The sequence below is a fragment of the Sarcophilus harrisii genome, chromosome 5, assembly GCF_902635505.1.
Source record: "Sarcophilus harrisii chromosome 5, mSarHar1.11, whole genome shotgun sequence".
Taxonomy (NCBI): domain Eukaryota; kingdom Metazoa; phylum Chordata; class Mammalia; order Dasyuromorphia; family Dasyuridae; genus Sarcophilus; species Sarcophilus harrisii.
The window spans coordinates 108,076,831-108,365,188 of record NC_045430.1 but is presented as its reverse complement, the minus strand read 5'-3'; the positions used below and the strand labels follow the sequence as shown (position 1 = coordinate 108,365,188).

The 288,358-nt window shown below is 34.5% G+C and overlaps 1 protein-coding gene across 1 annotated transcript; it reads right to left on the bottom strand.

The window, feature by feature from the left end:
- Positions 1–66,331: 66,331 nt before the first annotated feature.
- Positions 66,332–280,636, bottom strand: ANO2 (anoctamin 2). The gene is made up of 14 exons (XM_031938303.1): positions 280,559–280,636; positions 276,685–276,792; positions 188,998–189,072; positions 175,156–175,351; positions 155,076–155,187; positions 149,277–149,334; positions 148,745–148,845; positions 128,601–128,746; positions 100,582–100,734; positions 99,149–99,201; positions 96,734–96,915; positions 73,081–73,186; positions 67,040–67,321; positions 66,332–66,916 (listed from the first exon to the last, which is right to left on the bottom strand). Exons 1-13 carry the CDS (start codon positions 280,634–280,636, stop codon positions 67,049–67,051), a joined length of 1,641 nt encoding a protein of 546 aa, XP_031794163.1. The 3' UTR covers positions 66,332–66,916; positions 67,040–67,048.
- Between the last annotated feature and the right edge of the window lie 7,722 nt (positions 280,637–288,358).

Sequence of the window (288,358 nt, the reverse complement as noted above, 5' to 3'; positions counted from 1 at the left end):
CTCAGGAATATAGGTCTGGTTTCAAATCCAGCACTCTAATAGTTCATGTATCTATTTTGAGACTCACAGAAACTCATGAAACATGAAGGCACGGGTCATGGACCTACCTACATGGAACAAAGCACTATAGAAAATATAAATCTTTAAAGCAATATATAGTAAAAACATTAGAGTATACAAACCCAACCTCTATGTGTATTCTGAGAGACAGAGACAGAGACACACAAGAGAAAAAGAGGCAGAGAGAGAAACCGAGAAAGAAAAAGAAACTGAGAGAAAGAGAAAAAGAGAGAGAGAGAGAGAGCAAGAAGGAGAGCTAGAGCAAGAGGGGGGTGCATTGCAGAGTTGGGGTTACAGTGATGCTTCATGGAAGAGCCACAATTTGATTTAGGATTTCAGGAATGGCTAACGATGCCCCAAGGGGTGGTGGTTGCCTCACCACAGGAAGAAAATTATGACAAATTATTAATGGTAACACCTGACATTTCTAGACCACCTCAAGGCTTGCAAAGTAATTTTCATAATTTTCTGCCTGTGGGACAGATGCAGCAGCTGAGGACATTTAACCCCCTCACCCAGGGCTATGAAGTTTCTTTATTTAAAGGCCCACAAAACAAAGTTTTTGTTTTTACTATAGTCTGGCCCTCCAACAGTCTGAGGGACAGTGAACTGGCCCTCTCTTTAAAAAGTTTGAGGACCCCTGATCTAGAGTATCTCTTTGAGGTAGATGTGGAATCATTTGCAGATGAGGAAGCTGAGGTCCAGCAAGGTTAAGTAAATTGCCAAGAATTACCCAGGTAGTGACTTTTATTCAAAACCTGGTTCCGCTGACTCTGTGACTAAGCTAAACTGAACTAGCTAGTACTCTTTCCACTAGACCATATTGCCTTTCTAATTAACACATTTAGACAAAATTTCTGTCCTAGAATCTACTTGGGATATAAAGAAAAATTGCCCTGATCTCCCCTACTTCCTTCAAAATCAGAAAATGGACACATAAAGAACATAACCGATCATGTGAGGTGGGCAGCCAGGGCTCAGTGGATAGAATACCTGGCCTGGAGTGAGTAAGATTCATATTGTTGAGTTCAAATCTGGTCTCAGACACTTGTTGGTTGTGTGACTTTGGGTAAACCACTTAACTCTGTTTGCCTCAGTTCTTCATCTGTAATATGAATTGGAGAAAGAAATGACAAACTATTCCAATATCTTTTTCAAGAAAATGGCATTAGAAAGCATCAGACACAACTGAAAAACAATTGAATGACAAAATCTTAAGAGGGACTGTATGATAGATGCCAAATGAGTAGTACAGTCAGTACTGTACTGATTTATTTAACAAGTGGTACTTCAGGGGGAAAATGTACCACAACATATTTTTTAAATTTAATGTGCATCATTAACATTTCTCCATTACTTTCTTAAAGTCTAGAAAGTCAACAAACCAATAAATCAAGCCCCAATTTATAAGGTTTGCCTATTTCCAAAGCATAAATACTTCCACTAAAAATTCAACAACTGACTTTCCTGATGGGTGGAGTTCAAAGGAGAAATGACTTCAGGCAGAAGTGTTTAGCAAATGGCTCTTGGAAAAGGTGGGCCACCTTGAGATGAGCTCTGATGCATGAAATCCTATATGCAGATTACAATAGGCCTTCCTAGAGAGATTAATACACACTAAAATAGGTAAGAATACACTTGGCAAGTTGAGAAGAAATGAGAAAACTCAAAAAGATCAAGCAGAAGATCCATGAAAGCTGAAGAAAGCAAAAGGCAGTTTGAAGGGATAGGAGGCTACTTGTGTTAGGGAAGTCAAATCACTGTCACCACCTTGACTATCACCCCTTCTTGTACCTCTACAGGGACAACCCTGGCCTGAATCCAAGAACACTGACAAGATCAGAATCTCCACTTCCCCCTGCTTGTAGATTGCCTTGTAGCCATCATTCATAGAATCAAGCCTTGTGTAGATGTAAATTATTGTTCTTGTGATTTGTTTGTTCATTTGTTATTCATCCTTTGTTCTCAAAGAGGAAGAATGATATTAGGAGGATAGTATCTTGACCTGAAAGTGAAATGTATTTAAATTGGGCAGAATTGTGCAAAGTCATCAGCCTCACTCTCTCTCCTCCAGACATCGAGTCCAATAGCAAGACATAAGTCAAGACAACCTGTGACCTGACAAGTGCTTCTGCATATATGACAACCTCAGCTTTCTGAGGAGTCACAGCTACTAAAATCCCAAAAAGAAAGAAAGCTCTGGCCACTAAATTCCTTGGCAGTATCCAATAATTCGACATCAGAAGTGAATGTGGTTTTTATTAGTGGAAATATTTTAATTGAATTTTATTTTTTCAACTAACAAGAATTTATTATTTTCTCCATCATACATTTCATCTCTCACTGGAAAAAGGAAAAAAAAAATCCTCCACAAATAGTTATAGTCAAACACATCAAATCCCCTCCATTGCTCACATCCAAAATTATGTGTCACATCCTGCATATTGAACCCATCCCCTTTCTGTCAGGAGATGGATAGCATTATTCATCATTAGTTCTGTGAAATCATGATTGATCATTGTACAGGTCTGAGTTCTTAAGCTTTCATAACTGTACATTTTAACAATGTATAAATTGTGCTGCTGCTTCTGCCAATGGGAAGAGCATTAAAGAAGGTACATTATCATCTGTTTTGCTGCTATCCCTCAAGGACCATGGAATGGAACCTTTCTATCTGACTCATAGCTGCCTCTATCAGAATGTTAGCCCTTTCAAAGCAGGGATTGTCTTGTTTTTCTATTTGCATTGCCAGCACATAGCAAAGTGCTTGGCCCATAGCAATTTAAGTGTTTTTCTCCCATTCATTCATTCATCTGACTCCTGCTTTTATTCCCACTTCTGTTCCACTGAAGCATAGGCCCTCATTACCTCTTGCCTGGTTTACCTCCATTCCTTTGTCTCCCTTTCTTATCCATTCTTAAATCAATTCTCAACTAATCTTCTTATGTATAGAAATAGTTTATGGCAGTCTTCAAGATTCATAAGATTCAGTGTTTTGAAATCACCTACATAAAGTTCCAATCCAGGATATCCTGAAACTAGGTCACATTGGTTCGTGAGACTCCATCGTGAGCTTTATAGCTCAGAAATTGGCAAGATGCAAATCAGGTCTTCAGTTGGTGTTTGGTAGATTATCTAGCCTTCAGAAAGCAAAGGAGAACATGTTAATATTGCTGGTCAAATTTAATATATTTACTCCAGACAACATTTGTTAAACTTTTATTAGGACACCTTAGTTTCAACTCATTTGCCTGGCATTAAAAGCCATCCACAAAGTGGTGAACTCTTTTAAGTCAGATTGTATATTACATTAATTTTCTTTATACATTCTGCACTGTTGTAGAAGGAGGAATAGATTCTAACCCTAGCTCTGATCAGTTAAACAAGATCTTTCTCCTCTTCTTCCTCCTCTTTCTCTTTCTCTTTCCTTTGTCTCCATCTTACTGTTAGCAAGGAGAAGGAAACTTAGCAGGTTAGCCCATTTCTCTGTCTGTATTAATATTCCCTTTTCCCTTGGATAACTAAGATACTACTGTTCCTCCTCCTGGTCACTGAGCAGTCTAAACTGAGGAATAAAGAAGTTTTAATGTCTTAGCAATGCTAGTTTAGAATGTGATATTCCTATCATTCGTGGACTCATTTGATTTAGAACTTAAAGGGATATCACAGGTGTATAAGGTGACTCCCTTATTTTGCAAATGGGGAAAAAGAGGCACAGAGAGGCAACGACAAAATATGCCCCAGATCATACTAACGAATTTATTGCAAAGAACTGTCCTTGTCCCCAAAGGTTTATGGTATGAGTTTCTAGGTCTCCAAGTCAGTGTGGGGAGGAGGCTGACTTCATCAGGGCTGACAATCATTCTGACATGAAGCAGGGGTCTGTGTCAAAAGTTCAGGAGGAAGCAAAACAGGATAACAGGGAAAGGAAGCAATCTAGTCGGCCTCAATTATCCTAAGAATGAGACCTAGCATCTGGCTCCCAGGCTGTAAAAGGCCAGAAAGGGCAGTGTCCAGAGCTAGATCATCAAAACAGTCATCCTGCTGGGGAAGCTGGGGCAAGAAAATGCTCAAGGGGCAGCATTGAGCATTTAGCCAAAATCAGAGCAAATAAGTAAGGGATGGAAGAGGTCTTGTGGGTGCCTCGAGGCAGAATAGTTAGTTGAGTTGACTTAATGGTACAATAATCTCACAGCAGCCAATAGGAAGGAAGGAAGGGCTTAAATATATGTTTGCTTAGAAGCAAGTGGGTGGATAAGGTGATTTAGCAAGGACTTCTTGAGGATCTGTGACTTCTTTGCAATATTTCTATTAGCAAGAAAAGAGTAAGGTTTTGAATATATTACATAGAACATTTCGAGATGGACTATCTTAGAATAGGTACACAATAAACAAAAAAGCATCAATAAGAATCGAGTAGATTTAAACTGAAGGCAGATCAATATTTAGATAGTTCCTGAAAAAAGAACAATGCAACCAGAACTTTAACCTTAATAATATTAGACAGCTTAGTGGCCTAGTAAATAGCATATTGGGGTTAGAATAAGAAAAACCTGAGTTCAGATTCTATCTCAGATATTTACCATTATGCAAAACTAGCCAAGTAACTTGATTCCTTTTGATTTCAATTTCTTCATCTGTAAAATGGGAATAATGATAAACGCCTACAAGATAGGGAGACAAACATAGGCAAAGACAGACTCTTCCCTTAAGGAATCAACAGTCAGATGAGGGAGACAATAAGCAAATAAATATGTACACTCAAGCTATATGTAAGATAAACAGGGAATAATATAAAAAAAAAGGCACCAGAATTCAGAGGGACTGGGAAAAGCCCAACATAAATGCTAACTATTCTAATTCTATTCTATTCTAATTAAAGTGCCAAAGAAGTCCTTAGCATGAAATTTGCCTTGAATGGTACTCTGGAAAGAAATTTCCAATGCTCCATAAAGAATATTTGATCTGGAGTCTAGATTAATTGATAAAATGGATACATAATTATTTATTAAGTGCCTATTATGTGATATCCACTGTGTTAGGTGCTAGGAATACAGACAGTACCAAAATAATACCTACTCTGGAGGAGTTTCCATTCTATGGGAAAATACAACATGTTCATAGCACAATAAATATAGGAAATTTATAAAATACATAATATGAAGGGATTTCTGGGTAAATACTAACACTTGAGGGAATCCATAAGGCCTGTTGAAGGAGGTGGCCCTTGAACTGAGTCTTGAAAGAAAGTCAGGATCTCAGAAGGTGGGGTTAAGAAGGGAGAGCATTGTAGGAGGCATGGGGAAAAGCCTCTACAAAAACATGTAAATGAAAAATAGAAAGTGGTATATAGGAAAGAGCAAATAGGTCACTTGGCCAGAGAGTAAAACAAGTGAAGGAAAGTGATATGCAAGTACCTTGAACAGATTAGATGGAGCCAGACAGGAAAAGGACTTAAATGACAAGTAGAGGAATCTGTGCTTTATTTTAAAAGGAAAGGAAAGCAGCATAATCATACTTTTACTTTGGGGATATCAATTACATCATCCCTTACATTAAGTTTTCTGTTTTGTTTTGTTTTGTTTCTTTTTATACTCCCTCTTCTTCTCCACTCCTGCAATCAACTTCTATTGATAGTATATGTCTATCTCTGTACTTATATATGGTTTCCCTCATAGAATATAAGCTTCCTGAAGGTAGGTACTCTTTTCTTTCTCCTTCCTTCCTCCCTTCATTTCCTTTCCTTTTTTCTTTCTTTCCTTCTTCCTTCCTTCCTTCCTGCTTTTCCTTCTTTCTCTTCCTCCCTCCCTTCCTCCTTCCATCCCTCCCTTCCAATATATGTATACATATTATACAATTTTCTTGTTGCACAAGAAAAATCAAATCAAGAAGGAAGAAAAAGAAAAACTGAGAAAGAAAACAAAATGCAAACAAATAACAACAAAGAGAGTGAGAATGCTATGTTGTGTTCCATACTCTGGTCCCATGGTTCTCTCTCTGGGTATAGATGGCTCTCTTCATCACTGCACAAGTGGAACTGATTTGAATCATCTCAATAATGAAGAGAACCACTTCCATCAGAATTGATTGTTGTATAGTTGTGTTGTTACCATATATAATGATCTCCTAGTTCTGCTCATTTCACTTAGCATCAGTTCACGTAGGTCTCTCCAAGCCTCTCTAAAAACATCCTGCTGGTTGTTTTTTACAGAACAATAGTATTCCATAGCATTCATATATCAGAATTTATTCAGCCATTTTCCAATTGATGGGTATCCACTCAGTTTCCAATTTCTTACCACTACAAAGAGGGCTGCTGTAATGGGCTGAGGTTTGAGTTGATACACTGAGGTCCCAAGTACGTGAGGCTAAATAGTAATTGGGCTATACTCTATTAATATACACGATTGGATAAAGAATGGTCCCTGCCCACTCTCCCTGCAAGTCCTGATGTGTTGTACAGGAAATGACGATTTTGGTGGGTGGAGGCAGAGGGAGAGACAGGAAGAGAAGCTGGGAGAGATTGGGCTGGGTTCGGGACTCCGAGCTGCTGGTCGTGTGGCTGCTGGTCTAGCTAGCTTCTTGACTCAGCTGCACACATTGCTATCGCTGATTCTCTTCCACCTCCAATCCTTCTTCACTGAGAATAAAGACTGACGATTTTCCCCTAACCTGAATTCCTGACTCCTGCTTTTTTAAAATACGCGATCTTCACAGGCTGCCACAAACATTTTTGCACATGTGGGTGCCTTTCCCTCCTTTAGAATCTCTTTGGGATATAACACCAGTGGAAACACTGCTGAATCAAAGGGTATGCACAATATGATAACTTTTTGACCATATTTCCAAATTGCTCTCCAGAATGACTGCATCTGTTCACAATTCCACCAACAATGTATCAGTGTCCCAGTTTTCCCACATCCTCTCCAACATTTGTCATTATCTTTTTCTGTCATCTTAGCCAATCTGACAGGTGTGTAGTAGTATCTCAAAGTTGTCTTAATTTGCATTCTCTGATCAGTATTGATTTGGAGCACCGTTTCATGTGGCTACAGATAGTTTCAATTTCTTCAACTGAAAATTGTCTGTTCATATCCTTTGACCATTTATCAACTGGAGAATGGCTTGAACTATTATAAATTTGAGTTAATTCTCTATATATTTAGAAATGAGGCCTTTATCAGATCCTTTGGAAGTACCAGCAGTTTCAAGATCTCTTAGACTAGACACATTGAAGGGATCAGTCAAATACTAAGGAAGACATGACAGAGGACCCTTTGCTGGCACTGTGTACAGCTGGCACTGATTGACATTTCTATCTCCCACATGCAGTTCTGGGTCATAGTTCCAGAACAGAAAGAAGTGCTGGTGGTTGGTCCCTTCTCATAGTTCCAAAGCAGAGACCAGTGGCAGTCCATGCAATTTTAAGAGACCATGGATTCTTCCAGGATATGGGCCAGGAGAGCAGTAGCCATACCACTCTCTGGATCATATTAGTTTGAAAGCACTGAAAATTTGCAGACCTCTCCTAACTAGCTCTGAAAATAACAGCACCAAAAAGCTAAAAGTTTGTGTAAGTGCTGCCCCAATTCCAGGTGATCAGAGCCTAACTTTAATATGAAGTTAAATCAAGAAAAATACTGGAAAAATGAGCAAATGACAAAAAAAAATTTATAACAATCACAAAAAGCTATTATGGTGGCAGATAAGATGAAGACATAAACTTAGAAGACAACAATATGGAAAAAAAGCAATCTCCCTTCCCCCCCCAAAAAAGCCTGAAAGAAAAATGGTAATTGTACCCCAAAAAGAATTACTCAAAGAGTTTCTTTTTTTTTTTTTTAAGAGATGAGAGGGAAAATGAGAAAAAAAATGAGAGTGATGCAAGAAAATTATGAAAAAGGAAATCAATGTTATGGTAAAGAGGTACCAAAAGTACTCAAGAAAATCACATCTTAAAAAACAGAGTTGATCTAATGGGGGAAAAAAAAGGCACAAAAATTCACTGAAGAAAAGAACTACTTACAAAGCAGAATAAGTCAAATGGTAAAAGAGGTACAAAAAAGTCACTGAAGAAAATACTTCTTTAAAAATTAGAATTAGGCAAGTATAAGCTAGTGGCGCAATGAGACATTCAGAAACAATAAAACAAAATTTAAAAAAATAAAAAATAGAAGAAAACATGAAATATATCATTTTAATAATTATTGGACTACCTGAAAGCCATAATCAAAGAAAAAGCTTAGACATTGTATTTCAAAAAATTATCAAGGAAAACTACTCAGATATTTAAGATCCAGAGGACAAAAATAGACATTGAAAAAATACACCGATAACCTCTTAAAGAGATCCCAAAATGAGGACTCCCAGGATTATTATAGACAAATTTCAAACAAAAGACTCAAGAGAAACATAAAAGAGTAATCATATGGAACTCAATAAAATTAAACTTTCCTATACAGAAATATGATACTAGTAACTCCTAAGATGTATAACATTATTAGGACAATTAAAAGATGTTTCCATGAAGTATGAGTCAATTATGTTGGAATGATTTCTGAAAATTAAAAGAGTAAGAAAGAGGGATGCATTGGGAGAAGGGGGAAAGGAGAAGTAAAATGAAGGAAATCTTGTCACATAAAAGAGACTTGCAAAGAAGACCTTTTATAATGGAGCAGAAATAGGAAGGATGGAGGACAATGCTTGAATCCTATTTTCATTGGTATTCATTCAAAGAAGGAAGAACATTTTATATACATACACATGTTCATATATATATATATATATATATATATATATATATATATATAGAGAGAGAGAGAGAGAGAGAGAGAAGAAAATGGATTAGAGGGAATTAATAATCATAACTGTGAATGTGAATGGGATGAGCATACCCATAAAAGGGAAACAGAGAGCAAAGTGGAGTATCTAACTCTAACAGACTCTAACAATATGTTGTTTATAAGAGATACACTTGAAACAGAAAGATACACAGAGTTAAAATAAAGGGCAAGAGCAAAATCTAATATGCTTCAGCTAAACAAACAACAATGACAATAAAAAAAAGGCAGAGGTAACCATCAAAAGGGTAAATCAGCAAAAATAAACCTAATTAAAAATAATCAGGGAAATTATATTTTGCTAAAAGGTACTATAAAAAATGAAGTAATATCAAAAAATTCAAGGGCAAGTTTCTCTGATAAAAACCTCATTTTAAAAATAATTATTGAGGATAGAACTGAGTCAAATTTATTTTTTTAAAAAAGAGTCATTCCCCAATGATCAAAGGATATGAGCTATATCATTTTTTTTTAATGTTCTAAATCACTATTTATTAGAGAAATGTTTCTTAAAACAATTCTGAGTTAGCACCTCATAACTATCAAAAATAACAGATGCTGAAGGGGATGAGGGAAACAAAGGTACACTAATGAACTGTTGATGGAGTGGGAACTGGTCCAAACATTCTGGAAAACTATTTTGAACTAGGACCCAAAGGACTCTTAAATTATGTATACCCTTTGACCTGCAATACCATCCAATACTAAATTTGTGTCCCAAAAAGATCAAAGAAAAAGGAAAAGACATATACAAAATATTTATACCAGTTCTTTTGTAGTGGCAAAGAACTGGGGGATGGTCATCAGTTAGAAATGGCTAAACAAGTTGTGACAAATGATTGTGCTGGAGTACTATTGTGCTATAAGAAATGAGGAGGGTGGTTTCAGAAAAAAAAGACCCATATGAACTGATACAAAGTGAAGTGAGAACCAGGAGATCATTATGCCCAATAAAAGCAATGTTGTCATGATGATCAACTGTGAAAGACCTGGCTACTCTGTTCAATACAATAATACAATAATACAAGATAATGCCAAAGGACTCATGGTGAAAAATTCTATTCACTTCCAGAAAAAAAAACTGACAAATTTGGGATGTAGATTGAAGTATGATTTTCTCACTTACAGTTTCTTGATGTAAAAAAAAAAAAATTGGCTGATATGGGAATAAGCTATATATAATTTCATATGTTTAATTAATATCATGTCGTTTGCCTTTTCAGTGAGTGGGGGGAGGGGTGAACAGAAGAGAGAAAATTTGGCACTTAATGTTTAAAAAGAAAAGAATATCAAAAATAAATAAATTGAGGGAGAAACAAAAAAAAAGTTAGGGGGGCTCATTGAAATAACAAATTCCTAAAGGAAATAAAAGTATATAGGATCAAGGGCAAATAGAAGAGTCATCTCTTCCTTAGAGGCTAGAACAAAAGAAGGGTAATGGATAATGTAGTAATTATCTGAAGTGTTAAACTGAGGAGTTTGCCATAGCAAGGCTTCAATTTTTTTTGTGTGTGTGAAATATGAAGCTAGGTCTTTTGCCCATATAGAAGGCTATGGGAAAGTGATTTATGGACTTAGAAGAGAAAAGGTTGAGAGTAGGCTCTGTGAAGAGTATAATAGTGGGTTAGTCATGAGAAACTAAAAGGTTTGGTTTGTAGTACTAATGTTCCATTTAATATTGGACAATATAAATTTGGAGTGGACAAAGTACAGTTGAGTGACTTTTTCCAGTCTTCATTCAACATTCAACTCTGAAGAGTCAAAGAAGACTGAGGGGAGTCAAAAGGATAATAAGATAAAGGATGTCTAAAGAAGCACTGCTTTTAAGGCCAAGTCAAATTTCTGTGACTACAAAGATATAGAAACATGAAAGGAAAAAGTCTAACACTAAGGATAGTTTGTCAAAAATAGAATAAGAGTGTACCAGCAAGTTTAATGGATATGGAAATGGAATTAGATAAGGACTGGATATGGATATAAATGATGATGATGATGATAATGATGATGATGATGATGATGATGATGATGATGATGATGATGTGTGTGTGTGTGTGTGTGTGTGTGTGTGTGAGGGAGGGAGGGACTATGGTGGTATAGAAGGAAGTCTCTCTCTATACTGCTAACAATTCAGAATCACAGTAATTTTTAGTGGATTCATGATGGAATAGATTGTCATACATTTTTCAAATATTATGTTGACTGGTTTGTTATTTCCTAGACAAGAGATAGATCTGATGGAAAAACTGAATGGGGTGAATGTTCATCTGGGACCAGTTAGTTATCACAGTGGATAGAACACTGAACCTGTAATCAGAAAGACTTCAAATCTAGTTTCAAAGTCTTAATAGCTATGTGACAATGGGTATTTAACCTTCCCCTGGATAGATTAGTAGAATTCAGAGAGGAATTGAGTTATTAGGCTATCTCCCCAATAATATTTATAAGGTTCTAGAGTTGATAAGGACCATGAAGACTTATAGGTGGTTAGAGTAGAAGAAAATATACCCCAACACCTTCAGCTTTTAGATAAGATGATTGAAGCTGAGAGAATTTAAATGGCTTGCCCAAGGTCACATTACTAACTATAGAGCTGGAACTGAAATACAGATCTTCTGATCTTCTAGTCCAAGGGTCTTCCTAGTTTACCAGAGTTCTATTCAAAAAATAGGTACCCTTTTTCTCATTATATGGTCTACTCCACTTAATTTTGTGTCCATGTCAAGGTACAGTAAGAGAGATTTTTATTGTGGGGGTAAAGGGGCAGAGAAAATGGGAAGGAGAATAAAATCCAGGAAGCTAACAGCAAACATGTGCTCATTCTGTTCTTTATTTGCAAGAAGAGCAAGCAAGACTAAGATATAAGCAGGGTCTTAACACCAGCTTATTGCTGCTTGAAGGACGTTTAATGTTGTCTAAACATAATTTGGGGTGTTTACATGGGAGTAGCTACTGTGCTGCATATAGCTCTTGGAGTGTTCCATTCTGTGTCTCTTGAATTATGGAGCAAAAGCTGCTGGGATTGATTAGGAGAAAGCCATTTCAGACAGGAAATGTTGGAGTTGTTTAACTTTTTTCCTCCCTTCAGGCTGAAATGAACTATGGGGCTCCTTCCCTTGTAGTAAATAGTAGAAAGAGTTTTGGCCTTGGACTTAGGAAATCTAGCTTTGAGTCCCTACTGATTGTATGTATGACCATGGGCAAATGACTTTACTAGTCTGGGCATCATTTCATCAACCATAAAACAGGAATAATTTTATTTGTACTTCTACTATAAGTGGTTGTGAGGAAAGAACCAAAAGAGTTTTAGAAATGTGAGTGCTGGAGTTGATGGGACACAATAGGAACCCTAGGCAAGGTTAATATCCACTAGTAGGCCACATGATGGTTTCTTGGAGAAATTTCCCCAAAAAATTAATAACAGTCAACACTTTAGGATTAGTTGGCTTTGGTCTGTTTATCTGCTCCCCATACTACATCCTCCTCTGACCAGCCTTTTTTGAAATGGCTATTAGATTAGTAATTTCTTTTAAATTCCTATTATGGCATGGAGCTGATCTTGGATTATTTCCAGTGAAGCATGAATTAAAGTTAATTCTAACAAGATGGGAAACTTTGAATATAGGCCCATTGACTTGTTATGTTGTTGTTTAAAGATTAGCTTAAGTTAATACATTACCCTTACATTGGCCCTTGAATAAATTTTTATACACTGAAAATTATAATAAAGGAAAATATAACATGACTTTTAGATCCACATAGTCTTTATTTTTTACCTCCAATGGCAAGGGTTACTGAGAATCACATTAATATAATTATTCATATTCCAAATGTGAACTCTGCTAACCAGTGAGTTGATGTGCTACTAAAGTAATTAAATCACACCAGTGTTAACATTCTAACTCTCTATGGAACTGGGAAATTGAAAGAAGTTTAAACTAAATGAATGGATAATTCATAGGTTCTTCTTGAATGGGCAAATGATGGAGGTTGAAAAAGTTGATTTCATTATATACCCAAAGGCAAAAAGAAACATTGTATTCACATTGAAAGTAGGGGTTCTTCTTTCTCTTTTATTTTTATTCCCTCAGTGGATAGCATAGTACTTAAAATTAGTGGAGATTTAAGAAATGCTTATTGGTTAATTAATCCCATGGAACAGAGTCATCTCATCTTGCAATTAGGACTCTTATTGACCAAAACCAACCAACCAAACAAAAAAAAAACAATCACCATGAAAACAATGACAAAATTTGTGTCAGAGGATGAAGAAGCTGCAAAGAACTTAACAGAATCTTCCAGCCCAAGAAAATATATATCTTCTTATTTAATGACTTTATTATGAAGGTATGTAAAGGGGAAAAGGGAAGAAAATATGTCGAAAATATGACACAGGATTAAGAAATATAAATGTTCTCAGTCTAGTAGATTGATTACACAAAAACCTCAGGCCCATAAATCATAAATACTTTGGTCAAACAAAGGATCAGAAGGTTCTGGTCAGAATAAGCACTGAACAATTCATAAGAATTAAAACTGAGAGAGGAAGTAAGTAATTATTGATGTGAGGATAATTCAGAAAAAGCTGTTCATGTGCAGTGTGCAAGTAGATCACTGAATAACAAGAAGAAAGCTCAAAATCCATAACAAAATGGAAAGACAAAGATGAGATTTATATCTAGACTTATACCTGCTTGCACATAGATGCGCATTCTAGCTCTGATTTGTTCATTCAAAAAAGTCAATCATAATAATAAAAAAAAAACCAGAAATGGATAAATGCCAACATTGACTCTATCACCATATCTTTTTTTAAAAAATTTAATTTACATAAAACAATTGCCATGTTAGTAGCAGGTAGGGTTGGTCAAAACAATATCTTGAAGCAACTAATTTTTCCTTATTGCAGTTGATAAAATTATAGTAATATACAGACAATAAGGTGTTAAGACTTAACTAAGAGTAAAGAAGTGTTGACACTTTCCTACCCTTTAACAGAAATTCTTTGATCAAATTTGATGGAATTAGAGTCCTCAGCTATGGCCCCAAGAGTCCTTTCAATAGCCAGACTTGCTCCCAAGAGACCAGGGGAGTTGAGAGAAGAGACAGCTCCCAGTAGTGTGAGTTTTAACAGTGGAGAAGAAAGCCAGCTAGGAAAGAGGAATGTAGCCCTTGAGAGGAAATCATTCTTCACTTCTCGGAGGGCTGGAGGAAAGAAATAAGAAAGAAATCTTATCCCCACCTCCATTAGACATGGAAACTTGCAGGAGAGCTATTCATGCAGTAAGAGACATACATAATACCTATCAGGGTAAAGGCTTAGGAGTCATTGTAGTGACATGTCCAGTGGAGGTGCTGTGCCTAGGGAGGGCAGCATGGCATTAGCAGAAGGAGAAGAAAGAAAAGGAACCAACATTTAGTGTTTACTATATTCCAGACACTGTGCTAAGTATTTTATAAATATCATCTCATTTGCTCCACAAAATAGCCTTTTGAACTAGGTGCTGTTATTATTTCTATTTTATAATTGAGGAAATTGAGGCAGAGAAAGGGTTAAGTTCTTTTCACTGACATTGTATGTAGTTATGGGAGATTGCAATGTAGATTTATAAGAACAATTTTGTAGCTATTGCTTACTGTATCATCTCATTGAAAGTCTTTGCTTTAAGTTGATTGTGTCTTCTGACTGAGTATTCAAGAGAAATGCATTTATAGGGATTTAGGAGCTTTAGTTTTAAGAGTGTGTCCCCACAAAGTATCTAAAGCCTATGGTAATGCTACACTGGTAGCAACCTGAAAATGGAAGTTAGTAAGGGAGGTTCCTAGAGGGAGAATCCTGCTCCACAGTGACCAAAAGAGACAGATTGAATCTCAGCCAACAAATGCTTATTCTTCTAGATAATCACTGAGTTAGCAGCTGGAAGCAACCCATGGTTAAATGTGGAGGTTCATTTGTAAAACATCTGTAGGGTATGGGCTAGCTCCCTGGAGGCCTTGGGATTGGCCAGAGTCAGGATGAATTAAAGTCCTTGGTCTTTAGGGGGAGAAGTTAAGGAGGCAGGCAAGCAGAATCCTCAATTCTTGAGTCTGGAGTCACCAACTTCTTTCCTCCTCATCCTGCCACCAAGTGCCTCTGGCCTCTCTCCCTCAGCCCTCCAATCCTTGCCTATAATTATCTTAACACCAAACATTCAACAAGCACCAATGGTGAGAAGAGCCATTTATCCAAACATATGCTAATAGACTCATTATCTCATATCAAATAGGCAATTAGCCTTAAATGTTCAGTTGTCTGATTCAAGTATACCTTTTTGGAGTTTCAGCCCTCTACATCTCCTGCTTTCTTTTGTTTTAGAACTGACTTCTTAGGGAGGTGAGAATCCCAAAAAGGAGGTGATCACGCCTACCTCCCTGACTTCTTAGGAAGAGAGATGAAAAACACCAAAGGGAAGTGGGGAGTCAAGCCAGATATTGCTAGCAGGTTTCTGGGCTGAAGGGTCTTATTAGAAACAGGTATGCACAAACCCATAAGCATGGGAGGTATTACATAAGCACATAGCAATAAAGCACAGGCTAACAGTAATAACTCTCCCCACAGCTGGTGCAGGCTCAATGTGGTATAACAAACATGAATTGTACATGCAAGTAGTGATATAACAAACAATATGAATCAACATGCTATTGTAAAAGATTTCCAGAAGTCCTAGAAGGAGGGTTTGTGAATAACAATCCTACATACGCCCCCTTCAGCAGCCAAGAGATAGTCTAAAACCAATCTATTGTCCATTACTTCATGTGTCAGGGAATCCAATGATTCCTGAGGGTTTGAAGAGCTGCATCAGTCTCATTAACAATTTTTAATGTCCATGAATCAATTGCCATAACTGCCATGTTTTTTCAGTGGTGGGCATAGTCAGCAACAGAACCACCTGATGTTTCTTGGGTCTTATTCATTTCAAGGGTCTGCTCTATCTCTCTCTGATGGATAAGGCAAATACAGCTTGTTGGCACCCATCTGATTCCTTCTCCATCATGAAGATACAAGCAAACACTCTCCCCCAAACAGATAACTATCTGGTCCCTTCCATTCACCACTTTCTGAATGTCTCCACATCAGCTGGCAATTATCTAAAAATACTGGAGTTGCTCATACTGGGCACTGCCCTTCTAGTGGGGTATAAAACCTGTCTGCCAGAGCCAGTGCTTCTTTGTCAAAAATCAATAAGTTAATTGTATAAAGAGCTAAATTTAGAAGTTCTCTAGGATTATCTGTGGCTCCCCCTTTCTTTTGTTTTTAGAGAAGTGTCTTAATGTCTCAGTTTCTCCTCTCTACTATTGCCTGTCCTTGAGGATTAAAAGGTCTGCCAGTGGTGTGTAAAATCTTATATTGTGCACAAAAGTGTGCAAACTGTTTAGAAGTATATGCAGGTCCATTGTCTGTTTTTATTGCTTATGGCATACCCATAATTGCAAATGCTTGTATAAGGAATTCAGTGACGACTCAGGTTGTCTCTTTTGCTGCTGGTATTGCAAAAGTAAATCCTGAAAAGGTGTCTACCACAACATGGATAAAAGACAGATGACCAAAAGATTTATAATGGGTCACACCCATTTGCCAAATTTTGTTGGGTCTCAAACCATGAAGGTTCTTCCCTGGAGGGAGCATAGGAGTGTGGAAAAGAAGGCAAGGTGTACAGGCTTTTACTATGCTTCTAGCTTCCTTTTTTGTTATCCCAAGTTGCAAATGTAAAGCTCAAGCAGCCTGATGATATTTAGAATGAGATTCTTAGGCTGCCTGAAATAAAGGCACATTGGCCAACATAGTTAGAAGGCTATCTGCCTTTGAATTACCATCAAAAACAGAACCTGGAAGTGCACTATGTGAGTAGACATGCAAGATATAAATCTTACCTGGATGCTTTCTCACTTGCTCTTGAAGTTCCTTAAAGAGCTGATATATATTGGAAGCTACAAATTTTATTTGGGCTATGGCAATTCTTTGTACCACACCTACTGAATAGGCTGAATCAGATATTATATTTATATCTCCTGGATAATAAGTAAGAATGATTGCAAACAATTCATTCTGCTGAGTGGACTGAAAAGGAGTTCTGACTACTCTCTTTATAGTTAAGTCACAAGAGTATACAGCACAAATGTTATGTTTGGAAGCATCTGTAAAGATAGTTGGTCCTTTAAGATGAACCTTAGAAACCTTTTCTTCAAGAATCCATTGCTAATTATGTAATAATCTGGTTATCTTTAATGGAGACCCGTGTGTAAAATTTGGAGCCATGGTCAATAAAATGTGCCCCTCTGGGATGGTTTCACAGCATACATTAATTTGTGTATTAGTATAAAAGGTGTATATCTTGTCAGGTCTTGTTCCAGAAAATTGTACTGCTTGTTTAATGGCCTTTAATAAATTCTTGCCCACAAGCACTGGGTAAAGAGTAAGGCTTTGTTCTGCTTGTGCCAGGAGGTTCACCCACTCTATCACACTGTTTCCTTGATGAAGGATTGCTATAGGTGCCTCTTTAGTAGCAAAAACTGATATTTTAGGTGACAACCACATTGGATAAAGCCAATTCAACTTCTCTCAAAGCGTCTTGAGCTTCTTTTGTAAGCTGGTGTGGTTAATTAAAAGCACTGTCTCTCCTTAAAATGTCATATAATGGTTGCAATTGATAGGTAGTCAAGCCTAACACTGGACATATCTATTGGATATCTCCTATCAATTTCTGAAAGTCATTTAAAGTGTTCAACTTCTCTGTTCTTAAGGAAAGCTTTTGTACTGTAAGCATTTTAGGGTACACTTCATATCCTAAATATTGAAAAGGAGCATGTCTTTGAATTTTTTTTGGAGCTATATGCAATTAGTAATTCCTTAGTGTTTCTATGGTATTTTGTAGACATGCTTCTAACATTTGCTCCTCAGGTGCACACCCCAAGATATCATCCATATAATGTAACAACATAACTTTTGGAAATGCTTCTCTTAGTGGATTAAGAGCAGCAGCAACATACATTTGACACATAGTAGGGCTATTTTTCATTCCCTATAGAGAAACTGTCCATTCAAATCTTTTATAAGACTCAGATAAGTTAACACTGGGCACTGAAAAGGCAAATCTTTTTATATCCTTCTTATCTAGAGGGATAAAATAGAAACAATCCTTAATGTCTATAACCCAAAGAGGACATTCTTTAGGCAATTGAGTAGGAGTTGGAAGTTCAGGCTAAAGAGTTCCCATAATTTCCATCTGTTCATTTACTTTTCTTAAATCAGTCAACATCCTCCATTTTCCAGATTTCTTTCTTATAATAAATACAGGGGAATTCCAAGGACTTAGAGAAGGTTATAAGTGTCGTTGGTCAAGTTGCTCCTGTACTATATCGAATAAGGCCTGAATTTTATCTTTGGCTAAGGGCCACTGTTCTATCCACACTGATGAATCAGTTTTCCACTGAATAGGAACGGGCCTTCAACAGCAACCCTGCCTAAAAAACTGAAATATTCATTTGTAATCCTAACTGTTGTAAAATATCTCTTCCCCACAGATTGATGGGGATTTTTTCAATTATAAAAAGAATAAAAACTCTGTTTCACTTTCAAAAGTCCATCTCAAAGGTGTAGCACTAACTTCAGCTACTATTGATCCTTTTATGCCAGACATATAGGTGTCTTTCTTAATCTTTGGCCAGTGACTGAGCCAGTTGGCACCTCTAATGACCGTACGATCTGCACCTGTGTCTACCAATCCTTCTAATGGTACACCATTTATATAGATAGTGAGCATAGGATGGTCAGCTGTAACTGCTGACGTCCAGAATATTCTTAGATTCTGTTGCTGGGAGTCAGAATCTGGAGACTATTACCAGATTGCTTATTAGGAGTCTGTATCAGTAAACCTGATGCTACTACTTTTCCTGGTTGATAAATTACAGATTGTCTACTTGTATTACTGACTGGGATATTATCTACACGTTCTCCAGTTCCCCACATCAGAGTATGGATAAACACTGTTTTGTAAGTACTCTCAGGAGGCCTGTGCCTGGAGGCAAGGTATCCATTGGGTGGAGAGGAACAGATTTCACCTCTCCAGGGAGTATCTCAGTAGTCCTAGCTGCATAAAACTCTATTCTCCCAATTGTATCTCCCATCAGATTACTTCTTGGCTGATTGATTATGTCTGAGTACTGAACTTCTAAAGACTCTCTGAGTATAGCATAGGCTGCCATCATGCCCCAAGTATTTTTTTTGTTTTGGACCCTGGGGCTGGGCCCCACATCCTGTTTCCCTGAATTAGTCTACATTCTGATGCCCAAAGGAAGCCTCTTTTGCATTTTGGACATGGGGTTTTGGGTCTTGTTCTCCCACCTTGTTTTCTCACTCTGTCTCTCTGCCAACATTGAGCTTTCAAATGCCTACTTTACCACATTGAAAGCATTGACAAGTCTCTCTGGAAGTCACTTGCCAAAAGGGACTCTGTCTTCCTATGTTCAGATCTTGGGAAGTCCGCATCATCATCTGGGTATAAAAGGTATTTGTGCCCACTGTGGCACAGCATCTTATGATCTCTAAAGGAGCATCCTTGTGTAGTACTAGTATAATTCTTTTTCAAATCTCATTAGCATTTTTTAGCAAGTTGCCTTATCATAATTTCTGCTACTGCATTTTCACCAATAATTTGTATGACAACTATCTACAGATGTCCCACAAAATCAGCAAGGGGTTCATTTGGCCCTTGTGCTATTTTTGTGAAGGCTTCTCCTCTATCCAGTTTACCTGGGATAAAGCCCCATGATTTGATATCAGCAGAAGGAATTTGCTCATATGTTGCTATGGGGTAATTAATCTGTGTTGAAGTGTCTTGCATTAGAACCTACACCTCTTAGTTGGTCACAAGTGATTGGTGTATTAACTCCAGTTTGCCTATTTTGTTGGGTTTGTATCCAACAAACATTATAAAGCAGAATGGCATAAGATCGTGAATATTATCAACTTTCCAAAAAAGTGAAAAGCAATAGAGGAGAAAACATTTGCAAAAAATTTGATGAATCTTAATGTTATCATTATCATTGTACATTAGAAATATGGAAATATATGTAAAAAATGAACATATTTAACTTATATCAGATTACTTGCTGTTTTAGAGAGGGGGCAGATAAGGGAGGGAGGGAGAAAAATGTGGAACACAAAGTCTTACAAAAATGAATATTGAAAACTAAGTATATGTATTTGAAAAACAAAATACTTTGAAAAAATTTAAATTTATTGTTGTAGCTGAAATTGATAATAAAATTTAAAAATAATTGTTTTGCAAATCGTTTTTTTAATCTCACTAGATTCTCATAGTAATGATGAAATAGGTTATCAAATATTATCTTCCCAATTTTACAATGAGGAAATTAAGAGTCAAAGAAACTGAATGACCTGCCCAGGGTCACAGAGCCATCTCAATGGCTTATATAAATAAAACTGCAAAGAAAACCAATATACAGCAAATGAACCTATTATTACAGAGGCCCATTTTGTGTGCGACACATAAGAAAGTAGAAACGGACCTTTAAAAAACTGATAAATGATCAAAGCATATGAATAGGTAGTTTTTGTAAATAAAGAAATAAAAACGATTTATGGTCATATGAAAAATGCTCTAAATCAGTATTGACTAGAAAAATAAAAATTAAAGTGATATCATTTTGTATCTACCAATTTGGCTTAAATGATTGAAGAGGAAAGCAAAAAATGCTGAAGGGGATGTGGAAAAAGTAGGACACATCCATTGTTGATGGAATTGTGAACTGCTCTAATCATTTTGGAGAGCAATCTGGAATTATGCCCAAAGAGTTATTAAACTGCATATATATATATATATATATATATATATATATATACCCTTTGACCCACCAAAACCACTAAAAAGTCTATTTTCAACAATGATTAGGGGAAAAAAAACTTATAATTTCTAAAATGTTTATAGTATCTCTCCTTCTAGTGGTAAAGAACTGGAAATTGAAGGGATACCTATCAATTGGGGAATGACTGAACAAGTTGTGGTATATGATTATAATGGAATACTACTATTATATTACTATAATTATTTTTAATAAAATTTTAATATTATTATAATGGAATACTACTATTATATTACTATTATAATACTATTAAGAAATGATGAACTTGATCTTAGGAAAACATGGATAGATTTATATGAAATAATAAAGATTGAAATGAGCAGAATCAAGAGAATATTGTATACATTATTAGAAATGTTATTTTAAGAATAACATTGAGTGAAAAAGTCATTTTAACTATTATAAATAACCAATAAACTATAAAGGATATATGAAGAAAGACACCATCTATATACAGAGAAAAAACTGATAAATAGAAATTTGCATAGAATAATTTACACACACATGCTATTTATATCTAGGCCAAGGAGGGAGGAAAGAAAAAAAAAAAAGAAATTTGCATGGTAGCTTTAATACATATTTTAAAGTAATAGCAAGTTGTATATAATAAACTTCCAGTTTCATGTGCAATAATATTTTATTATATAGTTTTGTGGAAATAATTTTTATTGCATACATTGAAAATAAAATAAAAATGAAGTTAGGAAGAGTGAATAAATTAGACCAAGATCACATAGAAGAGATTTGTGTTGACTTTAATATGTTATTGGAAGAGCTGAGGAACTCATTTTTTAATTATCTCAAAGAGAGATAGACAACAAAAAAATGAAAAAGTTGCCTTCTCCCAAGAGATGATTGAGATAGCAATCATAATTATGATTCCATATGCCTATATCATCTCTTAAAAAAATGTTTATAAGACTATCACAATCTTATACATATATCCCTACTGAGTATTTTTGATGAAAATATGAGAAATAGGCAAGCATCTGTGGAAAATCATTTAAAGCAGAATATATTTTTTATAGCCATACAACCAAGAAAGTATAAAGATACCACCATTTATAATTTATAGATTATACAAATACATTTGACTTAGGAGATCCAAACTAAGCCTTAAAGAGTGTCCTCCAATAAGGTGTCTGTCATGAACCCATTAAGATGTGAATCCCTTTACACAAGCAACCAGTCCCTGCATTCAGTAATGAGCCTCTAATGGCTCATTATCAAGTGAGGGTAAATAGGGGATATATCTTTACTGAAGATGTTTGCCACTGTCATGGAAGATTTCCCCTGCAGCATCCAAATGGAAGATACATTTTCCAGAGATGGTGAGGCTCTTTAGATGCTCCTGTTTTGGGGTAACATTGAGTTGATCGTATCTAGTCGTAGATTATCACAGGGCCACTATCACTAATGAAATCCAGATCCATTAAGAAGAGAATACCCTTGGACAAAAAACTACACTGATGAAAAAATGCCTATTAACCAGACTATTATAATTAAATGGCAATACAAAGTACTATAACTTGGACATGTATTGTAGATGAGCTAAGTAACATTTTTAAAATTCTGCTGTGCTATTAATTATTTCAAATGGCTCTGGGACACGAAACCACATCTTTTAAAATTCTGATATTCTCCCAGTGATATCTATATCTTCATTTACACAATCATACATTATATGTATACATACTATACATATATGTATAGGCACATACACATATATACACATATACATAATTATTTTAATGTCACAATTGTAGATGATTGTAGAAGAAAGAGAGAGAATGATCTTAAGTAAAAGCAGCCTGCAAAATCTATCTAATGATTTGTGTCACATAAGGAGTTATCATTTAGGAAATATATAAATAGGAAAAGAGCCTAGGCACTCAAACACCCAAAGACTAAGGTTGGAAAGAATTAACAAAAGAAAATTTCTCAAGCAGTAATTGAAAGGGGAACTGGAAATCCCCTTCTTCCAGATTGCTTTCCATATTTTCCACCCATTTTCATCAAATAGAGAATTTTTTCCCAAGTAATTTATGTTTTTTCCTTTGTTGAATGCTGTTATTTAATTTCATGCTTTCTAACTCTTCTATTTCCAAACTATTTCATTGATTGAGTTCTATATTTTTAAACCAATACCAAGTAGGTTTGATGTTTTGTTACTCAGCTGTTTTTCAGTTGTGTCCAACCCTTTGTGACTCTACTTAGGGTTTTCTTAGCTTGGTCTTTTTCTCTAGTTCATTTTACAAATGATGAAATTGATGCAGAGTTAAATGAGTTGTTCAGGGTCACACAGGTAATAAATATCTAAGGCCAAATTTGAATTTGGGAAGAAGTGTCTTCTTGACTTCAGATCCTGCACTCTATCCATTGTGCCACTTAGCTACTCTTGGTTTTAATGACTGCTTCTTTATAACATATAATAATATATCATATAATAAATTATATTTAATTCTTATATAACTATATAATTACATCATATAATTAAATAATATATAATGTGATATATTCTAATAATGATTATGAGGTCTGGAAGTGCTATTATCTATTCATCCGTATCTTTTCATTATAGAGAATAATGAGGGAAATTATCTCTTATAAAAGCAGTTCCCGAATAAGAGCCTTTACAGTGTAGGGGGTAAGAGGGTAGAACATCATTCACATTTAATTGGTTCAACCAGGAAAAATACACACACATACATAAATACATAAATACACATCATACATATACACTAAATTGGTAATAGAAATCTATTTTACCCAAGAGGGAAGTAGAAGGGGAAGTGAACAAGATAAAAGGAATACTATTAAAAGGAATAAGAGAAGGCAGTGGTCAGGGGCAAAACAGACAAGAGGAGGGACAAAAAAGAGAGGGCAGGATAAGGAGAAGAAGACAAAATGAAGGGAAATGCAGTCATCATAACTGCTAATGTGAATAGGATGAACTCACCATAAAACATAAGTAGATGGCAGAATGGATTATAAACTGGAAACCAACAATGTTGTTTAAAGGAAATACATTTAAAACAGAGGCACATAAAGAGCTGAAAACAGCAGAGAATGAGATGGATAGATAGTGTCATAGAAGCAATGAGTCTACTATCTATGGTGTCATGAAGAGTTAAGCATAACCAAACAAATGAACAACAAAAACAATCATGATCTTAGAAAAGCAAAAATAGACCTAATTGCAAAACAATAAGAAGAGAAATTAAATCTTGCTTAAAGGAACCATAAAAAATTTAGTAATATTAATATAAAACACATATGTACCAAATAGCATAGAATCCAATTCTTAAAGGAAAATTAAATGAATCACAGGAGGAAATAGTAGAAGTTTCCTGGTGGAGAATCTCAACTTTCCCCTATCAGCACTATATAAATCTAACCAATTAAATAAATAAGAAAAAAAATCAAGGGGATTAATGGAATTTTAGGAAAGTTAGACATCTGCAGAAAACTGAATTGAATTAGAAAGTGTAAAGGACTGAAATTCTGAGTTGATGCACTGGGGTTAGACAATCGAGCACTTAAGGCTAATTACTGATTGGACAATACTGTATTAGCATATGCTTGAAAAATTGCCCTTCCCACTATTCTGTGCTGGTTCCATCTTTTGGTGTATATAGAGAATTATGGGAGGGATTAGGGGGCCAGAGTCACTTTGGTGGTAGCCAAGGAGAAGGAAGGTCGTGGAGATCCTTCGTCCATCCAATTCACTTCTACCCCTAAAGACCAAGAATAAAGACCAAGGACTTTTGCTTATCCTGACTCTGGCTGATTCTAAGGCATCCAGGCTAACTCGGTTTTCACAAGAAAGGATTATGCCTTTTCCTCAGCTGTGCATGGCACAGGTGTATGAGGTGTTCAGAGAAAAACTATCTGTAATGTCACTAGTCCTCCTTGAAAATGAAGGACAAGCAACTACAAAATGGTACCGTTATAAAAACTGGCCATGTATTAGGGCACAAAAGTCTCACCATCAAATACAGAAAAGAAAAAATGATAAATGGACTCCAGATCATAATGACATAAAAATCAATTTAATAAATGACCATAGAATCATAGATTAAAAGTTTGTTAGAAACTAAGTATTCTAGTTCTAAAAATTGAGTAGGTCAAAGAACAGATCCTAGAAATGGAAAAAAAAATCATTAAAGAGAATGACAACAATAACATAAGCTCATAAAATTTATAGGATGCAGTCAAAGCAGTACTTAAGGGAAAATGTATATTTTTAAATAGGTACATCAATACAATAAAAGAGAGAGCAGATAAGTGAATTGGGCATACTACTAAAAAATAAAGGACAAGCTAAAAATATCCAATTAAACATTAACATGAAACTCCTAAAAAAATCAAAGGAGAGATTAATAAAATTAAAGTTTAAAAACTGAACTAATAAATACAATTTGGAGCCTTTTTAAGGAAAAAATAATGAAATAGATAAACCATTAATAAATTGGATTAAAAAAGAAATTAACAAACAAAAATAAAAAGGTTGAATGCATCACAAATATAGATGAAATTAAATCAATTATTAGCTATTATTTTGCCCAATTATTTTTATAGTAAAATTGACAATCTAAGTGAAATGGATGAATATTTACAAAAATATTAATTGTTCAGATTAACAGAAGATGGAATAGAATTTAAATAACTATGTCCCAGAGGAAAAAAAAATTAAACAATCCATCATTCAACTTCTTAAGAAAAAATCCCTCAAGCCAGATCTACTTAGCAGCAAATTCTATCAAATATTTCCAAAACAATTAATTCTAATATATGTTATTTTTAAAAAATAGGCAAAGGAGTCCTACCAAATTTGTTTTATGATGGAAATATGTACTGATACCTAAATCAGGAACAACAAAAACAGAGAAAGAAAATTGTAAACCAATTTTCTCAAAAAATATCAATAGAAAAAATTAAATAAAATACTAGTAAGGAGAATTCAGCAATATATCACAAAGATCATACATTATGACCAAGTGGGATCTATCCCAGGAATTCAGGGCTTCTCTAATAGTAGGAAAACTATCAAGATAATTGACCACATCAATAGCAAAATAAACATGATTGTATCAAAAAATACAGAAAAAAGCTTTTGATAAAATACAACCCCCATTCTTATTAAAAATTCCAGAAACATAGGAAACAATAGAATCTTTATTAAAATTATAAGTAGTATCAAACTAAAACAAAGAATAAGTATTATCTGTGATGGGAGTTTACTTGAATCCTTCCTAATGGAATTAGGAGTGAAGTAAGAATATCAATTATCACCACTATTCATTTAATATTGTAATAGAAATGTTAGTTATAGAAATGACAAGAAAAATAAGTAGGAGCAATAACTATAGGCAATGATGAAACAAAGCTTTTAATTTTTGCAGATTATATGATAGTATAATTAGAGAACTGCAGAAAATCAAATTAAAAAACTACTTGAGTGTGTAAATATATATTGGATTGCTTGCCATCTAGGAGATGGGGTGGGTGGGGAAAAGGGGAGAATCTGAAACACAAGGCTATGCAAGGGTCAATGTTGAAAAATTATCTGTGCATATGTTTTGAAAATGAAAAGCTTTAATTAAAAAAAAACTAGTTGAAATTGCCAATAATTTCAGTAAAGTTGCAGGATATAAAATAAACCCACAGACTATCAGCATTTCAATATACTACCAACAAAACCAAGCAGCAATAGAAACAAAGAAAAATTCCATTTTAAATGACTATAGATGATATAAAATACTTGGGAGCCTATCTGGTAAAACCAACCCAGGGATCATATAAACATAATTACCCAAAAACCCGAACTAAAATAAACCAAAATTTGTACACAAATAAAGATAGGTATTAGCAATTAGAGAAATATTAATTCCTCATCTGGAAGAAAAAACATATCAAGAACATCAAGGAAAGCAATGAAAAAATCATGAAGGAAGGTAGTTTGATAGTTTCAGAATTCAAATTATATCATCAAAATAGTCTGATACTGACTAAGAAACAGAGTGGTGGATCAATGAAATAGATTAGATGCACAACACACAATAGTATATGACCACAGTAATGTAGTGTTTGATAAATCCAAAAATACCAAACATTTTTGGTAAGAATTCAACATTCAAGAAAAATTACTGAGAAAATTATAAAGCAATTTGATAGATGTTAGATTTAGAACAACATCTCATACCATATACAAGGTAAGGTCAAAATGGATATAAGGATGATATCAAAAGTAAATTAGTGGAGCATGGAAAAATATATCTGCAGATATATAAGTAAATAAAGAATTTATGACCAAACAAGAGATAGAGAACACAGAAAGTACAGTGGATACTTTTGATTACATGAAATTAAAAAGCTTTGCACAGGGAGGATTCCAGGAATATAGTGCAGGTCAAAAAATTCTAAGCTCTCCAGATTTCCTCCTCAAAAAAAAAACAAAATTGTACCCTAAGGTGTACATAGACCCAGGAAAAACAAATGAGACTTGGGGCAGAATAGGGATCCTCCTGGACAACCCAAAAAGACCTAAAGAAAACCCCCAGGATAAGGGTTTAATTGTTGGGAAGTGTAAATGTCTCCAGGTAAACTGGTAAGCAAGTAAAGTAAACTGCACTGAAACTGTAAGCAAGGGGTCCCTGGGGTTAGCCAGGTTGAAGGTAATCTCAGTCCAAATCACAGGAACTTTCAATTCCTGGATGGCATCAGGAGTCTGGGATCTGAGCCCAGGAAGACTGATGTTATCTCAATTGATTAGGAACTCAAGGCCCAGCTGTGCTGCTGAGATGTGATCTTGGGTGAAAAGTAACCAGCACACACCTAGTGAATGCAAATGAAGTAGAGCTGGGATGTTGTTGTCTATGAGCACTTGCAGGATGGTGGAGTTTTTGGTTTGGGGTTCCAGGTCAGAGGGGGTAACTGAAGTAAAGACAGAGCTACCATTTCCCCAATCTCAGTATCAGAAGTAAACTTGGCTCTTTTCAACAATGAGATGATTCAGACCAGTTCCACTGGTCTTGTGATGAAGAGACCCATTCATACCCAGAGAGAGGGCTGTAGGAACTGAGTGTGCATCACAACATAGTATTTTCACTCTTTTTGTTGTTGTTTGCTTGCATCTTATTTTCTTTCTCATTTTTTTTCCCTTTTTGATCTGATTTTTCTTGTGCAATGTGGTAATTGTGGGAATATGTACAGAAGAATTGCACGTTTAACATATATTGAATTACTTGCCATCTAGAAGGGATGGGGGTAAGGGAGGGTAAAATTTTGTAACACAAAGTTTTGCAAGGGTGATGGTGAAAATTATCCATGCATATGTTTTCAAAATAAATAGCTTTAATTAAAAAATAAATAAAATTTTACTGGTTGCTGGAAAAAAATTAAAGAAAGGTAAAATTTATAGAAAGATTTAAGAAGTACAACACCTAAATAGGGAAGCAATGTAGTATAGTGACTAGAGAGCCAATCTTAGAGTCCCACATAGCTGGATTTAAAATTGACATATCTCATACTGACTTGTATGATTCTGGGAAAGGTATTTAGCCTCTCAGATTTCAAAGGAATCTCCTTATGATTCTCAATTGTAGAATAATTGCTCATCTATGTATTTAAAGGATTTTCCTCATGGGAATTCCTATACTAATGAAATCACAGGTGCGTTATTTTAAAAGCAAAATTTAGTTCTTTCTTATTTAATGTCAATTGCTTATTCTGTTTTTTTCACCTTAAAAAGAAAGCAATGTACAAATATTCTTTAAAATTCAAATGTGCAGATCACTCTAATTATTAGTGTTTATTGTGTTCCTCTGTACAAAATTATTCAATAGCTTCCCATTGTCTACTGTGTACAATCCAAATGCCTCAACTTGTCATTCAAAGCCTTCCATAATCCAGCCCTCAACCCAGCCTTTCCAGTCTTGCTGACCCAATTACCTTTTACATATCATACCCTATAGACAAAGTAGATTGTTGTTCACCACATATTCCTGTTGTTTCTTCTTTACAATATCTTTACTTGTGCTATTTCCTTCATCTGCTTCTGCATTTCTGATGTTAGTCACTTTATCTATATTATCTTCCTTTTCCCATCTGTCTATCCATACTCTTATTTATTCTTGAAGGTTCCATTTCTTCCATAAAACCTTCTTGCACTATTTTAGCTCTCAGTGACTTCCCTCTTCTCCGACCTAAATGATATACCTCATATTGATTAGCTCAATTATACTCTATACTATCTTGTCTGTTTTCCAATTTTTCTAGACTATTAGGGGCAGGCCTAATCTGGCATTCTTTAGTTCAGGTTCAAAGTTAGGATGAAATGAAACCCTTATAAGGCATTCAATATACTTAATTTAAAAAGTTTACTTTGACATAATGATGGGGTATAGCTTCTAGGGGAAACATCAGTTAGGAAACTCGCTTGAACTTAGAAACTCTGCTCTAACAATCTGTCAATGATTCTAAAGTCTTCTGGCTTTAGAATCAATGATCCCGAAGACCCCAAGCTTAGAGTGCTATTGTTTTTAACAATCTGTCCATCAATGATCGTAAAAATCTTCCATGTGAATCTTTGGATATCCATCCACAAAGTCTGAAAAGTCCTGATTTCACCCTGTTGGACTGTTTTTTTTTTACTTTTAGAAAGTCATATTGATGTGGCCAAAAATTACCAGGAATTTATAACAAGAGAGCAACAACTTGAGACTTGGCTCCCTGAGTTCCCAGTCTCTGGAACAGTATTTTGTTGTTGTTGTTGTTTGTTTTTGTTTTTGGTGAAAATTAGCCATATTTACAGGAAGAGAAAAGAAGAAGGAAGGTATATCAAGAACTGATAGATATTGGTTTTCTAGAATCTACAACTAGACTGTGAGCTCCTAAAAGGTAGGACTGTTTCATGTTTCCTTTTCCGCATAGTAATTCATGGTCATATATGGTAAGACATTGCACATGGCAAGACAATGCTTGTTAATTGATGCAATGATACATCTAATTTATGAGTAGGGCTCTGACATTTCCATATGGAAACGCTCTGGTCAGAAGGGCAGGATGTTCTTTGGATGTCCACAAAGCCTGAAAGACCCTGATCTCTCCCTAGTGGACTTCTTATGCTTTCAGGAATCCATGTTGTTACGACCAAAGGCTACCAAGAATTTGTTTCAAAGGAAGAACAACCTGAGCCTTGGCTCCCTGAGACCAATCACCTCCTGGGGACAGCTTTGTTCTCTTCTAAGAAAAACTAGCCATGCCCAGAAGAAGGGAAAAGGAGAAGGGAGGTGGATTAATAATTAGTAAATATTGTTTTTCTTATTTCTAAAACTAGACTATGAGTTTTGAAAGCTAGGACTATTTCATGTTCCTTCATTTCCCATAAATGATTTATGGTCAGTTACATAGGTATGTGATGAGATATTACTTGTTAATTAACTAATTCAAGGATGAATTTAGTTTATAAGTGGGTCCCTCTTCAAAGTACTCCATCAGGATCCTAGCACAAGAGATTGAAACTGATAAAGTAATAACTTGCTATATTTCTTTCCTGTAACTGAGTCCTCTTGCCCCTAGAGGTGGGACTGGTGCACAGATGCCTTTGCATTTCTGGCCCTCAGATGAGATTAGAGGATGTTTCTATGTAGCCAGGCCAGCTCACCCTAAATGAATATTCTGAGAAATGCAGATGTTGGCTGGATGGTTTTTGGTTTCGTCCATGTCTCCTAATTTAAAGACTGGAGAAAGGGGGGGGAAAGGCATCCAGAAAGATTTTTTAAATTTTTTTGCTCCCCATCTGTTCCCCAACCTCCTAATATATATATATATATATCTACATATATATTAATATATACAGATATATACACATATTTATATATGTGTGTGTGTTTATGCACACACACACACACACACACACACACACACACACACACAGATTTTCCCCATCTTCTTTCTGACATGCTGTGTCAGGATGCTTTATAACCATCTGAATCTATCTTCCCAAGAGCTTTGGAGAGCTCAGAAAGCAAGCCAGGGCTTGAGTTATTGTTTTGTTCATTATCTAGATTTAAGAATGTGCTGCAGAAAATGTTAATGATGGAAATTACACTTTAAGAGATCACCTGGGTACAGTGGGGCACACTATTGCCTGAAAGTCTACTGTTTAGACTTCAGGAAGAGGTCCTGAACTTTTATGCAAGCCATCCACCATTCCTGGAATGAAATTATCTCCTTAACTCTGCTTTCTGAGGCTCGTGTAAGTTGTTGCCGCCTCTACAATATAATTATAGAGACCCAAATCACCTTGTGGATGATTTAGAATGATGCCCCACCTACATACAAACAAATGATGTTTTTAAGAGGAATCATATAAACTTTTAGAGACTGGGGTCTTTTTAAAAAACACAATCCATTTAGCAGGGGAAATTTGAAGAGCTGTGATCTTTAAAATAAAAGGTGAGTCACTGAGAGTCAGGAAGCCCTCATTTAGTTGAATATAGGAACCCAAGTGAAAAAACATACAGGAGGAACTCCAGGAGAAGACATGAAGACATTTTTTCTGACAAAAAGCTGCTTTGTCAGAACTGTAACTATTAGATTCAGTCAGTTAACAGAAGGTTTCAGCTAAGTAATTCCTGTTTGGAGAGAGAGAATTTGTTAATTAACCAAGAGTTTCAGTGACAGCTATTTGTCCTTCAGTGACTCTTGAAGTTGGAGAGAGATAAAGCCTTTAAAAAAGTTTGTTAGTCTTTAATCCAGTAGGGGAAGAAGCTGAAGGAGGTAACAGCTGCTTTGTATTTTGTTGGGTTGACTAAGTTTATTTGCCTGGCATGGAGTCAACCTAGACTGTGATATTGGAAGTTCTGTTCTGATTGGAGAATATAACATTCAGGTGAGAGAATAATTAGTTGGGCTGATGTTCATAGCCCAGAGATAGCCTTTGAAGTGCTCTGGCTTAAAGGAAGCTGATATTCACATCTTTAAAAGCCCTTTGAAGGATGATTCTTAGTAGAGGAGAGGATTTGCTAAGGTGAAGAGTGGTAAGAAACAATAGACAAGCAGAGAAGCAGTTTCATATGTACAGATGTTCGTGAATAGACCAATGGCTTAAAATCCTGAAGTTCAAATTTGTAAGTTTGCCTAAACATATGGAATTTCCTTCCTCGTGCTTCCTTGTCTCTTTCCCATAAGTGTGTCCGTTCTCTCTAATACATACTGAATGTATTGGTGGGAAAGGCTGGTCCAAGTTTATATATAAATTTTTGAGATCATTTACTCCTTATGCATTTGTATGAATCAATAAGCATCAATGATGTTACAATTCATTGTGCCTTATTCTTAAGTAAATGATTTAAAAAATTTTTAAATTGCATTGTAAATGATTGGTTATGCAAATATATGGCATATACATTTGTTCTAAGTGGCTGGTTGAGTGAGCTGGAAAGAGATTAGTAGGGGTTCAAGAGCTAGAAAACCTTTAAGATTTTGACAACAAGAGACAACAAATTTATTATTAATATTGGAAATCACGACAGGCCCAGATGCACAGCTTGTAATGTTGCCTATGTTCTTATCTAAATATAACTTAGAACCAAGGAGCAAATACCCTCACAGGTTCTTGCCACACAGGATACTTTTTGAGTAACAAAATAATGAAATGATCTTTGATATTTCCTTGGTTCAGAGGCCAAATGATTGAACCTTTGCTATAGCTTCCCATTTATCTAAGGTATAAAAGCTGAGCACACAAATAGTTGAGAAGCCTCAGGCTTGACAGATTCAACCACTGCCGTTCAACTCAGTATACCCTGCTAATCAGGCACACCTCTATGGGAAACTACTATTTGAGAGGAGCTGTATCCAAAAGCATCAGATTTAAACTAGGCATAGACTAATATGTCACACTGTATAGCAAGATAAGATCAAAATGAGTAGATGATTTAGACATAAAAGGTGGTACTATAAGCAAATTAGGAGAACAAGGAATAGTTTACCTGTCAGATTTATGGAGAGGAGAAAAAAAATGTGACCAAATGAGACAGAGAACATTATGAAATGCAAAATGGATAATTTTGATTACATTAAATTGAAAAGGTTTGCACGAACAAAACCAGTATAACTAAGATTAGAAGGAAAGCAAAAAAGTGAGTGTATCTGATAAAAGCCTCATTTCTCATATATATGTCTATATATCTATAAATATATAGATTTATAGATACATACAGATGGAGAATCCAGAGTTTAGTTTGTCTAGTGTTTTGATTTGCTGCTCAGTATTGGTCTGGGTTCCAGAATCCATGTGCAAAACCAGTGCAAGTGATTAGATGTTCAGACACTATTGTGCTCATCAGTTTGAATAAGTTACCAAACAAATACATGGTTATTTGCTGGACACAGTGTCCTTATGATGGCTTTTATCTTGTTATGGATTTTACCCTCTTTGATAGGACTTTCACTAATCAAAACTCTATAATAGAGAATTGATTCAAATTTATTAGAATATAAGTCATTCCCCAATTGATAAATGATCAAAGGATATGAACAGGTAGTTTTCAGATAAAGAAATCAAAGCTATCAATATTCACATTAAAAAATATTCTAAATTACTGTTGAGAGAAATGTAAATTAAAACAATTTTGACAGATGATCTCACATCTGGCTAATATGATGAGAAGTGATAAATGTTGGAGAAAATGTGGGAAAATTGGGACACTGAAGCAGTGTTGGAGTTGTGAACTTCTCCAACCATTCTAGAGAACATTTTGTAATTATGCCTAAAGAGCCATCACACCATGAATACCTTTTGATCCAGAGATACCACTATAAAATCTGTATCTCAAGGAGATCATAAAAAGGAAATAAGGATCTACATGTACAAAATAATACTTATAGCATCTCTTTTTTGTGGTGGCAAAAGAACTGAAAATTGAGGGAATGCTATCAATTGGGGAATGATTGAACAAGTTGTGCTATATGAATGTAATGGAATACTATTGTGCTATAAGAAATGATGGAAAAAACTTGGACTTACATGAACTCATGTTGAGTGATATGAGTAGGACCAGGGAAACATTATGCATAGTAATAGCAACATTTATGATGATCAACTCTGATTGACCTAGCTCTTCTCAAAAATATAATGATCCAAGACCATTTGGACAATTGAGTCTAAAAGATTCATGATGAAAAATGCTACCCACATCCTGAGAAAGAATTAGGGAGTCTGGATGCAGAATGAAGCATATTGTTTTCATCTTTTAATTTTTTTCCTTTCTCTTTTGATTCTTCTTTCACAAGATGGCTAATGTGGAGATATTTTTAGTATGATTGTATATGTATAATCACATTGCTTACCATCTTGAAAGGGACAGGATGGGAGAAAAGGAGGGAGAAAAATTTTGAAACTCAAAATCTTATATAAATGTTGAAAATTAGTTTTTGATATAATCAGAAAACTAAGATACTATCTTAATATAAAATTAATTGGAATTGAAAGAAAAAAGAATAAGATTTAAAGTTGGATGAAGAGATTTTGGATGCCATCTAGTATAAAATTCATTTTACAAATTAGGAAATTGAGGCTCTGGGGAAGGAAATGGCTTAAGTCACATGGTTATCTGGCTGGAACATTTCAGATTAGTCTTGTCTGTCAAGTTTTGAGTTGGAATGATTGAACATATAACAACTAACAAGAGAAGCTTAATTAACAATAACATGACAGGTATAATGAAATATTATTGCAATGCCCCAAAGAGATCAAAAAAAGAAGAAAATGACCTATATGTAACAAAACATTTATAACAGTTCTTTTTGTAGTGTAAAAACCTGAGAATTTAGTAGGTGTCTATCAATTGGGGAATACTTAAATTATGACATAAATGTAATGGAATATTTTTATGCCAAAAGAAATGATGAATAGTACAATTTCTGAGAAACAGAGTGAAATAAGCAGAATCAGGTGAAGAGTTTATAAAGTAGCAACAGCATTTTTTTAATGAATGTGAAATACTTTCATCATTTCCATATACAAATAAGAACAGAAATATAGGATTAGCAATAATGTTTTAAAGTAAAACAAAAAGACTTAAGAACTCTGATCAATGCAATGACCAGAAGTTTCCTGAGAACTGATGATGAAATATGCTACCCACTTCCTAACAAAGGGGTGGTAGAAATGATATAAAAATTGTCCAAGGATTCATTGATAGCTATGACTGTTAGTCACACTTTTGAACATGCAGAAGCATTTTAATAATGTGTTTATGATTTGCTTAGTAAAATATACAAAAACTAATAGGTAACAGCTTCATTTTCAGTAATATTATATAGGTTTATCACCAGGAGAATTATAATGAAATTTTATAAAGGGTGAAAGGAGAAGTTAAAGATTTATATATCAAAGAACATCTAGCAAAAGGAGGAAAATGGCATTAGGTAAAATTATAAATTAGTCTAGTAAACACTAGAGGAAAAGCTGGAATTTACAAATTAACTAGAAGCCCAGAGTTAGTTATTTGACAAGCTCTTTTAAAGTGGATAGAAGTAATAAAATTGAGCCAGAATTTCTCTTATCAATAACCAGTTGATCACTTCAGCTAAGTTCTGGTCTCTCATTAAATTCTGCAGACTCTAGCTAGTGTTTATGACTTGCTTTTTCAAGCAAATGGCAACAGTATTATCCTATAAGAGAATTAAAGTGTAGAATGACATATTTTTTTTAACATTATGATGTATACATTTATTTGCTTGATTATGTTTACTTGCTAAAAGAGAGGAATAACAGCACTCTTGATCATTCCCCAATCTATTGGGATACTATATCAGATGGGTCATTCTCTCACCTTTTCTCATTATATTGTCAAAATACACTCCAAGAAAGGAAAATTATTCAATTATTGATACAGCAACTGATAAGATGATCTAAAATTTTGTTTGTAATCATGTTAATCTTGTCAGACAATTCTACTGGAAAAATTCAGAAGAACTGCAGCTGAGTAAAGGCAGACCTACTTCTGTGTTATCTTGGAGGTCTGTCAGCTGCTGTGTTAACTGGATTTTCAGGCATTTGGGTCAGTGCTGGGCTGGAATGGGGCAATCTTTTTGACTCAGGAAGATCAGGAATTAGCAGAATTTTCTGTGATTCCGTTTTCTTTTGCCTTTGAACTCATACCCTGGAACCTAATTAATGTGTGTTAGGCCTGAAATATGTCTCATGTCTCACTTCATATTTATTTCAGTCCAAACTTGTTATAGAACCTGAAAAGGATGCCTTGGAAGCTGACCCTAAAGAAATAGCTCTGTGGCAATAATATTATTATTCAGTCACATATGACTCTTCATGACACCCAATTGGAACTTTCTTTTGGCAAAGATACTGGAGTAGTTTGCCATTTTCTTCGCCATCTCATCTCATTTCACATAAGAAGAAACTGACACAAACAAGTTAAGAGTCTTGCCCAGAATTCCATGGCTAATAGTGCCTGAAGCTAAATTTGAACTCTGTTCTTGACTCCAGACCTGACTCTATCCACTGTGCCATACAGATGTTTTATGGAAATAACATTTAGCCCTAAAACTTGTCTGTGTTTTTCCTCTTTTATCCTCTTGCCCCCTGAATCTTTGTCTTCAGAACTCCCACAATTGGCTAGATGATATTCTGTGATGCAGTTTCCTGTCCTAGAAATCATTTATAATTTAATAGATCAACTTCATACATGGGTTTCAAACCACCTTTACTCTCACCACAGGAATTTTTGTACTTGCCAAGGTCGGACAATCATTGTTTCCTAAGGAAGTTTAAAGATATAAATCAGTCTTCACAAAGAGGAAACCAAAAGGACCTAGAAACTTATCTCAGCCAGAAAACATTTGATCTTGTCAAGATCCAAGGATAACACAGATTTAGATTATAAATTCATTTGTGAAGTCTTTCAAAAGAGGATGATGGAATATTGTGAGCAGTGACACTTCATCAAACAGAAAATAGTCATTTAGGGAATTCAATCCAACAAGTGTTTATTAATCAAAAAATGTAAAAAGGAAAAACAAACAAATGAAAATGGACTTTTAGACAGCAGTTTCTGATGTTCTCCTTATGAAAGTGGAAATGGCATACAAGAAAATTTAAAAATGAAAAAAAAATAAGTATGTACAAGGAAGTCTGTTTTTCCTGCATTTTTAAAATTACTTTTAATATGCTTTGTATTTTCTCAGCTATCCATACCATTTTCACCAGGAGAATGTAAGTTTCTTGAGAACAAACACTTTCATCTTTGTCTTTGTCTTTTCCAATCAGTACAAGCGTTTTTAGATTTTTCAACAATGAGGTAATTCCAGACATTTCCAATAGACTTGTGATGGAAAGTGATATCTTCATCCAGAGAGAGAACTATGGAGATTGAATATAAATCAAAGTTTGGTATTTTCACCTTTTTGTTGTTGTTTTTTGTTGTTGTTTTTCTTCCTCATGTCTTTTTTTTCCCCTTTTGATCTGATTCTTCTAGTGCAGCATGATGAATATGGAAATATGTTTAGAAGAAACCTATATCAGATTTCTTGCTGTCTTGGAGAGGGGGAAGGAGAAAAGAAAGAGAGAAAAATTTGGAGCATAAAGTTTTGCAAAGATGAATGTTGAAGACTATCTTTGTATGTATTTGTAAAAATAAAATGCTATTTAAAAATCCTTTGATGCCTTTATTCTCTAGGTTTCTTTTTAAGCACAAAAGAATATTGTATTTGGTCAAAGACTTTTTTTCTGAATCTATTTAAAATAATCATGTGGTTTTGGATGTTTTGGTTTCTTACATTAGAAAATTAAGGTAAACTGAGAAACAATGGTCCAAGATTGATAAACTTATTATGCTAGAGTAACTGATAAGTTGGGTATATGTCATCTTAATAACCAAAGACTCCAAGGTACAGCTTATTACCCTTTATATAGTTTTAGGGAGTACAGAGTAGGTTAGGTTGGGAAGACAATGTAATTTGTTACAAGGTAGACAGCATCACAGGGGTGGGGACAACATGATTGGTTACATCAAAGAAAGTGGGGCTAGTACTTAAGGTGTTAGTAACCACTACTTTTTGTCATTAGGAAATACTTGATTGATTTATGCATCTCATTTGCATCCTGAAGACACTATTAGGGCACCAGAATAGCAGATGCCCTGGCTTCTAGAAGGGGTTCTTGGGGAGATAAAAATCTCTTTAATTGTGCAAAGACATACAATATGTTTTGTGGAAATATACAAAATTAGCTTGTATGCCCTTAAAGATAAGATATGGTAGATAGCAGGGTTTTTGTTTTGTTTTGTTTTTTTTTAATGATACGTTTAAACTACCTAAAAGCAAAAGCAAAATTCCTGAGTTCAACTCAAGAATATAACAAGATGGTTTTAGGCAGATGCAGATTCTCAATTGTAAACTTAATACAGCATAAGATCAGTAGCATTGTAGAATCAATATAGTAGAAATCCCTACAACATAAACTAGAGGCATTATTAATTTTGATCTTTTCACATTTTTAATGTAATTAATTATGTTGAGTATTTTCCTAATCTTGAATTAACCTTGCAACCCTGACAAAAAAATCTCATTTGATCATAATGAATGATTTTCTATTATTGGATTATAGGGGTTTTTTTTTCAGTGTTTTATGTTTTACTGGTTTGGGTATTAGGGTTATTTTATCTCAATAAAAGATTCTGATAGTGTGGTTTTTTTCCTCTCAGATTTTGAGAATTTGTAAACTATTAGAAAATTCTTCTTTTAAAAATTGATAGAATTCTTCTGTGAATCTATAGGGATCAGGAGGTTTTTTCTTTGTACTTTTTACAGCTAGATCTATTTTCTTTTCTGAGATTTGTTTATTTAAGATCTCTTCTGATAATTTGAGTATTTTATGTTTTTGAAGGTACTTCTCTATTTCTTTTGAGTTCTTAGTTTTGATAGTATATAACTACATAATATATTCATATTATTAATTTCATTTTTTTTTAGTTTTGCTGTGATTTTACTTTGCTCATTTGCTATTTTATTTATTTGATTTCTGTGCCTTTTTAATCATATTAACTAAGGGTTTATCCATCTCATTAGTCTTTCAAAAAACAAGCTTTTCATTTACCATTCTATGGTTTATTTTCCAATTTATCTGTTTCCCATCTAATTTTTAGTATCTCCTCCTTTATGCTTATTTTAAATTTCTTTGGTTTTTCAAATTATTTTCATGTGTATTACATGTTCAGTTAATTCATTCTCTTTTTATGTTTTGTCAATATGTTTGTAAAACCAGCAATTTCATTTTCTCCCCAAAAAAAGTTTTAAAATGTCCTTATCATTTAACACATCTTTTTTCCATGTGTACTTAAACTCAGATTTTCCAAGTAGATTACTCTTAACTGCCCTCTGAATTCCAATATTTTTCAGAACACATCATTTCATTTCTTTCTATGTTTTCTAGTGGATGCAGAATAATTTTGCATAAGTCAAATGTTCTTACCATTATATTTGAAGATCTTTTACTTTATTGCTTTGGAATTTCCGTGTTCTCTTCAATTAATTTTTTTTTTCGTTCATTAATGCTTTTTCACTCTTTCATGATCTTCTGGGAGACTTAGAATCCTTGGGTTGTCTCTACAAATTCTGTCTTCAAGACCAGTATATTTTACTTATAATGTAAGCATATTTTCATTTAATAATATTTTTCTTTTATTTAATAGTATTTTTCTCTGCTAGATTAGGGATAAAAAAATGTAGAACAACATATTATTCTCTTTGGTTTCTTTAGTGAGATTTGCCATCACAAATTATAATTTTTATATTCTGTCATTTCATTTTCTGCAGAGAACGTAAATTCTGCTTTATGTTCATTTCTCTTTGAAACAATTGAGAACAGCACATTATGAATACATGTATTTCTCACATTCCAGAGAGTCTGTTTCATTAAGAATTGGATCATTTTCCTTTGTTTTGCAGTTTTTTTCATAGCTACATGAACTTATTTACTAAATCTCAAAGCCATATTTCCTTTTGTTATTACTGTTTTTACTCTAGTTTATATGCTTATGTTTAAGATCTTTGAGTTTTCTTCCTCCTGAAATCTTAGGTAATTTCAATCTCCTGGTTTTTTTATCCTCACTTTCCCTATCACTTATTTTCCTTATCATTTTCTATTCTGATTTTGGTTTCTTTGAGTATTGGATTTGAAAGCATCTTGGCTTCTCTGAAAAATTCATGGTTCACTAGTCAAGGTCTCTATCCCAAGTGACTTTTTGGGAGGTCCAAATTGTCCCCAGAAGCATGTTATGTTCTTTCCCTTAGGCTTAATGAATTACTAGAATGTCCTATCAACACAATGTCCTGAACTGGTTCTATCTGCTCCCTCATTTCCTTAGCTGTCTGACCTGGTATCAATAGTTCAAACTTTGCAGCACTCTTCTACAGGTTTGTAAAACCTAGGTAACTTTTGCTCCTGTGAGGCTATCTTTTATTGACAAATTTTCATAGCCTAGGTCTAGAGTCTCTCTGGCACTAGAAAGAGAGAGGGGGAGACTAAAATCTGGGGGGGTTGTTATAAATCTGTTGTGCCCTTGGATCTGCTAGCATAGTTTTGCTGCCAGTTATGTGGGAGGTGAGAAAATGAGCTCAGCATCAGTAAGCATCAGTTTATGGATTTGGGGTGAGGGATGATATTTCACCTTTTCTTTTTTGATTCTGCATTATTTGGCCATGGAAATTATTCTAGTTGCTTTATATTCGGTACATTTCTGTTTTGGACAGGTTTGAGAAGTCATGGGAATTAGAGAAAATATCCTATCTTATTGCACACATGATCTAGAAACTCTTTTTTCCTCTAATACCATAAGTCATGAGACCCCATTGATCTATTTTATCAGTTGATATTAATTAGACATCAAGACTTAGCTTCTAGAAGTAGGTATTTATTTAGGTTAAATAAGAACACTTGGTACAAACATTCTCTCAAATTAAGGTCACACTCTCATAAAAGTACAAATTCCAGGGCAAAGAGGTTTAGGCTTAGGGAGCACATGGGACAAAGGCATACTGCAACTACTTGTTACTGAAAGCCCTTCTGTCCCCTTCAAGAAGACACAAAGTTCCCTCTAGGCGTGATGATCCTTTCTGTTGGGTCCCTTATAGAGTCCCAAAACTTCCTTTACTCTTTGTTCCACTTTTCCTTGGCTCACAATGTAAACACTGCTATCAGCTGTTTTGGAGACACTGATAGGATGGATGTACATGGAAATTCCCAAATATTAACATGTATAGGACTGCTTGCCATCTGGGGGAGGGTCGGTGAAAAGAGGGAGGGGAAAAGTTGGAACAGAAGTGAGTGCAAGGGATAATGTTGTAAAAAAAAAAAATTACCCAGGCATGGGTTCTGTCAATAAAAAGTTATAATAAAAAAAAAAAAAAGAAATTCCCAAATATTAAGTTTTTGGAGTTTAAAAAAACATACTCTGGTGGAGGGAAAGGATAGGAAAATAGAAACTTCTTCCTATCCTCTTTACCCCCAGGAATTTCTCCTCAGAGGAAAGGAAATTACTGTATAGGGAGAAGGAGATTTCCCCTGAATTGGCTGGACTGATTTCTTTTCTAGATTGGCCCACCATCCATAGAATATAACTGAATCTTTTTACTCAATCATAGCACACTTCCTGTCTACCCTCATTTCATTTCATCGAATAACTTTCATATCTTCCAGATTGATTAAGAACTTTTGACACCTAGTTTAAGGCCATTGATTTATTGGTATAAAAGGAATGTTATGTTGGTTACTTTATTTGGGGTGAGGCATTTGATTGACCCATATTTCGAACAGATTTACTGTGCAGAGGAAATAACAGATTTCAAAGAGTTTTTGCATAGTCTAATTCATCATAGAAGTATTGAGAAAGTATAAGTTACCTTCAGATGTACATATTTTAGTCACTTACTGGTTGTTGGAAAACCCCCTTTGGCTCACAGTAAAGTTCATTAGTATCATAATAAGGATGGAGGGTCTGCAAAGCTTCTGAGATTCCAAAAAGGGCTGGAATGTGACTCATACATTTCCTCAGGATCAGATTAGCCATGTAATTACTTTTCCCTGAAGGAAAAGGGTAGGGTGTGGGGTATCAAAGAATGGGGGAGTGTTGAGGAACAACAAAACAAAACAAAACAAAAAGTTGTCATGGCTGGGATAATGCCAGGAAGTATGAAATTCTTTATAAGCTATCTAGAGGAGAAGTCAATTTTATTTGGACTCGCAAGTTTTCCAATCATGGTTCAGTGTTGAGTTCTCCAGTATTTCTTTCTTTCAAATGATCTCTTGAAAATAACTTTTTTTTTTTTAAGTTAGAGCTATATAAGACTACCTTTGAGACCCTGGATCTGAATGAGATAACTCCTGAATAGAAGATTGAGTAAATTCCCACTAACTTGAGTTTCTAGTGATCATATTTTAGAAACCAGGGTATTCAGAGATTATCAACAATTTATGGTTGATGACACTGCTTTGTTTGAGCTGAGACTAAGATAATGGAATTTAATGGCTTGCCATTCATGTTCCCCATAATCCTCTCCTCAAAAAAGTGCCAACCATCTTCACAGACCATTGGGCAAATGACTAAAATTTCTCCAGGATGTTCAACCCTAGTTTGAAGCCTAGTAGGATGAGAATTATTGATGGCATGCATTTGTAGATTTCAGGTTGACAAATTGGTACTGGGGAATATTGTAATTTAAAGCATATCCCCAGAAGTGAGCAGAGCATGGAAGTCAGAGATCAAGTGGAGTTAGAATCCACCAGACCCAAGTAAACTAAGTCTTCACAACCAACAAAAGTAAGCACAAGAACCATATAATAATATTAATAAATATAACCCAAGTTCCCTTTTTCTATTTTATTCATGTAAGCATCTAGAGATATAAAATTTCTCCAAAGAATTGCTTTGTCTGCATCCCATTTTTGGTATGTTGTCTCATTATTATCACTCCTTAGATGAATTGTTTGATTGTTTCCAGTTTGTTGTTTCATCCACTCGTTCTTTAAGATTAGATTATTTAGTATCCAATTAATTTTGTTTATTTTTCCATGGCCCTTTATTACATGTAATTTTTACTGCATCATGATCTGAAAAGGATGCGTTTGCTATTTCTGCCTTTGGTAGTGAGATTTTTATGCCCTAATACATGGTCAGTTTTGGTGTAGGTGCCATGTACTGCTAAGAAAAAAGTATATTCTTTTCAATCCTCATTCAATTTTTTTCCAAAGATCTATCATACCTAACTTTTCTAAAATTCAATTCACCTGACTACTTTTTTTTGGTTTATTTTGTAGTTAGATTTATCTAGTTCTGTTAGAGGGAGATTACTCTACTAATATAATTTTGCTGTCTATTTCTTCTAGCAAGTCACTTAACTTTTTCTCTAGGAATCTGGATGCTATACCAGTTGATGCATATATATTTAGTATTGATATTACTTCATCATCTATGGTACTCTTTAACAAGAGTTCCTTATCTTTTTAAATTAGATCCATTTTTGCTTTTGCTTGATCTACTTTTTTAATTTCAGCTGATGCATAACAGATTCTGCTCCAGTCTTTTACCTTTACTCTGTATGTATCTCTCTGCTTCAATTGGGTTTCTTGTAAATGACACATTGTAGGATTCTGGCTTTTAACTTAGTCTGCTCTCTGCTTTTGTTTTATGGGAGGATTCATCCCATTCACATTCACATTCAGTTAAAATTACTCTGTATTTCCTGTCACCCTATTTTTCCCCAAATTAAACTTTTTTCTCTTCTTTTGCTCTTTCCTTCCTTACCAGTATTTTGCTTCTGACCCCCACCTCTATCTGCCCTCTCTTTTTTTCAGCTTCCCTCCATTCTTATCCCTTTCCCCTTCTACCTCTCCCTTCCCTTCTCCCCCTTTCCTCTTTTCCCTCCTACTTCCCTATAGGGTGAGACAAATTTCTACACCAAACTAAGTATGTATGATATTCCTTCTTTTGGCCAAATCCAATGAGATTAAGGTTGAAACAATATTCATTCCCCTTCCTTCTTTCCCTCACATATAATAGAGCCTCTTTTGTGCCTCTTCATGTAATGTAATTTACTCCATTTTATCTCCCCTTTCCTTTTTTTCTAGTACAATTATCTTTTCCAACCCTAATTTCTTTTTTATACCATCACACTAAAGTCAACATACCTACACTCTTTAAGTATATCTCTTCTAAGTGCCTTGACAAATACAGTTCTCAAGAGTTACACGTGTCATCTTCCTATATAGGTTGTAAACATTTTAGCCTTTAAAAATCATAGATTTTTTCTTCTCTTTTTATCTTCTTATGTTTCTCTTGAGTCTTGTTTCTTGAAGATCAAATTTTCTATTCAGCTCTGGTCTTTTCATCAAAAATGATTAAAAACTCCCTATTTCATTGAATGTCCAATTTCTACCTTGACATATAATGCTTAGTTTTTCTGGGAAGTTGATTCTTGGTTGTAGTCCAAGTCCTTTGCTTTCTTAATATCATATTCCAGACCCTTCAATTATTTAAAGTGGAAGCTGCTAGATCCTGGGTTATCCTAATTATACTTCCTTGATATTTGAATTGTTCCTTTTTTGGCTGCTTGTAGTATTTTATCCTTGATTTGATCATTTTGGAATTTAGTTACAATATTCTTGGAGTTTTCATTTTGGGAATTTTTTCAGGAGATGATTGGTGTATTGTTTCAATGACTATTTCACCCTTTGATTCTAGGATATTAGGGCAATTTTCCTTGATGATTTCTTGAAAGATGTTGTCTAGGCTCTTTTTTTCATTGTGGTTTTCAGGTACTCCAATAATTCTTAGATTGTCATCTCCTGGATCTATTTTCCAAGTCAGATGTTTTTCCAATGAAGTATTTTACATTTTCTTCTATTTCTTTTCATTTTTATGATTTTGTCTGACTAATTCTTAATGAATCATTCATTTCCATTTGTCCAATTCTAATTTTTAGTGTATCATTTTCTTCAGTAAGCTTTTTTAATGTACTTTTGCATTTGACCAACTGTACTTTTAAAGGAGTTGTTTCATTCTGATTTTTTTCAGCTAGGATTTTTCCAATTCACCAGTTTTGTTTTTCAAGGAGCTGTTTCCTTTTTCCATTTCACCAAATCTCTTTTTTAAAAAGTTGTTTTCTTCAGTCAATTTCTGTTTCCTTTTCCAAATTCTCCAGCAAAAGTCTCATTTCTTTTCCCCATCTTTCTTCTAACTCTCTTTTAACATCCTTTTTGAACTCTTCCTAAAAGAGCCTTTTGAGCTTGAGGTCAATTCATGTCTCCCTTTGGGACTTTACTTGGAAGCATTTTGTCTTTGGTGTCCTCTTCTGGGTTTATGTTCTGTTCTTTTACATCTCCATAGTAGCTCTCTATAATTAGAGAGCTTTTTTGCCCTTATTTTTAAAGGTTGAAGTCTGCTTCTAAGGCACAGGGGAGATTGTACCAAGCTTTCTCTATAAGACAACAAGAACTTCTCACTGTGCTGGGGCAGATGGTGCTGCAGGCTTTCCCACTGCATTAGGTGGGCCTGGACAAGTCCTGTCCAGTATGTTGGGCTTTGTGGCTCACTATTTGTCTTCTATTGTTGTGTTGGAAGTCTCACAGCTAGTTTGTTAATCCACTGACTTTCTGAACCAGGACAGAGTAACTAGTGTTACTGTGTTTTGGCTAGATTCCCCTGCTAGATTCTTCAAAGGGAGCCTCTCCCCTTTGCCTGCACTGGGCTATGCTGACCCTTGCCCAATTGAGACAGAACTTTCCTGAAGTCCTTCCAAGTTATGTTATGCTGGAAAATTATCACATTCTGAATATTTGTAAGTTCTGTCACTCCAAAATCCATCCAGAAGCTTGACCTGATTTTCAGAGAAGCCAGGAAGAGCTCAGGCTGTTGCCTCCTGTCTACTCTAAACCATTTCCTGTAATTTAATTTCCAAAGACTATCAGTATGATATTCTTTTCATTCCTGGAGATCAATGCCCTCCAAAGTGAATAGAACTGTGGATACAACTTTCTTTGAATTCTACTCTAAATATGGGAATTTTCTTGTTATTTATGTCTTTTATAGTTTCTTTTCTTTTTTAAAATTTTATTTATGTGATCTCTAAATTTGTGAAATAAAACAAAAATTTCCATAAAATAGTAGAATAATAAAAAGATGATTGAGGCTGAAACTGCAAATCTATTATGTTACAACTTGTTATTCCTTTTAAATATATAATAATTTTATCATGTACATTTCTTTCCCCCCTTATTTATCTTTCCTCCTCCCGCCACCCTAGAGATGACTATCATTAGATTTAGACAGCTCTGTGTGTGTGTGTGTTTATAATCGTTGTATTATTATTCTATACATACTTCTATTTATCATTTCTTTCTATGGAAACATGTCATATCTTTCTTCATATGTCCTTTGTAGTTAAATTGCGTATTTGTAATAGTCAAAATGAATTGTTCAAAATTGTTCTTAAAACAATATTGCTGTTACTATAGACAATATTCTCTTAATTCTATTCATTTCGCTCTTCATTATTTCATTCAACTCTATCCATTTAAAAAAATCAATGATCCTATCATTTCTTATAGCATAGTAGTATTCTATCATGATCATATACCAAAACTTGTTCAGACATTCCACAATTGATGAGCATACGTTCAATTGTCAGTTCTTTCTCACCACAAAAAGAGCTGTAATAAATATTTTAGAACTTATAGGTTGTTTTCTTTGTTCCCTGATCATCTTTGGAAATAACCTATTAGTGTTATTGCTAGGTCAAAGAATATAGGAAATTGAATGACTCTTTGGTTATAATTTCAAATTGTTCTTCAAGATAATTGGAGCAGTTCACAATTCCACTATCATTGAATTAGTGTTTCAGTTTTTTCACAATGCATGGAGATAGTTTTATTAACCTCATTTGCTATTCTGATTCCTTCTATTTCTTTTTCTTCTCTTATTGCTATTCCTAGGATTACTAATACAATATCGAATAATATTAGTGACAGTGGGCATTCTTATTTCATACCTCATCTTACTGGGAAGGCTTCTAGCTTATGCCCATTGTGCATAATGCTTACTAATGATTTTAGATAAATAATTTTTATCAATTTAAGAAAAATCTATTTTGTACCTATACTTTCAAATTTTTTAGTAGAAATGAGTATTGTACTATATGTAAAGCTTTTTCTGTCTGTATCAATTGGCATAATCATTTTTTTATTTTTATGTAATGATATAATCAGTTATGTTGATAATTTTCTTTGTATTAAATCTGCATTCCTGGTATAAACCCTACTTGGTCATAATGTATAATCTTTGTAATATAGTATTGTACTATTTTAGCTCGTATTTTATTTAGAATTTTTATATCCATTGCACTAATAAAATTGGTCTACAATTTTCTTTCTTTGTTTTTACTTTTCCTGGTTTACATATAGGTATCATATCTGCTTCATAAGATAAGTTTGGGATCTTTTTTGTCTATTATTCAAAATATTTAATTTATTATTAAAATTAATTGAGCTTTAAATGTCTGATAGAATTCATTTGTAAATCTATTTGGTTTTGTGGCTTTTTTTCTTAGCTCACTTATGGAATTTCCATTTCTTTTCCTTAACAAATTTAGATATTTTATTTCCCTTTCTAATCTAGGCAATTAATATTTCTGTAAATATTCTTCCATATAATATAAGTTGGTTTGTAAAGATTATATTAAGTATTGCTCTAAGCCTAATATTTGCTGGACTGCTTTCCAGTTTTTCCAGTTTTTCTTTTTTAATCAAAGACTCTTTTTTCCACCAGGAAATTTTTCTAGGAAAGTAGAAGTTTTCTACTTTACCAAAAAATCTATATTGCTGAGTTATATTGTTACTGATTCTCCCTTGCATAGTCTGTTGGATTGTTCTTTCTATTTTTTAATCAATCCTAACTAAATATATTTGATGACTGCTACTTTAAAATATAGTTTGCGATCTGAAAGTGTTATTTTTTTCTTCATCTATTTTCATCATTTCCCTTGATAATCTCTGATTTATGTATTTCCTTCTTTAAAATTCTATTTTATTTTATTTTTCCAAGTTTTCTCCCTCTTGACTCCATTTAGAAGGCAAAAAATAGGAGTCATTACAAATATGAAGTAATGCAAAAGGAATTTCTGCTTTACCATATTCAGAAAAAAATCAAGAAAAATTTTTTAAAAAGCAATACAATTCAATCTGCCCTCAGTGTTCATCAATTCTGTGGAGGTGGGTAGTATTTTTTATTATGAATCCATTAGAATTATTGTGAACAGTTGCATTGATATGAGTTGCTACATTTTTCATAGTTGACTATCCTCTTTACTTGCTTACACATTTAACTTTCTAGCATACTAACTTGCTGCTACTAGATAATTTTTTTTCCTGGTTCTGCTCACTTCACTCAGCATCAGTTCATGCAAGTTTTTCCAGGTTTTTAGGAAATCTACCTGTTCATTATTTCTTATATCACAATAGTATTCTATTACATTCATATACCACAATTTGTTTAGCCATTCTCTAGTTCATGGGCCTTCTCTCAATTTCCAATTCTTTGCCACCACAAAAAGAGCTGCTTTAATTATTTTTGTATATGTAGATCCTTTCCCCTTTTTTTATGATCACTTTGGGATACATATATAATAATGGTATTGTTGAATCAAGGGAAATGCACAATTTGATTATCTTTTGGTAATTGATCTTCATAATAATAGGATCCATTTACAAGTCCACCAACAATACATTAATGTCCCAATTTTCCTACATCTTTGCTAACATTTATCATTTTCCCTTTCTATCATATTAGCCAATAGGATAAGTGTGAGATAATACCTTAGAGTTGTTTTAATTTGAATTTCTCTATTAAATAATTATTTAGAGCATTTTTTTAATGTGAGCATTGATAGTTTTGATTTCTTCATCCAAAACCTGCCTGTTCATATCAATTAGAGATTCCTTATATATTTTGGCTCGATTCCCTATATATTTAAAAAATGAGGCTTTGCAAAGATTGTTCCCCAGTTTTCAGCTTTCCTTCTAATCTTGGTTGCACTGGTTTTGTTTGTGCAAAATCTTTCTAATTTGATATATTCAGAAGTATCCATTTTACTTTTTGTAGTGTGCTCTTCTTCATTTGGTCACAAATTCTTCCCTCCTCCATAAATATAACAAATAAACTATTACAAATTCTCCTCATTTGCTTAGAATGACACAATTTACGACTAATTCATGTACTTATTTTGATCTTATTTTGGCATACAGTATAAAATGGTAGTCTATACTAGCATATTGTTTTCCAGTCTCCTCAGCAGTTTTGGTCTAATAGTGAGTTCTTAGCTCAATGGCTAGAGTCTTTGGGTTTATCAAACATTAGATTACTGTGGTCTTTTACTATTGTCTTGTATACCTAACTTATTCCATCGATCTACTACTCCAGTTTTTTGTAGGAGGCTGAAACTCTGAAAAGGTGTGCTTGAATTGGACAGCAGAGCACTTAAGGTTAATTACCTATTCAATGTGAGATAATGGCTCTATATACATATATTTAGATGAGATGGCAATGTGATGGCAATGTGATGGCTCTCCTCACCATTGGTGCTTACTGAATGTTTGGTGGTGAGGTAATTGTAGGCAAGGATTAGAGGGCTGAGGGAGAGAAGTCAGAGTCACTTGGTTGCAGGAAGAGAAGGAGAGAGGATGGAGACTCTCGACTCCAGAATCCAGGAAACATCTTTGGCAAGCCACATGGTAGCTTGCCTGCCTCCTTCACTTCAACTCCTAAAGACCAAGAACTTTGATCCTGACTGACTGATCCTGAGGCCCTCCAGGGAGCTATCCCAGACATTATAGTTTTTAGCTAACACTACATAATTTTGATAGTTACCACTTTATAATATGTTTTAAGATCTGTGTGGTTAGACCACCTTCATTAATTCCCTTGATGTTCTTGACCTTTTGTTCTTCCTGATGAATTTTGGGTTTTTTGTTTTTTGTTTTTTTGCTAGCACTGTGTGTGTATCTGTGTGTCTGTGTGATAATAGTAGTTTGATTGGTATGGCACTGAATAAGTAAATTAGTTTAGGCAAAATTGTCATTTTTATTATATTGGCTCAGCCTACTTATGAGTAATATTTTCCCAATTATTTAGATATGACTTTATGTGTATTTTGTAATTGTGTTCACCTAGTTCTTGGGTTTATCTTGTCAGATTCCCCAATATTTTACACTAAGAGGCTCTCCCTTAGTGGGCCTATTTTCTCAATGAAGGCAATCTGCAAAGAATGGTTGGGAAAAGACCTATTTTATGGGTTAAGTCTGGGGGAGGTTGGATAATCAGATCAGAATTTCTCAATTGAATGTGAAGTTTTTTCTGAGGATGTGACTTCCTAAAAGATCAATAGGAGTTTGATTTGCCCTTGAATGGTACTGCTTATGTCACTCTGAGAGGATGTGACATGAATTTTTGCAAATCAAAGGGAACATGGCTTTTGTGATTTTACACAATTTTTACAGAGTTCACTCAGGTCATTTTCAGTAATTATTTTACACAAATTTTACAGAGTTCACTCGTGAAATCTGGAAATGCTGATGATTTGTGTGGATTTATTTTATATCCTGTAATTTTGTTAAAGCTATTAATTATTTCAAGTAGTTTTGCATTGTTTTTCCCAAAGTAGCTTATAACTTATTTATGACTTCTTCAATTTCTTTTTCTAATGTGATTAAGTATTGTTATTTCATCTTCTTGAATTTAGGCAATTTATATTTTTATAAATATTCATCTATTTCCTTTAGCTTGTTAGCTTTATTGGCAAATAGTTGGCTAAAATATTCCCAATGATTAATTTCATCTTCATTGGTTGTAAATTCAGTATTCATTTTTATACTAGTTTTCTTTTTTCTTTCTTTTTAAAAAAATTATATTAGCCAATAGTGTATCTATTCCACTATTTCTCTGTAAAAAATAAAACTAGCTCTTAGTTGTATTTTTGTTTTAATTATTATTTTTCTTTTAATTTCATTAACTTTTTTGGTTTTCAGGATTTCTATTTAATTAGGAGTTTTTAATTTGTGTTTTTCTAGTTTTTATGATTTTATGCCCAATTAATTGATCTGTTTTTCTTTAATTTATACAGTTTAAATATATAAATTTTCTCAAAGTACAACTTCATATTAAATATTAACCATGATAGTGATGATTATACCATAAGTTTTGCTATATTGCTCATTGTTATTATTTTTAATGACAGTGTTTCTATGATTGCTCTTCAACCCACTCATTCTTTTTTTCTTTGCTGAGGCAATTGGGGTTAAGTGACTTGCCCCAGAGTCACACATATGTTAACAGTGTTAATTGTCTGATGTCAGATTTGACTTCAGGGCTGGTGCTCTATCCACTGTATCACCTAGATGCACCCTTCTCATTCTTTAAGATGACATATCATTTTCAAATGATTTTTAATCAACACTTCAAAGACCCTTTGTTGAATGCAATTTACTTTACTTTTTGGTTCAAAAATGGTAAATTTAAATTTTCTTCTTATTAGCATTTGTTTGTTGGGTCTTTGTGTCCTAATACATATGAAGATTATTTGCACAATAAGAAACAACTGTAATCCTTTTCATTGTCATTCAATATTCTCTAGAGGTCTATCATATCTAACTGTTCTAAAATTCTATTTGTCTTCTTATGATAGATTTTTCTGGATTTGAGAAGGGTAGAGAGAAAAATATAGTTTTAATGTGTAATTGCTCCTGTATCTCATTTAACTTTTCTTTCAAGAATTTGAATGCTATACCATTTGGTGTACATATGATAAGCACTGATATTAATTCATTGTCCTTGAATTTTCACCATTGTCTCTCTTCTTTTTCCTCCCTCTTTGAATGCATTTCTCTTTCTCACTCTCCCTTTATTATTGTCCCAACATAATAGAATCCAATAGAATTCTAAGCTCTTTAAGTTGACTCACTTTAAAATTCTTGTTGGTGGTAGAGTTTTGAAGTGAACATGCTATCATCTTCCTATATAAAAATGTGAACAGTTTAACTTTCTATAGTCCCTTATGATTTCTCATTTACGATTGCTCCCTACTGCTGTTGCCACAATCAGCCACTTGGTGCCACATCCAATACTTCACTGTGCCTTTTTCCAATCAAGCACCTCAGTATTAGCATATCTCTATCTTCCTAAACTGCTCTAGTGGGGGGAGAGGGGGAAATGACTCATTGAATCTTTTTTTTTATTGGGAACTGTTTGGCATCCTCCCACCCTGGAGGTTTTGGGGGGAAAGTTAGTAGTTGTGAGTTTTTACTCATCCATCTTGACTTTTCCCCTTTTGGTTTTCTTTCTAAAACTGTTTCAAATATTCCTTTATTATTGAACATTCATGTTCTTTTCATTTATGGTTAAATTCCTATTTTCAAAGTAGTTCAAGCTGAGATGTCTTCTGCAAAAAAATTAGAGTTCTGGATGCATTATTCCATTTCTCAATTTATATTTTCTAAATATTCAAATATTCTTTGCTTTAAATTTGAAAATCTTTCCCCTGATTGCTTGTAGAACTTATCATTTCTAATTTGAGGTGTTAAGTTTAGACCTATATGTTTTAAAGTTTGAGACTTTCTTTTTTGTTGTTGTTGGGTGGTTGGTTTTTTTTTTTTTTTTTTGGTGTTGGTGGGGGAGGATATTTATTCCTCGAGAGAACTCTATGAATTATTTCAGTTGAGACTTCATTGTCTAGTTCCAAAAATTCAGAGCAGTTCTTTTCAATTATTTCCTTCATTATAGTGTTAATTTTTGTTTGTTTTATTTTTTTTTTTGTCCTTTCATGTTTTTTTAGGAGATCTATGATCCTTACATTGTCTCTATATATCCTGTCTTCTAAAACTGTTTTGCTTGCCCAGTAAATTTATCTTCTTTTAATAGTATTTTTTCAGGGTAGCTAGTTAGTGCAGTGGGTAGAATACCAGCTTTGAAGTCAGGAGGATCTGAGTTCAAATTTGACCTTACATGCTTAACACTTCTTGGCTATGTGATGCTGGGCAAGTCACTTAACTACATTGCCTCAGCCAAAAAAAAAAAAAAAAAGTATTGCTCTTTTGTTTCTCTTTTTCTAGATTGTCTTTCATTTCTATATATTTGTATTCCCAATCTATTGTTCTATTTTGTATTCTTTTGGAATTTAAAAAAATCTTTAAAAAAATTAAAAAAAAATCATTTTTAGTGAGTTGCATTGCCATCAGCAATTCTAGTTTTTATTTTCATCCATTATATTTGCTATACAGGCCATAAATTCTGCTCTCATAATTATCATATCTCTTTTGAAACACTCAGGAACAGTATATTCTGGTCCCATATTCTCTTAACATTCTACAGGATCCTCTGTCTCATGAGTGTCAGGTCATTTTCCTTTATTTTGCAATATTCAAAGATGCTTAAATACATTTAAAAATCAGGAGTCCGTCTTGTTTCTGTTAATATTTTCCCTGTATACTTATCTGCTTCTCTTTCATATTATTGAGGGTGTTTTTTTTCTTCCTGAGGCCTTTCATAATTTTAGTCTTTTTATTTTTCCTATTTTTTCCTCTAGTCACTTTCTGACTCCCTCCCCTCTGATTGTGGTTTCCTTTGGGTCTGGATCTAAAAGCATCTGTCTTCTGTATTGAATGATTTATGGTTTACCAGCCTAGGTCTCTACTCTAAGTGACTTTTGGAAAGTTCAAACTGATCCCACTGGGATGTTGTGCTCTTTCCTCAGACTTGGTGCATTGCCATATAGTACAACACCCTCCCCACATACATTGTCTTGTTCTTTCCCACTCCATCTATTTTTTAGTTCTTTGACCCAACATCAGCAATTCAGAGCTTTGCATTGCTACTTAGCTATAGGGTTGTAGCCCCTTCCAGACTTTTTCTCCTAAGTTTCTGCAGCTATCTTGCTTCATAAATAAAGTAATATTCCACAGCCTAGAGCTGGAGTCTCCATGGTAAAAGAAATGTGACATGGGAAACTATCATGTGAGGATAGATTTTAGGGTAATATTATTGCCAACTTTTTTATTCTGTTAATGCAGCTTTGATACTAGCATTGTGGGAGGTAAGGAAAAGATGCTGAGTGAGTTCAGGTTCAATGAGCATCAGTTCATTAGTTTGAGTGTGTGTGTGTGTGTGTGTGTGTGTGGTATTGTCTTGTTTTACCTTCTTTCGAATTCTGGGTGTGTTAGACCCTTTGGCACATATATTTGTTTCATAGAAATTTGACAGGTATGTGTTCCAGAAGTCATTGTCCAGCTCTTTAAAAGTTAGTTCTGTTTCAAACCATGTACTGTTCTGCTACCCAATCTTTTTTTTTTTTAATTTTAATGTACCATCCTGAACAAGAAATGGAAGTCATCATAAATAAAATTTATGTGTTGTAAATGGGAACAGGGTTATAGCCAGATTCTGCCATTTTGAATCCTAAGTCATGAGCACTTTTTTTTTTTTTTTTTTTTTTTTACATATTTGTGACTCAAAGGAAAATATAATGATAACTCCTGAGGGGACTCCACTCTTTGTGACAGAAATTTTCAGTCCAGAATCACAATAAGCCTTGCTTTTTTGGTCAATATTTATAAAGTACAATTCAAGGAAGCCATAAAAACCATGGAAATAGTTTAGATTAATTCATTTTCTCAAAATCATTGCCTAATGATTGAAACTAATACTTGGGAATTACTTGATATTTTTTGATGAAGCCCATTCAAAGCTTTAAAATATCCCCAACTTCATAGTTATTCAATATCATAACAAATTAAAATATGTTTTAAAAGCCAGGGCACATTAGCTAAAAAGGGGGGGGAAAAGAAAAAAAACTTATTATGTCTTCAGAAAATTGCGAAGTGGCATGGAAATTAAGATCTTCCTAATATATTTCTCATCAGTGGAAGTGATCAGTGGGAAGTGGGATTCTCAGATAGAATTTATCAAATATTTGCATCAATATAAAAATATCAGAAAGGCAGGGTTGTGGTCTGTTAAGAGATATCTAGTACAAAAATATCGTGGCTATGAACAAAGTTGTCCTGAAGAAGTCACTTTGTAAGTTTTAGTATTCATAAAAACAAGTTGTTATTGTTAATAATAACTGCAGTTCTTTTTCTTTACTCCTTCCAAAGTATTGAACTTTCAGGTATAGACCAGTGTGAAGTAGAAAGTTATGACGTAACAACTGACATAGATGAAGCAGGGAAAATTTGAAATGTCAGAGTAGGATGTTATTTTTATATGGAATGGGAGCTCAGAGCTGAATCTGAGTAAATTCACATTAACCACATCTCTTAGATTTAGAAGTTTTGCATAGCTATTTAGAAGAGGAGGGATTTGGGGATAGATCATCTGCTTTCTAAGAACCTGTGTTCACAGTACCAAAGTGAGCATGAATTCCCATATTCTTATCCTTCTTGTTATAGAGGATCAAGATAGTGATTAGCAGCAGCATTTTGTGGTTAAAATAATGCATAAGCAATTTGAATATGACATCTACTGGATTATAAATTCCATTAGGGTAGGATCTAATTTTATCTAAATTTAAATCTCTCCTATTACCTAGCACTCTTTCCTATACAGGCTATTTACCTAATTAGTATTTGTTGAATAAATAAATGTCTTTATTTTGTTTTATAAATTTTCCCTGCACAAATAACTTCTTAATGTATTGTTTTTCCTCCTCCTCCCTCAAGATACTCATTTGCTAACAAGGAATATAGGATTTAGTTCACAGAATATAAATTCAGTTCTTCTTCCATCTTTTCCTCTTACTTTTTATTATTTCCCTAAGTTTTAACCCTTTAGATCCTTTTTAAAAATAGGATTTGAATTAAAAACAAATCCTAAAGATCATCTAATCTGACCTATCATGTAACAGAAGGAGAAAATAAAACCAAAAGAGTTTAAATAATTTGTCAGAGCCAAGGTCTCTGAACACAAATCCTGCATTTTTTCCCCTATTTTTCCCCATTGCCTCACTTGATGATCCCCATCTCCCTCTCCCCTTTTTTTTTTATTTAAGCTTTGGCTCTCTTTTTGCTTAAGCTCTGGCGCTCGCTCTCTCTCTCTCTCTCTCTCTCTCTCTCTCTCTTTCTCCTTAGGGGCGCTCTCTCTCTCTCTCTCTCTTGCTTAGGCTAGGCGCTCTCTCTTTTTTACTTAGGTGTGCTCTCTCTTTTTGCTTAGGCTCTCTCTCTCTCCTCTCTTTGCTTGTGTTTTCTCTCTCTCTCTCTCTCTCTCTCTCTCTCTCTCTCTCTCTCTCTCTTAGGTGCTCTCTTTTGCTTAGGTTCTCGTTTGTTCTCTCTCTCTCTCTTTTTTCTCTCTCTCTCCATTGAAACACACCTGTGAGGTTTATTGTATTGCCTTGATTTTCATGAATTGTGGATGTGTGTTATGTGTGGAAGTTTGAGGTATTTAATTAAGTTCTCTGATTTTTTACCTTGTGGCATGTTTCTCTCATGAATTCAGCTTTAGTTTCTATAGATTTGGTATGTACTTCCATCTTGTGTGGATTTTAGGTTTGGGAGTTAGTCAAAGCACTTATTATATACCCTTACTAATATGTGCCAGGCATAGTACTAAGTGCTGAGATAACAAATACAAGCAGAAAGACAGATAATTCCTGCTCTCAAAGAACTTACATTCTCATGTGCAGTGATAGCACATAAAAGAAAGCTGAAAAGCAGGGAATGGGGATGAGAAAGGAGATAAAATAACCAGGGTGTGATAAATAAAATCCTGAGTGCAGTATGAGACATAACTAGCCAGAATACTTTCCTTAAATGGAGGTTTGGGGAAGAGCCAATCAGAGAGGACACAGAGGAGCAAAGTATTTCCAAAGTGTGAATTGTAGGGCTAGAGTTCTCTCTCAGTTGAAGAATTTTCTGGGGATTGATGGAAAAAGTACCACAGTGTAGCTTTGGGAGGAATGAGACATCACTGGCCCATGAAACCTCCTAAAACTCTGCCATCTTGTTGATCACTTATTCACTTGAGATTTCTGTCCTCAATACACCTTACTAAGTTATTTTGTTAAATGCCTTTGCTTTGAACTAAATGTGTTCTTCATCTTACTAAGAAAAAAATAAGTACAGTGATGGGGACTCATGAGATATGGTTTTGAGCAGATGTGGACCCACAAAGTAGTTTGAGCCTGGGGGAACCATGTTTGGGAAATCTAGTCTTCAAGTTGGTTGAGTGTTACCCCCTGGAGTTACAATAACAGTGAGTATTTCTTTATGGTTTATAAAACCCTTTCAATGAGTGGGTGTGGTAGATGGCATAAGGATTTTTATTCCCATTTTACAGAAGGGGGGAAAAAAACTAAATGACTTGCCCAATATTACATAACGATTAACATGTCTGAGTCAGAACTTGGAGGTTTTTTTTTTCTTCTGACTAGTAAGGCCTGGTCTCTTTTTAAAACATTACATTGCTTCTCTCTAAAAAGAACGAGGACCTGTGGTTATGGTGCTGAGTAATACAGAGGCCATGTTCAGGGCTCCATATCTGTTTTCCAACTGGAAACTTCATTTGGACTTTAGCATATGTGGTTCCTGATAGAAACTGACACATGTTTCTCTGAGATATATGCCACAGGCCAAGTGGAGCCCATTTTGTTGCGATCAAACTACAAGTTGGTTATGATGTGGGATCCAAGGTATGTCTCCATGTTAAGAAAATGCCTCTTTGCCTTAAGGGTTTGTGGCTTCCCTGCTAATAGAGACAGACATTCTGGCTGAGAAACTTCAATCTTTTTGCTCCTTGATCTAGTGAGGCATACAAAGCACTAGAGAAAGGCAGAGGCAATAAAATTCTAAGGTTCCTGTAACTCATGTGGAATACGTAGAAATCGACTCATTAAATATCAGGCCTGGTTTTAGCAGTTGTTTCTAAATGGTAAGCTGCCGTGAATGAGAGATGAGAGAGCCCAAGGAATGGCATGTTATTTAACGGAGTTTTTCTGAAAATTTTCTTTCAATAAGGTTTGGGGGTTTGGGAGAGAAGGTGGGAAAGCATATAGGATGGACTAAACATGAGAGATTTCAGTTTAAATCTTCTATCTGCTGCGTTTGAGGGCTTCTCCATCTTCCAACTGCCTGGGTTTATAGAAGGAAGGGGTGGGTGTTGGGTGCAAGGGAGGTAGGGAGGGAGAGAGGATGCAGGAGGTTTGCCAGATGTGTGAGCATGGTCCCATCCTGAGGAAACATCTGCTTTCCTTTGTGAAACACATGGCATATCCTGAATGATGGATCTTGCTTTCTGGCTCCCTCTGCTGGCACTCATCATTTCCAGAACTTTGATGGGCAGTGGGAAGATCCTTGTGACACTAAGAATTCTCCATGTTTTGGGAAATATTACATTGGTCACTTTTGATTAAGTTGCTTGGGCTTCTCTCATTCTCAGTGTGGGGGATGGGAATTGGGAGGAGAAATGAGACCATAGGGTCACTGGATATTATGGCCCTGGGTTTCCTTGCCAATTTACTGGGGAAAGTGCAATAAGAAGAAAGAGGCTATGAGACTATGGGGTCACTGGACATTATGAGCCTGGGTTTCCTTGCCAATTTAGTGAGGAAAGTGCAATAAGAAGAAAGAGGTTAGAAGTGCAATGTAAGGGAAAAGGTGGTAAGTAATGAAATGTTCTCTGAAAGCCTATGTTTGTCTGGGATAGTTAGCTTCGGGTACCTGTGGAGGCAAGGCATTTGACTCTCTGAAGTTCCTTCAGCACTAAGTTCTATCATCTTATAAGATGAGATAATAGTCATGATGATCAGATGGTTATTAATATAACCACCATCTCCCAAAATGATCTGTTGATTCTGCCTCTGCTAAAGTCCTACTCTGGAGAAAGGGAGGAAAGGAAGAAAAGGGAAAAGGAGGGGGAGAGTGAGGAAAGGAGAAAGGAGGGAGGGGGAGAGAGGGAGTAGGGAAGAAGGGAGAGGGAGACAAAGAGGGAAGGAGGGGGAAGGAGAAAAGGAAAGGAAGTGGTAGAGATAAGAGGAGGGGGAGAAATTCACATTCTACAAAATAGTCCTATTCTGCAATCTTTGTGAGATAAAGATGATCTTGGAGTCTTAAAGATGGTGCCAGAAAGACACAAACTCTGGCAAGTTCTATTAAGGTAGAAAGGTTCTGACTAATGGCTTGGCTATGGGAAAACAGCCCATTGCAATAATGAATTGGTTGATTTACCTCCCACAAACCTCTCCCCACTCTGGTCCATCCTTTATTTAGCTACCAAAATGATCTTCCTAAAGAGTCTGATCATGTAACACACATGCCACCCTCTAATACAGTCCAGAGTCTCTTTATCGCCTCCAGAATTAAAAAAAAGTTCTCTATTTGCATTTAAAGCCCTTCATAACTCAGCCATCTTTCCCACCTTGACTTTACATGTTTTTTTTTTTTTTTCCTTATTCATATTCAGCCCAGTGACACTGGCCTCTCTACAGCTGCTTGAACAAGGGATTCCCTTTCTTTCCAGTAGATATTTTTAATGGTTGTCCCTCATGTATGGAATTCTCTCCCTCCTCATCAATATTTTTTGATCTTTTTGATTTCCTTCAAGTTCCATCTAAAATCCCACCTTCTCCAGGAAACCTTTTCCAATCCCTCTTAATTCTAATACCTTCCTTGTTTTGATTACTTTCCATTTATCCTGTATATGTTTGTTTGCATGCTCTCTTCTTAATTAAATTGTAAGCTTCTTGAGGGCAGGCTCAATTTTGCGTTTATTTATATCTCCAGTACTTTGCACAGTGCCTGGCATATAATAGTCACTTGATAAATGTTTTTTGACTGATTGAACTTGAAGTTTCTAGGCTGAGCTTTCCAGATAATTTGTTGTGTTACCAAATTACTTCATTTCTCTGGAATTTGAATTTTTTTGTCCCAATTCTTGTCCTGCTAACAGATACTTCAGAATTTCACATTTCCAAAAGCTTAGACAACAGTATTGGAAACTTGAACTTAACCAAAGAGATTAGCAAATGAATTTTGGAGTAATTTTCAATTTGACAGGAGAGATCGTAGGTACTAGTTTTAGTTTTTAACATTCAGGGTCTGTGTAGCCTTGACTCTCTGCTTCATTTTCTTATTTGTAAAATTAAATGGTTGGATTGGCATTTTTTGAGGTCTTTTCCTGCTCTAACAATCCTAGTAGCTATCAAGGAGTAGCCCAATCACTTTTCAAGAAAAGAGGAATGTCTGATTAGCTTCTCTATATTAAAATGCTATAGGTTTATAGTATTTTTTTTTTACTTTTAGTAGTATTTTGTTTTTCCTAATACATGTAAAGATAGTTTTCAACATTCATTTTTGTAAAAACTTTGTGTTCTAAATTTTTCCTCATTCCCTCTGTGACCTCCCCCTCCCCAATACAGCAAGTAATTTGATATAGGTTAACTATGTTCAATCCTTTTAAACATTTCTGTATTTGTCATTTGTGAAAGAAAAATCAGACCAAAAGGGAAAAAAAAACATGTGAAATAAAATCTAGTGAACAAAAAGGTGCAAATAGTATCCTTTGATCCAAATTCAGTCTTCATAGGTCTCTAGATGGTATTTTCTATCCCAAATCTATTGGAAATGCCTTAAATCACCACATTGTTGAGAAGAGTCAATTCCATCACAGCTGATCATCACGTAATCTTGTTGTTACTGTGTACAGTATTCTCTTGGTTCTGCTTTCTTCACTCAGCATCAGTTCTTATAAGTCTTTCCAGGATTTTCTGAAATCAGTCTGTTCATAATTTCTCATAGAATAATAATATTCATTTACCTTCATATACTACAATTTATTCAGCCATCCCCCAACTGATGGCACCTACTTTTCCAGTTCCTTGTTATGGTTTATAGAATTAACCCCTTACCCCAGGGGTATAGCTGAAGGCCTGGGTTGAAATTTCAGCTAATTATATAACATGAGAAAGTTACTTTGAGCCTTCTGCATCTCAGTTTCCTCATCTGTGATAAAGGAATAATAATGCTTCTTATATTACCTAAAAAGAAAAGTGTAATATAAATTTGAATTGTTATTTTATGTTTACCTCACAGGAATGTAGCTCTAGGGGTGTAATATCAGAATCTGTAGTCCCGGCTATGAGTAGATGCTTTTTTGTTGTTGTTGTTCCTTTCCTAGTTTGCTTTACATCATTTTACACGAGCAACTGTGACCTTCACCTAGGTGTGTGGTTAATTATGAGTGCTGCACTGAAATTCCTTCATCCTCCTCAGTCCCTAAAGTACAGTTCTTTATTCCCCTGCTCACACTGATTACAGATTCAAGGAATACTCTGGAGTTGGGTTGATACATGTCGCTAGCCTAGGGTTATTATGTAGAGAGCACAGTAGATTAGAAATCTTCCCATTGTAAAGCCAAGTTGCTCAGGAGAGTCTCTATGGAATTTTATTGTTACATATTGTAAGTCCTCTCATATCTCTATGCCTTTTCTTTTCCAAGATCTTTTAGAGAAGGAGTTGGGTGCTAGAAAAAGCAATAATGTTTCATCACTCAACCAACAAACATTTAATAAGAGCATGCTATATACCAGGTTTGGGCAATCGACAGTTAAAAATTAAATAGTACCTATCTTCAAACAATTTATATTCTACTGGGGAAGACATAAACATATATAGGCACATTCCTCCAGCTAACTACCTCTGTTTTCTAGTGTGATACTTGGGTTACTTGGATATTCTCCTGCCATGTCGGAGAGCAGGTATCTCTTAGTTTTGAAGTGAGGTGGATATGGAGGATAAATTTTGCAAGAGAAATAAAATCTAAGTTGGGAATCACTGGATATGTGGGATGGGGAAAAGAGAGGGATGCAAGAAAGGGAGGAAGTTAATATCCTCAGATTACTGAAGATTGTAACCAATCTTTGGTTTGCTCCCAATCCTTATGTGATCTATCCAATATTAGTTTGAGAATAGGAGTCACCATTAGGAAAATGATCCATTCTCTGAAGTTGTTGATTTTTTAAAAAATATTTTTAATTAATTAATTAATTTTTATTTTATTTAAATAAAAAATATTTATTTATTTATCCTTTCATTGCTTCAACCATCCCACCCTCCTAAAAATATCATATACTTTCTTATTCACTTTGATCTCTGTTCTGAAAGGAAAGAGGAGAACAACCACTTCATCTCTGAATTCATGATAGAGGAGAGGAAAGCTGAATCCAGTTTAATGAACACCCTAGATATTGAGAAAACAGAATCCAGATTAAGTAGGATCTTATGTCTTAGGGGGATTTAACCCAGCACAAGAAGGATAAGAAGTTCTCAAAAAATAAATTCTGAAAACATGACTAGAAAATATTTGAGTGGAACTCTTGGGATGGGAAGAGATTAAGTAATAGCAAGGCAAGTTAGTGGGATGAAGTAAAGTAGAAGAAATAACAGGGATAGGAAACAAGAGATATGTAGGTATACATTCATTTACATACATATAGAGAAAGAGAAATTAGGGAAATAAATATTTACTTAAATGTAGCCAGTTTAGGGGAGGTAGGAAGGGGAGGGAAGTGTTTATCCTGTATACAGGAGAGAACAAAAGAGGACTTACAAAGAAGCAAAGATGGAGTTTTGAATATAATGTGTTTTATTATAGATATGCTTTCTTCAAAGGGAATTTTATTGTTACATATTTTAAATCCTTTCATATGTTCTGTTGTACACATGAAATTGTTTTATTTCCTTTTTCTGTTTTTTTTCTTTTTCTATTTTCTAAGTTTTGAATTAAAAAAAGAAATATTTGAGTGAAAAAAGAAAGGAAGGGAGCTATCTAAAGAAACTAATATGAATATTCAGGGAAATGACTGAGCTTCTTTTAATTTTAAATATATATATATATATAAAACAGAAGCAAGACCACATAACTGTAGATAAGTAGAAAAGCATGTCTTGGTCCTTTAACATTAATGTGAAAGGTTCTGAAGCTCCAAATGGGCTATGTGAAAAAGAATGCTAAGGAGAGAAAAAAAAAAATGTAAATTAAGCTGAAGAAAAGATGATCAGCAAAGAAATGAGCATTCCTGGCTGGATCGATAGGGACGGTGACCACAAATGGTAAGAAAAGGCAGAACTACTCTGTACCTAATTTGCTCTTGTTTATTCTTTAAAGGAAAATCATCTCTGGCCAGTAGAGAGGAGGGGGAAGTTTACAGGGATTTGAAAACCAAGATGAATGAGGAGATAAATATCAAATTACCTTTGGTGGGTTCTTCTACCAGATTCAGATGGCCTATGTCACAGGCCCTGAAATATTTGGCATATGTATTTACTGATCCACTGCTCGTGATCATTGTGACTATGGAGTATGGGAGAGGTTCCATAGAAAGGGAACATGTTGTTCTGATTTTTTAAAAAGGGGGGGGAGGGGAGTCTGCAAACTGTAGGCCAAGGAGTTTGACTTCTATTATTAGCAGAATTCTTGGAGATGTTATCAAAAACGTGGTTTCTGAAACCAAAGGGAAGTGGTGATCACTAAGAGCTAGCATTGAGGTCAGGCCAGACATCTTATTTCCTTGTTTTACTAATTTACCACAATGCTAAATTAGAGGAATGGTATAGTTTGCCTAAATTTCATCCATGTATTTGAAATGTTATCCCTGTAGATTAGGTAGAGAAATATTGACTAGCTATTAGTGCAATTAAGTGTATTTGTGGAATGACTAGACTGAAGGTGTAATCATTAATGGAGGGATATGAAAAGAAAGTCAATGTGTCCGTGAAGTTGCTTAGAAATAAGAAGCCTACCCTGAGGGGGCTTTTATCTATCAAAGGGCCCCAGATAAGTTGGAGGGACCCCATTCTTGGAGATTAACTAGCTGGGTTAATATGAGCAATACTTTAACTTCTCAGTGCCTCACACAGCTCTCTAATATGACAAGTTACAGACTGGTTATTACCCTGCATTGGTGGAAGGAGTTTTCATATTGAAAGGTTTTTCACCAATGAAATCATAATCAGACAAGAACAAAAAAAAATTAACCCCAAGTATTTAGTTAAAGGTACTTTGAGTTAATCATAATCATAAATTTTATGAAATGTATAATTTAAATACAAAGTATTATTTTGATTACATGGACAGGTCTAGAGAAGAGAATGAATTTGACTATGAATTTATTTCCTGTAGGACTATGAATTCAATTCCATCTTCTTCTCACTCCATATACTTTTGTTGGCCATCCCCCATCCACCAATACGCTCCTTTCTGTACTCCACATACTGGTTTTTCTGAAGTCTCAGCTAAAATCCCTCCTGTGCAAGAAGCCTTTTCCAGTCCCCTTTACTGTTAGTGCCTTTGTGATTATATATGATTTATCCTGTGACTATCTTGTTTGACTTGGTTGTTTCCATATTAATCTCCCTCATTATAAGATGGGCTCTTTGAGGATAGGGTTTATGTTGTAGTTTTTTTGTATCTTCCATGCTTTCTACATAACAATGCATAGCTCATAGTAGATGCTTAAGAACTGCTTATAGGTTTGACTTAAATATATGTTTCTAACCCAAAGTCAAATATAAATGATTGGCCTCTAGTTGTGGAAGAGGAGATAGAGTTATTCATGTTGGCTATTGAAGCCAAAAAAGGGACCAAGGGGTAGTAAAAGATATTTGAGGGAAATTTAGATATTTGAGGGAAAAAATTTAAAGATATAAAAAATAAAGATATAAAAAAATATTTACATATTTACATAAAAAATTTACATCCACTATTATGTGGAAGAGATATCTCAGTTAAGAATTCAGACCATTCCCAATGGAGCCTACATACCCAGGACAGATAATAGGCCTGACGGAAGCAGAACAATATCACTAAGATTCTTCTGTAACTTCTAAGGCCATAAATTTTCCTTCCCTATGATTACAATAACCCTTTGAAGTAGGTACTTTGATTAATTTTGTTTTTGCTTGTCTGAATTTATGATTTCATTGGTGAAAGAACTTTCAGTGTGTAAACTCCACCAATGCAGTTTGGCCACTTATGTTCTAGGTATATGTAAGCTTCCATGTATGTTTTCTAGGAGTTTCCATGAGGGAAGAGAGGAAGTAAGAATATTTATATTAAAAACATAAATATTAAAATTATAAATGTTCTAGGTATATATAACTGTGTATACAGGCATATACACACACACACACATATATATATATACATAGATTTTATATATATATATATATATGAATGAATGAAAAACAGATTTATAAACATAAGATATTTGAGGGAAAATATGTTTCAGATTTAGGAGGAAATGCTATTATTGCTACTTCTCCTGATATGCTTTTTCATTAAAATGTCTTTGATTAGTGTCCTATGGTGAACTAGTAAAAGCAAACACATTGGATGCATGAGCTATGGTTTTGTTTTTTGTCTTTTGTGTAACTGCAGATCCTTCACATACCTTGAATGTGTGGGGTAGCTCTCCGAGGGGTTCCAGAAAATACCACAGTGACTGGAGTCACTCTACCAGAAGCTGGAGCATCTCCAATAATAAGGATGTCAAGAGAATAAGAGGTTTTAACTTGTAAGTTCCCTTCTAACTCTTCAATTTATTATTATGAGACTTCGAGATTTCCATTCTCTCTTCAACATATTCTGCCTGCTCAAACCTGTGTTATTTCTCAATAACAATAATTTTATCACACATCAAAACTGCCAACACACTTTAACCATAACAACCTGGAGTGGTTGGTTTTTATCTGTTTTGTTGGCTCAGTCATGTCTGAGTCTTTGTGATCCTATTTGGAGTTTTCTTAGCAAAGATACTGAAGAGTTTGCCATTTCCTTCTCCAGCTCATTTTACAAATGAGGCAAATAGGGTTAAATGACTTGCCTAGGGTCACACACCTAGTAAGTGACTGAGGTTGTCTTCTTGTTTCTAGACCTGGCTCTATCCATTGTGCTGCCTATGTACCTTTCTTAGTTTTATGGATGAGGAAAAAAAAAATCAGAGAAATTAATTGATGTGTCTACAATTACACTATTAAGAAATGATGTAACTGGGATTTGAATCTTGAAATCTCTAAATCTGAAGGTAACTTTTAATATGATTTAGTCGAATTCTTGCCTACACAGGATTCTTCACTGCAACATTCCCCAAAGCAGTTACTTAGTGCCTGTTCAAAGAGCTCCCATCTTTATGGGACAGCAGTAATTATAAGACAATTTTCATCTACGTGAAACCTCAATCTGATCCTATGAACATGGGGGTTGTTCTCTTAAGTCTAAGCCCACTCTATGACAAAATCTCTTCAAAACCATTGATCCTACACTGAAAGAGATTAATCTCCACTGGAATGTCATTCTACCAACTGCTTTATTTCATGTTTTTCATAATTTTTTTTCATTTTCATGTGTTTTCTTGTTTTATCAGTTAATGACCTTAGGTGAAAGATGCCTGTATTTTTATGTGAAGGAAACAGGTACAGAAAAAAACATAAATACATCTTTTATGAAGACTTTTATTGTTTTCAACCTGTACCATAATAAAATGATGGTTTAGCATACAATTTGGATAATCTTAATTAAATGGTTTGCACTCTCACCTCCACATGTCTAGGTTACCTGTAACAGTAAGACCCATAACATTGCAGTAGATGAGGGGGAGACAAGGAAAGACAGTGTCTTTCTAAGGGAAAAGGCTTAGGGTGAGGATTAAGAAAAGGGGGGGAGGAGTGAGCAGTGTTATCAGGGGTAGCATAAAGCTTTTACTGGTCTTCTTTCATGTCCCATTTTCTTCTGGGCTCCAGCTAAGCAAAAAGTATTGGTATCTGAGAGAGGAGTGGGGGGGGGGGAGGCGGAAGGCTCCTATTATCTTAGAACTCTGGGCCCCAGTGGGGGAGATCATTGCTGTAAGACTGAATATTTTAAAAATGGTACCCGTCCCAAGAGGGTCTGAAAGAAATCTAAGCTTCGTGTTCCTGAGAAGCAGCAGCATATTTGTCTCTCCTTTTTCCTCTCAAGTTTCCTCTCTTTCTTGTAACTTTCACGATCCTATAAGACAGGAAAAATATGGGCAGATGCACATATCCTCTATGTGGAAAATCTGTGTGCTCTGCTGCATGAGTGTTAATTTTTCTAGCCGTGGGTCCGCCACGTTGGTGTCTGCCCACATACCTCTAAGCATCACACATTAGTGTGCTGGGAGGCAGATGATGAGTAACTGCCCCTTTGACTCCGGCTGGAGTGGTGGAAACTGGTAGCTTGGCTTTTGTGGCTACTGCGCTCTTCCCTGCTCTGGTTCCTCTGGACAGAGTCCATCACCTTCAGTTTCTCATGCTCCTCCTTCAGGAAGAAGTCTACCAGCAGGCTCTTCTCTTTTTTGATCTGGTCACTGATGTCCTTAGGGATGTCTGGGATCATCCAGTCCACAAGGACACTGAGGAACATCACAAGATTCTGCCCAAGGCAAAAAAGGAGTTAGGGAAAAACAGACTTAGCATAAGGTGAACAATGACAGGTTTTAAGTGGTGTGGGAGAAAAGACAAACTGGACTTTGTGTCAGCAGACCTGAGTTTGAATCTTAGGTCAGCTAGCCCTCAGCTGTGTTACCTCAGACAAGCTGCAATCCCTCTCTGAATTTATTTCCCCTGATGCCTCTTATGAATATAAATATAAAAGAAAGATAGCTACTTTCTTTTTTGCAGCACAGTTCTAATGCTCCTATGTTTGTAATTGCTACAGACTCTTTTCTACTGGCTCTTTCACACATCTTCCTTGTGGCCTCTGCCAACTTCAAAATATTCTGTGTCCCTGCTCATGGGCATGTGCATAGCTTTATTTCTTATACCTCTCTAGGATGGCTTTCCAGGGCCTTTGAGGATCACCTTCTATTGGTGGTCTCCTATGTCCTCTCATCTCCCACATGGTGCCTGCCTGTGCCATCTACACTATTCAAGCTGGACTTCTTGTGGCCTTCCATTAATCTCCCTTAATCTCTGTCTAGGCTGCCCCTTGGAACAATCTTCCACTTCCATATTTCTTCCAATCTTTACAGAGAAAAGCTTTCTAATAATAATATCATTGCTCATATTATTATAGATTTTACAAAGTACTTTCACTTCATCTTCAACACTATCATTTGAAATATGTAGGGCAGGAATTACTGTTTCTGCTTTACATATAAGAAAGCTGAGGCTCCAAGAGGATTACTTGTGGTCATAGAACTAAGCAAAGATTTGAATGCAGGTTTTGTGATTCTAAGACCTTTGTTTTTACACTAAGCTACCCATTACTGACCCATTCTTCTGTCAATATAATCCCCTATCTACCTTTCATCCCCAAGATTCTTTAATCAATTCTATTTACATGGTTTTTTTTTAAATCAAATTTAGAATAACGATAATAATTCACTTCTGTAGTTGTTAAGGTGTCTCCTCTCTGTGACCTTTGAACATCTTGGACTCTCACCATACAATTTAACATCTGTTCAGTTGCAAAGCAGATATAAACTGCATTGATAAGATATTTCCTCATTAGGAGTTCCCCAAACTGATTTTTTTTTTAACAAACTTCTTTCCTAAAAATAATTTTTAAAGGTGCATTCCCTGTCTTGTCTTTCCTACTGAACAGTAATGAAAGGCAGTTGATGGAGTCTTTTATCTTAGAGCATTTTTCTACTTATAAAAATACTATAAGTTTTAAAGTTCTAGTCTTTTTTCCTATACCTCAAAGGTCTAATGGTTTCATATTTCACAGGGTACAATCATCTAAAGAAGTTGGGGAGTGTTCAGAAATGAAATGTCAAGTCATAAGCAGAAATTCCAAACATCTATTTGATTATAAAGGGAAATCATCAAATCTGATTTTTTGAAAAATGGGCATAGGGAATGGAAACAAAGGTTAAGTTATTGAAGACATACAAAAATAAAATGACCCTATAAAACTAAGACTGAACTAAGATTGTTGATGGATAAAGCCAAAAAAAAGAGGTCTTTAAGAAAGAAAGCTATTTTGGAGGAAATAATAATGCATGAAGATAAAAAGGCAGAACTACTCAAAACTTATTTTTCTTCTCTTTCCTTTCCTCTTTAAGTCAGAATGAAGGGTTTTTTTTTTTTTTTTGTTATTTCATTTTTAGAAATGTATAACAAAAATGGTTATCAAGGAATAGAAATTCATTATAAGGCATTATTTGGCTGTCTCAATGGTCACCCTGCCTAAATCCATTACATGCTCTGGAAAAAAAAGATAAAACATCAAAATTTTCAAAACAGGGGAGGAGTCCAGAAACTGGGCCAATGAATAGAATTGTGAGTCTCAAAAAACTGCAGAACACATTATTCAAAGGATGCTTTGTGAGGCCTTACTAGAAACCAGCACTACTTCTTCAAGAACAGGCCATAACATACTAATCTTATTTCTATTTTTCCATATCACTTCTGGCCTTAACTACTAGTTAAGAGAAACATTATTTTTATATTCCTCCTCTTGTTTACTCTTTGTCTTTGTTCCTACTCTGTCTACTCTTTTTTTCCACGAGGCTCTTTGTAAAATGCTTTGCTAAATTTTAAATTTGATGATGGTTATTCCAAAAGTAGTTGAAGGACTAGACCCACAGAACAATCATTGAGTCAAATGACTCAACAGTTATAACATGAAAGTTAAAAAAGCTAATGCCATCCTAGATACATATAGAGCAATATAATATCCAGAAAGGAGATAAGAGTTCCACTGTGTTCTGCCTTCTACTTAGAGTTTGTTTATATACGTATATATGTATTTAAAATGTCATTTTAAGAGTGACATAAGTGATGTATAGTTCATCCAAAAGAGGGCAAACATGATAGGTAAAAACACTAGAATTCATCCTCACAGGCATCACTGAGACGTGGTAGGATGTGATTAGAATATTGTTCTAAAAGGGAATATTCTAATAGAAAGAACTATAGAATTGTGACATTGTATATTACATTATTACTCAATGCTTATTTTGCTTTTGTGTTTCCTGTCAGGAATAGGGATCTTCATTATATACTTCAACAACAATACTATATGATGACCAATTCTGATGAACCTGGCCATCCTCAGCAATGAGATGAACCAAATCGGTTCCAATGGAGTAGTAATGAACTTAACCAGCTACACCCAGCAAAAGAACTCTGGGAGATGACTAAGAACCATTACAATGAATTCACAATCCCTATATTTTTGCCCACCTGAATTTTGGATTTCCTTCACAGGCTAATTGTACAATATTTCAGAGTCCGATTCTTTTTGTACAGCAAAATAATGGTTTGGTCATGTATACATATTGTGTATCTAATTTATACTTTAATATATTTAACATCTATTGGTCATCCTGCCATCTGGGGGAGAGGGTGGGGGTAAGGAGGGGAAAAATTGGACAAGAGGTTTGGCAATTGTCAATGCTGTAAAGTTACCCATACATATAACCTGTAAATAAAAGGCTATTAAAATTAAAAAAAAAAAAGGAATAGGGATCTTTAGATTAAAAAGAACAAAACAATAATGATCAATAGGGAATTGACACCCAATAGAAATATGTAGAGATAGAAACAGGTCAACTAATTATTGCTCCTGGTAAATTGTTTCATCAGTCCCAGATTTCTGAAAGATCTAGCAGATATAATTAAATTGATAAACTCTGATTAGTAATCTTCAAAACACATTGGAGAGGTTCTGGAGGACTAGACGAACATAAATATTGTCTTATTTTAAAAATAATAGAATGGATATAAAACATTCAGAAAATGTGGTAATTGCTAAGAGAAAATGTTATCAAAACAGATCATGTTAAGACTAATCTCATTTCAAAGAAATACAGTAAATGTAACTTACCAAGAGTTCATCAAACCAGCTCAAAGTATCATTATGGAAAATGTGAAGGCAATATAGGCGATATGATATAGTACAGTTATATATAGATTTGAACATGCTTGAGTGGACCCTTCATCTATTAATAGATCAATATCAAACTTGGAAGAAAGTCTCTCAGAGTGTTCTGGGGATCTTTCTTTGGTTTTGTTATGTTGCTCAACATTTTTAGCAATGATTTGGATAAAGGTTTGGATGGTATGTTAACAAGTGATAGAGTACTCAAAAGAATAGCCAAAACTTTTGATGAGTTTTAGGAATAGGGACCAAAAAGTTCTTAGTAGACTAAAATGATGGGTCACATTTGGATAAAGTAAAATTTAATTAAAAAGGTGCAATTTAACAGACATAAATGTAAAATTCTAAGAAGTAGATATTATTGTGGCTAGAGGATTAGCCTCCAATCCAGGAAGAGATCCTTTTAACACCAGCTGATGACCCACTATGATGCTCTGAAGTTTTTAGTTGCAAAGAAGGTGATGATTTGCATGATAGAGGGAATTTGCTCATGTCAAAGTTTCCTATATCAATGAAATAACAGGTATGACCCCTATCCCCAACTTTATAAAATTTTATACTTGTATTCAAAAACTAAACTTTATAAGTGCAGGATTAGACATATGAGGAGATAATCATTAATCTGAAAAAAAAGTTATGGGGGTCTTAGTGAACTACAAGATCATCCCCTAAGGCAAGAATGTAATACTGCAACCAAAGAATTGAATACTAATTTCAACTTCATTAGAAGTGGTCATAATGTCCAGAACACAGGCAGTTCTACTACCCTCTACCCTGGTCAGAATGGATTGTGTTAATTCTTGAAAATTATATTTTGGGAAGAATATAAATTAAGATAGCAAGGGACTGGGAAATCATACCATACAAAGACTGGGTGTTTAGTCTAGAGAAGAAAAGGAGAAGGGGATTGAAGAACAGGACAGAACATGTTTATTATATTCAATAGTTGAAGGGGTGCCATGGGGAAGAGGGATGAAACTTTTTGTGTCAGGCCACAGGGCAGGGTAGATTTAAGAGCACTGGGTGGAAGTTACACAGAGGAAGATTGAGATTTGATACAAGGAAAAACTCCAACAATTAGAAATGTCTAAAAGGAGAATGGACTGCCTTAATGGGTTGCCTTTCACAGGAAATCTTTAATAAGCTGAAAAATCAGTAGTGGAAAGGTTTTAGTAGGGAGTCTATTTTCTGTATGGATCAAATGTGAAAACTCTCTGAGGGGGTTTTCCAAATCTTTACTTGAAGGTTTTCTCTACTTAACACTCTAAATTCAGTGGATTCTTTCTTGAAGATTGTAGGAGTCTGGGGTTGCATTAGAGAAATGTTATTTCATAGTTTGATTCTAAATAAGCTTGTAGCATAATAGAAATGTGACATGGTAAAATTAGGAGTGTCTTGGGGCCAGGGTGGGTTGAACAAATTTTCAATTATATCTCACCATCTCTTAGTGGAAAGAATGATTGTCTTCTTTGAGTGAAAGACTAGCTCCTATGGCTCCTGGAATGAAGGGATATTGAAGGGGGAACACTGTGGGATACCTTAGAGCCCTCCAGAGACCCCTCTTCAGGGAGTACAAAAGCCTGGGGGAGCCAAAAGTAAAAAGGATCTGCCCTCTCACACTCCTCCTTGCTTGTCAGATGCTGTGCATCCGAGTGGGAATCTGGGGCCCTCTGGCTCAGGGAAATCTCAACATCGAAACTGGAGCCATAGCTATTGTCAGAGATAAGGGATCAGGGCTCAGATTTGCCATTCAGCCAAAATCTGCCTTTCTCAGCCCCTTCCTACCAGATGTCTCAGAGAGTAAAACAATACCAAAAGGAAGGAATGGAGAGGAAAGTGAAGTTCTTTTCTCAGTTTAGTGGGAGAGAGGGCTAATTTGTCTGAGTTAAAGAGTTGGGAATCTTTTTTCCCTCTACTCCCTTCCTTTACTCCCCATTTTTAGCTTTCCCTTATGTTAAGTGGAAAATCATAGTTTCCCACCAGGCTACATCTGCCTAATTACTTGGCCTTTTACCTTCTTTTTCTGGGAAGTCCATTTCCTTCAGAAAGGCCTCTCTGATACTACCTTATCTTCTCTGGCTTTTCACTTGTGACCCAGAGCCTCCTACAAATATGAAAAAGAAGTAGCCAACACTAATTTTCTTTATACTGGCTGCTGAATTCCACTTGGCCAACCCCAATTCAGGTGAAATTATGGGTCTTTAGGGGAAGGGGAGAAGGAAGGAGGGGGGGAGAAGGAGAAAGAAAAGGGAAGGGGGGGGGGAGGAAATCATAGTTACATTTGATCCACCCAACTGACTTACCTGAAAGATGATGACAAAAGCCAAGCGGGCAGACAAGACAGACCAGTACTGTTTTGAAAATTCGTATTGGTTTGGGGCCCACGGTGGCTCTCGGTAATCCTTAAATCTGTCCAAGGAGAAAGGTAAGGATTAAAGCTAGAACAAGAACTGGGTGGAGGATATATTCAGCATAGTAATTCTCTGGATAAAACCCCTAAGTAGAAATAATGGTGAAGCCCTTCAGAAACACTTGTCTTTAATGAGCAATAATAATAGTTCACATTTAAGTAGGTAGTGGAAATACAGTTATTCCTATTTTATACATAACCATGGGCTCCCAGGCAGTATGCCATAGAGATGTCAAATTCCAGAAAGAAAGAATAGTCTCTGGTCCCAGAAGATCTTCCCTTTTGTGTATTGCATGGAAATTAGGAAATCAGGTAGAGCTAAAAATATTCAACTCATAAGCCTCTTTTTCCAGGACTTCTGTAGACTGTGATCACAATAAGATTTGCTACTTGCCTCTTTCTTCTCATAAGAGGAAAAGACCACAAAGAGATAGAGGTCTAAATGGGTTGCTAGCCCAAAGCGGCCAAATCTCATTTGTGTTGTTTACTTCTGATTGGATTCCTCCCTCATTTTATCATGAACAAAACTTTGGTAGTCACTTAGATCCTTTTTCCATATGGAGATAAAGGAGTAGGTTTAATTCCTTTCAAGAAATGGGTTACATCTCTACTTCACGATGGGAGAGGATTCAAGTCACTGGTTCCATTTGGATTACCCAACCAAAAAAAAAAAAAAAAAGATATAACCCTGCTCTTAATAAAACATGATTTCCCAATAAACGAGAGTCTATAAACATACATCATAATTTACCTACTCCTATACCTAACACCTAGAAGCCTTTTTGGCAAACATTCATCATGAGGATAAACTTGATGAGAAGGACATTCTGAGGCAATGTCCTTGACCAATCCCACATGGAGGGATATTGGGGAATTAGAGGGATTATTTTAAATGTAAGTCCCTGCTTTTCCCTTAATTACATCAATCCCCATTTATTGTTATTACAAGGACTTCATGGTCTAACATGTATTACAACCCTTCATTCACATATCCTCCAAGGGACCATTATCACATATGGATGAAGAAGTTTCAGAAACACTGTTATTTACTTATGGTCAAACACAATTATTAAAAATTGGAGCTAGGGTTTGAATGCCACTTCCCTGAATCACATTCTGCTGGATAAGGAGGGAAGAACCTTCCAGGGGAAAAAAGTAGCATTCTATTCTCAATTTTCTGGGAGTTTGGAGGAAGCAGCTAGGTGATACTATGGATTGAGTGCTGCACTTTGAGCCAGGAATATCTGAGCTCAAATGTAGCTTCAGACATTCATAGACTATAAAGATGGGCAAAATCACTTAACCTTTCACCTGTAAAATGGAGATAATAGAACCTATCTCTCAGGATTGTTGTGACAAAATGAAATATTTATAAAGTGTTTTATAAACTTAAAGTATAATATAAATGTTAACAATTATATAGGATGAATATACATCCTATAACATTCTCTTCCAGGATCAGTTACCTTGCAGCATAAGAAGGAAAACAGTTGCTAGAGAAAGAGGAAATACCCTGATGCCCTGGAAGGATACTACTTTGAGTTCAAACCCCTATGATAAAACTTATCTGAATTGATTCCTCAGGGATTAACAAACATCCATCCCATCATGCTATTTCCATGCTAGTGATTTTTGAACCCCTGGTGCCACTCTTTTCACTGTGTTCTTTGGAATGCCTGCTTCATAAAGAACACACTTTTTAGTTTCCTTCCATCTTTTTACACTTTCTGAGATGTGATTCCCTCCTACTGATGCAGCCTCCCTTTCCAACACTGGTTATATTGGTTCACCTGTATCCCTCCTTGGTGGTTCATGGTGGGGTGGTTGAAATATTCTTAGCTTTTAACTGCTACTTTTAGACTTTCCCTTTACCACTATTCCTTCATCACTCCTCCTCTGAGATTCATTCAATCCATATTTATCACTCAGTAAAGATTCTAGTAACTCTTACACCAGTCTCACAGGCTCTTTCCTCCCCAGTTCCTGTCCTCATACTAGAGGACTTCAAAATATATATTGATTCTCTCTGCTCTAATCTTCCAGTTTCCCAAAGTACTCACTTTCTAGGACCCATACCTTTATCCTAACTGATGGTCCCTTCATGTTGCTATTATGTTCAAATGTATCCACTTCCATGTTCATGAATTGTCTTCTTTTTATCAATTGTATCCCCAGAACTTAACAAAGTATCTGGCACAAAGTAAGTGTTTAATAAATGTTTAGTGGATTTGGATAATTTCTAAAATTCCTTTGTGTGAACACAAACTCCAATCACTCCTTTTGATTGTTTTTAGACCATCAGGTTGCACTAGCTACGTTCTTCTCCATGTCCTATCTAGGTCTTTTGGTGAAACTAGTTCAACTTTATACAGTCCTTTTTTTCTAGAGTTCCTTGTCTTCTTATTGACAAACTTGCCTCAGTTTCTACCCAGCATCTACTGCCCTCACTCTTATCCATGTGCTACTCAGTGAAGCTGGAGAAACTGACAAAATTCTGCTTAATGGATCCATTACAAATCTGTATTACTCTCAACTGGGCTGTCACTATAGTAAAGCAACCCCATTACCATGAACAAGTCATCTCATTTCAATTTTATTAGCTCCAGGAGATTGCCTCTATAGCATCCCCATTCACATTAATCTTCAACTTTCTCTCTCTATTGGCTGCTTCCTTATTGTCTATAAACACTCCATGGTTTCTCATTCTCAAAACTCTCATTTGGTCTATCCTAGCTATTAAATATCAGTCTATATTTCTCCTCCTTTTTGTGCCTAAACTTTTAGAAGCTAGCTCTAACAGATGCCCCCAATTCCTTTTCTCTATTTTATTTTTAATTTATGGGCTAAAACAAGAATTTTCATAGCATAGTACAATAAATGATTATGCATGCAACTGCAAATCTACTGTGCATACCTTGCTATTCTTTTCAAATATATAACAAAATTATCCTGTAATTTTCTTTCCTTTTTTTCTTCTCTTCCTTATCCTAGAGATGGTTAATCAATCATTAGATACATTCATATATATATATATGTTTGTATCTGATTCATATAGACACACATAAATATATATATATTTGTTTGTATAAAGTATACATAGATGTTGGAATCTTTACAAAGTGTTAAGACATTGGAGTTAATTTAATCTTAGAAAGAATTATTTTGAGCCAGAACTTGAAACAAGATACTAAGTGGAACTGATTGAACAATGCTTGTGTTCACACCTTTAGAGAGCTAAAGTATCTAAGTACTCAATGGAGTTCACACAAGAGTTCAGGGCTAGTATGAGAGCTGAATTCACACCTTCCTTAGGACCAGAAAGCACTCTGGGAGATAACCCAGAATCCCTCTCCCTCCAGAAGGTGAAGTTAACCTTTGGGAGATCACATAAATGAAGGAAGCTCTTGGAGCAAAAGAAGAATTTCTCCAGAATATCAACAGGGCTCTGAGACAGAACACTCTGGAAGAAAAGACTACTCGCAACAGACTGGAGATTGAGAAGCCACGAGTCGGAGCTGGCTGGAGGCTGAAGAAAACAGAGGCAGAAGCCAAGGACAAAACTACAAGATCTCTTGGAGCCAGGCAGAGAGATAGGCCTCAACTAACCGGGCTAATTTGTAAGGAGAAATAAACGTTTGCATTTTTACCAGCTCTACAATTTTGGAGTAATTATTTATTTCAACTGAGACTAAGACTGCCCTCCAAAGAAAACCACCGCACATATATATATATATATATATATATATATGTAAAATTATTCTATACATCTTTTTATCAGTTCTTTCTTAGGAGCAGATAGTATCTTTCTTCATATGTCCCTTATGGTTAATTTGGGTATTTATAATAGTTAAAACAACTGATCTGCTCAAAATCATTCTTAAAACAATATTTCTATTACTGTATACAATACTCTCTTAGTTCTGCTCATTTTGCTCTTCATTATTTTGTGCAAGTCTTTCTATGTTTTCTTAAAATCATTGAATTCATCATTTCTTATAATGCAGTAGTATTCAATCACAATCATTGTCTACTGATTTTTTTATTTTATCAGTCAACAGAAACCACTCTCTCCAAAGTTCCAATGATCTTTTAACTTCCAAATCTAATGCTCTTTTCTTAATCCTTATTATACTTGATGTTTTTGCAGCCTTTTAACACTTTTGATAATCCTCTTCTTGATAATCTTTTCTAAAAATGTGTATCTCCTGTTTCTCCTTTTTTGTGAACCATTTATTCAGTTCCCTTTGCTTGATCTTCATCTAGGTCATGCCCACTAACCATAGTTGTCACCCAAAGTTTTTCCCTGGGAACCTCTATTCCTCCCTTTATACTATTACATTTGATGATCTTACCAGCTTTTATAGATTCAATCAACATTTCTATGTTTTTTTTATTTTTAAAGCTTTTTATTTTCAAAATATATGGATATATAGTTTTCAACATTCACCCCTACAAAAACTTATGCTGCAATTTTTTTTCTCCCTTCTCCCTACCCACTCCCTTAGATGGCAAGTAATCCAATATATATGTTAAACATGTGCAATTCTTCTATACATACTTCTACAACTATGCTGCACAAGAAAAATATGATGATGATTCTTTATTTATCTGGCCTTAACCACTCCTCTGACTTCCAGTTTCTAATCTTCAATTAATTGGTAAGCATCTATAAGTGAATATCTTAAGTCCACATGACTAATGATTATGCCTTCCCTCTGTTGTATATCTCCAAATTATTCTGTCTATATCTTTTTGTACATAGTTTTTTATTCCCATCAAATTATAAGATCCTTGAGAGCAGAGACTTGGATTTTTTTTTTTTTTTTTTGCTTTTCTTTGTATCTTTCAGAGCTTAATGAGATGCCTGACAAACAGTAGGCACTTAATAAATGGTTATTGACTTGACTCATAAGCATTCTTTCCATTAGTCCAAGTTGGGAAGGAATCACCAGGCCAACTAACAAAAATTTAAGGGCTATAGCAGCCAAAATGTTCCATGCTTCACTGCAGTACTGTAACAAGCCTGGGTTCTTGAAGGTTTTGCCATTGGATCTCAATCCCTAGCAAGTTGTACCAAGCAGCAAAACACGTGAATACAGATTGTGCTAGTGATAGAGAAGTCTAGCTACACAAAGAGAAGCTCATTATGATGAAGTTGATTATCAGGTGATGATTTTTTTTTTTGTTTGTTTGCCACAGCAGTTCATGAAATTACCTAAGAGTTAGAAAGACTGCAATGTGTTTTTGTGGAAAGAGAACCAACACAAATGACATAAGTCTTCTGAAATCTTAAAATTGAATAAGTGGTAGAAAGACCTCTTAGAAGTCCTTGGCTCTGCCATTTATTAGCTGTGACCTTGAACAGCTATTTTTTACATTTAATTTCTCTCATTCTTGGTTTCCTTATCTATAAAATAAGGGGCTTTTAATGGGGAATTTAAGTTCCCTTATAATTCCAAAGCTATCCATTATATACTTTTAAGAGCCTATACTTCTAAAGAATCTCTTAAGCCAGATAACATCTTTTTCAAATTCTTCCCTAATGTCTTAGACCTGTAATGATATGTGATATACTGAAAGAGGACAGGTACAATTGTAATTGTGAAAATCATATTTGGAAATACAATTTTGAAAAAAAAAGTATTTAGAAAAATACATAACATCTATCTTCTTTCCCTTATAAATCTGGAAACTTCCTGAGAACAGAGTTCAGTTTGTCTTTCATTTTGTGCATCTGATACAACATTCTATACCCTTTGGTCTCTGTGATAGTTTACAAAGCAAATTGTACAAGTAACTCTGAAAGTTTAATGGAGATATTGTTATTCCAGAGCAGCTAGATGGATAGAGCACTGGGTTTGGAGTTAGAAGACTCATCTTCATGAGTCCAAATTTGTCCTCAAATTAGCTGTGTGACTTTAGACAAGCCACTTAGAACTATTTGCCTTAATTCCTCATCTATAAAATGAGTTGGAGAAAGAAATGGCAAAGCATCTTTGCCAAGAAAACCCCAATTGGCATCACAGTCAGAGACGACTGAAAAAATGACTCATAATTTCCATTTTTCTGCAGGAGAAAATGAGATGCAGAGAGATAAAGTGACCTCCCCCTTTAATAAATGTTTAATTGAACTGATTGCCACAAATCATGACAATAGCATTTTACATAACACCTGGACTGGACTGGCATCTTGGACTCCTTCTAGATCCTATCTTCCCAGGCAGGCTGTACAGCTAGATTTCTAAACCAAAAGGAAGGTTAACTAATCAAACTGGGAATCAATTAGGGAATACTGATGGAGTCGTATTTGAATAACCATATTTCATAGTTTGTATACTAAAGTAAAAAAGTATGTAAGGATAGGAGATCTAAGATTTAATGAGACCAAAAGTTAGCATCCTGACAACAGAATGTCTGCCTTTGCTTTCTTCCCAGGACCCTTTAAGAGAGCTTGGGTCATTCTTTATCTTTGGCTTACAACCCACAATTCCTTATGACTCATATTAAAACTGGCCCATTTTCCCAGAAAACAGCCTTGTCAAGTGCCTGAACTTACATATTTCAGAACTCCTTATCTTAAAATAATGACAACTTTTGGGATCAGAAGAACTATGCTAGTTCATGGAATTATTCTTGCCATAGAGTTCAATATTTTGCCAGTGTTCAGCAATGGATAAATGATCCCCTGGAGTAGGAAGGGACAGGGTGAAATGGGGTCACTGGTAGAACAATACTTTGGGAAGAAATGCCAAATAGAAAGAATACTGGACTAGGTTAGATGTTTAAACTACTTTACCTGCTAAATCCTCAATTTGTTCATCTATAAAAATGGAAAAACTGGATTAGAATCAGGGTTTCTTAACTTTTATGTCATGGTCACAGTTGAGATGGAGAAACTCCTCTCAGAATGTTTTTAAATGTCCAAAGGACATAGATATAAAGAAAAACACTATCTACATCCAGAGAAAGAACTGGATGTGTGTATATACATATATAAATCGATATATTTATCTATAGATAAATAGATGTATGTTTAGAATGATTTTACACAAGTTTCTAATGGTAGTAATTGCTGGGATGGGAGAGAAACTTACATGATAACCTTATTACATATTTATAAAAGGAATACCAACAGATTGCAGTTTTATGTGAGATCATATTTTTGTTATACTATGTTATGGAAATGCTTGTTTTATTCCATGAATTAAAAATATAATAAGTACACAAGATAAAAATGTAGGATTAAAAAGGAAAGTAATTTTTTTTTTTGAAATAGAAATTAAAATAGAACTATTTTTTTTAAGTTCAGGGACTCCAGGTTAAGATCTTTTTGTCTAGGTGGCCCCTAAGATCCTTTTCAGTTCTCATATTCTGTGATTCTGAGTTGCTGCTCCAAAGTTTCACAGACTGGAGATTAGGAAGTAAATAGTGACTGACTTTTGCATGTGGTTTGCAGAGGAAAGGCCTTTGAGAATGAGAACTAGCCCTAATCTTTTCTCTGCTCTGCATGATCCAGTTGTTGATTGAAGAGCAGTATAAAAGCAAAGGAATCTCTAGTCATCAGGGAAAGGATAGGACACTGGGAGTGGGAGATAGAGAGCCAGAGGTGGGGAAAAGAGATCCTATGTGTCTGCACAGGAATATGGATGGGGGCCAAGGATTTTAGAGCTGCAGCACCCACCCCCCAATCCTTCCTCTCCTAGCAGCTGATTGCAGCTGTTGGTTAGTAAGCTTGGTCTGATACCCAGATGGAAAAGGAAGCTTGTGATAGCCAAGTCAAACACCGTGGGATTCATTCATATCATCCACTGCTGAGGGCAGAAATGCATTCAGCTCTGCTTAATCCTTGTTAACAAGGAGAGAACGTGGATAAGTGAGTCATAGAATATTAAAGCTAGAAGGAACTCACCTCATCTGTCTCTTAAGCAAGCTGGGGTATATGGTATGCTGTTTTGAAGACCCCTGGAGAAGAGGATTCTACACACATACACAAATACATACATACCCCTCCCAGGTCACTCCTACGCTTCAGCACACTTTTAATGCTTAGATCTCAGTACCTAAAGTCCACTTACTTTTATTCTCCATTACTCCTCAAGAAAGAACAGCTGGTCATTGACCTCGGTGTTGTAGATATCTCTCTATCCTAGCTTTTCCATGCTGAAAAGAATCCATAAATAATCCAATTCTGGTCCCACCTCTAACGCTAATGTACCGCAGCCTTTGGCAAGCTACTTTGCCCACCCTGAGAATCTGAGAAATGTTCAGAATCTGAAAGATGTATCATAAGCCTTAGGAGGGGGAAACATCACAATTTACCAGAAAGCTCTACAAGAAAATAACTCCATGCCGATGGGTTTACTATAGCCTCTGTGTTAAGGGTTTATAGATTATGATTAAATAGCAAATCTAGTATCAAGGAAGAATAAGTAGCAATATTTCTGTTTGCATTCTGTTGGCAAAGTGAGTTATTTATTTGTTTAAGGAAGCTTCTTTTCTGATCTCAATACTTGGGAAATTAAAATTTTCACAATTTAAAAACTATCTTAACCCAGTAAATTGGGTTGATCAAATCTGTTCATTTTAATAGTTCTAATCAAGTCAGAAAAACACATTTCCACAATTAATTTTCAGGCTATAATTATATATAGATGAAACCATGACTAATGGATTTCTTTCTTTTTCCTTTCCTATTAATAAACAGGATTAATGTTTTAGCTTAGGGCATACATTATGGATAAATACCTATGAAGTGCCTACCTTCTGGTATCTGGTAACAAATAAGAGAATAGACCACAGGTTTCCTTGTGCCTCAAGACTTGTTATTTTTCAAAACAGATTTATAAGCATGCAAATGGGGCCATTTCAGGTCAACCATGCTGCAGACTGGCAAGAGTAGATTAATTTTCTCAACTATTCTGGCTGGAATTCCTCTAATCTGTACACAGATTAAAGCCATTCTTTTGTACTACAGAGATGACAGTAGCCCATGTGGATTGGTAATTTTCCTATATGTAATAGGCAAGCCTGATTGTCTCTTGCTGGTTGAAATTTAGTACTGGATCAAAATGAAAAGCTCATAGAGCATTACAACGCTAACAAAAGGAAGTTTACTTAGACATAGCACTGAAAAAATATTCAGCAAGAATACTGCCCTACTTAGGTCCACTAGATAAGGCCCCATTTATGAAAATTTAAAAAGAAAAAAAAAGACTGACCAGGGTATCATGACTTCTTGACTTGCATAGTCTTAGGATATTAAGTTAAATATGAAGGGCTTTTTTACATCTTTAAGTGACTAGAAAACCACTTCAGTATATCCAGAAGCTCCCAGAAAGCTTAGTCAATGAGTCTTAGCTTCCCATCAAAGCTTATAGATTATTTCCTTGCCTTTTAGAGAAAAGAACCAGCCTAATTTATATGGAAGGGGTGCCGGGGAGAAGGATCTTGGCAAGTAGTGATCCTATTATATAATCCCATTCCTCTACTGACCTGTCAAGAGTGGTACTAATAATCCATCACCTAACCATTCATCTATTGCTCTCCCTAGTAGCTCTTAGAGCTCTTCTATGTTGAGTGTAGATATAGCCCTTACCTCAGGCTGTCTTGTTTTTACCTACATCTTTGCAAAAGGGAACCACAGACAAGAGATAACATCAATACCAAACATACACTTACCAAATGGCATAGTATCCAAATTCTTAAAGGAAAAGTTAAAAGAATTACAAAACAAAATAGATAGTGAAACTAGTCAGGGATCTCAACTATACTCTCAGAATTAGATAAATCTAATCATAAAATAAAAAAATAAGGAAGTTAGAGAGACAGATTAGAAAAGTCAGATGTGGTAAATTTCTATAGAAAACTGAATGAGAATAGAAAAGAATATACCTTTCTCTCAGTTGTATATTGGCACCTTCACAAAAATTGACCATGTATTAGGGCGTAAAACTTTCCAACCAAGTGCAGAAAAGCATAGATAATAAATGTACCCTTTTCAAAATAAAAATTACATTTAATACATGACCATGAAAGCATACATGAAAAGGTGATTAGAAACTTAGGTGATCTAAAACCTAAAGAACTGATGGGTAAAAGAACAAATCATATGAGGCAGTTAGGTGGTACAGTGGATAAAGCACCAGCCCTGAAGTCGGGAGAACCTGAGTTCAAATTTGACCTCACCCTTAACACTTCCTAGCTGTGTGACCCTGGGCAAGTCACTTAATCCCAATTGCCTCAGGCAAAACAAAACAAAAAAACATATAAAAAATCAATAATTCCATTAAAGAGAATGGCAATGAGACAACATTCCAAAATTTGTGAGGAAAATGATACATACTGAAAATTTTGTCACTAAATGCATACATCAGTAAAAGAGAAAAAGAGCTAATCAATCAATTGGGCCATGCTACCAAAAAAACTAGAAAAAGAACAAAGGAAAAATTCCCAGTTAAACAACAAAATGTAAATATTGAAAATAAAGAAAAAATTAATAAAATTGAAAGTTGAAAAAAAAAACATTGAACTAATAAATAAAACTAGGAGATGTTTAAAAAAAATACAACAAAAAAAAAAGACAGAAGAAAACTAAGTTAACAAAAATGAATACACCACCAAAGAAAATGAAATGACAGCTATTATTAGAAGTTACTTTGCACAATCACATTCAAATAAAAGTAACAATTTAAGTGAAATGGATAAATATCTGTAAAAATACAAATTACCTGGATTAACATAACAGGGACAGAACATATAAACAAATATTTTAGAAGCAAGGATGTCTATTATCACTATTCAATACTATAGGAGAAATGCTAGCTATAGCAAGCAATAAGATCTGAAAAAACATTGAAGTCACAAATGAAAAAACAAATTCTTGCTCTTTGCAGATGCAATGATAGTATACTTAGAAAATACTTGAGAATCAACCGAAAAACTAGTTGGAACAATTGATAACTTCAACAAAGTTGCAGGATATAAAATAAACATGCACAAATCATCAATATTTCTATACACTATCAACAAAGTCCAAGAGAGAGAGAGAGAGAGAAATTCCATATAAAGTAATTTTAGGCAATATGAAATGCTTGGAATTCTATTGGCCAAGACAAACCTAAATTCTCTACGAACAAAATTACAAATCATTTTTATACAAATAAAATTAAACCTAAACAATTAGAAAAAATATTAATTGCTTATGGGAAGTCAACAATAATACAATAAAAATAACAGCTCTTCCCAAATTAAGCTACTTATTCATACAAATCAAACTATCAAAATAGTATTTTAGGAAGTTAGAAAAAAAGTTTTAAAAATTTATCTGGAAATTGAGGGAATGGCTAAACAAGCTGTGGTTTATTATTGTGATTGTTTTTGTTATCTATTGTGTTATAAGAAATGATAAGGCAGGATGGGTTTAGAAAAACTGGGAAAATTTATCAATTCATGCAAAGTGAAGTAGTTAGAAGCAGGAGGTCATTGGACCTGTACAGCAACAACAGTATTGTATGGATGACTATTAAACTGTGTAAGATATTTAGCTAATCTGATCAAGACAATTTCAAAGGATCTATAATGAAAAATGCTGTACACCTTCAAAGAACTAATGAATTCTGAATATATTTGCAATTTCCTAAAGTTAGTTTAGATCATTCGTTCTCTAACCTCCATCTTCCATTTAGTTTAATTCTAGGCCCAAATCACTATCTATTGTCTATCCTAGATGAAATATTATTGTTGAACAAATTTTAAAAGTTGTCCATCCAACTGAATGTAATAAAATTGGCTCTTGTATTCTCTATACCATTTGGTCAATTATTTAAGCATAAAAAAACAGTGTTTCTTTAAATGAAACATACTAATTTGAATTTTATTTCTTCTCATTCTTCCCAATTCTTCCTTGGATTAAAAAAAATATCCAAATCCCTTTTTAATAGCAGCCCTTCTAACACTTGAAGATAGCTATTAAGTCTTTTCATAAGACTTCTCTAGGAAAAAGGTCATCATTCCGTAGTGATCTCAAAAAGAAAGGAAAAAGTATGGGTATCTGGTGGCTAATTCATGAGGTTACATCATCTGATATAAACATTAAGGGAGGTATGCTATCTTCCTAAAATGTATAGCTAATATGCAATGAACAGAGTCCTGTGATTTGTCAATATTTTTAAATGATTGATATATTATAAAATTAATATAATCAAACAATAATACCACCAACCAAATGTACTTTGCAAGTATGTTTAATAAATGAATTTCAAATAATAAAATGTTATAACTACTTAGCCACTCCTTTTATGTCTTCATCAAGATAGTTGGGTTGATTTTTTTTTCCTTTTTTCTTTTCCCTTTTATTCCCTTTTATTTTTCCTCTTCCATGATCATTCCTTGTTATACATGCTCTTATTCCCCTTGTTTTGCTTCCCTTTTATTATTTCATATTATCCTAATTCCCTGAATTTGTCAATCTTAGTAGAATTTAGTATATCAATAGAATATATTAATGGAACACAATCTATTTCTCCATTGTGGGACATTTAGGTTGCCTCCAGTTTTGTATTTTAAGAACAAAGCAATGATAAAGCTCAGAAGGAGTTAAAATTTGTGATGAATTCCAAGGATGAAATTACATTGGCAAGAAGAAATCAAAGTAGAGATAAAAGTTGGGATGATAATAATGAACCAAGAATCATCTAGTGATTTAGAAAGCTAACCAAAATGGTGAAAGAATATTAAAACACAAAGAGATTATTAGAAAACAGCAAATTGCCAACTATCCTCAATAAGTCTTAAAGACCAGTTGACCTGAAATATAAATTAGATATGATTGAGTTAAAGATGTGGTGATCTCTGAAGAATCACAGAAAATAAGAAAAGAACTACTTAACTTGAGCAAAGTAAATGGCATCTTCATTTTCTTTTTTCTTTTTTAATTTTTTAATAACTTTTTATTGACAGAACCCATGCCAGCGTAATTTTTTACATCATTATCCCTTGCACTCACTTCTGTTCCAATTATTCCCCTCCCGCCCTCCACCCCCTCCCCCAGATGGCAAGCAGTCCTATACATGTTAAATATGTCACAGTATATCCTAGATACAATATATGTGGGCAGATCCAAACAGTTCTCTTGTTGCACAGGAAGAATTTGATTCAGAAGGTAAAAATAACCCGGGAAGAAAACAAAAATGCACAGTTTACATTCATTTCCCAGTGTTCTTTCTTTGGGTGTAGCTGTTTCTGTCCATCATTGATCAGTTGAAACTGAGTTAGATCTCTTTGTCAAAGAAATCCACTTCCATCAAAATACATCCTCACACAGTATCATTGTTGAAGTATACAATGTTCTCTTGGTTCTGCTCATTTCACTTAGCATCAGTTCATGTAAGTCTCTCCAAACCTCTCTGTATTCATCCTGCTGGTCATTTCTTACAGAAAAATACTATTCCATAACATTCATATACCACAATTTACCCAACCTTTCTCCAATTGATGGGTATCCATTCATTTTCCAGTTTCTGGCCACTACAAACAGGGATGCTACAAATATTTTGGCACATACAGGTCCCTTTCCCTTTTTTAGTATCTCTTTGGGGTATAAGCCCAGTAGTACAGAGGGTATGCACAGTTTGATAACCTTTGGAACATAATTCCAGATTGCTCTCCAGAATGGTTGGATTCGTTCACAACTCCACCAACAACGCATCAGTGTCCCAGTTTTCCCGCATCCCTTTCAACATTCATGATTATTTTTTCCTGTCATCTTAGCCAATCTGTCAGGTGTGTAGTGGTATCTCAGAGTTGTCTTAATTTGCCTTTCTCTGATCAATAGTGATTTGGAATATTCTTTCATATGAGTGGAAATAGTTTCAATTGCATCATCTGTCTGTTCATATCCTTTGACCATTTATCAATTGGAGAATGCCTTGATTTCTTATAAATTAGAGTCAATTCTCTATATATTTTTAAAATGAGGCCTTTATCAGAACCTTTAACTGTGAAGATGTTTTCCCAGTTTGTTGCTTCCCTTCTAATCTTGTTTGCATTAGTTTTGTTTGTACAAAGGCTTTTTAATTGGATGTAACCAAAATTTTCTCTTTTGTGATCAATAATGATCTCTAGTTCATCTTTGCTCACAAATTTCTTCCTCCTCTACAAGTCTGAGAGATAAACTATTCTATGTTCCTCTAATTTATTTATAACCTCATTCTTTAGGCCTAAATCATGGACCCATTTTGATCTTATCTTGGTATATGGTGTTGTGTGGGTCCATGCCTAATTTCTGCCATACTAATTTCCAGTTATCCCAGCAGTTTTTGTCAAATAATGAATTCTTATCCCAAAAGTTAGGATCTTTGGGTTTGTCAAACACTAGATTGCTATAGTTGACTATTTTGTCTTGTGAACCTAACCTATTCCACTGATCAACTAATCTATTTCTTAGCCAATACCAAATGGTTTTGGTGACTGCTGCTTTATTATTATAAAGTATTATAGTATTAGATAGATAGATAGATATGATATATATATATATATATATATCATATATATATAATTGTGTTTTTATTTGGCTTCTTGGATAGAAGATCAGGGCAATGCTATAAGCATGACATACCTGTATGTTAGCAAGGTATTAGACAAAAATCTCTTATGATATTCATGAAAAAGTAGGAGATATATGAGTTAGATGATTTAAGTTGAACTTTTAAGAACCATGCTTTAAGACAAAGGAATATGTATGCTAAACTTACGTTTAAAAATCAACTTCAAAGAGGTATAATTAGATAATATTTCATGTGAATAATATACCAGGACTGGTTAGACTGCAAGCTCAGTATGCTTCATTAGTATGATATTGACTATATACCCTTTGAGAGTTGTCTTTTTTCCCCCTTTTTTAGATTTACTGTTCCTGGTACATAGTACTTAATACAAGTTTAATGGACATCAAAGGCAAGAATGATAAAACACCTTAAGGCAATACTGACAAAAGTCCAGTTTCCAGAATGAGAGAGATACTGCTTTATTTAGAACACATTTGCACAATTATTGGTAAATTAGAATCATCTAGAATGAGAAAACTGGTAGCCATGCCATAAGAAAAATTGTTGAAGCAGCTGGAGATGATAAACCGGAGAAAGATAAGACTAAAGAAAGACATGGTAGCAGTTTTAAAATCTTGAAGCATCTTAAAGATTATTATCATAAGAGGGGAAAATCAAATATGAGACTTGTTCTCAGCCTGAGAGCAGAATTGGGAGTATTCAGTATATATTGGAAGGAAATAGATTAATCTTATTAATTAAGAAGTAGTTGGAAGTACTGGGGAATGGTATTAGTAACAATATATAAAGTTTGATGACCTCCAGTTAGAAGTAACTAGAGATCATCAAACTTTATGCATTGTTACTAATACCATTTAAGAGATTCCTCTGTAGTGCAGGTTGGACTAGATGAACTCTAAAATAGCTTTGAAGGGATCTTAGATTGTTGGAATCTAGGTGAGTGTTAACAGAGAGAGCCTGAAATATTGTAAACAGTCTAGAAGTCAAGCATTCTCTCTGAGGGAAGCAGGGAGAATCACTGATATGAATTAAGCAGACCTTTTGATTTTGATAGTCTCATCCTAAGTAGGCTTTTATTGGTTGGATTTCTTGTTCAGTTCTTTGCACTGACAAATCCTACAGTTATTATATCCACTCAGAAGACCAAGTTATGAAGTCAACCTTCTTCTCTCTCCTACCTCCCTCCCCCTCCTCCATTATTTTCTTTTCCCCTATAAAAGAATCTACTTGTACCTCCCTTCCTTGCTAACCCCTGTTAGGTCCCTTAATTCTTTTTATGATTAGCCCACCTATCAATGGCATAATCCTCCAATTCTTTGAGAGTTCATTAGGAACTGCCCACCGTATGGCAGCAAGTTAACTTTGCCTGTTTTATATCATCATTCCCCTTAAGGCAAGTTCCCTTAGTTAATTGTGAGTTCCACTAGGAACCTTAGCTCTCATCTTTCCTTTATTAATCACTAAAACGCCCCTTTAGAATTTAGCACACAAGTCAATAGCATAATAATAAATTCATTGCCTCTTGATTTAGAAATGCTCTATGCTTACAAATTCTTTTTGCAACACTGACCTATAACCCTGATATATTTTGGGATCCAAAACCCCCTTTCCCCAACATTTGATGGTCCATATGGGGAAGCATGAAACCGTAACCTATTTGGAGGATGCAGTGCTTTTGCACTTCCATACCCCAACATTTGGTTGTCCTATATGGGAAGGAGTCAAGGAAAGGTCATTCCCCCCATCCATTAGCTTGGAGATGCTTGGAGATTTGTTGATTAAATAATCTCTAAGGTAACTTTTAGGTCTAGGATTTTAGAATCAAAGAGAATCTATGGTTTGACAAGCAGGACATTGGACCCGGAGTCAGGAAACACAGTTAAAAATCCTGGGTTTGACATGCAGTTCACCTGGAAAAAGAGGACAAACTGCTACTACTTCTCTCATCAGGGCTATTGTGAGGGGAAAAAAGTGCTTTGGAAACCTGCAAAGGATATATATGTGTGGGTTATTATATTTTAGAATTAGTGTAGCACACTATAGAGTAGGTAGAATTCTGGACTTGAAGTCAGAAAACCTGAATTCTAATCAACCTAACACATTAACTGGGATTGTTGGGCAAGTCAACTGAGACTTTCAGATTCTCAGGATATTTTTTAGATATAATCTAAGAATATTAATATGCTACCTAATTCACAGAGTTGTCATGAGGGGGAAAAAACTTTTAGAATTAAAAATACTATGTGAATGACAGTTATTATTAGAAGATATTAGGGCAACTGAGAGGGGGCAGTGGTCAGCTTATGCCCACAACTATGGAGAACCCCTTATTATCTGGTTTTCACATACTATTTTAGGTCCTCTCTTCTTTCCTTCTCACCAATGTTGGTATTCTTCAATCCCTAAAGTCTTACCTTTTATTTTTTTCCAGTGCCTAGAAGATTCATTCTAAGGAAGAATCAAAGTCCACTTATTCTATTAATATTATCAGTCTGACAAAGGTCTTTCATGTAAATGATCCTAGACTGCCCCTGAAGCATTCAAAAGGTTATTTAAAGAGCATAAAATACTGATTCTATGAACAAAAGATTCATAGAATGATAGAATGGGAAGAGATTTTAATCATATAAGGGTTTTATTCATAAGGTGTAAACTTTAGAAATAGGGCAAAACTCAGGCCCAGCAAAATGAAATGAGAAATGATACAGTCTTGGAATAGTTTTTCATACAGTTATAGTTCATGAGATTGTTGGGAGACTAGGGGAGATGAGAGAGATCCAGCCAATTTTTTCCCCTTAGAAAGTGATTTTTTAAAATAAAATAATAGACATTTATATAGCACCTTAAAATTTACAAAGCATTTTACACACTTAAGGGTGTGCCCCTTTTAGACTTTAGTTAAGTTAAAGGCCCTAAGGGCCAAAACAGAGGCAATGAAATACTGGGGTGGAGGCTCTGTCAGGTATAAATGAAGCATTCCATACCTAATAAGAGATTCTTAGGCTTTGAGTAAGTCAATGCATATAAAAAGGCCTGCAGAGTCAATGAATGGGAATTTGCCTCAGGGTGAGTATCCCTCCGAGCCTTAATCCCCAACCAATTCATCTTGATTAAGCCTAAACTGAATCTAGGAAATAATTGGTCACTATAAATTGGAGTGCAATAGCTCACTGAAGAAACCCAGCTCTGACCCAAGAAAACATCAACAGAAGAGTAAGACAGACTCCATAAGCCAGGCTTAGAGAATTGTTATCGAGTTTTTTTTCATTAGTGTCTGATTCTTCATGATCCCATTTGGGGTATTCTTGGCAAAAACACTGGAGAAGCTTGCCATTTTCTTCTCCAACTCATTTTATAGATGAAGAAACTGAGGCAAATAGGATTAAGTGACTTACTCGGGTTGATACAGCTACTAAGTGTCCAAGACTGGATTTGAACACAGATCTTCCCTATTTCACGCTCAAGACCTCTTCGTTGTGCTGCCTAAGCTGTGCAACCCTCAGAGAAGCTTCTATCAATGTTTGCCCTTCATGGACGAGCATAGCATAGTATAGTAGCACTTCAGTTGAAAAGAACATTGTAATACCCTAGATGAAAGAGCAGAGTAATACCCAAGTGAACCTGAGCCTGGAGTTAATAGAGACAGCAATAACCCAGTGAAAAGAGAATCCAAATGTGCTTTGAGTTGAGCTAGCCCAGCTTTACTATTCACCCAGCTATAGGAAGATAGCCCAATCCAGCAGTAGTGTTGGGGGACTAGGTGGCGCAGTGGACAGAGTGCTAGCCCTGGAATCAGGAAAACTCATTTTCCTGAGTTCAAATTTGGCCTCATAGTAAATCTGGGCAAATCACTTTACCCTAGTTGCTTCAGTTCCTCATCTGTACAATGAGCTGGAGAAGGAAATGACAAATTACTCCAGTATCTTTGCCAAAAAAAAAAAAAAAAAAAAAAAACCACAACAAAACAAAGTCATGAAGAGTCAGACTTACTGAATAAAAGCAGCAGTTATTTGTGATCACTGACACTAACTTTATGATGATTCTGAGAAAAGAACATTGTTCTGTGCCAGAGTTTTGAATTGCCTTGTTCCTATATGTTCCCTATACACGCGCCTCACTAATCCTGTACTTTAGGTTTGTATGCACTCCTCCCCAAAGTCTGTATCTCAGTGAAGAGAGTGGATCCCAGGCTTTTAAGGGGAATGCTTTGTAACTATAGTTTTTCCTATGCTATTTGAATACACAACCTTTTCTAAGAGCTAATTGAGTCTACTAATTAGTGATTAAAAAAAGGAGATTGATGGAGGTTCATGAACTATACTGGAAGGAATAGTCGCCCATAAGGTTATCTATAAAATCTGCTTGCAGTCACCCATATGACTATCCAATCTGCCCATTTTAATGCAAATTGAGGGACAGATTGAAAGGTGCCACATATACATGATCTCATGGTATCATCCAAAAAAATTCTAAGTTTGGGATTCTTAAAGGTTAAGTTATTTGTCCATCACTATATAACAAGTAGGTGTTAGAAAGGAAGATATGAACACAGGTTTTACTGAATGAATATAAGCCCAACATATTACCTTTCTCTTTTTAAAGATAAAGAGCTCAAGGCAACAATTAAAAGGATCAGCTTTAGATATAGAATGGGACTTTTATTTGATAAATCTCCCTCATCCCCCAAAACAATTCTGTTAATCTCATGAACAAGGAAGATGGAAGGAGATCTATGCCATATGCAATCATTAAACATTATTTTTTAAAATAACATTTCAACTAAATTGTGAGCCAATTTAGGGGGTCTGTCTGCCTCATATGCTAAAAGCATGTGGTAACTTAAAAATCATTTGAAGGGCCTCAGTGCTATGAGAATTAATGCCATATTAATGCTAAATATAATCAGCTCCAATGATTTTAAACCATGTAAGCTTCTTAAAATTTGCCTTCTGAAATTGGTCTTTAATAAGAAAAAGACAGTATGGGCAATTAGACATTAATGAGAACTATGTCAATCTGGCAGGTGATAAAGATCAGGAAAAAGAACACTAGGAAAAGCTAAATCTGTACATTTCAACAGGGAGCAGATGATCAGCAGCTCCAGGCTTAAAGAGAATATGGAAGCACTTAGGCAATGCAAAGAAACAGCCACCACCCGATGTCTTCTTTCAGGATGGCGGAGCTTTGCTAGCCACCTCCAAACAGATGGGTGACAGTGTCTCTGGGGCTTTGTCTGGCTCAGAATCCAAGCTTATCCACTAGTGCAGGATAAAGGGGTCCAAATATGTGACATGAAGCCCAGGTCCCCAGGGGACATCTCTCATCCAGTCTCCCTGGCGTCCTTTGGCTTCATCAGATGCTAATCACGTCCTGTGAATTGACGTCATGGGACTGTTTATGGAGCATCTTTGCCAGAGTACTCTGACTACCACAGAAAATACTGTTCCAAATATGTTGGAATGCTTCCTGCAGGATTAGTCAGAAAGTTTTCTATCTTGATCTGCTATTTTAAAGATACCTTTACACCTAAGGTAAAGCTAAATTGGAAGAACTTTTATTTGACCATGTCTATCTCGCGTTCATTGAAAACCAATAATATGATGAGTAAACACATTATCAACATTTTTTGCCAAGGGCAAACTTTGCATTTATGTTAGATCATAGAGACAGTCTACCTCCAGAATATAAAAAAGGTTGTCTCTCTCACTTTTTATCATTTCTTCATCTAACACTATCCCAACAACAATCCAGGGAATTCAACTCTGTTTTAATTATGATTTTCCTATCTAGCTGATAGTTATCTGGGTCATGGAGTTGATTTTCTCCACCATTCTTAAAATGCTCAACATTTGAACTGTTCTAAATTGACAAATCATAGACTTATGTAAACATATGACACTGGAACATGAAGGGGCCTTGCAGCCTATTTTGTCTAACACTCATTTTATAGATAAGAAAAGTGAAACACAGAGAGGATAGATGATTTGTCTAAGAACACACAGAAATAAAAATTACTACCTCATTTGATCCTCCAATAACCCTCTGCTAAATTCCACTACTACTACTTTTTAGCCCTTTACAACTGTAGCAAAACTAGAATTTGGGTGAGGCAGATTGGCCAAATAAAACTTTGTCCCAGGTGCCCAAATCTAGAGGGGCCATTTCCTTCTCCCCTGGAGGTCCTGAAGCATTTTAGCTTTTGGTAGCAAATATGAAAACAGACCATTATGGCCATTATCTTTTTGTTTCCTAAACCATTTGTCTAATACTGATATAATTTCGCACTGTCTCACCCTCATGTCTATTCTGAATTACCCATAAAACTCTTCACTGCTAAAATGAATGGAGCAAATTAAAAAACATTTAATTTTAAAAAATTACACAAAAACTTTGTAGAAAAGATTTTTGAAACAAAAAATGCAGCAAATAGTCACATCTCTATTGCTAGTAATGTCCTAAAAATTTAGCTAGCTCAAAAGTTTACTGTCCATTCATTTTAGCAGAATTTTGCAAGTGAATTGAACAGTGGAGAAATAGCAGCTAGGAGTAGAAATCACTGCTATTATGGTATGACATTACTTCTAGTAAAGTCAACTATTATAACTAAAGCTAGTTTTCCTGAGAAACTCCCCAGAAAAGTGTTAAAAGGGTGCCACATAAGCAGTGGTCATTAATTTAAAGGCAAAATAAAGTAACTTTCTTCCAGCAGCCCAGTATTATACTTGAACATGGCTAGAAGTCCATGGTTTCTCTGGTCAGATATATGCCAAGGAATTTGAAGTAAGAGAAATCTCTAATAAATATGGCAAGAAACTAGCTGGAATTTAACTGCATGTCTTTAGAGCAATCATAAAATAGAGGGCATAGGGAGATCAGTGAACAAGGAAATAGAGGCATCTCTGTCTATGCTCAATGCAAAACTGTGAGATCCTAAAAAGTCAGTTCAATCACTGATAGTGGTCAGAGATGCATCAGAATATAAAGCCAACTCATGACAGGTCACTGTCAGTCAGTCATTAAATATTTATTGTGTCTATCATGTGTCAGACACTGCTGAACATTGGAGTTAAGATGTAGTTAAGAAAAAAAGGAAAAACCCTGCCCTCAATGAGTTCACAATCTAATAGGAGAGTCAATAAGCAAAAAAAAAACAAACAAAAAAAAAAAAAAACCAAGAACAGAAACATACAAACTATATACAGGATAAGTAGGAAATTATTAAAAGAGGGAAGAAAGTAGAATTGAGTGGTTAGGAAAGGCTTCCTGTAGAAGAATTTTATTTGGAACTTGAAGGAAGCCAGTAAGTAGAAATGAGTATGGGCAGAGTATGGGACCAATGGGAACTGTCAAGTAACTGAAAATTGGAGTGTCTTGTCCTAGAAACAGCAAAGAAACCAATATTACTGATTGAATTGTATGTGGCAGAGGATAAAGTATAAGACTAGAAAGGAGTAGGGCATTAGTTATGAAGGGCTTTGAATAATAAACAGATTTTGGTTTTGATTCTGAAGGCAATAGAGAACCACTAGAGCTTTTTGAAAATGTGTGTGTGTGTGTGTGTGTGTGTGTATACGCACATGTGCACAAGTGTATAGTGGGGAGAAGATGACATGATTTGACCTCTTTTTTGGAAAATCACTTTGGTGGTTCAATGGAAGTTGAATTATAGTGAGAAGCGATTTTAAATACATTCAGCAGCATGCTGTTGCATTTATTCAAACTTAAGCTAATGAAGGCTTGCATCAGAGAAGAAAAGGAGACATTAGAGAGATTTTGCAAAGATAAAATGAGCTTTTGAAACAGATTGGATATGGGGGTGAGAGATAGTAAAGGGTCAAGAATGATACTAGGTTATGAATCTGAGCTTCTGGGAGGATAGTGTTGCTTTCAACAATAATAGGGAAGTTATGTGGGGGTGGGAGGGAGGATTTAGGTAGAAAGATGATGAATTCTGTTTTGGACAGTTGGGTTTATGATCTCTACTCAATATCCAGCTTGAAATGTCTGAAACACAGTTAGAGATATATTACTGGAGGTCAGTGGAGAGGTTAGGTAAATCCATGGGAGTGGATCAAATCACCAATTATAGAGAAAGAAGAAAAGAAGGTCCAGGGTAGACCCCTGTAAGATGCCTATGGAACCTTAAAAAGTAATCTAGATGAGGACCCAAAAAAGGAAAATGAGAAAGAACAGCCAAATAGGAAGGAGAACCACCAGAGAATAATGGTCTGAAACCTGGAAAGAAGAGGATCTCAAGGAGAAAGGGTTAATCAATAGTATCAAATGCTTTAAAGAGGTCAAAGAAAAATGAGAATTACAAAAAACCAATAAATTTGGGAACTAAGTTCATTGGTAACTTTGGAGAGAACACGTTTAATGAAATGATGTAAAAGCTGAATTAAATAAGAAGTAAGTGACAGAAGAGAAAATGAAACTTACTATAGATGACTTTTGTGAGAAGTTTGCCCACTGTTGCAAGAAGATAGAGGCAGAAGCATCCAGGAAGCTCCATGCCTGGGGAACTCCTAAGAGGCTTGATATTAATATTTGGTAACCATACTAGGAGATCAAAGATAAAGGCTATGGGGAAAAAAGCAGAAGTACATGAAGTCATCTTCGCTAGGAAGCTTGAAGCCAGTGGACCTTCAAGAACCAGTCAAAACCTGGGCTACATAGCAGAAGCAAAGTCTCTTAAGTGATTGAGAATGAAGAAGAAGCAAGAAATAGTGCTGAGGCCTGTATCTATACTGAACCATGAAGAGAAAGAAGCAGAAGAAAATCAGGGAGAAAATATAACATGATGGGGAAAAAAGCATTATGGGATTTTTTTTTTCTTTGTCAGCAGGTGAATCAATTGATGACAAATTTGGACTTAGAACAGAGATCTCTTTCCCAGATCACCATGATACTAAGGCCACCAATCCCAGAAGTTCCCCCCACCCCCTTTCTCCTACCCTCTGCTTTTATAAAGAAGAACATTACCTGCAGAACAGAACTTCCTGGTCAAACTGTGAGTTCTCTGGCTGTGTCCCTTCCTTCAGCTGGCTGACATTGAAATAGGACAGAGTATGGTTGATGAAGCCATGAAGGGTTCCATTGTGACTATAGGAGTACTGGTACACAAGGCGGGGAATGAAGTCAGAGGTGACAGCAATGACAAAGGCCTAAGAGACAAAAGCAATTTCCTGTTGAATGTGATCTGAGACACAGACAGAGGTATGTAATCTGGAGTAACACCTGATGGCTTTGCTTCAGCAAATACCCATTTTTAGGAACTCTATTTTGGGATATTACTTTCTCTGATAAGGTAGGAACCCCTTCCTCCACTAACTTCTTCCATCTCAATATTTATTATTGCCCCCATTCTAGCCCTCTCCATCGCCCTAACAATTTGAACCCCACTACCCATACCCAACACACTACCAGATCCAGCAAAGAACATTGGTAATGTGAACTGAACCAACTTTGGAGATCTCTGCATCAAATAACATAGTTTCAAATTTCAGTTCTACCTATCATTGATCACATGACTTTAAATGTGTCACTTAACTCTTTAGATGGACTTCAATCTCCTTCTTTATAAAAGGAAAAAGTATAATTGTTCTAGCTAAGTCAGAATTATTTTTTTTACAATTAATGTGATAATTGCCATATGGGGAAGTTATTTGTAAAATACAAAATGAAGAGCATTATCATTGCAGTGTTAGACCTTAACAAAGATGTTAAGCTATTTAGATTGGGGATTGAGAAGCTAACACACAGTTAAGAAACATGTGGGAGGATCTCTATTGTTTCCTTAGCACTCATATCTTTGAGAGGAAGCTTGGTGAACTGAAATCAGGAAGATCTGAATTCAAATCTTGTGTTTAGTATGTGATCAAGGCCTTTCTCCTAACTCCTCTTAAATATGGTTTCATCATCTGCAAAATGAAGGGACTGGACCAGATTCCTTAAAAAAGTTCTCTCTAGCTCTAAATCTTTGATGTTATGGTCCTGATTTCATGAAATATGGGATTAGGCCCAAAATAACATGCTGTGTGCAGGATGTTTTGCTCTATAAAAGTACAATCAATATTAGAATCAACATATGAGCCATAGGCGTTTATAATGTCTTTCAGTGTAGTATATAGTACATAGATGTATTCATTTTCCCATGAGTGACCTGGGAGAGTTAACACTAACCATGATACCATTCTTAAATTTCTTTAATGTATTTATTTTATCTTATCTTTATTTCATCATTATTTAGATTTCTTCCCAAAACATTTTACCTACTTTATTTCATGACAGATGTCATTCCTCCCATTTTACTTGGAAGAAAGGCAGAAAGAGGGTAGGGTTTGGGTATATACTAGACTAAAACAGGGACTGCATCCTGCTTTGGTGTATCTAGAATAAGTACAACTGCTGCTTGATAAATGTTGAATGAATGGATACATATGAAAATGAATGTAAGAATATCTCCTAGGAAGACAAATATTTCATAGCCTTCTTTCTTGACAATGACAATGGAATTTTTGCTGATAGAATTTAGAAGGCAGGTAAGTGGTGACATAGGAAATAGAACATTGGACCTGAAGTCAGAGAGAGTAGACCAAACTTAATAGATACTTCCTATCTATGTAATCCTTAGCAAGTCATTTTTTTCCTGATATCTCAGTTTCCTCTTCTGTAAAATGGGGATAATAACAGAATCTACTTCCGAGGATCATGTGAAAATTTAATAAGATATTTGTAATATATGTTGCAAACATGAAAGTGCTATATGTATAAATGCTAATTGTTAAAACTCACCCTACAAAGCCTACACACACCTCCAAAGTAGATTCCCATTCATTTTCTGTTATTTTATTCCAATGGCCCAAAGATTCCTAAGTTCAACATATTAGAAGCAAACCTCAAAAAAGAACTCATTAATTTCAATCTTCCCATCCATTAAGACATTTTCTGTGCTTATATGAGCAAAAAGAACAGAAGCCCCTCCAAAAAAATGTTCTGGTTGTGAGAGGAAATGAGAAAAGATCTTCTAGTTTTGTTCACTGAACTAAAGTTAAAAAGTAGAAAGGAGTTTTTCAACCATAAAATAATAATGGCTGACATAGAGATGGTTCTTTTAGATTTACAAGTACATGTGTTAATTCACTTGATACTCTCAACATCTCCATCATGTAGGCATATGTATTATTCCTATTTCATACAAAGACCTGGAAAAATTGGTCTAGCACATTTTTTACAACCTCACACTGTCTCTCTTTATGTGACTTATGAATCTAAATGAAGCCATCTTTAGAGTTACATAGGAAGGAAACATGGGCTGTTTCTGCTGATGGAAAGAGCTGGACTCATCTGGAAGGCACTCAAAAGGAGGCCAAAGATATCATCTATTTATATACTTACATTGATAATAACAGAGAACTTTCCAATCCCTGAAAGTATGTCAAACCAAATTCCTGCAAGAAAGAAAAGACAGATGTTGGGTTACTCTCATTACTGAGTTTCTTAATACAGCTATAAAATAACAGTAATGGGAATGAAAGTGGTATTGTTCAAGAGGGTGATTTACAGATACTTCAATGAAAACCGACAAACAAAATTTATTGACTACTAAGCTTGTACAAGGCATTGTGCTAGGTGAAAGGAAGATACAAAGACAGGTATGACCCTAATCTACTATTCGCTAGAGGTGGGGAGAAATTTGGAGAGAAAAAAAGAATAATAAATATACAGATAATTATGTTACATGTGAGAGTGAGGTGCAAGAAAGAGTTCTAGGAAAGGTGCTTTAAAAATTTGAAGGAGAAGTCACCATCAGCTGGAACTGGGATGTTAGAGAAGGCTTAGTGGGCCATAGGATCTTATGACAGCTGCTTCTAAGTGCTCTAGACAACTCTCTAAGATTATAAATTGCATATAAATTGCTGCATTTTTAGTGGTTGTTTCCTCACTTGGGAGTTCCCTATAACAATGAAATCACAGTTCCCATCCCCATCCCGATACTCTAAGAAGCATAGATTTTTGTCATGTAAGAAAGTATTACTACTGCAAAAGCTTGACCTTAACCACCTAGAGGAATTGAAACTGCACAGTGCCTGAATCTTAATGATCATAATTATCTAATCCTCTCTCCTCCTTTTGGAGATAAGGAATTAAAGCAAAGAAATTAAATGACTTGCTTAGAGCCTTATAGGTAGCAAACAACTCAGATGTGATTTGGATCCAGTTCTTTCTGATTCCAGTTTCAATTCTCTATCTACTACACCACACTGTCTCTCCGGATGTGATATATAAGTGAGTCCTTAAAGGAACTTCAACATACAGATAGGTATCAGGGGTTGTCCATTCTGGAGAGGAGAGATGTCAAAAAGAAAGCTACAGAGACAAGATCATCATGCATATAAGGATTGAGAGTATTCTGATTTGACTGGATCACTGATTATATGATGGGAAGTAATGACAAATGAGGATGGATAGATAGCTATGAGCCAGAATAAGAACCAGGAATTTTTATTCTGTCTTATAAGAATTTGAGATGTATTAACCTATTGCAAAAGAGGTAAAGTAAGAGTGTGGGAAGAATACTCAGAAATTCCTAAGAATGGGGGAGATAGATGGTGGTCTAGGAGAGACCACTTAAAGTCACTCCTACTGGAAAAAGAGGAGAATGGAGGGAATAACTTTTGGAAAGCTTTACAAAACTTGACAATTCAAGGCCTAAGATTTACAAGCAAGGCTAGAGAATATGGCTTTGAACTAGAGATGGCAGGAGCTATTACCAGTGTGCCAGTGGTGGGGGAAAGGAGGACATCATAACCCACGGCTTGGTTACGTACCTATATCTTTGGTTCTCACAGCATCAGGACGTCTCAGCTCTGTAACAAACTTCTTTGCATCAAGCCTGACTTCAATAACATTATTGAGGAGGGCAAACACTGGAGCCAGAGGAAAGGAGGCCACAAATAGGGTGACAAATCCAAATTGGATAACTGGGAAGAAAAAAAAGTAATAAACAGCATCTTAGTTTTAAGCAGAAAAGAAATAGTAAAGATAATTTTGTCCAAATTATATTATCTGGGCATATGTATCAAATCAATTGTTGCCTATCTATTCCTTCCTCTTTTAATAATAAAAACTGACATGTATAGATAATTAGGTGAGTGAGTGATAAAACACTGGACTCGAAGTTGGGATTATCTGATTCCAAATTCAGTTTCAGACCTATACTAGTTAGGTAAGTCACCTAGAGACAATTTCCACATTTCTAAAATAGGTTGATAAGAACACCTACTTCCTAAGATTGTTGTGAGGATCAAAATAAGATAATATTTGTAAAACATCCTGCAAACCTTAAAATATCATGTAAATGCTAGCTACTATCATATAGCATTTTATAGTTAATATGTATTATATAACAATGTCTTATTTGATTCCTAGAACAAACTTAGAAAGTAAGAAATACAAATATATTTTCCCCAGCATTCATTTCAAGAACAATTTAAGGCTCAGAAAGTTAAATAACTGGCCTAAAGTTCCATTGAAAGCAGATGAAGGACCAGGTTACAAATCCTTTTTCTCTGATTCCAATGTCTGCACTCTCTCCACTACACACAGTAAGACTTCCTGGTTCCATGCTATGCTTCCTTCCTTACCAAGAAGCCACCAATGTCAAATAACTTCAGGTCAGTGAATGGAACTTTCACTTAAATTCAATTCAGTAAACCCTTAGCTTGCACCAGGGTCCAAGCTAGGACATAAAGTGAACAATGACATGGTCCCTATCCTCAAGACACTTTCTGCCTACCAAGTGAGATACAGAAAAAAGTAGAATCAGGGAAATTTGAGATCCAGACAAAATGCTCTTGAAAGATCTGAGGGAACAGGTAATTCATTGAATGCAGAGCCTTTTAATATGCTATGAGGAGATACATTCAAAAGAATTTCCCCATGAAAGTTTTTGACTTAAAGGAGGATCATGGATCCCTATTTGTCTTCCCAAATTATGTAAGATTAGTTTAATATGGACCCACAAATAATGTGGGTATTATATGCTGAGGGAACACAGAACAATGAAGAGCTTAAAGGTGGGGGTGAGAATCAGAAAAGGATTCCCAGGTCTAATGAAGTTTTAGCTCTTTCTCTTTTGGACATTTCAGGCTATTTCCTAGGATTCTAAGAAACCTCAGAAATCAATCAATCAACAGGCATTTATTAGTGGAATACCACATGCTACACAGACAAAAATAAAAAACAATTCTTGTCCACAAGAGGCTAACATTCTATCATGGAGGTGATATTTATACATATAAAATATATCTTGGTTCAAACTCTCATTTCACAGATGAGAAAATTGAAATTTATAAAAGTAAGTAGTAGGAGTCAAAATTTTAATTTGGCTCCTAAGCCTGTGGACAGCTGGGTAGTGCCAGGAGGATCTGAGGTCAGATTCAATCTCTATTCTTCATCTGTATAATGGGCTGGAGGAGGTAATAGCAAATCACTCCTGTATCTTTGTCAAGAAATCCCAAATGAGGCTAAAGAGAGTTAAAGATGACTGAAAAAAAAAAAAAAAAAACCAGCAAAAACTTAAGCCTTTCATGACACAGTCCCAGCCTACTACCAAAATAAGAGTGACTCCCTCTCCCTAAGGTTGAACAATGACCACAGACACACAGGCGCACATGCACACGAGCATTTCAAATGTTTCTGGAGCTTTTCACAAATACCCCTGTGCATAGGGCAGGGGTGTTAAGGCACAAACAGAATATGTTGAGACATGACAGAAAGGATATATAAATACTGGATATGAAATGGGGGAAGAGAAGCCCAGCTTTCCTTGTTGACATAACTTATGAAATTAAACAAGATACCATTAGGAGTGGGGACAAACAATAAACTAAATTCCTTCCCATAAGGAGTTGGGTACGGTGATCTTGTTGTCTAGTCATTTCAGTCAGTCTTTGTGAATTCATCTTGGGATTTTCTTAGTGAAAATACTAGAGTAGTTTATCTTTTTTTTTTTTTTTTTAAACTCTAGCTCATTTTATAAATGAGGAAATTAGGGCAAACAGATTAAGTGATGTGCCCAAAGTCACACAGCTAGTAAGTTTCCTGAGGTTGGGTTTAAACTCATGGAGATAAGTCTCCTGATTCAAGGCCATTGTTCTGTCCATTGGGCCACATAGCTGCTCCTGGTAATCTGAAAGGAACATAGGAGAAAGATCTAGAGAAACTGAAAATAGAGGGGGAAAAACCAAACACTATAGCTGGCTAGATGAAATACATGAAATAAATACACAGACTGGAGAATGAGATGCAGTGGGAAGAGGAAGACTAATCACAATGACATGGTGATACTCTGCTTTTAACAACTTCTTACAGATGTGATTGCCAAACCAGAGGAATTTGGCATAGTACAAAGAGTACTGGCCTTAGAATGAGGAGAGATGGATTTGAATCCTGGCTCTCACATTTACCATCTGTATGACCCTATAGATGAGTCATTTAATTTCTTCAAACCTTAGTTTCCTCATCTGCAAAATGTAAATACTACTACTTTTGCTATATATCCTATAGGTTTTTTGAGCAAAAAGCACTCTCTAAATATTAAATCATTACCTAGAATTATTGCCACCAATGCCTATCTTTATACAACAATGATATGGTTTTAAATGCCATAGCAGAGTCCTAATGCTGAGCTCTGCTCTGTGGGAGGAAGAATCTTCTTCCATTTGTGACCTTCCTTAACAGAGATGTACAAATTCTCAAATCCTCGATCTGGCAAGTATTAGGGAAAGGAAACCAAAAGAACTGTCTATTTCTTTAAAACTGAAAATATACATTGACAACTACTTGCATAGAAAGTACTGAAAGAGGTCTAGACTTTCCATGAAAACATATAGATTTGAATCCCACCTCACTTAATAGTTGGGTGCTTATAGACAAGTCATGTAATCTAAGTCTTAACTTTTTTTTCCTGAAAGATGGTGAATTACTCCTTGCCATGGGACTATTTTGAGAAAAAGTGGATACGGGATATGGGAAAACTCTTAATAAAGAAGTTTATTCTTCCAATGCAAATGAAAAATTATCTTACAATTCAGAATCTTAAAGAACAATTTGGGGAGGTTGAGAGGTTAAGGGATTTGTCCAAGATTATAAAGTCAGGATATGTCAGGATCCAGGTCTTTGTGACTTACTTCCAAGGTCAGCTCTCAACTACTCCACCTTCCTTCCCTTCATATTATTATCATAAGAAGCTAACAAACAGACTTTCTCTGTCTTTCTTTGGTTCTGAATAAAGTCTTTCTCTGAATAAAGAAGACATACAGAAGGCATAGTCTTATGTTACATGGTATGTGAAGAGGTGGTCTAGATTTGAGATTCTTCCAGTAAGGGACTTACCAGACAATGTTTAATTTAAAGAGGCCTTTGAAACCATAAGGTAGATTCACCAACTTGACAAAGAAGGTCCGTCTAGATTATAGAAGCTAATATAGCTTCCAAAAGAGCAAGATGGTCAAATGAGCTATACTGAATGACTTCAAAGGCTGCTTCTGGTACTAATAAAAGCAGCTATTGATGCAAGGGATGGTGCAGAGTGCCTAGAGTGAGTAAGACCTGAACTGAAATTTGATCTCAGATACTTACTAACTGAGTAGCCCTGGGCAAGTCACTTAATCCTGGTTGCCTTTGTTTTCTCATCTGAAAAATGAGATGGAGAAAGAAAAGGCAAATCATTCCAATATATTTCCCAAGAAAACCCCAAATGGGGTCATGAAGAGTCAGAAATAATTGAAAGATGACTCAGTAGCTTCCAAAAGGGCCAGATGGTCAAAGGGCTGGATAATTGAGTTCGAAGGAGTCTTCTACCTTAATATTCTATGACTCCTAAACTTCTTGAGGAACCCCTGTTAGGGCTCTGAGAGAAATTAAAGATACCACAAATTGCTATCCCTCCTCTCTCCTGTCCTGCCCAGCCCCAGCCTTCAAAATGCTAAGGATCCTCAAACTCTAAAGAAGAGGAAATATAAGGGTTGGACAAAGTCACTATTATAGTCACATATTTTATTCATATGAAGAAAATTGAAAGACAAAACCTAAAACAAGTAATTCTTCTTAATTACAGACATGAACCAAATACATTTGTTATGGCATTCTTCAACCATTCAGTGACTTTTGTCTTCTGTGTCTGTAGAACACATGTTCCCCCAAATCATAATGTGCTTCATCACTAAGGCTCTCATCAGTTGGGCAAAAGAGGCAGGTTTACGGATTCTACTGCTGTGCAAGGGGCCCCCTTAGCCTGCATCTATAAAGGCTCAATGCAATGCAGCACTCAAATTCCCCTTTATTTCTGTACTTATATACTGACCACCTCAACACCTCCAAAGAGCTGTGACTTTGTTGGTATGAATTATCCCCTGTATGTTTTAATAAAAAGTTGTCAAGGAAGCAGCATTGTATGTAGATGAAATATCATACTTAAGGTCAGAAAGACCTGGATTCAAATTTAGCCTTACACATAGCCTATCTCTACAGCCTTGGGCAAATCTAGCCTCACACTTAATCCATCTCAGCCTCAGTTTCCTCATTTGCAAAATGGGAGTAATAATAGCACCCATCTCCCAGGATTATTTCAATGAGATTGTCAAGTGAGATTGTCTCTGCAAAACACTTTGCAAATCTTTAAGTGTTATGTTAAGTGCTGACTATTATTATTATGAACAGCTATGGCTGAAAAATTTACCACCCTGAAGCCAGTTTGCTGATGAGTCTTTCCAGACTTAGCTAGTCTGATCTTTGGATGACAGACATACAGTAGTATCACCAGCTGTACTTTCCTACTAGGATCATTTTCTGCTAGTGTAACTTTTAGGAACCCAGGGTGATGGATACCCCATTTTGATACATCAGAGTAAGACTTCATTGAAAGATAAACACACTGACAAAAATTATTAAATTGCCTTTCACATCCACCACTCAACAAAATCATGTTGGTAGGCAGGTTATGTTAGGTCTTCAGGCCTATCCCAGTGGAAAGTATGCAACTCTGGATCGCCTACTGAAGCAGAAATGTCTTTGAGTGTGTGTATAAGGTGGTGTGTGGATTATGTGTCTTCTCACAGAAGGATAGGCTTGGCTAATTTTAGAGAGACTCATCAGAAGGTCAGTCATGAGATTCAAACTTACTTTAGGCACTGAAATTCATAAAAATGGTGCACAAAAGTATGGAGAGTTTGTGATCCTCTTTGTAGATGGAGAGTTCATATTGCTAAAATTAACAGATGCTCCAAGTAGTGAAATTCTTTTCAGATGTGCAGGTGATACCTGCATATAGTCTCAGCACACGATCTTACTAATCCTTACCAGCTGCTCTTAACAGCCCTTGGGATGCATTTGTTCTGAGACTGTACTTCTTTGCTGGGCTCTTTAGTAATCAATAGTACATAGGTACAAGCACTATGCAATTATTCTTTGTCTAGCAAAGGCTCAAAATCTGGCCTGCTCTGCACTGTTCCTCTTTGTTTTCTTTCTTTCTTTTTTTTTTTTTTTGATATATAGTTAATTTTGACAATATAAAAGATATAGACAATCACAATTCTAGCCACTCTATCTTTGCTATCAATTAACACTTATTATTAAGCACTTATTAATATCTATTATATGCCGGGTATTTCAGGTATAAAGACAAAAATGAAACAGTTCTTACCCTCAGGGATATATACTTTATTGGGAGAGAGAAAATGTACAAAACATATCCAAAATAAATACAAGGTAATTTGAAGACTGGAGAGAAAGGAAAAATGGGGCTACCTCTGATAAACAAATTATTTTTAATGAAAATAGATGCTAACCTATGTAAATATACTATAATACTGTAAAGAAACAACTTTGAAAGTTTTAATAGCTCTCATCATTGCAATGATCAACTACAATTCCAGAGAAATGATAATGAAGTTTCTATTCACTTCCTGACAGAGATGATAGACTCTGGGTAGAGGATGAAACATCCATTTTTGGACATGGCCAATTAGAGAATATGTTTTGTTTGACCATGCACACATTTGTTACAAATGCCTTTTTTTTTCTTTTTTTTTTCTGGGGGGTGGAGAGATGCTAGGGATACAAAATAAATACTTATTTATTGGAAAAATAAAAGAATCTGTGAAGAGGTGTGTACCGATTATGATACAATCTGTCTTTTCCTTTGTGATTGTCCTGTTTCATCTTGCAATAGATTTGCCACATGTTAATTAAGCAGCTACTCTGTTCCAGGCACTCTGTTAAGTATTAGAAACAAAAAGAAAAAAAATGAAACTATCTTCTAGCATCTTATGTTGTATTGGGAGGATATACAATAGGAATACATATAAGCAAACAAAACATATCAATAGTAAATACAAAGTAATTTTCAGGGGTAGTGTAGAGAGGGAACTGGTAGCTGATTGATGGGTTCAGAAAAGATTTTATGTAGGAAATCGCATTTGCACTGAGCCTTGAAGGAATACAGAGATTTTACAAGGCAAAAATGAAGTTAGATTATATCTAAGCACAGAGCTGAGCCCATGCAAAACCAAGGAGATGTAAAATGCAAAGACATATGCAGGGAATCACGAGAAGATCAGTTTCACTGTAATTGAGACAGCATAAAGAAGACTGTGGGATGGAGCTGGAAATATGGGATAACCCAGATTGTAAGAATTTTAAATGCCAAATAGAGAAGTTTATGTTCTATATCCTAGTGGCAACTGAGAATTTACTAGAGCTTTTTGAGCAAGGGGGCAATACATGTTTTAGGAATATTATCATTATTAATAAATATTGTTAATTTTTATTATTTGGCGGTGATGAGGAGGATGGGCTGGAAAGGGGAGACTGGAGAAGAGATAGAAAGCCATTGATCAAATGAGTCCATATGGGACATGCTAGTGGCCAAAATTATGTTGGTGGCTGTGTAGATAGAAAGAAGAGTTTGAATGCAAGTCACACAGAAATAGAATCATCAATATTTGGGTCAGTTTAGTGGTGCAATGGATAAAGTACTGGGCCTGGAGTCAGAAAATTCATTTTCCTGAGTTCAAATCTATCCTCAGCCTCCTAATAGCCATGTGACTGGGCAAATCACTTCACCTTGTTTGCCTTGGGTTTCTTCATCTGTAAAATGAGCTACAGAAGTAAATGGCAAACTGCTCCAGTATCATTGGCAAAACCAAATCAAACCAAACCAAAACAAAATGGGTTCATGAAGAGTCAGATATGATATGACTAACAATGACTGAAAACAATCACAAATGAGAGACCATCCCTAATCTCACTTAGTCTTGTTGCCTTCTCTCTGAGATTATTTACATAATTAATAACATATTAATTATTAATAATTACAAAGTGTCACCCCCATTAGCATGTGAGCACTAGGAGGATATTTCTGTCTTGCTCCCAAACAAACAAAAAAGTCAAGCAAATGAAAGTGGGAAGAATCATATTAATGGTCACAATAAGAGAAAAGACAAAGTAATATAACTCAGTGATGTAACTTTTCCACCTAAACTTCCAAAAAAGCCCAAGCCAAAATAATTAACTTGATGAAGATGATTGATTTTTTCCCTTTTATTTTTTACTTTCTGTGACTTAGAAAGGGTTAAACTCCACTGGAATGAATAGAAACTGGAGATAGTATATTCTCCATCTTGAGCATCCAGCAATGTGAGGGAATAAATGAAACTGATAAGCTCTTCAGTATGAACTTTTAATTTCTTTCACTTGGGCAGAAGTTGCTGAAAGGAGACTGCTATAAATAGTCCATTAATATAAATATAAATAAAAACATAGTAAGGGAGGGCAAGCAGAGTTTATTTCATCAGCCAGACTTTCAACTCTTGGGCTGAAGTGCTTTGCCTTCTAATTACAGGCAAGAAAAACCAAATGTGTTCAGCAGTTATAGGACAGCATGAAGGCCTGACAAGGAAAATGTTCATAAGTGCTAAATGACCCCATAAACAGGGAGCAGACAGGGCTTTGACAAGAACCTCAGCAGGGGCTCAGCAGCTTCAGAAAACTAGAGAGGATTATGCAAGGGTCTGGAGAAAATTTCATTAGCAATCTGGGAAATAATCCCCAAGTAAAAGAACAAGGCTTTTCTAACTTGGGAGAAGAGAAGGATGGAGGGGAATGGAAGAACGCTAAAAGTACTATCAAGTATACAAAAGCTTATTAAAAATAGCATTATGAGCCTAGAACTGGAAGATACTTTAGAGGATATTGAGTCCTATGCCTAATTTTATTGATGAGAAAAACAAATCCAAGAGATTATCAATCAATTAATACATGCCAGGTACTGTGCAAAATAGTAGGTTTATGAAAGTAGTAATGGCAAAGGAGAGATTCAAACCCAGGTTCAGCAACATCCAGTTCTGGGCTCTTTCCTCTGCACCTGAATGCCTTCTACACACAGGGTTAGGACAGGAAGAGATCTTAGAGATCATCTAATCCAGAGCTTCTTAACCTTTTCCTACTTGAAGCCTATTTGTTCAAGAATTTTTTGCTCAACCTTATCTAGAATCTGAGCAGCATTTCTGGGCAGCCTTTGTGCATGCACAGTGCAGAGTACACATGTGATATGTTCAGAACCAAAGCTGAAGTGAAGTTGGCCAAATCATTCACTGCCAGATTCATCACTTCGATTCATTACCAGATTCATATACCTCAGATTCATTACAAGTTTGACTGTGAATTGATTTTTTGTTGTTGTATTCAGAAACCTTTTACTAAAGTTGCCAAATTTTTCATACTGCCTACATTTGGTTACATGACCACATATAGGGTCCTGACCCACAAAATAAAAAGTTTGATCTAATCCATCCTTCTTTTTAAGGATAAGAAAAATGAGATACAGAGAGATAAGCTGTTGGAATCTTTACTAAACTGTTAAGACATTTCTTTACAAAGTGTTAAAGACATTGGAGTTAATTTAATCTTTAGAGTTATTTTGGGCCAGAACTTGAAACAAGATACTAAGTGGAACTGATTGAACAATGCTTGTGTTCACACCTTTAGAGAGCTCATAAGTATCTAAGTACTCAATGGAGTTCACATAAGAATTCAGGGCTGGCTTAGTCTGAATTCACACCTCCCTTGAAATTCTTAGGACCAGAGAGCACTCTGGGAGATAATCCATAATCCCTGCCTCTAGAAAGAGGAGTTAACCTTTGGGAGATGATATATATGGAAGAAGCTCTTGGAGCTAGGAAGAATTTCTCCAGAACATCAACAGGGCTCTGAGACAGACCATTCTGGAAGAAAAGACTACTCGCCTCAGTTGGAGATTGAGAAGCCACGAGTCGGTGCTGGCTGGAGGCTGAAGAAAGCAGAGGCAGAAGCCAAGGACAAAGCTGCAAGAGCTCAAGCAGAGAGATAGGTCTCTGAACTAACCGGGCTAATTTGGAAGGAGAAATAAATGTTTGAATTTTTATCAGCTGGCTGCGATTTTGGAGTAGTTATTTATTTCAACTGAGTCTAAGGCTGCCTCCCAGAAAAACCACCACAATAAGCAACTAATCAATATTCACATTGGGATCAAAGATCAGAGCCACAATTCAAATAATGGTTTCTTCTCCTCTTTTAAAATTTTTTACTTTTAAGTATCTGTACACCAAATACACTGAAATCAGTTAGAGGAGGCAAGTTGAAATCTTAATTTGCTAAATTTAAAGTTGTAAGATCCTGAAAAAGCCATTGAAAAAGGTTGGAATTTTCTTCCACAAAGCCCTTTAAGAATAAGGAATTTCTTCATCAATCCTATAAATTCCCCTAAACACAAACATGCGCACACAGCAAATATGTATGTGTTTATACATTTATGTATACCATTGTTGGAAGGAGAGTGTGTGTGTGTGTGAAATCTTGACTACAGTTGTGAAAGTGAACTTTCTACTAGGCCAGAAATTCAAAGCTTTTCATCATAATGTGATGTAATTATATTACATGGTTTTCTCTACTCAACTCAATTCTTTGCCCATCTACTGAGGTATAATTGCTTTGGAAAATCCTGTCATTTTGACACAGGGGAGTCAGTCTATCTCTGTTTCTCCTTCCTGAGATTCTAGGCACAGATATTAGATATTTCTTCTTGGAATTATAAAAATAAGCCTCCTTCAGCTGTTCTAGTAGGAGTAAGTCTTTCTTGGATTCATCAAAATCCAACAAATGTTAGAGAAGGGTAAGACCTGGGAGGTCTTTTCACTCTTATTACCCCAATAACTTCCTTCTTTTGTATTCATAAAACCAATAGACTAAGGTTCATGTAACTTTGTTGTTCTTTGGTTGTTTATCTACCTCTTCCTGACCTCATTTGGGGTTTTCTGACCAAAGTTTACCATTTCCTTCTCCAACTCATTTTATAGATGAGGAAACTGAGGCAAAGAAAGTTAAGAGACTTGCCCAGAATCACACAGCTAGTGTCTGAGGCTGAATTTGAACTCAAGTTTTCCTAACTCCAGATCTGGTGCTTTACCAACTTTACCCACCTAGCTCCCCTATTCTGTACTTTGCCATTTATGTAAAAGAACTCTTAAGATTATATGTAGGAAAAAAAAACAAAAATAAATTACTGCACTGGAAGTCAGATGGCCTGGGTTTTAATCCTCCTTCTTCTACTACCTGAGTTATCCTGGCACATCTTATAAACCTTCTGGATCTCAGTTTCTTCCTTTTTCAAAGTTTTTAAACTAAGTCATGTCTAACTAGCTTTAAATCTTTATGATTCTCTGAATAGATGGGTCTCTTCTACTCACAAAATTCTATCCCCATACTCCTAAACTTTCTGATGATCTTTCCTCCTTAAATTAATACCAATATAACTCATCTTCATGACTGAGAATTTAGTAAGAGGTAAAGTGAATAGGGGGTCAGCCTTGAAATCAGAAGGTCCTGGATTCAAATTCTGCTTTGACAAATACTAGCTACATTTCCCTGGGCAAGTCCCTTTATTCTGAGTTGTAAGCAGTCTTTAATTATCAGATGAGTTCTTTATCTGCTTCAGTAGAGGGAGCTCATAGAGCAAGGAAATCACAAGTGAAAGACAAAAAAAAAAAAAAAAAAAAAAAAGTAACCCTATTATCTTTAATCATACTATGTACTTTTCAAATCATCTTTCGAAAATGCTATTTTGTCTCAAGTCAATGTGTGGTCCAGATAGAGCTAGGCCAGACAAAAGAACCTTAGGTTCAAATCCCATCTCTAATATTTGCTGATGAGGTGATATGGACATGATTCTTAATTACTTTAAAATTCATTTTCTTAATTTAAGATGAAGATACTGATGCCTATAGTCTTTGTTTCAAAAGGCTCTGGCTATTATATTAGAATATGACCTTTAATATTAAAGTGTCAAATATTAAAGTTTAAGTCTAACATCTTCCAGGCAGTTTTTTTAGTTTTTTTTTTTTTTTTTTTTTTTTAAAGCAGCTTAATGACATAGGGAGTTTTTTCATATAAAGTAATTTTGGTGGTCTTATCATTTGCAATATTTTGGCTCTACCCAATCACGAGCAATTGAATATCCCTGCAGCTATCTAAGTTGTTCTTATTTTTTTAAAGAAGATTTTGTAATGGAATCTAGACACATATTTTGTGGGATTTGGTTGGTTGATTGAACTCCAGATATTTCATGCATTTTGTGATTAATTGGAATTGGCTTTTTATTATTGCTTCCTGGATATTTTCATTATTAAAGAGAAACACTGATTTTTGAGGAGTTATTCTATATAGCCTATAAATTTGCTAAAACTATTTTCTGATTTCCTAAGATTCCTCTAATCAAACTGTTGTATCTGCTGAGTGAAATGAACAGGACCAGGAGATCATTATATACTTCAACAACAATACTATATGATGATCAATTCTGATAGACATGGCCATCTCCAGCAATGACATGAACCAAATCAGTTCCAATAGAGCAGTAATGAATTGAACCAGATACATTCACTGAAAGAACTCTGGGAGATGACTATGAACCACTACATAGAATTCCCAAGACCTCTATTTTTGTCCGCCTGCATTTTTGATTTTCTTCACAGGCTAATAGTACACTATTTTAAAGTCTGATTCTTTTTTGTACAGCAAAATAACTTTTGGACATGTATACTTATATTGTATTTAATTTATACTTTAACATATTTAACATGTATTGGTCAACCTGCCATCTGGGGGAGGGGATGGGGGGAAGGAGGGGAAAAATTGGAATAAAAAGTTTGGCACTGGTCAATGCTGTAAAATTACCCATGCATATAACTTGTAAATAAAAAGCTATAATAATAATAATAAAAACATTATATCATCTGCAAATTGGAATTGTTTCATATCTCTTTATTACCTTTATATATATAATAGAAAATAATAGTGTAGAGAGTATGTATGACTGTTTTATTTCTATATTATTGGGAAAGCTATGGGCCTAATATAGCCCTATTACATATAATGCCTTTTTTTCCTGGTTTTAAACAGATACTTTTTATAATATTTTAAAAAGGTTCTTCTATGCCTAAATTTTGTAGGGATTTTAACAAAAATGAGTATGGTACTAAATTATCATGTACTTTTAGTTTTTTTGTTTATAATATGATTACGTGACTTTCCTCTTAATGATGAACTATCTTTGTATCTCTGTATAAATCCAACTTGATCATAATAAATGATTTCTTGGATGAAACTCAGTAGTTCCACAGGATTTTATTTTTTAAAATTTTAATTGACATTCATTAATGATATTGGCCTGCAATTTTCCTGTCTTTTATCATTCCCTTATACTTATAAAAATAAGTATTATGATTATATTTGAAACCCAAGCTAATGATATCCATGAAAAAAACTACAAATAAGTGATATTAGAAAACATAAAATAATTCTGAGATTCTGTCTTACACTCCTCACATGGACAAAAATGACACACAAAAGAAAGAAAATGATATATTGTAAGGAGATGTAGAAAAGCAGGAATATTAATACTCAAACTTGCACATTAGTTTAGCAATTTTGGAAAGCAATTTGGAATTATGTCCCCTAATTTTTTTTACTAGACTTTTCTTGTATTTTGACATTGAGACACCTTGTTCAATGCTTCAAAAAGATCTAAGAGTAAAGAAAAGTATCTACTAAAATATTTATAGCAATTCTTTTTTTCATAGTGGCAAAGAAATGGAAGTTAATAGGGCTTCTCATCAATTGTGAAATAAGGGAAGCAGAGCCAGGAAAGCCTTCTTGTAGAAGTTAGTTCTTAACTTGGCTCTTGGAAGAAACCAATTATTACAAGATGGGAAGGTATGGGCCGGGGGGAGGGGGGGTGAGGGGGAAGGAAGGCCTGGAGATGGGAGATACAGTATCATAAATGAAGAAGACAAAGGGTAGAGTGGCTACACCACAGAGTATATGGAAGCTAAATAATGTGTAAAATCTAGAAAGGTAAGACAGAGCCAAGTTGTGAAAAGCTTTAGGTGCCCCAAACAGGAATTTAATTGATAGTTGATACAAGAGTTAACAGTAAACAATTAGAATTCATATGGTAGGGGACAGCATAGTTGGACATTGATTTAGGAAAACCATTTTGGCATGCGTGTGAAAGATGGATTGCAGTGGGAAAGATTTAGGCAGGGAGACCTTGAGAGAGGATGAAGATTTGAACAAAAATAGTGGATGTGTGAACCCAGAAAGTTGGAAAATGTCATACAACTAGAAATCATCATCTCTATGAACTTGAACTAAAAAGAAGTCTTGCCATGTCAGGGGGATAGTGGAGGCTCTAGTTGAAACAGAATTCAAGTAGGTTTGTAAAATATTTAGTAAATTTCTAACCCAGAAATATGCAAACATGCTATTCTATTGTACTCTGGCTATATACAGAATAGAATGATCAAGACTTATAAATTTAAAAAAATCAGACACATAGCCTGACAAATCCTTTTAATAAGATTCAGGGAAAATGAGCTCTGTTAACCTGTGTTGATGTGTAATGTATCACTAGAAGACTTCCCTTAAAGATGAGTCCATTTACAATGGGCTTTTTGGTACCAGTGTCACTGAAGCCACTTGGATGAGATCCAAGATGAGTACACTTTGAATTACTTCAAATTCTGTTTCTTAGAAAACAATTTATAGACATGTGTTTCAGAAGACACACCTTGTGACAACAGAATAGAAGAATTTCCTTTTCCCACAGGCCTAGAGAAAAACATCATACCCTAGTGGTAAATAGGATGCTGTAATAGGAGAGTCCCATTTCTGTCCCCAATTCCTCATATGATCTGGTGCAAAATATTTCTCCTTTCTTGGCTTTCATCTATAAAATGAGAGATTGGATTAGATGAACTCTAACATTCTTTCTCCTATTATAATAGTCTAAGAAAGTGCTGTGAAAGCCAAAATAATCTTATTAATGCTAACAAATATCATGCTTTTTATTTAAATATATCCAGGAGTCCTGGATTTCTGTCCCTCAGCCAAAGAGAATAAGTGATCTTGCTTATTTCTTAATAAGCTATTTGGGTAAGAGGCCTAATATTGGAGACTCCCTTGTGGTTTCCCCTTCCAGGTCTCCCAGACTAATTTCTTCCTTTCGTGTTTCCTTTTGCTGCTGACTCCAGTTCTCCATCCCACTACAAATGTCTTTTGCATGATCCATCAAAGCCTTCACTCTCTCTAATCTTCCCTTTGGTCCTACTTTAAGATAATAACCTGCCCTTCTCTCCTCTCCTTTCCAGCCAGGATATCCCCCTACCCTGCCCTTGGTACTTGTGTTCCAGCTCAATTTAGGAAAAAAAAGTATATATAATACTCTTCTCCTTGCTGCCTTGCCTAGCCTCATGCCTTGTGGGGCCATTTAAGCTGACAGGTTCAGGGCTGAGCAGCTCAGCATGCTTCCTGTCCACATGGGTGGTCCAGATTGCTCAGCAAGGAAGCTGACAGCTGAGAGGGGAACACTGTAGGATCACGGTGTCAGGCATAGCAGAGGGAGCGGACAGCTTCAGTTTCACTGGGCTTGCCTTTGTCTGTAACTTTGGCTAGAGGTTGGGAGGTCTGTCTTGATCAGAAAGAGGGAGGTCCAATGTTGCCCCCCATTCTCCCTGTGCCATGTCGTTCCTATGGGGCATCTTCACCATGGAGACCAAGTCTTTGACTCACCTCTAATGATGGCTTCCTGGGTATCTTCAGGGAAGTGACTTTACCTCTATGCCTTCCATTCACCCATCAGGTGACGTCAGTAACATAGAGCTCTTTGATTCCTATTGCCTTCATTTTACAGTGAGACAATGGGAGATCAGAGAAGTGATTTTTCTAATATCACACAGCAATTTAGTTGCAAAACTTGGCCCCAAAGTCTCCTACTACTTCTTTAAGGCCTTTTCAACAGTACATCTAACTGAGGTCACAAAGCAAATCAGGATAAAGAATGGAATGTAGCTGGCAACTTCTGATTTCTAGCCTGGGACATTTTTCTTCTTTAGACAATCACCTCTAAATTCAAAGGATCCTTGCTGAGCAGACAGGTGTCTGAAGGGAGCAAAGGAAGAAGAGAATGAGGAATTATCCATAACACATCTCTGTTCAGGCAAGCATAGAAGGGTAAGCTTTTACTTAGGAAATATGACCGCAGTCTTGATGAACTCCTATTGAGCTAGAGGGTGGGCCCTCTAAGGGGACTGTTCCTAATTGGAGTTCAGGTTAAATCCATGCCTCAGCAGGCAAACTATTTCTATGATTCACTTTCACCAAAGACTTGATCCCAGACAGGGATGGAGGTAGTTAATAGTCAGGAAAGGCTTTGCTTTGAAATGTCACTTGATCCATTGTAGCCAAAGTACCTCCCATTCTCTGTATGTAAAGAAATATTCTTATTCATTTTGTATCCTCCCCAGCACCCTGCACATAATAGGCACTCAAAAAGTGCTTGTTGAATCTAATGAATTAGTGAATATCTTGTGTGTGTATATATATATATATATATATATATAATTTATATATAACTCTGATGCAGAATGAAGCCCCAATTATACAGGGTAAAGGGAAATCATACTTATATTTTATCTTTAAAATAGAAAATGTTTCCAGGACTAGGGATGTGAGTAAGATAGAATCATAAATCCAAAGAATGCTAGAGCTGGTGGGACCATGAAGAGAATCAATCTGAAATGATGGTAGCAAGACTCAGACTACTTGAGTTCAAATCTTGCCTTGGAAATGTACTTGCTCATGTGATTTTAGCTAAGTCACTTAATGTTGCTGGAATTTATTTTCCTTGTTTATAAAATGAAGGGACCTGGATGTACTCTAAGGACCCTTCCTGTACTATGTCTGCAGTAGGATCTAAACTAATGCTTCTTAACTATGGGTCATGACTCCATATGGGGTCACTTATCTGAATGTAGGCTAGGTCATGAAAAATTTGGCAGCGGTAAAAAGTTACCAGATAGTCCACCAATATTTAGCTCTTTATATAAAATAAACAATCACACCCATTTCATTCATGTGTGAATTCGCTTTAGTTTTTAATAAATAGTAAATTTATATGTATACCAAAGAATTGCTTTGAAATAAATTTCTTTATGATTTATTATCAGTAACTGTTTTATTTGTATGCCTATTTTATCCACTTGTATACCTAGCATTATACAAAAATTTCTTGTGTAAAAAGGGGTAGTGGAAGAATTTTAAGGAGCTCTGATCTAGACTTGAAATCAATAAACCAGACAGGTTGAGAGCAGTGGTATTGGAGAAAAAAAAAAGTTAAGCTTGAAATAAGATGAGAAAGAGAAGGTGCTCACTTACTACTGAGCAACAAAATAGGAGAAATCCTCCTAATTCTAGTTGTATAAATTGAATAAATAAGCAAGACATTTGGGGATGGGTTATAGAATAAGACGGAGGAGACAGTATCTCATGTCAGTGAGTTTCTTCCTGAAAATGAACTCAAACGTTCTGCCAAAGAGTTCTGCTATTTTCAGAACATGTGATACATCACAAGGACATGTCTATGTAACCACTTTCAGATACGTCCCCAAATCAAGTCAGACAAAAGACTTCTGATTGTCAATCATCCTCTTCTCTAGGCAAGAAGAGGGAATATGTGAAATTTCATCTGGGGGCATCACAAGATCTATAAAAGAGAATTTAATATAATTTCACTGTATATGTATATGCCAATAAGGGAATCCTTTTAAGTATTCTAAGATTCCAGTGTTTGGGACTGTTTTATTAGGTTCTTGAGGAAGACTAGAAGGGGGATAAGTGATATCCACAGGAAGACTGATCTATCTGCCCATCTCCAGACCTGGTTTGCCATCAGGAAATACTATCACATTAATTCAGTCTTCTGATCTCTTTATTTGAGAGCCTAATTCTGAGAATATATAACCTTGAAGTTGACCTGAAGTAATGCCAATAACCCTCCTGAATTTATTCAGCAATAATTCACAAACTACCCCCCAGTCAAACCATCCTCAACCCAATGTTCCTGAGACTCCAGCTGTTATATAACAGCTTATTCCTTGTTTCCTTTCCCTATTTTTCTTCTAGCTATCTTTTAAGATCCTTTTTAATTTCTTCCAAGACAGCCTTGTGAGATGGGGACCAATTTATATCATCCTCTGGGGCTTCATTTGGAGATGATCTGCTTTTAGTGACCTTAGGGTCTGAAATCTATTCTTCCCTTTCACCATACAAACTATGTTCAGAGTTCTTTTTGCTTTTTGCTCATTTTTTTTAAAGTTGAGGTCTACTTTTAGATCAGTGATGACTAACTTCCAATGCTAGGTGGATGTAACCAGATCCTGTGAAATTCTGGAGTTTGGGGGTTCACTATTTGCCTTTTGTATTTGTATTGGATGTCTTATAATTAGTCTGATAATCTACTGGCCTGCAACCAAGACAGAGTAGCCAACACTGCTGTAGATTCCTCCCTCTAGATTCTCTGGCATGGAGAGAATCTTTTCACTCAGTATCTGTGCTCAGCCCATCTGTGCTTGGCCTATCTCTTTCTATGCCTGATTGAAACAGACCTTTTCTGGAGATCTTCAAAATTATCTTCTGCTGGTAATTTGTTACATTACCAACATTCTATCATTCCAAAACAAGTTCATAGGCTGGATTTGCTGTTAGTTTGAGGGTCATGGGAAGAGCTCAGAAAAAGATATCTCCTCTATACCATCCTGGCCCCTCTTCTCTTATTCTTATCTCCCAATTCACTATCACCTCCCAACTTCTCACTTTAAAACTAGCTTATCCTTTCATGGAGCTCTCTGGAAAAAGTGCTCCATAGATAACAAATTTTCTTTCATCTTAAATGTTTTCCTCTCCTACTCTTTTCAAATTCTGACTCGTATAGAAAACTGGTTTGCTCCTATTGACCAGCCTAACTAGTCACCCCTTATAGTGATGGTTCTTGCACTTTTACTCATTATCCCCAAACTCATTATTCAAGTTGGGACAATATTTGTTCCCCATTGCTATTTCCAGATCCGTTGTCTGATGTTTGCATATTATATCTCCTTCAGTTGATGGTGGGGCAGGAGATAAAGTGCCAGGTCTAGTATCAGGGAGATTCATCTTCCTAAGTTTAAATCTGGCCTCAGACATTTACTAGCTGTGTCACTTCTCTCTGACTCAGTTTTCTCATCTGTAAAATGAGCTGGGGAAGAAAATAGCAAACCATTCCAGTATCTTTGTCAAGAAATTCCCTCCAAAGGGGTTATGAAAGTCAGACAGGGCTGAAAAACAACTTAACAAACAATAACAATCAATACATTAAGCTCTTTGAGAGTAGGCATTGTTTTTTGTCTTTCTATTATTAGTGCTTAACACAGTGCTTGGCAAATAGAAGGCATTTAATAAATGTTCATGACTGATAATTTTCACTTCAAAATTTTTATTCTGCTACATCTTTTTTCCAAGTGGTTATTCATACCATCCTATGGAATAGACTTGTCGTCCTCACCCCCCTCCAATTAGATATTGGTCAAAATCTATTCTTTCATGGTCTAATTCAGGGGCAGGAATGCTTTTTTCTACCATTTGGCCCTTGATACTTATAATACCATTCACAGGCCATAAAATATTATTAACTTACAGAACTCAAGAAATGAGAGGTTATTGTAAGTAGCTTTGAATCAATGCCAGGCATTCAGACTCTACTTCAGAAGGCACAACTTAGTTGGGCTGGCCACACTGTTTGAATGCCAAATGTACACTTGCCAAAAAAAATTCTTTTATGGAAAACTCACACATAGCAACCGCTCACAAAGTGGTCAGAAAAAAGTGATGCAATGACCCTTTTAAGGTCTCTCTTAAGAATGTTAGAAATGATTGTATGACATAGGAGACACTGACACAGGTCAGCCCATCATAGAATGCCATCTCTGAGCAAAGCAGAATTGAATTTGCTCAGAAGAAACACAAGATGAACAAAGTTAGAGAAGCCACCCAAAATGTTCATAGACAATTTGTGCCTGACATATGGCAGAGAATTCTGAACTCACATTAGTCTCATTAGCCACAATCAGACACACTAAAAATGCTAACATAGAGACCACTTGTAGATATATAATTACAGAATATGCAAAAATAAATAAATAAAAAATAATTGGCAGTGAAATCTCTAGTAGCTAGAGACCTGAGAAACTTTAAAGGAAATAAGGAGTTCTTAGAGGTAAAGGTAAGAAAAGAAGTCATTCTGAAGACAGGAAGAACCTATGCAAAGACACAGAGATGGGAGATAGAATGGCATATGAAAGCACAAGAAAGTCAGTTTTATTGGATCAGAGAGTCCATGAAAGGGAATCATATGTAACACAGCTGAAAAGCTGGTATTGGTGTAGAGAGGAGTGGAAAAAGACAAGAGACAGGAAGAGGTTATTGCATTTAAGAGGTTATTGCAAAATTCCACATGAAACCAGATGATGAAGCGCTGAACCAATTTGTGAATGTTGAATAAAGGGACAGATATGATGAGGCAGAAATGGAAAAAAAAACCCTGAGAATTGAATTAATATGTGTGTATTATGAGAGAGTGAGAAATTGAAAATGACTCGGAAGTGGAAAGCCTACATGATAGAAGGATGATGGTGCCTTCAAAAGAAATAAGTAATTTTGGAATAGAGATAGGTTTTAAGAGAGGGATGGTTTTTATTTTAGATACGTTGACTCTGAGTCCCCTGTGGGTGTTCAATTTGTGACATCCAATGGGCAGTTGGTGATATAGGAGTCCATTCAGGAGAGAAGCTAGGAATGGATATATTTATATGAGGGTCATTTATGTAGAGGTGATAATTGAAACCATGGGAAGTGATGAGATCACTAAGAGAGAGAATAAAGAGGAAGAAGAGAAAGGTCCAAAAAAGAGCCTTGAGAAAGCACCCATAGTTAATGGAGGGATACACATGATGATCCAGAAAATAAGATGGGAGGAGACAGATAAAAGAACTAAGAGAGAGAAAGCAGTGTCACAAAAACTCAACACTGTTAAATCCTACAGAAAAGTCAAGAAGGATAAGATTTGGGGAGAAAAGTAGAAATTAAGAGATCATTGATAACTTTGGAAAAAAACAACTTCTGTTGAAAGCCAGATTGCAGAGTTGAGAAGTAGATGAGAAAAGGAGTGGAGGCAAGAAGAATAGAGGACCAATCATAATTCCCTGAAGTTCAGTTTTCCTCTCTATAAATAAAATACAAATAGTATTTGCAGTTATGAGGCTTTTATAGTGATTAGAGCCCAGATCCAAATATATATTTAAAATATATTTAGAAAGTGTCCAAAATCATCTGTAGAACTTCATGACCATAAAGCGATATAACTTGGGCATCACGAATTATTTCCTAGTTCCAAAATGGAATTAACACAGTCACATGTGGCACTTCATTAAAGAACTCCCACTTCTGCCATCATTTCAATTGGAAAGTGCCTGAAAAAGACTAGTACATGAGTGTTTTGCCATTACCACCATACTTCTTGGCTCTTCATGCTTGTTGTTCAGTTATTCAATCCTGTCTGACATTATGATCCCTTGGATCATAGTATGTCAATGTTGTCCATAGGATTTTCTTGGCAAAGATACTGGAGTGGTTCACTATGTCTATTTCTAGTGGATTAAGGTAAAAAGAGGTTAAATGAATTGTCCAGGGTCATACAATTACTGTTAGAGGCTGGATCTGGGCTCTGGTCTTCATGATTCCAGATCCGGTGCTCTATCTACTGAGCACCCAACTGCCTTTATTACTTTATGCAGACATTCATCAATTACCTGCTCTCTTGGCCAGTCATAGAAAAATGAAGCAAAAAGGTTTGGTTCAATGGAGTAAGATTCACAAATTCTACTGGGGTGCAGTCTGGTGAAAGACCAGGCTTTCAATTGTATTGTCATCTACTTATAGTCCAGTCCTTTGGTAGCTGCATGTAGTGTTCAACCCTTTAGGCATTACCACAGCTTTAGTGTCTTCTGAATAATGCACCTGCATTCTAAGCATTAGTATTTCCTGAATGGTAGTGAATGCTCCTTGAATACCTACTGCTGCCATCAATCTGTCACTCATATTATATCAGATTGTTGTCAGTCCACAGTTATAATTTTGCTCCATCTATAATTTCAACGGTAGACTGCTTCAAAGCCAAAGACTCTGGCTTGTGGATGAAGTATACTGTGTGCTGCTCAAACTTATGCTGGCAAATACATCTGCTTTCATGTAACCATCCCTCTTTTGGTTCAGGACTGCTCCCAAGCTTCCAAGCTGGTATCTGCATTCATGACAAATGTTTTGTTTGGGTCATCATAGGCCAAAATGCCTTACATGTGTAAGGCATCTGTCCAAGGCTTTAAAAGCTTATTCACGTTTGCCTGTCCAGTGATACTCAAAGTGTCCTATTGTTTTGTAGGGGGTAAAAAGACAACCTCTGTGGTTTTTATCTTTCTGTTTCTTTCCCACCTCAATAACATATACTTGAATGAAGTCATTCAGTAGTAGTTCAGCATAGCAGCATAGATTTTAACAAATTTTTGGTTGTTAACTTCTAAACCCTAAACAAGAGGTGATGAAAGCAATCTTTTCCTAACTTTCTTTGTGAGAGGAATCGGGTAATAGCTACTGTACAAATATAACCCAGAAAAAAACCAGTGACTGTCTAACAGATAATTGAGGGTATCTTGAATCCTTTGTAGGGTAAATTGATACACTTTGGTCCTCTTGTTCAAAGTCCATTAGTCTACAAATACATCTTTTTAGTATTCTTTGGTACCATAACTATGGGAGATGCATAAAGGATAATTGATTCTGAGATGATAGCATTCATCAGTATGTTCTTGAGATGTTCTCTCTAGAAGGTACAGTGGATAGAACACCAGCCCTGAAGTCAGGAGGACTTGAATTAAAAAAAAAGAAGGAAATGGCAAAAAAAAAATGCCTAGAAAACTCCAAATGGGGTCACAAAGAGCTAGACACAACTGAACAACCATATAAACAGATTTTTTAAAAAAATTATTTGAGACCTAAGTGCATGCACTCTAACTTGACCTAGTCTTTCATCTTAGCCATTACTATTTCTGGTTCTATTAATTTTTTTCTTCTTTCTTCCTTTCTTCTCCTTCTCAACTTCCTCTTTGCCTTTGTCTTAATCTTCATCATCATCTTCCTCTTCTTTGTTGTCTTCTTCATTTGACTTTTTTCTTTTAAATAGAATTTTATTTTTTCAATTACATATAAAGATAATTTTTAAAAATTTATTTTACATTTGAACACAATAGGAAAAAAAACACCATTGCCATGTTCACAGCAGAATACAATAGAGGATTTAAAATATAAAGCAATAAATTTCCATTTCTAGAAAGCCTATGTAATAAATACTACACATTATGTTTAGAGCTATCCATCTTTTCTTTGCTTCCTTGTAGGTTTTCTTTTGTTCTCTGTTATGCACTTTTTATTTTATTCTTTTTCTTCCTTTCCCCAAGAAGCAGATATATATTGTTACATATAATATTATTCAATAAAATATATAATTATTTGCTATTATATGTTTATATAATTATGATTATCTAAATTGGAATAATATAATGTTATATATTGTGTATATACACAAACATATACATGTATGCATACAGAGTATATATATATATATATATATAATATATATGTATGCATATACATTTGTATACATCTATTCAAGACAATGCCATGCTTGTTTGTCCTCTGTTTCACTGTAGGTGGATAATATCTTCTTTTATTCATCCAAGTCTTTCCGTGTCTTTCTAAATCTACCAACTTATTTTCTGCACCACCAACATTGCAACTTTGTATTGGCTAGTTATTTTTAAAAGTCTGGAGCAATATTAATATAACTGAAATATAGTGTATTTGCCCTATTTTCTCTTTTGATTAAATCTATTTTAAATTTAACCTCTCATTTTTTAAATGTAGCTACTGCTAGGTTTTGTGTGATTCTAATTGTAGCTCTGTTGTATTTGAATTGTTATTTTGTTTATTTTTCTTATTGCTCTTAATATTTTCTCCTTGACCTGGGAGTTTTTCAATTTGATTCTGATAGTCCTGCAGATTTTTGTCATGGGATCTCTTTCAGATGATGACTGTTGGATTTTTAAATTTCTATTTCCCCCCTCTTGTTCTAACATTTCAGGCCAATTTTCTTTAATGATTTCTTGTATTATTGTATCAGGATTTTTTTTTTATTATGGTGTTCAGGTAATCTGATTTTTCCTATGATTTCTCTTCTTGATCTGTTTTTCAGATGAGTTGCTTTTCTTATAACTCATTTCACATTCTCTTCTATTTTTTTCCATTCTTTTTATTTTGTTTTATTATTTATTGGTCTTTTATAGCTTCACTGGCTTCCCTTTGTTCAATTTTAATTTTCAAGGAGCTGTTTTCTTCCTTAAGATTCTGTATCTCCTTTTCCAGTTGGTTGGCTTTCTTTTCATATTTTTCTTGAAATGTTTTTATTTAAAATTTTTTTTCTTCAATTTCTCTTATTTGATTTTTAAAGTCTTTTTGGGCAGGAGACCATTTGATATGATCCTTGGGATAGAAGAGTCTTTTTTTTTTTTTTTGTCAAACCCTGTTCTCTATTTCCATAGTAACGTTCCATAGGAGAAGTGGTTCCTTCTCCTTGGCCTGCTCCTTTTTATTTATAATAGATTATTATTGTAATCACCTAGAATCCTGAAATGTGCGGGTGGTATCTCTAGCCTTGGATTCATCTTCAGTTTTCCCCTCTAGCCAGGAACCCAAACCAAGAACTCTGTTCTCCTTGTGACTGCCCAGAACTATCAGCATTCCTGCCCTACTGCTCTTTCACTCACCATGTGTGTGCTAGTTCCTTCTTGTCCAGGGTCAAGTTTCAGCAGCAGAACTGGGCCTGATGTTCATTATCAGCATTTCTTCTTCTGTTTAGATACCAGACTCCCCACACTGTCCAAAAGGTGAAAATTCTCGGGACCAGGGCTTCTGGCCCACCCAATCTAACTTAAATCAGGGTTCAGTGCTTGCTGTTTCAGAGGCACTAGCCTGGAGATCTTTACACTTCACATGGTATCTTCACATTACACTTCACATATTATTCTACCATCTTTCTTTGCACCTTCTCTAGAAGAAAGATCACTGTTCTACCCCAACTCCTGTTTGTTTTTATGACTCTTATGTTCACCCCAAGGCAGTACTTTGTCTGGTTTGTGGGAAGATCTGGAGAGCTTGGAATTTTCTGACATCTTTCACCATCTTCCCAGAATTCTCCTAATAATTTCTGTAATTTAGCATTCAAACAAAGCACAAATAGCTTTGTACCTCTGTGCTGATATATGGAAGTAACCAAATGTGAAATATGAATGACTTGATGTTTTGACTATCCCCAAAGCATTTTGTAATATTTTTGTAAGCCCTTTTGCCATATCAATTTTTGGAATTTTATAATCAGACCTCCCAAAAGTATAAAAGCATTTCTACTAAGTTTCCCCACATGTCAGTCCCTCTTCACTATCAGGGGCCCTCCAACTATAAAAGTGCCTCTGATTCCCATGAAATTCAGGTTTCTATGTTTATTCCCTGAAGGGGTATTGCACCTTTTGAGAAAGTTCCTAAGTTGGTCAGATGTGTTTCTCTGCCAAGATTTACTCTGTCCTATACCTACCACAACAAAGAATTTTTCTGTCTGATCCAGTTGGCCTTTCCTCCTTTTCATTTTGAGGAGAGGGAATTGATTTTGTTCCAACACTGTCCTCTATGAGGTTCCATTGATTTGTCTTCCTGGAATCTAATGGGCCTGTCACCGGACTGTGTGGTTGATGTGACACTGACATCAGTCTCTAGGGAGATATCCTGCCGTGGACATCTAGACATAAGTAGAGGTGATCTTTGCCTGATGGAATATAGCCTCACCATCAATAGCATATTTGTTGTCTGTTGTAGTCAGCCAAGAATTTTTCTTAACCTCTTGAACAGATGAGAACTCAAATGTCTTTTCAAGCTTGATTCTCAACTGCTATATTTTACTGCTCCATTTGTTCACAAAAGTAATTATTTTATTAAAAGCCTCCTCTGCCTCACATGAGTGGGGGGAAGGGAGTCCCAAAACAATGTCCAATAATTATTTACTATCTGAATGGTTTTTTTTTGGTAACTTTATACATTCATTATAACAATCTGTAAATGAATAATTTTTGGTCTTCTTCCTGAGTGAAGCCTCATGGGAATTAATCCTTTTTAGACCCTTATGTCATCATCAGGTAAAATATTAGAATAGAGGTTTTTTTAACTATTAGGAATGAGGGCATTGTTGGCAAGTAGAGGAAGCTTAGTACTGTGGGGAAAGTGCTACATGTTGAATCAAAGGAACTGAGTTCACTATCACTATCCAGCTATTCCCTACCCATAAAAATAGGCCATCTCTTTTAGCAAAAAAATTATAGTAAAGCAAAACAAAATAAAATTATATTGGCAATGTCTGAAAATGAATGTTTCGTTTTATCCCTTTACTACAAAACTTCCCAGTAAAGCAATAAGAGGAATAAATGTCTCATCAAGTATTTTCTGGAGTCATAACTGGTCAATGCATTGATCAGAATTTCAAAATCTGCCCAAATTATTTTCCTTTACATTACTGTGATTATCATAAAATTTTTTCATGTTCTGTCCATTTCATTCTGTATCAATTCTTACAAGTCTGCTATTTCTCATGACACAACTATATTCCATTAATTATATATCACAATTTACTCAGTAACTTGCCATTGACTATTAATAGTCACTCACTGTTTCCAGTTTTGTTTTTTTGGTGACAACAGAAAGTTCTGCCATAAATATTTTTTGTGATATATGGGTCCTTGCCCTCTTTCTCTGAATTCTTTGGGTTCTAGTAATAATATTGCTTGGTGAAAAGGTATAATTATAAATTGTTTTCCAGAATGATTGGACCAATCATAGTTCGACCCATAGTTCCAATGAGCTCTACAGCAATTTTTCTTTTTCTTTTATGTCATCTTTGCCAACTGAAGTGCTTGAAGTGGAACCTCAGTTATTTTAATTAGCATTTCTCTTAGTAATATGAAAATTTTTTTCACATAGAGGTGGACAACTTGTCTTTCTTCTTCTGGAAACTGTATATATTCTTTGACCCTTTCTCATTTGGGGAATGATATATAAATACATCATGCATTATTCTATGTATGTAGGTACATATATATTATGAGAAATAAGGCATTTTGGGGAGAAATTTGCAAGAAAAATTTTTCCCTAACTAATTATCTCCTTCAAGGTGCTGACTGGATTTTTATTTTTATCAAAACCCTTTTTGACTTTTTAATAATAATTTTCATTGCATCTTTTATGATAATCTTTGTCAGTTGTTTGATAAAAAACTCTTCCTCTATCCATAGTTTTATATATCCTTCTCTTCTCCTCTGATTTGGTTATATATGAACCTTTTTATACCTCAGTCCATGAGTCTATCCAACATAACCCATAAGTAGTTCTATACAGATCCTGCAGACCTCCAATATGAGGAAAAACTATTATTGCTCCACGCAGTTCATTGCACTTGTCAATATTTCTAATTATTAAGTTTTTCTTGATATCAAACCAAAATTGAGTGTTGGGTTTTTTTTTTTTTTTTGGTGCAAGTTCTACTAGTTCTGCCTTCAGGATCAACAAGATAGGTCTAATCTGTCTTTATGAGGGCCCCTCAAACACTTAAAAAAGGATTTATCATGTCCCTTAGAAGTCTTCTCTTCTCCACACTACCATCCCCAGTTCCTTCATCTGATCCTCATATGATATGGATCTAAATCGTTTCATTATTTTGAATTCCTTCATTTGGAGAAACTCTATCCTCTCAGTTTCCTTCCTAAAATGTGGCTTTCAGGATTGAACACAACATTCTCAATATATTCTGACCAGAGCAGAATAGAGTAGAACAATCCTGAAAGCCATATATTTCAATGATGCCCAAAATTTTCTTAGTTTTTTTTTGGGGGGGGAGTAACTTTTACATTACATTACCAATCTATAGTGAGTTTGAATGAAATGAACAAAGAAAATATAGAATGGTACAAGAAACCATAGAGATTATTAGTCCAATCTATACTCCCTTCTTTTAATTAAGGAAACAGACCCAGAAATGAAGGGACTTGTCCATAGTCATATAGTAGCAGACTTGGTCTTTATCCTAGGTTCTTTTTACTTGAATTCTAGGATTCTCTTTGTGAAAATAATATATGACTCTGAAGGGGACTAAAGAGATCCATAAACATAAGTCTAATAAATTATTTGCCCAGTTCCCACTCATGTTTTACTTATTATTAAGATTAGTCCTTACTCATTTCCATATATTCAGGAGTTAGTCCAGTATATGGCTCCAAGCTATAATCCAGGTCCCACTGCTCAGGGTGCTTTGATTGTGTAGAGTCAGTTTCTCCAGGTTCTGTCTCATCCTTCAGCTTTCGAAATAGTTTCTTGAGTTTTCTGAGAAGAGAAATGGGCCATTCACCAAAGGCTACATGTAAGAATAACAACTTTTATTTATATAGTATTTTAAGGTTTATAAGTTAGTTTCCAGTTTGTAAGTTAGTTTCCTTAATAACTCCATAAAAGGAAGGTAGCATAAGCATTATTATCCTCATTTTGTAGGAGAGGAAAGCAAAATTCTGAGAGGATAAGTGCTAGCTAATAAGTATTAGAACCAAGATTTTCTTTTTATTATGTTATATTGGGGCAGGGACAGCCCTGACAGCATTAATATCTTTCCTATTTCACAGAAGAAGTAGAACAAGAATGTGGAGGTTTAAGACAATTTTCATCATAGGAAACAGAAATGAATACAAAGTTTGCCTTACTTTAAAAAAGAAATAGCATGGGTGGAAATTCCCTTTACCAAGGTAGGATGCTTGATTGGAAGTTCTTTGATATTTTTAATTTTTCCCACTCAATTATATTTTGTTTTTTTCCAATTATATGAAAAGATAGTTTTCAACATTCATTTTAATAAGATTATGAGTTCCAAATTTTTCTTCCTCTCCCCTCCACAAAACAGCAAGCAATCTGATATGTTATACAATCAGTCCACATTAATCATGTTGTGAAAGGAGAATCAGAACTAAAGGGGGAAAAAAAGCTGAAAATAGTCATCTTTCATCTGCATTTAGACTCCATAATTCTTTCTCTTATTTGGATAGCATTTTCCATCAGGAGTCTTTTGGAATTGACTTGCATCATTATATTGCTGAGAAGAGCTAAGTCTATCATAGTTGATCATCATCTAGTGTTGCTAATATCATGTATAATATTCTCCTGGTTCTGTCCACTTCATTCAGCATCAGTTCATTTAAATCTTTTCAGGTTTTTCTGAAATCTACCTATTTATCATTTCTTAAAGCATATTAGTTTTTCATTACATTCTGATGCCATAACTTGTCTAGTCATTCCCCAATTGATGGGCATTCCCTCAATTTCCAATTCTTTGCCACCATAAAAAGAGTTGTTATATTTTGTACACATGTGTCCTTTTCCCTTTTTATGATTTCTTTGGGATACAGACCTAGTAGTGTTATTGCTGAATCAAAAAGTATAATAGAGTTTTACGAACCTTTGGGCATAGTTCCAAATTGCTCTTCAGAATGGTTGGATCAGTTCACAACTCTACTAACAATGCATCAGTTTCCCAATTTTCCCACATCTCCAACATTTAGTATTTTCCTTTTCCATCATATTAGTCAATATGATAGATCTAAAGTGGTACCTCAGAGTTGTTTTAATTTGTATTCCTCTAATCAATATTTATTTAGAACATTTTTTAAATATAACTATAGAGATAGCTTTAATTTCTTCACCTGAAAACCATCTGTTCATATCCTTTCACCATTTATCAATTAGACAATGACCTGTATTATAAATTCTACTCAGTTCTCTATGAGGCTTTTATCAGAAATACTTGATGCAAAGATTGTTTTCCATATTTCTGCTTTCCTTCTAATCTTGATTGAATTGGTTTTGTGCAATCAAAATTATCCACTTTGCATTTTATAATGTTCTCTATATCTTGTTTGGTCATAAAGTCTTCCCTTCTCCATAGATCTAACAAGATAATTATTCCTTGCTCTTTAATTTGCTTTCACCCTTTATATCTAAATCATGTACCCAACTTGATTTTATCTTGATATATGTAGAGTGAGATGTTGATGTATGCCTAGTTTCTGCCATACTATTTTCCAGTTTTCTGAGAAGTTGTTTTTTTTTTTTTCCAGAATGGTTGGGTCAGTTCACAACTCTACCAACCATGCATTAATGTCCCAATTTTCCTACATCTCCAACATTTATTATTTTATTTTTCCATCATATTAGCCAATCTGATAGATGTGAAGTGGTACCTCAGAGCTATTTTAATTTGTATTTCATTTATAAGAATCAGAGTTCTTATCCCAGAAACTGTAGTCTTTGGGTTTAAGTGTTTTGATTTTAAATGGTGGCTTAATAAAGTTGGTACAGTTTCTTTGTACAAAGCTCAAGTACACCATGGAGGGTGTTCTTATCTAGATAGGAATTTAACTGGAAGACCTCTAACATCTTTTTGAATCCTATGATTCTGATTCAATTGAGGATGCTGAACTACTGAAAATATATGTTTGAACGCTAACCTCTGCAAGCCTTTTCTCTTTTCTTCTGTTCCCTGAGCAATAGCCCAGAAATTTGACTTTCAGCATCAAAAATTTAAGTTAAACATAAATAAAAAAATTTTGACAGCAATATACATTGGATATGGGTAATTCCTTCACTATATTCATCTTTCCTGCCATTGTTAGACTGATTTTCCTTATGCAAGACTCAGTCATGTGACATATATATATATACTCTTCCCCATGACTGTAAGCTTTTTGAAGGCAAGAATTGCAGCATTTTTATTTTTGCACCTTCAGTACCTACCATACTACTTGTAAATAGCAGACATTTAAAAATATTTGCTAAATTAGCTTGTTTGTTTAATGGTCTCCTCTAAGATGAGAAAGTTACTTGAGCGCAGACACTTCATTTTATCTATACTTTTTAGCTTATCTAGTAAGCCCAGAATTCAACATATAATAAGTATTGTATGTAAGTGTGGGTCTATGTATCCATATATATTATATGGTGGGTGTGTGTGGTGTGTGTGTGTGTGTGTGTGTGTGTATGTATGTACAACTATGGGGCAGAAGGGAGGAATCTCTTCTGGTTCTCCTACTATCCCTTTAACCATACTTCTCAGTTTCCCTTGCTGGATTTTCACCCTTGTTGTGCATTTAAAACATAGATGATTCCAGGGTTCTATCCCTTTCTGTCTTCTCATCTCCTTATGGACTGATACATTTGGTCATTTTATCAGCTCTCATGGATTCAAATATCATCTTTATGCAGGTGATTCTCAGATCTATTTGTCTAGCTTTATCCTCTTTCTTGTTCTCTAGTTTTACATCTCCAGTTGCTTATTTGGACATCTTGAACTGATTGCCCCATAGACATGTTAAGCTTAACATGTCTAAAACTGAATTCATTATCTTCCTATCTCCCAAAATCATCTTTTTTTTTTTTTTGGCTAATTTTCCTATTACAATCAGTGGTACCACTCTCCTTCCAGTCAACTAGACTTACAAGCAAGGTATCATCCTCCACTCCTTACTCTTTCTCATTTGCTCTATCCAATCTGTAATAAAACCACCTTTCTACTTTTCTACATTTTACTTTTGACCATATGCTATATAAACTGGCTTTTTTTCTGGTCCCTACACAAGATTCTAATATCCCAACTCTGAACATTTTTCACTAGCTGATACCATTCCTGGAATTCTTATCTCATCTCTATTTCCTGACTTCATTCAGGTCTTAGCTAATAAGAAGCCCTTTCCAGTCTTCCTTAATCTTGATGTTTTCTGGAGCAGCTAGATGATACAGTGGACCAAGCCCCAGCTCTGGAGTCAGGAGGAACTGAATTCAAATCCACACTCAGATACTTAACACTTCCTAGTTGTATGGCCCTAGGCAAGTAACTTAACCCAATTGCTTTGCCAAAAAATGAAAAAAGAAAAAAAATCTTGGTGTTTTCACTTTGAGATTCCAGTTATCCTGTATATAATTTATTTGTACATAGTTGATTACATGTTGTCTCTCAGACTAGTCACTCCTTAAGAGCTAGAACTGATTTTTTATCTTTATTTGTAATCCCAATATTAAGCACAGTGACTAATACATAGTAGTTTCATCATAATAATAACAATAAGCTTAATAAAAGTACATTGACTTGACTAATGGGTATCCAATAAAAAATGTATCCAGTGATTCAATGAATAAGTAACTAACATACCCTTCCCCACTTTATCCCTCCAGTTTTTCCTAAAAAAAAAAAAATTGGGGGGGGGGGAAGGAAAGAGTGGCTGCTACAAGGACATTTTAAAAAGATGGAGTCTTTCCAGAGCAGGAATTAATAGAAGTTCCATAAGATATAACATACAGATGGAATATTTGGAAAACTTCAGATTATGATTCTGATCGTATGATACATTCTCTCATTAAAATGATTTCTTTGATGTTACCCTTTTTTTCTTTTCATCTGTGTCCTGTCCCTTTTTAATAATACGTTTTCAGAAACGTTTCCCTAGAAGTCATGAAGCTTTTGATCTTTCACTTCCTCAAGGAGTCATCCAACTACAATAGTAATGATAGTGGTAGCAAAGTCTTTAAGATGCTTGGGACACCTGCTAAATGAAACAAGAACTCTAAAACTTGGGATTTTGATATTTTGATTTTTCAATAAAGACTGAACAATACTTCTGATGAAAAGAACTGCACAATCTCAGCAGTCCAAAGAAGCCAAAAAGGCCATTTAGTCTCAACCTATATGGGAACAAGAATTCTTTCTATAACATAGCTGGTAAGTGGTTATTATGCTTTAGTAGGACTCAAGCCTATATAATGCTATATACTCTGCCTTTCTTAAAGCAAGATAAAATTTTATTAATTTTTGGTTGACTTGTTATTAGCTCACATTGAGCTGTGGCACACAAATCTCCCAGATATTCAACCATACCTCTACCATCACATGCTTATACAATTGATTGAATCTAAGACTTTACATTTGTTTCTATTAAATTTTATCTTTTTAAAATTTGGGTTAGTGTTTTAGCCTATAAAGGGCTTTATGAGTTTTGGTTCTGTCATCCATTGTGTCTGCTATTCCAGCCATCTGTCATAAAAGGAAGGCATAATAGAGACTCATTGAGTTTAAGGGACCTGCCTTAGATTGTAAAGCTAATTAATGACAAATCTGAGATCAGGGTCCAAAATCTCCTGACTTCAAATTGCCTCTAGTTTTCACATCAATAACTTACTTTGGGTTATAATCTGGGAAAGGGTGACATTTTACTTATGTCACATCACCTTTGTACTTCTCTGCCTTAAGCAATGGCCTAACAGAATGACCCACTTAAGAAAGCTTTTAAAAGTTGCATTTAGTTCTTCTTTTTTAAAAAAAATTCTTGTCTCTTCTGAGAAAAGAACTAACTAAAAGTGGTATGGGCTGCTCTGTGAGATAGCGATTTTTGTCTTCAAACAGAGATATGTTGCCCACTTGCCAGGATACAATGTAAAGGTAATTCCTGTATATGAATAAATTGTTCTGCATTATTTCTGAAGTCTCATGACCAATGACCTCTGAGGTTTCTTCCAATTCCAAGATCCCATGATTTTATCAAAGGGCTCCCTTTCAAATATATTTTACCAAAGGGCAGACCTGAATTTGTAGAATTCAGATGTGGGGATTATAGGGTTGGTATGTATTGAGGCTACCTGCAAAAGGTTTCTGAGGCTGGTCTGGCCACAAAAAAGGAAGCTCAAAGAGTAACATTACAATCTGTACTCAAAGCCCATTGTGCTTCAACCAGATGTTAGAACTACAGTAATCAGATGTTCAAACACATGGAAAAGGAGCAAAAACAATCATCCCAAACTACAAATAGTGCAAGATTCGATTCTTCCATTCTGCTTACCATACCCAAAGACTTCTATAAAATATCTGCCAATATATATTAAGCTCTGACCCTGAGTCTAATGGTCTAAAACCCATAATGTTTATAATTATCTGACTGTCTGGTCAGCATATGTTACAGTTGTTTAAGGACATGAAAACAGAGAGATGCGTGAGTGGGGGAAATCGTCTGGGAGGACAGGACACACTATCAAGTTTTATCTATTATTATATTCTCATTAGCTCAAGAGCTGTACTCATGGCACTTAATGACTACAGGTTTATTGCTTCCCTTGCAACATTTTATTTTTCCATTCTGAGTTGAAAGTGGCAGCCACCAACTTCACAGGTATCTGAAGAACCAGACCCAGGACAGTCATGAAAGGCAATATGGATTAATGGAGAACTTCCCCATATGGAGCTTTGGGAGTCTATTAAAAATACAACCTACATATTGTGCCAGGTTTGATCGGGGGGAGGGGTAAGGGAGGCTACAAAATTCTTCAGTTTCTAAATAGTAACCTAAGAGAGTTAATGCAGCTTCTCAATGTCAGCTTAGAAGAACTCTAGTGAAAATTCTCCAGAGCTTGTGTTTGGAAATATAGATAAATATATAGACATGATATATATGTATATAAAAATATCTCAAATACATACGTACATATGTATGTATATTTTAATTAATGCCTTGGATCAAGTTATTGGTTGCATGTTTATTCATTTGTAGATAACAGGAAGCTGAGAGGGATAGCAAACATGTTTTTCAAGCACATTCTTATAGTTTAATGAGTTCATTTTTCCCCCTTTTTCTCATTTGCTCATCTTCAGATCTGAAGTACCATCCCCACTATTGTGGGCTTTTAAAATTTTGAGCCATTCAGAGTTAACTGATTTAACTAAACAGCTAGTATCTGAGGCTAGATTTTAAACTCAGATCCTCCTGATTCCAGGGACTATTGTTTTTAAAAGATCACCAAAAATACCTCAGTGATCACTTTCATCAATTCTTTCTATCTCCTCTATAAGACGGCTTGGAGGAAAGTAATTGGAAAACTATAGAGACTTATTTAAGTTTGAAATATTATTTACTTTTCTGTGCCTCAGTTTCTTCATTATAAAATATAATTGTAACCACATAAATCAGTTCTATCACTTAAACCTGTAAACTTAATCTAATGGTGTTGTTATAGCTCAACATGTTTGGAATTCCCCACTGGAATGTGTGTTTAAGACCTACAGACACACAAACTACTCTTATTATAGTCCTAACTTGCTCTGACTTCAGAGCTCCATCTATCCACTGTACCACTTAGTTGCCCCTTCACTTGCTTTTAATTGAAAATAATATTACTCTACTTCTCTACCCATCTCATTTATCAGATTTCATATGACTCATTGCTGATGCAGAAAATCAAATTTATCCTCTAAGGACAAAGATTTAAAAGCATAAAGGATAAAGAAAATGATACAGGCTTTGAAGATAGTTTCAAAAAATACTTTGGGCAATTTGACAATAAAATAAATTGCCTCTCAAGCTAATTACTTTGAGAAACACCATAGAACAAAAGAAAGGATATCACATTTGAAGTCAAGGGTCTTGGATTTAAAAAATGACTTTAGTACTTGATTGTGGGTATGATCGTGTCATTTGACTTCTCTACATTTGAGTTTTCTCATGTATAAATGAAGAAAATAAATCTATCCTACCTATCTCATGTTGTAAAGAAAGCACTTAAGGAATTGAAAAGTGCTTTGCAAATAGTCAGTATTGTTACTCATGACTCAGCTGAGTGCACAAGTTTTGGTACATTGTCTTAGAAATCAGTCTCATTATATTGTCATACTTCACACATATATCTCCTTATGAACCTAATGCCATTTCATACCTCACGGACTAGATTCAGTTAATCATAAGATTTAGAGGTCAAAGGAACTTTAGAGTCATCCAATGTGGCCCTCTTCAACAATGAGAGGATCCAAATCAGTTCCAATTGATCTGTAATGAACAGAACCAGTTACACCCAGAGAAAGAACACTGGGAAATAAGTCACACAAATAGACCCTATGAACCTTTGGGAGGGCTTTCTAACTGCATATCTAACTGCTCTGTTCATAGAGTGCAGCACCTTCTCAGATGAGGCCACACCATGCTGGGCGGTCCTGTGCCAGTGTCTGCTATGGCCTGCTATAATGAAGTAGTAAGGGTAGGGTTGATGAGGAGAAAGTCTCTACATACACAAAGAAGCATGACCCCAAGCATCATTTTCAAACATGCTGCCCTGACTTTGTAAATAAAGCACAATGATCATAACAACCTGTTCCTGACAACTTAAGACCATTATTATGAACATCTGCTATTAATTTAGTCTACAAAGAAACATTCAGGGCCCACTGAAGTGGGCAGGGATACTTGCCCCTTCATTAAATAATCTTAGCCCATTCATTATTTGAGATCTTGTATCCAGTGTTTATGGTTTTTCTGTCTCCTCATCTGCTCTCAAGACTGTCAGCAATACTTCTCACTACAGCCTAAAACAGATTCACATCCCCTTCCAATTTCTTTTATTTTCCATTCAACTCAATAAACACTTAATAAGCATCTACTATGCTCAAGGCCATGTGCTTTCTAACTTGCTGTAGGCTTGGTAATCAGATAATACCCGCATTAAAATTACATGTAAAATAAGAGTAAACAAGCTGTGAGTATGGGCCTGAGGGTTCTCTTATGAATAAAATTCATGAGTTTTTCTGAATAAACTTTGTGACATTTACTTTGTCCATTTATTTTGACCTTTTCAGTTGTTTCTTTACTCCTTAAATCTTGAAAATATACAAGATAGATAAATTTACATTAGCTGAGTTCAAGTCTCACTCCTCAATATCTCACTCCTTGGCAATTTGACTTCTGACCTCATTGCTGAAATGAAACTTTCCTTTTTAAAGTTAAAAAAAATTGCTGCACTTTATTCTTCTCGTGATCTCTTTGCAACATCTAGTACCATCGACTACCCTCTTCTAGATATTATCTCCTCTCAAGAGTTTTTGGTAACATTATTTTCTCTTGTTTCTCCTTCAATCCATCTGGTCATTCTTTTTCAATTTCACTTTCTAGATATTTATTATTCATATTACACCCCTAACTGTATTTGTACCCTCAAAGCTCTACCTTAGATTTCTCACAATGTGTTCTATCTCTTGATGACCTGATCATCCCTTCATTTCTACGATGCTAACTTCCATTTATCTCTCCAGCACCTGCTCTCTATTCTGATCTCTGGGACCATATCACCAACCAGTTATTTCTAACTCAATGTCCCACAGGCACCTAGGTTCAACATATTCAAAATAGAACTACTCATCATTTTTCTTCCCAAATCCATCCCTTTTCCAAATTTCCATTTTTCTGTCAGGATTACTATTATCCTTGCCATTACCCAGTTTAAAAATCTGTGATATCCTCAAATATTTAATCTTCCTCTCCACACATATTTAATCGGTTGTTAAATCTTGGTCATATCTCTCTGCAATTTCCATTCTCATCATCATCACCCTAATTAAAGTTTCTCATCCCTTTCCTTGATATTACAACAGCCTCTTAATTGTTGCGAAAAGTCAGAAGCAGAAGCAATGGGTGAAAATGATGTGGTACAGATCTTTGGAAGGATGTAATAATAACCCCCAAGGCTCTCTGGCCTTGGGGAGTGATGTAGTTAGAAATGATGTGTCTGTTTCCTTAGGCTATACTGCCCAGGATGCTGAGCCCACAAATATTGCTGGCTTTCAGATGACAGCCTACTGATCAGTGATTAATGGGATTTCTGAGATTAATGAGCTACTTGAATTTAAAGAAGGCTCAGAATAAAATTGGGTATCTGCCACTTGATCTAGTGACTATTTCAGAGCTAAAAACACACTTCCAGAAGTGAACTCTGGATACTGCATCTGCTCACAAATTCAGAACCAGACCACTCCTCATCTTCACCTCTAAGCTATAAAATTAACATGACACTGACATGGAGCATCTGGTCTCTCTAACTTTTCTAAAAATTCACTTTCCTACTCTTGGTTCTTTGCTAACTTCTTTTGGAATCTAACTTGCTTTAATTGGCATCATATCATAATGTACTTTGTACCTTGACTAGTTGATGATGATGGTGGTGAGAATGACCATGACAAGGATGACAAGACTTTCTTTTGGATATTAAGAAGAACATTCTTTTTTGCTCTTTTATGAACCTGGGAAAAGAATCTAATTTCTTGAAGGGGATAGGGTTTTCCACCACAATCATGTACCATAACTTGTTTACTCAGTTTCTCAATGATGCGCAATCATAAAAGTGCCAGTTCTTTGCTACCACTGTGAACTGCTATAAACATTCTGAAACATATAGGTTCTTTTCCTTTCCTCCTAATTATCTTTAGAACTACTAGTTCTACTAGTAGTACTGCTGGATCAATGATGGAATTGTAATGGAATACTACTGTGCTATAAGTAATGATGAGCTCAATTATCTTAGAAAAACATGGAAAGACTTGTGTGAAATAATGAAGAATAAAATAAGCAGAACCAAGATAACATTGCATACAGTAAAGCAATCTTGTTTTAAGAACAACTCTGAGTGAATAAGTCATTTTGACTATGAAAAATATCCAAATTAAATATGGGGTCACGTGAAGAAAGAGGTTATCTTTATCCAGAGAAAGAATTGATTAATAGAAGCAGAGAATAATTTTATACATACACTCATATGTATACATATATACACACACAAACACATACACATATACACATTCATTTGTATTTAATAATAGCCTTTAGAGTGAGGGGAGGAGGGAAAGAAATTTATATGATAATTTTATCATATATTTAAAAAGAATAGCAAGTTATACAAAACATATGTACAGTTTCGTGTGCAATCATCTTTTTAATTATACTATGGAAATTCATGTTTTTATTTAATAATTTTTTTAAAAAAGGAATTTTTTTACAAAAGAAAAAAATAAGGGGATAGGAATGTTGATTAGAGAAAGCTTCCTCAGGAAGCTCACCTAAATTGTCCTTTAGAGTTGTAATTGGCTTCTGAGGGAGACTGTAGAGATTCTTCTACATGATATCCTTCAGAATGTCTGGTATAGCTCAAGTGCAACCCTATATGGAGACAAGAGGATGAAGTAGGGATTCAGCTGTTCCCCTTGAATCCTTCATTACACACATATCTGGTCATGTCAGTACTATTTCCCCAAATCTTTCACTAATTTTTACAGCATCCTTGTAATCTTATCATCGGTCTAAAGGGCAGAGTGTTCAATAAGATGCTGGATTTATTCTGCCTTTAATTTGTTCTATGGCCTTGTTAACATTTTAAATGATCCTCTTCCTCCTTCTCTGCCCCTTCCTTTCCCCCATACAATTGGTGAGCCTAAGCTAATTTCAGAAAATGGCTTCAATCAGACTATACCTCTGGGGCCACATTGGGTCTTTCACATATGATCTGTGGCTCCTATAGACCTCTCATTTCTACATCAGAATATTCTATTACACTAGACTATATGAGACCTTTAGCAGTCATGTGGCTCTGTTGGTTAATGGTGATTGCAAACATGACTCTGGAGTCATATCACAATGTGTACTATTGGAATAATAGCAAATTAGAAAAATGTTTTCTTCTGGCTGATCACAATATATTTTGTTGCAGCTTTAGCTGCACTTCATCTTTAACAGGTGCCAAGAAGTCATAGAAAACTGATATTTCTGGAAAAAAAAATTCCTTGCTTCCTTAATTCAAAACAATTGCCAAAATGCTCTAGACTTGGGCATGAAATATTCCAGAAACACTACACCATTTAAACGGCCCCACTTCTTCCCTTCATTTAAATGTTAACAAGTTCAGTAAGACATGAAAAGATGGTGCCATGAAACAAACCAGACCCAAAGGAAATTAATCCCTGTCATCTATGTTTAGTCATACTTGGTGGGTCATGCTATTAGACCATATCCCTTTAATACCTGGGAGATCTAAGATAATTTGTATCAATGGCTCCAAATCAGTAAACCAATGTAAGAAAGAACGCTCTTATGCTGTGGCTGTGTTCATTTAGTCCTTGATAGCACTGGAAAAGTTCATCTCAGAGACCCTGTCCACTGCTTTCTAGGAAGCAGATTAAATTGCTCAAACTATATCCAAGGTGAGCTGCTTTTCAACACTCAAGGCTCCAACTGTATTCCATCAATAGCTTCTTAAGTCTCAGGGGAAATCAAGATTGGGCTCATAACAAGCAGAGTGCTACTTTGATGACTCTTGGGGCAATATGCAACAAGAACTATAATATTCATTGAATGGTACTCTGATCTTTTACTATTAGCCTCTGACATTGACAAGCCCTTGTTGGCTTTTGGTTTCGTAACAGAATTTTTATTGAATCTTTGCAGTGTAGTGGAAAGAATGCTGAATTTGGTTTCAGATGCCTAAGATGCAAATCCCACCTTGGATGCTGACTGTGTGACCACTGGCACCTATACTCTCTGAATTTTAGTATTCTTACTAGTCAAATAGAAATAATATTTGTATTATTATTGTGATAAAAGTACTTCATAAATTTAAAGAAGTAAATAAAGTAAGCTATGATTATCATTATAACTGGCTCCCTAGTGTTAGATTTCCTTTCTGCAAAAGTTGATTGTATTAGATTAGCTCTAGAACTTAAGAGAACAATGTTTGGGGGAAAGAATGATGGATTAGGAGCTAGGTTAAGGTTCAGCTCTTACTCTCTCTGTGATATGAAACCACTCCTTTCATCTTTGTGGGCCTCAGTTTTGTTGTTATTCAGTTATTTGAAATTGTGTTCAATAATTCAGGTCACCATTTGACATTTTCTCAGCAAAGATATTGGACTGATTTGCTATTTTACAAATGAAAAAACTGAGGTAAATAAGGTTAAGTGACTTTTTCAAGATCACACAGTAAATGTTTGAGGCTGGATTTGAAATTACATCTTCCTAGCTCCACTGTAGCACTTTATTCACCATGTGACCCAGCTTTCCAGGCCTCAGTTTACTCATTTGTATAATGAGGATTATTTCTTTAGAATATCTCTAAAGTGCTTTCCAATTCTGAAATTCTATGGTCCTATAGAAGCTTCTCAGACTACTACTATGGTATATATATTCTCTATACTCACCAACTTCAGTAGGCTATAAATGAACACTGACTAGAAATATTTACTATACATATGAAAAGAACATTAAATGGAAAGCATGGAGATTTTGATTATATTTCTGCCTGCTGTGCTATAGCTGTGTGAGCTTAGCAATTCATGACCAATCTGGGGCTTAGTTTTCTTATGTATGAAGTAAGGGAATTGGATGAGATGACCTCTAAAGTGACTTCTAGTTTTAAAATTCTATGATTTTTACCTTTACACCATCACTGTGGTTGACTGATCATTATTCTACCTCATATCCCACTAGAAGGCTGCAGAAGGTTCTATAACTGGCCACAGATATCAGACACAAAGAAAAAAACTAGCTTTGGCAATCATGACTCTGATGGAGAATGCCAATATAGGACAGGGATAATGCATTATCGTAATTAACAATAATAATAATAATAATAATAAACAAGCACTTATATAGCCCTTGTTATGAATCAGGCACTGTATTTTACTATTATTATCTCATTTAACACACTCACCAATCCTGTAAGATAGGTGCTATTATTAAAAATATATAGCTCTATCCACTGTTCCATCTAATTGCCCCCAGCTTAGATCTTAAGAATTTTTTTTCCTTTCATAAAAGTCTAAATATCTTTAAAATGATATACATTATCTTTACTTCTTTGGGGTCTAAACAGGACAGATCTAATCACTTTCCTATGTGACAATCCTTCAGATATTTGAAGACAGTCATTATTCTTGTTCAAGCTAAACATTACAGTTTTTTCAACCAATGCTCATATGACATGAACTTAACGCCTTCCACCATTGTTTTTGCTCCTCTGTATGCTCTCCAGATAATCAATGTCCTTACTAAATTTTTGGTGCCCATTACAATAGGACTAGACCTTTGAGCTTATGTCCAGGTCAGCCTTTTTTTTTCTGCAACTGATTGTCTCAGAGAGTGTCCTAATACATTAAAAGCTACAAAGAATCATATCACCAATATATGCCAGAGATGGGAATTGAATTTAGGTCATCTGGCTCTGGGATTAATTCTCTGTATCTAAAGCCCCTTAGTGCCTAGTGCTAAACATAACATTTCAGAAGTGAGAAAGGTACAGAAGAGCTGATACTTCTTCATTCCTGAATGCAATGCATCTTATTGAAGAATTAGCTTTCTTGTTGGGCCTATTACAAAGGTAAAATTTTTTGTCTAGCCCTACTTTTTTAATAGCTTTTCATTTTCAAAATATATACAAAGATAGTTTCCAACATTCACCCTTGCAAAATCCTGTGTTACAAATTTGTCTTCCTCCTTTCCCCCTCTCCCTCCTCCCCTAATCACCAAGTAATCCAGTATATGTTAAACATGTGCAGTTTATATATATATAATATATATATATATATATTTCCACATTTATCATGCTGCATAAGAAAAACCAGATCAAAAATGGAAAAAATGAGAAAGAAAAAAAATCAAACAACAACAAAAAAGGTGAAAATGCTATGTTGTGATCCACATTTAGTCCCCACAGCCTTCTTTCTGGATGCAAATAAATAGCTCTCTCCATAAGTCTATTGAAATTGGTCTGAATCATCTCATTGTTGAAAAGAGCCATATCTAACAAAGTTGATCATCACTGTTTTTGCTGTTCAATGTTCTCTTGGTTCTACTCACTTCATGTAAGGCTCTCCAGGCCTTCTATCCCTACTTTTACCATCTTATAATTACATATGCAACTTATTGAACCAAAATCTAAGACTTTATATTTCTCTTTATTAAATTTTATTTTATTTTACTTGACCTCAAAATTCTAGTCTTTCAAAATCTTCTTGAATCCTGATTGTCACCCAGTATGTTAGATATTTATTATAACTTTGTGACATTTACAAATATAACAAACATGAGAGATAAAAATGAATAATAGCACCATCACAGATCATTGAGGTAGCAACACTTTTTTCTCTTCTGCATTGAAAGAAAACTATTAATGACTACTTTTTGGGTCTGACTTTGAATTTTGGGTCAATATAAGAAAAAAAAAGTCCTCTCAGTGTTATCTTGGCAAGCTGCCCATTACTTCTACTTCTTAAACCAGAGACTCTATGCCTTTTTGTCAGAATGTTAAATCCTGTTCTGGGCTCAAGATTTAAGTTTGTTATTAATGCTTGTGTAAATGTAATTTCACCTCTTTGAGTCTCAGTTTTCTTATCTTCAAAATGGAGATAATATTTGTACTATCTATTTCACTATAATATTATTAAGATCAAATAAAATAATGAAAGCAAAACACTTTTGTAATTATAAAGCACTATGTAAACACAAAGGAAAGCCATTCATTTTCTATCACTTAATGTCCTAAAATCTCTTCTTGGAAAACTTTTTCATTTCCTCTAATAAATTTCTATTAACTTTGTGGAAGCCCTTCCTTTTCTTCTATTTATTGAAAAAACAATGAATCCAGTAAGATAAAGAATGAAATAATATATTCAATAGCAGCAAAGTGTAACCATTGGGCCATCGTATCCTAACCAGGAACTGGGCATGGAACCCCAGTTGCCTGACCTGTGTGTAAAGCCTTTTCAAGTGTTAAGCCTGAAACATCTCCATGGATCATTGTACATTGCAACAAGATTATACGATGATCACTTCTGATCAAAGTGGCTCTCTTCAACAATGAGATGATTCAAATCAGTTCTACTTGTTCATGATGGAGAGAGCCATCTACACCCAGAGAGAGGATCATGGGAGCTGAGTGTGGACCACAATATGGCATTCTCACTCTTTTTGTTGTTGTTTGCTTGCTTTTGGTTTTCCTTTTTTGTTTTTACTGGTTTGATTTGATTTTTCGTGTGTGATAAAATAATTGCATAAAGTAATACAAAAAAATTGTATAAGTAAATAAATAAATTGCATATATTGGATTTAACATATATTTCTACCATGTTTAACATATATTGGACTTCTCACCATCTAGGGGAGGGCATGGGGAAGAGGGGGAATATTGAAAGGTTTTGCAAGGGTCAGTATTAAAGAATTGTCCATGCATATGTTTTGAAAAATAAAAAGCTTTAAAATAAAAAAAAGAAACATCTCCATGAATTCAACTATCCAGAATTCTACTGTTGCCCTGCACTGACTTCCTGCAATAACATTGTAGTCATTCCTTAGAACCAAGTCACCAGGGATATGATCTGGAAGGATGAACTCATTGCCAAGTTTTGCTCCATCAGTTTTGTCATTTCACCAAACCATACAAGGTAAATGATAACAATTCAGCCAAGGCCATCCAACACCAAGCCTCTAGTGACCAGGACCTTTTCTAGGGCCTCAGATAGTGTCTTGGTTTGAAAAAAGAAAAAAGAAAAGAAGACAATGTCACTACATTAAAGAGCAGAACACAGAGTAATGTATAAAAGACTGAAAAAGGAAGGAAGGAAGGAAGGAAGGAAGGAAGGAAGGAAGGAAGGAAGGAAGGAAGGAAGGAAGGAAGGAAGGAAGGAAGGAAGGAAGGAAGGAAAGGCTTTCTGATTGCCAAAGAGGATTTAGTATTTGATCTTAAGGGTAATAGGGAGGCACTGAAGTTCAGTGAGTAGGTGATGACAGTGTTTAGATCTATGCTTTAGGAAAATTACTTTAGTAATTGAATAGAGGACTGATTGGAGTGGGGAGAAACTTGAGACAGGCAAAATTACCAATAGAATATTGTAATAGTCTGGCATGAGGTGATAAGAGTATGTACCAGAATGGTATTAGTAACAGATGAGAGAAGGGGATGTAATAGAGAGATACTGCAATGGCGAAATAAATAGGCCTTGGCAACAGATTGGTTATGAAGGGAAGGGGTGGGGAGAGATAATGAGGAATGCAGGATGACACCTACTTTTTAGTGTTAGGGAGTATAGCAACAAAAGAGATAAGAGGGTGGAAGGACTGGGGTGAGGGGAGATAATGAATTTTGATTTTGACATATCCATCTCCCAACTCAAGACACTTTCATGCTAGGAATTCTCTCTCTACTCATCTGTCTTCTGTCTTCCCTGAAAGCCTATAAATCTTACCTTCTACAGAAAGCCTTTTCTGATCTTCTTAATACCAATACCTTTTTTCTGTTGATTATCCCCAATTTATCATTCATATATCTTATTTCTACATAGCTCAGTATATCTTATTTCTCCCATTGTATTTAAACTCCTTGAGAGCATAACTGTTTGTTTTTCGTTTCTTAACATCCAATATACTACTGGGGAAGAACAGAGACATTGGGAAAGATCCTGAGGTTGAGAAACATAAACTTGGAGATTTTAAGAGGATAAAAGGGTCTAACAAACTATGCTCCATAGAATCATGAAGAGTCAGACATAACTGAAGGACTGAATAACAAAAAAAGCCCTTATCAAAATGCCTGGTACAAATCCAGCAATTGCTGACTGACTGATCAGCACTCTTCCTCAACCAAACCAAGAAAGAGTCATGCTAGTTCTTACCATCATCCATAACTATTCTGTGTCTAAGATCCAGAATTAAAGTCCCTTTCTTTAATCATAATTTTCTGTTCTACATCTCTTATCTCTTTAAAAAAAATTCCTAGAGAAAGCCATGAAATGTTCATTGCCTCTACTTTGTTATTTTCCACTCATTTTTAATCTTTTATAAATGGCTTCCAATCCTATAACTTGATCAAAATAGCTATTTCCAAGTTTAAATGAAAATTTGACTATTAAATCTTGTAGTTCTTTCTCAATCCTCATGCTTCTTAACCTCTCTTCACTGTTGAACATCTCATTTTCCTGAATATTCTTTTTCCTTGACTTTCTCAACAGTGACTTTTCTCAATTCTTTTCTTACTGACACTTTTCAATGGCCTTTATTGGATCATCATCTATCTCCTCATTTTAAGATTCTGCCTCTCTTTTCTTCTTTCTCTACATACTCTCTATTGGTATATCAACAAATCTTTTGGGTTTATGTCTCATCTTAGCCTTGATGCCTCCTAAATCTGTATGCCAGGCCTTAATCCTTTGAAATTCCAACCATTCATTGTCAACAGCCTGCCATGTCTCTTCCTGAATATGCCATGAGCAACTCAAATTAAAGACATTTAAGATGCAATTCAGTATCTTTTCTCCTAAAACTTCTAAAGATACTCCTTTAAATCTTTCAAATTCTATTGAGAAAGCCTTCATAATCTTGGGATTATCTTGTACTCTTGTATCTCCATGCTTCATAAACAATTTGTTTCCAGTTCTTATCAGTTACCTGAACATTAACTCATATCTATTTTTTTCTCTCTTCTCCACAGTTACTAGCTTACTTAAGATCCTTCTTACTTCTCTAAGTGGTAAAGTAGATAAGAGTACTACACCCAGAGTCAAAAAGACGTGAGTTCAAATATAGACTCAGACAATTAATTAGTTGTGCCATTCTAAGCAAATATTTAACTTCTCTCAGCTTCAGTTTCCTCATCTGTAAAACAGGGATAATACTAATACCTATCTCTCAAGATTTTTATGAAGATAAATGAGATAATATTTGTAAAGCATTTTGCCAAAAAAAGATATACATACTAGCTATTATTGTGATTGAAATTATTTTCTCCCGTCCAATTCATCTTCCACATAGCTGCCAAAATAATCTTTTCAAAGATTATCTTTAAAGATATCATTCTTCTATTCAGAAACATTTAGTGACTTCCTGCTGCCACTAGAATAACAAATAAACTCTTTGACTTGGTATTTAAAGCTTTCCCAGAAGCGGGCTCCAGCCTCCCTTTCCAGACTTATATCATAGTGCTACTACCCATTATACACTCTCTAGACATTGTGCAGTCTATCTCATCATCCCCTCTTCTGATTCCTCACACATTCCTTCATTCCCTTTACATCTTACTGGGTTTTATTTTCTTTCTCTTTTAATGTTCAGTTCAGTTGTACCCCCTATAAGAATACCCCTTTGATATCTCTAGTCGTTAATAATCTCTTCATTTTAAAATCACTTTTTGCTACTAATATGTTTACATTTTCAGTAGAATGTTAGCTCCTTGAAGGCAGGGATCTTTGTTTGTTTGTTTCCCCAGTATCTAACATAATGTTTTCCAATCAGTAGACACTTAAAATCCAAATTGAATAAACCTTGTTGTTCTATTGTTTTTTGATACCTCCATCAGGTCCCAGTTCAAAAACATCTTCAAGTTATTAAACATACAGTTGACCTGGTTATCCAGGGCACAAGAAGATGAGGGAAGAGGGACAGACTGAGAATAGAACTCTTTCTGGGAGAGAAGTACACTTGCCCTCTGACTATGTGGATTAATTCCACATTTTGTACTTTTAAAAGTAGGGAGGGAGGAGCAGCAACAGCCTGAAGAGGTCTTGGAAATTCCCTAAAGCTTTAGTATCTTCATAATTAATTTTCCTTATACACAGATCTGGTCATGTCAGTGCCATATCCTTAAACTTTCAATGCCTCCTGTTAGCTAGGCATTGAAAGACTTTTAAAATCTAAATTCATGATTCTCCTTGTGTAGCTTCATATCACATTACCCCATATACCACACACTTTAGAAAGCAATAATATACACTGGATTACTCAATGTTCCATTAAATGCCCTACATTTTTTAACATCTGTATCTCTGCTCATGAGTCTGAATTGCCCTCCTTCATACCTTATCATTGCCTATTGAAATTCAAACTAAAATAATAACAGATCACATTTATTTAGCAATTTAAGGGTCTTACCAATGCCCTTTAGATTGGTAGTCTGTGTAGTAATCCTGTTTTACAAATGAGGAAACAAAGTCAGATATGCCCAATATAATTTAACAACCAATGAACGTCCAACCAGGGACTGGATCTCAAGTTTACTGATTCAATTCCAATGCTCATTATGCAATATATAAATACTATGATAATATTTACTCACTTGTAAAACCCAGATCAAATGCCACTTCCTCCATATTGATATTCCCTGATCTGTGCCCTACCCCAGTTTGAAATAAATATTTTCATTTTTCTGATTTAACAGAGCATTCTGTGTCCTTGTAATTCCTTACCAGGTCCTACATTGTTTTCTACTTATTTGTATGTCTTATCCTGCCTCCCTATCCAAAACAATTCTCTTTGTTCTTCTCCATTTTAAGTTTTCTGAGGACAGAGAATGTATCTCATTTAATCTTTGCATCCCTATTAGTTTCTGCATATAATAGGCAATCCAGGAAACATTACAAAACGGAATATGCTCAACTTATTGCATCTGTGGTCATCTTACTCAGCAAAGATGTTGGAAAAAAGATGAGCTGAAAGGATTGATACTTACGGAACACCAATCTCAAAGATGTTGTTCTGGATGAGCTGTTTCCCCAACATGATGATGCTGAGTTGAATGCAGAGCTCCATAAGGCAGCCCCCTGGAGCACACTATGAGAGCAAACAAAAAAGGGTTTATGGAAAAGGAGATACAGAAACATAATGCAAGTGGGATGAGGATGTCCTGAATTCCCTAGAATCTCCAGCCATTCTGGGTGCACTTGATCAGGGTCATTGTTTTGTCTAACTTAGCTAGGATTCTATTCTGGAGCCATCCTGGGTTTTGATAGGATTAGTTACTCTAGGCTTTTCCAGTGCCTTCTGGAAATCTCTGGCCATATCATAGTAGGGGTGTCATAGTTAACCCATGCTTCCCCCCCTTTTCTGCTTCTCTTTATGTTTTATATTCCCCTGTGATAGTGTAAGCTCTTAAGACTGAAAGTGTCTTTTAGCAACAACACCTGACACATATTAAGTACTTAATAAAATCTTCGATCAATCTATCTATGCTCTTAGATGAGGGTCATAATAATGTCACTTACCTCTTCCATTCGGTAACCATCAAACACATAGACATAACTCCCAGGTCTGCCAACAAACCTAAAATTAAGAAACAAGACAACAATGAGGGAAGGGAAAGGATAACTATATTGTTAGAGGACATGATTCATCTATGAAATTACCTCCTTACAATGTCTTTCTTTGTAATTTCAGCATAAATATCCATGAGAAAAGGGATAAATACAGACCAATCTTAATAACAGGTAGATTAATCTGGAGGCCAGGCATTTTTGGTGTGATGCAGAAAGCATAAGATTTGGGGACTGAAGTTAGGTCTGAGTTCTGGCTCCACTATTTACAAAATTCATGACCTTTGGGGGAAGCATTTCATAATAGAAAAAAATACTTTCTCTGGAGTCAGAGATCATGAGTTCAAACAAACCTCTGCTATAAAGTGAAGGGGTAGATTTGATGGACTATGAGATCCTTTGCAATTCTATACCTTATAAAATTTCTAGAAGTAGCAAGCAGATCAATTTGGATGAAATATAGAATGTCTAAAGTGAAGATGATGTGTAATATATTTGGAAACAATAGGGAACCATTATAACTTCTTGATCAACAAAGTGGTATGGGTAGATATAAATTTTAGAAAGATTACTGTATGGATAATAGATTGGAGAGAAGGGAAGTTGGAATCAGTCACACCAGAAGAAGGCAATACCAACAGTATAGGTAAAAGGTGATAAGGACAAAGATGCTGGTCATGTGAATAAGACAACCCAACAGTTCGGAGATTCTACGAAGATAGAACTCATGACACTTGCCTACCAATTAGAGATGAAGAAAAGAAGGAAAAATAACTGTTCATGAGAAAACAAGCTTATTTTTTTAATGAACTGAAAGGATGATAACAATAGACTATTATATGGCCTCCAAAAAAAATCTCAATATAACTTTAGATTGAATTAATAGAATCACAGTATCCAGAACTACTTGCAGGATTATCTGTTTGTATTTTATCTTAGCCAAACTATTGGGAATATTTTGTTTAGTTCTTGAAACTACATTTTAGAAAAGTCATTAAATATTATAGAATAGAGGAAAGTAAACAGGGAAACAAAAGAACTAAAAACTATATTGTGTAATGATCAGTTGAAAGAATTGGATGGATCTAACTTGGAGTAAAGAAGACTTGGGGTACATATCATAGTTTTCTTTAGTATCTGAACATGGAGGAAAAATCTAGATTTATTCTGCTTGGCCACAAAAGGCAAAGCTAAGGGAAATCTTTGGAAGGTGCAGAAAGGCAAATCTGGAATGGATAAAAAAGAGAAACTTCCTAGCAATTATGGCTGTCCATCAGTAGAAGGGATTTCCATGGAGCCAAGTGAGTACCCCATCATTTTGAGAAAAGAAAATAACTTAAATTGTCATTTGCATTGCATTTTGATGTTAAAAAGTGGTATGGAGCATGATTCTTTTTCAGTTATCAGTTACACTAAAAGAATTAATTCACTCAGGGAAATATCATTCTTTCAGTTATATAGGTTCATAACCCAGAAGGCATCCTTGATATTCCACTTTCATTCATTCATCCCTCCACCTCACTTGCACCAATATCTGATTGCCAAGGCTTCTTGATTCTAACTACTTAAAAATTCTGACATCTATTTCCTTCTTTCTATTCATATCACAACTCTTCTAGTCTAGTCCCTTATCATTTTTCATCTAGACTACTATAAACATTTACTAAATGGTCTCCTTAAATTCATTTCAACAGAGTTGCCAAAATTGTATTGTTGAAAGGAAAATTCTTTGGGCTTTCACCCTGACTAATGAGGCAGAATTCAGAACAAAAAATTAAAAAGAATTTATTCTAAGTAAAATAGTGATAAATTGACAGGCCATTCATGGGAGGTAAGTGATGTCTTCAATTGCTTTTATTGATAACTTTCTTAAGATAAAGATAATTCAGAGAAGTCAATGTCAGTAAAAGAGATTGGGCCCTTGCACCTCAGTTCCTCCTCAAGAATCTAAGTGTGTGACAATTTGCAGATAGGGGTACAAACATCACAGGTAGGGGTACATGACAAAGAGCAGGTAATGCAAAAACCTGCAGATTCATCATCTTTCCCAACTGATTGACAAGCAAGGCTGGGAACAGTGAATTAACATAACTTTCAATAATATTCCTAAAGTACAACTGTAGTAACAACATTTCCTTACTCAATAAACTTCAATGGCTCCCCATTGCTCTTGGTATAAAATTCAAATTCCTCTATTTGACATAAAAGACCTTTACAATTTGGCTCCAGCATACCATTCCAGAGTGATAGTACATTATTCTCCCTCATGCACATTATGAAGCAATTATGTTGCTCCATAGAAGTGTTTGGCTTCAAACCAGAAAGACCTGAATTAAAATCTGATCTCAGACACTTACTAGCTGGGTTTCTCTGGACAAGTAAATTACCTCTGTTTGCTTTAATTTTTTGGAGAAGGAAATGACAAACCACTCCACTATCTTTGTCAAGAAAATTCCATGGACAGTACAGGGGGACTATAGTTCTTGCAATCATGAAGAGCTGAACAACTGAACAATGCATGCTCTGCTCCAAAATGAATTTACTTGTTATTTGCTATGATCAACTCTGACTTTATGTGATTCCATCACTTCTTCAGAATTACTCCACTTCATTGACACATTAAAACTGTTTTTCATCTCTTGAATACCACCTTTTACTTTTGTAGTTTCCTCAGCATTTTGACTCTAGTTTTAATCACTTAATCATCAATTTTTTAGTGTCCACTCTGTGCAAGATCCTATGCCCTAGTTTTTGCTAGAGATGCAAAAATGAAAAGAAATGAAATAACAAAATAAAATAATCATTGCCTTTAAATAGCTTACACTCTCTTCTACTGGACTGGGAAAAGAATACATATATAAGTAAATAAATCCAAAGTAATGTTAGGAGGGAGAAAGTTAATGATCTTCAGGTTCAATTTTCATGAAAACCAGTATTTATTCCCTCCTTCCTTGACTATGTTACCCAATACTCTTTATGAATCATGTCCTTCTCCTTACCTTATCACTCAGGCTGCTTGCATAGTACAACCACTTCCCAAACTAAGATTCCTGGTCAAGGCAACAAATTATTTGTATTCTCCAATGGTTTGTACTGCTTGTGTTTCTTTGTCCCTTAGTTAGTAGCACTAACAGCTGACTATACAAATAATATCACTTTTTGTAGAAACATCAATTTTCCAGAAAGGAAAAATGTATAAATGTGTTCTAGAGATTACTGGAAACAGTTTCAAACTATCAAAGAATTTTCTATACCTTATTTAATCTGATCCATTATAAGGATCAATCAGAAACTGCAATTCCTTATGCTTCATAATTTCTTCCTTCTATGAAATACAAAAGCTAGATGAAGAAGGTTTTATTCCCTTTTTCTGAACAGGATCTCAAAATTTCTGGAAGAGAAAATGGGGAGAGATAGAGCCTAGGAAACATAAGAAATAGCTGTGTTGTTGTTTTCCTTTCTCTATATGAGCCTCTTACTGACTTCAGACTTTCTGGTCTCATGCTCCATTCATAGTGACTTGCCTGGCCTAGCTTAGTTGCCTTTGTGAATTGGTGCCTTTGATGAGGACCTGATTTTTAGTTTCCCACTTGAATCTTGATTTAGACCATGCTCCCAGTGAGTCTTACAGCTCCCAGGGAGTCCCAACGGAAGGAAGGGCAGAGGCCAGATCCCTTGGGATCATTTGGAGAGTAAGAGAAATCTCATCTACTAATGCAGCAGAACCCCAACACAATTATTAAATAAATGCTTGTTGAATAAATTAATATTCCTCATCCAGGAAACCTTCTTTCGGCTGACATCTGGGGGCAGCAGAGGATAGAGGCCCTAAGAAGGGGAATTTGATTTCAGACTGTCAGTGAATCACAAAGAGATGTAAATATATCTGAACATTAGCATAGACAGATGTAAAGATATAGGAGAGAGTATGTTGAAAATACTTTGACTGGAACTTAGACTAGATAAAGGGGAGCAATATGAGATCATGGTATAAAACCAAGTATCAGTTAAACTTCTGTTCAATAGACAATACACAGTGAAAGTTTTCAAGAAAAATATATTAAAGACAATTCAGACAATTGTGTCAAGGATGAATTGAAGAAGATGCAGAAGGGAGGCAGAAAAACCATTAAAAGACTGTTATTATAATTATGTAACAAGAAAACTGGTAGGGCTAAACTACAATGGCTGTGTTAAGAATGAAAAGGAGAATTTTTATTGAAAGTAGAATAATAAAACTGGCTGACATTTTTATAGCTCTTTGATGTTTATAGCTATCAAAAAACTTTCTATGCATTATCTAATCTGATCCATTGTAAGGATAAAATTACCATACTTACTATATAGTACATATTACCAGTCTTCCTTTACAAATAAAGAAACTTATTGGGGCAATGGGAACATAAGTATATTAGTGCCATGTCGGTAGGCTGTGAACTGATCCAGACATTTTGGAAAGCAACTTGCAATTATGACCAGAAAAGCACCAACCTGTGAATATCCTCTGTATATACCCAACTACCCTACTACTTGGTCTATACCCTAAGGAAATCAAACGAAGAGAAAAGGGATATATGCAGATAAAAATATGAGAGAAGCTTCTTTTGTGATAACCCAAAACTGAAAAGTTAAGGATTTTTCCTCCTATTGAGAATTGGCTAAATAAACTGATTTTTTTTTAGTCTAATGGAATATTAACGTTCAATAAGAAATGGAGAAATTAACAGTGTTTGCAATGATATTATGAAAGAGAAAGCAACTTGGAAAGACTTTAAGAAATCTGACCAATACAATGATAAACTATGAGTCCAAAAGAATGAAGATGAAACATGCCACTTGCCTTACTGACAGAAAGGTGTATTAAAATGCAGAAATAGGGATACAATGTTTGGGATACAAATATACATGGCACAGTGAATAGAACACTAGGCTTATAGTCAAGAAGACTTGACTTCAAATCTGCTCAGATAATTGCAAGCTATGTGACCTTGGGCAAGTCATTTAACTCTGTTTGCCTCAGTTTCTTCATCTGTAGGATGATTCAGAGAAGGAAATAGCACACCACTCTACTATCTTTACCAAGAAAACCACAAGTGGGTCATGAATAATAGGACATGACTAAAACAACTAAGTAACAACAACAAAAAAAAAAATGGGAATTTGTTTTGTGAGAAGGAGAGGGAAGATTTTGGTTTTGATTTTTTTTTTAAATTATGAGGGTAGTAGTAGTGACAGCCTAACATCTGTTACTTTAGAAAGAAACAATTTTTAAAGGAAAAATTGAAATCCAGAGAAATTTAAGTATATTCTTGGTTACACAGCTAGTTCTAATCAAAGACAGGAATTAAGTCCAAGGCTTTCTTTACTTAAAGTGCATACTTTCCACTATGCTGCTTCCAAGTAGAACTGACAGAACTTGTCAACTGACTGGATGTAAGAGACAAGAGAAAGGAAACAAGGATGATTCTTAAGTTTCAAGTTTGGGTGATGGGGAAAATGTGGGTGCCATCCAAAGAAACAAAGGAAACATTGTCTCATTTGACTCTGGGCAGTTTAAATATTATTCTCCCCATTTTGAATGTAACCCAGAGAAACTGAGCAGCCACTTCAACATATCTCCATAGGAGGAACAGCCCAAGAGGGTACTAGATATTGGCTACTTTCACTCCCCAGTGGGATGCACAGCCCTGTGGAGAAGTATGGTGGAACTTATTGGAGAATAAACATCCCTCTGAACCCAACAATGCCTACCTCCCTTTGAAAAAGGCCACGTAGAAAATTGGGGAATAGGCATTAACGAACTTCAGCAGGAAAGCTTTGAGGATCAGCCGCTCCTCGAAGGTCTGTTCTGTTTTCGGTACCTCTGCAAAAAAAGAACAAACCTGAGCAGGGTGGTGAGAACGAGGGCATCCCCACTTCCTCTCTCTCAACCCACAATAGGAAATAGTGCTAAAGTCAGATTGGGGAGTTGGGTTTGAATCATGGCTCTGGTCCTTTGTAGTTTTTGTGACTGCAAGAAAAGTACTTTACCTACATAAGTCTCAGTTTCCTCATTTGCACCCATAGATATTCGCACCTTATATTTCAAGAGGTTCTTTTGAGGGAACATATGTGTATACATGTGTTAATATTTATATACAAAATTTAAAAAATACTAAAAATTAATAAATGGTGTGCTCCAACCTGACTGAAATAAGCTATTTATGTTTTTTTTTTTTTTAAATAGGGAAAAAAATGGACAAAAGAAGAGAAACCAATAAAAGTAATTACCAGTTCCCAACATATAATAAGTGCTAAAAAATACTTGACTGACTAGGAAAGGTTAATTGACATAAATTAATCACATCAACAAGGGGATTAGAGCTTAAGAAACTGAGGTTCTTGCCAATTGGAGTGAAACATCAGCTAAGGACAATGCTGATTTAGAGTATAAACTTGTTTATAATATCTTACTGAGGAGCATGGTGGATAATTATTTTAAAAATCCCCTTATAAAATAGCAAAAAAGAAAATGGAGAGAAAAATGCATGAAGTATGAGTAACAAAAAGTACTGAGTAACTAGACAGTGCAGAAGACAGACTGGTAAAAGTTTGGAAGACTCATCTTCCCGAGTTCAAATCTGACTTCAGACACTTTCTAGCTATGTGACCCTGGCCAATTCGCTTCCTCTGTTTGCCACAGTTTCCTCATCTGTAAAATGGACTAGAGAAGGAAATGGAAAACCATTCCAGTATTTCTGCCAAGAAAACACCAAATAGAGTAACCAAGAGTTGGATATAATCCAAAACAACTGAACAACAATGAGTAGCAAAAACTAGAGAGCTTTTGCCAAAGAAACAAATTTGATCTCACAGATATTTTTAAGACCAGATACGATGAGGCTCATTACCAGAATACTTCCTGAACGAGTGTAATGAAATAAGATAGGCAAAAGGAAAGAAGGCATATTAAAAAAGGCATATTCAGTCAAGAAAAGCCAGGAAATCAAAGGAAAAGCATTTGCCTGAAGCTCAATGGAGACAGAAGCTGAAGTGATAACGATTAGGTGTTCTGAAACAAATCATAAGTCTTCTACTGAGGCATGATGGAGAAGTGATGGAGAACTTCAATTAATCCAGACATCTGCTAGAGTTATTTCTCTGCCAAGAGCAGAGCAATGAATAATTTCTTGACATGCTTTAATGATAATTTCCTTTTTTAAAAGGTAGAGGAAGCAACAAGATGAAATGCTGTTCTGGATTTAATTTATACCAGCAGTGAGGAACTGGTTACTATGGTAGAAATGATGGAACCCTAAGGAAGAATGATTATTCTATCTTAAAGTTTTTGATAGAAGAGAGAAAAACTGTGTATAGTCTAATAGGTACCCTATATTTGAGAAAACAGATTTCATAGGTTACGAAAAGGAATAGATAAAATTTTATTACCTAAAATTCTTTTTTAAAAATTTCCATTTCCAAATTCCCCTGTTATTTTAAAATTTAAAAATTATGTATTTAATTTTTAATTTATTATTATTATTATTTATTTTTATTTTATCAAAAAAACAGAATAAGAAAAAAGAAAAATAGAAAAGGAACATAAAACAAAATAATATCATCATGTGCCTAGCAGAACATCAGGCAGGATTCAAAAAATATAATAAATTAACTAGTTCAAGATAGGATATATAATAGTAGATCTCTTAAAATTCTATAGAATAATTTAGTTCAGGAAAAATGGGAAGTTCTTAAGGCAGAGGTTCTTAAACTTTTAGAATCATGGTAATCTGTGTCTTTGGCTATTTGGTGAAATCCTAAGGACCCCTGCTCAGAAGAATATTTTAAAATGTACAAGATAAAATACATAGAAGTACAAAAGAAACCAATTTTATTGAAATAATTATCTTTTTTTTTAAGTTCATGTAACCTATGCTAAGAACCTTTATTTTGAGGAGACAGAAAATTTCTCTGAGGAGGAAAAAGGGGCATTCTGAAAGCATACTCTAAAGATATACAGAAAACTCACCAAACAATTTGAATTTTAAGACATATGAAGATGAAAACAAGGAAGATGAAGAGATAAATTGAAAAGAGACCATGTTTTTCCAATGACTTAGACCATGTAAGAATAATTTCAGGAGTGCTAAAAGTGATGTCAAGGAAGCTAACGATAGCAAAAATGGTGGAAGGTTTTGGTTTTTTTTTTTTTTTGGGGGGGGGGCATAAAACAGGATCAGAGAGGGTTATCACTATTACAAGAGTGTGTGGGGTGGAATAATAATAATTGATGTCACAGAGAAACCAGAATAGTAGCTCAATTCTCTTTTTCCTCCTTTTTTTTTTTTTGCCAATGAGGATAATATTTGAACTTTAAAAGATAGAATATCTTTTATTCTATCTAACTATATATATATATATATGGAATATAAATCTCTGTGTGTGTGTGTGTGTGTGTGTGTGTGTGTGTGTGTGTATGCATTTGGAGTTGATTCCAAAGAAAAGTAAGGAGATAATATGAAAATACACTATCTTTGACAATTGAATCTCCTGAAACAAAGGAACAACATTTTCAGGCACTAAAAGAAGCAGCAAATCTGATGTTTTTTTTTCTGAAAGACTATTAAAAGAGAAAATGCACCATCTAAGTGGGAAAAGGATAAATATACCTCCAAGGCTGTCCTATATACCAATCCTCTTATTTAATACTTTTCATTTTACAGATGAGGGAACTAAAGCACAATAAGATAAATTAGCTGGCCCAAGGTCACACAGAAAGCAAGCATCAGAGATATAATTTGACCTTAGGCTTCAAATACCAGAATAAATATTTTTTTCACTATATTATACCAGGGAATATTACAAATATAGTTTACTTAGATTTTAATTAATAAAGTGTTTCAGTATAGTTTTGTGGAAAACAGAGAGAGGTAGGCATGGCACAATTAGATAAATTTGGATTTTGTTTGAATGCCTGAGTTCAAACCTATAGCAGTCATTAAGCATTTAGATGGAGGCCTCCAGTGAAGGGGCTCAAGAAATTATACTTGTACTATTTACCAATTTTATTACTGACTTTGGAGATGTGTGTGCATGTTAATATATCTACAAAATTACAAGCAGGATATATACATATACACACAGAGACATGTATGTTTGGATATATTATATACACATATATATACATAGATGTATATGCATATACAATGTGCATATATGTATTAAATACGTGTGTATATATATACACATACATATGGGTATGTGTGTGTATCTATATGTCCTGCTTATAATTTTGCAGGTGGCACAAAGCTGATAGAGAAAGCTAACATTCTGGATGACATTATAAGGAGTCAAAAAGATCTTAGTCCAGCAGTTTGACTGTTGAGCCAATTGAAGAAAATGAAATTTACTAGGATAGATGTCAAATTTACACTTGGGTTTAAAAAATGAATACAATGAATGCAAAATGGAGAAGGCAAAGCTAGGCAATAAATCATCTGAAAAAGATCTGAAGTTATAAATAAATTCAGACTCATTAGGAGTCCCACAGCAAATAGAGCTTTACAGACAAAGTTAGACTTCAGTAGCAACCCTACATCTGAAAAGGAACATCCCTCAATGTACTTCACAAGTAGTCATCCAGTCTTTGTTTAAAGACTTCCTTTAAGGGAGATTCTACTATATCCTGAAAGAGCCCATTCCATTTTTGAATAGTTCTAATAGTAAAGACATTTTCTATCAAACTTGATTTTTCTCATCATTCTTCCCACTTCTACTTTTGTTCTTTTGGACCAAACAGAATAATTTTAATTCCTCTTCCTTAGGAGTCCTCTGTATACTGGAAGACACCTGTCATGTATCATGTCCCCCATCATTTCTTTTCTAGACTAAACATTCCTAGATCTTTCAACCTCTCTTTCTATAATATGAATTCAAAGATCTCCATCATTCTAATCATTTTCCCCTGGCAGAAGTCTAATTACTATTCATTCATATATAAATATATATATATATATTCCATTTTAGTATTTGCCAAATAGCCTCCTCCAATATTCCCATTAGATAAGTATAATAATAGCTATATTTTAGGACACTGAATTTTAAATGTATCCCAGTGCACTCCATAGTACAAATGTTATCATTTTACACATGAGGAGAAAGCTAGTTAAGTTTCTACCTGGGACTTAAACTCAACTATCCTGGCCTTAAATCCTTAGATAATGTCTATGTTTCCTTTCCTTATGAATCTGTTTGAAAGGCTAAAGCAATAAGTTAATCTTTTAGACACATCTTTACCCTAAAGGTTTTCTATTCCTTCACATCTTTTCCTATCTGAATTGCATTAATCTGGTATTGCCATACTTAAAAGTTTTGAGCAGTCCATGTGCCCTATGGCATACTTAAAGCATTTCCTAAATCATCCCTTGATCACAACAGCTCAACTTCAACTAATCACATTGTTGAACTTATGCTACCTTTTAACTTTCCAACCTCAGCAGCATCACCATGAATTGGAAGTCTCTATGCCAGGGCTTATTTTGGGGTTATGAGTCCAGGCCACAGTTTAATGGTGAGTATGACTGATGGGTGACACAAAAGGCATTGCTTAAGTTGAAGAGTTTTTAAAAATCCCTACTTATTACATGAAATTCCTCAGTCTGGACTGTATTAAGTATCTCCAGGCTGCTTAGCCAAGGAGAGCCATATAGATTAGAGGAGTAGAAGTGAAGAATTGGGGAGGGGGTGGGATATGATTATACCATTGTAATTAAATGGGAAATAAAGTTTGAAAAAGTTCACATGGATTTTTTTTGGTATTAATTTTTTTTTTTTAAGTTTTGATTTCCCAGTTCTAATCTTCTCTCTCTCTCCTGGGAGAGTAATCAATCAAATATAGGTTATGCATGTACAATTTTGTTTTGTTTTGTTTTGTTTTTAATTTTTTTTATTTAATAGCCTTTTATTTACAGGATATATGCATGGGTAACTTTACAGCATTAACAATTGCCAAACCTCTTGTTCCAATTTTTCACCTCTTACCCCCCACCCCCTCCCCCAGATGGCAAGATGACCAGTAGATGTTAAGTACATTAAAATATAAATTAGATACACGATAAGTATACATGACCAAAACGTTATTTTGCTGTACAAAAAGAATCAGACTCTGAAATATTATGTACAATTTTGTAAAACATTTCCATATTAGTCATTTTGTACAAGAAAAGCTGATTAAAAGAAAGAAATGAAAAATAGTACGTTTCAATCTGTATTCAAACAATAACAATTCCTTTTTGGGAGACAGGATGCTTCATCATAATCCTTAGGAATTATCTTGAATCTTTGTATTGCTGTGAATAGTTAAATTATGCACAGTTTTCTATCGAACAATGTTGCTATTACTGTGCAGAACATTCTTCTGACTCTGTTCATTTCACTATGCATCAGTTCATATATGTCTTTCCAGGTTTTGCTGAAGTGATCCTGCTTATAATTTCTTATAGCATAATAACATTTCATTACATTCTTTGTTTAGTCATTTCTCAATTGATGAGCATTCCTGTCAGACATTTCAGACAAAATTTCAGACAAAGAATATTCTTTGATCATTTATTACTTGAAGAATGACATATGTTTATATATTTAACTCAGCTCTCTATATATTTGAGGTTTGTTGTGAATTTTCTTTAAAAAAATTCTGCTTTCCTTACAATTTTGGTTGCATTGATTTTGTTTGTGCAAAAACATTTAATAATTTTATTATTATTTAATATTTTAATTAATCATATTAATATTCAATGTATTTTCTTTTATATACCTAATTTCTGCTATCCTACTTCCTGATTTTTCTAGCAGTTTTTATTAAATAAATTGTTAAATAATGATTTTTATTCCAAAAGTTTGGATTTTAGGTTTATATTACATCAGATTAGCCAATGATAGATTGTTTTGATTATTACTACTTTAAAATACAATATGAGATAGGGTATGTCTAGACTACTTTCTTTTTTTTTTTTTATTGATTCCTTTGATGTTCTTGAGCTTTTATTCTTCCAGATAAATTTTATTATTTATTCTAGCTCTATGGAATAATTTTTGAAAGTTTGATTTGCATAACACTAAATAAATAATTTAGGTAGAATTGTCATTTTTATTATATTGGCTCAGCTTATCCATGAATAATGAATATTTTCCCAGTTGTTTAGATTTGACTTTATTTATGTGAAAAGTTTTGTAGTTGTGTTAATATAGTTTCTGGCTTTGTTTTGGCAATATAAAACACTTTCAAATATTTTATATTGTCTACAGTTATTTTTAATGGAATTTCTCTTGTTGCTAGACTTTGTTGGTAAGATATAAAAATGCTGATAATTTGTGTAGGTTTATTTTGTATCCTGTAACTTTGCTAAAGTTGTAAATAATTACAAGTAGTCTTTTAGTTGTTTCTCTAGTATTTTCTAAGTATAACAATGTATCATTTGCAAGAGTGATAGTTTTATTTCCTCATTGCCTATTCTAATTCCTATAATTTCTTTTTCTTCTCTTATTGCTGTAGCTAGCATTTCTATTACAATATTAATTAACAGAGGTGATAATGGGTAGTCTTGCCTCATATTTGATTGTACTGGGAAGGCTTCTAGCTTCTCCCCTTTATAGATAATGCTTACTGATGGTTTTAGATAAATATTACTTATCACTTTAATTTATTCCTATTTTCTCAAGTGTTTTAATAGGAATGGTTGCTATATTTTGTCAAAAACTTTTTGTGAATCTATTGAGATAATCATATGATTTCTGTTGTTTTTATTATGGATAATTATGCTGATAGTTTCCTTAATATTGAGCCAGTCCTGAATTCCTGATATAAATCCCACCTTATAATGCTTGATCTTTGTTATGTATTGCTGTAATATCTTTACTAATATTTTATTTAAAATTTCAGCATCAATATTTATTAGGGAAATTAGGCTATAATTTTCTTTCTCTGTTTTGGCTCTTCTTGGCTTGGGTATCAGCACCATATTTGTATCATAAAAGGAATTTGGTAGGACTCCTTCTTCACTAATTTTTTCCAAATAGTTTGTATACTGTTGGGAATAATTTATTTTAAATGTCTGGTAGAATTTACTTGTGAATCCATGTGGTTCTGGGGATTTTTTAAAATAGGAAATCTATTGATGGCTTGTTCAATTTCTTTTTCTGAGATGAGTTATTTAAGTATTTTATTTCTTCTTCTGTTAATCTGGATAATTTCATTTACATCATCAAATTTATTGGCATATAATTGGGTAAAATAACTCCTAACAATTGTCTTAATTTCTTCTTCACTGGTGGCAAGTTTACCCATTTCATATTGTCCAGGCCTTTTTAAAAATTATTATTATTATTATCATGGCTTTCAAGGAGTCTAATAATTTTTATATTATCTCTCCTGAATATATTTTCTAAATTGGTCATTTTTCCAAGGAGAAATTTCACATTTTCTTCTATTTTTCTTTTTCACTTCTTTTAAATTTTGTTTTATTATATCTTGATGTGTCATAGAGTCTTTAGCTTCCACTTGCTCAGTTCTCATTTTTAAGGAATTATTTTCTTCAGTGAGCTTTGATACTTTTTCCATTTGGCTAATTCTACTTTTTTAGGGATTTGTTTTCCTTGATGATCTTTTGTATATCTTTTCCCACACCACTGACCTTTTTTTTTCATTATTCTCTGCCATTACTTTCATTTCTTTTGTTTCTTTTCTAATTTCCCTTTTAAAATCTTTTTAAAGCTCTTGTAAAAATTCTTTTTGTATCTGAAACCAAATTGAATTTTTCCTTGAAGCTTCACATGTAGCTATTTTGACACCATTATCTTCTTGTAAATTTATTCTTTGATCTTCTCTGTCACCATAGTAACTCCCTTTATTTGAGTTCTTTTTTTGTTTTAGTTTGTTTTTTTGCTATTTTTTTTTCTTTTTTTTGTGAGGATGTTTTATGTGAGAGTTTGGCTCTGGCTCTCCATTGTCTCAAGCTCTTTGTACTGGGGCTCAGGGTCTTAGTATGGAATTTCACTGAGCTTCAGGACTTGGCTGCTTGCTTTCACTGGAGGGTAGGCTTCCCTTCTGGCTTGTATTGGGGGGTGGGGCCTCCTTGTTGGCTTTCTCTGGATGGGGGGATTAGCTGCTGGCCTGCCCCAAGGGTGGGGCCTTGCTATTGGGTTGCTATGGTAATGGAGTCTTTCTAATGGCTGGCCCTAGAGGGGGGATCTTGTTGCTAGTCTATCCCAGAGGTGGGGTCCTGCTGCCAGATTGCTATAGAAACAGTGCCTCTCTGTAACAGGCCCTGGACAGTGAATTTCTTAACATCTCTCAGCTTTGTGGTTTTTTTTTCCTTCCTGACACACCCATAATCACAAATAGGCTCATGAGATAGGAAAGCAAAGGCAGTCCATACCTCAGGCTATTACAGATCTTGGCATCAAATGGCTAAATTCAAACTAATGCTGGTAACCACAATCCTTTTTTAAATAATCATTTGTGCTGGTTATTTTATCTTAATAATTAACAGTGTGCCCCACTCCAGTTAACAACTTCTATCTGTTTACTTTGGTTACCAAAAGATCTAAGCCTTTTCAAGTTCTGACCCGACAGCCTCCCATCTTACTGCTTTATACTTAACTCATCAGATTCTTAATGGGCTGAAGACCCACAATCCCTTCCATCAGCTTGGTTACCCACTCATCTGCAGAAAAGGAATGTGAATCCCAAAGCTCTGGTGCTCAAAGGCTTGGAAAAGTTAGCCATTGATTCTAAAGATCCTTTCCAGTCTTATGATTCTAAGCTCGATAATGTCTGTGTTCAAAATGAGTTAAAAAAAAAAAGCATCCCCTAAATGAATAAGGCAGGGGAGATGGCATCTTCTGGGTGGCCTTCAGCTACTGCCAGATGCGTTCAAAATTGCCAGATGTGCACTACTATGTATGGGTATTGAATGAATGAATTTTCAAGATTTCTGGTATGACTTGTATCATTTAGGTCCAAATGCTTAACAACATCTGCCTACTGGTTTTATATGATTAATGTGGGGGGCATTTGAATATTTAACCAAATTTATGTTAGTGACTAGGAATCTGGCCTGAGGGTCTGAGTTATAAATGGGCCAAGCCTGTGGATGATCCTAGATGTGAAAGGTTGAGGGAAAAAGGAAATTCAGGCAAATCTAGAGGCTGGGACATGGAGGTAGCTGCTACATTTTATTTCCTATCACCCTATTCAAATTGGACAGAATTATATCTCTCAATATTGCAGAGCAATAGAGCAGGAATTTCCTAACAGTGCACTGAAAATGGCATTTGGTTCGTTCAGAATGATTGTTCTTGTCTGTGCACTCCTTGTCTGTGCCGATAAATCAAGGGGCTGGTTATTATTTATTGGTTTCATTTCTAAAAATCACACTAGAGTTTTAAGGTCCATGTACAACGTAAATAATGGGAATTGTCAATAAACAATCCAAATCTCCATGACATACCACTAAATCAGAGGCATGGCTCCACCTTATGCGCAGGATTTTCTGTGCTTTTTCAGGAGTGCTATGATATGGTCTTTGCTGGACTTTCTGGGAAAGGAGAAAGGTTCAAACTTGCCTACTATGGAGTAGGGAATGAGAGAGTAACCTGGATTTCTTATACTATGGAGGAGATGAAAGCATGGAATTTAAAAACAAATATGAACAAAAATGCTTTGAGCTCTATAGAGCAGTGGAGTCTCTTGACCCATTCCATCATGATCCTACTCCAAAAGAACAGAAATCAGAAGGGAGAAAATGAGCACAACATTGATAGTATTGGCTGTCAGGACCGATGCAGTATAAGATTAATTTTGCCAAACACTTGGCATAAACTTTGTTCCAGACCATTGGGCAGCATTTTTAAGACTACTCAGCTCTGGTTCTGAAAAAGAACAGGTGATTTCAAAGACCATTTAACAGATGTCCTGTATCTTTCTGGGGAAACCCTAAAACTAGGTCCACTTGAGAAAATTGCCTATGTCGTTCTTCAATGTAATCATATATTTTTTTTTTTTTTTGCTCTTTTTTTTAGTCATTTCAGAAATGTTTGACTCTTCATGACCCCATTTGGTGTTTTCTTGGCAAAGATATTGGAATGGTTTGCCAATTCCTTCTCCAGCTCATTTTACAGATAAGATAAATGAGGCAAATGTGATTAAGTGACTTGTTCGGGGTTATGTAGCTAGTAACTATGTAGGAGGCCAGATTTGAACTCAGAAAATTGAATCTTCCTGACTTCAGGCCCACAATCAGGAGTTTTCTTGATAGACCTCCACTATTAGGATAATGAAAAGAAGAGATGACCACAGTCAAAGAGGAAAGGGCAGGATAACTAGATGGCACAGTACATAGAAAACAGGATCTGGAATCAGGACAACATACAGTAGATAAGAATCTATGCGAATCTCTGTAAGCTGATTTGAAAAATTTTACATTATATAAAGAGACAGAAACTAAACTGGACTAAGGGTGATAAAATGCCTTAAGGCATTTCCTGCTCCATAGAAATACCACTTGCACTGGAGTAGAAAAAGTATTACTTGCAATATATTCAGAATTTTCGAGGAACATTGCATCAATGAACCCAATAGATCAATCAGATATCCCATGGGATAGTCATGGTCCAATTCCAAGTCCTTATTCCAACTAATGTCAGAGCTGGGTTGTTACTAGGAGTGGGAGAGGGCAAGTAAAGAAGTATCCTCTTGTCAGTGGCCTATTGTAGGCATGCCTGGGTGGCTTTGGAGGAACCTCAACTGGAACCGAGTGGGAAGTCTGAACCTGTGTGGGTGAGTCAGTCAAAGAGCATGAGGTGCTAGCTCCCTTCCCTGAGGGCAGATCAAGCTTTCACAAACACCAATGTTTCCTGACAGCATTAAGGGCTGCCATCTGGTCTTATTTCTGTTTTTCTCTGTGTGTATGCTTGGGGGATGGGGCAGAGGAGGGAGAACCCACTACCCCTTTTCTCTCCCTATAATGTTGTTGTCTTGTTTGTGCTGTGGGGAGGGAAATATCCAGGCAGGAGCCAGAGAGCCAGCTGTGTAATCAGACAGCCAGCTGTGGAAGTAGAGGATGGAAGAGAGAGGGTTTAAAGGTTCTCTTTGCAGCCCCTCGGTTACTCTCTTCTTCCACAAGAAAGTAGAAAAGAGAATCAAGCAGAGGGGGTGGGAATTTAATATGTTTGGGTGTTTCTGGGACACACCTGTCAGGCCCAGCTGTTCTGAAGGGCTTCCTAACTGGAGGGAATCCATGGTCCCAAGGGCTGGGAGATGGGAGACCTGAAGCTACTAGCACCCTGGCCAAATGCCAGGATTCCCAAGCTTTCTGCCTAATCCCCTCTGAGGCATCTGGCTTGTGAAGAAATGGGCTTAAACTGCAAAGGGATAGATTTAGGTTAGAACTAAAGAGAAATATATTTGAAGGCTAATGAACAGGAAAGAAGTTGCCACCTCCTTTCCCCAAAGGTTTTAAAAATCTTTCAGAAACATCCAACCAGGATGCCTAGGTATTTCTAGGTGAACCACTCCAAAACTATAATAAATATAAGCAAGCAAAACCCTTAAAAGTCACAATATTGATCCATCAAGTCAAAGGTTCACATCCTGCATGGATCAGTTCTTTACCTCCTTCCATAGTCACAGGTTACTCTAACTATAGGGCATCCTACACAAGTTGTTACTGGTCATGAGGAAGACAGGTGAGATGGACAACTTTATCCTTATTCAAAAAGCAAACAAATCATGAGTTCATAGACAAAGATCAGAGCACATGAAAGCAGGTCTCCTTCTCCCAAATGCCTAAAGGCAATCTAAAGAAACAATATCTCTGGTTTCTGGTTTCTGGAAACATTACTGAATTAAGGAACAGGAGGGGTCAAGATTGGCATTTATGGTTCTGCCTCAAGCCAGAGCAAGTATATAGTCCAGCCAACTCATTTAATGGTAAATTTAGAGCTCTTGCTTATGCTTTCACTCCTGACCAATTCAGTTCCTAACACAGATAATACTCAGTCCTCCTGATTTCTGGGCTGATACTGTATCTACTGTACCACCTAGCTGCCCTGACATCTTCACCCATTTTAAAGAGACAAGTATTAATTAAGGAAGTACTATGTGCAAGGCACTGTACCAAGTACTCATAATAAACATTTTTTCATTTGAACCTCACAACAACCCTGAGAGGTAGATGTTATTATTAGCCCCATTTTGCAGATGAGGAAATTTGTGTCAATTAAAATTCTAGTGATTTGCTCAGAGTTACAGAGCAAGTAAGTGTTTGAGGTCAAATTTGAACTCAGGACTTCCCAATTCCAAATCCAGACTTTTCTTACTATGCCACATACCTGCCATCAGGAAATGTTAGGTTATCCATAGTTTGGTATGTTATAGATGATGACTTATGTACAAATTTGGGTTAGTTTGGATGCCCTTAAATCTATTCCTTCTGATTCTGAGATTCTATGAGGTAGAGTGATTGAATTGTGGTTGCAGGTAGCCTCTGGGATTTTCTGCTGCTCTGATTTCTGGTTCTTGGGTCCAACATCCTCCTCTTATTCTACCATCCACTGGAACAGTGATGTCAAACTCAAAAACAAGGATATCACTGCTAAATGACTTAGCCAAATCAGATTAAAATATCCTTGGGAAATGTTTAATAAAACAAATAAAAATACACTACAACATAGATAATGTTAATGTGTGTTTTTCTATCACTGGGGATAGATTCTCCCTTTGGCATCTATGACCTAGAACATGTCTTTTACTTCTTTTAAAAGTCCTGTTTCTCAATACAACTTCTAGTTTACTCAAATTATTCTTTCTTCTCCCAAAGGAAGCTGAATGGTCCCACATGCGTGCTTGCTCAGGATGTATGTTCTTGATCAGACTGGAGCTATAATGAATATGGCTCCTTTTGTCCCTAGTACTCTGAGTCCAATAAACCTGGGCCACATTCAAACAAACACTTTCACCCTTTATTCTAAAAACACATATTGTCCATATTTGGAGGAAAATTAGATCCATCCATTTACACCCAGAGCCTTGAAACATTATTCTTTAAAAAGCTATTTGATGTCCCAGAAGCCACTTGGGTCTTTGGTATTAATTCTGACTCCCACCCACCCTCTATTTCTCTCCTTATTAGTATTAACATAACATATTGCCTTCTTCAATGGGTAGAAAATAAATCACAACAATGCCAGAAGACTGACATTGATTGATACTGTTAGAGCAATTCAGCTATCCTTGTTTTCAGCTGGAGAAAATCTAAATATTGGAATTAGAGTCTAAAACTCGAGTTTTGGTTCAAATGCAGTTTTAGTTTTGAACTAATTCACTATGTTATGATCTCAATTTTTCATGCATATAGTTTTCTGGTACAGGATTGTAATAACTAGAATTTCTTCCCTTATTACAAAACCCTGCTCAAAATTCACTTCCTACAAGAAGCCTTGTAGATGTAAGCATCCCGGACACCAGGTTTGTTTATATTCTCAAATGTATTTCTGTGGTACATTTTAAATGTTATTGATTTTTTTTTTCTTGTGATTTCTATTTCATTAACTAAACTGTGAGTTCCTTGACAGGAGGGATCATGTCACTCACTTCTTTGTTTCCTCAGAGACCATAGTATAGGAAAATTCAAGGGAAGTTTAATTGCTGCCATTTGAACAACAGTGATGATTAATCTACTGCTGCCACCAGACAAGAAGTCAGAGCCAGAGTTTTACTTCAAACTCTGCTACTTGAATACCTGTGTGACCTTGGGGAAGCTATTTAACCCTTCACTGAGCCTCAGTTCCTTTAGCTCTTCTTGATGGAACTGTTTGAATCTTTATATTTCAAAGAGGATAAAGACTATTACTGTCTCTTTATGAAAGAGTTGATAAGACTTTCCATAGCTTCTGTGAGAAACAAACATCAAACATATAGCACAAGAGGACTGGGCTTGATGAGAACTCCAAAGTTCCTAGATGATGTACTAGAGCTGGAAGGGCCTTAGAAGTCATGGATTCTAAACTCTTTATTTCATAGATGAGGAAACAGAAGCACCGAGAGGTTATACACTCTTGTATGAACTCACATTTAAATCTACATTCCTGATTCCATTGCCATAGTCATTACTCCAAGTAATGGCTATGAGTTTGCAAACTTGCATATGATGTGAAACTTAAGTATCTGAAGTGATATCATTGAATGAGACATTGCTGTAGCAGTAATATGTGTAGTGGATTAACTTAAGGTTATTAATAAGTTTACATTTATATGGAGCTTGATAGTCACAAAGCATTTTTACATACATTGGAATCATAGGAACATTAATTCAGAGCAAAAGAAAGGATCTTCAGAAGTCATCTAGTTCAACCTACCTCACTTTACAAATGAATAATTGAATTCTGCAGAGAATAATGGACATGCCCATGCTTCAAAATAGGCAGGAAGTATTAAAAAAAAAAAAAAAAAAAAAAAAAAAAAAAAAAAAAAAAAAAAAAAAAAGAAGAAGAAAAAGAAGAAGAAGATTGAACCAAGATCTCTAACTCTTAATCTAGCATGCTTACCATTACCTCATTCAGGCCTTTTTCTTAATTATTATCTTTCTTGACTTCTCTCCAACTTCTGATACTATTGATCAGACTCTTCTGTTTGATACTTTCCTCTACATTTTCTTCACATTCTTCTATCCTCCTAATTGTCTGTCCCTTCTCAATTTCCTTTATGGGATTTTCACACAAGTGCTCCCTAATACTCTCTTCTGAGGCCTTTTTTGTTTTCCCTTTATACATTTTGCTTGCTGATCTCATCAAATCCCATGAATTCAAACATCATTTCTATGATCATACCTACTTATCCAGCCCTAATTTTTCTCCAGACTTCTAAACCCCACATCTTCCATTGTCAATTGGACATTTCAAACTTGATGTCCTAAAATCAGATTAGTTAGCATGACAAAAAAAGGAAAATGACAAATGCTAAAAGGAATGTTGAAAAATTGGGACACATGCACTGTTTGGTGGAGTTGTGAACTAGTCAAACCATTGGAGAACAATTTGGAATTACACCCAAAGGGATATAAAATGTGCATATTCTTTGACCCCAGATTACCACTACTATGTCTATATCCAAAAAAAAAGATAAAAGTAAAGGGGAAAGGACCTATTTGTATAAACATATTTATAACTGTTCTTTTTGTGGTAGCAAAGAATTGGACATTGAGAAGATACTCATCAACTGAGGAATGACTAAATATGTTGTGATATATGATTATGATGGAAAATATTGTGCTATAAGAAATGAGAAGCATGATGGTTTCAGAAAGAAAAAAAGAAACCTGGAAAGACATATATGAACAGATGCAAAGGAAATAAGCAGAATCAGGAGAACATTGTACACAGTAACAGCAATATTATAATGATTAACTGTGAAAGACTTATAGTTATTCTCAGCAATATTCTCATCAAGACAATGATCCAAGACAATTCAAAAGAGCTACAATGCAAAATGCTTTCTATCTTTATAGAACTGATGAACTCTGAGTGCAAATTAAAACAAAATATTTAAAAAACTTTATTTTTCTTGGGTTTTGTGTGTTTTATTTTGCAACATTTTGCAACTTATATAGAAGTATATTTTGCATGACTTTGCATGTATAAATGATGCCACATTGTTTGCCCTCCAAGGGGGTGGTTGAGAGGCATGAAGGAGAAAAAGAATTGGAAACTCAATTTTTAAAAAATGAATGTTAAAAAATTTTACATGTAATTTGGAAAAAAATTATGAAATAAATAAAAGTGCATTTTGAAAAAGATAACTAATAGCTGGAAAGGAGGGGAGGGAAGGAGGCAGATAAGGAAGGGGAAGAGAGGGAAAAAGAGAGATGAAGGGAGAGGAAGAGGAGGGGGGGGAAAGAGAGACAGAGATAGAGATAGAGAGACAGAGATAGAGAGGCAGAGAGAGACACACACATAGAGTTTGCGTGAGTCAATGTAGAAGCCACAAGACACATAGCAGAAACTGTCTTCTCATGTCTCTAATTTCTAGTATCCCTTTAGAAACTTCATGGACTTTCCCCTTGGGTGAGATCAGGGCTTTTCTTTTTGATATGAAATATCTCATTCTCAGAAGGAAACCTCATTCACCCTTTGAATTTTTTGTCATATATTATCTTCTGTATAACTTCTATGTTTCAAGTTCATTACTTGTTTAAATAGGTTTTATCTCTATTCATATTTGTGATAGTTTTTTGTAATTAACATTTAGTATGAAGGAATCAAATTGAAGAATGAAAGCAAAGCACTCTTTTCCCCCATTTTAAGGAATAGCAATAGAAAAATCAGAAATTTTTCTCAACCAATTATTTCACTAGACTAGCAACACTGGAAGGACAAATATATATAATTCTAGTTCACCTCTCAGAGTTCAAAAATATAGTAACCAATGTTGAAGCTCTTTTCTAGATAAGAATAGAAGATGAGCTTGGTGAGCAGTAGGATTCCAGAGATGATATTCAGTACATTCCCATGAATTATGTGTCCATATAGTTAGAAAAACCACTTAGGCATATACACTTTATAATAATATGTACTCTACTGGTCATCCTGCCATCTAGGGGAGGGGGTGGGGGGGTAAGAGGTGAAAAATTGGAACAAGAGGTTTGGCAATTGTTAATGCTGTAAAGTTACCCATGTATATATCCTGTAAATAAAAGGCTATTAAATAAAAAAAAATAATAATAATAAAATAATAATAATAATATGTACATAGTTAATGTTGAGAAGTCAATTAACCTCGCTAAACCTCAGGTTCTTCATGGATATAATACTGATAATAGTATTTCTAGTACTTACTTCAGTTTTTGATTGATTCAAAAGATACAATTTGTGGAAAATATTTTGCAAGTCCTTAAAGTCAGCTCTCTGTATATCTCTGAATTCCTTCCTAGCACTCAAGCCTCAACTTAAATGAAGTATTTAAAAGTAAAGAATGCTCGACACAAATTCTAGAGGTTACAATTTTCTCATCTATAAAATGAGAGGGGATCATGGGATAATCTCTGTGATTGTGTATCATATCTTTCTTCTTTGAATACGTAGAACATTCTGTATTGCTCTTAGAAACTTATCATATTCTAATTTGTATATATTTTTGCACAGATGTCATATTTTTTCTTCTGGATTAAAAATCAACTGGAAACAAATAATATGTTCCTGTATAATAATAATAATATCTAACATTTATATAGTGCTTACTATATGCCAGGCTGCACTCAAAGTGCTTTATAAATATTATTTCATTTTTACCTAGAACAGTATTTCATAATAAACATTTAATAATGGATGTTGAATGTTCTTTATTTCTTTCATATAGGAGCAGGTGTCTATAAGAATTCCTCTAACTCCATATTTCTGTGATAAAGTTTGAGCTCCTTAAGAAAAAAGCCGTCTAGTTTCTTCAATTTACATATAGTACTTCTTATAGTTCTTAGAATACAGTAAGCACTTTTTTATTCATTTATTCAATAAATGTCAAAAAGGTTTTTTTTCAGCAGTTAATTGTTATGGCATTATGTTAAAAAATGAAATAACATGAATTAGTTTGCAGTTCAACTCTTTGTAAACTTGATGATTTGGGCAGCTAACATGGATCCATACTTGACTAGACAAAGTCGAGACATACAAGAGAAAATTTATATCCATAAAGTTCTCAGGAGGACATGGAGTTCCAGAAAAAAAATTTAAGTGTAAGCAACATAATGGCTGTTTCAAACTAGGTTTGAAGTCAGATGACTTGGTTTCTAATCCTGACTCTGCTATTTACAATAGCCAATATGTCTCTAAAGCTTAGTATTTAGCATCTTGCCTAGAATGTAGCGGGTTTAATCAATATTCATTAAATAGAATTGAATGATTACTTATACCACCTTGGGTAATTTATTTAACCTTTTCAGGACTTTTAATCTATCAGCTATAAAATTATAGAGTAAAATTATACTTGCCCATAATCACACAGCCAATGGTTGAAACCTGAAATCTGACTTCAGATCCAATGTTCTTTATGATTTAACGAATCTATAGAATATTTCAGAATTGAATTAAATATTCTTTTGAACAAGTGTAAGATGTGCACTAGACTTGGGAGTCAGGAGTCACAGGGATATATAAGACTTAAGTAAGTCATTTTATATGGGATCATAAATCTAGAGCCAGAAGACTCTAACCCTCTAATTCAACCCTTTCATTTTACAGATGAGGAAACTGAGGCTCAATGAGACTAAGTGACTTGATCCCAATTCACATAAGTAATAAGTTTGAGAATTGGGATTTAAAACCAGGATTTCTAACTCTAGCATCAGTGAGCTTTCCATTGGACTTCTATACCCTTCCATATCTTAGGATTCAGACTTCTCAATCACAAAAAATGAAAGTATTGAACTGAATGATACTGAATGTACCTGTAAGTTCTGATATAATCTACTACTAAAGCACTTAATTATCCTCCAGGTTATAGAATACTATGAAGCTCCTTTTACCATTTCAGATGGAATTTATGGATCTACTTTCTTCCTACTTATAAAATGGGGTATGAGGTACTAAAATGGGAAATCACCTACAGACTCATGGCTAGCTATGCCAGTGGTTCCTTAAAACTCCTCCTATTTCAATCCATTCTTCATTAAACAATCTCCTGAAAGCACACGTTTGACTATGTCACTCCTAGTTAATAAACTCTGCTGACTATTATTTCTAGAATCATCTATTAAATCTTCTGTTTGGTACTCAAAATCCTTTATAACCTGACTTACTTCCTCACCTTTCCAGGCTTCTAGCTTCCTTATACTCTCAAACACATTGGTTGTGAACTAGTAACACTGGCCTCCTAGTAGTTCCTCACACAAGACAATCCATCTCTTATTTCTAGTCATTTTCACTGACTGATTCCAAGCCCAGAATTCTCTCTTCCTCTACATCTTGATTTCCTTCAAGTCTCAATTAAAATTCTACCTTCTGTAGGAAACCTCTCTTTATTCCTCTTCATTTTAGTGCCCTCCTTCAGAGAATTATTTCCAATTAATTTTACATATAGGTTGTTTAAATAAAGTTATTGATATATTGTCTACCCTGTTAGACTGTGCTTCTTGAAAATGGGAACTGTCTTTTACCTTTCTTTGTATCCTCAGTTCCTGTACAGTATTTGGCAAATAATAGGTACTTAATAGATATTTAATGATTAAGTGAAATGCTACACTCAAAGAATTACATTAACAGAAGCTATTTTGATCATTATTATTATATCAAGATATTAAATGATATTGCTTTTCTTTCTATTAGCAGTGACCTAGAAAATCAAGGCAGTCTTATTTCTACATATCTTTGCCTAAAATATAAGTACAAACATTCAGTATAGTGGAAAGATTGATAGACTGGGAATTAGTAAATCTGACTTTGAAAACTGATATGGAGGCAAAGTACTAGATTTGGGGTCAGAGTAACTGGACTTAAATGTTGGATTTGTTAAGTAGTTGTGTGACAATGGCCATCATATTTTCTAGGCATTATTTTCCTAATTTCTAAAGTTACGTGATTTTCTTGATGAGCTCAAAGTTTTCTTTTAGTTCTAACATTAGGTTTTTTGGATTGTTTGATAAACAGCCATAGTTCCTAACAGTCAAGGATTTAAGAACATTCACTGACATTAGCTATCAGTACTCAAAGAAGGCCACAATACAGTAGGAATATGTTGCATACCATGTGTAATAATAAAAACAAAAACCAAAAAAAATTCATTTCTAATCATTGAGTCACATAATACCGATTTTGGTGAGCCATTTGGCTACAGCACCGTAGATCTCATCCAAGATAAGGATGACCACCAGATTGATGATGACTGCCGTTGCTGTCACTGTTGCCCGGACGTTGGAACGTGTAGCTTTGTTGAGAGATAGGGCAGCTGCGGTTGTAATTCGGTATACAATCACTCCAAAGACAATGGAGAATGTCAGTGCAATCTGTTGAGGAGACAAGCAGGGAGAGGAATCACTCAAACCCTATCTCTGCTATTTGCTAGTTTATTATAAACATGAAGTTTCATATGAAAAAAAGAGGAGGTTGAAGCAGATAACATCTCAGTCATTTCTTGTTTTAACATTCTATTATTTAATAGTCTACTAGTAGACTCTTAGTCACAGAAAAAGTGGGTTGTGCACCAATGGATAGAAAAACCACACCAATAAGATAGATCACTGGAGCATGAATAGTGAAACAAGACAATGTATAATCAATATATAATTAATTATTACAGTCTTTCAGGCCATATGTGAATTCAGAGTTGAAAGAATCAATAGGAGCTGAAGTGATCATGCACATCTTAATGGAAAAGTTAGAACTTGAACTGGTCTTTCAAAAATTAGCAGGATTTATATATTTTGTGTATATAAACAGAGGTATTTTAAGGCATTGGGATAAAAATTGTGAATAAAGGTATAAAGGTAAGAAAATAGGTTATATTCATAGGGGAGGAGGAATGGAGGTGAGTCATTAAAATTGGGGGTATATGTTAGAAAGTAGTAGTACATGTTTAAATAACTAAGATGAATCCATATAATTAGAATTGAAACTTGTGAAATAGGAAATAGGGAGCCATGGAAGATTTTTGCTGGGGAGCAAACAGGAGCTAGAAATTTGAAGGGACAGAGTTTGTCAAGGAAGAAAAAAGAAGGAATCAGAATTTGTTTCTTCAAGCTTCAAACTAAACAAAAGAACACTTTCAGATTTCTTCTCCAACCAACTATTTGAAATGAAAAGCTCAGATTTCTCCATTTGGTACAGAAATCACTTGCCGTGACGTTGACTTAAAGTTGCTATTTTCAGAAGAGAAATTTTACCAGCCACTTGACCCCTGGGTGCCCTGTACTTCCTCTCTCTGGAAATTAAGAATAATAAGGGGTTCTGCTTGCCTGTAACCCCTCCCCCCAAAGCACACTCCCTCCCATCCCAAGGAAAGGCCATTACTATGTGTCAAGCACAGGAAAATTAGAAAAAGAAAGATGCCCCTGGACAGGACTAGTTTGAATCAGGATCCAATTTCTTAGCAAGCAAAATAATTCCCCTGTGTTTGAGTTGCCCTAAATTAGATTGAATTTTCAATTTGCATCACTCAAGTAAAATTTTCTTTTTTGTGATCCAGATCCTTCCTCTAAAGTAAAGTCATACCTCTTTCCTTTAAGGGGATGATGGTGAAAAGCTAAGTAGAAGTCTGAGCAAATGAAGAAGGGAAAAGACAAATATCACTCTTATTCCATTATTGTGGACTAAGCAGGGACAAGAAGGAAAGAGATATTGTCTCTGGAGTGGAAGGTCATAGGAGATGAAGGGGATATTTTACTGGGTAGTTAGAAATCATTCTGGACAGCAGGAAGGACAGCAAAAGATTAGATGGAAAAAACATGGTTTTAGGAAGCCATTCTATATTGATGAACTACTGGGGGTGGGGGAGAAAGTAAAGATGGTAAACTGCCTTGAGGGTTAAGAAATAACTGCTATGTAAGTAGAAAAACCAGGATATGACATCACCATTCTCCAACAATGTAGACATTTTCACTTCCAATTCCTATGGGGTTGTCACTGCCAGACAGTAAAGGCCTGGAAAATGTGATGTGAGATTATTTTCCCCAAAATCACTTTTGCAGTGATGGTTCACAGTGGTGCTGATGAAACAGGGGGAGATCTGAAGCTTACAATGGAAGAGGGTGATGTGGTTCTGGGTCAGAAAACAATGGCAGAAATCTCTCTTTTGCCAAAGGGATCTGGAGAGCTTTAATAGGAGCAAGGAGGGCTTAACCCACATTCTGCTTTCCCTTTAGTTTTTATCTTTTCTGAAAGTTCACAGAAAGGACTAAGCTCTGTTCAGAAAGTCAAGACATCACATCTTATTTAGAGAAGGTCTTCTCACACTAACTCTTTGCTCACTAGATACACAATCTACACACTTCTTCTCCTGCCCTCCCCCCAAAAAGCCCAATTCATTTGCTTTGAGATCTCCTAAAGCTCTTGTTTTTTATACTTCTAATTTAGCATTTAATATATATTTCTTTGGAACCACAGAATCCTAATGCTAAAGAAGCATCAAAGAATGTTCCCTTGACTTAGAAGACCTTTATCTCAGTTCCAGCTGTGCCATTAACTAGATATATGAAGTCTTGTCAGTCATATGTTATAATTTAACATCTCTGAGACTTAATTTTTTCAAAATAAAATGTATATAATGATACTTATATTAACTTATCTATGTTAAGGGGATTTTTCTTAAGATCAAATAAGATTACACATATAATATGCAAAAGCAACATGTAATATATATATGTGTGTGTATATATATATATATATACACACACATATATATATAAAATAAGACAGTTATGTGCAGTAGATAGTGAGGAGGTCTTGAGTGGGGCTGGCAGAGAAAGAATGAAATATTGATGGAATTGCTCCATGGGGTAAGAGATTGATGGGAATCAGTTTAGCCTCATGTCTCGTTCACTCTCTGGAGATTGTCCAATCAGAAATCCAAGTTATGTCAAACACCTGAGGCTCACCCTCTTTGGAGATAGTGGGCTGCCCCATCTTGCAGTATTCAACAAAGAAATCCCAATCATGTTCCTGAGATTTAATTTCTTCTACAAATCTGCCTATAGTCCACATCATCTTTACTAGATCCCATTATCTCAGTCTATCATGGCACTCTGCCTCAGTCTTTCCCCTTCCTCCCTCATCCATACGATGATAGTATCTCTCTTCTCGACCCTCCCCACTATGCCTTATGATGTCTTTCTTCTTATAAATTACTACTCTTTTAGGATGCTATAAATCCCTTTCAGGATTTAGCCTTCAAGCTAAGGTCATCCTCAACCTCATGGGGTGTTCCCTTTCTTCTGGGTAATTGTAAGTTCCACTGTGGAACTTGTCTTTTCCAACATTAATTATTAAAACCTCTTTCCTTGTTATGTGCTCTCCCAACTCTATTTACTATTTCTGGTGTATATTACATTTCCTCATTTTGTCTGTAATCTGTTCTCCTAAATAAACCTACCTTTTACCAAAGAGCATTGCCATTGTGAATTCTTCACATGATGGAACCCCAACATTTGGTCCTCTCCTAAATTACATCATCTGGTACCTGAGCCTACAAACCATTTCAATTGCTACACCAGTCACACTGGATAGAACTCAGTAAGTCAGTAAGACTCATCTTTCGGAGTTTGAATCTGGCCTCAAGATATTTACCTACCTCTGTGACCCTAGACAAGTCACTTAAGCCTGTTTGCCTCAGTTCCTCATCTGTGAAAATAAACTGGAGAATAAAGTGGGAGTATCTCTGCCAAGAAAACCCCAAATAGGGACACAAACAGTTGGACACAATGGAAACAATCAAACAATATATAGGATATAAAGTGTTTATGTCCATTAAGTGTTAGACAAAGTGACCTATTATTTTTAAGCCATGTTAATTCAGTCCAATTTCCTTCCACTTTATATATAATGTGCTTAGTTCCTACAGTTTTTCAGTCACAAACTGGGATTTGAACCCAACTCTTTTGACCCCCAATCCTGTGTTTTAATAATAATATTAATTTAAATGTTTTTCATGATCACTTTTTGTACATACTCTGTCCTTCAAATTAGACTAGGAACATGTTGTGGGACAGAATTATGGCTTACATGCTTTTGTTTTGCCCATTTTATCTAGTATAATGCATTAAAAAGGCAAACATATAGTATATGTTTATTGACAATAATCTCTCTTCCACCATGTAGACATTCATCAACAACCACACAAATGTGTAAGTGAGAAAGAACTCTTTATAAAATAGGGAGGTATGCCTAAACAATAGTTTGCCTGATAAATATATAGGGGGCTTTTAAGAAATTATAAGTTAGATGCACATGAATAGCATGATACAATGATCAAGAAAGTTAATATTACCTTACGCTAAAGCTACATAAAGACAGGAATAGTACTCAGGGCTAAGAAGTTTATACTCCTATTGTATTTTACTCTATTCAGACCACATTTTAAATATTTTGTTAAGTTTTGGGTCCTACATTTACAAAGGCTACTAATAAACTGGTGAGAATCCAGAGAGTAGTCTCCAAGATGGCAGACCACAAGATTCTGTTATTTGCAGATTGGTTGAAAGAATGTTCAGCCCTAAGAAAAGATGACTTAGGAAAGACAAAATCACTGCTTTGTACTTGAAAGATTATCATGTGGAACATGAATTATACTTGGTATGAGAGGGCAGAACTATACACACATATATAGAAAAATGAACAAAGAATGAACACAAAGAAAAATTTCTAAGTATTAAAGTCATGCATCAGTAAATTGGGCTACTTGAGAAGTAGTTGTTTTCCCCTTCCCTCTTCCCAGGCAAAGGATGATGTTGACTTATCCAGTATGGTATAGAGTTTTTGTTCAGTTATGATCTATGTTTTCTAACATCTGAAGGCTCTCTTGACTGAGATTTTATGTTGGAGATACTAACCTAAAAGATACCACTTAATTCAGAGTTGTGATAAAACTGCTTTTAAATGTTTGTGTGCTTTATAAACATGAATTGTTATTAGCCTTCCCAGAATTTGATATTATGATCTCATTCCTATGATAGGCAAATGATGAATCAATAAAAATTCATATTTACATGGTACTTTGAGATTCTCAAAGAGCTTTCCTCAGCACATACTTGTGAAAGTATTATTGTACTTATATAGCCAGTGTCTGAAACAGCACTTCGGCCAATTCATTAACTCAACAAGTATTTATTAATTGTCTATAATGTGTCAAATACTGTACTATGTCTTAAGGATACAATGACAAACAAACAAAAAACCCTCATCCCTTAACTCAAGAAACTCACATCCTATTAGGAGAAAACAATTTAGACACAGTCAAGTTAACCCATAGTATAACAATTATTCTTGCAACCAAGAGGATCAGAAAAGATTCCATGAAGGGATAGTACTTGAGCTGAGCCTTGTTAAAGATTTTAACAAACTGAAGTGAGGCAGTAGTGCTTTTCTGACAAAGAGTGGAGTATTTGTAAAGGTTTGGAGATAGAAGATGAACACCATATACAGGAAAAAGGAGTAATATTGTTATGCTGGAACATAAAGTGAGTGAAAGAGAGTAATGCATAGTAAGTCTAGAAAGATAAGATGAAGTCAATTTGTTAGCGGTTTATAAATGTCAAAAATAGGATATATAGCTAAGAACTTTCAGTTAAGATGGTAGCAAAAAAAGTGATGGAAGAGTTTAGTTCTCTCCCAAATACTTCAACAATGAACTAAAAATGGAACAGATAAAATAATGATTAAGAAATCCAAAAATTAACAAAAATAAGCTACTTCATCCGGCCTAGGAATATACCAAAATATAGCCTGAAGCTATGAGCACTGAAAGAGGCATCCAGCCAGGAATGCCAGCTGTAGCTTAGGGGAATAAGCAAAGCTGCAAAGGGGAAAAAAAAATGACTTAGTCACAAGGATTAAAAGATTACTAGAGGAAAATGAAGCAAGAGACTTAAAAATATAATTATAAATTAAATATTAGCCCTGGAAGAAAGAATTAGGAGAACATATAGCTCAGAACAGAAAGTAGAAAACCTTACCCAAGAAATAGATTTCCTGAAAATTAGGATAGTACAAATAGAACTCAATGGCACCATAAGACAAGAAATATTAGAACAAAATCAAAGGAATGAAAAAAAGAAACTGTAAGATATCTGCTCTCAAGAACAATTGACCTGGAAAATGAAATAAGAAAAAATAACTTTTAAGAATCCTCAAATTCCCTTAAAACCATTAGCAGAAAATAAAGCCTAGAGATAATTTATTTCAATAAATCATAAATGAAAACTGTTTAGATTTACTGGAACCAGGGGATAAAGTAAAAATAGAAAGAATCCATCAAGAAACTTCTGAAAGAAATGCCAAAATAAAAACTTTCAAGGACTAGAGTCCAAATGCAAAGGTTTCAGGACAAAGAAAAAAAAATACTGTAAACAGCCAGGAAGAAAGAATTCAAAATCCAAGAATCACAGTCAGGATCATAGGCGACTTAGTGGCAACCAGCAGAAATTGGAGGGAAAGTCCAAAAATATTGATATCCCAAAAAATAAATGCTTATAACCAAGAAGTATCCCATAAAAGTGAATATGATTATACTACAAGGTGAAGATGGATCTTTAATGAAATAGAAGGCAACAATTATTTCTATAAAAATTAAAGTTCAATAGAAACATTAGAAGCCTTTTCAATAAGGACAAGGATGTTAATTGTCTATCAATATTTGATATAATTCTAGAGATGCTAGTTATACCAATAAGACAAGAAAAAAAATATAGAAATAAGGAGTGGGAGGACATAACATTACTGAATTTTTCAGATGGCATTATAGTCTATCTGAAAGAACTGTGGAAATAAAATTCAAATTAATTGAAACATTTGAAAACCAGCAAATTAATAAAATATATCTAAATCAGAACAGCTAGGTGGTGCAGTTATAGAGCACCAACCCTGAAGTCAGGAGGACCTGAGTTCAAATCTGACCTCAGACACTTAACACTTCCTAGCTATGTGACCCTGGGCAAGTCACTTAACCCAATTGCCTCAGCCCTAAAATGATGATTTATATATAGATAGATAGATACATATATATACAAAAATGTGGATGATTTATACATATATGTATGTATACATATATGTATAAATCATCCACATTTTTGTACAATTTCAAAACAACCCAGCAAGAAGAAATAGAAAAACAAATTCTTTTCAAAATAACCACAAATATCAATAATAGGAGAGGTATTAACTGCTCATGGTTAAGCCATCCCAAAATAATGAAAATGACATTAATCCTAAATTAACTTCCTTATTGATTGTCATATCAATCAAATCACTAAAAGATAACTTTATAGAGCTATAAATAATCAAATTCATCTGGAAAAACAAAATATCAAGAATCTCAAAGGAAATTACAAAAATAGTGGGAAATAAGGGGACCTAACTGATATCAGTTCTCAAACTCCTCCCACTATATTACTATGTAATAAAATTATAGAGTGCTAATTAAAAATTTAAAAAAACTAATCAGTGTGACATAATATGAACACAAAATATAAAAACAAGTGAATATGGTAGCATGTTTGAGAAACTTGAAAACCTGGAGTATAACGATTTAGTATTCAGCAAAACACTATTCAGAATGGAAAGTGATATATCAGAAATAGGTTTTAATCAGCAATATATGGTACAATAAGTTCCAAATGAATACATGACCTTGATATTAAAACTTACATCATTTGAAGAACAAATATAATGAATGGAGAAGGTTATTTAAAAGTCAAAGAGAGAGGGTATGAGGGGCTAAGCTATGGTGACATCTGGGTAAGGGAAAAGAAAAAACAGATAAGATGAGAGGTAGTATAATGGATTTAACTATCTGAATGAATTTGGATGTCAGAAGTCTTACATTTGCATCTCACACTTACTTTCTATATGATCCTAGACTAGTCAGTCAATCTAGAAATCTTGCCTTCAGAATCTTGACCATCTAGATGATCTCTTTAAACTTATATAGATCTCAATCATTTTTTTTTTTGCAAAAATAAAAGTCATTAAAGTTTTGATTTATTTGTTCAAAAAAAGAGAAAGAAATTAAATTGTAAAGATAGAAATTGTACATGATAAATTCCCAATAAAGTGGAAATAAAAAAGTTCTTTATTTCCAGACAAGTGAAAATTTAAAAGAAATTAATAGATGATTTTTTTATATTTTTGTTTTCTCCAGTTACATTTAAAACAACTTTTTTACATTTATTTTTAAAACTCTGAATTTCAGATTCTCTTCCTTATCTCCAACCCCATTATGAAAGTACATGTGAAATTATGCAAAACGTTTCCATAAAAATTATGTAGTGAAAGAAAACATAGATCTCCTCCCAAAAAATTCCTCAAGAAAAAGAGACAGGCAGAAACAGAGAGACGGAGCGTGTCCTCAATCTTGAAATCCCTTAATCTACTGTTTTCTAGTTTCTCATTTTGTTCCAAATGCCAAATTATGATGACCGCATATTTTAAAATCAGCTGGAGTCAGGAATTCAGGTTAAGGGAAAATCTTCAATCTTTATTCTTAGTAGAGGTAAAGAAGAATCGGAGGTATAAGGGAATCGGCAATAGCAATGTGTGCAGCTGAGTCAAGAAGCTAGCCAGGCCAGAAGCCACAAGACCAGAAGCCACCAGAGCAGAACCCAGCCAACTGTCTCTCCCAGCCTCTCTTCCTGCCCCTCTGCCTCCACTCACCAAAATCATCATTTCCTATACAACACATCAGGACTTGCACAGAGAGTGGGTGGGGGCCATTCTTTCTCCAAGCATATATATTAATAGAGTATGGTCCAATTACTATTTAGCCTCATGTGCTTGGGACCTCAGTGCATCAACTCAAGCCTCAGCCCATTACACCAAATAGTCAACATTTACCTTCTCTGCTCCTTGTCACATGTTGTTGAACCCCTCTGGAGGAAGAAACAGTTATGGTGGACTACACAATGTTTTTTTAAAAAGACTTTTTTTCTCCCTTCAGCAGCATTATTCTTTCTACCTTTTTTATTAGTAGTCTTGCCTCAATTTTCATTGCAGGGGGTTGAAGGGAAGGCCATCTATAATGAATTTCCTCTCTTCTCAAATTCCATGCTTCTTAGCATTATCCTCTTTTTTTTTTTTTTTTTTTTTTTTTTTTTTTTGGTTTTCAACTCTATGCTGATGATGCCAAATTTGACATATCCATTTTTTTTTTTTTTAGTTTTCAGTTCCTAGTTTTTCATCTGAAGAAGCTTGGTTTGGCGTTTAAAGTTGTTCTTGTTATGGCTATATCTTATCTTTCTATATTGATTACACATTACTCCTACACTCATCCTATTCACTTTAGCCAAGCAAATCTTTCTGCTGCCAATAAACGATATTCTGTCTTCTCCATGCTTTGAACAAACTATCCCCTATGTCTTGAATGCTCTCCTTCATCTCTGCCTCTTTGAACTCCTACCTCTTTTCAAGGCTCTGCTTAAATGCTACCTCCTTTAAGATATCTATCTTTAAGATAGTCATTCAGCTCTTAGTGACTGATCCTGAATCATTCTATTTATTTTGTATATTGCACAGTGCTGTTGCTGTCCAGGAGATCAAGATACTTGGAAGTAGTGCTTTCTGATAGACGTTTTCCAGTATTCACCATTCCTTGATTCCTGTTGAAGAGTTTGCCTTGAACCTATAACTGACTTTGGCTAGACTCTGACTAACAAATGAGCTGCTCTCCTCTTGAGAAATTATAGGAAAGAGAAGTAGAAGAGTACAGCAAAAAGTGATAGCCAAAGGCAGTGCCATGTGACCAGGGGTCCTCAAACTTTTTAAATAGGAGGCCAGTTCACTGTCCCTCAGACTGTTGGAGGGCCGGACTAATGTAAAAACAAAAACTTTGTTTTATGGGCCTTTAAATAAAGAAACTTCATATCCCTGGGTGAGAGGGATAAATGTCCTCAGCTGCTGCATCTGGCCCGTGGGCCTTAGTTTGAGGACCCTTGTAATAGATTCCAAGATTGATATTAGAACATGCATGAAATCATGAGGGGTAGTTATTTCATAGCCAAACCCCTACAGGACTTCATGTCCTATACTTTTCTACTTTGTCTCTTATGATAAATGTGAATATATATTGCATTGCTAATGCAGAAGAGGGAAGCAACCATAGAACAGTCAAAAGAGATTTAAAACTGTGGCACTTTTTTTTTTTAACCAGCAACCCACCAGCAGCATAGAGGGGAAATTTATTTGGATTCCTTATAAAAGAAAGTCAACAGGAGGCTGAACTAGATGAATAATGGAGGAGAGGTCTTAACTACTTTGTTTCCCATTATTTCCAATGGTTCTGCTTAAAAGCAAAACCATACCTTTAGAAAAAGGAAGGACCAAGAAAGTATCTAAGAGAAAAAGCTATGCCCAAGGGGAAGTGGTTCTACTCATGCAAATTTGGGGGAGGCACATACCAGGGAATGATAGCTTTGTTCATCAGTACATAATAACACTACAATAGCCCATCACTACCACATATATGTGTTCTGTACTTTTCTGTGAACTTGTACTCTCCCTCTAAATTGGGACCATCTAATCTGAGTCCTCCATTAAGCTGGAAAAGAAGTATAATCACAGTTCCCTTGGGATGCTCAGTTCAAACTTCTCCCAGGGCTGGTCATCAGGCAAAATGTAAGAATTCTGAAAGTCTTGGCTCATGGCCTGGGAGCTGGAAAATGGAATCTATTGCTAATTTGAACTCAGCAAGGTTGATGCTTTGTCTAGTTCCTAAAAAAAAACCTCTGACCTCGAAACTCTTCTAGTAACAGCTAACCTAACATAAAACATGGTTAATGGAATGCACAGGCATCTTGAGAAAGAATCAGTTTCACATTGTACTTTTTTATTCCTTGCACATGCTCCCTATTTACATACTTTAAAACCTGAGCACCAAGTTCTGCTACTATCCTGCCATATCTCATCCTGCTTCTCTTTCCCTCTTCTAGTAAGACTGAGGCTTTGGGTGGGAGAGAAGAGGTGGAGGAAAAATGAGACTTCCAGGGTCTTGAAGAGTATAACAATTACAGCCACTTGAACAATGCTTATGCCTTTTATTATGAAGTGTGTTCTTTAGTTTTTAAGTCCTATTTATCTATTGACTCTGTTAGCAATAAAAGTGCTGCATTTAGTACTAGCACACTGGTATCAGCTTTTGGGGAAAACCAACTCCCTTAAGACAAGTTTCCATTATTAGTCCTCCTAAAATACAATATATTCAAAAATTGAGGGAATAGCCAGTCAGTGGGTAGGGACTGCGAGCTCATTTCAATTTAGTAGAGCCACAAATATAGATAACACCTAGAAAACAAATGATGCTCCATAGACAGAGAAGAATTAAAGAATAGAAATGTGCTGATTCAGGTAACCATAGAACATATGGCATTTAATACTGCCCCAGTGGAGTAGTTCCCAATAGTGAGTGTGGAATCATCAGCACCACCTGGTGGTTAAATAAGCCTTTAGCTAAATCCTGGATTTCAATAGAGAGAAAATTGAAAAGAAAACAGGATGTTAGTTTCCACACTGGGTGATAATGAACTTTATCACTTTTTTTTCCCTATATTACCCTCTTGCCAGTGCTACCAACTCTAATAATGTTTCAAGAAATGGGACCTTGACCTAGTGGAGCCTGGAATTGTTAAGAATGAAATAGAAACTAATCATTCTGACCAATTCTGATGGACATGGTCATCTTCAACAATGAAGATGAATCAAATCAGTTCCAATAAAGCAGTAATGAACTGAACCAGCTATACCCAATGAAAGAACTCTGGGAGATGACTATGAACCACTACATAGAATTCCCAATCCCTCTATTTTTGTCCACCTGCATTTTTGATTTCCTTCACAGGCTAATTGTACACTTTTTCAAAGTCCGACTCTTTTTATACAGCAAATTAACTGTTTGGACATGAATACATATATTGCATTTAACTTACACTTTAACATATTCAACATGTATTAGTCAACCTGCCATCTGGGGGAGGGGGTAGGGGGAAGGAGGGGAAAAGTTGGAACAAAAGGATTTGCATCTGTCAATGCTGAAAAATTACCCATGCATATATCTTGTAAATAAAAAGCTATAATAAAAAAATAAAAAGAAATTAATCATTCAAAAGGTAGAGAGAATGTGTATAGATTTGATCCTTCTGAGTTACTTATATACTTATTCCACACACCTTTATTTTCTTATATAATTTTTTCAAATTTGAAAAAAAGTTAGATACTAAGTTTCTTGGACAATGTTATAAATTCTCTTTAATACATGTAATAGTAGACAAGTATTGAAAACTTTCTGCTCTCCTAATATTTCCACCACTCTGACCTCCTACAAGGATATTCCTAGTAAGCCAAATAAAGAAATCAATAATCTTAACCAACAGTCTGGCCTACAAAACTTATTACCAACTCAATTCAAATTAATTAGATTCAATTTAATGTAGTGTTGAGAACCTACAAATATGCCTTGTACTGAGCTGAGTACCATAAAGGTTACCAAAAAGTATGTGACATTGTTCTTATTCTCAGGTTCCATGAGGGGGGAGGTTATATCTAATCTGAATTCTATATCTAACATCTAGGAGTGGTATTACATACTAATTAAATGTTTGTTGGAAAGGATAAATGGATGATGGCAATGAAAATAATGAAAATTGGAGGTCATAGCCAATGATCATTCACAAGTAAGCTAGTGAAATTTTCTTAATGCCAGGAATTCTACCATTTTTTTTTCCTCTTTCCTCTTTCCCATAATTTAATAGATAGTCCTGTCTAGAAATCTCTTCAAGCTATACTATCAGTTCCTGAAACAAATTTATTATTTCCTATATTTATGGATTTTCCCAGGTCATTCACCATACCAAAAATGGATTTCCTTATCTTATGCCTTGTCAAGATTTTTCTTGACTTTAATTTTTTATTTATTTTTAATACACATTGCTTTATGAATCATGTTGGGAGAGAAAAATAAGAAAAAGGGGGAAAACCATGAGAGAGAGAAAAAAGAAAAAAAGAAGTTAACCTAGCATGTGTTGATTTGCATTCACTCTCTTTAGTTCTTTTTCTGGATGCAGATGGTATTTTCTGTCCAAAGTCTATTGGGATTGCCTTAGATCAGTGAACCACTGAGAAGAACCAAGTCTTTCCTAGTTGATCATCACACATTCTTGCTGTTATTGTGTATCATGTGTTCCTAGTTCTGCTTGTTTTGCTTAGTATATTTTTCTTGACTTAATAAAAAGGGTACGTCCTGAGAAACTTTTGTTGATTCTCCTAAATATTTACTCTCTCAAAATTATCTGACATACTTTGTCTGAATGATTCCGAATCACAGAGAATCACAGAATTTTAGTTTAGAAAGGACTTCAGCAATCCAGTCAAGTATGGATTCAAAAAACCTCCTGCATAATACTTAGCATTTGGGAAATTATTATCCCAAGATGCTTTCTGACATGAAAACACAGTTGTTATTTTTTTTTAATATCAATTTCTCCTGGTGATACTATAACATTGCAAACCATGGAATACCATGATATCTGAAGAATCAAATCTGTCAGCAAAGCAAAGGGCAATGTAAAAATGTATGCTGCAACACATTCCTAGTGTTTCCAGATAATCTATGTGTAAGAAGTAAGGAACATAGTAGCATTGAGATTTATATGATAGGAAAATGACTGGGGGAGGGTAGTCATTTAACAATAGGGAGAAATAACCTATATAACTTAAAAATAATTTAGGAATTTTAGCACATTAGCACATAAAATGGACAATAATAAAGATGAATATATAAGTACTCCATATATTTGTGAATATGTATATAAATATATACATGTATATATTTATAGATTTAGAGATACTCTCCAGAATGCTTAATATAATGTTTTGCAGATGGTAGGCAAATAATAAATATATATTTTTGAACTGAGCTAAATTTTGCCTTCTTGAGAATTCAAAGATTCAAGGACATTACCATAAACATGATTGAAGCAAAGTTCATCAAATACCCAGGGAAACGGTCTTTCCAAGTCAACTTGTCATCATCATCCTACAAAAAAATATAAAAATTAGGACAAACATCAACAAACAAATCTATATGACCTACTCACTCAAATGATAACAATTTTGAATTTAAATATAATTCTGCATATAATTGTTATTTTGCTAATATTTTCTATTTTAATTAACTTATACATAAACATCTAATATATCTATTCCTATTCCATTACCTCTCTATCAAAAGTTGAAAGAATATTTTCTCTTTACATTATGAAATCATGTTTGGTCATTACATTGATTCTGAATACTTTTAGAAAAAAAAAGTTAATTCCCTTTATATTATTGTAGTCATTATATAAACTGTTCTGTTGGTTCTTCTCATTTCACTATGCAAAAGATCATACACATCTTCACAAATTTCGCTGAATCTATCCACTTCATCATACTTGAAATAAAATAATATTCTTTTATACTTACGTGCCATAATTTGTTCAGCTATTCCCCAAATGATATATACCCATTTTGTCTCCCAATATTTGATACAACCAAAAGTGTTACTGTGAATATTTTTGTACAAAGTGGTTTTTCTCTCTCTCTCTTTGACCTCCATGCAATAAATGCGTATTAGTAATATGATTAAATTAAAGGGTATGTACAATGCATTAAATGATCCTTTGATAATATGATTGAGATGACACAATCTATAAATTAATTTAGGTTGTTTTATTACATTAATACTGACCAATGTAATTAGCAATTACTTCCTCAATTATTTAAGATCATCTATTTTTATAAACAGTATTTTGTAGTTATACACATATAATTTTTCTGTATCTTGGTAAGTAAGCTCCCAGATATGTATTCTACGGTTATTCAAAATGGAATTTCTTTTCCTATTTCATTTGGGGTAAATCGTGTATTTAAAAGGGGTAATGATTTTCAGGAATGTATTTTGCAACCTGCTACTTTATTATTTATCAATTGTTTTAATTACTTTCAGTTGAATCTTCAGGATTTTCTAAGTAAAATATGATCTCAATAACAATAGTTTTGTTTCTTATACCATCTGATTATTTCTAGAATTCTATTTCTTATCTTATTGGTATAGATAACATTTCTAGAACTATATAAAATAAAAATGATGACAATAGATCTTATTGCTTTGTCTCAAAACTTATTGGAAAAGTCTCTAGCATTTTTCAGTTACAGATAATGATGTGTTAGATCTTAGTTTTAAATCATATTATAGAAAATTACATTTATTCCTATACTTCAAAATATATAATTTTTAACCATAAGTGGATGCTGTATTTTGTCCAAAATTTTCCCTAATTTATTGGTATAACTAGGTGATTTATATTATTTTCATTATTTATAATAATATTAGGTTAACAATTTTCTGAACTAATTGAAGAATTGCAGATTTAAATCCAACCTGGTCATAGCATATAATCTTTTAAAATATGTTACTATCTCCTTTACTAATATTTTGTTTGATATTTTTACATAAACATTCATTAGCAGTTGACCTATAGTTTTTCTTCTTTGCTTTCTCTCACCTTATTTTATGTATCAGGACCATATTAGTCACATAAAAGGAGTTTGCTAGGAAACCCTTTCTTTTCTTTTCACAATATTATAATACTAGAGTTAATCTTTTTTGTATTTTTGATATAATTTACTTATAAATTCCTCTACCCTTGCTTTTTTTCTTTGTGAACGTACTTGTAGCTCTTTTTATATCTGAGATAAAATTATTTAAATACTCAATTTATTGTTGCTAATCTTTTTATTTTACATATTTTTGTAAATATTCCTTCATTTCATTTGTCAGTTCTGTTGGCATATAATTGGGGAAATGTTTTCTAATAATTTCCTTTTCTTTTCAACTTTATTTTAAGTTCTGTTTTTTTTTTTCATTTTTTGAATATGGATACTTGGTTTTCCTCTTTTTTTTCCTTACAATTTAGCTGCCTGTTTTAATATTTTTTAATTGATTACTTTGTCAGTTTATTTTTTTTTGTTTTCAATTTTATTAATTTCTTAAGTTCCAAAAAAATTACATTGTTTTTAATTTAATTAAAAATATTTGGTTTTCTGGGGGATTTGAGTTTTATTATATTTATATTTGTATTTATTTTATTATTTTTCTATTTTGTCCATTAAAATGGTTAAAGATATATAGTTTCCTTTAATGACTGTTTTGGCTGCAAGCTAAAAGTTTTAACATATTGTCAGATGATTGTTATTTTCTTTAAGAACATTATACCTTTTTATGATTTCTTTCCTTGAGTCACAAAGTCTTTATGATTATGCCCTATTTTTTCCATTTAAGTTTGAGTACTTTCTTCAAATGACATTTTAAAAATTGTATTTGTTATTCCATCGTTAAAACAAATGATGTATTAAAGATTTCTGCTTTTCTGCATTGGCTTATGAATTTTTAATGTTCAAGTACTTGCTCGATTTTTATAAAAGTATAGTGTGTTTGAAATATACATGTAATTTGTTGATTTTCATTCTGTAATCACCAGAAACCAATCATATCTATTTTTTTCTAAAATTCTATTTAAGAACCTTATATATTTTTATTAGTTTTTATTAAGACATAAAATGGCTAGTGAAGATCTCCAATTACTGTATTTTGTTTCCTTATATTATATGTTATATTATATTATATATTATCTTTCCTTATAATTCAATTAGCTTTCATTTAAGTATTTGGATATTATACTATTTGATCTATATAAGTATTGACAATATTACTTTAAGGAAAATGTAGTTTCCCTGTTTATCTTTTTTAGCCATGTCTTTTTTTTTAATGTTGCCTCACATGAAATAAGGATTTTTATCTTTTTTTTAATTGTCTGATATAAAAATTTTACATCATTCCCTAATTTTGACTTTCAGTGACTCATTATTATATTCTTTTAAATAACAATATTAATATTGTTGAATTCTTTCTAATCCATTTGGCTACCTTCCTCTATTTTTTAAGTGAGTTTATCCTACCTGTATTAATGGTTGTGACTATTAACTGTCCTTTTTTTTTTTTCTTCCATCATATCTTCTTATAATATTTACATTCCTCCTTCCTTTTATAAGGAAGAATTAGGTAGGGAAAGTAGTGAAATTGACATAGTAATCTATACTTTAAGGTGATAAAATTGTTTTTCTTCACCACATCTTGTTTCACAACATTTACACCTTGATTACTGTTCTTACTTTGTATTTGGAAGATGTTCTATGTGGCAAAGTACTATGTTAGACCCTGGGGCTATGCAGATAAAAATAAAACAATCTCTTGCTCTTAAGGATCTTAATTCTATCAGGGGAAACAACATGAACACATGTAAACAGAATAAATACAAATGTAGTAGTTTACAGAGGGAGAACATTAGCGGTGGGGGGAGGTAATCATCAGGTAGAAGATAGTTTAAAAGGGGGGGGAGGCTGTTAAAAATAGTATTATTCCACTGTGTACAATGGAAGGATGAGACAGTCCAATAGAAATGCTGAAGCATAGTGTGTTATTGATGAATATGAGAGAATAAGGTATTATGCTATAGAGGGAAGCTTTAGAAGCTCTATGTGGCTTCCTGGTCTAATACGGATTACCAGGGAGGAGGGAAAGATATGAATTGTAAAAGGAATTCTTGGAAGAAATAGGATTTCAAAGGGGATAAACTGGAAGATATAATTAAGAAATCAGAATGGAAAAGAAAAACTAATTTGAGTTTTCTTATGCATAGGCAAACCCCAAAACCATGAAAGCCCAAAGATCTATGGGAATTGGAGTAATATGACATAGGAAAAAGAATACTTTACATGGAATCAGAAAACCTGGCTTGAGATACAGCTCTGACTTTGAACAATCCACTGTATTTCTATAACCTTTGGTTTTCTTATCTTTAAAATGGGGATAATAGTACTTGCTGTCAAAGTATTATTTCCAGCATACTTATAAGGATAAAAAAAACAACATAATGCATTTAAAGAGCTCTTATAAAACTTAAAGTACTATATAAATGTCATTTGTTACTGTCATGTGACAAATTATTCCAGAAATCAGCACCAGAGGTAATGAATCTAATGCATTTTTGAGTCCAGATGCAGTCTATTGTATGTGTAAATTACACTGGGTGTGGGCACTGTAATTTAAGGTGGAGATAAATAATTCAGATTGTCAGCCCTGTAAATTAACACACCTGCTGGGATAGGATGGGATGGGAAGGGGTGAAGGTATGAGGAGGGGGTTCCTGTTTTAATGCATTTCTGAAAAAGGGCTGATACTCTTAAAATAAAGTCTGTTATGAGAACTTAGCTTCTGACTCCATAGAATCAAAGCATCCCCAAATCTAAAGACTGGAAAACAACTCAGAAGCATCCAATCAAAATTTCTAAAATAAACCCCATACATAGTTTTTTAAGTGTGTGCTAAGACCTCCAGTGAGAGAATATACTATGTTTGACAGTTGTTTAGTTCACTTTGGGATGGATTAAATTATTAGGAAATTTTAGAAATATAATTCCTTGCAACTTCTATACATTGTTTCTAATTATTTGTGTCAAATTTATTCCCTCTTCTAAATAAGGACCCAAAGTCACAAAATTTGAGACTTGGATAAGAATTCAGTGTCTATTTGCTCCAACTCGTATTTAAAAGAAATCTTCACTATGACTTAAAAAGTGGTCATCCAGTTTCTGTTTGAAGATCTCCAAGGAGAGGAAACTTATTACTTTCTAAAACAAGCCATTCCAATGTTGAACAGCTAAATTTTTTTATAAAGGTTTTCTTACATGTCAGATCTGAATTTCCTTTCCCCCCCCCCCCACTTTCAACTTGTTCCTGATTCAAATCTAATTAATTCTTTTTCCTTATATTAGTTATTCAACATCTTGAAGATGGCTATCATATATCATCTTACTTTGTCTTCTCTTTTCTAGATTAAATATCCCCAATTCAACTAATGTGATTTAGAGGTCCCTCACTATCTTGAATGTCCACCTTTGAATATTCTGCTAAAGTTGCCACATCAGCAAATGAACACAAACAGCCCCATTGTGATCTGATGATGACAGAGCAAGAGACTCTCCCCTCCATATACCTTGAATCTATATTTTTCTGAATATGACTAATACATTAGCTATGTATTCCAACTCATATTTCTGAGTCGTTTTGAGTCTGCAATCTACATAGAAAACCCTCAAATCATTTTGAAATAACTTTCCCTTTAAATTTGCCTTCTTTAACTTATATTTGAGAATTTTATTGTTTGTATCTTAAGGTGATTTTATTTTTACCTTTAATATATTTTCTCTTATTATGGTATCAGGCTTATTATCTTTTCAACTTTTGTATCTATAAATATGTATTATTACTAACATATTATCTGTACCTTCATTCAAGCCAATGTAAAAAAAAAATGTTAAACAGTCACATGGTTAAGCACAGACTTGTGGGGTACTCTACTAGGTACCTCCTCCCAAACAGACACTGAGGAAGTACTCATTATATTATTCTTCTTTGGGTTATAGTAGAACAAACATTGGTTCTGAAGTCAAAGAACCAGAGTTCAAATTTGGCTTCTTACTCTTACTAACTATATGAACTTGGACAAGTCACTTGACTCAAGTTTCAGTTTTCTCATCTGTAAAATGAATGGGTTGAACCTCTAAAGTTCCATCTAGCCCTACATCTATGGGCCTATATATTTGAAAAAATTATCATGTTTATTCTCTTTTCTTCTTTTCATCCTAAGCCTATACATCTTCCAAACCTCTTATCCTTTCACCACCTTAATTATTCTCTCACAAGAATATTTCAGCCAGATCTGTACCTTTCTTAAAGTATACTTAGAAATAACTACAGAACTCCCCAAATAGCCTCACTAGTATAGAGCAGAGAAGAACTATTATCTCTCTTTCTCATTATGAATATACCACCAAATTATAGCAGATTGTAATTTCATTGGCTTTCTTTGGCAGTCGTGTCATACTATTTACTTTTAACATCCTTGCTATCCATAAGGCAAAGCACAATCCTTCTTCCTAAAGGGTCTATTATTTTCTTAAGAACTGGTGTCTACCTATCCATGATTCTGTATTTATGAAGTCGACTTCTCAAATCCAAGTATAAACATTTAAATTTAATTTTAATTGAATTTCATTTTCATTTTATTTGATCCAGCCCCATTGTCCAACTTGTCAAAATCTGTTTAACTATGAATGGCATCCAATTTGATAGCTTTTTTCTTATCTGCAAATATGAGAAGCATGTTATATATGCCATTATCTAAGGCATTAATAAAAATGTTACCTAACACAAGGTCAAAGGCAGCACCATGAAAATTCCAATCAAGTCTCTCTTCCAAGTTTGCACTAACTTTATTTGTGACTCTGCTATCATCCAAGTAGTTAAAATTTTGGCAAACTGTACCAACACACAGAGCTTATCTCTTAATATTATACACAAGTATAAAAAGAGACACTGCAAAATTCTTTACTGAAATCTAGGAACACTACATTTAGATGATCCTCAGATCTATCAATTAATTACCCTGTCAAAAAAGGAAATGAAGGTAATCTGGAATTGCCTAATCTCAATGAAGCCGGTAATTTTTAGGTGGGCTGGGAAGAGAGAAGGAATGGATTGTGTTAGGTGATATAATTGCATATACCTAGCACCAATTTAATTTTTTATATTTATTTTTTCTTATATGAAAACAAGAATACAAAAGGTCTTAAATCTATTAAGCGAGTTTCAGGGAAAAGAAATAAAAATATTTAGCTTCAAGAAAAAACTCATGAGTATGATAACTATTTTAAATTATCTAAAGGGCTGTTAGAAAGTATATGATATCTGAGAATAAGGAATTAAATCTATTCTTTTTGTCCCCAAAAGACAAAACTAAGAAAAATGGAGGGAAATTGCAAGGAGTTAAATTTTTAGGCTTCATGTCAAGAAAAAAGATTCTTAAGAATTAGAGCTAACCTAAACCCAAGTGTGCTCAGTTGGGAGACAGTGAATTCTTCCTCGCTGGAAATTTCAAGCATGATTAATCATTTCAGGGTGACTACTATTCAAGTATGTAATAGTAAAAATCCTTTCAGGTGTAACTTGGGCTAAAGTTGGGCTAAAGTGTATTAAGATTCCTTATAAATCTCAGTTCCTGTGATTCTGACTAAGCTTAATATGTTTCACTTAAAATGGGAGAACTGATGAATGTCATTGACGGGAACATCTTTAACATGTGCTCTGAATGTCATTTAAATACATCTTGGTGTAAATCACAAATTCCAAAATATTATGTTTCACTGATGTGAGTACAGTGTTGATATGTACATGCTAGAATCCAGTGCTTTGAATTTATTACTGATAATTGTTTTATGGCATATATTATATTATTTCATCTTATATATGCACAGTGCTTTGAATTTATTACTGATAATTGTTTTATGGCATATATTATATTATTTCATCTTATATATGCACTATTGTATAGGATTATGACATTTTAAATGAAATACATATATATATGTATATATATTATGTACCATATGCCATTTGTATGTCTATTATATGTATTATATTTTATTTAATTCATGAGACATTTTGATATGCAGTTTGACTTATATGGTATGATTATAACCTCTGATGCATTGAAAGTATTGATTAAATTAATAGCTAGTGGCATGAAATATAGAAAGAAGGAAAAAGAGAGGAAAACAAAGAAAGAAGGAAGAAAGGGAAGGAAGGAGGGAAGGAAGGAAGGAAGGAAGGAAGGAAGGAAGGAAGGAAGGAAGGAAGGAAGGAAGGAAGGAAGGAAGGAAGGAAGGAAGGAAGGAAGGAAGGAAGGAAGGGAGGGAGGGAGGGAAGGAAGAAAGGAGGGAGGAAGGAAGGAAGGGAGGGAGGTAGGGAGGGAGGGAGGGAGGAAGGAAGAAAGGGAGGGAGGGAGGGAGGGAGGAAGAAGGGAGGGAAGGAAGGAAGGAGAAAGGAAGGAAGGAAGTGAGGGAGAAAGGAAGGAAGGGAGGGAGGGAGGAAGGAAGGAAGGGAGGAGGGAGGAAGAAGGAAGGAAGGGAGGGAGGGAGGGAGGGAGGGAGAAAGGAAGGAAGGAAGGGAGGGAGGGAGGGAGAAAGGAAGAGAGGGAGGGAAAGAGGGAGGAAGGGAAAGAGGAAGGAGGGAGGGAGGAAGGGAGGAATGACAAAATGCTTTCTAAATAAGACTCCATAGAAAGAGATTAACCACTCCATAAAGTACCAAAAACAAACAAAACAAAACAAAAAACAAAACAAAACAAACAAACAAACAAAAAAACCAAGAGCGTTCTTCCCCTAGTAGTACTCAAGCTGAGGAAGGGACAGCTATTCTTCTAAGAGTTCTGTTGGTGAGGTGGCTTTTAGACTAAAAGAGCTGAGTGGAACCCATTTTTCTCATGAAGATAGTCCATTAGTCAGACTTCAGCTAAAATCAGAAGCTGAAAGCAATAAAAAAACTCCACAGCCACCTGCCCATAGGGTCTATGCCTGGCAGGGCCAAAACTAACTACATGCCCACTGGAGGAACATCCAGCCAATTAGCATTCAGCAGAACAGTGACTGGTAGAGAGGTGTCTGGTCGCCCCATGTCCCATAGAGATTGACAAGATTTACAGGAAACCAGCCCCATGAAAGCAATATCATGATATCACAATATCTGAATCATGAAATGTCTCTCTATATTTGTATTTTGTTGCATGCAACTATGCAGGTGCCATGGTCACTCCTACTGCCTACATGTGGACCCTTCAGGACATAGTTTACCTGCATATTTTCTCTTTCAAACATTTGTCTTCACTACATGTGTTCCCAACATGTGTTTCTTCTGCGCATGTGTCTTGGCTACATATGTTCCCTATGTATTTGCCTCTCTGTGTGTATGCCTTGGCCATATGAGTTCCTAGTGTGTGGGGTGCTCCATATGTTCCCCATGTATGACTGTTTCTGACTCATGTATGTGTTCATATGTATGTGTGGCTGTGTGAGAGACTGTGCCTAAAGTTCATAAAAGAAAACTTCTATTGATACTTTTCTTACTACCCATTTCATTAATTTAATTTCCTTTGTTTTGAATGCCATTGGTGGAATAAAATCACCCAAAGAACCATGGGAAATTATATAGTGGATATAAGGATACTAAAACATGTGAATAAAAACTTGTAGAGGAAAATTGAAATAAATGCTATAATGTTATCAGAGCTATATTACATCCAATAATGGATGGAAAGCCTAGGATAGCTGATAGCTTTCATCTTTTTCTGGTATCTCTTAGATAACAAGAGATCTAAAGCAAAGCTCTAAAATCCCTTAAGAAATATTCACAGAAGTGCATGGATAAAAGAGTCACACAAGGTGTGGATAGGTTGCAATGTGTACTGTTGGAATCTTTACAAAGTGTCAAGCCATTAGAGTTGATGGAGACAATAATTATCTAATTTAGCATGCTTCAATATGATTGATTTGATCTTAGAAGGAGATATTTTGGGCCAGAACTTGAAACAAGGTACTAAGTACAACTGATGGAAACAATGCTTGTGTTCACACCTTTAGAGAGCTCATAGAAGCAAGAAGTATTTAAGTACTCAGTGGAGTTCACATGTTTGGGAAATTTCAGGCTTAGTATAAGATATCCGAATTCACACCTCACTTAGGGCCAGAGAGCACTCTGGGAGATAACCCAGAATTCCTCTCTCTCCAGAAGGAGGAGTTAACCTTTGGAAGATCATATATATACAGGAAGCTCTTAGAGCTGGGGAGAGTTTTTTCTTGGGAACATTGACTGGGGTCGGAGAGGAGCACTCTGAGAGGAAGCCCACAAGCCCTATCTCCGAGGCAAGAGAGATTCCTTGTACCTTCTACCTTGGTGCTGGCTGGAGTCAGAAGGACAAACCTTTGGATTTGGAGACATTTGGGCGGAGCTCTTGGAACCAAGCAGAGAGATAGGCCTGAACTAACCGAGCTATATTGAAGGACACAATAAAAGATCTGAACTTTTATCACCTGGCAATGTTTTGGAAAAAGAACACCACAGTATACCAGTGGAGAGAGTGTATACAACGTTAAGATCATAGATTCACTACAATATAGAAGTATTGGTGATGTTGTGATTATTGTGAACAGGAATAAAGATCAGAACAATACATAAATATAGGCAACTTCCAGGTGAGGGAAATCCCTCTATCAATGAAGGTGACCATCTCTGCAACTTACAGTCACAAAGTTAGCTAGAATGATGAGAAGGTAAGTCTCTTGCTCAGAGTGACAGCTAGTAAAGGCAAGATTGAGTCCATGCTTTCTTGATTTTGAGCTCTGCATTCTCTGAGATGCTAGGTTGCTTCTCATTATGAATAATTATTGTGCAAAATGCTTTCCTCATAACAATACTGTAAGATAGGTAAGACATGTGTGTGTATGTATACTATACTTTCACTCTATACACACACACACAAAGGCACATATATATATACCTATATGTGTACATATACAGACACACACATGTATGTGCATGTGTTTGTGATTCTTCTCATTTTACAGATAATGAAACAAATAGTTAGTGATGTGAAGTGATTTAAAACTAGGAAGGCTCAGGGCCAAGACTCAAATTGGTGCTTTCTCAGTGAACCCCATAGAATTCACTGCCTTGATAGAGATGGGATACCATTATCCTACTGAGAAGTGGAAATCTTTTCAGAGAATAAGAATAAATGCTTTTTTGCTATATAGATTATACTTTTAAATAAGCACTTTAAATCAAAAACTATGTCACTATAAAGGACATATAAAGGAAGATGCTATCTGCATCCAGAGAAAGAACTGATAAATAGGAATATGTATAAAATGGTTTCTCACACACACACACACACACACACACACACACACACACTTTTTTGTATCTAATAGTAGCCATCTCTAGGGGATGGGGGAGAAAAAAAGAAAAAAAAGAAAATTACATTATAACTATTACATATTTAAAAGAAACAGTAAGTGGTACATAATAGATTTGTAGTTTCCTATTCAATCATCTTTTTCCTGTTCTACTTTGTTATGGAAATGCTTGTTTTATTTCTTAAATTCAGAACAAAATAAGTAAATTTTTAAAAATTTACTAATACATATTAAACTTTACGCCCAACTCTTTGTTCACTTGCTAATCAAGAAACTCAGATAAATTAACTAAAAATTACTTATCTTTATGTATCTTTGAATTGCATTCAGACAACAAATGGTGTGAGGTGCACATAGAACAAAGGGCAATGATGGTTATTGTAAAGAATGCTTTAGTTCAAACACAATCCTCAAACTAGTGAGCTCTAAGAACAGGCAAATCATTTATACTTTTTAGTCTTTACTTTCCTCATACATAAAGTAATGTTGAAAATATTTTAACTCTGGGCCTTCTATATAGAAAACACTTTTTAAAATGTAAAGTGGTACAAAAAATGCAATTCAATATGCTTTTATTACAAATAAGAAAACTGAGATTGAGGTAGGTGATTTGCCCATAAAGAAATTGATAGTCAGGACATACGACCATCACACCACTTTGCTCTTGTTTTGTGTCACTCTTGAGAATAGAACAAGAATTAATAAGAGAATGGTACAGAGAAGTAGATATCAGTTTAATATAAGAAAAAAAATCTTTCTTATAGTTGGAAATTAACAACTTTTAAAGTAGCAAGCTCCCCATTCCTGGAAGTGTTTAAGCAATGTCTGAGAAACTATATATTAAAGATGCCATAGAAGAAATTTTTATAATATGAAGGAATTGACTTCTGACTAATTGACCTTCACAATCTCTTCCAACCTTAGATTCTCATTAAAAACCCTGCCCTTCTCCTTTTGTCAATTCCATTCTTCCTCTCCGTTCCTTCCTCTCCATTCCTATTTTCCAATGCTCTCTTTGTATTATACACAATTTTAGAAACCTCTTCTACAATATTCTCCTTTATTTCCGTTCTCTTTCATCCTACCTCACATGTAGTTTTATACTCCTATAATGCCCTTCAAGATGACCAAAGGTCCATGATTCTCCACATCTTCCTTTGTCTTCACTGGTATATCAGATTAATCACAAGCTCCATCTATCATGTCTCCCCCATTAATCCCTTTCCTTCTTTTCAATTCTCACTAATCACAACCCTGATCCCCTCTCTGGCCATGTGATACAGTGGATAAAGTTCTAGGATTCCAGTCAGGAATTCTAGTTTGAACCCCATCTGGAATTAGAGTTAATTAGGAAGGGAGAATACTAGAAGTTGGGGACATCTGGAAAGGTTTTGTGTACATTTTAACCTAAACTCATATTGAAGCTTAAGGTTCAGTACTGAAGGAAGAGAGGTATTCTCCAAGGCAGAGGTAACAAAGAAGTATATTCTAGATGCAAGAGAGCCAGAGTATAAAAGCTCAGAGATTGGAGATGGGATAACATGTGTAAGGACAAGGGAAACGCTTTCCCATTTATGTGTCCCAGACAAACTAGACTAGTCACCATTTCCAGAAAATGTCCAACACTCTTGTGATATTCCCTTGGCCTAGAATGTCCTTTTTTCCTAAAATTTTATCTTTCTAAACCCTGCCCGCTTTTTGAAATCAGTTCAAATGTTATTTCCTCCATGTGATTACCTTTGGTCCTTCTAGTTTGACATGATCTTATGCTACTCTGAAACCTAACACTTCGTTTGCCTGTCTCTTAGTACATTCTGTCCCATATGTTAGTTATTTCAGTACCTGTCTTATATTTATCACAGATTGTAAGTGGTTTGAGGTTGAGTAGTTTATCTTAATAATCTCCATATTATCTTCCAGCACCTAGAACAATGCTATGTACTAAATGCAGCACAGTATATAGAACAAAATAGATTTTTATTTAATACATACCTGTTGAATAAGTGAATGAAATCTGTGAACCAACCTATAAAGTTTGTATATAGGGCAAGCCACAAGAGAACCCTAGTTCAAATCCCAAAGAAGCAAACTAGGCTCACATCCCATATCCTTCCCTAAGGAGCCAACACAAAACTACCATGTAAACACATCAATCCTCTCCTCATATATCCCTGGGAAATTTCACTCAGTCAGAACTGACAAAATTTAATAGCTTCTGGCAAAGAGCACTGTCTCAAATATAGCAAATGGCTGGCACTTGGCCCCCATAGATAGAGCCATATGTTGGCTTTGCTGACTGCCTCTCGTTAGATAGAGCCCCCAGGAAGAAAGGAGAGCCCTGAAAGGCCAATATGCCCATCTACATATTAGCTGTATCCCATCCCCTATGAAGTGAAAATAACTCCAGGACCTGAGACAAGGTCAGTGTCAGAACAGAACAAAGAAATATATCATTGATGGCTAGAATTCTCTAATACTTCCCTATTCCTTGATGGATCAAGTGTAGACAATTGTTAAGCTTTCACAATGTGTAATGATCACATTTCTTCCTTTTCTGTTTCTTTATTTTGGGCTTAGATTTGTGATTTTATCTGCTAATGTAGATATGCTAGATGTCTATAACTTAACAGTTAATAATGCAGAAACAACATATTTGACCCAAGGGCCTTTAAATATATGTCTGAACTGATCTAGCACCCCAAATTTCCCAAATGTCAAGAAAGAGAAAAAGCAAAGCCTTCAGGAAGAGGAAAGGACATTTATACTCCTAGTGTACACCTCTGGCATATCAGTTTTTTATGAAAAATAATAGGGACTCTGTTTAATAGGGACTCTTTGTTGAAACACAAAGAGGTCCTTGGCACATGAACTAAAGCATTTCTGGGAAGTCATCATATTTTATTTCCAAGGAAGGGAAATGACTTTCTCAAGTGTCCATGTCTGAAGCAAGGCTAAAGCCTAAACTCTTCTGATTCCAAAGCCAGTCTTCTATCCACTATACTACACATGCATTCATTCTTTTCTCCCTTCCTCTCTCTGTTTCTCTCAGTGTCTTTCACTCTCTCTCTCTCCTTGTCTTTCCCCTTCCCTCTCTTCCTCTCTTTCCCCCATCTCTCTGTCTCTCTCTCCCCATCTCCCCCTTTTCCCTTCTTCTTCCTCTTCTTCCCCCCTCCCTTTTCTCTCTCTCCACATCTCTCTCTCCCCATCTCTCTTTCTCCTCTCTCTCTCTCTTTTCCCATTTCTCTCTCTCCATTTCTCTCTATTTCTCTCTCTCCCCCCTTCTCTCTTCTTCTCTCTCTCCATCTCTTTTACCTCCTTTTCTAAATCTACAATCCAATCCAAGATAATCTCAGAAAATCATAGATTTAGAGCTGTCAGAGGCGATTTAGTCCAAATCCTGCATTTTACAAATGAGAAAATGAAGCCTACAAAGAGACTAAATTATTTACCTAATGTTCATACTAATACTAAGTTGGTAGAACCAATATTCAAAATTAGGTTTTCTGACTCCAAATCCAATATTCTAACCATGGTACCATATTACTTTATTTAGTCCAGTCGCAACATTTTAGAGATAGGAACCTGAGATCTAAAACAGTTAAGTGATTTACCTACCCAAGCTCTCTTACAGTCAAAAAACTACTCAGTAATATGCCCTATATTTTCCAGAAACAGCTTTTCACAGCTTTGATAGTCTGTCAAAAATATTGGGTTACATTTGGAGACTATTTTAATAATGAATAAGTGGGGATGGAAAGACTGTCCCAATTAATACAAGAATATGAATGTTTTCAAATCTATTTGTGTTGTGAATTTGTGGATATTACTTCCAATGATGCTTCAATAAAATGTAATCATGGCTCCTTATCCTGTGAATCAGAGTTATAGATTTCTATAAGGCTACTACCAAGTTGTCTTAGGGACTCATCCAATATCCAGGTAGACTTCTTGTTATTTGGGGTTTGGTTTTTTGTATTGTTCATTTGTTTACTAATATTACAAGGAAAATGGTATCTGACTATAAATGGATATTTCTCACGTTTACCACATGGCCATTCCATTTTTTTTTCAATCATATTTGTAAATAACAATATTTTTTATTCCAGTTCATCATAGTTCCCTATTTATTGTGTACTGTAGCCTATTCAAATTCACTATTGTCCTCTGAATGATCCTTTTAATTCATTGAAGACTGCAATGTTCTATTTTCATAGTCAAGTATCAATATCAACAGAATATTGCTTTTTTTTGTTTTTGTTTTTTAAATGTTATATTATCTCTGAAAGTTTGGGGTCATTAAAAGAAGTTTTCAATTTCCCAAAGATAATTAAGCCCATTTTTCTTCTATTTCATTCTGGGACCAACTCCTTATCCATTTCTATTACCTGTCCAAGATATACATAATTTCAATAGATTGTTGATTTAATTATATGTAATAAATAGGAAGTATTTCTCATCCACTTGATTTTCCATTTTTTCCTTTATACACTATGCTCATTTCTTCCTTATTCATTATCATACTTTCAGGACTCATTCCTGACTCTCCTCCAACTTTTCCAGATTCTACCATTCTTCCAATATTAAGTGCTAGCTCTTCCTAAAGCCTTAAATGACCAACTACTCTTCCTCAACAATATCTACATGTATTGACCTCTCTTATTAGACAAAATGTAAACCATAGAAAATATGTAATACTGGGAAGAACACTGGGAGATCAAGAGGAAGACTAAGATGGTAGAATACAGCTAGAAATTTTGCTGAGCTTTTTAACACACCCTCTTATAAAACAAATTTTAAAACCTACAAATTAAATTCTGAGGAGGAAAACCAGCAAAAAGTCACAGTGACTAATTTTTCCAGCCTAGATCAGCTTAGGAAGAAAGAAAAAGATATACAAACACTGAGGTGGGAGCTGGCCAGGAGTGCAGTATGATAAAAAGAGGCAAAGTAAAAATCCAAAGAATTAATTCCTCGAACTCCAAATTGAAAACTTTTAGGAATATTGTAGCCAATGGAACTCCCAGATCTAGAACAAAATACTACAAAGAGCCAGAAAGAAGTAATCTTAAGTACCATGGAACCACTGTCAGGTTCACACCAAATTTAGCAGCTACCACTAAAAAGTAAAGGAGAATGCAGAATGTGATATTCTAGAAGGCAAAGAAACAGAAGATTACGATGAAGAATAATATACTCAGCAAAAACAGTTATAATAATAATATTAATTAATTAGATCATAATTAATAATAATTGGAAATAAGGATATTTAATGAAATAGAGGACTTCCAAGCATTTCTTATGAAAAGAACAGAGATGAATAGAAAATTTAACATTTAAACACTAGGACCAAGAGAAACATAAAAAGATAAACATGAATGAGAAATCATGAGGCATTTGACAAAATTAAATTATAACTTGATTTGATGATGATACATGTAACCTTCAAGAACTTTATCATTATTGAGGCAATCAGAAAGAGTCTTTTTAGATGGGGGCTTGTGTGTGAATCTAGTATGTTGGAATCTAGTATGAAGAATAAAAGACTGAGAAAGGGATGCACTGGGAAGAAGGGCAAGGAAGAATGGGGGAAATGATGTTATGTAAAGATTTTGATATTTTAAAAAGATATGCAAAGAAATATTTTTACAATGGAAAGGGAAATGGGGGAGAGTAAGTGGGCAATACTTGAACCTTACTCTCAATTGAACTGATTTAAGGAGGGAAGAATCTATGTATACACAGTTGGCTGTAGAAAATCATCTCATCCAATAAAGAACTTGGAGAAGGAGAAGTTAAAAGAAAGGGGACATTGTAAGAGGAAGAGGAAATTAGGGGAGGCAATAGTCAGAAACAAAACAGACTTGAGGTGGGTACAGGGTAAAAAAGAAAAATAAAGAAGAATAAATAGAAGAAAATAGGATGGAGAGAAATGCACAACTAGCAATCATTACCCATCATTACTACAAATGTGAATGAAATGAACTTATCTATAAAATGGAAGTGGATAGTTGCATAAATTAAAAACTAGCATCAAGCAATATGTTATTTGTAAGAGATATTCTTGAAACAGAAATGCAGAATTAAAATAAGGGCTGGAGCAAAATCTATTATTATAGTTTAGCTGAAGTTTTAAAAAAATTCAGGGATAGAACATATGAACTCAGACAAAGCAAAAACAAAAAAAGACTTGATTATAAAGTCATTATTATAAGAAAAATTATCAACAAAACTGCATTTTGTATATTGAATATATATTCACTAAATGGCATCGTATTCAAATTCTTGAAGGAAAAGTTCAATGAGTTACAGGAGGAAATAGATAATAAAACTACTCTATGTAGGGATCTCAATTTACTGCCCACACTACATAAATCTAACCATAAAATAAAATAAAAAAATGATGAAGACAATTTTGGAAAAGTTAGATATGACAGACTTTTGAAAAATCTCAAATGGATTAGAAAGGAGAATAGTTATTCCCAAGGTATATATGACACCTTCAATCCAAGGCAATAAACATTTACTACTATGTGCCAGGAACTTTGCTAAGTGCAAAAGCATGAAGCCCTATAGATAAAAATGATGGCTATTTTGTTTAGATGACAAACATATACTTGACTAAAAGACTATTTTATGGAGAACTCATACAAGGCTAGTATTCACATGATAGTCAGAAGAAGCTATACAAGGTCACTCTTAAGGACTTTTTGAAGAACTTTGGAATTAATTTTATCACATGGGAGATATTGGGATGGGATTGCCCAGCTTGGTATGTCCTCATCACTGTGTTCTATAAGCAAAGTAGAATTGAAGTAGCTCAAAAGAAAGATGAGATGCATGAATTTAGAAAATCCACTTCAAATGCTCACATGGACTATTTGTGCCCAACTTGGGGTAGAGCATTCCAAGCTTATACTAGTCTAATTGGCCACAGTCAGATACACTATAACTTGACTTTAACATTTTAGTCCTCTTCAAGAACAAAGGACAATAACAACCAAGCATAATGACTGTGACCATGAGCATTTCCTCATTTCCTAAAGGCTCAGCTTCCTTTAAAGTTAAATTCTTGTATCACTTCATATATGAAACCTTTCTTAAACCTTTTAACTCAGCTTTGGATACCAGCTCTCTCAGCTTCCTCTGCCACTCTGATTGCAGAGCTGGATGATGGAGCATTAAACACTTCCCAAAGCATTCTTTTATGCAGAGCTGGCCCTGCACTATCCAGCAAACTCTCCACTTTCCATCTACCTTTTTTTGAACTCCAATAAACAAGATGCCCCCATGTTGGGCATCCTCTAATACACCTTGCTTCTAATTTCCTTTTGTACATAGACTTAAGCCCTTGGGGGTAGTTTTTCCTTTTCTTATATATTTCACTCTTATATACAATTAGTTCTTTTCTTATATACCAGCTCTTAGCATAGTGCCTGTCATATAGTAGGCACTTAATAAATGTGTATTGAATTCAATTAAGCCCTGCCCTCTCTTCCTCCTTACTCTATGTTAATATTAGCTCCTAGATCAAATTATCTTGCATTTACTTTTATGTATTGAATTCTATCCCCCACCCCCAATGCATCCAGAGAAAGAACTGATAAAAAATAGTATATGTAGAATGATTTATATAAATTTATATATTTGTGTCTCGTGATAGCCATGGGGGGGGGGGGGGAAGGAGAAAAAAGGGGAAAAAAGACATAATAACTTTTCTATATATTTACAAGGAATAGTAAGTTGTAAACAAAGATTTGCAGTTTCATGAGCAATATTTTTTTTATTATGCAATATTATGGAAATGATTCTTTTGTTCCATAAATTAAAATAAATACATTATTTAAAAAATAATAATATAACTTCCTCAAGAACAAAATCTACTTTTTTTTTTGACTTTGTATCTCTAGTGCCCACCACTTAATGTTTGTTGATTTGAGTTGAGTTAAAGCCAAAGGAAGAATGAGTATTCATCCAGTAATAGGAAGCTGCTAATAGGGTCAAAAGCTTAAAAGAGGTGAAGGCAGATAAGGTCTGAAAGTAGCTTTGAGGATGAAAGCCAGACTACAAACATGAGAGACTGAGAGAATGGTTGTGCCAAACAGAAATAATGAAGTCATTAGGAAGGACAGGTTTAGCTGTGTTCTCACAGGTTCAGTTTGAAGATTTAAACTTCTCAGAGGGCATCTGTTTGTCAGAAAATTAAATTAGCATACTGTAGTTTTCCTTTAATAAAAATGTTTTCTTGAAAAAGAAAAAAAGGAACCTGTCTTCCTTTTGAAAAGGTTTTTCCTCCTTTTTGCTCTTAGGTCTCTATAATCTGATACTTCTAGAATGTTATAGGAGGGACAAAGAGAAAAGAGAAGTATTTCAGAATGATGTGAGGAAGAAAGGGAAAGGGAGGTGATTCTAAAAATAAATCAGTAGAATTTGGACAAGACACACAGAGAAGGTGAGATGGAGATAGGAGAGGAAACAGAACCCAAAGGAGAGAGAGAATATGTATACACATTTCTTTCCTTCTATAAACAATCAATCCCCTTAGCCCCTGATCTATCAAAGCCCCTTTACTAGGAGTTGTACTTTTTAGCCTTGGTTAGGAAGGGTCTACAGACTGGCTGTTTAGGTAATCTAAGCTGGCAGGATTTTGACATATAGTTACTAGGGGTGGCCTTGAAGACATCCCTGATCTTAATCTAGAAAGACTCTGGGTTTGGAACATTAGCTGCATATATTAATCTCCCATCCCCCTTCCCTAGGCCTCCCACCCTCTACTACCTCATGGATGTGACAAGCTAATTTAAGCTAAGAATTCTGAGAGTCTGTCTAACCAAAGTACAGACCTAACTCTTGGCAGATGGCTCCCAACCTGTCCTTGAGTATGGGAGAGTAAGAGAACGAAAGGGGAAAAGACTAAGTATTTGGGGGGGTGTGGAATTGGAGATTGGATCAGGAACTCACTGTTAGTCACTTCTGTCAAAGGACAGATGTTGGCCACTCTATAAAACATGATCCCTTCTTAAAGAGATAAGAAAAAAATAGAAAGAAATGAATTTAGAGATAAGAAACTTCCTGAGTGGGTAGGTGGGAGAAGCATTTTGAATGTATGGAATTCACTTTAGATAGGATGAATTCGCATACTAATAGAATAGGTGAAGATTTTTGAGATATACCTTTTCTATATCTTAGTACTCTTAGAACTCTTGTCAATACAAGAATTCCACTCTGTTTTTGTCAGAGGTAATTTGTAACACTGCCCATTCAGTTATAGAAGTAGTGTAGTTTAATATTAATATACTGTGTGTCAGATGAAAACATCAGGGTCTAGCCTGCTTCATTCAATCATTCATCTAGAGTATGCTGTTATATGGATTTGAATGTAGGTCATTCAATAATGCCTTCTCCTCCAACTTTTCCAACATTTATATCATGCTACTCCTCAAGTTTGAGTAACTTACTAACCATTTCTTCTACTGCTATATTTAAAACACTGATGGAAGAAATCTCAAAATCAGGTTAACTGGACATGCTGTTCATTGAGTTTTGTTTTTCTTGACTTTTCAATAAATGAGGTGGGGGGGGAGAAATTTGAACTTAAAATAAAATAAAATTGAATTTTAAAAAGAGGACTGGGACTATTCAGTATGAATTCTTTCAATTACCTTCATCTATATTCTTTCCTGTGTTCTTTCAAGTTTTAGAAGAGAATGTGGCTCTTTTTGCTAAATTACTAATTGCTTGGTTAAATTACTAACTCTTGATCCATCAATTATTCTTTATCTATGTATCTTTAAATTTCTTCTATTAATCATCACATCTCACACATTTTATTTTAATTATTCTTTTCAATGATTCTTTCCGTTCAGCTGATATACATCTTCAGATTCCCCAACCTGCCCATTTTAAAAGTTAAGAGCACCCTCCTTCATTGATCCTGAAATTTCTTGAAATCAACATCTCTCCTCCCAGATCACTTCTTTCTTTTAATACCAAATTTAAAAAAAAATGTTCTATATTTGTCATCTTTATTCCATTATCATTCATTCACTCCTAAAGCCCTATAAATAGGCTCTTCCACTCTAAGGAAGCATTACTTCATAGCTACTAACTTCATTACCAAATCTAATAGATGCATCTTCTTTGACATTTGAGCAGCATTTGATGCTCAAAAAAAGGGGGGCTTTGCTTACCAGATAAAAAACTGACCATATTCAATGTAACTTCTTTCCAAACTATCTATTTAGATTTATATTGTATTACTCCTGTTCATATAGTCTACATACCAGACAAATTGAACTGTTTCCTGTACCTAATTCTTGGCCTGCCATTCCTTATTTCAGTGACTTTCTTTAAGCCAGTGTCCTTTCTTCAAAGAAACCTCCCATCACAGTCTGGCACAGAAGAAATAAAGCAATGAATGATTTCAATTATCCAAACCTATTCATCTCTCTCTCAGATTATGAAAATGTCATATGAAAATGCATTAGAATTAGGACAACATGAAGAGGTTTTCTCTGAAGATCAGTTAAGTAATCAGGAAATAACTAATAATAACAATAACACATTTATATAGTACTTTTCATTTCTAGGCTTACTAGTACTAGATGAATGGAACCTATTCATTCTTCCTAGAGTCTCCTCTCTATTTCTGTGTTCTGTAGCCTGATCCAGAAGTCTGAGAACTGTGTCTCAGCATCTATTATTCAGTGTTATAGGTGTGAGTGGGAGCATGTGCTGCACACAATCTCCCACTTCCAGAAGGGACTCATGAATCAGCACTTTCCAAAGTGAAAATCCCAGAGGGATAGGCACAGCAGGTGCGTTACCCAGACCTGTTCTATGCCTTAGGCAACACAGTTTATAACACTTAAAGTTACAGTTCTTAAAAGCCTGTGAGTGACACTATTTAACAGATACCAAGTGGGATACATTTAGGACAAGTTCAATCAAATAACTGACAGGTCAAGGACATATTTAAGGTGGCCAAATTCCTCCCTTCCCCTTTTATTTTTAACCAGTAGAATATAGGCTCTGGATGTAATCTTGGTGCTGAAAATTCTTGAATGTAACATAATTTCCTACTTGAAGAAGTCACTACATCATGAAACATCCCTTCACACCAATGGCAAAGTCCTTCTTCCTATCCATTCTATCTAACATTTTAAAAACAAGATAAAACAAAAACACTTCTTCAAAGAAACTTCTTTAAATTCCCTCATTACATATAGTCAAAATGATACCATATGCAACTTGTCATTTACATACACATTTGTGAGCATTTCTGGTGTTTTCATCTGTGGCTACCATGTATCTTCATTGAAATCGCAGGTGTTGGGAAATTGGGAACTATATTCTTCTATTTCTTTTATATATTCCTCAAATACATGAATATATGAGTATTCATTACACAGTGAGTAGTCACTGATCATCACCCAGTCCTATTACAATATGACAATGATCTCCCCCTCCTCATCTTTCCTATAACACCTTTTTTCTTTTAGTTCTTTTTTTTTTTTTAAATTGTAATCTTGATTTTATGGAATGAAACAAGCACTTCCATAACGTAGTACAATAAAAAAAAAAGTTTGCACAGAAAACTACAAAACTTATGCACAACTTCATATTTCTTCTAAATATATGATAAAGTTATTTGGTAAATTTCTTTTAAGAAAAAAAACAGCATTAAAACAATATTGCTGTTATTGTATGCAATATGCTCCTGATTCCTCTTCATTATTTCCTACAAGTCTTTCCATGTTTTTCTAAAAATCATTGAGCTTATTATCATTTCTTTTAAGTACAATAGTGTAACACTGCAATTATACATCACAACCAGTTCACCCATTCCCCAACTGATGGGCATCCCCGCAACGTCCAGTTCTTTGTGGCCACAAAATATAACATATATACACATATATAATCTACATACACATACATATACACATATACACATGTGTGTGTATTGTAGGTATATTTTTTGTAGGCCATATCATTACACTTATTTTAAGCTTTGTCTCAGAATTCTTTGCATATTATTGTCATTCACCTACCCCTAACTCCATTAGTTTTTAATCTTCTTGAAGACAGAAGTCATCTATTTTTCATCTTTGTGCATCTATAACTTAAAGTTGTGCCTTGTGCTTAGCAAATTTTAAATATTTATAGGACTAACAACTGCACTGATTTCAATGCAGCTTGCAATGCCCCTTTCCATTCTAGCCTCCACCTCATGGCTCCTAATTCTATCTGAATTTGGACATGCCTTTCCACATATCTTCCAAAAGGATGTATCCAACACACTAGAGGATGTCCTTTCTGTAAAGGGCTGAAACACTGGAGGGAGTTCATGCCCTGAGGTCGGACAATGGAGCACTTAAGGCTAACTACCGATTAGACAATACTCTATTAGCATATGCTTTGAAAATGGCCCTTCCCAATATTCTGTGCTGGCTCTATAATTGGAGTATACAGAGAATTGTAGGAGGGACTAGGGGGTGGAGTAAGACTAGTTAGAGTCACTCCTGGGTGGGAGATGAAGAAGGAAGGTAGTGGAGATTCTGCGTGGTTGTGGAGATCCTATGTCCATCCAATTCACTCCTATCTCTAAAGACCAAGAATAAAGACCAAAGACTTTTTCTTATTCTGACTCTGGCTGATTCTAAGGTATCCAGGGTGCTAACTCAGTCTTCACACCTGTCAGTTCCTCTATTAAAAGAACTGACAAATAGACTCTTTAAACATGTTTTTTTATTTTTATTTATTTTTAATTTATAGAATAAAACAAGCATTTCCATAACATAGTAGAATTTTTAAAAATGATGATTACATATGAAACTGCAAAATTATGCACAACTTGTAATGCTGTCTAAATATATGATGAAGTTATCATGTAAATTTCTTTTTTTTTCTTTCCTTCTCTCTTCCATCCCTAGAGATGGTTACTATTAGACACAAATGTGTGTGTATGTGCATGTATATGACAATTTAATTGGCAAGGTATTTAATACATAAATTAATTTAGGTAAAATAGTTATTTTTATTTTATTGGTCCTGCCTACCCATGAACAAATAATCGTTTTCGAATTATTTCAATCTTATTTTATTTGCATAAAAAGTTGAGATTTTTAAATATAATTTGTATAGTTACCAAGTTTGTTTTTACAGGTATATTCCCAGGTATTCTATACTGTCTAAAATTATTTTAAATGGGTATCTCTTACCATCTTTTCTTGTAGGGTTTTGTTTGTTATATATAGGAATGTTAATACTTTAAACATGTTTGTTCAATAGATCAACCTCCAAATCCCAGAGGTCAAAGAAGAAGAGAACTATAGCAGTCCAGGTCCCACATGGAAAGAACATTATTGCTAAGGATGACCAGGTTGGACACGAGTATATACCTTTGCTGATCCCTAACTGAATACATTAAACAATTTTCTTCTGCAGTGTATTGGTTTGTGAATCAAGAGACATAGGTTTGAACTTGTAGCTATGTTAGCTGTGTTTAAACCCTGCCTCTGTCATTTACTGTCTTTGTGACCTGGCAGAAATCACCTAGCTTCTCTGAAGCTGTTTCCTCATCTGTAAAATAAGGGATTTTGACTAAATGGCCTCTGAGTTTCTTCTTGTTCAAGATTTATATGATCTAGATTCAGGGCCCTGGGAAAAACTCCTATGAATGAAGCTGGAACCGGATTAAAATACATTTTGGAAATATTTAATAAATAAAAATAAAATGCAATATAGATGACATTTTTTCTAGGTCAATATACAAAAGGCAGGGATTCATTTCAATTTGGTTTTGACACCAATAGCTCAATTAATATTTCTCAAATATTTATTATGTGCCAAGCTTTCCTTCCAAGAAAAGCATGACAATTACAGAGGACCTAACATACCAGTAGTAAGATACCAGATCTGGGAGAGCCCCCCTATATCACTAGCTTCAAAAAGAACACTATGATCATGAAATGTATAGCCAAAAATGGCCTTACATGGCATTTCATTCAAATGCCTCATTTTACAGATGAGTAAACATAGGCTCAAAAGACCAAAGTGATTACAATTGACATTGTAAGCAGTCAAAATCTGAAGCAATGTCTTCTGAGAAGAAAATAACTTCTTTTCTGTAATACAACATAGCTTGACTGGGTTTGTTGATGTGTAGTCTGGGCATAGTACCTAGCAATTTAGAAACAGCAGAAACAAGCTTATCTTTCAGAGTACATCAAGGTTCATGAAGCATTTTCCTCACAAAATGCAGATCAGTTGCTTGGATCAGTCTGTCACACATACACATCCATACTCAATAATTTTCAATGCTCCCTAATGCTTCCAGGACATTCAAAGCCATTAATAAATGTCAATATTAACTATGTCAATAAACTTATGTTTCTAATCTTTTTATACCTTGATCCTTGCCACATACTTCAGTCCAATGACACTGGTCTCCCTCCAAAGAAGACACACAGTCTCTCAGCTCTGGATATTTTTACTGGCTGTCCTCCATTACTTAGAATGTTCTCTCTTCTCATCTCCACTTCCTGGCTTCTCTGCCTTCTTTTGAGTCCCAACTAAAATCCCATCTTCTACAAAAAAATCTTTCTCAAATCTTCTTACTAGAAGATTCTCTTGATTATTTCCTTTTACCCTGCATATAGTATGCTTTTAGATATTTATTTGCTTGTTATCTTCTCCATTAGACTTGAGCGCCTTAATGGGAAGAATTGTCTTTTTTTTCCTTTTTTTGAATTTCTGTCACTTAATACAATCCTGGTCATATAATACAACCTTAATAAATTCATGATAATTAACTTCCAATAATCCTGGGAAGTAAATAGGAAAAGTCTTATTATTTCCATTTTATAGAATAGAAGATTTAGGCTCGGAGTATTAGGTCACTTGAATCTAAGTCTCTTCTGAATCTAACTCCAATGCTTTTTCTACTATACCTGGATTCTTTGTTAGTTGCTTTCTATAGAAAGGAAGGAAGAAGGTAGCAACAAGAGAGTTTATGACTTAAAATATTAATGTTTAAAAAAAACTTGTTGGTATGTAAACAGAGTTGCAAAAGGCATTATTTCTATCTCTCTGGATGATGTTTTCACCACTTTGATTACAGAGAAGAAGGGAATCCATTATCTACTATTCAGAGAACCTAAAGAACTGGTATTTAATGACAGCAAAGGGGAATTAGGTTACCCCCTGGGAAAGACTCTCTCAGGACAAGAATTGGTAAATATTAGGTTTCAAGTGAAATTGTGGAGTTTTTTGAACTAGGAGTACAATTAGTAAATCTGAATTCATGAAAACGTGACCAACATGAAGGCAAGTAGATACCTTAGAAACCCTGAGAATTCTGAATCTAAGCTGCTGGAGCAGAAAAAGAATAGATTTGGAATCTATGAGATTTGGATTTGATTTCTGACTCTAGGGCTTCTATACTTACTGGTGACAATGTCCTCAAAAAAGTCCTAATATCTTTCCCTCTCCCTCTCCTTTTCCCTCTCTGATTTAATTTCCTCATCATTAAAATGGGAATAAAAATGTGAACTGTTATGGGGCAGTTAGATGGTGTAGTGGATTGGGCATTGGCCCTGAAGTCAGGAGAATGCAAGTTCAAATCCAGCGTCAGACATTTAACACTTACTTAGCCATATGACCCTGGACAAGTCAATTAAGTACATAAGAATATTAAAAGTGCTTCCTAACCTTAAAGTGCTATGTAAATAATATTTATAGAATATTAAAAGAAGTTTTATTCATAATAACCCATTTTCCTAAAATTCAAAATCTTAAAAGTTAACCTGTATCTATACATTTCCATAGCATTTTTCCCTAAGGAATTAGAAAATCTGCCAACTTGACTTCATTAGTTTTTCTATTCTTTATGAAGAAGAGAAGCAATAAATAATGTTATGTCTTTTCAAAATATGAAAGAAAGAAGTCACAGATAAAAGACATTCTCTCAAGTTCACCCAGCAAAACAATGGAAGAATGAAAAAACAGAATTCAGGAATGCTGGATTAAAGTTTTATAATTATATGTTTTATCATATCTTGTCATGGGCTTAGGATTCAAAAATGATAAAATCATTTTGGAAACATGTTGGAAAAAAATACTATGCCAAGATATATTATCGTTTTCATTATCAACATTATAATAAATCCTTCAATGAAATTCTAAACCACAGCTTGTCATGACTTGTAAGTCACTTAGGGTTTATGAAACCTATTATTACCAGTTTCCAAAATAATATAAGGCTTGAGTTTAATAATTGATTGTCATACAAAGAACAGTAGAAGTTAAGAAAATTTTATTGTAAAATGGCCATCTGGAGATGGAAATTTTGTCCAAAGAAACTCCTGAAAATCTCTGAAAATCACAGAATTTAAGAAATAGAAGTGATTTCAGTTACCATCTAGTTCAATCAAAACACAAAAGGAATCCCTACTGTAACATGTTCAACAAATGGTCATCTGTCATCTATCTAAAGATCTACAAAGTGGTCTATCACAGCTATCATATTACCTTTGTGTCTTTTTTTCTCTAGGTTACATATGCCCAGTTTCTTCAAGTGATAAGGAATAGAGTTGTTGAGATCATAATCAGAAAGGGACTATTCAAATTGATTAAGGATGTGTTCGATAAAGATTACTTATATAATAAAATAACTAATAATATTTCATTTAAATTTAACAATGATTACTTTAGTTATGTAACAATACCAATAATAAATCACTCATAGTTTAGTCATATATTACAAATATATAAAATAGACACAAGTATAATGAGAATGCTATATTTGATATACATAATTGTCCTCTATTTAAAACATGCTACCAACATAATAATGTCAAGAACAATTTATATAAAATATAGCATTTTTCATGGAGACAGCTGAATCCCATTATGGTTCTGTCTAGTCTTAAATCCTAAATATAAACAAGCAAGATTTCCAAATTAAAGAAAAATCATACTAAAATATCTTATTAACTACTTTATGTATATGGATGATTTCACCTTATATGGCTCCATTGAAACACTAAATTAAAATGGCTCTAAAACTTCATGAAAGTTTGTGAGCTGACAGCCTGAGCTATGAAAACAGCAAAAGGCTATAAAAAGACAAAAAATCAGGTCAGAAATTCCCCCAAGGAGTATACAAATAAAGACCAAAATCAAAAATTAAGTTGAAAGAATGAGCAAACTTCAACAAAAAGAATTCCATAATGAAGAGTATTATATTGAAAGGAATATTCAAGATACAAACCCAGAAGAAGAGAATGATTCATAAAAATCTGCAAATAAAACCCCCCAAAAAATGCATTTCAGACACAAGTCCAACAAGAATTATGAGAAAAATTAAAGGAAAAGTCTTTTAAAAGAGCTAAAATACCCTTAAAAATAATTGAGAAAAGATTCTAGGAGAATGACAGAATAGGTCAAAAAATTCCAAGCTGTCCAGATCTCATACACAAGACAAAATTAATACAATGAATATTGTAGACAACCAAAATTATTAGCTCAAGAAAAGAATATTAGAGGCAGCCAGAAAAAAAAAGCAATTCAAATAACAAAAAGTCACAGTCAGTATTATCCAGTATTTAACAGCTTTTACATTAAATGATTGGAGACCCTGGAATATGATATTACAGAAGGCAAAGGAACTTAGATTTCAACCAAGAATCAATTGCCCAACAAAATTGAGAATAGTCTTTTTCAAGAGAAAATATGGACATTCAATGAAATAGGAGAATTTCATATTTTCCTAATGAAAACAACAGAACTTAATAGAAAATTTTATCTTCAAATACAAGACTCAAGAAAACTGTAAAAAATAAACAGCAAAAAGTATAAACAGGAAAGAAAAAAAATATTCAATTAGATTAGACTGTTTATATTGCTATATGAAAAGATAATACTTGTAACTCTTGAGAATTGTATCCTTATTAGGGCACTTAGGAAGTATATACATAGACAGAGAGTATGGGTATAAATTGGATTTAATGTGATGATATAAAAACAATTAAGGAGTGCAAAAAGGATTGTACTGGGACAAGAGGAAAGGACAGAAAAAAGGAAGATTAATTTTACATGAAGAAGAGCAAAAGACTTATTTTAGAGAAAACAAGGCGGGGGTGGGGGAGTGGGGTGAGAGCATTGTTTGAACCTTACTCTTATCAGATTTAACTCAAAAAGGGAATAGCATTCACACTCAGTTGGATATAGAAATTTATTTTACCCTACAGGGAAGTAAGAGGAGAAAGGAGAAAGAAAAGAGATGTGAGGATAATTGAGAGATTCTCTCAATTCACATTGAGAGAATAAGAAGCAAAACACTGTATAAATGGGGGGGAGGGGAATACAATGGAGGGAAATACAAATTTAGTCATCTTAATTGTGAATGTGAATGGAACGAACTCTCCATAAAACAAAAGCAGATAGCAAAATGGATTAAAAGCCAGAATCCTACAATATGTCATTTATAAGAAACACATTTGAAGCAGAAAGATACATGCAGAGTAAAGGTAAAAGGCTAAAGCAGAATATATTATGCTTCAACTAAAGTTTAAAAAAAAAAGCAGAAGTAATGATTCTGATCTCTGATCAAGCAAAAAAAAAAAAATAGATCTAATTAAGAAATAAGGTAGGAAACTGCATTGTTCCACAGGATATCATAGATATTAAAGTAATATCAATACTAAAGTTATATGTACCAAATGGTATAGCATCCAAATTCTTTTTTTTAATAGCTTTTTATTTACAAGTTATATGCATGGGTAATTTTACAGCATTGACAATTGCCAAACCTTTTGTTTCAATTTTTCCCCTCCTTCCCCCCACTCCCTCCCCTAGATGACAGGATGACCAATACATGTTAAATATATTAAAGTATAAATTAAATACAAAATAAGTATACATGACCAAATGTTATTTTACTGCACAAAAAGAATTGGACTCTGAAATATTGCATAATTAGCCTGTGAAGGAAATAAAAAATGCAGGCAGGTAAAAATATAGGGATTGGGAATCCAATGTAATGGTTCTTAGTCATCTCCCAGAGTTCTTTCACTGGGTGTAGCTGGTTTAGTTCATTACTGCTCCATTGGAACTTATTTGATTCATCGCATTGCTGAAGATGGCCAGGTCCAGAGGAATTGATCATCATATAGTACTGTTGTTGAAGTATATAATGATCTCCTGGCCCTGCTCATTTCACTCAGCATTAGTTAGTGTAAGTCTCTCCAGACCTTTCTGAAATCATCCTGTTGGTCATTTCTTACCCAACAATAATATTCCATAATATTCATATACCACAATTTATTCAGCCATTCTCCAATTGATGGGCATCCACTCAGTTTCCAGTTTCTGGCCACTACAAAGAGGGCTGCCACAAACATTCTTGCACATACAGGTCCCTTTCCCTTCTTTAAGATCTCTTTGGAATATAAGCCCAGTAGTAACACTGCTGGATCAAAGAAAGGATATGCACAGTTTGATAACTTTTTGAGCATAGTTCCAAATTGCTCTCCAGAGTGGGTGGATGTATTCACAATTCCACCAACAATGTATTAATGTCCCTGTTTTCCCACATCCCCTCCAACATTTGTCATTATCTTTCCCTGTCATTCTAGCCATCTGACAGGTTTGTAGTGGTATCTCAGAGTTGTCTTAATTTGCATTTCTCTGATTAATAATGATATGGAGCATCTTTTCATATGGCTAGAAATAGTTTCAATTTCTTTGTCTGAGAATTGTCTGTTCATATTCTTTGACCATTTATCAATTGGAGAATGGCTTGATTTCTTATAAATTAGAGTCAATTCTCTATATATTTTGGAAATGAGGCCTTTATCAGAACCTTTGACTGTAAAAATGTTTTCCCAGTTTATTGCTTCTCTTCTAATCTTTTCTGCATTAGTTTTATTTGTACAAAAACTTTTCAATTTGATATAATCAAAATTTTCTATTTTGTGATCAGTAATGATCTCTAGTTCTTCTTTGGTTATAAATTCCTTCCTTTTCCACAGGTCTGAGAGGTAAACTATCCTTTGTTCCTCTAATTTATTTATAATCTCATTTTTTAGCATCCAAATTCTTAAAAGAGAACTTAAGAGAGTTGCAAGAAGAAATAGAAAGCAAAACTATACTAATGGGGAAACTTAACCTCCTTTTCTCAGAACTAGATAAATCTCCCCATAAAATAAACAAGAAAGAAATTAAGGAAGGGAGTATAATTTTAGAAAAGTTAGATATGATACACCTATGGGGATAGAAATGAATATTCCTTATTCTCAGCAGTATATGGCACCCACAAAAATTGACTATATCAGATGGCACAAAAACTTCACAATCAAAAGCAAAAATGAATAAATATTAAATGCATCCTTTTCAGATCATGATGCAATAAAAATTATCTGTAATAAAGGGCCATAGAAAAATGGACCAAAAATTGGAAACCAAATAATCTAATCCTGAAGAATGAGTGGATCAAACAAAAAATAGCAATCAACTATTTCATCTAAGAGAATGACAATAATGATTCAACATACCAAAACTTAATGGGATTCAGCTAAAACAATTTTTAGGGGAAATATTATATTTCTAGATGCTTACACAAATAAAATAGAAAAAGAGGACATAAATCAAAAAGCCAGAAAAAGAACAAATTTAAAATTCCCAATTAAAACTGAATTAGAAATTCTGAAAATCAAAGGAGAGATTTATAAAATTGAAAGTAAGAAAGTTGTTGAACTAATAAATAAAATTACAGATGCGTTTTATGAAAAAATCAACAAAATAAACTTCTGACCTAATTTGATTAGAAAAAGGAAAAGAAGAAAACCAAATTCTTGGTATCAAAAATGAAAGGAAAAAAAACCCATACCATCAATGAAGAGGAAAATAAAACAATAATTAGTAGCTATGTTGTTCAGTTGTATGCAAATAAATATCACAAGCTAAGTTAAATGAATAAATATTTACAAAAATATACATTGCATAGATTAACAGAAGAGGAAATAAAATAATTAAATAGAATAATACTTGAAAGCTTTGATCAAAAAAACAATCATGATACAATAATACAAAAAATAATTAGGAGCCGCTAGATGGTGCAGTAGATAGAGCACCTGAAGTTAGAGGACCCAAGTTTAAATCCAACCTCAGACACTTAAAACTTACTGGCTATATGATCTTGGGCAAGTCACTTAACAACAATTGCCTCACAAAAAAATAAATAGATAAATGAATGAATGAAAAGATTTTTAAAAATTAAAAAAAATTGTCCTGAAGGGCTAGAAAAAGAGGAGAAAATAGAAATAGAGGCAGGGGGCAAAGGGAAATCCATCAGTCACTACCTGAAAGAGAATCTATGAGGAAAAACTACAGGAACATCACAGCCAAATTCTAAAACCCTTCAGGACAAGAAGAAAATATTATGAACAACAAGATGAAACAATTCTAATATGATAGAGCCACAATCAGAATCACACAAGATCTATGAGCAGATACATTAAGAGATCACAGGTCTTAGAACATTATATATCAAAGAACTGGGGTTCTTTGGGTTGTGGCCCAAAATAGCATACCCAGAAAACTTAAGCATAATTCTGACCAACAATAACAACAGCAAAAACAAAAACCAACCAATCAAACAAGAACAACAACAAAAAACAGACATTCAATTAATTGCCAGACTTTCAGGATTTTATTGCAAAAAAGTCCTAAACTTAATAGAAAACTTGACATACAAGATCAAAGAAAAATGTAAGGTAAATATCAAAGGCCAATTACAAGTGACTCAATAAAGACAAAGAGTTTGTTTTCATATGTGGAAATATAAACTATATGTCTAAGACTATCATTATTAATTGGGGAGTACAAAAAAAAAAACTGGGATAGAGTTGAGAACAATGTGACTCTAAAAGCAAAATTATGTAGGAAACAGGAATTAGATGGGGAAGAATGACTAGAATCCTATTCTCATCAATGGGTTAAAAAGATATAGAAATTGGTATATAATATATGTGTGTGTATGTATGTGAATATAATTTCTTAGGTTAAAAAAAAGCAGGGATAGTAATCATAAATTCAGATCAAGTTTAAGTTAAAATAGTTTTAATCAAAAGATAAACATGGGGTAACTACACTATATGCCAGTCATACTAATCAATATTGGTTTTGTATATTTAAAATAACTAGACAGCATAAGTTTGGAATATTGCTGTAATGTAGGAAATATTCAGTTGGTGGATTTAGAAAAAATGGAAAAGAAAATTTGCTTCTTGAAAATAAATTCCCTGAGAATTAGATGGATCAAATAAGAACTAATGATGATATGAGATACAAAGAAATATTAAAATAAAATACAAAACCTAAAAATTAGAAATGTGAACTATCTCCTAGCAAAAACAACCCAACAGGAAAACAGATCAAGTAACCATAATTTAATAATCACCATACTACCTCAAATTGATGTGGGGGGGGACAGAAAAATGGAGGGAGGGAGGGAGGGAAATAGAGAGAGAGAGAGAGAAAGGAAGAGCGAGAGAGAGAAAGAGAACAAACATGCCCAGATGTCATATTCTAAAAAATGTTAAAAGAAAATTGTCCACATATCTTAGAACCACAGGGGAAAGTTGAAATTGAAAGAAATATCCAATCATCTCAGGAAAACAAACAAACGAACAACTTCCAAATAAAACCAGGAATATAATAGTCAAAATTCAAATCTCATTAGTCAAAGAAAAAAAAAAAACAGCAAACAGAAAGAAAAATAAATTCATGTACCAAAGGGCCACAGCCAGAATCACAATCTCATAGCTAGCATTCAACAGGAGCAGAGAGCTTAAAATATGATATTCTACAGTGCAAAAAGAATAATTTATCCAGAAAAACTAAATGTAATCCTATTGGGGGAAATGGACTTACAAAATACAGGATTTCCTAGCATTCCCAATGAAAAGACTGGAGCTGAATAGAAAATTGGACAAACAAAAGAATTAAGTGAAATATAAAAAGGGAGCAATAACAAGGGACTAAACAAAGTTAATTTTGTTACATTTTCACACGAAGAGATCATATATGTAGTCCACCAGAACTATATTATTATCAAGGGTCCTAGAGAGAGTCTAACTAAACAGATAGCTTGAAAGTTAATTCTGTTATCTATGGATGATCTTGAAAGAATGGAAAAGATGGAGAAGATAAATATACTAGAAACAGGAGAAAAAGAATAGGGAAAATAATCTCACATAAATCGGAAGTACACATACAGAGAGGGAGAAAGAGAGGAACGGATAGGAGAGAAAGTGAGAGATAGAAACAGAGTGACAGGGAGAAATATATATATATATATATATATATATATATATATGATAGGCAGACAGACAGACAGATAGATAGATAGATAGTGGGTGTCAGTTGTCTGTATGTCAAGGGTGTCTCTTACTTTCTATTTCTCTGTCTCTCTGTGTGTCTCTTTCTCTACACACTCATGAGTGCACATAAACTTTTAAAGAGAAGATGAAAAATAAAAGTATAAAAGGATAGAAAAAAATTCATAGTAATAATGTTGGAGGTGTTTCCAGTATGGTCAGGACAAAGCAAGGATGTTCATTACTATTTCACATAGTGCTATAAATGCTAATTATAGCAAAAAGACAAGAAAGAAATATAAGGAGTGTGTGTGTGTGTGTGTGTGTGTGTGTGTGTGTATGTAAGTGCTTGCCAGAAATAAAATGAACACTCTTTTCAGGTTATACAATAATATACTTAGAGAACCCTAGATAGTCAACTAAAAATCTATTTAGAAACTTTGCTAAAGTTGCAAGCTATAAATCTACACAATAATCAGCATTTCTAAATATTACCAACAAAATCCTTCAAGAAGATCTAAAAAGAGAAATTCAATTTAAAATAACTAAAGACAGTATAAAATTAATTTGGAATCTACAAATTAAAATCACTCTTTTCACAAAGATAGATTTAAATAATTGGAGAAATATTACTCAGTGGTAGGCCAAACCAATAAAATAAATATATCAATAGTACCTGAATTAATTTATTTATTCAGTGCCTTACCAATCAAAATGCCAAGGAATCACTTTATAGAGTTAAAAACAAAAATAACAAAATTCATCTACAGGAATAAAGATCACATAAAAAAGGTATTAATAAGTGAGAAAGAAGGTCAACTATAAAAGGAATTAATGAGAAGCAAGAAGGAAGTGAGAAGTTAAATCTGGTAACAATATAAGATCTCAAATAATACTTCTTTTTTGTTGTTTGATTTTTAACATTTAAAAAGTTTCTAATTCAAAAATCTCTTTCCCAACCCTTCACCCACTGAGAAGTGATTATCACTCCAGACTTTGACCTAGATCCTCTTTTCTTTTCTCTCAATTACTACCTCCGTTGGTGATCTCACCAGCTCCCATAAGTTCAGTGATCATGTCTATCCAGATGAATCTGTATGTATAAATCCATATTAGTAAATCTGCTCAACTATCACATATCACCAACTAGTTACTTGTAGACATATCAAATTTTAACATCCTATGGCACTTCAAATTCAAAATGTCCAAAATACAATTCATCATTTTTTACAACCAATCCTTCCTTCTTACAAGTTTGCTAATTACTCTTGAGAACTCTATTACCCTTCTGGTCATGCAAATTTCCAATTTCAGTGTGATATCTGACTTTGTACTCTCACTCACCCCACAAATCCAATCCATTGCCAAACCTTCAAAACATCACTCAAGTGTATTTCATTCCTTCCTCTGAAAAGATAACTATCCTATTTCAGACACTCATCACTTCTATTGAAGTGTATTCTTGATAGCCTCCAAATTCTGCTGCCTACCTCAAGCATTTCTCTACTCAATCCATTCTCCGCTGAACTGACAGAGATTTTCTCAGGATCTGACCATATTACCTCTTAACTAAATGAATGCCAGTGGCTCTCCATTACCTCAATTACCTGTCCTCTGTTTGACAGTTAATGGTCTTTATAATATGACCTTTTTCTACTCTTCTAATCTTTTTATACTTTGTTCCCCTCTATAAAATAATTATTTGGGGTTATTTGCTGTTCCTCACATATAACATTTCATATTCTATCTTTTGATCACCATACTTTTGCATCAGTTGTCTGCCATGTCTAGGATATTCTTTTTATATCTTAGGCTCTAAACTTTTTGTCTTCCTTCAAGACAGCTCAAATTTTGCCTTCTATAGGAATACCTCCAAATCCTAGTGCCTTTCTCTCAAAGTTTACCTCTCATTCCTTCTTTTTTATATATTTTGTACATACCTAGTAATTTGCATGGTGTTTTCCCAAAAAGTGAACAAAGTGCCAGACCTAAAGTCAGGAAGACTTATTTTTCTGAATTCAAATCTGACCTTAGACACTTACTAAACTAGGTAATCCTGGGCAAATCACTTCACTTGTTTGCCTCAGTTTCTCATCTGTAAAATGAGCTGGAGAAGGAAATGGTAAACCACCCTAGTATCTTTGCCAAGAAAACTCCAAAATGGGATCATGAAGAATTGGGCATGACTGAACAATAACAATAAAAGAGTTTATATAATTGTACTTTATAAAACTACACAAAGGAGATATTTTATTCATCTATTATTAATATCAAATATTTTATGTATTAATATTAAATCAATTATATTAATATATTTATATTAATTAAATATATTAAATAGAAATATTAAAATATTAAAAAGAAAATAAAGAATAGAAACTTATCTTAAGACTCTGTTTCAACTCAACTGAATAAAGCAAGAAATTTTTTCTCATGATAATAGCAATAGCAAATTATAAGAAATATATAAAATAAATTAAATTAAATTAAAATTCAGTTCTCTCTCTACAATAGTTACACTCTGGTAAAATTTTAAGTTAAGAACAAAGTCCAAAGATTAATAAAAAAATTCGGTGGATTACAGGCCCAAATTCCACCTTGAATCTAGGTCTGTCTAATAGAAGAGATCCTATAAATCATTGTACACTTGAGGATAGCCTCCTGCGGGGGGAAAAAAGCAATTTATGGGAAATTGAGAAATAAATTACATTCAAGATTTACAGACTATTTGAATTCTATAACATGTAGCCAATTAAGTCTTTCTAAAATGAAACAAAAATAACACTAATCAACAATTATGACACAGCTATAAAATGCAGAAAAGATTGTCCTGCAATCCATAATCCTTAAAATTCTGCCTAAGCTGAAATAAATATCTGAGGGGGCATATTTCCCTGTTATCAACAGTTTAAAATAGTTATCATATTAGTGCTGGGTACAGATTCTTGGGAATCTAGATATAAAAGACTAAATCATAGAAATAAAACCTTCAGTCAAAAAGAGTCGCACATCAATCAATCAATAAGTTAAATTTTATTAAGTGCTACTATGTGCTAGAGATTGTGCTAAACACTAGAGATTAAGAAAAAAAACACAAAAGAGAGTCTCAGACCTCAGGAGCTTACAACAAGCAAACAAATATATACGTAGCAAGCTACACACAGGATGAATAGAAATAATTAAAAGAGGGAAGCACTAGAGCTAAGAGGGGTTAGGAAAGGCTTCCTGTAGAAGGTAAGATTTTAGTTGGGACTTGAAAGAGGTTACAGAAATCAGTAATTAGAACTTAGGAGAGAGTATGTCAGGAATGGGGAATGGCATAGAGAAAATACCAAGAGATGAGAGATGAGAATGTTTTGCAGAATTTTAAGGATTATGGTCTGCAGGACAATCTTTTCTGAATTTTATAGCCATGCCATAATTGTTGATTAACATTATTTTTGTTTCATTTTAGAAAGACTTAATTGGCTACATGTTATAGAATTCAATAACCCAGTGTATTCATTACATAGAAAAGTATAAGTTGGCTTTGAAAACCAAACACAACATTTTTCTCCCAAAAAGAGCATTTGCTTTTGGAGGCATTAGGAAGCCAATGGTGTTTACTGAGCATGGAGATGATATGATTGTACCTGCATTTTAGTAAAATGGTTTTAGTGCCTGAAAGGAAAACTGAAATAGAATGGGAAGAGACCACACATGATGCTTTATTAAATTATTATGGACAATCTCATTCAGTGTAATATGGTTTTTTTCCTATTACTCTGACCAGTGCAAATTGACATGGAATATGAATAACATCAGGGTCATTTACAGACCATCATAACAATTTTGTGAATTTTATCATCGGAATAGGTTTCATAAATGCCTATTATGATAACAACTCTTCAATATTTTATGATACATGATTACAAAACATGACATTCCTATTACCTCAGTTGATCTTCACAGCAATTTGAGTTTCATATCCTGGCTCTGATATCATGAGCAGGTTGTTTGACTGTTCTCTGCTTATGTATACACACACACACAAATACAACACACATATACACACATATGTGTATATACACACACATTCACATTCACTCACAGATGCATACACATATACATAGTTACATGCATAAATAGCACTACATATATTCAGACACACAGAGATATAAATGTATATATATGTAGGTATGTATATGTATACATAGCTAAATATACATGTGTGTATACATAAAAATACACACATACATTTACCCATATGTAAATATGCTTCTCAAACAACATTAATATAGCTGACACATAATGTAGGTTTCTCTCTTGATTGAATCTTTAAGTTTATCTTTGTCTAAAAATCAATGATTATTAGTCATATATTTCTTCTAATAAATCCTATTCCTGGTCCTTGTAGAGTTTGTGTAAATCTCTTCTTTCCTATCCTTGCTAACTCTTCTACATTATTTCTACTCCCTAACTTGCCTTACTATTTTCTTACCCATGGATCCCTCCCTTGTCTTCTTCCCTCATTCTTTGCTTTCCCTTCTTCCAATCCCTTATTTCTTTATAGATTTTTGGATTGTCCAGTACCCTTCATGGTATATATGTAGTGCTGCCTATTTAACACATTCCTCCCCCTCTATTGTCTCTGTATTCAGTCTTCCTCTGTATCTCATTTCTAGGATATAATTACTATTTTTACTTTTTCCTAGACGTTTTTGCTTTTTATAGTCAGATCATAATCATCTGCATCCCAATCTTTCTTTTGAGCTATCCAATTACTGTTATCAATCTTAAACATATGGCACAGTTTTCCATGTGAAAAAAACAATTTGTCCATGTTAAGCTATTTTGTAAAATTAATTTTAGATATTGGCTGTTATGTATAAAATTTTTTGTTGAGTTCAGGTTTGGCTAAGTCCTGAAAATCTGCAAGTTTGTTGAATATCCTTTTCATTTAATATAACATAATTTTTTGCTGGATGTAATAATTTTGGCCATAGGCCTAGTTCTTTTGATTGCCAATATATATGATTCCTGGACCTATAGTCTTTTTTTTTCCTTGTACTTGCTTAAGTCCTATACAATTCTAATAATAGCTTCAGCATATTTGAACTGCTTTTTTGTTATTTTTTTGTAAAATTTTCTCTTTAATCTGGGGATTTTGAATTTTGCCAATAATATTCCTATGTGTTTTCCACAAAGGTTCTTTTTGAGATGATCAGTGTATTTTGTCTATTTCTACTTTCTCCTCACGTTCTATCAATCCAGGATTTTCTTGGATTATTTCTTGTGTTATTATAGCAAGGTTCTTTTTTTTAGTCACAAATTTCAGGTAGTCCAATTATTCTTATATTTTCTTTTCTCGATCTGTTCTTCAGATATTTTTTTCTTATAAAATATTTCACATTCTGTTCTATTTTTTTCATTCTTTATATTTTGTTTTATTTCTTGGTCTCATAGTTTCACTGTCTTCCCCTTGTCCAATTCTAATTTTCAGAGTTATTTTCATCTTTAAGACTTGTTTGTTTGTTTCTTTTAGATGATTAACTTTTTTTGTTTGTTTTTCTTAGATGGTTTTTAGTTTAGTTTAGTTTAGTTTTTCCTCAATGTCTCTCATTAATTTTTAAAAATTTTTTGAGTTCTTCTATAAATTGTCTCTGGGAAGGGAGCCATTTAATGTTACTCTTTGGGACAGAAGAAGCTTTTTTTTTTTTTACTTCAATCTCCAGTTTTGAAGAACCCCAATCTTTGCTATTCCCATAGTAAGTTTCTATGGGAAACTTACTTCTTTCTTCTTTGCTTTTTTTTTTTTGTTTTGTTTTTTTTTAACATGAGAAGTATTTCTGTAAACTCCTCTAATTCTGGGATGAAGTATGGGGATGTGCCTCTAGCTTCACTTCAACTCTCCCCTCTGACCTGGAACCCTAAACCAAGAGCTCCACCCTCCTGCAAGTGCCCACAGCCAGCAACATTTTTGCCCCATTTCTTCTGCACTCCTAGTCTGTTGGCTCCTTCTCATCCAGGACTGTATCTCTGCAGTATAGTTGGGCCTGGTGTTCTTAATCAGCCAAGGTTCCCTTAGTCTTCCCCAACTCAGATCCCTGATTCAACACACATTCCAGGAGGTGAAAGTTTCTGTGGTTCCTGCTAAGGCTCCAGTTAGCCCTAAGGCTCCCTACTTGGAGTTTCTGCAGAGCTAGCTTGAAGGTGTTTATACTTCAAATGGGTTAAATCCCTATTCTTCTTCTCCCCTTTCTCTTTCCCCAGAACATCCCTTTTTCTTGCACCTTCATTTTTTTTTTTTGAGACCATTCTGATATAGTTGACTCACATTTATGACCTCTGTCTATGTATGCTCTTCATTGCCCTAATAATGATAAAAATTCTTAGTTATGTGTATTATCCTTCTATAAAGCAATGAAAACATTTGTGTACCATATGATTTTTCTCTCATTTTAACTTTTTTATGTTTCTCTTGAATCTTGTGTTTGAATGCCAATTTTCTATTCAACTCTAGTCTTTTTTATCAGGGATGCTTTAAAAATTCTCTATTTCATTAAATATACATTTTCCCTCTGAAGGAGGTAATTATTCTTAGTTGCAATCATACTCTTTTGCTTCCAGAATATCATATTCTAAGCCTTCCATCTCTTAATGTGGAAAATGCTAAATCTTTAATACTGTGACTTTCATGATATTTCAATAGCATCTTACTGAATGCTTGCAATATTTTTCTTCTTGACTTGGAAGTTCTAGAATTTGGCTATATTTCTGGAAGTTTAATTTTGAGATTTCATTCAGTAGTCATTAGATTCTTTCAATTTTTATTTTACTTTCTGGATCTATGATATTAGGAATGTTGTCCTTTGTAATTTCTTTAAATATGACATTCATTTTTTTTTAATCATGGTTTTTAGCTAGTCTAATAATTCTTTAATTATCTCTCCTCAATTTGCTTTCTAGTTCAGTTGTTTTTCCAGTGAGATATTTCACATTTTCTTGTATTTTTTTTTCATTTATTGACTTTATTTTATTGTTTCTTATAGTTTCATGAGGTCATTCACTTTCACTAGTTCTATTCAAATTTTTAAGTTAGTATTTTCTTAATTTATCCTTTGTACCTTTTTTTCCATCTGGACAATTTGCTTTTAGAGTATTTTTCTTCAGTGAGTCTTTTTCATTTGTCTGTCTTAACTTTTTAAGGAATTCTTTTCCTCAGTGAATTATTGTGCAATTCTGTTTTTAAAGGTGTTTTCTTCAGTATTTTTGTAACTCTTTTACAAAGCTATCAATATTCTTTTCGTAACTTTCTTGCATTCCTCTCATTTTTCCCCTTTATCACTGACGTCTTTCTTTAACTTTTCCAGCAATCCTTGTTGGGCTTGTATACAACTAGTATTTTTTGAGGCTTTAGTTGTATCTGTTTTTTGTTGTATTCTTCTAAATTTGTGTCTTGGTCTTCCCTGTCACCACAACAGCTTTATATAGTCGAGTTCTTTTTTATTTGCACATTTTTCCAGCTTATTTATTGACTTGGAACTTTTTGTTAAAGTTGCACTGCAGCCACCTGAGGGTGGGTAGATTTTATCCTAAGCTTCAGACTTTTTTGTGCTGCTGTTTTTAGGTGTGATCCAAGAAGGGCCCCTAATCCCCTATAGTTACAAGTGCTAGAACTCCTTTTGGCTTTGGAACTGCAACCAGAGTCCTTATTCTCAAGTAGTGTCAAATATTAGTGCTCCTCTATGCCCTGGAATTGCAACTCACTGCTGTGTATGGGCAATACAGTTGCCAAACAGTACTAGGTTCTGTACCAGTGCCAGCAAAGGGTTTCTTGTAATCTCTTTCTGATCAGTTTTCCAACTCCATTATTGTCACTGGACTAAGAGCTCCCAAGCTGCTTTCATTATTGCAGTAGTCTTCAAGGCCCACTGTTAATGCTGTTGTCATGTGTACTCTGGGTCTAATCCAACCCTATCATCATAGATCTCTCCTTTGACTTCCTAAATTGTTTTAAGATTAAAAAAAAATCTAATGTTGACCATTTCTAGGCTCTGCTGCTCCAATTTAAGGTTTTATTTTAAAGTTGTTTGTAGAGGAAAGTTGGGAGAGTTTGGCTGAGTTGATGCTTCTACTCTGCCATTTTAGCTTTGCTTCCCCTTTCACTTCTTAATCTTATAAATTATGTACAATATTTTATAAATGTGATCTCATTAAAGCATCAAAATAACCCACACAAATATAAGGCAAGTAATATATGTTCAAGTATTTTTATATTTCAGATGAGTAATCTAAGTTACAGAGATTAGTTTCTATTTTTTCATGGTCAAATGACAAGTTAATGATGGAAGCAGAATCAAATCCTCATCTTCCTCACTCTCAAGTCCAACATTCTAACCACTATATTATAATGCTTCTTTAGTGTTATTATTATTATTTCTTATTTAGATGAGGTAACTGAGACTCAGAGAACTGAAATTTTTTGCTCCATATCATACAGCTATCATGTTATGGAGCAGGGACTTGAATCCATTTCTGATTCTTATGAGAGGTCGCATGCTATAGAGGCAAAAGAAATAGCTTCAAAGTTAAAAGAATTTATATTCACATCCAGCATCTGACTCATATTGGCTGAATAACCTTGAGAAAACCACTTAACTTCACAATATTCTAAATAATTCTTTAAGTTTCTAAGTTTTAGATAATTGTTAAGATTCATTAGTAAAGGAATTTCTTCACAATTGTCAAATTCTTTGATTCTTTGTGTAATATTTTTTACACTCAATGCCTCTCTTAATAGATGAAAAAGAAAAATACCATGTGTACTAAGGATAACATTTTGTAAACCATAAACCTAAGTTACATATTTTTAAGTACTTGGGATTAAATATATTTTTGAGTGCTATCTTCCATCTCTTATACTGACTTATTGTCTAATTTATAAAGCATTTCTTTCAATACATTTTTTGCTCTATAACTTCTTCCTTTTGCCATTCCAGCTTTACTTTAGTCATTTGTTTAAATGAATTCTAAGGTTCTACTCCCATTTTATCCCAGACTTTTTTGGTCATCAATTAGGTCCTAGTTTCTCACCTCATCTCTGGGATTTGCCTCCATGGCCATAACTAGCATGATAACAAGCAGCATGATTTCTACTACATCAGGAACAATAGTAACAGGAAGGGCCAGATTAAGAATGGGAGAAGATGAAAAGTTGCCTGCTCTGAAACTGGGCAACAGAAATATTCTAATATTTTTTTCCTGTAGCTCAGCTCAGGATGTGAAGTCTATTTTACCTACTAAATTTCTCCTTCCCTTCTGGCAAATAATTGTTCATGTATTATTTGAAAACAATCATATCCATGGCAATAAAGCAACAATAAGATTTTTTTTTGCTAGATGTTGACATTAGCCAGGCTTTTCTGGCTAATATCAACTTTAGGTAGTGTGTCTTTAGCAGTGACATGTTTAAGTTAAGAGTTCATATGAAGAGATAGAAAGCAAAAAGCACAGTCTGACTTAAAGTAGTTCAACCCAAATAAAAGTTTTTTTTTTTTTTGGGGGGGGGGCACTCAGTATCTGGCTTTAGTCTCAATTGAGGTAAATCATTCAAAAGTGCTTCCATTGGCTAGCTCACATCATGAATGGAGAAACTAAGGTAATGAGTGGGAAGGTGCCAATGTTTTTATCTTTCTTTGTTCCCCAGTAATAGAAAATGTGAAATCAAAACCAGGATACTAACAAATATAACAAAAATGAATTAATCAGAGTTTGAAAAAGCACAGAGAAACTTCAGTGATTTAAGAATGGGAAATTCACATTTACTACCAACAATGGATCTCTTGAAGCAGGAGTTAGCTAACACTTTTGGACAATTCGGTGCTAACACTCTTGATGAGCTCTATGGATTCCTTAAAATTTGCAACCCTAAGAGTGTGTGTGTGTGTGTGTGTGTGTGTGTGTGTGTGTGTGTGATTCTTAATCCTTTAATTCCTCTTCTATTTACTTACTGCTCAAAGATAACTGTCAGGGAGTCCTTTCAATTCTATTAAAGAACAGATTGCAGAGTTTTAGACTGAGGTTCTTTTAAGAACCAAATCTCAACTTTCTATTTCAGATACACGGGTGACTGCTCCCACCACCATTTCTATTAGCTCAAGTTGTTGAGGAATGAATCTCATTGGTCAGGGTTAGTGAACTGAACTCTAAAGAAATGTTTTCTTCTAATTTGCCACTGTATTCTTATATAAAAGGAACATTCCATTTGTGCCTTAGTTTTCTCATATATATAAAAAGTATATGCAGAATTCTTGCATTCCTTTCTAGTGTGTGTGTGTGTGTGTGTGTGTGTGTGTGTGTATGAGTATGTTTTCTGAAGAAGCACAAGTCAGGCACCTAGACTGTAATGTTCGGACTAGCTTTCTTGGAGGTCCTTCAGAAGGGCCTTGGTCTCAGCAGGATAGACACCAAGAGAATGGTCAGGAATAGAGTCTAGGGTCTTTATTTCTGCCCAGTCTTGATTTTAGTGGAGAAGTACAGGAGGCAGGAGAATTAGCAGGAGGATGGTCAAAGATGGAATGTCTCATTTCCCATCCTCTCAGCCCTTATATATCTTAGTACAATTACATCATTACAGCATACTGAATATGTGTGAACTAGAGAACCATTACACCACCATGCTAAGTACTAAGTATGTGAACTAGAGAACCATCATCTCCTCAATTCCACTGAGTTAACACCTTGTTGTAAGTATCCTTGTTTCAAGTATACTTCTCCAGAGTTCTGGCCCTCTACACTAGACCATTATAGGTATCCTTGATTTTTGCTCTCTCCTAGTCTTTACCAGTCACCATTCATTTTTCACTCCTATCATTCTCAATATACACTTTTTCCCCTAAACTTTTAAAATGTCTTCTTGATGTTTTTTATATCAGATACAGATCATGATATATAACTACTTCCGCCTTCTCCCCACCACTGTCACCATAAAACCTTCCTTTGTAACAAAGGAAAAGAGATAAGCAAAACTGACTCATAAAGCAACTGTCTGACAGAATATACAACTGTTCCCCAAATTTACCATCCCACTAAGAAGAAGAAATATGTTTCATTATATATTCTACTACCAAGATTTCATCACCCACATTCCAATCATTATTTTGATCCATATGATTTAAGGGCGTATCTATCACATTCTTTTTTTAAATCTAGTTTCTTTAAACATTTTAACAACAACAACAACAAAAAGCCAGTACAGTCACCCTTCACTTGATTCATTTCTCCTTTCTATCATCAAGAATCCAAAAATTCAGCATAGGGCCATCCCTTCATCCTCAAATACTTAAGAGTTATGTAAACCCTTATAAGAATAACTGTATTGACATACAAAGTCATTATAAATTCTTTGGGTTTCTGTTCATTAGGAAACATAAAAAGGCCAGATGATATTTTGGTACCTTATTATCAAGCTATCAGTGAAAGCAAAACAAAAGATGTCCTTTGAATCAAGCAGGGCTGAATTTGTATCAAAATAAACCTTTGCATTCCCATTATGTGTTATCTGTTCTAAGTTCCATGGATCAGCTGATCAGCCATATGACTTAACCAAGTTCCACTTTTAGGGATTACCATCTGCTAATCCAGACTCTTTCTGTAGTTTCTAGTGCTTAGGATATTGTGTTCCTGCTTACATTTGTTATAGGATGCCAAAATTTGCTGCAATGACGTTAGGGTTTTTCACAATGGAATATTAACATCTTAGAAAGATTGAAAGGAGGCAGATGCTCTCAGAACTGAGGACATATTGAAATATACCTTAGTTAGAATGTCTTGTTAACTAAAGGATTGGTAGAACAGTTCCTACAAACACTGGTTTCATATAACCCACATCCAAAGAAATGTGGTGACATTGCTAAGAACATAAATCCTGAGGATGTTATATTTTAGAACCTATGACTATGTGCTACTTATGCAATGTAGCAAAAAAAGCACTGGACAGGAAGCCAGATCTCCTGTGTTTCTCAATCCTGATACTGCCACTTTTAGTTCAATTTACTTGAACAATTTACTTGAACTCTCTATACTTATATTACTCATCTGTAGGTGGGGGGTCATACTACATGTTATTAATGTCTCTAACTATAGGGGGTAAGTAGAGCAACAACCACAAATAAAGGGTTCTTTCTTCTTAATTTGGAGGCACAAAAAAAGTATGATCAATCCTCATTTCTGCATTTAATCTTTGGGACTTCAAGTATAACATGACTTTATTAGTAAGGTCATTTTCATTTTTGTATGTAAAGCATGATATCCTCAAGACTGTGGAGTGGCTAGTATCCTATGAAGCCTATCACCAGTCTTCTTCACCCTTCATTGTAAAGAGCTGAGCATTCACCACATTTTTCATTGTTTGCCATTAAAATTCAAGTATGGGGGTACAATTATAACCCCAAAGCACAGTGGAAGTCCTTTGGGCTCAAAGTCCAGTGTGCAGAGTCAGTAATGTTTCTTAGTAAGAAAATAAAGATATTAGATAAATTCCTTGTCTGAATGTCTAAAGTTGCTGAGAGCAGCAAGTTTGGGGTTAAGGAGAACCCACAAAAGGAGAAAAGTATTTCAAGTTAATAAGTTCTTCATGATCTCCACTAACTCTGCAGAACAATTTCAGAGGTGACGCCAAGATCTTGCCAGTCTCATACTGACAGCAGCAATTAAAATCCCAACAACCTCTACCTTGGTTTTCAGAGGGTCACAGTAAGGTTTACAGAAGTATAGTATATAGTACAAAGTCCTTACATCATTATTTGAAACAGTAGAAGTAAAACTCAGATTTTAAAAATTTTAGTTTTAAGAATTATATTTGCTGTATAGTTCTTATGATACTGAAGATTTCATGTGTTAAAAAAGTGAATACTGTCTGGAATCAATGGTTTCTTTTTTGTTATCATTATTGAGATGTTAGTACAAATAATGATTCTAGGGAATCACTAGCAAGAAAAAATGTTTTGCATCTTAACCAAATTTGGTTTATGTATTTTTTATGGGTTATGTCATGGTTATCACATTAGGAAAAAACACAATATCAGAATTAATAATTTGTCATAAAGAACTATATGCAAAAGTTTCATTTCAGTAATCTCTAGCAAAAAATAACAGTTTTTGGTGATCATGGGAACGTAACCTACTATTTCCTATCGATTCAATGTATTAATATTTATGCGGGGTTTTTTAACTTTTGCACCATTTTCTAAGAATGTTAACCCTTAAGGATTTGACCAAGGTAACTCATTATCTCTGTCTTACTCACAAGATTATGGTTAACATTTCCAAGGCACTTTCTGCTACTTGGGGAAACAGTAGCTTTATTCAAGGTTATCTACAAATAATTTGGAATGATAAAATTTTACAATAGAACAAGAGGGACCTTAGAGGTTATTTATTGTAGCAGACCCCACAGTGAAGAAACCCTTTTTGCAATATTCATGATGAGTGAGCATCCAACTTCAACGGTTTTAATATTGAGTATTTTATTATCTCATCATTGTTGTCATCATCATCATCACTAGAACAATAAAGTTTTGCCAATAACTTTACATACGATATCATTTGATTCTCACAACAACCTTATGAGATAGATGCTATTAATATCCTCATTTTACAGAGGAGAAACTGTAGCTCATAGATGTTAAATAACTTATTTATGTTGTCAAAATTATTATTTCCCAGAAAGATCTGAAATAATGTCTTCCAATGAAGTCATGTTCTACATTCTAAAGCAGCCTACTATTGGAAAATGCTAATTGTTAGAGGCTTCTTGGTAATGAAATGAAATCTTCCTAAACCTGAAACTTTTACACAAAAGTCTTCATTCTATCCTCTAAAAACTGAACACATTCCTTCTTTTACATAACAGCATTTCGTATATATAAAGAAATCTGTCATTTTTCCCTTCTCCAAAATCTTCAAACTAACAAATAATAACAACAATTTTAATTGTTCACCAAATAGTTTCCAGACCCCTCAATAACCCATTCTCTCTCCTTTGGAAATATCCCAGTTTTTAAACGACTTTAAAATACAGTATCTAGAACTAGACACACTAATTAGTATGAGTACTCAGGAAAGAGTACAAAAAGATGATGACTGTCTTTAATCTATTTTGCTTCTATTAATGTAGACTCAAATCATATTAACTTTTTTAAACAGCTATGTCACTTTGTTACTTATATTGCATCTGTCACAAACCAAAGCTCATGCTTCAGTTTATAAGTTAATTTAGTGAAGACTGATTAAGTAGTTTTGTCTACATACAGGAAATTGTCAACTTCTTAATAGCTTTTAAGCAAAAGGTTTAGTAAAAAGACAGTTCTCTCAAGAAATTTTCAAAGGATTTCTAAGGGGGAAAAAAAAGCTGATAAAAAAGGGATGTCATATTAAGTAACTGACGAAGATGTGTAGGAAACTACCAGAAAAATAACAACTTTGAATTAAAAAACAACTATACAGAAGATGGAAACAAGGATAGATCATAGGATATGAATGAAAAAACATGACACAATATTATAAAAATGGTGTCAGTGTCACAAGCTCAAAATAAGTTCATCAAGGTGAGGGCAAGCAACCAATTAAGGAAGAGGCTAAGCCAAGATGGAGGAGTAGCAGAAAAAAAGTAAAGGAGTTCCCTGTATAACTGTTCAACAAAAATGTAGAAAATACACTAAAAATCATATTGGAAAACACAAGAAAAAAATCACAGTAAGTTATATTTCAACTCAGGTCAGCTTAAAGGATGGAGACATCCAGAGACAATTTATGGACAGAAACATACTGCATGAAGCAGTGACAGTCACATGAAGTGAAAGAATACTGGGGGTGTGTGCAGAGAAAGAAGTAGCAGACTCATATAGGGAAGATGTGGGATATGACTTCCTGGAAGATTTGGGAAACAAGTACCAATTGTCAGTTCTACTGTTCACTACATTTGAATCCAGCAAAAGCTGAAAAGGTGACTTGTCTTTTACAGTGATGTTCAAAGGTGATGAGTAGTCATTGATGCTAGATATACAATGAATGAGTTCAAGAGCTAACAAAATCTATTTGGCTATGCTTCTAGGAGCATAGTTCTCAGTTCTATCATGTAGCCCAGACTGTTGCTTGTTAACAACTGGGTCTAACAGTCTGCTGGAACTTTTATTTATTTATTCTGCTGGAATAAAAAGACCTGCTGGAACTTTTATTTAGAGATAAGTCATATAAACCCAAATTTCACTCAGTAATCAAAGAATTCAGACCAGAAAGATAGGTTTCAGACTTTTTCCCCTGTATCAGACCACTGAGGGAGCAAGTATTGAAAGTTTATGGTTTTTCAGGCTGAGCTGTTACTGAGATCTTGAAATAATCAAATACTCAATATTTTAATAGAATAGGACCTGTGAAGACAAAATCCAGCCAAGACTTTCTCCCCCAAAGTATGTAGAACCTAGCATTAACATAAAGTCCAAAGTTAAGTAATTGGAATACTTAAAAAACAAAAATTTCACCATAAAGAACTATTATATTGACACAGAAGCTTATGACACAAATGTAAAAGAGGATAATGACTCCAAAACATGTTACAAGTAAAACTTCAGAGAATAATACAATGTGGCCACAAATAAAATTAGAATTCCTGGAAGAAATGAAGCAAGATTTCTTTAAATTTAAGAGTTAAAAATAATTTTAAAATCAAATTGGAGGGCTGGGGGAAAATCTGGGAAAACAAGTGAGAACTATGGGGAAAAAAAGTTTTGGAAAGCAAATTAACAGCATGGAACAAGAAGTATAAGATCTTACCTAAGCAACAAACTCCCTAAAAATCAGAAATCAATGAAATAGAAGCTAATAAACAAGAAATAATAAAAACTTAAAAAACTTGAAAAAATAGAAGGAAATGTGTAAGGGTTGGGTCACATACAATGCAACAGGAAGAAAACAGGCAATAATGCTTGAGACCCCCAGAAATGATTTCTGTGAGTAAACAGAGACTGCCTTGTGGGCAGGAACTCTGACCACACTGAGAGTGCATCGTTAATGGGAGGCATCTCCTTCTCTGATTGGCTGTGCATGTAACCTCATAGACCCTATTTAAGCTGTGGAGAGGAAGAAGTAGGTCTCTTTGACCAGGAGTTCATCAGGAGTTTACTAGAAGGCAGCAGGAGGTCAGTTAGGCGGGATGTGAACACGTGAATAAAAAGCCCTTGAGCTTGTACATGGCTGTTCTCAAGAACTCTATTGTACATTTAAATGATGGCTCCTTGAAGTGATGGCCAGAGATCTCTGAAGACCTCAGACAGAGGTAGCTTGGTAAAATTGGCTTAAGCATTGTAAAAGACAGTGACTGGAGATTTCTCTGAGGGCCTGGGAATTAGGAAGGACTGGCAGGAGTGAGTACAGAGTGAGCATTAACAAGGGTATTTACAACAGTAGTGAATGCCTTGAGTTAGCATTCACAGAAATGTAAGGTATCTCATAGAAAAAGCAACTGATGTGGAAAATAGATGAAAAGAAACAATTTAAAACACTTAAAATCCATGACAGAGAAAAGATCATATATCTCATGTCAAGGATTCATGAAAGAAAGATATCCAGATCTTTAACAATGCAAGGGCAATGTAGAAAAAAAAAAAAAAAGAATCCACTGGATACTTCCTAAGACAACCCCAAATTGAAAAACACTCAGCCAAAATCTAAATCTCAAAGAAAAGAATATTACTAGCTGTTAGAAAGATTGCAAGTACTTAAGAACCATAGTGAGGATGACAAAAGATTGTCACTACTATAAAAACAAACTTGGAATTCTGTTTTCAAGAAGACAAAAAACCTACAACCAAAAATAACTTACTAACAAAATTAAGTACAATTCTATTGGGATTAGAAAAAAATGGATCTTTAATGAAACAGAATATTTCCAACCAATTTTAATGAAAATACCAAAGCTATGTAAAATTAAGAGAGAAACAAAAATGTAAGAATAAGTAAACAGTGTCAAAGAAATCATCAAACATAAAATGTTTGTATTTAAATATGTAAGAGGAAATGATACAGGTATCCTCTCTACACTCTTAAGATCATCAGGCTCATAGAGAGAAAATTGAAGAGAAGACCTAACAGTAACTGTGTCATTTTTTCATTATCCTAAAAGAAAGGGAGAGAAAGAATACACTAAATAGGAAAAGAAAGAGGAAGCATGGGAAAATTTATCTTATAAAAATGGGGTGTGCAAGGAGAAGGCCATACAAATAAGTAAAAGAAAGGATGGGAGGAGTGATTGACACTTGATCATCATTTTGGTCATCCAAATTGGTCCAAAAAGGGAACCAATGAAAAAGTTAATGGAATGTTAATGGAAAACTTAAATTAGTTATCATAACAAGTAGGAGGACTTTCTGCCCCTCAAAACTAGATAAATGTAAACAAAAAATAATAAAGAAGTGAAGGACCTGAATAGAATTTTAGAAAAGATAGATATAATAGGCTCCTTGAGATTTAATGGGAATATAAAGGAACATAAATATTACTAAACTGTGCATGGCATTTTCAAAAATATTTGATCTTGTATTAGTGCATAAAAACCTCACAAAAATAGAAAAGGAAAAATATTAAATGCATTTTCTATGGACTCAATGCAACAGCATTATATTTAATAGGATATTGCTGATTGGAATGATGAATTAATTAAAGTTTAAGTGTTCAAATGTTTCAGTTATGTCTAACTCTTGATGACCCCATTGGAGATTTCTTGACAAAAATATTTTTAAACATGTTAAAGTATATCTTAAATATAATAAATGTGTATATTTATACAGTTCTCTTGTTGCACAAGAAAAATCAGATAAAAATAACCTGGGAAGAAAAACAAAAATGCAAACTGTCCATACTCATTTCCCAGTGTTCTTTTGCTGGGTATAGCTGGTTCTCTTCATCACTGAACAATTGGAACTGAATTGGATCCTCTCATTGCCAAAGATAGTCACTTCCATCAGAATTGATCCTCATATAGTATTGTTGTTGAAGTGTATAATGATCTCCTGGTTCTGTTCATTTCACTTAGCATCAGTTCATGTAAGTCTCTTCAAGACTCTCTGTATTCATCCTGCTGGCCATTTCTTACAGAACAATAATATTCCATAATATTCATATACCATAATTTATTCAGCCATTCTCCAATTGATGGCCATCCATCCATTCAATTTCCAGTTTCTAGCCACTATGAAAAGGGCTGCCACAAACATTTTTGCACATACAGTTCTTGACAAAAATATTAAAGTAGTTTGCCATTTCCTTCTCCAGATCATTGTGCATATGAGGAAACTGAGACAAATTGGGTTAAGTAACTTGACTGTGGTCACATAGCTAGGCCAGATCTGAATTTGGAAAGATGAATCTTCCTGACTCCAGGCCTGACACTCTATCCACTATATCAGTGAGGGATTAAATTCCCTAATTCAAAAAGAACTGGTGGGCCAAAAAACAAATTATAGAAACAATCAATAATTTCATTAAAAAATAATGACAACAAGGAAATAACACTCCCAAAATTTGGGGTATGCAATCAAAATATTATTTAGAGGAAAATTTAGATACTTAAGTACTTTCATCAGTAAAAGAAAGAAATAGCATGTTGACAAATTGAACATTCAACTAGAACACCATTCATTAAAGAAAAAAATACCCAGATATCTAAATAGAAATCATGAAATTTTTTTAAGTTACTAACAAAATTGAAAGCAAAAAAAAAAAAAAATTGCATTAATAAAACTACAAGCTTGTTTTGTAAAGTAGACAATAAATAAGATTAAATGATTAGCTTAATTTATTATTAAATTAAAAAGGAAAAAACAAAATTGTTAGAATCAAAAAATTTAAAAAGTGAACTCACAATCAGTGGAGAAGAAAAAAGTTACTAGGAACTATTTCATATAGTTATATGACAATACAGTTGACAACCTATAGGAAATGGATAGATATTTACAAAAATATTGAATGCCCACATTATCAGAACAACAATATATAGAGGAATCACATAATTCATTCTCAGAAAAAAAAAATTGAATGAGCCATAAATTAGTTCCCAAAGAAGACAAAAGATCAGGACCAGATAGATTTACAAACAAATCTATCACAAATGTAAAGCTTATAATATTATGTAAACTGTGAAAAACAAAAAAAGGAAATTTCTATTAAATTCCTTCTATGATCCAAATATCTTAATACCTCAACCAGGAAAGTCAAAAGAAAGAAAGAAAAGTATAAACTAATAACTCTAAAAATATTAATGTAAAATTTTTAAATAAAATATGAGCAAGCATATGATAGTAACATTTCATAAAGATTATATACTATTACAAAGTTGAATTCATACCAGGAATTCAGGCCTGGTTCAATATTGGGGAAACTATAAACATAATTTACAATGTTAATAACACAAAAATCATATTATTATAGAAATAGATACTGAAAAGGCTTCTGCCAAGATAAAATACCCATTCTTATGAAAAACACAGAAAAGTACAGGAGTAAATGGAATTTTTTTTTTTTAATATTATCATTCTAAAACCAAGAACCAGCTTTATTTATAAGAATTCTCTCTAGAATCACTGCTCAAATTGCAAGTTTGATTTACATTAAAAAGTTTCAATGAATTTATTAAGATGTATTAAAGTCACATCTTAATTTAATAGCAAAGTCTCTAAGCTTACAATGCACAACAATCTTTTCTACAATTAAAGTTAACTAACATGTGTTCACTGTAATGAGATCACTATATTTCTAGTTCCGTGATCAAAGATGCTCTGGAGTCCTATAACTTGAGACATCATACTTCACTAACCTTATTGAATTGAAAAGAGACTTGTAGCACTAATATTTGGCCTTCTTAATTATAGTACTTTTTTTTTTACTCTTCTTTTTATTATATATTTTGTTTTTCTTTAAAATATAAATTTCTTTATGAATCATGCTGGGAGAGAAAAATCAAAACAAAAAGGAAAAACCACAGGAAAGAAAAGAAAAAATAAGTGAACATAACATGTGTTGATTTACATTCAATCTCCATAGTTCTGTTTCTGGATGCAGATAGCATTTTCTATCCAAGGTTTATTAAGTGTATTTTGGATTAGTAAATCTTCTGCTATATTAACAAAAGAACAGGGGTGGCTTCCAACATATTGACTCAGTCCTTTCATCCTTCCACTTATGCAATGGTTTACTACTTTATTCAGAATAATTTACTATTGGAGCTTCCCCCATCTTGTGAAATTCCAGAATATGGCAATACTTTAAATGATATATTTCTACTCTAGGAGGAATTTAAACTAGCAAGATTTATATGTGCTTATTTTTAATAACTATTGAAACTATGAAAAATAATAGTAATCTAGTCCTAAGTGATGAATAATGAAAATTTTCAATTCAAGTTAAAATCTTGTGGGACTATAACTAATATTATTCTAAATTTGATTTCAGATAAGATTTTCAGAAGTATCATTATGTCAATGATCCCATCATGTCAGCAGCTCAATGAGAATAAGATCTGTGAACTGTTAAGGATGGATATTAATCCTTGGGGAATAGTTGAGAGGGTGACCTTGGGAAAAGAACCATATTGTTCTAACCATATCCTTGCTCCTTTTTTTTTTAATGCAGAAAAGTGATTGTTTAGCAGTGCATGTAATTTGTCACATTTTAATATTAAGGCAAACTGAGAGAGAATGGTGCAAGCATGATCAATTTATGATTTAGGCTAGTAGTAATCAATAATTTTGGTCAATGGCATCTCTAGAAGACCAAAGAGCTGAGTGAGGGCTGAGAGGATCTTTTAAATCTAGATATGTCTTCATCTCTACTCTGATACTAAATCATTTGGACCTCCACTTGTACAGGGAAGACAATTCCAAAGGTAACTTAAAAGTCAACTCAGCTCCTTCCTATTACTTCCACTTTGGGAGATGGGAGTAATCCTCAAATGATAGGATTAGTCTGCAGACATGGGTGTAGTCTGCAATAGCTTTGATTGAATCTGTGTGAATTTGTGTTAAGTGGGTGCTGGGTGAGGTTACAAAGGAATTTACATCTAAGTTACATAGATGGTAGGTGAGGTTTTAAAGGTGGACAATAGCAGGGTGGAGATACAAATTAAAATAAAACAACTGAGACTCAAACCACTGGTGGGTACCTGAGTAAAGGGTGGAGATAATTACAAGATAAAAGCTTGACCTTTAGGCAAGTTTCTCCACAATCTGGGTGAAGGGTGAAGTTATAATGATAACTCATAACCAAGGAGAGAATATTAAGCCTAGGCCAGCTTTATATTTAAAAATAAAATTAAAATCAGTTTTTAATTTTACAATTTCTTCTTTTGACTTCTAAGAGTCCACAAGTCCCATGAGTCCTTTAGCCTGATTAAAGATAAAAGTTAAATTATGGGGGGAAAAATACAGTATGTCTACCAACTAATGTTTAATGAAACTGAAGTAATGATTTCAGAAATTTAGAAAAGCTGTGAAAAGCAGACTGGTGTTTCTGCTTCTTCTAATGCTATGGCCCCAATATATGAGAAAAGTTACTAAAGATACGTAAACAGCACTAAGTTGAGAGGAGATGGACCCTAAACCATCAAGCTAAATTTTTTAATTATTCACCTCTTGATCTTTGGGTGACTGACACATTGACAATAAAGCTAGAGGTCTCTAAAGGTCAGATCTTAAGTCAGGTGCAGGAAGTGACCCAGGAAGTAGAAAACAATGGTGACCATTGGTCAACGATGGTTACTTTTTTTTAGTCTATCAAATGAAAAGACTTGGGTCTTTTGCTGTTTCACCAGCTTTACTGTTTCTGGCTTGTCAGGTTGATGAGCACATATTGGGAGCTGGGATGGCTCCCAGGTGTGTCTGGGCCTCTCCCTGCAGGGACTAAATAAATGCTTTCTCTCTGAAGGTGTTTCTGATTAATTAATTTGGGGAAGGGGGTCTAGCCCCCGTCCCACACAATACCATCAAACTACCAAAAGATTCCTTTTTAGATCTTGGGGGGAAAATAACAATAAATATAGAGGGGAAAAAAGATCAAGATCTAGGAAACTCCCTCCTTAATGAGAAATGAGAAGGAACCATCAGAACCAGATTTCAAACAATGCTACAAGCCATAATCATAATACAATCTGCTTCTGGGTAAAAAAGGAAGAGGTTGTTCAGTGGATCAGTTAGGTACGCATGATATAGAATATGTATCAACCACAGTAGTGTGGTGTTTGATGACCCAAAGATCCCAGTTAAGACCAATATGTCATATCATAAAACAAGAAAAGCTTTGAATGGGTATGTAATTTAGATATAAACAGTGAGATCATGAACAAATTTGAGGAGCACTGAAGAAATGATCTGTCAGATCTATTGATGGGGAAAGAATTCTTAATCAAAAAGATTGCTCACAGGAGACAAAGTGGGCAATTTTGACTGTAATCCATTTTACTGTAATACATTTTACACTTTAAAAAGCCTAATGTAGCTAAAATTATAAGAAAAGCAGGAAATTGGGAAAATTATTTGCAGCAAATTTCATTGATAAAGATCTCATTTCTAAGATTTATAGGAAACCAAGATAAATATATTGGGATTAACATTTCCAAGTTAATAAATGATTAAATATGAACAGTTTTCAAAGGAAGAAATCTCAGCTATCAATAACCATAATAAAGTTCTAAATTATTAATAATTGGTGAAGTGCAAATCAAAACACTTCTGAAATACTACCTTATGCCCATCAGATTGTTAAGACTGACAAAAAAATGGATAATGTAAATGCTATAAAAGGGTTATGGCAAATCAGGTGCTTTAATGTACCATTTTGTGGAGCTGTGAATTAGTCCAGCCATTCAAGAAAGCATTTTAGAATTGTGCTTATTAAATTCTGCATATCCTTTGACCCAGTAATATTATTACTGTCCTAACATAATTATAGCAGCTTCGTTGCATTAGCAAAGAATTATAAACTTGAGAGGGTACCCATCAATTGGAGAATGACTGAACAAATTTTGATAGATAAAAGTGATTGGAATACTATTATGCTATACGAAATGATGATAGGGATGACTTTAGAGCATTTTAGGAAGACTGAAATGATACATAATCAAGTGAAAAGGACCAAAAGAACAAATTATGCAATAATAGAAATAATAGACAAACAACTATGAAAAGCTCAGGAAATCTAATCAGTACAATGATCAAACATGATTCCAAAGGATTTATAATCAAACATACTATCTACCTTCTGGTAGAGAAGTGATAGATTCAAACTATATACTGAATCATTAATCTTTTTACACATGTCAATGAAGGTTATGTCTTGCTTGTTATATATTCCTGATGGGATTTTGTATTCCTGCTTTCTCGTTATATGTAAGGGCAAATACAAAGATGAGAGGGAAGGAAGTCAGATGTTTGTTTGAAAAAAAAAAAACTTTTAAGGAAAGGAGATACTATACAAATTCAAGGAGATAGGAAATGTTAGAAATAAAGCAAAATTTCACACAATATAAAGTTTTGAATTTTGCCAAAAAAAAAAAAAAAAGAATTTTCTTGTTACTGTTCAAGGAAGATGTCTATCAAAACATACACCTTTTAGAAGGAAAAGGGTCACTGGGAGCTTCCTATACTAATGAAATCACATAAAATAGCATAAATTGTATGAAAAATTCATAAAATATCTGAAGGTCAATATATCAAAGCACAAAGACCTGTACAAATACAACTAAAAATGTCCTTTAAGGAAACTTAAAATTACTTAAATAACTGGAAAGATATTCGAGACTTGTGGCTAGGCAATGGCAATATATAAAAATTATAACCCTGACTAAATGAATGATATATTTTATGTTATGCCAGTTATAGGGGAATACTTTACAGAGAGCTAGATGAAATAACAAAATTTATTTTGAGGAACAAAAAGTTGAAAATAACAAGGGAAATGATGAGAAATACAGAAATTAAAGAAAAATATTACTTCTAGATTTCAAATTAGGCTATAAATAATAATCATAAAAACTATTTGATGCAGACTAAATAACAGAAAAGTAAAACACTGAAATAAAAGATAATGCCCTCCATAAGCCCAAGTTTGACAAATCTGAGAACAGATAAGGACCCACATCAATAAGAATTGCCAGGAAAATCTAAAGAGTAATCTGAAAGAATTAGTTTTATACCAACATCAGACCATAAACCACAATAAAAATGGATGCTATCTATTGACATCATAATTTTAAAAATTAGATAACTAGATCTTGCACCTCTTAGCCATTTTTGACAAAAAATTCTTAACTCCACAAAAGATAGAGATGATCATAAAAAATAAGAAATAATCATAATTGCATGAAATTAAAATACCTCTACAAAACAAAATTAATTCAACTAGGACACAAACAGGAAATAGTAGTTTGGAAAAAATATTTGTTTCAACTATTATCTATAAGTTTCTGTTAACAGATACTTATAGATATCTGTTATATAATATATAAAACTAATAGAAATGTATAAGAACAAAATAATTTTCCTACAGATAAGTGGTAAGATGATATGAATAAGTAGTTCTCAAAAGAAAAATTCTCAACTATAGGAAAAATGATTCAAAATCACTAATAAGAGGCATAAAAAAATCTAACTCACTTTACACTCATCAAATTGTCAAAAATAATGACAGCTGGAAAGAGTTAGTTTTGGAGGGGTTGTACAAGAATAACACACAGGAGAAGTGGGTGAGACTGTAAAATGACCCCACTACTCTGAAACTTAATTTGGAATAATGCTAAGAAAGTGATTGACATATCTAATATCTTTTGATTGAAATATTTCACTGTTAAGCATATAACCCAAGGAAGTTAATGATGAAAATATTCTTAGAAATATTTATCATAGTAAGAAGAATTGCAAATAAAGTAGGTGTCCAAAGATAGGGAATGACTAAAGAAGATTTGATACATAAATGTAATGGAATATCATTGTGCTGTGAGAAAACAACAAAATCAAAACTGAAGGTTAAAGAATTATAATGACTAATACTGACCCCAAAGAAAAGATACAAGGTGGTACTTCTCTGCCAAAAGTCAATCTTTTAACTTAAAGGTTTGCATTGAGTATAAAGAGAATTTTTCAATTATAATGGAACCTTTAGGCTTATTAAGGGAAAAGGAAGAATGCAAAATATCTTAAAGAGCAAAGATCTGGGATTTCAAACAGAAGTGTGGGTTTTCAGGCAATTATTACCAGTTAGGAACACAGCAGGACAATTTAATTCTTCTCCTCCCAGTTCCAGTTATTGGAAACTTCTCCATATATAGAATAAGTATGGGCACAATCCAAACCAAGGTTTCTGGAGAAAGGGAAGAGGGGGAAAATGGGGGAAGGAGAGGAAAGAGTAAAAACAAGAAAAAGGACAGAGGAAGACCAAGGAAGCACAGTCTAATAGCCTGGTGTGAGTAGGAAGGAGTCTTCCAAGGGTTGTACCACTTGCAGCTGCTTGATCCACACTTAATATTCCATACACAGTTAGGATTTTCTTGCAAGCTCTGACTATTGTTGTTGGCCTTCCAGCAGCTTCCTAAAAAGGGTACTAATGGAGTTCTAGAAATTGCACCATAACTATTGGTTTTTCCTCTTAAATTCTAATAGCCTTTACTTCCCTAATCCAGCCTTTGCAATCTGTCTTTAATTTAGGATTGTTTCTTCTCTCCAGGCCCTTAATTGCTGTGGGACTATTCCATCTCTCTTCTTTCTGTGCATTTAAGGTTCAGTGGTCCCTTAGCTCCTACCAAGAGCCAAATAATACTAAGTCAATGAATTTCACATAGTTCTCTGGATCAAAGAACTGTTTTCACCATCATATTGTTTCTTTACAAGCTAAGAATGACTATGATTCCCTCCCATTCCCTTTACCTCTTGTTAATCAAGAACAATTAGATTCTGATCAATCAAGAAACATTAAGTACCCACTATGTGCCAGCTACTGGGTGTGTGAAATACAAATACAAAAAATAAAGTACTTCTTTCTTATAAGATATATTCTGTCCAAGGAAGAAGATTAGAAAGAGTCCTGGACTTAGTAAGAAAGTCAGTGTCCAGACCTGATTCTGTAACTAACTTAATTCTATGATCTTGGCTTTCACTTTTCTGGAACCAGTTTCATTATTTGGAAAAGAAAGAGATTGTATTAGGCAATCTCTAACTTCCCTCAGCTCAAAGATACTATGGTTTTATCTTGAGAGTAAATCCCAAGATAGGGCTCCTCATGGATTTTTTTCCCCTCCCTCAGAAAAATGGAAAAGTTTGTGGGGCCATTCAGTTTCTGTCCTTTTCTCTGTCTATTCAAACTCTTTTTAAAGTGTTAAGTTAAATCACATCCTATTCTGCTAAATTCTACATTGTTCTCTCTTTCTTATAAGTAAGAGTCATCTTAGGTTTCCTGGCATTTTCTGGAGCCCTTAGACTCCATGTGTGGGCATACAGAGATTCAGTAAGCTTCCTCCTTACCCTCACTCCTTCATGAACTCAATCATTTTCACAATTTTAGCTCCCTATAATCTTTAATATCCATAATTCCAGCCCAGACCTCTTAATCATGCTCTAATTTTATGTTTCTAGATGCCTACAGAATTGAAGATTTCCAATTAAAACAGATTTCAGAAGACATCTGACAATCTAGGATCAATGCTGTGCACTCCACAACAGAAAAAATACAATAGATCCTTGGGCCAGAGCAATGGATCTAGAGCCTGAATGATCTGAATACAAATCCACCATGAGACATATTAGATGTGTGACTCTGAGCAAGTCACTTGATTTGTTTGTCTCAGTTTGCTTATCAATAAAATGGGGATAAAATAATAACATCTCCCTCCCCCAGGGTTAGTGTAAGGATTAAATGAGATAAATATAGGTAAAGTATTTTGCAAACTTTAGAATGTAATATAAATGGTATTATATATATGTTTACAACAAACCTAACTTTGCAACTTCTATCTATTCCTCTTAGTTTTGCCCTCTAGTTTCAAAAAGAATCAAGTTGGTTTCTCTTCCATATGATAGTCCTTCAAATACTTAGAAATAGGTATCACGTATGCCTCCCCTTTTCACTATCTTCACCCATTTTCTTTTCTCTAGGCTCAACATGCCCAGTTTCTTCAAACAAATTCTTATATGGCATAAAGTCAGGGTAGCACAAAGAAAATGTCAGTGGATCTCCTCTGGACAAATTATAGCTTATGAATGTCCTTCCCCTTACATTAGAGGTGGATAGAACTAAAAAAAAAAAAAAAAAAATTTCCAAATACAGCCTAAGGCAGAGAATAGTTGAATTATCTCTCCCTTCTTTATTCTTGGAAGCTGTAGTCTTAATGTAGCCCAAGATCACAATAGCTCTTCTGGCACATCATATTGCTGATTCACATCAGGCTTACAGTCCACTAAAATCCCCACATCTTTTTCAAATGAATTTGTGTCTAGCCATTTATGAAGTCAAAGTGTTGAACCCAAGTGTAGGATATTATATTCCATTCAATGTTATAGTCTTCCAAATCTTTTTTGGATCCTGACTCTATAGTCAATGTGTTAGTTATTTTTTCCCCAATTGAATCTATATATTGAATAAATATGCCATCTAGTATACCATGCTTTCATCCAAGGCACAGATCAGAATATTAAATTGCAAAGGACCAAGTGCAGGTCCCTGGGTTAAGTTAACATCAAACTGATAAGAACTTGAATCTAGCCATTCAATTATCTACCCAGCATTTCTTTATATTTTCCACAAGGATAACATGTGATAATTTATCAATAGCAAGAACTTAAGAAAAACAAAGTACCCTCCTTTAATAATAAAAGTATATATCTAAAAGCAAAAGCTCATATTATTTATAATGGTGAAATACTAGTTTTGCCAAATTGATTTGCCTAGGTTTATACAGCTAAAAGTCTGAGGCCATATTTAAACTCACGAGCAGTTATCCTGATTCCAGGCCCAGTACTCTATCCACTGTGCCACCTTGCCTGCCCAACAACACAACAACAATAGAGATTAAGCACAGATGCCCTCTTTTTCACTATTACTTTACATCTAAAAGTGCTAGATATAGCAATAAAATAAGATAGATAAGTAAAAACGGATAAACTATGGCAAGGAGAAAAAAATTTGAAAAAATTTGCATTTAGATAACCCACAGAATTAGGAAAGAAACTAATCTATACAATGGCTTTAAATTTTTTAAAATAATATTTTATTTTCTTCCCAATTAATGATAGCATTTTCAAAATAAAAAGATGCAAATAATAATAATAACACATTGAAATCATTAGCAACTCTATCAAGTAATAATAAAAACTAGGAGTTGATGACCAAAAGAAAATCAATTAGAACAATTTCAAAGTCCATAAAGTATCAGAGTTTAAGTTGCCAAGAAACAATTAGGATTTCTTAAATATAACTGGAGGCAGGTAGGTGGCCCAGTGAATAAAGTGCCTATCTAGAGTCAAAAAGACTCCTCTTTTTTAGTTCAAATATGGCTTTAGACACTTATTGAGCTGTGTGATTTTGGGCAAATCATTAATGAACAGAGAAGGAAACTGCAAACCAATTCAGTATCTTTGCCAAATGGGGTCACAAAGGGTCAAATATGACTGAAAATAACTAAGCAACAATAACAACAGAAATACAACTACAAAATAATCTTTACAGAAATATAGAAAAATAAGAAACATTAACATTATTCATTGTTCCACATTCTTGCAATAATTTAAATTCATTATGGTGTCTAGTTCTTTTCAGGATAGTCTTGAATTATATGCCAATTAAACTGACCATTTTGTAGTGTGGACATGGCATTAGAGAAAGAAAAAATTCAAGGCAATGCCCCATGACATAGGGAGGTTTAATGGGGAAAATAAAACAAAATAAAACATCAGGTTCGAAATCTGCTTTTGTCCCTTATTGACAGTATTACAGTGGTTGATTTCACTGTATCCCTGTAGATCTGAACTCTCTCATCTGTAAGATGAAGTTGTTGTTACCCTAAATCTGGAATTGTAAACCCAGAGCACAAAGTTCCCAAGAGGGTATTTGAATAGATTTCAGGAGATCCTTAAATTAGAGGGAAGAAATTTATAAGTTTATTGAACTATAATTGATTTCCTTTGTCTTCTCACCTATTTAATTTATACATTTAACAACATTATTCTGAGAAGGGGTCCATAGCTTGCAAAAAGATCCATGTCACACACAAAAAAGCTCCTGCAATACCTTGCAATTTTAACTTTCTGTGGTTCTACGACTAATATAATAAAAACTCATATTTCTAGGGTACTTTATGGATTATAGAGCATATACAACAACCCTGTAAAGTAGGTGATATAAATATCATAATCTCCATTTTATGATAAAATTCAGGCCAAATTATAAAGTAATTTGGACAAAATCATTCAGCTAATAAATATCATACTCAGGTTTGAGGGTCTAAGCCTAATGCTGTTTTCACACAAACTATCATTTTATTAATGAGAAATTTTTATTTATTTAAAAATATAAAAATAATTTTATTAATGAGACTCTGAAGCCAAAGAGTCTTTCCCAAGGTCATGCCTGTAGTACGTGTGGAAGTCAAGATTTGAACCCAGATTTTCTAACTACAAATGCAACAATATTTCTATTTTTCTATGTTGTTTTCTTAAAACAATGTCAGCCTCGTTATGGAAAGAGTCATCTGCATCCAGAGAGAACTATAGAGAATAAATATAGATCAAAGCATAGTATTTTCACCTTTTATTGTTGTTTGTTTGTTTGCTTTTTTGCCCTTTCTTGTGGTTTTTCCCTTTTGATTAGATTTTTCGTATGCAGCATGATGAATATGGAAATATGTTTAGAAGAACTGCACATGGTTAATCTATATTGGCTTTCCTGCTGTCTCAGGGAGAGGAGAAGGGAACAGAGAGTGAGAATAATTTGAGACACAAAACTTTGCAAATTTGAAATTTTGAATTTTAAAAATTATCTTTGCATGTATTTGGAAAAATAAAATACTATTCAAAACCAAACAAAACAAAACAATGTCAGTAAAGAAAACTTCTTCATCCCAAGTATTTCCCATGTCAATGTAAGTAGACAGAAATAAGTATCATTATGCTCTTAGAAACATATTGCTTCAGTCTCACTACTTTTTTTTTTAATTATAGTTTTTTATTTAAAAAACATATGCATGGGTAATTTTTCAACATTGATCCTTGCAAAACTTTGTTCCAAATTTTTCCCTTCTTCCCCCCACCTCCTCTCTTAGATGGCAGGTAATACAATATATGTTAAATATGTTAAAGTATATGTTAAACACAATATACATATATCTTGCTTCACAAGAAAAATCATATCTAGAAAGGGAAAAAGAAAAAAAAAACCTGAGAATGAAAACAAAATGCAAGCAAACATCAACAGAAAGTGTGAAAATGCTATTTTGTGGTCCACACTCAGTTCCCATGGATCTCTCTCTCTTCATCACTGAACAAATGGAACTGTTCTGAATCATCTCATTGTTAAAGAGAGTCATATCCATCATAATTGATAGTTTTATAGTCTTGTTGTTGCCATGTACAATGATCTCCTGGTTCTGCTCACTTCACTTAGTATCAGTTCACATAAGTCTTTCCAGGACTCTCTGGTTGTTTCTTACTCCATAACATTTATATACCATAACTTATTCAGCCATTCTCCAATTGATGGGCATCCACTCAGTTTCCATTTTCTTGCCACTACAGAAAGGACTGCCACAAACATTTTTGCACATGTGAGTCTCTTTCCCTTCTTTAATATCTCTTTGAGATATGGGCCCAGTGGTAACACTGCTGGGTCAAAGGTTATGCACAGTTTAATAACTTTTTGAGCATAGTTCCAAACTGCTCTCCAGAATGGTTGGATTCATTCACAGTTTCATCAATAATGTATCAATGTCCCAGTTTTCCCACATCCCTCCAACATTTGTCATTATCTTTTCCTGTCATCTTAGTCAATCTAACAGGTATGTTTTATTTTAGATTCCAATACATCAACTTGATACTTACACTGAGAGGAGAAGGGTTACAAAGATGTAATTAAAAAAAAAAAAAAAAAAAAAAAAACCAAACTGAAGAAAGCCATGGCAAGCAACGATATTTCTCTATCAAGTTCTTTCTCTAACCCACGGAGAAGGAAGGAAGGAAGGAAGGAAGGAAGGGAGGAAGGGAGGGAGGGAGGGAGGGAGGGGAGGAAGGAAGGAAGGGAGGAAGGAGGGAGGAGGGAGGAGGGAGGAAGGAAGGGAGGAAGGAAGAGGAGGAGGGAGGAGGAAGGAAGGGAGGAGGAAGGGATGGAGGGAGGAGGGAGGAGGAGGAAGGGAGGGGAGAGGGAAGGAGGAGGGAGGAGGAGGAGGGAAGGAGAAGGAATGGAGGAAGGAGGAGAGGGGAGGGGGGAAGGAATGAGGAAGGAGGAAGGAGAAGGGAGGAGGGAAGGAGAAGGAGAAAATGAGGAAAGGAGAAGGAGGTGAGAGGGGAGGAAGGAGGAAAATAGGAGGAAGGAGAAGAGGAAAGGAATGAAAGGAAGAGGAAGGAAGGAAGGGGAAATGAAGGAAGAAGGAGGAGGGGAAAGGGGGAAGGAGGGGTGAGGAGGAGGGAGGAAGGAAGGAAGGAAGGAAGGAAGGAAGGAAGGAAGGGGAAAAGGGGGAAGGGGAGGGAGGGAAGGAAAGAGGGAGGGAAGAGGAGGAGGGGGAGGAAGGAAAGGAAGGAGGAAGGAGGAAGAGAGGAGGGGGGAGGAGGGGAAGAAGGAAGGAGGAGGGGGGAGGAGGGGAGGAAGGAAGGAAGGGGGAAAATTAAGGAAGGAAGAAAGGGAAAAAAAGGGGAAAGTGGGAAAGGGAAAGGGAAAAAGGGGAAGGGAAGTAAAAAAGGAGGAAGGGAGGGGAAGAAAGAAAATTAAAAAGAGGAAAAGGAGGAAGGAAGGAAAAGAGGGGGAAGGAGGGAAACATTCCTTTATTAACCCAGAGGGAAACTAAACTCATTGAGTTCAATAAATATATGTTCAAATCCTAGTTCTGTTCCTCACTAATTGGGCAACTTAGGACAAATCACTTTACATATCTGGGTCTGCAGCTCCCTATTTATAAAACAAAGGATTTCAGATGGTTTCTAAGATAACTTCAAGTTCTATATTATATATATATATCAAATAGAGAACTTCAAGTTCTATACAGGTGCAGACAACTGAACCAGCAGAGATAGATGAGGCTCTGCTATAACTATAAAACTTGTTTCCTTCATAGTGTATACTATTGCTTAATAGTTCCCAGGATATATTCATTCTATAGCTCTTCTAGAAGGAAAGGAAGACTATTTCTTCTTCAATTCTTAGAGAATGGCTATTAAAAATTTTACATTAACAAAGACTATGATATCAAGTGCTGCTAATATTTCCATACAAGAATGATGGACCTCAACATGAAGTTCTTCACCTAGAATGAAATTACAAGCAGGTTGAATTCTCCATCTCATCTTATCTCATTATCTAGTACTAGGTCATGTATACTCTTGGAAAGTAGGAGAAAAAATAAGATAAACTATATGGGACTTCCTTGAAGAGGGACTCCGCTAATGTAAAATGACTAGAGAAAAGGAAAAGGGGTTTTTGGGCATCTTCAAGGAATAAAAACACCCCAGTGTGTTGACAGTATTTCTGTCCCCTATCCCTTATGGCATGATTCACATTGGCAGTCAGACTGCCTTGCTAATTCCAAGTTAACCAAATTCTGCTGTTGGACCTAACCCATGAAAAACAAAAGCTGAATCCTTTTTCCACCATCAATTATCTAGGGTGCAGGCTGGAAAAGTTCAAGAACTTTCACAGCTTTTTCCTTCCTTTCAGAGCTCGACTAGGCTCCCATTATTCTAGGACCTCAGATCAGACCATCCCTTTTCTTTCCAACTCTCTTTGTTTTGCCAGAGAAAGAAGTATAAGATACTGAAATTGATGGAAACTAATTCAATTCTTTTGACTATAGTGTCATATGGATCAGTGCCTGTACTCTTTTAATAACCTCATTTCCCAGAGCATTTGCTCTCTTTGCATTCCTTCCTAACCTAAGTATTTTAGGGGAAAAACAGGGTGCTGTTGGGCCTGGAGGCAAAAGAATGCACTAATTTTGAACAAATATGCAGGAAATCCCACTTGAACATTTCCCTGGATCTGAATAAAACTGAATCAAATTTCAGATAATTTCATCAATACTTCTGCTACAGCAGAGGTTCTTAACCAGAGATCCATTTACTTATTCTTTTTAATAGCTTGACAATTACATTTAAATATAATTGGTTTCTTTTCTAATCTCATATGTTTTACGAATTTAAAAACATAATTTTGAGAAGGGATCCAAAGACTAAGAGGATCTATGCAACAAACAAACAAAAAAGTTGCGTGTAGAGTTACATATCAAACCAAATCTAGGATATGATAAGCAGAGTGTAAGGAGAGACAGGTTATTGAGTAAAAGAGAAAGTCCACTAGATTTTGAAACAAGGATATAGCCTCAGGAAATAAATGAAATTTTAAAAAGGAATAAATATAAGAAAGGATTTTATTGAAGCATTTATCAAGCTCTGACTATATGCAAGGCACTGTTCTGAGCAATGGGAATACAAATAAGTATAAGATTATCCTAACTCTGAAGGAGTCTCTAATATAATAGAGGAGACGGTATATATTGGGGAACAATAGTCATCTTTTAGTATTTCAAAGACTATCATGGGAAATATGACATTGAGGGAAACCACATGGGAAAGAGGAAAGAGTTATAGATTTGGTTTCACGGTATCACAGTTCATATCTTGGCATTTGTAAACTTGGACAAGTAAGTTTCTGGATCAGTAAATCAATGAGTATTTAAGTGCTTACTGTGTACAAGACACTATGCTAAACACTAAGCAAAACTAGTGCCTGACCTCAAGGAGTTCACATTCTAACAAGGAATATACATATGCAAACAACTATATAAATATAAAATACTTCCAGGGTAAATTGGAGATAATCTCAGAAGGCAGGTAATCACTAGTACTTGAAGGAAACATGAAAGACCTCTTGCAGAAGGTTAGTCTTGAAGGAAACCAGGAAACTTTCTTGGAACAGCAAGAAAGATGGTGTTGCTGGATCATGGAGTATGTGGAAGGGAAGTAAAGTATAAGAAGACTGGCAGGAAGGGAAAAAGCTAAACAGCTTTAAAGCTAAACAGAGAATTCAATATTGGATCCTTGAGGTAATAGAGAACCACTAGAGTTTATTGAGCGTAACTGTTCCCTTGCTGAGATAAAGTTCATTCTTTGTTTTTCAAAAGCAATTTAATAATATCTGATTTATATAAATGTGTGTACAAATGTGGATATATGTGTATTTGCATGTATGTGCATATATATAATACACACAACACATGTAAACATATATACATCTCTATATATGGCAGAAAATTAAATAGTGGATACTGTACCAGGAACACCAGGGTTCAAAGACCATCTATTAGCTTTGTGACTTAAGCTAATTACTTGAACTCTCAACACACTAGACAATTCTCTAATAGTACAAATTTTAGATGAAGTATTAGCTTGCAGGGATAGAGGGAATTTCCTTATGCAGGAATTCTGTCCACCGATGAAATTATAGGAATGGTGCCTATCCATTGTAAGTATTTTTGTTTTATACATATGTGTGTATATGTTTGTGTGTGTATATATATATACACACACACAAACATATACACACATGCACAAATATATACACAATATAAATACATGTTTCTATACATGTATATATATATATATATATATATATATTTATTTATTTATACATATACATATTAAATGCCAGAAGAATTAATGGGATTAACAGGATTCTAGGGACCTATTCTCAAATTTGTTATGGACACACGTTTTAGAGTAATTTACTTTGTCTCAGTTCCTAGAGGAAAACACTATTAATGTATATGAATATCACAAAGCCTAAAAATAAAAGAAAGGGGAAAAATAATTTGCTTGTTTGGGAAATGGGTTGACCCTAGTTCCTCTATAAATTGTTTCCAGAAAAGAGTTATCAGAGGGACTTTCATAACTTTGCTGTTGATTATTCACTATTCAGGACATATTCTTAGTTGGATCTAAATTAAAGAAGAAAAAAAAACCTCACCATTTGTTCCACTGATAAATGTTTGTTGAATTAAGTTGGATTGATTCCCACTCCCCAAGCCAGTCTTTATCCAAGAGATGAAATTTTCTCATAGAAGAAGAGTTTATGATCCATTCATTGCCCAAGTACCATTTTTTCCACATAAGTAACTAGTTCAGAAGACCAAAAAAATGATTAAATCAGGGACAGAAGCAAAGACCTTTTGTCTAAATCTCTTTCAGATGAGCTATTTTCAGCATCACATTGAAGTACTAAAGTTATGGATTTAGAAAGTAAAGATGGCTACATAATGTATAGCATGTTAAATACAACCTACCTTTCCCAACAGCAAGATGAAGTCATGGTCATACTTGGCACACAACCGAAATAACTACCTCAACAGTAAACGTAACTTCATTAGATACATATTCAAGAATAGTGAAGGTCCTTGGCTCTCTCAAAGAAGACAGAGCATGCAAAAGGAGAATCTCACAGAAATGAAAAATGGGGTGTAATGTTACTATAAACTCAAATTGTAAAAGCCTACTACATTTAGAGGCAGTTAGGTGATGAGTCTCAGACACTTACTAGGTGTATGATCCTGGGCAAATTAATTTTGTTTGCCGCAGTTTTTTCTTCTGCAAAATGGGGATAATATTAGCATCTACCTCCCAGGCTTGTTGTAAGAATTGCATGAGATATTTGTTAAATGCTTATCACAAGACAGTACCCAGCACATAGTAGGCTCTATATAAATATTGATGATGCTACTAGTCCTGAAATATTTCAGCAATTCTGGAGACCTCTTTATTGTTAATCTACACAGGGTAGAGAGACTAATTCATTCACGCTGAGACTTTATGATGTAGTGAAAAGAATGCTAGCTTAGAAGTCAAGATACCTGAGTCTACATATAACTCTAAGAATATTCCCCAATTTCCTCTGGAACAAGGCAATCAACAGGGATTAATTATTCAGGGGAGGACAGTACTGTAACAAAGAAAAAAAAAAACTACTCATTAAATAAAAAGTAAAAAAGCTGAGATACTTGTACTGGGATGGTTCCATAGCAGTTAGCCATAAGAAAAACCATGTAGAGAGAAGAGGTAATGAAAGTGATCAGGACAGAGTAAATTTAAATCAGGGATTGGGGTTCAGTGAGATCATGGTTTGTATATTGGGATGCATGGGACAAAATGGTATTGGGACAGTCACTGCTGTTGACTCTTCTATGGAAATAAAATGTTAAAACAAAGTACCAAGTTTGATATTTGTATGTAAAAAGACATCTTTCATCTAAATACACTTCATTTCAATTTTATTAAACCATATTGAACACATACTATGTGCACTATTTAAGACATTCCAACTGAGAATAGTTGGATCCAAATTAAAGAAAGAAAGAAAAAAAAAAAAACCTCACCATTTGTTCCACTGATAAATGTTATTGAATTAAGTTGGATTGATTCCCATTGATTTATGATACAAAAAAAAAAAAAAAAAAAAAAAAAAAGATTAAGAAGCCCTGTCTTAGATTTTAATCCCTTATTCAGCAAGGACTTTATTCATATAATTTTGGGGTATATAAAACCTAAGAACCTGTGCAAGATATGGGGATATATTGATTAATGAAAAACAACTCTTCTTTGAATTTAAATTCCTGTATCTATTACAGAATTATTTAATGTTAGGGCTGGAAGGGACTTTGTTTCTTAATCATGTTTGACTCCTTGTGAACCCATTTGAGGTTTTCTTGGTCAGGATACTGAAATAGTTTGCCATTTCCTATTCTAGCTCATTTTACAGATGAAGGATTTGAGGCAAATAGGATAAGGTGACTATTCCAGGATCACTCAGCCTGTAAATGGCTAAGACCAGATTGGAACTCAGGAAAAGGAGTCTTTCTGACTTCAGGTCCAGTACTCTGTGCACTATGGTAAACTACCTGCCCTTTAAGGGAACTTGTTAAAGGTATATTTGATCTAATCCAATTTCTTCATTTTTTACAGCTATTCAATGACTTTCCCAAGATACAATAATGCTTACATTTCTTGTTTCTGGATTCAGTGTTCTTTCTGTTTTTGTACCATAGGATGCTACCTTAATGATGCCTTAGAATATTAGCAATGAAAGATACTTTAAATACTTTCCAAACCAATATCTTTATTTTAGAGATATTTAGAGATTTTAGAGATGAGAAAATTGAGATCCAGAATGAAATATTAGCTTTCCAATTAGTAGCCACTTAATAGCAAAGACTAGACTCCATATCTCTCCTGATTCCGCTTCTAGGTATCATAGGGAGTTAAGTAGAGACTAGAGCTGAGCCTTCTATTATCATGCCCTCTTAATGGAGAAAGACCCTTCCTGAGCAAGAAAATGGAAAGCAGGTTATGTTCATTTTGCTTTTCTAATCTGCTGGCTACCCGACATTCCTTTAACCATAGCAGTATATCTAAAACCTTTCTCTTAATCATGTTACAAAATATTTACATGAATATTTGTTGCTATTGATGGTTTGTTGTTGTTATAAAGAATCTATTTTTAATAAAAAGCATATATACAAGGAAAAAATATGATGCACTTTGTTGTTTGGTTAATGATGCTTATGGAAAGCCATTTGAATTTAGGTAAAAGTTCTGGTACTATGATGCATTTGGGAACAACTTTCCCAAATTTTAGACATTATACCTAAATCATCTTTCCAAACTAAACCAATAAACTTATGTCAACCACCATATTGCTTAAGTTCAGAGGTTCTCAACCTGAGGCTCATGATACCAAAAAAAAAAAAGAAAGAAAGATTAAGAAGACCTGTCTTGGATTTTAAGCCCTTATTCAGCAAGGACTTTATTCATGTAATTTTGGGGTGTGTAGAACTAAGAACAATGCTGTGTGTAATTATGCAATGAATAATGACTTTCAGAAATGATGATTGTTGGTAATGGAATGATGGATGATGTTAGACTAATAATGACATAGATACCCATCACTCAAGCCCAGTGCTCCATTCCTGCTGGACTGACTACCAATTCCTAACCCATCCCCAAGAGAATGTAGAAGGGACAGGATGCAGAATTGCCTGATGTTTCCATTCAAGACACTAAAATCCAAACTCCCAAACAATACTAATGTTCTTTCCCTGACTCATTGCAGGTCTTTGGCCTGGTCACTGAAAAGTCCCACGCTTTTAAATATTCCAGATGGCAAATGGCTTATGGCAGTGTTGAGAGCATTAATTCATTCATGTTTATAAAAAAAAAAGCTAACTGCAATTCTTGGATGGGAACTGCTATACGCTAAGAAGTGCAAATATTTGGATGAGTACTTTGCCAGGGCAAATTTCCTGACATGAAAAATCTAAACTAAATGCAGATGCCCAAATTCATGATGATATTTATGGAAGTTGGACTGGTAGTCAGTGTGCTATTATAATAAAAATTAATTTAATGTCAAATTTCTGCAGCCACTAAAATTCTACCAACCTGAAATAATACTCTTGGAATAAGAGAATTATAAGATATATTATAAATTAAGAAGAGACCTCAGAAACCCACCTGAAAATTTTACAAGTGATCATCCCTCCTCTGCTTAAACATCTCAAAAGAGGTTATCATTTTCTATACAATTCTTCTCTTCTCCAGACTAAGCCTTCCCAATTTCTTTATCTGATCATCATAAGGAATGGTGTCAAAGTCCTTCAGCATCCTTGTTGCCAGCTTTTGGATGTTGGTCAAATTATCAGCATCCTTCCTAAACTGGTAACCAAGACTGAAAAAAATATACTTTTCAAATTTCCTTAAATCTGCAATTTATAGATAATAGATCATAGGCCTTTCCTTACAAGTGAATGTCAAAGAGTTTGCTAAGAACTTACTTAGCTTTGAGTTCTGTGCTTCTTTCTGGCTATGGAATTCCATGTTTTACAACTCACAAAGGATTGATGAAAAAAAGCCACAGAAAATGGTGGAGAAAAGGCAGGTATTTGTCTGAGATCTCCCAAGTTTCCCTCTAGCTTTAAAGAACAAATAGATTTGGGAATGGCAGAACCTACAAAAGAATAGGTGAAACAAATTTTCAGCCAAAGACAACTTAGAAGGTTGGCAGGAAAGATCTATCATGGCAGGATGAGGAAGAAGTACAGGGATATGGGTATGAGTTGACTATAATGGGATGACAGCAAAACAAATATTAAATTAAATTAAGGGAAGAGAGAGGAACACACTGGAATAAGGAGAAAGGGCTAGGAGAAATGGGGGAAATTATCCAAAATAAAAGAGGCATGAAAGAGTTTTTACAGTAAGGGGGGAAATTAATCCTTGTAGTTAAAGTCCAAATGGATTATTAATTATAAAAGTTGTATATGGATTATGATAATATAAAGTTAAAAGAGGATCCCCTATTTTTGGTAAGATCTAAAACAGGGCTTCTTAATGAGGATCCAAGGAGTCCCAAAGGATCTGTGGATAGATTTCAGGATGTCTGGAAGACTTGAATGGAAAATAAATCACATCTTTATCTTCATAAATTTTGGGTTTCCTTGTAATCTTAATATTTTATTTTATTCAATTAAAATAGTATTTTAAAAAACATCCTTAGACTTCATCGGATTGTCAAAGAATCCATGACAAAAATGCTTAAGAACACTTCTCCTGAAAGTCCCTGTCTGAGGATGGCATTAAACTGATTGCATCAAGTGACATATGTAGAATACTACAGAATAACTCAATGAGGTTCATAAGCACTCCAAAAAAGACAGCTTAACAAAAGGACAAAAAAAGAAATAAAGAATGCCTATTGCATTTATGGCATACAGTTGGATGGTGAAAGACACTGATTTATCCATCAATAAATATGTCTTTGACAGTCAATTCATATAAACATGAGTTGTGTCCAGAACTGTATAGGAGAAAAAGAACATGCTGTATTGCATTAGGGAAATGTGCTCTATTTTCAATAATTCCAAACAGCTCTCTGACACAAAAATTCATCTAATACTATAACATCAGCGATGTTACATGCTCATCATAAATCATGAACAAAGAATCAAAATAGGAGGTTATCCAAAAAGTAATGGAGAGGTGTATGGTAGGTTTCAATAGGTACCAACATACCACCAATGGTGACTCAAACAAAAAACAAAATAAAAGACTTTTTAGGAAAAGAATGCTTGGGGAAAGGAACACGTATAAGGCCTAACAAGGAGACAGCACAGTACTGCTCTGCCATCTATGAAAGCTTAAATGAGTTAGAGCATTGGTAGGTCCTTCAGGGCAGAATGATAGGAAGACGTTGGGTAAGGAGAGACTGGATTGCAATCTCTACCACAAGAGGGAGTGAATAAGGCTGATAGACTTTCTATTATAAGGAGTCAAGTCTCCTGTAGCCATAACACAAGAAGAATATGGAAAGAGATGGGCTTTGCTCCAAGCTGTGCCATTAACAAGCTATATGACTTTGGGGAAGTAATTTGACTTCACTGAAACTGAATTTACATTCTTGTAATTTAGTAGAGTAGGTAATTTTATTTTGCACTTAATAGTATTTTTTCCAATTATATGTAAAGATAGTTTTCAACATTCATTTTTGTAAGATTTTAAGTTTCAAAATTTTTCCCTCCCTCTATTCCCAAGACAGCAAGCAATCCAATATAGATTATACATGTACAATAATATTCAACATATTTTCAAACTATCAATGACCTCCTAATTGCAAAAGCTAATGACTTTTTCCTCAGTCCTCAACCTCCTTAACCTCTCCTTTGACACTGTTCACCTTGATTTCTTTTCATTTTAGGTTTCCATGATATTGCTCCCTGTGGGTTCTCCTCCTTTGCTGGATGCTCATTCATATCATGATCACTAACAATAAATATTTTCCAAGACTCTGTCCTAGTCCCTCTTCTTCCTCTATTTCATAAAATGAAATTCCCAATGGTTACAATTATTATATAGTCTTCCACCCATATAGCCCTAACCTCTATCTCTCATCTCCAACTGTCAATTAGACATCTCAAATTGCACGTTATAGACATCATAAACTCAACATATCCAAAATTCATTATCTTCCCTCCAACTCAAACTCTCTCCTCTTCCTAACTTCCCTATTACTGTCAAGAGTACAACTATCATCCCAATCACTCAGTTGTAAAACCTAGTTGTCATCCTGAACTCCTCATTCTCTCACTCTCCTTTTTCCATATCCAATCAGTTGTTATGTCTTGTCAGTTCTACTACCTAACACTTCTCTGAGAAGTTCCCTTATTGACATTGCTACCACCCTGGTGCATGCATGTCTCATCTCAAAATTACTACAATACTCTGTTGGTTGATTTTCTTGCCACAAATCTCTCTCAATTCCAACTGATCTTTCACTCAGTTGTCAAGCTGATTTTCCTAAAATGTAGCTAAAATGATATCAATAACACTATTCACCCCTCATTCAATAAACTCCAGTGGTTTCCTATTATGTCCAGCACCAAATAGTTCATCCTCCGTTCTTTTAAAATAATAGCTTTTTATTTTCAAAATAACATGCAAAGAAAGTTTTCACAAATGCTGAAAACTTTGTGTTCTAAATTTTTCCCTCCTTTTCCTCATCCCCTCACTTAGATAGCAAGTAATCCAATATATGTTAAACATGTGCAATTCTTCTATATATATTTCTACATTTATCATGCTGCACAAGAAAAATCAGATCAAAAATAAAAATCAAGCAAAGAACAACAAAGAAAGATGAAAAAACTATGCTGATGGTTTTAGATAGATGCTACTGATCATTTTAAGGAAAACTTACTTCATCCCTATATTCTTTAGTGTTTTTAATAGGAATCGGTGTAGGATTTTGTCTAATGCTTTTTCTACATTTATTGAGATAATCATATGATTTCTGTTAGTTTGTTTATTGACATATTCAATTATGCTAGCAATTTTCTTAATATTGAACCAGCCCTCAATTCTTGTATAAGTCCTACTTGGTCATGGTATATTATCCTGGTGATAACTTGCTATAATCTCTTTGATAATATTTTATTTAAGATTTTTGCATCAATATTTATTAGGGAAACTTTTATACTTGCTTTCTGTTTTGATTCTGCCTGTTTTAGGTATCAGCATCATATTTATATCATAAAAGGAATTTGATAAGATTTCTTCTTTCCCTATTTTTCCAAATAGTTTGCATACTGTTAGAATTAATTGTTCTTTAAATGTTTGAAAGAATTCCCTTGTAAATCCATTGGGCCCTGGAGAGTTTTTCTTAGGGAGTTGAATAATAGCTTGTTAAATTTCTTTTTCAAGACTGGAACTATTTAAGTAATTTATTTCCTCCTCTATTAATCTGGGAAATCAATATTTTTGTTGATATTCATCCATTTCACTTAGATAATCAGATTTATTGGCATACAGTTGAACAGAACAATTCCTAATCATTGCTCTCATTTCCTCTTCATTGGTGGAAAGTTCACCCTTTTCATTTTTGGTACTAGAAATTTGATTTTCTTCTTTCCTTTTTCTAATCAAATTAACTAAAAGTTTATCCATTTCACTATTTTTAATAAAACCAACTCAGTTTTATTTATTACTTTAAAAGTTTTCTTATTTTCAATTTTATTTATTAATCTCCCCTTTTATTTTCAGAATTTCATATTTAATTGGGGCTTTTTAATTTGTTGTCTAGCTTTTTTAGTTGAATGCCCAATTCATTGATCTTCTCTTTCTTTATTTTATTTAAATAAGCATCTAGAGATATAAAATTGCCCCTAAGAACTACTATGACTGTATCCCTAAATTTTTATATATTGTCTCATTATTGTCATTTTCTTGGATGAAATTATTGTTTTCATGACTTGTTTTACTTACTCACTTTTAGTATTAAATTATTTAGTTTCAAATTAATATTTGGTCTATTTTTCCTTGGCTCTTTGTTACATGTAATTTTTATTGTGATCTTAAAAAAAAGATGTATTTACTATTTCTGCCTTTCTGCATTTAATTTTGAGGTTTTTATGCCCTAATACATGGTCAATTTTTGTGTAGGTTCCATGTATTGCTGAGAAAAAAAGTATATTCTGTCTCCATTCAGTTTTCTCAAAAGGTCTATCATACCTAACTTTTCTAAAATTCTATTTATTTCTTTAACATCTTGTATATTTTGTGGTTCCAATCATCTAATTCTGATAGAGAGAGGTTGAGATTCTGCGCTACTATAGTTTTGCTGTCTTATCTCTTCTTGCAGCTTTCTTAATTTCTCTAGATATGTGGATGCTATATTACTTGGTGCATATATGTTTAGTATTGATATTATTTCATTATCTATGGTACCTTTTAGTAAGATGTAGTTTCCTTCCTTATCTCTTTTAATTAGATCTATTTTTTGCTTTTGCTTGATCTGAGATCAAGATTGCTACCTTTGCTTTTTTTTTTTTTTTTTTTTTTGAGCTAAAGCATAATAGATTCTGTTCTAGCCTTTTATCTTTACTCTATATGTATCATTCTAATTTCTTGGATTGGACTCCATACATATACCTGTCATTTGAATTTCTACACATCAAATATCACATACTACAAGAGAGTCTCTGATATTCCCAGTCAGCAATATTCTATCTTCCTTCAGATCTCTATTTTATCATGTTGTACAGTTAGATGTGTATGTGTGCCATTATAGTCATGGATGAACTGTCAATTTCATGAAAGCAAGGATGGTGCTTGAGATGAATATTTTTATTTTTATTCTCCTTTCAGTCAAAGTATGGTGCAAAGCACACAGTAGGCATTGAATATTTATTGAATTCCATAAGAAAAATGTCTTACTGAGAAACATGGCAGAATTAAAAGCTCCCATTTCAAAGGGACACATAAGAGAAGCACAAAAATTTAGTCATATGCTGCTTCATGCAAATCAAGTACAAGGCAGATTTTAGCATTAAATCCTTTCTGTCAGATGTGGGCCTAACTCAAAAGTACAACAGAAAAAATCACAATTCACCCCCTCCTCCCCCCAAAATCAAATGGTGGTCCCCAACACTTCCTAAGAAAGTCTTCCATTATAAAAGCTATGTTCTAACATGGCAAAAAAGAATCATTCCTGTCAGAACTGTTTTTAAGCACAACTTATATTTTTCATGTACTATGTGACTTTCAGGAAAAGTTACTTCGACATAATGATGGAAGGAAATAGGGAAGGAATCTTAGGCAATGACTTAGGTTGCATCTTTTTATTTTTTTTAATTGATCATTAAGTTTTGTTTTACAGCCTCAAAAATATATTTATCAGACTCAAATATCTATCAATTAGTTCAAACTAATTTTATATGTAAGGAAACTGAGGTCCAGACAGGTTAAATAATCTATCCATAATGACTTTGTCTAAAATATGTGTGTTACAATACTATATGATGACCAGTTCTGATGGACCTGGCCATCCTCAGCAACGAGATCAACCAAATCATTTCCAATGGAGCAGTAATGAACTGAACCAGCTATGCCCAGAGAAAGAACTCTGGGAGATGACTAAAAACCATTACATTGAATTCCCAATCCCTATATTTATGCCCACCTGCATTTTTGATTTCCTTCACAAGCTAATTGTACAATATTTCAGAGTCTGATTCTTTTTATACAGCAAAATAATGTTTTGGTCATGTATACTTATTGTGTATCTAATTTATATTTTAATGTATTTAACATCTACTGGTCATCCTGCCATCTAGGGGAGGGGGTGGGGGGTAAGAGGGGAAAAATTTGAACAAGAGGTTTGGCAATTGTTAACGCTGTAAAGTTACCCATGCATATAACCTGTAAATAAAAGGCTATTAAATAAAAAAAAAATAAAAAAATAAAATAAAATATGTGCCTTTATCTATTCTTATCTGTATATATTTTGTTCCCCTCCAGTCAATAAAATATAAGCTGCTTATGTTTGGGGATTATTTCATGTTTTGTTTCTACATTTACAGTATCTAACATAGCCCATGACACATATTATTGTTGCTGCAATCTCATCTTTGTAATCTCATTTGAGGTTTTCTTGGCAAGATACTAGAGTGGTTTGCCATTTCCTCCTCCAGTTTATTTTATAGATGAGGAAACTGAGACTTACCTAGGATCACAAAGTTAAGTATCTGAGGACAGATTTAAACTCAAGAAGATGACTCTTCTTGATTCTATTCATGGTATCACTTTTCTTGATTCTATTCATGGTATCACTTAGCTGCCTCTATAAAACACAGCAAATGTTTTAAAATGCTTCTTGAGGGACTGACTGATAAAGTTAGATATAACAAAAGAGAGAAGGTAACTTTATTCAAGAGATTCAAATGGGTATAATTATCCAACATATGGGTCATCCAAATCACATCCCACCTTTGTCCAAAAACGCAGAGAAAAGAACTAAGAATCCCACCATCATCTTTCTCAGGACCTCCCTCTCTCTAAGCTTCCTGTTGTTGCTGTCTTCCTCCTTGTCAAAAGCAGCAGTCATACATAATGTATTTCCTATGTGTGTTTGCTGCTAGAGCCAGAGGCATCTGCTGTAAATGTTTTAGCTACTTTAACTTTAGATGAGTTCTCTTTTGAAATAACTGTCCCCAGGCTGGTGTGCTGCAACACTAAATTAACACACATCTCATCTGAAGTTCTCCTCTTGGCAAATGTTCTTCTAGTTTCAATGCTTCTTATAAAACATTCATTGAGTATAATACAACAAGCAAGTCAAGGGAATACCTGGAGGACAGGTCCTTTCATCCTTATAGGTTAAATACTTGACTGAAAACTAGTTCTATGATGTAAATTCCAGGAATAAGTTAAACAGATTGTTATTTTTAAAGTCTCTTTTAATGCTGGTAAATGATTCAAGCAAAGGTTACATTAGCATTTGTACTTGCCACACAACAGTCGTTCAACTCGCAAGTATCAACCACGTTGGGGACTTCTTTCAAAATAGTTCTTCCAAATTAGTTTCTCTTTTAGAACTAAATAAAAGTATCAGAACTAGACAAGACCACAGCAGTCATCTCATCAAACTCACTTATTGTACAAATGAAGAAACTGAGGCTAAAAGAGGTCAATGTTCACAGAGCCTGTAACTGAAGCCTAGGTCTTTCAACTCCATATAGGTCAACTCCATATCAGTGCTCTTTTCATTTGATTACATTTGCAACAAATTAGTCACTCCAATGGTTACTTCTTTCTCCTTCATTTAAAGAGACATTTAATAAGTTCCTATGATGTGCAAGAAAAAAGAGCTACAAAGCCAATCTAACTACTCATGCCCTTGCCCTCTCCTTAGCCACTGAAGCCTTCAAATTCCCAGGTCTTAATATGTGTCTCACAGGTAAAATTTATTTTATATATTGTTTCCCCCAGTATAAATAAACTCCTTGATAGTAAGAACTCATTTTTTTTATCTGTATTCTCAGTACTTAGGATACTACTTGACACATGGTAAGCACTTAATAATTGTACTTAATCCATTCATCTCATTTTTTTTCAATGAAAAACAATCCCTTCCTATAAAATATTGCCATCTCATTCTAATATAGAGAAACAATAGCTACCTAGACAAGTACAAAGAAGAAAATATGGAGAAGGGGGAGAAGGAGAAAGGAGAAAAAGAAAAAGGGGAAGAAGGGGGAGAGGAAAAACCATAGGAGAGAGACAGTAAGAAGAAAAAGAGAGAGAAGCAGTGAGGGAAAGATGAAAAGAGAGACAGAGGAGGGGACAGAGACAGAGGCAGAGACAGAGAGTGAACATGTTTACAAGTATAAAGATCAGGATCAGGAAAAACTCCTTGTTGCAGGCACCATCTCAATTAATCCTTGAAAGAAACTAAAAATTCTGAGAACTAGAGAAATGAGAGATGGAATGCTGAATTTGGGTAGAAGTATACAACCAGTGTGGCTAAAAACAAAGAGTAAATGAAGGGGAATAATGTGAAATAAAGTGGGAAGACATATGAAATAAAATGGGAAGAGAAGACTGGAGTTAAACAGTTCAAACCTTTGAATGCCAAGTCAAGAGCATTATACCAGAGAAAACAGGGAGACAATGAATATTCATGAATAGGGGACTACTTGAATGACCAAGTATGATCATATTTATACTTGAGAAGGTTATTTTGGCAAGTGAGGGAGGTTCTAATTAGGGGAAATAATCAGTTTTAGAAAAACTTTTGGAAAAAATATATAGAATAACATTAATTTGCATGTGTCTAGAGATATTTGCTCTCCATTCCCTAGAGGATATCAGGCAAATGACTATTTATCCTCTAACATAGTCCTGAGCTAGGAAAACATCAATAATTATAAATCTAGAAGGCAGAACCAGGAACTTTTCTTTGTCTTGTTATTTTTCCTCTTTCTTCAAGATGGAAACAAAAAGTTCCACAAAAGGAAATTGGAATTTTTTTCCTTCTGCAATTCACAATAAAGACAATTCTACTGTATCAGATTGAAGATTGTGAGGTACATGAACTGATAATTATCTTTCATTATTTTCCCCAAAACTTATGTTTTTGAATTCTCCTAATTGTTCAAAATTACATTAAGACATTATTCTTGGTTATATCTCCCTTGCCACATGAACCAATCAGTTGCTAAATCTTGTCTTGACTGTCTCTGAAATATTTTTCGTTTCGCTCTCCTTTTCTCTCCTCACACAGCCACTACCCTAGGTGAATATGTATTCCACACTTAGAATGTACTTTCCATCTCTTGTTCACTTCTCAAAATTCCTTGTTTCCTTCAAAATTCTACTCATGACACATTTTACATAAACCCTCTTTTGGTCTTTGCTAGACATAGACAAGAAAGACATAAAGTCTTTCTTGCTTCCTATCCAATTGCTAGTATCCTTCTCCTCCAAAATTTATCTTATGTTAATCATGAATATATTTTGTATTTGTTTGTTTGTGAATATATTGTCACTCAAAAAGAATGTAAGGGAAGAACGATTTTGTTTCTGTCTTATGTTTCCAGCACCTAGGAGAGGGCCTAGAAAAGTATTTCTTGATAAACTGATCCAAGTAGCATCTGCCACTCATCCCTATTTATCCCAAAATCATGTAACTTTGCCAATACCAGTTCTTTCCTCTGTAAAAATGGGAATAATCATACTTGGACTACATACTCTATAAGGTTATTTTGATAAAAATTACTGTGTAGCCATATAAATATGGATGAAGGGATTTTAACCTAGGCTTTCAAGAGCCAATTTAATCAATACACATACATCAAGAACCTACTAAAGTGCTAGTTACTGTGTTAAATGCTGGGAATAAAAAGAAAGACAATCAGAAAACTTTATTATAATATAATTATTCTATTATTCTATTATAGGATTAACTGATGGTAAAAACATTTACAAATTCTTGGTGCTAGTACTAACTCTTGACCTGCATTAAGAGAGGTAGAGCTTTTAGGAAGAAAGAGGTGAGAATTTCCCCATATTTTATTCTTGCCAATTTGTATCTGAAATGTTGTATTCAGTTCTGGGTACCACAGATAATGAAGATTTTGATAAGCTATCTATAAGTAGGAAGCCAGGAGGGTTAAATGGCTTGAGTCTATTCTGCAAAAAAATCAGTTGAAGTAACCAGGGACACTCAGCTTGGAAGAAAGAAATCTTGGACAGATATGAAAGCTCTCTTCAAGTAGTTTTTATACATCTGCCAAAAATGGCTTTTATACAGAGAGGGATTAGGCTTATTCTTTTTACTCCCAGAGGACAATACAAGGAGTGGTGGATGAAGGCTAAAAATAGGCATATTTAAGTTTGAGATCAGGAAAAATTTCTGAGTAGATCTAACTATATGTAGAATGGGTTGCCATTGGAACTAATGGGTATTCCCTAACTGGAGGCACTTTCAGATAAAGATTGCATGATTACTTTGAAGGGGGAATATTGTCTTGGATTGTATTTTGAGGGAGGGGTATAAGATTTGGACAAAATGGTTTTTGACATTTTGCTTTCTAACTTTAAAATTCAATTATTCAGGTTATTCCCAAGGAAATCCTAGTTTTTATTAGGATTTACATTTTAGAAACTTTTTTGGAAACATTTCTAAACTTATAAGCCATTTAGTCTAATCCTGTGATTCTATACAATATGAAAATGAAATTGAGAATTCTCAAGATTTTAGAAAAGATGCAGGGGAGAAAGAATGAAGTAGGAGAGGGTAAGGAAAGATGGAGAGGAAAAGAGAGAGGGGAGGAAAGAAGGGAGAGAGAGAGAGGGAGGGAGAGGGAGATGGAGAAAGAAGGGAAAGGAGAGGAGGAGAGGAGAGAGAAATGGGAAAGAAGGGAGAAAGGGAGTGGGGGAGAACCAAAAGCCAGTGTAGGTATAAAACCAAGGCAGGTCTAGGGAGTATAAGAGACTTATATATCAGGGTCACAGAATAACTCTTGAGACTTCTTTGTTGTTTATCACAGAGTTACCTTTCCTGCTTATTTACCAAGTTGAAAACTGTAATATAAACCTACTTAAAAGTGGCTGCCTACAAACAAGGAAATTTTTTTTTTCATTAAAAGGAAAATTTTATAGCCTAGTTCATCAATATTTTTAGCACTTCATTCCAACTGCTGGAATCTTAGTAAATACTGTAATATTATAACATATTTCAAATCAACAAATATTTCTAGTGTAAGGTGCCATATTAGGAACTAGAGAAATAAATTTAAAAAATAAAACATTTCTTGCCTACAAAGAGCTTACATTCTATTAATGAGATCTAACACATACATAATTAAGTATAGAGAAGTAAAATTTAAAAAGTACAGTGAAGGATTAAACCAAGAACTGAAAGAGATTAGGATAGGTTTTACAAAGGAAGTGATGTTTGAGTTGAAAGTTGAAGAAAACCAAAAATTCTTAGATGAAAAAAAAAAAAAGTATATGGCAGAAATGAGAAACAATTTGTGAAAATATTCCAGAATGGAGATAGATACAATGGCATGACCTGGGTCTTGGCAATAATTTTGGCTGCTCTCTGGAATGTAGAATAAAGGGAGGAGTGACTATGAAGGATAACACTTGGGAAATTATTAAAGAATAAGGCAAAGGCCACAACCAGGGTAATGACTGTGTGAATAAAGAGAAGAAAATTCTTACAAGAGATATGATTGGTGAGGGCTTCAGAGTATAAAATGAGTATCTAAGATGAAGAGAGTAACCTCAATAGAAATAGGAAAATTTGAAGAAGATATAGCCTTAGAGAAAACACCTTGAGTTTTACATTAAACATTTTTAACTTGAGATCCTTACAGGGCATCCAGAAGGAGATATCCAGCAAGCAATTGGTGATATGGAAGGAGTCAAAAGAGGTGTTGGATTGAATGTATAGATTAGGGGTCATATGCTTTAAAATAGTACCTGAATCCCATGGGAGCTAATAAGATCTACAAAAGAACACAAGTAGAAAGCTTTGTCTAGGAGTACTCATACTAAATCAGAAAGAGATGGACAGTTATCTAGTGAAGAGGACTCCAAAGAAGTGTTTAGACAAGGAGGAAGAGAATCAGTAAAGAACAGCAGCAAGAAAACCAAGTGAGCCAATGGTATCAAACTTTATGAGAGGTCATGAAGGACAAGAACTAAGAAGAGGTTAGCACATTTTAACACTGCTATTAAGTTCAAAGTTTAGTTTGATTCAAGTGATATACAGAAACTTCATTGCAAAGGATTGGCAAATGAATGGATAGTGAGGAAGTAAAGACAGCAAATACAGACAAATGTTTTAGGAGATTGATAATGAAAGGAAACAAAGGGGGATTTTGGAGATGACAACTTTAAAAATGGCCAAACCAAGAAATTTTTTTAATTGTGTATTTGTATTTTAAGGATGGAGCAGAATATGTGAACCAATATGCTATTATATGAATCCTAAAATTTCCATCTTTTATCATCTTCGCCAATTGTATGGATTAGAAATCATATAAAGACATAGCAGGTAAGGTAGCTGTGTGAACAAGAGGCAAACTGTACAGCTCCCATAAACTTGCATTTTAATTAAACCCTGAAGTTTCTACTAGATTGAATAATGATCACAAAATCCTTGAAGAAAATATAATGACTTCTTCCATCTCAGAATGGCATAAAAGGTCAAACAGCAAAAGGGCAACAGGGAAAGGAAATACCATTAAAATCAGTACCAGCACAGGATAACCTCCCACCATAACCAGAGATGGTCCAAGAATCTATACAGCCCACAAGGCTCTGTTAAGGCCACAAGATCAAATACCCTCTCAAGAAAGCCCCAGAGTGGTTAGAAAGGTCCTGTCTTCCCTTTCCTGCAGGGACTTTAAAAATCCTAGAAAATGGAAGTAAGCAGAAACCAATTCAAAAACTACAGGGCTTAGTTGGGGATACTTGGGGTCCAGCGATTCTGTTGTCCTCACACAGGGGCTGAGGGGATATGCTGCATGGTACCACAAAGAATCAGGATCTTAGCCCTAACAGCTAGAGTTGAGATTAAGCAGGAATAACCACTTCACCTAAAACATCAGCAAGGGGCAGAACCCAGCTTTAGTATTAGTCCTAATTCAAAAACTAAAACTGAAGAATATTTAAAGCAATAAATTCACTGGAGAATATAAAAAATCATTTAGATCTCACAGTACCCCAAAAGAAAGAACGATTAACTCAAAAATAAGTACAAGCAGGGATTCAAATGAAATATATTTAAAGGTAAGTAGTATGAAATTTTTAAAAAAAATGACATAAGATTCTCTGATTCTATGAAAGCACCTACTTATTAGCTCAAATCTAAGTAAGCCAAATAAAATAGGTGGCTTATTTATTTCAGGTCTAGGAAAATGTAGAACACTCTGAAAGCACACAGGATTTAGCCAAAGAGCTCTGTCCTTCATTACCTGGGTGAACAAGGCAAGCCTTTCTTGCCTCAGTTTCTTCATCTGTAAAGTGATAGAGTTGCTTTGATGCATTCTATAATGCTATCCAAGTGTAAATCTATGATTTTTTGTAAATAGGAGGCAGGGAGGAGAAACACAGGACAGAGAGAAATTCACTGGGGGGGGGGGGGGGGGTTGGAAAGGCAGGAATAGAGAAGAATAAGGAGGGAGGAAGGAAAATGAAAGAGAGAAAAAGAGAGAAGGAAAAGAAATACTTCAAAAGTATTTGAAATGAAGAGAACAATGAAAATAATACCATTTGATGAACATTCCCCGATAGTGATGCTGTTGTTGTCCGAGGTAGTGGTAGTAAAAGTAATGATTATTTTTCCTAAGAACATATTGATCATTTTCAAACAACACAACTCTGAGCAAGCAGAAAGTCTCTCTGTCTTATACTGAAGTCTTGTTAAAGAGAGAGCCTGTATTCTGGGGTTTTTTTAAATACCATATTTCTTTGCCTTTGGCTTTGCATAATTTTGCATGTTAAGATGGATGTCCTATATAAAATGAAATGAAATTAATTCAAGACAAATTTGAATTCATATACAAGATGCAACAAGGGCAAATTGAAAAATAAACAGATTTTTAAAAACTCATAATTTTACTCAGTCCATATTAGACAGGAACAAAAACACAAAAGTAAAGGGTTGAAAATAGATGAGGAAAACTGAGGAGACATATACCATCTACTGTATCTTCTTGAATGTCTCCAAAGCATCATTCAAGTTCAAAACACAACATAAATGATGACCTATAACCAGTATCATATGTGTGAATTTTCAAGGATTCCTGAGTAAGCAACAAGATACTAGAGATTGGGATAACTGCTTAGATGGCTGAATTGTGGCTTGCTATTTTAAGCCATAAGAGCAATTTTGTGTCATATCCCCTGAAATTACTATTGAACCCAGAAGTTCAAGAATTTGATATAGTGAAGAACAAGGTTTAGATTGCCTTCCTTCCTTTTCCTTGCATACTCTATTTACTTTTCATATAGTAAAAAAAATTGTCAAGAACAAAACACTGACCAAAGTATGACTGATAACTGTTTCCTACAAGTCTTATTTGCAGTAATGGAAAGAAATATCCAATTCTCATTTTATTTTACCTCATCATTAAGAAGGAAACTAATCCATCTCCAACATTCTAAGCTTTCATTTATCAGGTAGGTCCAGAAACAACAAGAAAATAACCTTGGGAAGCTAAAATGAATAAGGATAAATAAACACCAATAACTTACCTCGTCATCACTCTCAGTTTTATCTGTTTCCATTTTTTGGACAAGGGACTTATTCTCTTTCAGCATCTTTTCTCGAACTTTAGTTTCATACTCTGGCCGGGAGTGTTCCTAAAACATAAAATAAGAGCAGGAGAGAGAGATAGTGAGGAAATTTTAAAAGAAGAGTTTTTAGCCAATGGAAAATAGCCAAACATCACAAATACATGAAAACTATGGTTCAGGGTGAGCAAGATAAGCCATTAACTGTTACTGACCGATCACAAGGAGTGGGAACCAAAAACACAACAGAGAACAAGGGAAGAAGGAAAACACAGACATTTGTCACCACAATGAAAACCAAACCTGAGTATTCTCCTTTGTATAGTGCAGATGTTAAGAAAAGAAAGAGGATACATTAACAGGTCAGCTGCTTCAAAAGAAAACCACATGCTTTTTATCACAAACAGTTTAGCTGAAAACATAATAGTGATGCTGATCATCCTACCAAAATCAGCTTATACCCAAAACATGAAGACTCAGTCATCTCTGAGGTAGAAGACCAAATGTGTCCCTTCTACTTGCAAGTAAAGCACAGCTATTTGAATTCCATCATTCTACTTCCCCAAAGAGCTGATGATAAACATCAAAAAGGAAACCATATAGATAGCCAAGGTAATGACAGGATCAGTGAGTTGAGATGAGAGGAGTCATTGGATCCTAAAACAAGTGAAGGTTCAACTATCACTCCTATTCCTTAACTCTATCACTAATTTGTTGAGAATACCATTCATTAGACCATCTCTCTCCACCAAATCCCCAGCAATCATCCTCCAAAATGATTTTTATACCCATCTAGTCAGCCATCTTGTGAACTAGAAGGCAAGATCCCAACAAAGGAGAAAAAGTACTTAGAAAAAAATGTTGGATCCTTTTTAGTTCTGATTCTAAGGTACAAGGCATATTTTTCCTTAGGTGAGAATACAGGAAATTGAATAATAACCAACTATTCTTAGAGGCATTACTGAAATCAAAATCTAACTGGAGTGGGCAGGGAATATCTGGAAAAAATACTGGAAATGAGATGTTGGTTCCGATTTGGCTTGTGCCCTTACATTATTTGCATATTTGCATAACGTTAGAGTGATTTAAGCTCTTGAAACTGTATAGTTTCCTCATTAGTCCCCACCTCCAAAACTCCCATTCAGATCTAGAAATCTACATCCTTTCCTTTATTTTCAAGACTACCTATTTACTCTAATCACTGGATTCAGATCTGGATCCAGATTCAGAAATCATCAATCCAGTAGTTATATTTTATAAAATGTCAAAGAAAGTTAAGTGATTTGGACAAAAATCAACAAGTAGTAATTACTCTGTTTTGCACTTAAAAGTCACTACTGTATATAATAGCAATTCTGTATTGATATCTCACCTAAATTCCCTGATGATAAGAACTTTATGCTCTCTAGATTTTTTGTGTCCTTCATTGTACCTACACTGTAAGTGTTTATTTAATACATGTTTTGTTTTAAGTATAATGGCTGGGATTTAAATTCAGGCTCAATAAATTGAAATCCCAGGACCTTTTCTATAACACATTACCATTAACTTTCATCTCTTTCCAGTCTGGATCCTGTGTTCCAGTTATATAAACTTGTTAATAACTTGCCAAGGAGTATATCTCCAAATTATATTCCCTCTTGTCTTCAATTCTTCATTCAGATCATTTACCTTTCTCCTAAACATTTTTTCACTCATTTTCACAACCCTGTTCAAGACTCAAACAAGAAACCATCCTTGACTTAGGCTACCCTTACTTTATGGCACAAAGTACATTAATTATGTGCTTTTTGACAATAGTCCTGTTATAAAATCCTTTAGAGATGTGAGGTCTATCTTTATCTCCTTTTCCATAATAAGCAATACAAGGACCTACACCCATTGGACCCTTCCTCCACAGCATGTGACTAAATTGATTTGTAGAACCCCTCCTAACAAGAGGGGTATCCTTGGTTGTATCTGCTCACTTTACAATTTTTTTCAACTTTGGTCAGGCTTCAGCTTGCCAAATATTTCTATAATCAAATATTTTCATATATAACCTATGAAAATGATGATGATGATGGTAGTTCATATTTCCATAGTACTTTAAGGTTTACCTAGCTCTGTGTTTACATTATTGAAAAATTAACACCTCCATTTTGCATATGAAGAAACCTGGGCTCAAAGAGTGGTGCTATTGTGATTAGTGTCTCAGCTAAGACCAAGATTCTAACTCTGGGTTTTCTCTAACTATATGTAACTTTAAGCAAATCATCTTACACTGTTGTCTCTTATCTGTAAAATGAAATGATTGATCTAAATGATATGATCCTTTCAAATTCAAAGTCTGGAGATGTTTGGTTTGGAGATTGTTATTGATTGCAACTTCAACACTGGGCAATCTTGGGCAAAACACTTTGCTACTCTAGACAAAGGCCCAAAGAAAGGTTTCTTCACCCTAAAAATGAGAGAATTAGATTAGCTGCTCTGGAAGCCCCTCAAAGTTCTCACATTCTTTGAAAGAGAGATAGATCAGTTAGGAAATCAAGAAATAACTGATATATGTAGCTAGGAATTTCTTTGCCTCGAGTCACAAAAAAGTACTATAGGATTCAAGAACACAGAAAACCTACTATTTTTATTAACTACACACCACTCACCATTTCTCTGTCAGAACATGGAGGGGAGAGTTTTCTACTCATGTGGCAGCTGCTTCAACATTTACAGCTGATCTTTATGAACAGATACTAAATCTCTCTTGCCCACCGTCACCACATGCCATCTGAAGCCACATTTCAGTAACCCTTTCTCTAAAACCAATACCCCTAAAGATTAATAAATAGTACCTGTGGCTAAGGAAAGCTGTGGAAAGCAAAACAAATTGGACTAGCTGGATTCCATTACTAATTGCAGTCAGAAAGAAAATCATTTTGGCAAAGTTGGAAAAACTATGAGATTTGGAGTCATGGGAGGTACCGACATTTGAATTCTGGCTCTGCTACTTATTACACGTACCTTCATGCTTTCTATTTATCATCAGCACCCAACAAAACACCAGTTGTCTCATAACACCCTGAAGCAATTTTCTTTTTAGGTTAATATTATTTGTTCTGGAAAACTTGTCTTTAGGAGAATCCACCCTTAACCTTTTTGTTCTTATCCCAGTTTCCCACAGCCAAAATGATCTGCCAGAACTTTTGTTATTCTTTCCATCAATGTTAAGGAAGATTTGACAATTAGTTCCGTCACCTCATTCATACCCAATTCCCAAGATGGTGCAAGCAATCTTACAGAAGATACTTGGGTATACACATAAAAAAGTTCAAGGCCAGTAAATACCAAAGTCTTTGAGAGACCACTTATAGCCAGGTAGTGAGATTAGTGTTCCTTGTCTCCAAGGAAACAAAAGTCCTAAAATACCATTTATAATTCTTTTAAAGATTTATATCTATGTTAATCAAGATTTATCTGATTCATTGCTTTTATTATGATTGGAGATAGAGAGTTGACAGGGAGAAACTCCAATTCAAGGTTACCCCCAAAGCCCAATGCTTGCCAGTGATACAACTTTATTTCATAGAAGATGATATTGATGTCAATGCTGTAAAGTAACCCATACATATAACCTGTAAATAAAAGGCTATTAAATAAAATTTTAAAAAAAGAAGATGATATTGAGGCAGCTGAATGAAAATCTGACTTAATATGACTGGTATTCCAGGGGCATCTCATTCAGAAAGCCATGCAAAGAGTAGAAGTATCAAATACCAGATGTTTTCCCTCTCTATCCCCCTCTCCTCAAGATAGCAGAAACTCCCAGGGGAAGGGGAGAAAGATGTATAAGAAAACTTACTTCTTCTTCTTCTATGCCAGTCAGGTCCCAGAAGTAGCCTAGTCTCATCTGTAGCCGCTTCCAGTTTTCAAGAAACATGGTAGCTTAGAGTAAAGAAGTGTGTGTATGAGACAGAAAGAGACAGACAGAGAGACAGACAGAAAGAGAGAGAGAGAGAGATGTTAGTTAATTCAGATTTTTCAAGATAATACTCCTTTCTACCCTTATGCTTCAAACTGGAGCCTGTCCTGTTCCTTTATAAAATTTAATTTATCCCTTTACTTCTAAATAAAACCAAATCCAAAGCAAATATTCCACATTTTCAAGTACCAATAGATATGCAATGAACCTCACTTTCCTCCCACACACATATTTCGATCCTTAAATTATAGAAATAATGAATGAAAGGAAAAAGTCCATTGACAGTGGAATGATGACAACAGACACAGAATGAATTAGGAGATATTCTAAAGATGTAAAAGAGGTTCACAAAAAACCTACATCTATGTCTTTTTACTAGTGTACAATCTCATGCTCTGAGTTGTGTTTTTTTGTTTTGTTGTTGTTGTTGTTTTACTTATTTCAAAAAAAAATCTAAGTATGAACTAACTCCAGATGTCTGAAAATTCTTTTGTCCTTATCCTCATGTGACTCAAGAGAACCTCCATAGGACTATAATCCAATTCTCTTGCTTCTCTGAGGTCACAGAGGTAGTAAGTTCCAAATTAGGAATCCATATATTCTTCATAAACCTAATGATAAGCTAAGGAGACTTTGCACCAGAACAATGAGTATTGTCTTTGTATTTCCAGGGTTATCTGGCAAAGTGCCTGACACATAATGAGCCTTAATAAATACCCTATCTCTCTAGCCATCCATGTAATCCAGTTATATGATATAGAAATAATAAGAATGAAGGTAATCATAAGGAAGCCCATAGTTTACAGGATTAGGACATATCTGTCATACCACATCTCAGTATTGTGTTCAATTCTGGGAGCCACATTTTATGAAGAATATTTGAAGAATATGAAAGAATCAAATGATTCTTCAATTTTGACATCAATTTGATTCAAATCAAATCAAATTTGATTCTTCAATTTTACAGTAGCAAATATATTGGAGGCCTAGGAGATGTACTTGACAGAATGATGGATCTAGACTCAAGAAGACTTGAATTGAAATCTGAACCTAGACACTACCTATGTGACTCTAGGAAAGTCACTTAAAAAAAAAAATCACTGTTTGCCTCAGTTTCCCCAACTGTAAAATGGAAATAACACCATCTATTTTGCAGGTTTGTTGTGAGGATCAAATAAGAAAATGTGTGTAAAGTGCTAAGTACAATATTTGGCACTGAGTATATGCTATATACTATTCTGCCCTTTCCCTCTTCTATAAATATAAATTTTCAATCATATATTTTTTTGGATTATCTGTAGCAAATATTTAATTTACAAGATTTACATTCAGTGCTAGGCATTCAACAAAAATTAGAGAACTGGCTTGAATTGTATTGAGGTTAGCTAAATAATTCTCAAATATACATTAAAAGAAAATTTTCTCTACTTATCTTTTAAAAAGATAGTATACATACACTTGAAATATTCATATGCCAAATTTGGGGATAACCAAAGGGAGACAAATTTTCCCCTTTCCCCAAAAAACTGTTCATTGGGACACTGAAGAGGAAATTTGAAAAAGGATGTAATAGAGAGAAACATTAAGATATAGAAATTCTGGTTAATCTGCTCATTTAGAATTAAAGTCCCTCTGCCAATTTTTCTAAAGCACCACTCACCCCATAGGGCCATGAAGATGGAGAAAAAGACAGTAGCAGGGTTGTCAAATAAATGACTGGCCCGTGCTGTACCACACGCAGTACTGAGGTTCCAATAGTCACAGGATTTGTCACAGAGTGGGCACATTGTGAAGGCATTCTGCTGATCACACATCTCTTTGCTGTAGAATATAAAAAATTGGTTCAAAACCAGTTCATGAGTAATTACACATTAATAATTTGTACAGCTGAATTATAGAACTTTTGATAAACACCCCAACCATTAGCAGAATTGTAAGAGTTTATAGAGCTTGACGGATAATGGAAATGAAAGGCCCAGCTTCAGAACAGCATTCTTATTTTTTAGTTTCTAAAGAAATAGTAGAGTTGTTGATAGAAATACTATAATTAAAACTGTGGATTTGAATCTTCTGTGGGTCTGTCAATGTGACTCTTTTGTATGACCATGCTTCATAAATATATTCTGTCACAGGGAAAGTAGAGAAGAGAATGTGGAGAAACTGATGCAAACTTGTTCTTTGAAAATATGTTGGAAAAAAATCATTTAAAACCTCACTGATACAGCTATTAAAATAGAAATTAGCACTAAAAGAACTGCATTTCCTCCCAAAATGCTAATCTCTTTATGTGTTCAGTCAGACTTGTGGTTTAACAGAGTCAAAATAAGTATTAAGATTTAAACAAATTGATCTTAAATATGAAAATTTACACCAAAATTCTGAAATGTTCCAGTAATTCATTTCACACCAAATTTAATCTGGTAAATCTAGAACCCCCTTACTCAACAGCTCATTGTCCTAGTAAAGAAAGTTCTGTCCCAGGAAATGGTGATATTGCCCTTGTGATATCACCACCCCCAACAACAAAATTCCTGTTTTCACTTCTTGTAGATTTAGTCTAACTCCCCAGGGCTAACAAACATAATAACAATAATAATAAATAATCATGAAAAAATGTAGCCTACAGGAATTCTAAGGAGCTCTCAGGATATCAACATCTTACGTATCTATTCTTGCCTTCACTACTGATTTACTATATAACCATGTGTGAGTCAATCCTGTCCCTATCTAGTTGTTCAGGAAAAAAGGAAATGAACACTACTTTAGAATAAAAAAGGACTTGTGATTTCCATTATTTCTAATAATAAGGATATAATAACAAATATGGCAGAAGGGAAACTGGAAGTGGACATCATACAAAATCACTCATATGAACTAAACAAAGGTGGACTGATGTGCCACATTCACATACTTACATAGAAAAAGTTTGGTATAGAAATATATCAAATTCAAAAGGTAAATGTGGTAAGAGGGAGGAGAATTTAGAAGAGGAAAGAGTTGGAAGAAAAACAATCTTCAAATTTGGAGAACAGATTTTAGAGGGAATTAAAAGAAAAATTAATGAAAGGCAAAAATTACTAATCAGGATATGGACAAGTAGAAGAAAATAAGGCCAGTGGAGCAGAAATAGATTATTTCAGATAAGGAATCTCTGGTACTAATCACTTTCCCTTTCACCACCTTCTTGATAAGAATTGGGGTAAAGTGCTAAGAAAGCAGTATGAGAATATATGATGGAAAGACATATAAAATTAACAAATATAATAGTGAATATGAATGAAGAAAATGTATCCTTAAGAGAAAAGAGAATAGCAGAATGGATTAGAAAGCAAAACACAACAATTTGTTGTTTCTAAAAAGGATATATGAAGCCAAAAGAAAAATATGCAAACAGATTAAAAATAAAGGAATGAAGAATTTGTTATGCTATAACTCAGAAAATAGGGACAATAATCATGATTTTAGAAAAGACAACAGTAAAAAATAGGTATAGTCAAAATAAATAAAGAAATTGTATTATGCTTAAAATCATAATAGGCAGTGAAATGGTATTACTACTATACACATAGATATACATATATATACAAATATTTACATGTATACATTTATAAATGAGACTATATGGATATATGCAAACATGTTTATTTGTGTATGTATGTGTATATATCACAATGTATATACATGTCACAATATGATATATACAATAATATATATCAGTATGAAATATCAATGCTATATATCAATACACACACAGAATGAGACAGAGAAAATATAATATATGCACTGGATGGCATAGCACAAGAAATAGATAAATAAAAATTAATCAGATTATAGGAAAAAATAGAATGCAATACTGTAATAATTGGATAATTCAAGATATTCCTTTCAAAACTAGATAAATCTGACAAAAAGATAAGGGGAGGGGGAAGTTAAGGATCTGAATAGAACTTTAAAAAATTAAATATGGTTTGATGATTACTGAATGTGCATAGAAAATAATATACACATTTTTCAACTACACATGAAACGTTTAGAAAAATGAACTATTTGTTAGAACATAAAAATCTCACAAATATAGAAATCTTAAACACATAATTTTACTAGAACATATTTATTAGCACATAAAAATCTCAGAAATATAGAAATCTTAAACATATGCTTTTACTAGATATAACATAATAAAAATTTAAATCAATAAAGGTCATTAAAGAAGGGATTAAGGAAAGGGGATATAAATAATTTAATGTTGAAAAATCAGTGGATCAAAAAACAAATCATAGATATACTAGATAACCAACCATTAAGGAAAATGAAAAGAATGAGTCAGATCTGTGGTATGTAGTCAAAGCAATTCTGAGGGGAAAACTTTTTGCTCAAAACAAAGAAAGCACAGATCATAAAAAATAGACATACAATTAAAACATTACAAAAGCATTCCTAAAAATGATAATTTTTATTTTTTTAAACTATTTAAAAGCACAGGACTGAATGAACGAATAATATCACACACAATTGTCTCTCTAAACCCAAGATCCAGTATTATATATAATGTAAAAATTCTTGAGGTCTTCCTAATAAGATCAAGAGTTAATTAAGGATGTCCATTATTATCAATGTTATTTAATATAGTGCTAGAAAAACTAGTTATTGTGTTAAGAACAAAAAGAAATAAAGGAAATAAGCAAAAAAAAGTAGGAACAAAATTATTGCTTTGTAGATACTACACTGGCTACTTAAAAAAGCTAAGAGATTCAATTAAAATTAAATGAAATAATTTCATCATAATAGCAAGATATAAAATATAATCACATAAATCATCAGCCTTTCTAACTATTACCAATAAAACCCAGCAGGAAGTTATAAAAGGAAAAAATTCTATTCAAAATAGCTATAGATTGTATAAAATATTATGGCATTATCCACTTACCAAGAACTACACAGAAACTATGTTAACACAATTATGAATCACTCTTTACAGAAATATAGAGCTGACACATTAGTTTTTTATGGTTGGATAGAGCTGATATATTAAAAATGACCATACTGTCTACATTAATTAAATCAATCAATGCCATATCAAACTACCAAAAGAATTACCATATAGAGCTAAAAAAAAAAAAATGCTAACAAAATTCATCAAAAGATGAAGGGAACCTAGCCATATCACACTTCAAAATACTATAAGGTAGTGATACTCAATACTAATTGATACTGGTTTAAAAAATAGAAAAATCAATCTTAGAAAGAGATTAGATATATAATGCATGGAAACAAGACTAGTAACCTTATGTTAAATAACTCAAAAGACCTCTAATGACTGAAACAAAAGCTCAATGTTCAACAAAAATTGCTGAGAAAATCAGAAAGAAGAATGGCAAAAAAAAATTAGGTTTAGAAAACATCTCACATCATCTGCACAATGAACTCCAAATGGATATATGACCTAAAAGAATAGATTTTTTTTTAAAAAAAAGGTAACATTTTAAGCAATTATAGGAGTAAAGAAGGAGGTAGCTTTCACATCAATGGATAGGTAATTCTTCTTCAAGAAACAGGTAAAAATAAAAAATATATTTATTTCATAAAATTGAAAAGTATCTGTACAAACAAAATCATTGTGCAAAAAATTAAGAGGGAAAGGGTTAAATTGAAAAAAATCCTGGGATCATGTTTCTCTGATAAAGATCTAATATCCAAGATATATAAGTAATTGATTCAAATACACAAGAACCAGAACTACTCCCCAATAGGGGAAAGAAAAATGCTCCAAATTACTCTAAATTTGTCCACTACTGCAAATTTCCCTTAACCTTCCAACCTCTTTGTAGGGAAAAAAGAAAAAAAAAAAAAAAGCCCCTGTAATCATCGCCAAGCAAAACAAGTTCAAACAATAACTATGTCTGAAAAATGATTGTCTCGTTCTGTATCCTTAGTCTATCTTCTCTTTGTTAGGGAATATAGTTAATGTTCTACTCATTTAATTGGAAAGGATGTCCCAAAAAAGGAAAATGGCAGCTCCTGAAAAAGATGAAGGACAGTCACATTAAAATACTGGTAATGTTGTTGTGAATCATGTTAGCTATTCTGGAAAGTAATTTGAATCTATTGACAATAAGTCATTGTATGCCCTTGACTCAATAATGCCATTACTAGCCTTATACACCAAAGAGATTGAAGGAAAATATATATATATATATATATACAAAATATTTGTAACACTATTTATTGTTGTGGCAATGGATTTGAAGCTAAGGTAGATGTTCATCAGTTGAGGAATGGCTAAACAAATTATGGTGAAAGAAGCAATAGAATATTGTCATATGTTAAGAAATTATAAAAGAGATGACTTTAGAGAACATTAGGAAGATTAGTATGAACTGATACAAAGTAAAGTGAGTAGAACCAGGAGGACACATTATATAAAATAAAAACACTATAAATAAAAAAAACAACAACAAAAATTTAATAACTGATCAAAGCAAGAACCAAACATGACTCTTGAGAATCTATGATGAAGAACATTAACTATACTCCCTAACAAAGAGAAGATGGACTAAGGATACAGAACAGGACAATCATTTTTAAGACATAGTTACTGTTTGAACTTGTTTTGCTTGGCAATGATTACAGGGGCTCTTTTTTTTTCTTTTCTCCCTATAAAGAAGCTGGAAGGTTGAGGAAAATTTGCAGTAGTGGACAAAAAGTGAAGAAATAAAAGGAAAGGAAAAGGGGGAATCAATGAAACATTTTTAAATACAGAGAAAAGAACACCGTAAGTTCAGAAGGAAGCACCAACATACAGGATATCATTGAAATTAATATACTATACTTATTGCATATTTTTTAAAAAGCAAGTTGTATAGAACAGTGATTAATCTTTTATATTCTACTTTGAATACAAAAATGCTATTTAGGTATTTACATTCAGAATAAAAATTATTTATTATTTATTAAATAGCAAAAAATTCCAAAGAATTATCAGCCTTCAATTTCTCCAATTCTGCTCCCCCATATCTTGCCAAAAACCATCTTTTAAGAGGTTCTACAATTAATAAAATGAGTAAGATAATCTATTTTGACTTTCCTAAATTAATGACTAGGCAGTAAAAAACAGTGTTTTTAAATTTGGAGGACAGCTGCAGAAAAATAATGGGTTCCATGAAAACCAAATTTTAACCTGTCTCTTCCAAAAGCAGCAGGAGAAAAGAGTGCTTGGAATCCCAAACCACAGCCATACTTTCTATATAAAAGGGCAGCAGAGGGGGCTACTGAGCTGGGCTAGTAATAAGAACATAAGAAGGGAGGTTGCGTCTTAGTTAAGAAACTGTTTCTCAGTCTCCAGCTGCAAAAAGTTTGGTAGAAAAAAGTAAAAACCTGTCCAAGGAGATGCCCAGATGTCTCTTTCCCTTTTCCTTGGAAAGTAAATATCAAGACGAGACTGGAAGGATTGAGAAAAGAACCTGCCAACTAAGGACCAACTTTCATTCTGTCATCATGTTTACAGAGCATTTCTTCATTTTTAAAGGGAAAGTTTTGGACTAGACACTAGCTAAAATCCCTCCCAGTTCTGAGATTCTGATTCAACCAATTCCTGAGAGTAAAAAAGATCATCCGTTAACAGAATGGAAAATAGAAGACTATGTCTAGAAACCTTGGCTTCTTTACACTGTTAAATTTTGA

What these genes read in the sequence shown, in the direction of transcription:
- ANO2 (XM_031938303.1), bottom strand. Translation starts at nt 280,636, where the DNA reads ATGTTTCTTGAAAACTGGAAGCGGCTACAGATGAGACTAGGCTACTTC. An exon ending in CAAATGGCTCACCAAAATCG is followed by an intron (nt 155,188 to 175,155) that starts GTATTATGTGAC and finishes CTTTTTTTGCAG; the next exon opens with AGGTACCGAAAACAGAACAG. An exon ending in AGTTCTCTGTTATTATCAAT is followed by an intron (nt 96,916 to 99,148) that starts GTAAGTATATAA and finishes TTTGTCTCTTAG; the next exon opens with GCCTTTGTCATTGCTGTCAC.